The sequence below is a fragment of the Ctenopharyngodon idella genome, chromosome 5, assembly GCF_019924925.1.
Source record: "Ctenopharyngodon idella isolate HZGC_01 chromosome 5, HZGC01, whole genome shotgun sequence".
In the NCBI taxonomy this organism is placed as follows: Eukaryota; Metazoa; Chordata; class Actinopteri; order Cypriniformes; family Xenocyprididae; genus Ctenopharyngodon; species Ctenopharyngodon idella.
The window spans coordinates 34115966-34404323 of NC_067224.1; the positions used below are offsets into that span (position 1 = coordinate 34115966).

The 288358-nt window shown below is 36.9% G+C and overlaps 1 protein-coding gene across 3 annotated transcripts; it reads left to right on the forward strand.

Annotated features, from left to right (window-relative positions):
- The first annotated feature begins 4857 nt into the window (after positions 1–4857).
- On the forward strand, positions 4858–220620 carry si:dkey-215k6.1 (transmembrane protein 132C). 3 transcript variants are annotated; one of them, XM_051894969.1, is made up of 12 exons: positions 4858–4924; positions 5775–5864; positions 8101–8354; positions 8452–8485; positions 73386–74271; positions 121481–121621; positions 171622–171805; positions 195245–195388; positions 211934–212139; positions 213312–213585; positions 214738–214929; positions 217927–220620. In XM_051894969.1, exons 3-12 carry the CDS (start codon positions 8154–8156, stop codon positions 219121–219123), a joined length of 3459 nt encoding a protein of 1152 aa, XP_051750929.1. In that variant the 5' UTR covers positions 4858–4924; positions 5775–5864; positions 8101–8153; the 3' UTR covers positions 219124–220620. The 3 variants fall into 3 exon arrangements, with proteins under 3 accessions (XP_051750929.1, XP_051750931.1, XP_051750930.1); XM_051894971.1 differs by having other exon boundaries at positions 8101–8301; XM_051894970.1 differs by lacking the exons at positions 4858–4924; positions 5775–5864; positions 8101–8354; positions 8452–8485 and adding an exon at positions 15565–16248.
- The last annotated feature ends 67738 nt before the right edge of the window (positions 220621–288358 follow it).

A 288358-nucleotide genomic window follows, 5' to 3' on the forward strand; every position in this document is an offset into this window, starting at 1 on the left:
AGACATTTAGAATATTCATAAAATACTTTTTATACAAAGATAACCAATTTAAGTCATTCATAGGTTGAATTCCTGAAAGTATAAACTCTGTGGTGATGTCACAATGATGTAACAATGATGTCACAACATTGTTCTGTTTTGATAATTTTAACTAATGCTGTCGTTTTGTTGCAGGTCTGGCTGAACAATTGAAGGTGAGCAGTAAGGGGCTTTTATTGCTTCAACATCAACAGAAATGCTTTCATAACTGAGAATACAGCTCAATTTTCTACATTGTATTCTCCACAACATAACCTGGGCAGAAAAGTGTAAAGAGTGTTTGGGAAACACTTGAAATTCCATTTAGTCCCACTAATGGTGTCGAAATACACACTTCATGCTCAAAGCAGAGTCAAAAATAAATGTATCAAAAGCTAGCTAGTTTTGCTTTTTAGTCTGGCTTTTTAGCTGGCAAATGTTAGACAAGTTAATTGATATAATAGTCACAGAGAAAAAGGAAAACAAAAGAAGAAGGACTGACAAAAAAAATAAAGAATGCTGTTAGCAAAGTATGCTAACCTTATATTAGGGGGTCTTTGAATATTATGTCGCACTATGGGAGGCCTTTGTGTCAAAAAGGTGAAGCATTGTGGCTTTCAGCATGTTTTTGTAGCTTAGTTTTAATAAATAGTTTTTTTTTCACTAGTTTGTGTTCTAAAGTTACAGGGTTTTCATAGTGCAATGAACTGTTTTATTTCAAAAGATCAAGCACGTTTGTTTCCTCATGACCCAGTTAATATAAAAAAGGCTTTTGTACACAATGTAATAAATGTTATGAAAGTTAAATGTTTTTGTGCTCACCAGTCAGGGTGTCATTTTATGGCTAAAGCTTACTGTGCCCTGTGTGGGCTGTTTAATCTTGTTTAAAGTACCCATTAAGTGCATATTGATTCATTTGATGCTCTGGAGGGTGGCTTTGACAGTCTGATTTGTCTAAGATTGTTTACAACAGCATTTTATATGGTTTAGACCAATCAGGTGGCTTTACAAATACGCAACGAGGATTTTTATGCCTAGTGTAAACAAGGATAGTCTATTCTCCAAAATGGCCACCTGTGTGGACCCTTCAGATGATCCTCATTATCCCATTAGGAATCCAAGCCATATTCGGTTTTGCTCTCATAGACATGCAGGAAACACTGTTTACTGAATATTCATGACAACCTGCCACTTACTGGATGTGTGTCCAACAACTGACAGTCGGAGCGAAAACGTTTCCCCAGCCTGGGAGGACCGGGGTGTGTCTGGTGGGTTCAGATATTCCTCTGGGTGTTGTTGCATCCAAAAATGTCTCTGGCACATTTGGCTTGTGGAGCGAAGCTTATTTTTGTTCAGACAAGGCTGCTTAATGGCTATTACCTGGATTAGACGGCAATCTGTGATGGGAGAGCTGCACGGAGGAGGGACACTTTAGCAAACACAAGCCTTATTTTGAGCAGTTCAAAAATAAATAGAGCATCTGAGAACTCATTATCTCGATGAAGAGAAAATGTAATCTGAACTCTTCAAGACTCAATCTTGTCGTAAGCGGTTTAGATATTCAATAGATGACATCATGACAGTGGCTTGATCTCCATTTCTGTAATCTGATGGAGTTTGGGTTCCTTGCCACTTTTGCCTTTGCCTTGATTAGTTGGGGTTTAAAAGACACTTGATATTCAGCAATATTATCGATTTGACTGCACTGACACTATTGGATGAGAACAAAACTTGAACTGAATGGTGCTATTGTTTCTGTAGAGCTGCTTTATAGCTGAATCGAATTAGTTTCATAACTGATGAACTCTGCAACATCGACACTGTTATTGAACTGAATCAACATTGCACTGACTCGAGCTGAATAATGACACTATTATTTTCTTGAACTTGAATTGATAAACTGTACACAGTTATTGAATTCAACTGAACCAACACTGAACACGGAGGTAAACAATGACATTATTGTCTTTTTAGAGCTGCTTTACAGGAGAATTTGAATTTGCCTCATATTTGATAAAGTTTGCAGCATTGATTCTGTTATTTTCCTGTTTATTACTGTGAAACTGCTTTAAAACAATCTGTATTGTATAAAGGGCTATATAAATAAAGGTGACTTGACTTAAATTTGCAAATGAGAAGCTTTTAAAGCTTGCACTTTTTTTCCGATCTGTCCCATGTGTGCGCGTGCAGGGGTGAGGTGAGGGGTTAACCAGGTATAGGCAAAGTCTCTTTCAAGGTAAGTCTGTTCACTCAGTGGCCATATTTACAAAGGCTCCGTGCAACTATTTCGGGCATCCAAGACCAAGTCCTATCTATTTGAATTATAGACTGTTAAAAAAGATGTACGACGCACTATGGGTTCAAATGTACTATAAGTGGTATCTAAATACATTTTTTTTTAAATACAGAGTTAGTATATTAAAAGCACATTTTAGTTCATACTTCATGGTGTCTCAAAATAGCACAGTTGAGTACACTTAGATGTTCTTAAGATTATCTTAAGAAGAACTAAAGAAGAATTTTTAGTATATTAAGTACAAAATTAGTGCACGAAAATAGAGCACTTTAAGTACATTATAGAGATGTACTTTTTTTTCACTTGGGCCGCCATATTTTGCGTTGCAGTTTCTCCCATTCATAACTAATATAAGTAAACCATCTTTCTATATCTATAGTCTTTGGTGTAGATTAGTGTTATATGTGCCCATGCAGTCCTCATGCCAGGCAGGGGTGTGCAGACCGTACCCGTCTGCCATACGTACATGCTGATGGTGTAATAATGATCAGTAAAACGGGTACCATCTGCCTGCGGGCGTGTGGCACCCAGGCCATTACACCAGATGGCATCAACTGCGCCAGATGATGTGGTAGTGTTAATAAACAGAAGTTTATTAACAGTCCTCTTCCTCTCTCTGTCGCTCTCCTCCTCTCTTCTCATTGTTGTTCTCGCCATCTTGTTCCTTCTCACACACTGTCATCCATGGCCCACCCTCTATACGCTCTTTCTCTCTCTCTCTCTCTCTCTCTCTCTTCCTCTTTCCGCCCTTCTTCCTCTATGATAAGCAAAGCATCTGGGAGATGACACCTCGTTAGCTCTTCTCTCCAGTTCGTTGTGACTCCAGTAAACGGCACAGTGACAGAAACTTGTGGCGTGTTGAGTGCAAACCCCTCATCAGCTTTAATTAAAGAGCTTCTGCTCCTCAGCCAGTCCAACCTGAAGCCTCTCGTTTCTCTGGTGCAGGGTGAAGGTGTGTGCCCCGACCCTTTGTGAGGCCCCCTCAAGGCGTTATGAGCAAATATATTACTAAGCTACATTCAAGCTGCAAATATTTACAATTATGCATTTTGCAGATGCTTTTGTTGTGACTTACAATAGAAAGACATAAGTAATTTGTCAGATTCAACAATATTCATAGTTTACAATTCCAAGTGTAGAAAGCTAGACTAGGAAACAAGCTAGAGCAGAGGTGAAATGCAAAAGGAAGATTATTTTTTATAATATAAAATAATATAATAATGACTGTCTTTATGAGTGAATCTTTGATTAATTCACTCAACTCTTCATAAACACTGATTCATTCAGGAATTAAACTAGCAAACTAACCACTTACTAGTCTGACTTATTTTACAGTATATTTCTAAGTCAGAAGTAGAGAGGTAAGAGTAGTATGCTAGAACGCAGTTCCAAATTCAGCACTTTTTGAGAGTGAGTCATTGAATCATCCAGGAACTGAACACTGCTCATCAGACATGCGCAACAGTCGGTTCTGCTTAGCATTTGTTTTGAACTATCTTCGTTAGCAGGGAGTAAATAGAGAATCTAACCAGCAATTTTGTGTTTAAAATGTAAGTTGCTTAATATTAACATCTTGTTTATTAAATTGTTACATAAAATTAACATCACACACGCGATTACTTTTGGTCTGAATATAAACGCGGCAGTGATTCGGCCATATGATTGAGGCTTCATGCATATACTACTACTCAGGGCCTAAAACTAATTTTTTGCCAATGGCCAGTGACTTAAGAAAATTTACCAGCCAAAAATATTTTTATGATACAAAAACAGGCAGATATGACACCAAAATTTTAGATTGTCCTTTGTTGTTTGGTTAATATTAAAAAAGAAGAAAGTAGCAGTAGCCCCTCACTGCAGAACACTCGAGATCCAGGGGGCGGAGTCGGGTAGGTTAAGGGATATGTAAAGTGGGAGGAGTTGGAACCAGATCCAGGGGGTGAAGATGGGTAGGTTTAGATCCAGGGGGCGGAGACGGGTAGGTTTAGGGATACGTAAAGTGGGAGGAGTTGGATCTAGATCCAAACCCACCCCCTGGATCTTGTGTTCTGCAGTGAGGACCATCTCGAAAGTAGCAGGATTATTAGGATGCTGTCACTTTAAGACCCAATGCACACATGGATGATTCATCATGTTTGCGTTCACTTAAGAGCATAATAACCGACTATGTTTACTAGGATACTCGCTGAGACAGGCGTTTTTTGACATAATTTTGAATAAATTTGACCATTGAAGCGCAGGAAGGTATGAAAGAAAGCTCAGCTTCGCGCGCTGTCGAGACACGGCTTTCAAGTCGCACGATTCGGATGTTAAAGGTGCCCTAGAATTGAAAATTAAGTTTACCTTGGCATAGTTGAATAATAAGAGTTCTGTACATGGAAATGACATACCATGAGCCTCAAACACCATTGTTTCCTCCTTCATATGTAAATCTCGTGCGTGAAAAACACCATGGAAAAACAGGCGAATCTCAACATAACACCGACTGTGACGCAACAGTCGGGATCATTAATATGTCCTCCCCCAACATTTGCATATACCAGCCCATGTTCGAGGCAAAGCAGTATTAACGTCTGGAGCTGCACAGCCGAATCATCAGACGTTCTGCAGGTATTGTGAAGCATGTAAGCAATGACAATAGTGAAAATGGCAGATGGATGCGTAATAACTGTTCATGATCCATGATATATGTAGTGATATTTGTAAATTGTCTTTCTAAATTTTTTGTTAGCATGTTGCTAATGTACTGTTAAATGTGGTTAAAGTTACCACATTTATGTTTCATCATGTTTCTTACTGTATTCACGGAGACCAGAGCCATGTCGTTATTTTCATTTTTAACCCGAAAATGCTTGTAGTCTGTATAATTTATAAACGCATCTGCATTCTTATCGAGTCTCTCCAACTGTGTGTAGCTTTAGCCACGTTAGCCGTTGTGCAGCACTATCAAACTCATTCAGAATCAAATGTTAGCAAACATCCACAAAATACATGCCATACTTACGTGATCTGATATGCTGCATCACGAACAGTTTGTAAAGATCCATTTTGAGAGTTATATTGTGAACTTCAGTGTTGTTTATGCAATGTTTATTGGAGTCGCAAGCTTGGGGGCGGGGAGCACGAGCATTTAAAGGTGTACACACACAAATCAGAGCATTTTTAATGCCACCCCAAAAAAGGCAGGTAAAGGGTTAGTTCACCCAAAAATGAAAATAATGTCATTTATTACTCACCCTCATGCCGTTCCACACCCGTAAGACCTTCGTTCATCTTCGGAACACAAATTACACTATATATCACTATATAAGTCGTTATTTTGTTTTTTTGGCGCACCAAAAATATTCTCGTTGCTTAATAATATTAATATTGAACCACTGTACTCACATGAACTGATTTAAATATGTTTTTAGTACCTTTATGGATCTTGAGAGAGGAAATGTCATTGCTCCCTATGCAGGCCTCACGGAGCCATCGGATTTCAACAAAAATATCTCAATTTGAGTTCCAAAGATTAACGAAGGTCTTACGGGTGTGGAACGGCATGAGGGTGAGTAATAAATGACAGAATTTTCATTTTTGGGTGAACTAACCCTTTAAAACATGGTATAATAAAAAAATCTATGGGGTATTTTGAGCTGAAACTTCACAGACACATTCTGGGGACACTTTAGACTTATATTACATCTTGTAAAATGTCAATTCTAGGGCACCTTTAAACTTCCTACACAGCACGTGAGTAACAAATTCCCTTTCATGCTTGAATATTTACATTGGAAAGGCTGAAACTTTGATGAAGCACTGACCAGTCAACTGTACAGAGCGTTGTTCACATTTGTTCACGATCATGTTCATGTTGTCACAACATTGCATTGTTAGAATTAAAAAAAAATGTCACTGGCCAATGGCAACAGACACCGTTTCATTCACTCGCCAACGGCGATTTTTACTCGCATTTGGCGCTTGGCGAGTGTTAATGTTAGGCCCTGCTACTACTACATTTATAAAAAATAAAAAAATAAAAAAAATAAATCAAAAGGTATTTGCGGATTTGCGCTACGCCACTGATTGTTACAACAAATTTACATTTCAATTAAATACTGTTCTTTTGAACCCTATATTTATCAAAGAATCCTGGATGTATAAATAATATAGGATCATGTGACACTAAAGACTGGAGTAATGGCTGCTGAATATTTAGCTTTGCCATCACAGGAATAAATTACATTTTAAAAATAGAAAACAGTTATTTTAAAATGCAATAGTATTTCACAATATTACCGTTTTTATTGTATTTTTGGTTAAATAAATGCAACATTGCCTTAACATTTTCATAAGAGACTCCTTTCAGACTCCTCTCAATGTCTTATGGTAGTGTAATACTTCCACATCTATTTTTATTGGTCATTCAATGTGTCAATCACATGTGTGAATGCATAGGCCTAATTGTGAATGCAAAAACGTTTTGCTGTTTGCCTATCACCTGTTTAGTATGTGGTTTTGTTGATTTGTGTATTGATTTGTCGCCCACCAGCCATGCTCTGCAAGCAACAGATTTCCCTGTCCTTGTAACATCCAATCAAATAATATTTTGTCTACACTAGAGGCAGGATAACCCTCACAATAAATTCTTTTTGACATCATGCATTGGTCAAAAATTGAACACTGTGCCTCTGAGCTGCAAAAGACATACACGTTAGTGGCTGTAGAGTGCTATTTCATCTTAATCCAAATTCAAAGCATCCATGCATGCTGTAAAGCCTGGGACCCCATATCTCAGATGTTATAAAGTAGGCCTACTTTCTTACAGTGCCAGTGATGTTTGTTTCTCTCTGATGAGAGTTCGGTGATTTGTTTGCATGCATCAAATGAGAGAGCAGTAAATGCACAAGCTGCCACATAAATTAGCTGTAGCTTTTGCATCCTGAGACCTAGTTTGAGTATGATTACGTGTGTGTATCCGCTTCTATACAATCATCTGTATGTAAATTCTGTCTGAACCTGTTCAGATAGAGCGATATTTAGCTTTCATGTGCACACAGAGTCAGACCCTCATTTTCTAATTGCGGCTCGTCGTAGCCATCTGCCACACACTCGTCTGCGTCTCATCCCTCCTTTCTGTTCATTAGCACAATTATTCTCCCTCCGTTTGTGAGCACAACTCCTTCTGGTCATCCAACAGTCATATAACATTCCTGGCACCCACTAATGGATCTTTGTGTGCTGCGAATAAATGTGTGAAGACTGTTTCTGGATTAGGCCTCAATGTGTTTTGTTCTTCACTCTTGAGTTTCATTATTACTGAGTGTTAAATTCGGCTCATTAGCTAAACAGCTCAATTGGCCAAAGTCCTCATGTCAATGAAGTGTTTTCAAGGGATTTGGGTGGCAGATGCATTTTTGAGACATTTTGTAAACCGCGCATCATTGATTTTACTGTGTAAGTAATTGAAGCGTTGTTTAACATTCTCTGTTCTTCACTCTGAATGCATGAATGCACCATGTGCCATTGAGGAATAGTCTTGTGCGCTTTGTGCTAGTATGTACAATGAGTGAGGAAAGTAAATGTTTATATTCAGGAGTAAATAAACATGTATAGAACAAACAGATATAGATCTGCATGATGAGCCTGAATTGATTTATACACACAGATAAACAAGCCTGCGGGTGAATAAGAGGCACGTAAATAACTAAAACAGCGAATTGCCGATTTGATTGCAAGATGGCCCAGTCAGATTGGATGTATTCTAAATCACTGTATTTACATAATTCAATCTCACTTTACAGAGCTCTGCTAATCAGCATGTGTCACGCTGGAACTGCCACGGGACAGAAGGTGAATGGGCCGGTCTTCATTGAAATTCATTGGTGTGTGTACTGAGCATGCTCAGTCGGACTCCTCCCTGCACGCCTCATCACACCGCAAGGTTTTAGCCAGACTGATGAGCAACGTTCGTCACCACAACGACCAAAACAATGTCTCGCTCTGTGAGTCATGCCTTGCGGGCCATCCCACGGGATGCAATTATATGCAAATGAGGGTAATTAAGTCCTTGTGCACCGTGAGACGAGATCAAAATTAATATTTACACTCTTCCTAATAAATCTGTCTATCTCCCTATCCCTTTCTTTCTGCAGGTGGGACGCTTTCTCTGGGGTAATCTACTGGCAAGTGAGATGTTTGCTTGAATCACGCTTCACTAACACTCCCCACTAACAGCAGAATCATGGGAAGTGTGTCATTATTGTTATTATTTCTTGTTTATAATTCACATTATCATTACTTCAGTGATTGGCACACGGCTCAGGGGTCTTGTTTGTTGATCGGCTTACTTTTTGGCAGAATTAGACCTAAAAGCCTAACAGAATGTTTTATTCAGATTATGTTAGATAACTTAACACAAAGAGGGAAACTGTGGGGGTTAGTGTCTGCAAACTTACGGATAAAACTATCATAAAAGTATATAATAATTATTACTAATAATAGATGGAGACATGGGTTTAAATGTTGAAAAGGAAGCAATATTTTTGTACAAGACATGGCTATAATAAGTGACTGGATGTTTTGTCTGTTGCTTAGTTTTACTTATACAGTTTAAAGCTGGATAGTCCCACCTACAGTAAAAGCTCATTGATCTAATGATAAGTGTGCGTTCGACTCGTTATAGAAATTATTTTTCACTTTTTTGCTCTAATGAAATATAATGAAGAGCAAAAATTGCACTGCTTTGTCTATGTCTTTTATGATTCTTGCATTGGCCCAGAGCAGAGGTTCCCAATTTTTTTTTTGACATCCTTTTTTTTTTACTTGAAGTACCCTTTGAGATTTGAAGTTAATATTTCAATTATTAAACAACACATTTGTAGCTGGACTTTAAATTGGACTCAAACCTTTTTTTAAGTTGTGATAGTGTCTCACTCCACATTACATTCACGCTAGTGTTTTTAGGAACCCAATCAAATGTAATAATAATTATTAATTATTATTATTAGTTTTAACTCTATCAAAAAATGGAAGACATTGTTAAATAATATATTACTGTTTTGATAAATTACAATTGTGCCCTGAAAAAAAAAAAAAATGAATATTTGATTATATAATACATTTTATTTTATACTACATACTAATACAGGAAATACTACATACTACTAAATACTAGGGCTGGGACAATACATCGTTGCATCGCGAGTCGAGAAATGATTCTGGATCGATTCTGATATTTTCCGTATGTATCGCGATTCTCTCTCGAATCGATTCTGAGCTTAGTTTTTAACAGCAGATGACACTGCGTGCTTTAGAAACAGCCGTACTCTGCTTCCTTCCAATTCCTTACACACACCACTTGAACCTTCTATAAAATAATCATTCATAAAGATTGAAAAGGTTGAAGCGAATTACAAGGGTGTTTGCAGTGGGTTATTTACATTAATCTCGCGTCATAAAAGCCTTCTGAGGTGCAAGTACATTCTCAGACTCAGCCGAATGCACGAGCGCTCTTCTTCGTGAGCATTTGAGCATGCGGTTAAAAAATAGCCTAGAGTGCCATCTGCTGTTAAAAATTAAAGGATTAGTCCGCTTTTAAATAAACTTTTCCTGATAATTTACTCACCCCCATGTCATCCAAGATGTCCATGTCTTTCTTTCTTCAGTCGAAAAGAAATTAAGGTTTTTGATGAAAACATTCCAGGATTTTTCTCCATGTTATGGATTTCAAAGGACACCAAACGGTTCAAGGTCCAAATGACAGTTTCAGTGCAGCTTCAAAGGGCTTTAAACGATACCAGACGAAAAATAAGGGTCTTATCTAGCGAAACGATCGGTCATTTTTCGAAAAAAAAAAAAAAAAGTAAATGTATATGCTTTATATAAACAAATGTTCGCCTTCTAAGTGCTTCCGCCAAAACCGCATTTCCGTATTCTCCAAAAAGTTTACGCTGTATGTCCTACGCCTACCCTATTCAACTTACGGAAAAATGTAACTGGCGCTGCGTTCGTTCCGTAAGTTGAATAGGGTAGGCGTAGGACATAAAGCGTAAACTTTTTGGAGAATACGGAAATGCGGTTTTGGCGGAAGCTCTTAGAAGGCGAACATTTGTTCATATAAAGCATATACATTTACATTTTTTTCGAAAATGACCGATCGTTTCGCTAGATAAGACCCTTATTCTTCGTCTGGTATCGTTTAAAGCCCTTTGAAGCTGCACTGAAACTGTCATTTGGACCTTGAACCGTTTGGTGTCTGTCGAAGTCCATTATATGGAGAAAAATCCTGGAACGTTTTCATCAAAAACCTTCATTTCTTTTCGACTGAAGAAAGAAAGACATGGACATCTTGGATGACATGGGGGTGAGTAAATTATCAGCAAAAGTTTATTTAAAAGTGAACTAATCCTTTAAGCGCAGAATCGTTTAACAATGCATTTGGAAAATATCAGAAATGATCCATGAATTGCGATGCATAGATAGTATTGTCCCAGCCCTACTAAATACTACATACTAATAGATACATTAACAGTATGTAGATATTAATATAATACTAATATTTATGTCTTCACTACTATAATACTAATATTTATAAATTCTTCACTTTCAAATGTTCAAACCCTCAAGCTTTGTGACATTTCAAATCATTAAGTTTTATTTATTTTGGCGGAGCATTGGTGGAATACTGTAAACTTATGCCCACAAAAATGTTGGATATTATGTGTAAATAAAGTGAACCTAGCAGACATTGCTTTTCCACATGCATGTAAAACTCATAGCACATGCAGAGTTAGAGTACGCTGCATTTACTGTGAACTGAGCCACTCAGAGACACCAAAAACACAGGATCATGAGCTTCTCGCATGTGAATAATCACAGTTCATGAACCTTCGTTTGGAAAACACTGTCCCAGAGAATATTGCATTTTGGTTAGTCTGTCTCCACATAAACCAGCAAAATCAATAGTGCTGTCTTGCAAGCTTTATAACTTGTCTTCATCAACAGAACACAAAATGATGTCAAGATTCACAATTACATATAATTATGATCAGTAACAATTTGCTTCTTTAATTGACACAGCTCCAACTCATTACATAAGAAGGTAACAAGTTTCTTAATATAAATTAAGACTTCGAGGTGGCATTCTTGTTCGCTGAATGTGTTAAGGCCAGTTCACACCAAGAACGATAACTATAAAAATAACTATAACGTCCACACCATCAGATGATATCGTTCTGTTTATTCTAATCACGCGCTGCAGTTTTGTCGTCTGCTGCTTTAAATGCTTGGGCTCTTTAAAGCAGGATGGATTCTGATTGGCTGTCACTGTTTTTATAATTCATCACGTGGAAATGATTCCAATGATATCGTTTCTCTGTGCCATTATCATTATAACTGTGGTGTGGATTTTTCTTTACTGTTATAATTATCGTCCTTGGTGTGAATGGCCCTTTACAGTTGCGCTTTGTGTGTGCCTCATAATGATGTTCTGTATTTGGAATCACTAGGCCATACAGTTTTGTTCTTTGTTTCAGTGGCCTCTCTGTTGGCTACAAAAAATGGTAAACTGCCATACTAGGTGTTCTCATTCGGTCTCCCATAAATAGCCCATGTTACAGCGTGATGGAAGCTGGTGCCATTTTTAGAGGCAATATTTCCTCACTTTACATTTCCCATTGTTGGGGCATCCTCTTAATCTTACATCCTTCACTTTAACCTTTGATCTTTGGCCTCTGCACTCGACATTAATCCTCTGGCCTGTGATTTATCAATCAAATAAGATTCAATACATCAGGGCCAGACAAGGACTCTCAAAATTTCTGAAGGCTTACAAAAGACTTGCGATCTACTCCAAATTCTAGTTAGCCTGAAAAATCCTCTCTTTGAATTACAGATAATACACACATGCCAGTTTACTGGTCATGTCCTGCTTCTTATCTCCACTCTCTGTTTTATCATTATGGATCTCAGAGGAGGCGGTAACAGATTGGTGCAGAATATGGGCAGCGAAAGGATTTGGCCGCATTTTCCAGATACTTTCAGACGCATGTTCCCTCATGAGACACTGGAGTACTCTGTTTCTTTGAATGCGAGATCCAGTTCAAAGAAATGTTCGCACCTCCGGTTGTGTGCAGATTGATGACTCGTGACACCCGTATTTCATCCAAAGAGGCTAGTAAACAAACGATGCCGGACAGGCGCAATATGGAAATGTGCTCTCGATGTCTAAAAGACCAGGAAGTTATGACTGCACACGCTTTGCAGCTCCGTTACGGGTAATATACTCCCAACACATTCAGTCATTATAAACGGACCACGGTCAGGGCCAAATTGACATCAAATGAGGGCTTTGAATTAGCCCTTCTCGTCGGCATTGATTTATGCTCAGTGGTAAATTGCATCTCCTGAGGAGACGCGCGTTTAAACAACAGCTTTTCAAGAGCGTAATTGATCTGGTTGTAAGAGATCCTGAAAGGGCTGGAGGCCCTCAGTCAGGAAAACATTCATTTCTTTGCAAATTGAAGAGAAAGAAAAGTATTCGTTTCAAAGACCGATTGCATTTCGTCTATTTCAAAGGCTGAAAATGTTTTTAGAATGATTACTTGCTTGATGAACCACTGCTAATTTACATATCACAATCTTGTGGGTGTATTTTGTAATATTCATTTTTATTCCTCCGTATGTGACACAGGAGAGCCAAAAGTGACTCGCGCCTCACTGCAAACACAATCGGTTTGATGGCCTACATGATGGTGCTTATTTGCATCAGTTAATTATTTAATTGTGTGTGCCTTTCTTTCTTAATTGGAATATAGGCTGTGTAATTTGGGATGCTGGTGTCGTTTGAGTTTACAATGGCTTGTTTCACTAACTAATGAACGGTATTTCATGAGAGCCTTGTGGTGTGTAACACAGTGTTGCTGGTCTGTCCGCCCCAGCAATGTGCCTGCTAGCATGCCCTCTGAGCCCTGCAATTCACCCACTGTTAATGTGATTCTAATGTATGCGCTACGGTTCAACAAGCACGAGGCTGCCTTTCTGCACCAGGGCTCATGTTTGGTGTGTCAAGGGTGTGTGTGTGTGTGTATCTGTGACAGTAGTGTTTGCGCATGTTTATTCTAATGAGGATCATTGCAGTTTCTGCTGATTGCTGTCCTCTCTAAGGCCAGGTGAACTTCCTCAAGCGACTGACACATCGTGCCTTCATTATTTTAGGAAATTGTTGTAGTCATCACAAACAGCTCTTTATAACTCTTTATTTTGGTTAAGTTGATCATTACACAGTCTCTCAATATGATAAATGGTGTCCCAAAAGTGGTTAAAACATTTCTTTGTGGTATGGAGTATGAAGAAATTGGGATTTTTAGCATCACTGAAAGGAAGAGCTAATTTGTGTATGTTCACTAGATCTCTGACACTGAACATTTTCAGTGTCAGAGATCTAGTGAACATACACAAATTAAAAATTGCATATGAACTGCCACAGCTTGCTAGTGATGGGAAAGTTCTTACATGTCCTGAAATTTTGAATGTACATAAATTTAAGAGAATTTTTCTTCAACTTTTCATGACTATACCTTTACTGGTTCAAATATTTTATTTTTCAAATACATTTGTGTGCTTAATTGTTGTGAATTCAGAGCTTTTACTTACTGTATCAAAAAATTCTGGTCAAATTTTGCATCTGCAAATGCCCAGCTTTGCAATTTTGCAACATTTTTCCACATTGTTGCATTATACCCATGCTTTTTTTTTAATAACTAATGGCCACCTAAAGACATGTTTAAGTGTGGAAAAAATACATTGTGAATATCAATACTTGGGTCTCTGTGGGTTAAGCATCTCTATGTGTGTGTGTTCATACTGTATGATAGAGGAACAGAGGGTAAGAAGGCAAGAAAGTGAGACAGAGAGATACAAGAGAGCCAGTCGTATTTGTTCTAAATGCACAATGCAGTCCATCCAAAAATCTGGGCCAAAAAACATCGATCCCAAAAGCTGGGCCTGGCGATTAGATTCGGGAAGAAACAGAATGCATCGGATTCACTTGCTGCATTCATCATTCACGCACTCAATAGCTGGAAATATTCTGCCTCCTGGAGAAAAAATAAAACGCATGTTTGCAAATACAGCTCCTGTAATCATCAAAAAGGTAGTTAAGGACTTAAAAGCCTTTGATTTAAATGAATTAGTTTTGTATTTTAATCAAAAAAGAAGTACAAAAGACAATTTATACAAATGCAATTATCTTGGTTGATATCAAAAGAGCTCAGCTTTGATTTCTACCAAGACATTATTTCAACTAATGTTTTGTTTTTTGACAGGAGATTCACAAATCAAGACATTAAATGCATATATTAAAAGAGGAAAAATAGGAAGGTGTGAGACCTTTCAAATCTTGAATTGCTTGTGCCACTTAGACCACACACAGAGAAAACTTATTCAGTTAGTCCTCACTAGGGGTCCCCATTGCTCCTCTATTTGATCACAGAGACACACTTATATATTCCCACTAAATATATACATTTTCTCATACTTCCATTATATTCCGAAGTACTTTACTTTTGCATGCCTGTAGCCAAGGTTATAGGTTTAATTTCCAAGGAATGCATACTAAGAGAATTTATAGAATAGTAAAAGTAAACTGCTCAAACCAACATCTGTTTTACTTTGTATTTTTGGGATTTTTTGGGATTTTTTGGGGATTTTCTGCATTTTAAACTGGCGAGGCCAGATAAACCAGCTGAACACCAGCTTGGCCAGGCTGAGAGACCATATTAAACTAAACCTCTAAGTTCAGCAAACCATTTTTTTTTTTGTTTTTTTTTTTTTGTTTCAGCAGGTAAATTTATTTGAAGCCTGTCAGAATGTTAATATGAACTAAAGTCATATTTGTACAGCCCTTAATCAATTTTAACATCTAAATCCAAACTATCATGTCTTGGAAGGCTGTATGTAAAAGCTTTATATATATATATATATATATATATATATATATATATATATATATATATATCTATCCCTTTCCCTTTCTTTTTAATAAACATTAGAAGCTTTATACATATATTTCTCTTTCTTTTTAATAAACATGAGAAGAGAATGCGTAAAATTTGCGTTTTTGTAAAAGAAAATGTGTTTTTGCTCATCTAGCTGCCTCGTTGGTGGCAAGGATGAGGGGGTTTCCTTGTTTGCGATTGGCTGTCTTTTTAGTGCACCTGTTCTGTCGGAAAACCCCATTGGCTAGCTAAGATGTCACTCATTTTCGCCTCTTCTTCACGCGCTTCCCGCTCTCAGCGCTGGAGTACCAGCTTGACTGTTGGCCTTTCTGTCTCAGGAGAACTACGCGAGTAAGTTCATTTAGGCAAAGCGAAGATAAAAATCAAACATGTCAACGCAAAAGCAGCGTCATAGGAGCGATGGGAACATTTCAGAGAGAGTCAGCGGCGACCGCCGTTGGTTTTGCGTTCCCGTGCGCCAAGAGACGGATTCATAGGACGCGCGTCTACCCACCGTTCTCGCGCGGAGAACACCACCAACTTCTGCGGCGCGTGACTTCATAACGCCACCGGTCCGGACCTTTATACTTGTGTTTTAAACTTTATGTATTGAAGGAATAATAACACCAGAGGAACAATGACAGTGACTTTCCCGGGCTTATAATAACGCTTTACCACTTTAGTAAAGGGTTTGATTCTCTTTTCCAACGGAATTTTGGTGATAGTTAAAAGGACACGGATTTTTTTGAGGACCGCAACAACGCGAATCTGCTGCCGAACCAGTTATATTATCACATGACTTTCCACAGGATTATGTTATTTATTCAACAACTTCTCAAACTAGACTATTCATAATGTCGTTTTTGAACAATATACTACAACTCAGAAAGCCAAAGATGATCGCTGTACGGATGGCGTTACTGCACGCGCTCCTCGTCTCGTCTCTCCACGGAGGTAAAGAAACATTAACGCACATCCAAAACTTGTTGCGAGATGGCATATCGTGCAGAATAAATAAAACAAGCATGATAAAAATTAAAAGAATTCTTCGTGTATTCAAACAACTGTTATTAAGAGGAATCTCAGTGCGCTTTCATGTCATTAGCGCGAATGCAGAAAAAGTTGATGCAGACTGCTCCCTATTCCACTTGACCCATTTTAACATCTTAATTTACACTTGAAATATTTATAGATGAATACACACACTTCTGTGGTTAGTGGGTTCGTGCGTTTGGTCGCTGGGAGAGACTCGCGCGCAGCGACAGCAGCGGTGTGGTTTTGTTGTGCCAAGCGTATAAATAATAGAAATGTTGGTTTCTCACCTTGTTGTTTTGCAGTCTTATCATGAATTATGCATGCATGTAGTTAGCTAGCTAGACAGAGATGTAGAAATAGTATGATTGAAGCGTCCTGGACCGTGTTTTCTAACGAAATATCGCGTGGAAACAACAATTTTATGACAGTGACACGAGCACATTTATTCTCGGACATTTAGGAAGAGTGCGTGACGTGTAATCTTTCAACTGTTTTATTTTATTTTTACATAAGAGGATTATGCGTAAGTTAAAGGTCTTTAACATCAAAAACATCTTACTGTGCAAATGAAAGTAAGTTAAAGGAGTATTTTCTCTATGTCATTCATTTATAGTAGCTTGTTAAATGAGCTGGTTTGATAACAGTAAACAAGATGCATTTCATTTCAAGATGCCTTTTTAAATAGTTTATAGGTGCGTTACTGTTATATTTGAATGGTTATTGAATAAATACAAAGATATTCGCTATGCTAAAGGTGAGCCACCCTATTTTCACTCTCCACAGAAGCAAGAGACAGTGATGAAATGAGCAGACTTGTGTCCCGGCAGCATGCTGTTTTTATTCATCCCCTCCAGCTGAGGACCCACAGTGGCCTTCACATCTATTTTTACTTATACTATCCCAGCAAGTCTGAAACTGGACATGTCATACAAACAAACAATTAGGCTGTGGGGGTGAGATAGAGACAGACAGAAAGTGTGGGGGATTGCAAAATTAGAAAGTATGTGTTGAAGATCTTCCAACGTGAGGGATGACAAGTTTGTCCAAGTGTGTGAGGGCTTGGATGGTATCAGAGATGTTGACTCTGGAGACAGCACTTGCTGATCAAGCATTGAAGCTGTCATCATCATCATTACTGTGTTTTTTTTTTTTTTTTTTTTTCTTTTCCCCAGCCTCCGCAGCAAACGTGGCCTCACACTGCTGTGTGTAATGGACTGCATTGCAAAGAGTACATCACTTGCAAGTTGAGACAGCATGTGGTTTAAATGCATGGAATTGTATCCGGTGAACTGTGCAATATCCACAGGAATATTTGCAGATTTGTGTTTGTAGAAAACTGCGCAGTGTTTGCAAGTTAGTGTCTGGTTGTTTGATTTATTTGTTTTTTCTTTTAGACTACAGAATTGCTGACATATAGTAGGATGGACAGTTTGAATTGCACAGCATATGAGAAATGGAAGCAAGAGGTGGAAAACAACTTATAATGTGCATGTGTCTGTGTGATGGTGGGGTCTGAGCCAGTGTTTGATGACTGAGGAGACAGATCTGTGAGTGAGTTACACCAAATTTGCAATTTGTCTTCAATTGAAGGCCTGAAAACGCACCTGTTCTCAACGACGCCATCGATAAATCTGGGGTATGAAAGGTTTTTGTTGCTTCAGGGAGTTTTAGGAGCTTAATTGACAAAAGCAGATGGATGTTTACAGAAGGACCGTCTTCCAAGTAAGGCTTAGAGCTAATTTTCCTAGCTGTGCGAAAACTGACTGTGAAACATCTCTCATCTTCAGCATCCCCTCCCTTCGGCGTTTGAGGGCAGATATCTGTGTGTTTCAGGGCTCAACCGCGGGTCTGAACAGTTGTAACAAAACCAGAGGTGTGATTAAAACTGTCAGACTATCAGGCTGTCAAAAACAGTGTCTACACACACACACACACACACACACACACACACACACACACACACACACACACACACACACACTACATGCGTAGACACACACTGGCTGTGCCTGTGAGCCAGGCCGAGCAAGGGGCCCATATGTTTGAGGGTTGGCTGACACCAGGGAGATGATTTGCTCTAGGGAGACTGTGAAGCCTAAATCTCTTTCGCTTGCTCTCTCTCTACTCGCTCACACAAACACACACAGCCATGCAGGCATTCAGGCATGCTTATGCGCACAGACACAAACCCTCTTGGTGGGTTTTCTTGCTGACAAACTTTCTAGCAAAGCAATAAATGGTGCATTTTTGCTTTGTTTCTTAAATTCGTCATATTAAATTCAAGACAGTGAGATTCACAGCTAGAAGTGTGAGAGCAGTGAGTATGTGCTTTTAATAATCTATATCCAAAGAGGGGTAATCAAGAAGATATTTCCCCACAGATTGGCATCCAGAGAGAAAAGAGGGATAGTGGACAGGAGGGGGGCAGATGAGTGAAAGTAATGACTGTGATCATTATCTTCCATGTTTTTAATTGAGATAATGACCCAGAGGAAGACAATAAAACTCCCAAATGAAAGATTCCCCCCCCCTGTCATTCTGTCATTTCTTCCCTTTATTTTTCTCCTTTCAATTTCCTAGAGGTGACTGCATGAAATTTCATCAGTTTTGATAGCCCCCCTTCCAAGATGGCTCTATAACCCCGAACAAAGGAGCGTTGTTATTCAGGAGTCTGAAGGCAAATGTTTCCTTAGAAATCCTCTGTTGTGTTCTCATATGAAATACTTAAATGTGATTCTGTCACTTCTAACCCTCAGAGGTGGAGAGAAAGAAGTTTGCTAAGACCGAAATGATTTTCCATTACAACTGCAGAAAGACCAGTTAGCGAGTTCCCATTTTGCAAACGTAATAAAATTGAAAACTTTCATCTCAGCAAATTGATTTCAGTCGGATTCAGAAAGGAAGAATGAAGAGGAGGGGGAAAAAAAAATCATTAGATCATTGAAGCATGGCTGTACCGTGGGACTTTTGGAATTTGCGTATAGAGGTGTGAACACACACACAAAACTGCTTTACTTTTGTTAATTCATTCATTCATTCATTCTGTGACTTTGTGAAGGAGATTTTTGCATTCGAGAAGGGCATTTGGGTAAATACAAAGGCAGACTGAAGAAAAAAAGCACAAATTGGCAGCAAAAGCAATGACTTGATAGATTGATAAAAAGAAGGAATGAATACCTTAGAAATCCCTGAATTATCTCTGAATTTAAATCATTACTCAAAACTCACCTGTTTTCTGGATGTTATACCTCTGATTTGATGAATTGATTGCTCTGCATTATTACTAATATTTCTCTGAATGTTATGTTATGTCTCTTAAGTCCTGTTTTGTATTTCTGTATTTGACTCTATTCTTCTGTATGCTTCACTGTCCATTATTGTTTTCATCATTGTCTACTTGTATTATCTCTTCCTTGATAATTGTAAAGCGTCCTTGAGCCCTGGAAAGGCGCTATATAAATAAAACTTATTATTATTAATACATAGATATTTGTGACTCAAGAATATATGCATATCTCTTTTTTTTTTTTTGTTGCTTTGTAGAGAAATAGTTTTTTTCCCCCCATCTTGCTATCTATTTGCAGGCTGCTGGAAGGTATTTCTCTGTCATTAACGACTCTCGGCCGGCAGTTCATTTAACACGTACATGCCCTCAGAACGCCTGAGAAATTATTGGCATTATCATCAGCTAGACTCCACATATTCTCGCGCTCTCTTTAGGATGTATTGTAGCCATATGGTATTGGCTCTGGAAATTAGAGTTGCACTTTTGTGTTACTAGTTGGCTATCATTCTCTTTTTCTTTCTCACTATGGCAATTTTCTCTATCGATTGGACTGGGTTTTCTTTCCTGTGATGATGTGAGAAAGGAAGAGCGAAGGAGGAGAAAAAAGAGGATACTAGAGGTGTTAGAGGTGGCTCTTGTTTGTGTAGATGGAATAATTAACACTCATTAAGAGGGTGATGAGAGGCTTAGGGGTGATGCTACTTGTTAGGATAATTAGAGTCAAATAGGTCTCATTATGCAAATTTGGAGGAAGTGTGATTCTGTCAGTGTTTACCTGAACTCTGTCGTACCAATGACCTCAGATGGAGATGACAGTGTTGAGTGAAGCAGAGTATCTAAATAAAAGGAGGGATAATGAGCTGTTATACGGAGAGAATAAATGGAAATAAAATAAAGGATGATCTATTTAAGAGATGTGAAAGAGAAAAACGAGTAATGAGATGACAGAAACGAGGGAGGATGGATGAAATCTGTAATCTGTAATCAAATATAAGCTCCGAGGGCAATAAAGAAGCTGCTCCATTTTCAAGGAAATGAAATGTTTCTCAAATTATTTTACCGTAGAGAGATCTGTGGATAAGCCTTTTAGGGCAACTCCGCTGCAGAGAGAAAAACAACTCTCTTTAATAGGATAGGTGAAAATATTCAAACAAAATACAATGTCCTCCAAGCAGCAGTGCCAAAGCTAACACCATGACGTTATTGTGATGTGGAGAAGACCACTCAATGTGTCAGTATTCTCACTGTTCCTCTAGAGAGCACTTGTGTGGTCTGCAAAGCATTTTAAAGCTCTAGAAGCTGGACTCTGAAATATGTTGCAGGTATGGGATTTTATGTATTTATGATGAGGCTTGTGTGTCTCTATAGTTGTCCGTAAGGCACCGACCTCTACTGTGGTTGAGGTGTGAGTGTGTGTGTGATGGATCGAGGCTCTCGTTAACCGCAGGGCTCAGTGGGTGATTACTTCTCAACATGTTGCCTGTCCTGCAGAGTTTTGGCACCATGATACACACGCGCGCACACACACATAGATGAGACCTAAATGACTTTGCTCAGAGTTGGGTGGAGCGCTCACAGCTCTGTGAGTGTATATGTGAACAGCTCATCTTGGCACCAGATCACTCCATCACTTTGCCTGGCATAAGTTCTGTCAGATGGTCTGTCTGCTTGGCGTGACCTTACTGCGCTCTGTACGCCTGCGATGCAGTAATAGATAAATAATGCTTCTGTTCAAAACATAAAAGCTTCCTTGGTGAACAACTTAAAATAGAAAAAAACAAATTAACATTCCGCATGGTGCAAGACTACGTTTTGAATGTTTTGCGCTGTCTTGTAAGCAATTTCCGTTTCTCTCTGTTGGTGGCCAGATGAACGACCGGCTGTATGTTTTGTTCTGTTAAATAGTTTTGATTGAAAAAAAAAAAAGAATTTTATTCTGTCAATTAGTATAACAAGAAACGGATGAAGTCATATCAGCTTTTATCTATGAAAATACACAACCATATAGATAGTAGCTGTCAGTAGTTGACAGGGTCAACATTTCAGATTTTGTTTGCCTTGTTGACATTTTCACTACCCTATCCACAAAGAAATGAGTTATTTATAAAATATTTGTTTTATTGGCATGTTTTTATATTTGCTATAGGCATATATATTTTTCGTGAAATCAAGTTTATTTTTGTAAACTAAAATTATTTTTATCTTGATTTTTATACCTAATCGGCATGAAATGAAAATATCTATTATCTATTTTGTAATAGATAATATCTATTATCTTTTAGTGAATGATTTTTCCATGTATGTTTAATTCTTTTTTTTGACCTCGTAATGTTTAATCAAAATCTCACAACTCGGTCTCATTACTCATTACTCTCATTACTCTCTGGTGACATATGTTGGGTTTCTCCAATCGTGTAGTCCACTTAAACCCTGTCCCTTCATAATCGACTCAAGCTCGCATTCATTTGAGCTCAATGCACACATCTCAAAATCCAATCAACAACCAATGCATAGAACCAATTCCCTGCGCTTGAGTTTTTTGAAAATCGTGTTACTCAGGGTTGTATGTCACAATGAAAAAAAAAAAGTCTTTGTAACTTTAATGTATAATTTTCAGTGGGCAAATGACTGAACTCTATCAGCTGAAGCAAAACTGTCACAGAGCGTGGACCATGGTTTTTGTTGAGCCAAAGTGTTGCAGAAAAACCCCCAAATTGAACTAGTGCATTATAAATATGCCACAAAGTTTTGTAGCAAGACACGCTCTTCCCCCGAAATGACCTTTTGATGTTGTGAACACTGACATAAAGCTTGGGCAGTGTTTCATGGAGCGGTTGATAATCATAAATATCATGGAGATTGTAAAGCGTGATTTGTGCCATCCATGGAAATTTTGTGATAAACTTTTGGCATTTCTGACTGTACCAATCCCTGAGACAGTCACATCTGTGTACGTGTGTGTGTACATAATAATGCACCTTTGCTAACACCTACGTCCATGCATCACATGGACACACAAGCTCACAATGATATTGATGCACATCTGACATTTTGAGGCTCCATTCGTCTTGAGAGGTGGGGCTGGGGGGGTGTGGGGTGGGACCGGTGACATTTCATGCAGCCATAATGTTATTCATTATGGCAGAGGGGCACTGGAGAGGGTACAGCGGGCGCTGCTTGTGTGTGCCACAACCCATCTGTCTCTTTGCCCCCCTCTTTTTCTTTCTCACTCCCCCTCTCTCTCACTTTCTGTGGGTGAAATGGCAGCAGCGTTTTTCCTTTCACCCCGAGGCCTCAGAGATATCCCCGCCTGCTTTCCCCTGATAAGACAAACCTACAGCACTTACCTTTCCCTCTCTCCTCTGCTCTCTCTTCTCTAGCTTCTGCTTTTGGAGGAAGAGAGGGGTGTAATCTTTGGGGAACTTTACGTAAGTGCAGTAAAAGAGACCTGTGATATTTGCTTTCACACAAAATTCTGCTGTTGGTACCTCTTTAAAGTACCAGTGCTTTGAGTGGCTCTGCTAACATGTTAGGAGTGATTGTACGAAGCCAGTTATTGTTGTGTAGCCAAGTAAATAGACTAATTGTTTAAAAGTGCAAAGCAGCATTTAATATACACCTTGTGAAATGATTGATGGTTGTTTCATTAGTGCTGTATAATTTCATATTTTAAGAGTTTTGTTTTGCTTGGCCGTGGTTTGCATCTGTTGCATCTGTAAGAGGACTGATTGAATGTTCAAGCGGTTATTCTGCTATAGCTAGCGCCCACTTGCCTGCCTTTCTGCAAATCAATTACATCACTTAATTAACATTCATGAGGCAAGCTGATAGGGTTTATAATGTGTCCCACAAATTTTCAGAACAAACTTACTGTAAGCTCTTAAAGGTTTAGTTCACCCAAAATGAAATTTCTGTGATTAAGTACTCACCCTCATGTCGTTCCACACCCGTAAGACCTTCATTCATCTTCGGATTTGTTTTTTTTATCCTCAATAGAAAGCAACATAATTACAGTCATTCAAGGTCCAGGAAAGTAGTAAAGACATTGTTAAAATAGTCAGCGTGACTACAGTGGTTCAACCTTAATGTTATGAAGCGACAAGAATACTTTTTGTGTGCAAAAACAAAACAAATACTGAGTCGGCATTCTGACGTAGAACCTGGAAGCACTAAACGTAAACATGAAACTGAAAGCGTAGGAGAATGACAGGGGAGAGAGAAATTCTTTGAATAAAGTCGTTATTTTTCAACAATGTAAATGTTTATGATCTGCCTGCATTGACACCATTGTATGCGAACTAAACTGAGCTGGGTGATGACATCACTGTTTTCTCTAGGGCTGCTGTATAGATAAATGAACTAAATTAATAACTAATGATTTTTACAATGGAATAAATCAATACTGAACTTACTTAAGCTAGACAATGACACCATTTTCTTTAAGAGCTGCTGTACAGCCAAAATTATATTCCCTCTATCACTGTAAAGCTCCTTTGACACAATCGCATTGTAAAAAGTGCTATATAAATAAAACTGACTTGACTATTTTTGTTTTGTTTTTGCGCACAAAAAAGTATTCTCGTCGCTTCATAACATTAAGGTTGAACCACTGTAGTCACGTTGACTATATTAACAATGTCTTTACTACTTTTCTGGACCTTGAATGATGGTAATTACATTGCTTTCTGTGGGGAATAAAAAAAACACTTGGATTTTATCAAAAATATGGGGGGATGCTGGAGCTTAATCAGCATATTAGAATGATTTCTGAATAATCGTATGACACTGAGGACTTGAGTAATGGCTGCTGTAAATTTTTCCTTCGCCATCACAGAAATAAATTAGATTTTAAAATATATTCAAATATAAAGCTTATTTTAAATTGTAATAATTAAATGATATTTCACAATATTGCTGTTTTTGTTGTATTTCTAATCTAATAAATGCAGCATTGGTCAACATAAGAGACTTCTGTCAAAAACGTCTTTAAAAAAAATCTGACATTGACCAGGCTAAGTAATTGCCTCATACTTGGCCATTTTATTTAAAGGGCTAGTTCACCCAAAAATGAAAATAATGTCATTTATTACTCACCGTCATGCCGTTCAACATCCGTAAGACCTTCGTTCATCTTTGGAACGCAAATTAAGATATTTTTGTTGAAATCAGATGGCTCAGTGAGGCCTGCATAGCCAGCAATGACATTTCCTCTCTCAAGATCCATTAATGTACTAAAAACATATTTAAATCAGTTCATGTGAGTACAGTGGTTCAATATTAATATTATAAAGCGACAAGAATATTTTTGGTGTGCCAAAAAAACAAAATAATGACTTACATAGTGATGGCCGATTTCAAAACACTGCTTCATTAAGCTTCGGAGCGTTATGAATCTTTTGTGTCGAATCAGCACTATATAAGTCGTTTTTTAGTTTTTCTGGTGCACCAAAAATATTCTCGTCGCTTTATAATATCAATATTGAACCACTGTACTCACATGAACTGATTTAAATATGTTTTTAGTACATTAATGGATCTTGAGAGAGGAAATGTCATTGCTGGCTATGCAGGCCTCACTGAGCCATCGGATTTCAACAAAAATATCTTAATTTGCGTTCCGAAGATTAACGAAGGTCTTACGGGTGTGGAACGGCATGAGGGTGAGTAATAAATGACATTATTTTCATTTTTGGGTGAACTAACCCTTTAAATACATTTTATATTATGTAATTTTGGAAAGAGTATCTAATTTTCTATTATTAAATTGCATTATGCAATAATTACATATTGTTATTTATGTTATTAACATTGTCATCCATCTGCCACCATTCTCTTTAGAAATAAACAAGGGTTTTGACAATAGCAAAATCTGTTTGGCCCCTATAATAAATGAGGTTTTATTGTTGTGCTGATGTTTTGTTTTTGGCCACTTGCGTCTCTTGTAATGTCACCATACGCTTGCGGACTCCTCTCCTCAATCCACGCGCTGTTAAACTGCTCAGAGTTCGTTCTGCTCTTCATATCTTTCTCTATCTCTCCCAGCTGGCTGTTTAAGTGCTGTTTACTCGTTTGCCATTCCTGAGAGAGGTAATTAAATATGGTACAAAGAGAGAGAGTGAGAGAAAGCAGGGAAGGAGAGTTGGTTTTATTACCACAGAGTTCCACTTGCAGTCAAATGCTCTGTGTCTTTCCTCTTCTGCCTACTTCTTTTTTTTTTTTTCACCTGCCTCCCTTTTTTCATCCCTCCTTCTCCCTCTCTACCTGTCTTTTTGCTGTCATACAGCTCTTCCGCATACACTCCCTCTCAATTTTGCTCACTGTCTTCTCTCTGTCTCTGATCTTTCCTTTTGTTAAACCTGTTCTCTCTTGTTAGGGCAGAAAGGATGTCCAGAACTGTGCGGTAGAGTGTAGTTTAGCCCAGGGCTTAACCTGTAAGTATCCCTACAAGCAGATGGTAAGATAGATCAGTCTGTATAGGTTTCTCTCAAGAGGGAGGGAAAAGAGAGTGAGGGAAATTGAGAAAGAGAGAAAATCATTGTTCGGGACTCATTCACGTCTCTATAGATCAGAGTCAAAATCTTTTAGTTTTGAGCTGCCGCTCTCCTCCCTGAAGCCTTTACACGAAGAGGAGAATCTCACCCTCTCTGGTTTTTCTTTTTCACATTCTCTCATCATGGATAAAATAATTCTTGCTTCCTGTGCTTTGCAGGTTTAAACTAATCCAAGTTTCTTTCCAAACTGTTCTGAAAGAACTACATACATGCATGCACACAGGTTCTTCTATTAGTTTGTATCCTACAGGATGGGTGTTTTTTTTAAGTGTGTGGGAAGGCTAGAGGCTGTGTGGAGAAGGATTTTCTGGAGTGTATATATTTTGTCAACTGCATGATTTCTTCAATTTACACACAAATGTAAACATATGGTAGGACATAGAGCATTGGAAGATCTTGAAATTATGTGGACATTCGTTCCCTTTTGAAAGTGGAAGTGTGTGTGTATGACAGTGAGGTTTTGTGTGTGCGTTTCTGAGGGAAAAGAACAGCGCTTGTACTACTTTTAACATTCAGTGAGTGTGTAATTGGCTAAAACAGCTTTGCGTCCCCAAACTCCCAACCATATAATCACAGTAGAACAATGCACTGAACATTAAGAGAGTGAGAGAGGTAACTTAAGACAAGTTGAAGGACTCTCATCACCTCTCCATGCGCTATTCATCTGCCCAATTTCCTGTGTAGGTTCTCTGTGTACCTGACCTCTGAATTCTGCTGAAAAGTGTGTTTGTGAGTAATTTGCCTTTATGCTAATCTGAAACTGAAGAGAGTGCTAATGTGGCCTGGCAAGCTTTTCTGTTTACAGAGTGAAAGGGAAAGAATGGATGGCATTAGTTTCTTCCTTAGCCTCCTCACCTTTCTTTCAACCCAACCTCATCCAATTTAATCATTCATTGTCTTTTGTCATCGTCTGTTGATGTCATTAAAAAAGTACAGAAGGTCAAAGCTGTGGTTAACGCATGTCTTCCAACATATTAAGCTGTGGTGCTTAGTAGTTTACCAATCATTAACCATTAACCGACAAGACTGTTAAATTAGAATTACATTAAATTAGAATAGATAAGTGTCTGTGACCCATTAAAAATTCCAAAATTAGTTTTCTAGGGGTTTAGTTTTGCATGCGCAAATAGCGGCATAAACAACAGAACATGAGGATTCACACATCGTCACATCACGCACCTGCAGCGCTTCTGTGAAAGGAGAAAAACAGAATAAAAGTGTGTTTACAGTTTCGAATGATGTCTTACTCTAAATAGCATGACCATAAATGACAGTATTTTAAGTTGTTTCCGCTGTTATAAGTAAAAAAATGCAAGAGATTGCGCACACACGCACGCACACACACACACACACACACACACACACAAACATATCAGTTCTAGTATTGCTAACTTGACATCATAGCCTGTTCATTATCAAAATAAAATAGTCAATCAAACGTATACAAAGTTCCACTGCTTTATTTAAATAGTCCGTGAGTACAGTCTGTGCTGTTCAGCATGAACACATTTTTGTGAAGGATGATGTTTTACATCGGTATTGGAACGAGAGTGAAGTACAAAGAAAGTTAGGCCTGCCCACTGGTGTGTTAGTGAGATGAGGAATAGAGAAGAGCGACAGAGGACTAAAAATGACATTACCTTTCAAAGGATCCTAATGCAAGGAATATGGTTATTTATTTTCAACAATGTGAATGTCCCAGTTGAGCTTTATTTATTTCTATTCGGTATTCACTGTGGATACTTTGGTAAACCAATCGCATTTTGACGCATACTTTGCAAACAGACTTCAAGATATGGACTCGACAGTAATGCAGCAACATGTAAGTAACTGAGTTACTCCTACTGTTCTAATGCCTGATCTGATATATAATGATTCATGTACAGTCAGATGTTCTTTGTCTATGTGTCAGTAAATCAAACAAGTGACTAATGGTCAACTTCATGTTGTTTCTCTTAGTAGGATGAAAATAATCTGTTATTTAAACGTTTTTTTAAATTATATTAAAGAAAGTGATCAAAGAAAGCTCCCTTTGCGATCGTTGGAGCTGTCAATCAAACCGTGCGCTGGAGCTGTTAATCAAATGGCACGAGTTTATCAGTGACTGAGTTCTGGACTACGGAGCCCCGCACATGACATGCAAAAAAAAAAATTAAATCGTGCACACGATTTACTAATTCGTTCCCTCGATTTACTAAATCGTGCGCACAATTTACTAAAACGTGTGCACGATTTACTATTTCGTTCCCTTGATTTATAAATCATGCACATGATTTATAAATCGAGGGAACGAAATAGTAAATTGTGCGCACGTTTTAGTAAATCAAGGGAACGAAATATAACTCGTGCACACGTTTTAGTAAATCGAGGGTACGAATTAATAAATCGTGCGCACGATTTAGCCTACTATTTTTTTTCCTGCATGTCATGTCCGGGGCACCGTACTGGACACGCGCCAAAACTCCTGTTTTATTCAATGAATCTCACGTTTGCACTGTTAGTGACGATGAAAGCATTTGTTAGTGTACAGAAATTGAGTTGCAATGATGAGATCACTGCTTTCTTGCGCTCAACAACATGTCTGTGATCGGCTGTTCATCGCTGCAGCCTCTCATGCCTTGATCTAAATACAATGCCATAGATCTTTTTTTTTAGATCTTGCAGCACTTTTCACGATTAGTTAACCTTGAGAGCTGTAATAGTAAAAACGCGCTAAAAGAGAGAGTAATACTTGGCTATTTCAAATGGAAAGATGTTAGCCAATCACAGCAGTGGGCATTTACACTGAAGTCTCACAGCAGACACGCCCCTTAAAACAGAGTGTTCAAATCAGAGGGCTAAAATTAGGGTAGGAAAATGCCTTTTATTTCTAAATTATGACAATTTTTGATGTAAAAAGCATACTAACATTATAAGTGCACCCCAGGAAACATTATAAAACAACAAAACAACACAGTTCATGACCCCTTTAAAATATCTTGAAAAATTACTGTAACACTTTACAATAAGGTTCATTAGATAAACATTAGTTAATGTATTAACTAACATGTACTAACCATGAGCAATACATCTGTTACTGTATTTACTAATCTTCATTAATGTTAGTTAATGAAAATACAGTTGTTCATTGTTTGTTCATGTTAGTTCACAGTGCATTAACTAATGTTAACAAGATTTTAATAATGTATTAGTAAATGTTGAAATTAACATTAACAAAGAATAATAAATGCTGTATAAGTGCAGTTCATTATTAGTTCATGTTAACTAATGTAGTTAACTAATGTTAACTAATGAACCTTATTGTAAAGTGTTACCAAAATTGCTTTAATTACTTTTTAAACTGTTTATCATTAATCTGATTAATCTGTCAAATTTATACTGTCAGTTAACACTTAACCAGTTAATTATGAGCATCCCTAGTGCTTATGTAAGCGACACAAGTTCAAGTCCAGTGTGCGTCATGCCTTTTCTGCATTGTTTTTTTGTCCAATCTCTCAGTGACAAAGACTTAAAATAGAACTTTTTTTTTTTTTTTTTTTTTGTACAGAATGTTAGTGCTGTCTTCCAGTTCAGAAATTGGCGGCATGATGCTAGGGTGTTCTGGGTGGTTGGCAGAGCATTGCTGTACGGTTGCTAGGTGGTTGCTTACTGGCACAAGTCAAAAGAGCCCACTTGCAAGACTCTGATATTCTGGTCCCTAGATATAGCTCGGGTCCCTCCTTCAATGCAAGTCTGAGGGATTTATTTTTCCACCCGTTTTATCATCTTCCAGGTGAAAATCATAGGTTTGATACCTTAGAATAGCACACTTCTCAGAAAGCTGCAATATTTTACGTATCATTCATATCGGCTGCACAAACAGTGCAGTTTAATACTTAGCATTAGGGGTTTTGAACAAAAAAAAAAAATTAATATATGCAGTAGTAATAGTGATTCCTGCCTTGGCAAGCGCCCCTAATAAACACATGGTTCATGTTTTTTGCATTGTGTGCAAGTTTTGAAAGAGTTTCCTTCTAGCTCATTGAGCCAAACCCAGTTGCTTAAATTTCAAGATATGCAATGTGTTCAGGTTTGTACCAAAAACTGCATTGTCTGGAAGCCGGCAGGGCTCAGGGACTTAGAGTATCTCCTTATTTCCTCCCTCATCTGCCTACACACACATCTCACATTACAGAACCAGTAGACTGTGAGAGAAAGCCCTCTCAAAGCACACTGCAAGTGTTTTGTTTTCAGATATTTGATATTGAATTTACAGTAAAAAATGTGTAAATCAAGTGAACAATTTAAATTTACCAGCGCCATATTTGAGTACCATTTATTTGCTATAATTTATATTATTTGTTTCGGACATCGTCCATTCTGCTCTACTAATTATAGGTATTGGCATCGGCCATTTAAAAAAACCTATATCTGTTAATCAGTAGTGCTGATTGGTCAGTGCAAATAAAGTCCTTGGCATCCTATGTGTGTGTGTATGTGTGTGTTAATGTAAAAAGTGACAGACACATAATGTACAACTACCAAGCTCAGGTACTCAGGCACAGCTTAGGGAAGGTCCCTGGGATAAAAATGAAATTACATTCATTATCAGAGGTTAGAAATCCTCACCACTCCATTTGGATTAGATCAGATTGGTGTGAGCTTGTGTGTGTGTGTGTGTGTGTGTGTGTATGTGTGTTCTTGTTCATACATTTGCCAAAGGGTATAACCGGGCCAGACAGGCTAAGTGTTGTCTGTGTGTGTGTATGAAAGAGAGAGAGAGAGAGAGAGAGAGAGTACTGTGAGTCAGAGAGAGAATCAGTGGACTAAGATTACATGTCAGTAGTACGCTTTAAATGTGAGTTTTTATTAAAACGGTCAATAAACAGACAAAAGCACTTCATTTTTACGAAGACCAACATGGCTCCTCTGAGAGCTGTTACCAGGCAGGGGAATAAATAGCATGAATATCAGCATAATGGCTTTGGAGGCGACAGAGAGAGAGCCAAGTGCTTCTTCCCCATAAAAAGAAAACATAGTCAATCCCAAATTCAATCTCTCTTTCTCTCCCAAAGCTAGCCATGCTGTGATGAGGAAGCACAGAGCTAATGTGCCTGTCTGTCTGTCTATAGAGTTCTTTTCATGTTCTCTCCTCTTTTATATTTTTGTTCTTGCGTAATGTGGTGCCTCAGATATTTAGAGCAGCAGTCAAATTAAAAACACATCAGAGAATTGTGGGTAGTGCAGTTTAGGCTGTGTGAGTAAGCACATTTTTTTTTTTGAGATTTTGGAGCTTAACTAGTGAGGGCTCTGATGACATATTCTTTTGCATTTTCATATTCACATTCATATGCAAATACTACCACAGGAATCAACACTGAGTCATCTTAAAGGAATAGTTCACCTGAAAAATTAAAAGATTCTGTTATCATTTAGTCAAGTTCTTTCCATTGAACACAAAAGGAGAAGTTTAGCATAATGTCCTGGGTGATTATTATTATTATTTTTTTTCCCCATACAGGGACACCAAACTTCATTGCTTCTTGCATCTCGTTTATTTTATTTTTTATTTCTTTTTAATTTTCATTTGTCTTATTAATTTAGTTTAGTTTTCAATTTAGTTTAATTTTTGTTTTATTATTTCCACTTTATAATTGTTAGTGAATTTTGTTTGTCAGAGTTTTCTAGTTTGTTTAGTTAGTTTTTATTTTAGTTTTAATGTTTTAGGGCTGCCAAAATTAATGCACTAAGTGTTACCATTTAAAAAAAGTTTAACTGCTTTAAAGGGAAAGTTTACCCAAAAATGAAAATTATGTTATTTACTCACTCTCATGTTGCTCCAAACCACAGAAGAAAGAAAGTCAAACAGGTTTGGAGCCTATTCCTTTAAATATCTCAGCACAGTCTAGTGTTATTTCAAACTAGTGGCATTTTCATGTGTAGTGCAGGTGGGTTGAATACAGCATATCTGAAATGCGTAGGAGAGTGGTTTTAACTTTTGTATTAAGCCATGTGATAAAGTCTTTTTAATTTATAAGATTCCATTAAACCTACACTTTTGATTCTGCTAAACTTAAAAAGTCTGTTTTTCTGAATTTACATTTTTGTCATCTTCAGAAAACTGTAAGTCTTATGGGTTTGGAAGTACATGAGGGTGAGTAAATGATTATGATTTTTCATTTTTGAGTGAACTTTTCCTTCACAGCTAAAATAAGGGCATGCTCAAAGGCCCCGATATACTTCACACAAAATCGAAGAACAAACTGATGTGATGTCATTTTGAACAAATTAAGGCCAAAACGAAGTTTGTTTTGGGAGTCCGAAATGGCTTGCCAAAGTGAACTCTCAGGAAAAGTTCGCTCCAGCTGCAAAACACCTTCGTACTACAATTGGTACGTGATGATAACGTAATAGGAGGTGTGCGTTGAGGCTCCGCCTTCTTTCACATTTTGTCTGTATGAGCCCGTCGAGGTAAGATCTCCACAGGTGAAAACATGAACACTCTGGATAGCCGCTTCATAGTAGAAAATAAAGTTGTGTTTCTGATATAACGAGGCACTGACACTGTTTTTCATGTTTGATACTGTAAAGCTGTTTGCTTTTAAGCAGTCTATTGAATAAAATGCCATATAAATAAACGTGACGTGACTTGACTAGAGTGCAAATTTGCAGTTTTCGTGATAACATACCCATGTTGTTATGATCAGATGCTTTTCTTATGCTTTCTGTTTTTGTTGTGTTTATTTTGTTACTGAAAGAAAAGGGTGCAGGACATATATACATATTCATCTAAACGGCTCTCTCAACAGTGTGGGCGGCGTCAGATGTTTGATAACACTGCTCACTTATTTCGAACTTTGTTTTACCCCTAAACGAAGAAAAAAGAACTTCGCCATGAGTATATTGGGGCCTTTACTCAATGGTTTCCTCAGATCAGAATTTGTTGTCACCATGAAGACTTGCTCTAAAAGCAGCCATTTGAAGTAAAGTATTTGTTTGGATCTGTGTGGCATTAAAGGCTACAGTCTCTTTGATACAGGAAGAATAGTGAAGACTGTCCTCAGTTGACATCTGTGTATTTCCAAGTTCAGATGCAGGAAAGCATTAGTAGCACACTGGACCTGATCAGACATCAAACCCACAGTGTTCAGTGATCCATCCAAACATTATAATCTGCTCATTTACCTGGATGTAGTATACTTTTATCCATCTTCAGGGAGACCAGAGTCTGTCGGCTTATGTGTTCTGGCACCTTTTGACCTTTCTCTGTCTGTAGAAACCATCACAGCTGAGAGGGCACAACATCACTCTCTCAGGTCTTGTGTTTACGAAGAGTTGAATCCTGAGCCTCCTGTGTAACGACTCACCGCCTGAGGTATTTTTATAAAGCTGCGTATCAGGGGTTAAAAGCATTCTCGCAAAAAGTCTAAAGAATCTTTTACTGTGAAAAATCTGCTCAGTCTGTGGAACCCGCTTTGGTCTGTTACACACAGCCGCAAATTCAGTGAGCTTCAAATCCCTACCTGCGAGTCCTGACGTATTCTCTCACATCCCAGGTGAGAGACGCCATCCTCGTTTGAGTCTTGGCTTTTCTGTAAGGAGATCCAAGAGTTGAATGCAGACTAACGTTAACCTTGATTGAATTTGACTCCGTGAAATCCCGGTGGAGACGCAGAGAAGGAGAGAATGCAAAGAAAGAGAGTTTAACATGAGGGGACACCCACACATGAGAATGACAGGAAGAGAAAGACAAAGAGAGAGGGAGGGGTAGTCTGTGAACCATGTTCATTTTAATTAATCTCTTCTGTTAGTCAGAGCTGTATTTTTAGTAGTATAGTGAGTGAACTACATCTGGTCTCTGGGCCCCAAGGGGAAGCAGGCCAGTCTACGTACTGAGCGTGTGTGTGTGTGTGTGTGTGTGTGTGTGATTACATTCTGTAATATGCTTGTGTACATGAGTCTGTGTTTTATTTATACATTTTACATGCCCATAACCTCTCTCTAACAATTAAAATGAATAGAATGTTTTTACTACTGTACATATAAAACTTCATAAGCTTCATGACTTCATTCATGAGCTCTGTTATGATTGGCTAACTTATTCACATGGTTATTACTATATACGGGAAGTATTGATAAAAAATTGTAAAGATAATGCAAAGTAATAAAAAAATAAAATTGAACTATACTCAAAAACATGGAATATGTAACTGATAAATAAACTTTAAACAGCAAAACATACATTATTTTTGAGCTGAATGGAGTCATCTGACCTGATTGACATCCTACTCTACATGCAAAAGGCAATAAAGCGTATGATGGGGGTTAACTAATCAAAGCAATTGGTGAATCTGTAAAGCTTAATGTGTAAACAGTGGCAGCCAAATGTTCATGTGTTCATAAGTATAATACCAGTACCATGACATTCATTTTTAAATGTCTTGTCAATTTAGTTTAGATTTGAATTTAGTTTATTTTTGTTTTATTATTTCATTTTTTTAATTGTTTTTTTTTTATTTTAGTTTTACTATTTTAGGGCTGCCAGAATTAATGTGCTATTATATAATTTAAAAATGTTTAACAGTGGTCCACCCAAAAATGAGAAACGTCATCAGCTACTGATGTCAGTAAGTACAATGACATTCATTTTTAAATGAGACTACTACAGCTTAGTGACCATAAATTCTCTGGTAGAGCTTTTTGTTGTAAACATTAATGTATGCCTATATAAAAGTACTTAAGACTCTTTATTTCAGAAGATGCAGGAATTTTCTCCATGGAAATTCCATTAAATTGCCCCTTTTAATATCACGTGTCTGCTGTTGTTTGATGTCATTGTGTGTGCGCGTAATTTTTTTTTTTTCCTTTGGATATATAGGTTGGAATGACGGTAGCCTAGTAGCAGATTAATTGTGTTTTGTAATTTTTTTAGGTGAATTGTGTGTGTTCAGCATGCATTATTAATATCTGTTTTTGACTGCTGAAGTGTGAAATAATCATTTGTTTGTGTGAGAGCATTTTAAGTATATATGTGTGAAAGTGGTAATAATGTAATATTCTTGTCAGCAGTAGTAGGACACCCTGATCTCACCTCGGCTAGCACTCGGCATGAAATCAGAGCAGAGTGAAAACACATACACATGCTTAAGCCAGAAAAAAATGGTTTTGTAAAATTTGCTTTTTCTGACATTTTTTTTGTTGTGAAATCAGGGCTGTGCAGAATAAAAGGTAATGCCAATATATGTAATGTGTAAATAAATGCATGTGATCTCGAAAGAAGTCTTGGAAAAATGTCTGTTGTGATCGCAACTAGAGCATGACTAAATCCAGGTGCTGTCGATCAAGATTCATAACATACTATATAACCAGCAATCAATGTCTGGAAATGTTCCAGTGCGATAGATTCATAATAGCTGGTTGATTCCTTGAAAGCTTTATTTCTTAGCAAGGGTCTCTTTGCTCAAAATGAACAAGGAACAAGCCTTTCTTGGTGCGGGGGTGTTAATAAGTGGAGAGAAGCTCTATTGCTGCACTCCTTGGCAGTAAATAACATCCTGATCGGTTTATCCTACGCAAAAGTCTGACCCAACGTACATTTAAATTGCTCCAGAAGCACTGTTCGCAGAGAGATTTCCTCTAGCAGGCAATTGTTGTATCATGCCCTTGAGTAACGCTCTCTTTCTCTTGCCATCTCTCTCATCGTCTTGGTACATGTTGTGCAGAATGGAACGTTTGGCAGTCATACACGGTTGGCCGGACCAGAGTGGCTCTCAGATGGTGTTTTTTGGACAAGTCCCTGGAGAGCAAAAGGGAGGACGGAAAAAATGGCCATTGTCCAGTGGTGTTTTGGACCCATGAGCCTCTCCTGGGTCTCAGTCAGCATGTGCAATCACTTGCTGCCTGCTTCATGCCTCTAAAGTGCTGGCCAATGAGCCGTCTTCTGAGGATTGAGTTGGACCCCCGCTGAGTTAACATACAGATAATGTTCAAATAGTCTGTGGAAGCCAAATTAGACGTGTTCTCATCCTCATCTTTAGCCTCTTTTCATGCTCATCCATTTCAGAATTTTCCACTTGTTTTCTCTACCTATTGTTTCCTTTACCTATCCTTTACCTATCTTTTCTCTTTTCTTCACCTGAGTCTCCCATATTCTTCATTTTTTGTTCTTTCCTTATTTCCCTCTCTGCTATTCGCCTCTTTGCATGTGTGGGCGTATTCTCAACACAGCCTACCAAGTGTGTGAGCGTGCTACAAATCTCTCTTCTCGCTGCTCCATCCAGTGGAGAATAAAAGAGTCTTTTCATTTTTCAAAAATAAACTCCTTTGGACAGGAGAGGAAAGACGCACACCAAACAGGCTGTTAGATCGATCTGCCACCCCAGGGATGCTTTGATTTGAGAGGCTTAATCAATGCGTTTGTAAATGCATACATCACAAACCTTGACTTTTGCAAAGTTGCGTGTTGTGCAGAACTTGGAACACACGTACGCATATGCTATGCCTGTCTGTCTCTTGATCTTGTGTTTATGTCAGTTAAACAAAGCTTACAGTGCTAAGGTTTGCTGAGACACTGCCTTGAGTTTTGGTCATGAAAAATAGATTTAAAAATAATGCAGGGAATGGAAACTGAGAATTGCACTGTCCTCCAGAATCCTTAGTCTAAGGAAGTTTTTAAAGGTATAGGTCAAACTTTTTGCGTCCGATTGTTCCACTTACTTGACATCGGTTTAATCTGTTTAATGTTCAGGCAGGGAACTTTAGCTAGTGTTTATATTTTTTTTCTTTTTAAATCTTCTTACTGTAAATGTTGCATTTGGCTAATCTTTGTAAGTTAAATTCCTTTATGTTTTTTATTTTAATAATTATGTTTCTTAGTTTTTTTTTGTTATCAGCTATTGGGTTTTGTTACATCTTATGTTGTTAAAGTAATGTTTATTGCATTATTTTAGTGTTGTGTGTTACCATGATGGTGTTTTGTATTTGTGTGCATGGCACTGTATTTGTCTCAGCTTGTGTAAAATCTACTTCTGATGAACTTTGATTCGTCATGTGGCTTTTTTCTTTACCCCCCTGTGTTATAATGGTGGTTGTCAGTAGACGTTAACCCTTTAGAACCTAAAGCTAAAATAGCCCGTTTTCACATATTATTTTTTTTTTATTATAAAATTCTCTAACAATGTGCTATCTTCAAGTGCAAGGTGTCATTTTTTTCAGAAAACAACTGGCTTTCAATAAATTACAGTTATTGACCATTAATGTATATGGTGAGTTTGTAAATAGAATTTAAATAGACGAAAATAAAAAAAATAATAATACATTTTCTGCTTTTTATTTAGAAAAAAAAGAGAAAAATGATGATCGAAAGAATCTAACACTTCAAACTTGAAAATTCAACTATATTACATATATACAAGTCATTTTGTGACACTTGGTTGCACAGTTTTCATTCAGGAGAATTTTTTTTCATACACGCATACATATACTACATATGCACGCATCAGCGCGCATACATTTACCGTACGGACACATTATACAGATGCACACACCAAATGCGAAATGCGAGTCTCAAAATTATCCCAATTGACTGTGTACTCCTTCGCCATGTTTTTGTTTGTTTCTTCTATTATTTATGCGATCCAAAACTCCCTAAACTGCCGCGCTCCATATCTCTACGTTCAAATCCTCCTTCCACCCGCTCTCCCCGAAAGCGGCTGCCATTTGCTGATGGAAGGAACGAAATTACCTTAATAACCCTTATATTGGGGTTGGATGTGTCGCCGACGACACATCCGATTTTAAAGGGTTAATGTACAAAACAGATTTTAAAAGCGGCCTGGCCTTGCTAATTCAGCAGAAAAGGGCTGTTGGATTTACTGGTTTAAAATAGGGCTGCATGATATACAGTATATCACAATTAACATGAAATCGTGCTTAAACCGATTTGGCATAGTGTGATTATGAAATCGCAAAGGCTGCGATTGTTGTTTTTATGCGGAGTTTGTTAATGAAGCATGGCTCTATGATCAGTAGTAAATGCTGCTCCATCTGAAAGCACTGTGAGTTTAAGTCACTTATAATGTGCATTTGAAAAAGCAACATGCGTCAAACCTCTTTCCTAAATTGAGAAGCATGTATGAACCTCTTGTCCAACAAAAGACAACATTTAATAACATGTTTTTACTCCAAACTCACTTCATAACAGCAGAGTGTTTGAAAACATCCTTCTGTGAGATGATGTGGCTTCTTACACAGAATAAGGCACACAACATATAATTTCATAGTATTCTATAGTGATAAAGGCTATGTCGATTAGCATTGAGGTATAAATATGCTTTATTATCATGAAAATACCAGAGAAGCTTTAAAGTGTTTAATAGTCATGTCTAATCAAAGCGTTTCAATCTTCTGTTTTTTTTTTCAGTTACAGCGTTAGTATGATGCCCATAGGGTTTTCCTGGAATGACGTGCATTATATCGTACTTTTGCCTTTAAATAAACCTTGGTTGATATAAATCTTCTACCAGGACTATGCTACAAACATTTTATTTGCATTTGCACTAAACAAAAATGTTCTGTGTGCCACAGTGCTTTGACTTGAGTAGGTTTTCAGAGTAGTGATAATATGCTAATGAGTTGTTTTACATATCTGCTATGTGCATTACTTTTTGCTTTGACTTTCTCAGTTAGCCCTAGTTTTTGTTAAAGGCTTCTCATTATGACCAACTGAAAGAGAATTCAGTGTCCTATTTAATTCTGCCAGGAAGAGCTGTAAAGTATAATATTAAGTGTAACCCTTTATTGGGTAAGTTAGCTGTGCACTAAGAGGGGGATACAGGAAACCATCCTTTGTCTAATCAGAAGAGTTGACTGGCACCTGTTTCAAACCCATTGCGTACACCATGGTGCATGAAAGCTGAGCATCTGCGCATTATTGTGTACTGCTCATCAGCACAATCGTAACAGTAACAGTTTGTTGGTGACTCGTATGCATGCTTCTTGTTATTCTTTTTGAACTGTTTTTACACAAGTAACCACAAAAGTACAAATTTTCCTCTTCTTTTTTAATGCTTGGTTTTGGGAAAAGATGATGATAATAGAATAGTGCAAAGGAATTAAGGTAACACTTCAGTATGGGGAACAATTATCACTTATTAGCCTGCATATTGGCTGTTTATTTCTACTTATAAAGCACATATTAATGCCTTTTTCTGCATGACCATATTCTACATCCCTCAATCCTACGCAATACCTGAACTTAACCACTACAACAACTACCTTACTAACTATTAATAAGCAGTAAATTAGGAGTTTATTGATGGAAAAGTCATAGTTAATAATAGTGGATATGTGTTCCCCATACTAAAGTGTTACCGGAATTAATTGTTTTCTTTTATTAAAGATACAAAACCTAAATAAAAACCAGTGGAGAAGTATTTATTACTCACAATGCGCCTTGTTAAAATATTCTTCCATTTTGTGTGGTGTAACGAAGCATGTGTGACACAAATGCTGAGCTCAGCAAGTCTGTCTTAGAAAAGAGAGAGCTTTAAGAGGTTGGGGGACAGAGGGAGGGTGCAAGAGAGCGAGGGGACAGGGGCGCGAATAAAACCGTCAGCAAGGACAAGATGATGTGTGAAAACTTTAGCATAGGGACATAGGAGGCAGAAATGGATTACTAGTCGTCTGTTTGTTTGTGTTTTTAGTCTTATATTTTTTGTGACTTCATTCTCCTCAATGGAAAGAATATTTGCATTAATTGTTACCTATCCCCTATATGGTGCGCTATATGCCATTCACCATGTAGAAAATAGAAAATGTGTAAACAAGTGACCAATTTCAGCCGCAGCTTCAGCGTCTGTTTATAGTATAGGAAGTGGGACGCTTTAGATTCTAGAGAGCATTTGATTGGACAGAAAATTTGCTGAGAAGCTGAAGTGCAGAGTGATGTCATCAGAATCATTGATCCATATTGGCGGAAGTGAGAGACTGTAAGTTTTGATTTCTTCTATCTTCTAATTTTGTCATTGTTTTGGAGCGCGCTAGCTTATAGATAATCTTAAGGCTAACATTCATACTAAAAGCTAAAAAACTTCAATTTAGATTTCATGGCTACTTTAACAAAGCATCTGTTCTTAAACGTCACATCCTTTTGATTTTCCCAGCAAAAACATCCTTCCTTCACATAAAAAAAAATCAGTCTACAGGCTTTTATAGACAACCTTGGAAGTCGGGGAAGGTCTCGTTTTTTTAAAGTTTCGTTACTAGCTGTTCACACATTGGCAATTATAAAAAGCAATTTTTTTAAACATTTAAAAGTGTGTCTTAAGACCCATGTTAATGCCCTCTGGTTTTCAACCTGTCTGGTTATCAGTTTTATAATTTTTGTCAGTTCAGGTTGACCTCAAATGGACTACTTCAGGAAAATTTGGAAGTTACAGTGTTGTTTCAGCCCCTCAGGGGAAGATCTAGCATGAGTAGAGATCATAGCAGGGTACGTCAGTGTACGTTGAGAACTGAAACGACCACTTCCGCACGCACTACTTTAACATGCCAGTGATCAAATTGTCACTGAGGGAGATTTATGAGTGCAATCCTCTCTACTTACAGACTCCAGATCTCACGCATTAGTGCATGAATCTGATGATTAGTGAGTTAGTTCCCTCAGTTGATCCATCTAATGAAACAGTCATTCAGTCTTAATGGCAGATCACTGTCCAAAGAGACTGCTCTATTCCCTCAATGGGACCTATTTTTAGCTTGACTGCCCTTTTATGCCAGCACAAGCTGCTAATGGAACTTCACCTCCATTTAGGGTGAGAAAACCCTTTGGTTGTTCACCGTGACCTTCTTCAGTTGCCCTTTCAACTTTTCCGGTGCACTTTTAAGAGCTCTTTCACAGCTCTTTACACAGGAGGTGTGAAATATATAAAAGCAGTGAATGAGGAATATAGCTAACTGTGTGCAAAGTCCGTTATAGCACAGATTTCTGCTAAGTTAGTCCCTGAGGAACCAGTGATCATTCTGACAACGTAAAGGTCTTTTCCCTAACCAATCACTTTAAATCTATTCATGTGTCTTTCTGCAGCAAATTCACTCCAAAGGTAGGTTCTAGGAGAGGAGTTAATGAATTTTCTTGTGCAATGTGAACTTATGAATAACACATGCAGATCTCATTCTGATTTATTGGCTTCTGAGGCTCAGGCTGGTGAAAGGAGAGGTGCACAAGAAGAGATTACATATATTTGGGGGGGTCATAAATTGTTGGATTTGCATCTCTGTGAAGCTTTGGTAGCTCTTTATTTTGTAGAATTTCTGCTCTGAGATGTTAAGACGCCCAAACTGTGCAGAGTGTCATCAATCAAAACTTCATCAGTCATAAGGAATATATTGGACAGTGCTCCAAGGAATCCAGCTGTCTTGAATTGCGTCAGCGGTTGTTTTTGTACACCGTCTAGAGCCATACTCCCAAAAAGGCACAGCATGGTTTTTAGCAATGAGTCAGACAAGCAAATGAATAGCCCAATGGAGAGCAGACAGAAAGTCCTGGGAAGAGAGTGACATACACAAAGGAGGAGGTACTTGGATGAAAGTATATAATCTCAAAAGGTATGTGCTGTCTTCATCAGAAAAAAAGCATTGAATGACCACTGTATGTCAAATAAGGGCTTTTCACACTTGAAATGGTTAACCCTGTGTCATCGTAAACCCCAGGTAAATGGAATCCTGGGTTATGTTGCTTTCATGTTTCACACCGCTCATAATTTACCCAGGGTTAAAAAATAATCCTGGGTCTCCATAAACTGACGTTTCACACTGTACATTCCTAAACCCTGGGTTAATGTTCTCATTTGCATACCTGCGGTGTCAGTGTCATTAATTGTACGAATGCAGCACTCAACCGGTTTACATAAAGGCTCTAGTGTTGTGCATCCTCATATACATTGCTGACTGTAATATTTTTTGTCACCATTTGACGTTATTCCCCTCAAACGCTGAAATGACTGTTTATACAGTGTGGAGGCATGTAATTGGCTGTCTGTTGCTAAACATCTAACTGTAACATTCCAACACTGCATCATTTCAGACTGCACAAAAATAAACTGGGGTTAAGCATAGTATGAAAAACCACAGAGTAAGATTCCAGTTACAGGGGTTTTGAGGTCTGGTGTCATAGAAGAAATGACCTATTATGTCCATTTTCACAAGATATAATATGTCTCTGGTGTCCCCAGAATTTGTTTGTGAAGTTTCAGCTCAAAATACCCCATAGATCATTTATTATAGCTTGTCAAATTTGCACCTATTTGGGTGTGAGCAGAAACACGCTGTTTTTGTGTGTCCCTTTAAATGCAAATGAGCTGATGCTCCCAGCTCCCTTTCCAGAAGAGGGCGGAGTTTTAACAGCGTGCTTCAGTTGCTCAACAACAACAAAGCTGGAGAATCTCACGCAGCCAAAATGACGATTGTCAGTAACAGTGTTGCATTGTTCAAACCGGAGTCAGACACTGATGGAGAGACTCAGGAAGAAGTTGCATCATTTAGAATGTATCTGGACATTTCTGAATGGTTAGTGGATAAATTTATGTAGTTGCTGTGGAGTTGATTCAACTCATCGACTAGAATGAGCCGTCATGTTAATCTTTTGTGCAAATCCAGTGTTGAATTGCCTATCGTTTGTGGAGCATTCCAGCATAAAATGATGGCAACAACACTCTACTACAACAACTCTTCCTCCTCTCTAAAGCAACCCAACATGCCCCGCCCCCTTTGTTGCATGTTCCTGGAGGCAGGGTTTATGTTAATTTTGGGGTTTGTGATGTCACCAACCCGGGAAGAAGCTTATTGTAGTCCCTACCAGCCGTTTGTTGTAGTCCTTAAAAATCGATTTCTGTAAAAGAAAGCATCTCCCTTTCCACTGAACTTTGAGCGTCGTAACTTTGCAAATGTTGTTTATGCTCAAACAGCAACATTACACACTAACTAAAGTTAAAAAAGTGAAAAAGCACCTAAAATTGTGGTATGTAAAGAACACATAAGTTTCATTGTGGTGTAGTCACAATATGCATTCTTTTTTTTTCTGGTCATCTCTGATGATTAGATCAGGGTCTCAATGTAAAGTCTTTGCTAGACATAAAAGCTGTGAATGGTACCACGGGAGCACACGCACAAAGTAATTTGCTCGGAGCGGCGATAGACCGCTTCCCATCAGATTAGGCAGAGATTAGCATCATAGTGCGATTGGATTTGCAGATTAGTGGCATGGCAATGGCAGATTCTCTGTTTTAATCCGGGCAGAATAGTCTGATAACATTAATACCCTGACGGAAAGCAGCTTATGTTGTAATAGCTGATATAAACATTACATTTCAATGACCTGATCCATTAACAAAAGAATGTGCCACAGATGTTATTCATACTAGAATGCAGAGAACAGTACAGATTTTTCCACCCTTGTGTTTTATAATGCTAGTGTATTGCATTGTCTCTTGGGCAACACTAAAGTAAATCTATTTATCTGTCTGTCTGTTGATCTATCAGTGATTTACTTGGTGCTTTGGGGGATTTAATAATTCCGTTTTATTGTGTTGGCACATTTTCTTTAGACATCTGCTATCTGATTGTCTAATTACCTCCTATGTGGAGTTACCACAGAGCCAGACTTGTGCACTATATTCCAAGTCTTCTGAAGCCATATGATAGCTTTGTGTGATGAACACACCAAAATTTAAGTTGTTTTTCTTTGAAAAGCCCTTGTTTTCATTGGTGCATTTGTGAGAGAAGTAGCCATATGCAAATTGTGAATGAAGTCAGATCTTTTCAAAGAATCAATTGATCTGATTTACAGAAATGGTCTGAATGAGTCATTCATGAATCAGGCCGGTGTGGTACATTGATTCAACTTACTGAATCAATGAGCTTTTCGCAGAGTGAATAACAGCTTGAATTTTGTTCTGTTCCAAGTCCCATGGACCACTTTTATAAAACTTTATGGTGCCTTTGACAATATTTTTGTTATATTCCTGCTGCTGAATAGTTGCAGTGGTGTACAGTGGTTCAACCTTTTGGTTACTAACCATTACACTTTTGAGTGCAACACTTTAAACACTTTGTGTCTTTAATTATAAAAACCTGTGAATGAACCTCAGTCCATTTTTTGCCACATCATCGTGCGTCAGTGACATCACAGTGATGACCCTGCACTTGTATGACATCTGGTTGTGACTGTTTAAGTATGAGATCTGTGTGTTTGCATGAGTAAAGAGGATGAGATGAGAGATGAGCGCTCTCTCCCTGAGCTCAAGAGTTCTAACCTTTCTCAGTCTGCCTCAGGGAACATCAGTCTGTTTCAGCATACTACAGAGGCAAGTTTTCAGTGTTTGTGTATATGTGAGAGATTGAGTATGCTTATGTTTTTTTTCCCCCTCTACATCTGAGGAGCTCTTTAGGAAAGCTGCATTAGGCAGAAAACAGACTAGCTGAAGATCTTCAATTGGCTGAACACTATGATATGTGTCTCACAGGCCACATCAAAACAAGTCAACGCACACACAAAACCACAAAACCACTACTGTCTACAAGCACATTTCTTTCTCCACACACAAACGAACAGGTTCTCCACACACAAACTAACAGGTAACAAATACAATAATATTAAGCAGCACAATGGGTTTTAACATTCATAATAAGAAATATTTCTTGAGCATCAAATCAGCAATTTAGAATGATTTCTGAAGGATCATGTGACACTGAAAGTATATAGTCCACTGTAGTGTATAGTCCACTGTGTTTGACAACTAAACATTTTGCTTTAATTTTAAAAAATAGATATCTGTTTTATAATTTAAAACTTCTCTTTGTGAAATTTTGTTGTGATGTACCTGTATTTTTTTCAAAATGACACTTTGCTATTTTGCTAACACTATGACTTTCATAAATTTTTAAGTAAGATGTCCTTTCTCGGGCCATATTTGTGTTTCTTGAAATCAACCTGTCACTTTCAGGTGTCATCAAAGGGTCACATCATGCTTGGTGAACCATAGTATCTAACTTGCAGTGACCTAGTTCTCTTAGAATGCAGCACATTTTTTTGATTGATTGGTGATTCCTCCTTACATTTTATGGTCACATTTCATATTGTTTTATTTAGCTCCGAATGGTGCATTTGCAATATTGACATCAGTAATATTTCATGACCACTAGCAGTAGTTTTTTTTTTTTTTTTTTACAACTGTGGCTAGGTGACAACTCGGGAGGAGAAGGCATCAAAAATGGAAAGATTTGTTGGGTGCAATTTTTCACATTTCTTTGAATTTTTGTACCCTTATATTTACTACTAAAATAATGGCATTTGTGTTTGACTGCCATAGGGTCACTTTCACAAATTAAGACAGATTGCGCTCATACCTATTGCTAACCATGCTGGGAGTCCATGTGAGCCCTGTTTTCAAGTGTGTCAGTTGTGTTTCGTTGGTGTGCACCTGTCTTCTTTATACCAGACTCTGTTTTTTACACTGGAAGTCTTTTTAAATTCTGACTAGGTGATTGAAAGTTATCCAAGATTTCCCAGACATGTGCTACATCCAGCTGTATCTCTAAGGACAGTCCAACATGGGTGTTGTTGATATTCAGATAAAGGGATGACATTGTGATTGAACGAGTCTTTTTCGGCCCATATATTTGATGATCCAATAAGGACAGGATCTACGGTCATTGTTATGTATAGACTATAAAAGCAACATTTAGAAATGGTATTAATGAACCACAGGTTATCTTTGGCCTCCTTCCATGTATTAAGTGCTTTATAGGTCAGATTAAATAAGGCAGCAGACCGCATGTGATGGCTGACATGAACACCCTAATTTGTTGGTACATAGTCTCAGAATGATGGGGAGAGAGGACAGTCTAAAGGCTTTAAAGGAAATGCCATGCACCCAATAACACTGAAGCATGGGTGCTTTTTTTGCATTTTATATCTAGCTTGAGTATGGACACATTTTTGATTCTCTTTTTGGTGATAATGGTGAGAGAATGGGGTTGTAATACAAAATGCAAGGCTGATTTGAACCTATGTCTCCCACATGAGCACCATAGCGTGTGTTATGTACATAAATACTGCTAAACCATGGCTCCAACAGGGTCACTTTTATCATCAACAACTTCTTCTTATGGCCATTTAGTCAGATGGATCCCAGCTGAAATGTACACCTGCCCTTTATAGGTCTCTATGGATGCACAATGGCATGATTATGTAGAAAATGGAGAGCATGTTCATCTTTTACCAGCCGTCAAATTATCCAAAGATCAGTATCACAGGAGGTCAAGGACAGGTATGTGTGTAAGAGGATAAAATAGCGACGCAGTTTGATAATGTTGCTTGCTAAGTAGTCTGGGGTCAGGTAATGTTGATCCACAGCCGCTTTTTCTTGATGTCGCCTGCTGAGTTGGTTCATTTGTGTTGTCTTATGGGGCGTACACACATAATTTCTTGCTTTCAGAAACTGCTGTAGAGCGCAACAGAAAGTAACAGTGCAGAGTCTCTAGGAGCCTTTTTAAAGTTTTAATTGCTACTGTAAATACTTGATACAGTTGTGATGCTCTCTGTCAGTCCGTCCATTTTAAACTTTAAACAAGGCTTTGTCAAGCTAACATTAAAAATTTGTCTGACAAAATGTCTAGTAAAAAAATGGTGTAAATTCAAATGTCTTTGAATTTCAATTCATTTTTACATTTGATTCATTTGAATTGCAGTTCTGCATCCTGTTCCTCAAATTAAAGTCAAATTCAGGGTTTTTCCTGGGTCAGAAATGGTCTTCGGTGGTGGCAGACGAACATGGTCATCCACATTACATAATTTGTAATATTAACTTGTCCTATTTATTCGATGCATCGCGAATTGAGAAATGATTCTGGATCGATTCTAAGATTTTCCGAATGCATCGCGATTCTCTCTCGAATCAATTCTGAGATTATGTTTTTAACAGCAGATGGCACTGCGTGCTTTAGAAACAGACGGAGTTTGCTTGCTTCCAATTCCTTACACACACACACACACACACACACACACACACACACACACACACACACACACACACACCACTTGAACTTCCTATCAAAAAGCATTCATAAATTTCGAAAACGTTGAGGTGAATTACAAGGGTGTTTGCAGTGGGCTATTTACATTAATCTCGTGTCATAAAAGCATTCTGAGGTGCAAGTACATTCTCAGACTCAGTCGAATGCACAAGCTTTTTTTTGGGGCATTTGAGCGTGTGGTTAAAAACAAGCCTATTGACGTCGTGTTTATACTTTGTTGGTTACAATGAAAGGATTCGCGAGCATGCAAGAATTTGCGCTGAACAAAAACTCTGCTGGTTTGAGCAGTGATGAGCGGATTCTGACTAACTTAAGCACATCTGATTGGCCGTTGCGTTCATGCACTCAACAGATATGTCTGTGATTGGTTACAAAGCTCAATACTGCAAAAACATGTTAAAAATAGAAACCTTTGGCACTCTTCACAGAGCGCTTACACAAACACTCGTCGCGGGAGTGTTTTAAAGCAGCCAGCTATCAGCGGGTACCGGTACTGCAGAACGGCAGGTATCGTCACAATAAATGAACAAATATTTCTTTGGCGGGACAAAGATTCATTTTGGCGGCCGCCAAAATATTTTTAGTGCAGGAAAAACCCTGAAATGAAGTAAAATACAAGACATTCTCAGTTCGATAGTGCACAATTGTGGTGATGGCATTTATTGCATCTCTTTATGACATTGATTCTCCTTGAAGTCAGACGTCAGTAAGCTGCAAGAACGTCAGTCTTGGCTTCAATGGCAGTCAGGAATCTCTTTCCTGCTCTGTCTCCCCCTCTGTCATTCTATTTGCCATGCTGTGGACCTTTGATGTTGAGTGTGACCTCCAGTATGCCGCTCCCCAGCGTGTGGGAAGTGCCACTGTTGGAATTGGCATTAAAGTAGCCCAGTGAAGGGCCTCCATAGTGCGTTTCAGACTCCAAACGCATACACATATAACGTGACCGTGGTGGTCTGACTGAGGCATCCATCCCTGCTGTTTGGATTAGCGTAGAGGACGGCCAAGAGGAAAACAGGGGGTAGGGGGCAGGGGTTGATCATCAGTTTGTGTGTGCGTATGTGTGGAGTCTGGTTCATTAACACTTCTAGACAAGGTTTTGGCCTGGCCATGGCCGGATGTAGCACTCATTCTGTTCATTCTGTTAATGTGTTCATAGACTGTGATGTCTTAAGTGGCCTGGGGCGCTCCTTTGTCTTTCTTGTTTTCTTTTCATTGACTTCCTTGTAACTTTGGGTCCGTCTCGCCACCGCAGCGAGGATTCTGGAACCCATACAGGGATGCCGGGATTCTTTCACCATGGAAACCCAGCCAAGCAGTTTTTGAAATGACTGGCTATGGTCCTAGTGAGCTCTCTCTCTTTCCTTCTCCCTCACTGTTGCTTTCTTATTCATTTTTTTTTTTTGTGTGTGTGTGTGTGTCTGTGTGTTAATTAAAGCAGAAATGCTCTTGCGTTTGGATTGTGCTTCATTGGTTTAGGAGGAGATGTGCTAGAAAAGTCTGGCGCAGGCCCAGCGCACATCCATGTCCTACCACCACTTTACTGCTCCCCTTTTACCCCCTCACAATCACTCTACTGTGTGTGAGGGGCCGCAGAGGGGGCGGGGCGGGATGGAGGAAATGAAAGGAGTATGGGTAAGACAAGCAGGGATGGAGAGTGCATGACAGAGAAGGAGACAGGCCCAGGATTTTGCATGTTGTCTTTATAAAGTGGTCCTCAGTGGAGTCTCTATCTCCCTTTTCATGATTCACCTCAGGAGAAAAATCACTGAGAACACAGCACAATTTTTCTGTTTTCTACAACTTTTAATTGTTGTAGTAATTATAATAACTGCATTTTTACATTTTGTGAATAAAATGATACTAGGATGTAATTGGTTGTTGCTATGGTGTTGCTTCACAATTCCGATCAAAAGTCTGGGGTCAATAAGATTTTTATTTTTTTTTTGGAAGAAATTAATTTATTTATTCAACAGCATTAAATTAATCAAAAGTGACTTTTACATTATTACAAAAAATGTCTTTTTCAAATTAATCAAGAATTTCAAACTGTTTTCAACATAGATAATCATAAAAAATGTTTCTTGAGAACCAAATCAGCATATTAGAATGGTTTCTGAAGGATTATGTGACACTGAAGACTGGAGTAATGCTGGAAATTCAGCTTTGCCATTACAGGAGTAAATTACATTTTATATAAATTACATTTTAAATATATTAATATATAAAACAGTTATTTTAAATTTGTAATATTTCACAACATTACTTTTTTTTTTTTAACTGTTTTTGATTAAATATATAATTTTCTTTTTCTTAGTCTTATTTTCTGTACAGCACTTTGGTCAGCCTTGGTTGTTTTTAAATGTGATTTATAAATAAATATTGTATTGTATTGTGTGAAATGAATGCAGCCTTGGTCAGCATAAAAGACGTTTGAACAGTACTGTATTTTTTTTTTGGTGTTCTAAATCATTTTTAGTGTGTTGCTAGGTGGTTTCTTGGGTTTTCTACATTGTTATTCTGTGATTTCTTAGTTGTCCAAGGCAAGAGCCAATCCCTAAGTCTCAAATATGGCTCAGGTTTCTCTTTCAGTGTAAGTCTATTAGATTGTTAACCTGTTTTATTGTCTGCCTGACTTGCTGGATGAGTTATGCATTGAAGTTTAACACTTTGAGTAAGTATGAGCAATTATAATTGTGTTTGCAATAATAAGCATCACTAATGATCAAATCAGATGGAATAAGTTCACTTGTGTTCATCTAACATTTCATGGTTTTGTGAGCAGTCATAAATATTGTGTTTGTAATGTTGTATCATAGATAACAGTTCACCTGCAATAAATGCGGTCTGTTTTGCAATAGATTCATGAATGATAGTTGGAAATCGTATTTTGTGTACTTCTCCACAGGCCAGCATTTTAGGGTGACAGATGCAAGTCATAAACATTTAGAGTTACGCCGTTTGTGATTTAGGAACTGTTTCAGAAAAAATTCAGGGTTTTCGTTTATAATCAGAAAACCGGTAGCATAAAATCTCTCTTGGACAACATAAGTGGGTGTTTTCAATTTCCCAAAGGCCAGTCTTGCCAAAGCACAGCCGGCAGCAGAGATCAATGTGGCTGAATGCATTTTTTTTCCATTGTATTATTATGGTGTAAATGTAAATAATGGTTGTGTAAATCGTTGTGAGGTTAATGTCACTCGGCCTCAGGGAGTGAACACAGGTGTTTGATGCAGGGAAATGTTGTCAGACTGTTAGATTTGGATTTAGGATGTGAAAGGGGGTGGACCAAAGTATGCAAATTTGGGCTTGCTTTGATCTGCAGTATTTCTTTCTCTCTTATTGAACTGTGTATGCTCTTATACTCCCTGAAGCATTCTGGGATGTGTGTTGGTACGTGGAGTGCAAGCCCTCTTCTTGTTCTGATAAAAGTTCATTTCCTACCTGTGAAGATAAACCAGCTAGATTAGCAAAAGTAGATGAGATAAGCTCAGATTTGTTAGCCAATACAGATAAGATGCACTCTTCCTGAACTGAATTTGCACGACTCACCGTGACCTGATCTGGCTTTCTGTGCTCAGCTGTGGCTTCGGCATAAATCCTTCCTGTCCTCTTCTGTTTCGGTCTTTTCTATTGTGGAGCCTGTCACTATTGGAAAGCCATTCAGGATTGGCTGCAGTTATCATAGTCTTGAAATCTACACATGATCCCTGGGTCTACATGATCCACTGCGTTTAAACTGCCAGGAGTCTTGTCCGATGAAACAGTAGCTGTTCACCGGCTGGGTTAATTAACCAGCCGAGAGCTTGTAGATAGCTGGAGCTGAGAGGGTGATTGGATGATGATGTGTCTATATAAAAAAAAAAAAAAACTTGGTGAGCTTAATTAAATTGAGGAAAACTTTTTAATTAAATTAACTCTTTGCAGCAAAAATAATTTGTTTTAGTTTTGCTGTATGAACTTAATGTTGCTAATTTTGCCAATTAATTTTGCCTTCTAGATCCAGTGGCAAAATTAAAAGGACTGAGTGGGATTCACATGCTCTACTTCAACACAGCATTAAAATTACTATTATATATACTGTTATTTACCTTTAAATGTTGGCTATTTAGTAGTTTGTTTTCTGACATGCAGTAAGAAATAAAGTATTTTAAATTTGAACTTTAATTTAAATTTTCATTTTCTAATTTAAAGATTAAATTGTCTTTTAACATCTATAAAAAATGGGTAATGATAGTCACATACTGGTAAAATGTCTGTAATTCAACATTGTCTGTGCCATGCAACTATCCTAAGTAAAAGGCATAACATGGCACAACTACTTTAGCTTTTTTTTTTGTGTAAATTTTAGCATATTTTTTGTGTATTTTCATGCATTTTTTTTTTTTAGCCATTGAGAGGTAAAAAGGTGACTTTTTATCAACTTTTTATCAATTTTAGCACGAAATTGATTTGCATTGAAGTGATGGAAAAGTTGAACAAAAACCATGTGTTAAGTTAAAGTCCCAATGAAATTTAAATTGACAGTTCTTATTTTTTATGGAACATTGCAGTATTTATTTTAAATAATTTATCCATGCACATCATCATCATGTGCCCTCATAATCTTTAATCAAAATAACTTACCCTCCCACCTGTAGCGACATTGCTTTCCTTCTCTGATGAAGTGTTTACTGGTGCGAGTGCGGATAACCTCTTACTCCTGCCCTACATTCTTTCTTGTTTGAGAAGTCGTTACACTCAGATATATGTCACAACGGGGAAGAGAAGGCTATTGCAACTTCCATTTCATGTCGACTTTAATATAATTTTTGCTTTTTGCCTTTTATTAGACAGGAGGGTGGATGGAGTCGAACCTGCATCCTTCAGAGATCACTACAGCTTAAGAGCATGTGCATTACTGCTGCACTATATGGAGTGATGGCAAGCTACAGCATTACCTCCAGTACCACATGCAGGTTTAGCATTGTATTGCGGCACTCAAAGTTCAAACAATATCAACTTTGACCCCATTTGCCATTGACATTTTGAAGCACACACAATTATTACTGAAAAATTGGCATAACACATCATTGCGTGGGCAAAGCTATTCTGTATGTAAGCATGAAAGATTAACAATGTATAGTTCAGTTTTAGCACTGCTACGACAGTGTGAGTTGGATTTAGTAACAGTTGTGTGACTTACTAAACCTCTTATTCACCTTCAATCCAGTAAATTAGGCTTGTTGTCGATTGCGCCTTAACAAAATTCTATTTGCCTAGTGCAATTAATGTTGTGCTGTGACTGCCCACCGAAAGCAGTTGGTCGACAGAGTTTTATTGACAAGAGATGGCTGTGTACATTTTCTAGTGATCATGGCAGCAGTAATTTATTAATAGATTATCAAATGATGAAATATATCCAGATACACAGTGTAGTTGAGCACACTTTCTGCATTTTAGGTACCTTGAGTTAGTGTTGTCAAAAGTACCAACTTCAGCATTTTCCCCTAGCATTTTGAGCGCTGTTGAGCGGATTCTTAAACACCTCTGATTGGCCATTGTATTCACGCAGCCAACAGATATGTCTGTGATTGGCTACAGTGATCAATGCTTTAAAAACTGGTATCGTCACATTTGTAAAATTTCAGTTCCGACTTGGTACCGAAGTCGGTACTTTTGACAACACCACCTTGAGTGGTGGAGCAATGCTGTATAGTCCTAGTCAAGTATGCCAGAACATGGTATTCACCTGCATCCTTCAAAACCTGTAGCACTCAGAACCGGCCTGCAAGATGGGAAATTGCACTGTGAAAATTACATTTGGTACGAGAGGGACAGAGAAACAAAGTGGTAGTGGATGTTTGTCAGACATGTACCTGTGATTTGTATATTTCTAGGGTTAAAAGACAGATGGAGGAGAAAGAGGCCAAGTATGTGTGCAGTTCTCATATTTCATATTTCACAGTGTTGAAGAATGGACATTAATCACATCCAATGTCATCTATCAGAGAGAGCGAGACAGACATTAAATCAATACACACACACTCGCTCGCACACATGCCAGATGTCTGTCAGATGGTGCTAGGGCACAGATGCTGAACAGAGGTAGAGTTGTGTCGTTTATTCCCCGGTCGCATCTCTTCTTCTATCCATTTCTGGTCTCCTCCCATCTGTAGCTCAGCCCAGTGACGAGCTTACATGACGAGATGAGTGACCTCAAAATACCCTCCAGCAGCTCAACAAATAGATCCACAGAAACACAATGTATATTAAATAGTGATAGACCATTTTAAAATAATTGGCCTGTAACTGTGCCCTCCTGGTCGATTAACAGATGTCGTTCTGCCTAGTCTCAAAATCGGGTCAAGGGATTATTAAGCTCTTTTTTTCTCAGTTTTTTGTGTGAAATTTAAGTAAATATTGTGAAAATTTACCCCCGGTTTCACAAACAAGGCTTAAGCTAGTCCTAGACTAAAATGCATGTTTGAACTGTTTCAACTGCAAGAAACTTGCTCTGAGATATCTCATAATTTTTTCGCAAAAAAGCACACATAGACACACAAGACAATCAAATTTGTTAAATACCAATGAATTGACTTAAGTGGCATTTTTAAAAAATAAGGCATTTCTATAACTGACTAACAACCTTTTAATTGCCATTAAAGTGAAATTACTGAAGGAGCCTGATCAAAAAAAAAATGCTAATTTAAAAGAAAAGATGTCAGATGTACTGATGTAGTTGCAATGGAACTCTTCTCATATATATATATATATATATATATATATACGGATTCAGCACTTCTGCACTGCATTTTCTTGTGACAGTTTAACTGACTGAAATTGCTGAAAGTATCAAATTAGCCAGCATGATAAACAAATGTGCCAAAGGCAGAGAATATATAGAACATTGTGAATGATGGATGTTGGAATTCTACTGAAATCTGTGAATTATCTGGCCGTTGATTCCAAGCATATACCCGAAACCACACAAAACATGCTGTTTATGTAAGTACGTCTGGTTAAACCTCAGTGGGCATCACTTTTGTTTCTCTCAGTGGAAAATGAAGTCTGTCTCCCAAATTTGCAAGGGGCTGCTTAGGGTATGTGTTTGTGTGTTTTTCTTAAGGCTGTCCCAAACAGACAAACTGGAAGTGACAGCATGGGCTGCAGCAGGTGACAACACCAGCAGGTCGAGGTGCAAGGTGACAGGAGTTAGGAGTGATTCAGTGACTCTATGAGTTTGTGTTTGTGTGTGTTTTGAGGTTTGTGGATGTGTGCTTATTTGTGACAGAGATGGAAAGAATAAGAAGTAGAGAATTGCAAGCTGAGTCAGTTCTGATTGGCTGTGGTTGCCCATTAAAACAAGTTGGAGTAACAGTGCTTAATTATATCTTATGATTAGCTCCGCCCTGTAATATTGAGCACTCAGGTATGCTTTTCTTGCTTTCTGAAATATTACAGGTAGAGCATTTCATTTTACTTGGCAATGTAGCCTATCATTACATCAAATGAAATTCTGAAAACCTACATTTTAGCCATCCTTTTTGGAGTGTGGTTGAAATCTAGTTGTCGAAATGATATAGTTGTATAAATTTACCATCAGGACACAGACTTTCATTTGAAAACATAATCTGTTCTTCATTACAGGACTTGGCTTCTGTCATTTTAATGATGTACATCGGCAATAGCCAGGATAATAGAAATAAATCAAGAAATATTATATTTACAAAAAAAAAAAAAAAAATGTACAAAAAAAAAAACGGGGGCCAAGCCCAAAAAGCAAAATATTTAGTGGTCTTAACCATTTTAATTACAAATCACTGGTCAGGAAATAAGTAAGAATTGCACAAATACTGTAAATAAAGTAACTTAGCATGGAATAGCCTTCAACTTCCAGACAGCCTTTTACAGGAAGAAGAGTCAGTGTTGTTCCACTCAATGTTAATGGCTTCAAACAGTACATAAGTAGTTGAAAAATGTCTCCCAGTTTGTTTGAGTTTAATGTGAGACCAAATATTCACTATAGGGTTCAAATCTGGACTCCGACCAGGCCAAAACATGAGCCTGATGGACTTTTCATTTGTGGGAAGCAAGCTGTTCGGCAATATTCTCCTGTACTCCAAAGCATTAAGTGACTTTTCACAGTAAAGTAGTTCATCAATACCAGCAGCTAAAAAGGCTCCCCACACAATGACACCTCTTCCTCCATGCTTTACTGTGGTAGAGATGCATTTATTATTATATTTCTCAGCAGATTTTTGAAGACACTACTCTGGAGCATCACCATGCAACTTGTGTTTCATTGCGATTCATCGCTCCACACATTGCTTCCTATATTCTGCCAAAAACTCCATTCAGTCTTTGATGTTTTCTGAGACAGTAATGGCTTTTTAAGTAGTGCATTTGCTAAAATTTTGCAAATTTCCTGACCAATAATTTGTGGTAAAGACTATTAAAAGCTTAGTGTTTAGCCATTTTTTTTGTATACTGTGTATATATATTTGTTTTTTCCCTTTTTCTATAAATATTTTGGTAACACTTCACAATAAGGTTCATTAGTTAACATTAGTTAACTACATTAGTTAACATGAACTAATAATGAACTGCACTTATACAGCATTTATTAATCTTTGTTATTGTTAATTTCAACATTTACTTATACATTATTAAAATCTTGTTAACATTAGTTAATGCACTGTGAACTAACATGAACAAACAATGAACAACTGTATTTTCATTAACTAACATTAATGACGATTAATATACAGTAACAGATGTATTGCTCATGGTTAGTTCATGTTAGTTAATACATTAACTAATGTTTAACTATTGAACCTTATTGTAAAGTGTTACCAATATTTTTAACAAAGTCAGGCTTTGACTGGTTTTTAAGGATTTTTTTCAACTGGTCATACTGGGAAACCAGCTGGTCGTCCAGCTAAAACAGCTAAACTCTAACTTGGCCAACCTGGGAGACCAGGGAGACCTGTTAATCAAGAACATGACCAGGCTGGGAGACCATTGTAAACCATTCAGACAGGCAACCCATCTTATGCTGGTTTAACACTTTGTTTTAATTGTTTTCCAATTGTGTTAACCACTGCTGCGTATCTGGAGAACAATCTGAACCCCAGGGTACTTTGAAGGTATTCTCAACATCAAGTGAAACACTCATAGTAGCTTAAAGGGATAGTTTATCCAAAAATAATAAATAAATTCTGGCATCATGTAGGACAGCCTTTCTTCTGTGGAACACGGAAGAATGTGGGTAACCAAACAGTTTTGGTTGCTATTGATTCCATTGTGTGGGCAAAAAGAGAGATTTCTCGAAGTATCTTCTTTTATGTTCCACAGAAGAAAAAAAGTCTTACAGGTTTGGAACAACACAAAATTTTCACACTTTTTTGATAAGGTTGTGAATGTAAGTCAGGAGGTGTGGAGAGAAGCCTAAATTTGACCAACTAGTTTATTAAAATACTGGGATACTTATGAGGGCCATAGAATATTTTCCAAGTATTGGATGTCTTTTTGAGGCATATTGTTTATTGAAGACATTCAAATCGAATATAGTTTGAGTCAGACCATTCTGTAAAATTCTATCATATATCAATCAGATTCTGGTGCTGTTCCAGGGGCCATTAATTTAATGGACCCTGAAATCTCTTCTGCACTGAATTGGACCATTTATCATCACCTGATCATGTCTTGGCAGGGAGATTCAATCTAGATACGGAGATTTGTGAATTGATGTCATTCTGTCACACAGAGTGAGCAAATTCTTTAAAGTATCATTAATTATCTTGGGACATTGTGGGTTTTGTATGTAAACATACAGGCTAGATGTATAGATAGTGGTAATGGATGTATAGGGTTAATAGTAATGGCAGAATAACTCCCTTATTAATAACAGGGCAAGAGGATTTCATTTCAATTTTAAAAGTCACAGAAAACTAAAAAAATTTGTTTAGTGAATATACATCTTTATAGTTTATAAACTTTGTGTAAAAAATGTTCACTAAATTTTTGAGCAGATTCTGACTAACTTAAACACCTCTGGTTGGCCATTGCATTTACATGCAATCAACAGACTGTCTGTGATTGGCTGTGATTGGCTACAGTGCTGCAAAAACACATTATAAATAGAATTCTTTGACACAGCACTCATACAAATACAGATGGGGACGTTTGAAAGCAGCCGTTTATCAGTGGGTACTGGATTGACCCGGTTCTACCGGTAGTCTACTGCGGTTAGGCAGGTGTAATTAAATTTTTAAAATTTCACTATCGACTTTTGACAGCCATATTTAATTTGATGCAAACGAATTTGCAAATCCCACTGGAAATTTGTAAAAATAATTATTTTCAATGTTTCATTGTCTTGAGCGATCAAGAGCCAGGTGTTCAAAAGTACAACATGTTGAACAGACTGTACATCATAGCAATTATTAAATATGGCCAGATTATTAAACCAATGAATTTGTGGCTTTATTTTAACTGAAGTCTCTGTGATGGTCGGCGACATCTACTGTCATCCTTGTAGGATGTAAAACTAGATAAGCAAGTTGCCATACAACTCTCACAACACTTAAACAGCTGCTTACTTTTCTCTTCTGCCTCTCAACACACATGCACGAACAGTGTGACAGTAGACAGAAAGTCCAAAGAGAGTGACTGTTTCAGCTCTGGTTCTGCTCAGAGGGTTCTCACTCATGAATTAGAACTCCTCTAAGAGTTCTATTACAGAATGTCTGGAGAATTCCACAGTCCATCTGATGTCTGGTTAGTTTTGGATCCTTTTTTTTAAATTTATTTATTTTTACTTTAAGTTTTTTTTTTTGACACAGAAAAGCCCCTATAAATGAAAGATAAAACTGCAACAAAATTCCCTATAATCATACCTTATTGTATACAATCTTTCAGCGACATCTTTGAGATCACATTAGCTCTGTTACAGCTGCCAGCTGCCTGCTGCCTATATCCTAATTCAAGTGAGTCTCATAAGTGTCCAATTTAAAGTGCTCTACATAGACAGCATCTCAGCACAGCACACAGACAGTGCTAAAGACTCAACTCGAAGTAACGTTACAGAGTTAAATGTGAAACTCTAATAAGCATAAAGTTTACACAAATATTGGGGAAAATAATGTCTTAATGGCAATGTACTGTTTTTGTCAACAAAAATTTGTCCAAAATGAGGTGTTATATGAGGTGTTTATAGCTCAGTTTCTTACCTTTGGAGCCACACTTATGTACCTTAAAGTACAGCATCTGTAAACAGTCACTGTAGGAACAGAACACTTTGTGGTCAAGAAACATTTTTTATTATTATAATTTTTGAAAACAGTTGTGCTGCTTAATGTTTTTACATGATTTTTAATAAATTAGAAAAGTTTAAAAGAACTTTTTTTTTTTTTTTTTTTTTTTTTTAGCAAAATTAATCTTTTGTAATGTTATAAATGTCTTTACTTTCACGTCTGATCGATTTAATGCATCCTTGCTGAATAAAAGTATTAATTTTCATTTGGAAATCAAACACAATAAAATCTTACTGATACCAGAATGGTTTATTGCATTTAAACAGTTTATAGTAACCTTTGTTTTTGCTCTTTCAGCAATTCTTCTGTTTAGTCACATTCAAATCTCAGTGTTTTTTTTTTTTTACTTATTAGAGACATTTGTACTCTAAAACTGGTTCAGAGTATGATGACACACAAATGGAAATCCGCTCCAACAATCTCTATAAAATTATTTGTCAAGTAGTGGTAATAAATGGAAAGGTCACTGGAAATTCATTGGTCACAAATGTTGGGTAAAATAATACATCTGAATGATACTGAACTATTTTTTTTATCACAAATTTGGCCAAAATGAGGTGTTTTAGGAGGCAGAATAGTTAGGTTGCTTACCTTTGGTGCCACGCTTGTGATACCTTAAAATATAGCCTCCTTATTTAGCTTACTACATTTTTGGAACAGAACAATTGCTCCCCCTGGATATGTGAAAAAAAAAAAAGAGGGAACCACTAATTTGAGATGCATTTGAGATGATTCATTCATCTGGAGTGTCTGACCTCTCTTTCACCTGCTTTTTGGCAGTGTGTGACTGTGTTAGTGTTTAGATTTTGAAGCAACAGAGTACAGTTATAAGGAGAACCCCCTTGTGTCTGTGTCAGCTGCTTTCATCATCTGTAATGAGTCAGGAAAACTGTTGTGTGAAAAACAATAACAGGCGTCCCTCTAAATCAAATGTTACACAGGAACGATTGGACATGCTTGTGCATTTTTTTTTTTTTTGCAGTCTGGAGGTCTTTAATGGCCTTCATTGGCTCAACAGTGACAGCCCAATGTTGGCAGTCTGTGTTGAGCTTATAGAGCGCTGTACATTCTAATTATATTCATTATGGCAAGATTACACCGTCTCGTGTAATTACTGTAAAGATTATAACAACACTAAATATACTGGCAGCATATCATTCTCTCTTATTGTCTCTCTCACTTCGCTGATCCGCTAAAGGACAATGAAAGCCCAAAGCTGCTTGATTTAGATGTCTGTTATGATCACTTATGAATCAGCTGCCTCTGGCTCTATGACTGGGACGCCAACTATCACGCTGACACACACCCTCTGTACTGTTGTTTTAATGCAAAGAGAGTGAATTTGATACTTTGATGCATCATTGTATAAAATTAGAATAATTTGCCACTTTTTGTTTACATGTACTTCAAAAGGGCATTGCTAATTTTTTAAAGCAGTGGTTCTCCATTAGTAGGGGCTGTTCTGATAGGGTCACAGACAGAATTCAATAATTAAATGCAATTAACTAAACTACCATTCCAAAGTTTGGGTAAGATTTTTTGTTGTGAAAAAAAAACAACAACATATTTTTATTCAGGAAGGATGCATTAAATTCATCAAAAGTGATTGTAAAGACTTTATCTATTTCTATTAGAATATTCTATTAGAATAATTTCTGAAGGATCATGACACTGAAGACTAGAGTGATGCTGAAAATTCAGCTTTTCATCACAGGAATAAATTACATTTTAAATATTAAAATCAAAGTTATTTTAAATTGTTATATTTGTTATATTGTTATATTTCACATTACTGTTTTACTGTATTTTTGACCAAATAAATGCAGCCTTTGTGAGCATAAGAAACTTCATTCAAAAATATAAAAAAATCTTACCGACCCTAAACTTTTGTGCCGTGCATTTAGAAGAAAACACTTTCCAGTTGCTGTTGATGTCATTAGAAGTGTTTAAATTGAATGACAACATGAAACAGTTGCATGATATGCTCTCAACCTTGAAAAAAAACATTATTTTCATTAATGTTGCATTAAATTTTGTTAATATTAATAATATTAATGTTTGATTTGAAATGAATTTTATTTCCATTTGCACCACATACACTATTGATACTTGTACAATGTACAGTAAAATCTGGTGAAACATGGCAATTACCAAAGGCATAAAGTGTTTTATGTGACGGAGGAAGTGTATGTGTGTTTAGGGCAGTTGAGGGAAGCGGAGGAAAGGTTTTTCAGATGTTATGTATTTTTCAGTAGAATTAGGGAATTTCATTGGCACAGAAGGCAGCTGGTGGCGTAATGCTCAGTGCTGTCTAGTGTATTTCGCTCGTCTGTATCACCCCCGGCTGTGTGTTTTGGTTAAGCGCCACCCTGGTGGTACCATCCCATATCAGTGGGCGGCGGCCATTTTAAATTGCTTTTTCACACCTTTGGTGGGAATGGGGTTTCAGACTTACATGTGCACAGTCTGAGATACCCAAGAGAGAGCAGTGTTATAGATCCTCAAGCAAATTGCTCACACTTTTTCTTACACTTTCTCTCTCTTTCACTGTATGAGGCCTTTTCAATTCCTGTATCCTGAGAGTTAGTAAAGTTAGATGAAATTTTCAACTATTAGCCTCAGAATGTATACGTACATGAAACACTCAAAAAGTGTTTTTTACTTTGATAACACAGGTACAAGATGTCTTTTTGATGTCTGATTTTATCTGGAAGTACTAATGTTTAGAGCATGTGGCATAATGGTAGTGTTGCGGGCGTGCGTTTTGTATTTGTATTTTTTTGGGACATCATAACACTGTGAATACTAAACTTATGAATATTATTATTGTTATAAGTAGTAGTAGTATTAATAGTAATAATACTACTTCTAATACTACTACTAGTAATAATATTTAGGTTCAATCAATGACAATTATTGTTATATTTATAACTATTATTATTATATTTGTAAGCACACTTTATCCCAAATCATTAAAATATATTAATTTGGAAATTGAGCCTAGCAATTTCTTTTCTTTTAAAATGCAGAACTTTTATAGTCAACTTTTATATATGCTTTTTAGATTAGTGGATATATATTATGCACATCAGTAATTTGAGTTCAGGGACCAAAACGTGCTTATTTTAAGTATCAGTACTTAATCTGTTGTTATTAAAATCTATGCAAAGAATGTGCTTTTAATAAAAGCCAACAGAAGTACATATTTTAATATCATTCCACTGATTTCGGGTGAGTGGGCTAAAAGTGTGGCCCTCCGGTTCCGGCACCTATGATGAGGCCTACATAAATTTACTCCTTCATCAGGTTGTTTTATTTATGATACTGACTCAAATTTGCTCACTCTCGTTCTCTATCGTTCACTAAAAGCCCGGATGGCAGGAGTGTGCCAATGTTGGCTCTAGCTCCAGTCACTGAGTGTAAATTTCTGCTTTAGCCAGCTCAGAATCTGATGGATCTCTCTAAGTGTGTTTGCACAGCACATTTTAATCGATTCTTAAAATGTTCAATTAGGGCCAAATCAATTTGCGCAAGGTGGTGACGATCAAAGTCAGTATACACTTCACACACACCTCTGCCTCTCTTGGCTACACACATCGAATTCAACATGGTATTCAGTGCTATAATGATATTTTTTCCCCCTTTGTTTCCTACCCTTTCCTCCCTCTTGTCTTTAATTGGATCTGCTTTCTTTGTTCTCATAGGTGTCATTTACATATGGTCGGTTTGGACACCAGAAGGGAGTGTGGCAGTTCGGCTTTGTCATGTCTGACTACAGTGTTCAAATCCCCAGGTTTCTAGTTTTGTTGCCATGGTTCCCTATGCCAAACTGACCAGCCGGTCCATGCCAGTGTCTTTCACCTCTCAAAGGTGACATCATCTTGGTGTTATTTTTTTATTTTTTGGAGCTTGTTGGCAAAGGTCGCCTTATGTGCCAGTTTTTTTTAATTTTTTAATTTTTTGTTCATACAAATAGATATATATCATTCAAAAGATTGGGGTTGGTAATACTGCTTTTTATGCTTGCTATAGATTGCGGGTATTGCTCATAATTTTACTCATTCCTACAGGTTCCCCACTATAATGCGGGAAATTCCCTCAAACATTTATTCTGTAGCATGTAGGTTGAATGACTAAATTAAGCCACTCAGATTATCAAACCAGTAATGTAATTTCACAAACAGCGTGAGTGATTCAGTGCTACCATGTCCTCTCAAAATGCGCAAATAGCTTCACATCGCATCTGCACTACAAGCGAGCTGCACGCAGCGATACAAGAGAGTTTCACTTGCCCAATCGGTCCAGTGTTGCATCGTCACTAAAGTTTATCATTTTCACCTCTTTTTAAGTCTTGCCAGGTTTAACATGCAAGACATTTTAAGCCATTCTGTACTCGCGCGTTCTCTGATAGACAGTAAGTTCTTTTTCGCAGCTTATTGCACTTAAACAGTCAAATACACACAAAAATGATGTTAAAATGCTCTTCTTTTTAAATATCTTCATAAACACAGTCGGATATGTCTTAAAGGTGGGGTATCCATTTTTTTCAACAATGCTGTTGGACATTGTTCATATTTGAAATCAACCCAAACAAACCCACCCCTCTCTTCATTGCTCCACCTCCAAAACTCATACTACAAACCTAACCACCCTGCTCCTAGTCGGTCTCGAACCCCGACCCGTCCACTTCTGGCATGCGAGGCGAGTGCACTATCAATGACGCTAAGCACCGCATTTGCAATGCGAGAGATGTCTGTTTATCACAACTGATGCGCAACAAAATGCTTCACGAAAAATAAAGCGCAGTTGATGAACGAACGACAAGGAAGCACAAAAAATGAATGTACAGTACACACGAGTAAATACAAACAAGAGTTTGTTGTTATTCGCCAATAGCACAGCAGCCCCAGACAATCATGACACTCAAACCCAGTGTTACTCACATGAAAAGCGGGTTCAAAGCAGCCTTCGCGTTAAAATAACGTTATTTGAAATGTTTTCAGGCCTTCCCGCTTAGCTCTCTCCAGCGCTGGAAAGCTTTTCTAATATTAATGCAGCTTCTAAAGCACTTGCCCAGTCATAAACCATCATTTCAGTGATATTCTTTTGAGCTCTTTTGTGTTGTCTCATCATTTCTCTTTCTGCATTTTTTTTTTTTTTTTTTTTTCTCAAATCTCCCTCTTGCTCATTCTGTCTCCACGACCGTCATACACCCCCAAATGCTGATTGGTTAGACGTTTGCTGTTGGTATCGGCCCGACTAACTTCCAAACAGTGTAGTTGAAAAAATGGATACCCCACCTTTAAGTGAACGTAAACAGTTGAGAATGTATCAGTATATTGGATCCGTTCATTAGCTCTTAAAGTGACAGCAGTGTCATTATGTTAACCAAACAACAAAAGACAGAGAAAATCACTCACTAATTTTTGTAACTTTAATTGTAAGGATTTATCTGTATTTATTGCAAACTATCCAGTGTTATTTTACATTTGATTGCTTTATTTAATTTCTGTAGTATTTCTTACCTGAATACAACTGTTAGACCTACCTGAGAAACTTAAAGCACTGTTTATTTAATTTGTATCTTTTTATTCTATTGTATTTATTTGGGCTACTGCTTGTAATTTATTTGTTCTTGTGTTATTACCAACTGTTTACTTTGAAATCAAGCTTCCTTATGCTGTGTGTAAGCTAGTGTGCAACCCCCTTGTACCCCATTGTAAAAACACAAATACATTGATTGAACAAACATTTAAGTGAGAAAAATGTAATTTTTACCAGAAAAATAAAAAATCTAAAAAGGGGGAATTCCCACCAGTTTTCTGAAACGAAATCCAGGCCCTGTATCGCTTTCTCGCTAACTTTCTCTATTACTTTCTCTCTCTAAAATATATATAGAGTAATATAAAAGCACATATGCACCAGGTAGTGAAAATATGAAAAAGGTTGGAACGAGGAAAGGCAAGATGGATAGATAGAAAGATAGATAGAGACAAAACTGGAGAGAAGCTTGGTGATGGATCATTTGTCGTTTATGGCAAAGGTCAGAGTTTATTGGGGCAACCATGTGGCGAATAGTTTTAGTGCTTAGTGGGAGGCAGGAAGCCGATTAACCTGAAGAGCTTCCTGCAGGGTTGTGCATTTCAGAGAGTGTGTGTGTGTTTGAAGGAGTGTATTCCAAATTATGTCTTGGACTGGGTTATAAATCATTCATTTTTTTTTTTTTTTTTGCTCTCCTGAGTAACTCTGTGATGTCAGAGTGAATGTTGGTGTGTCTGAATTTGATACAGAGTGAGATCGACTTTGAGCGAGCGTGTGTGTGTGTGTGTGAGTGAGATAGCAAAAGTCAGAAAGTTTGAGAGTATTTGTAAATGTGCACTTGCTACAAGGTCACGGTTTTTGGAAGCAGAACGAAGCAGCTGCTCTTGCCATGAGGGGCCAGAGGACAAACGCCAGAGGAGAATTCTTTTATCCAGGCGTAAAATACCATATGATCCGTCAACTCCATTACTGCCCAAATAATATCCACACACATACTTAGGTTCTTCAGCCTCTTTATTTGAATGCCCTGAGGTCCCTGAATATGGCTGTATGCTTACCAATGTTCTTGTGCCATCTCTGGTCTCATCCAGGATCTGGAATGTTGTTTAGTTTTTAGGAGTCATTTGCTACAGCCTACAGCATATAAATAAATGTAGGGCCAATGAAGGGGCTAAGGAGACTTAAAAAGTGGACAGGATCTACTGCCTAGCAGCTTTCATCTCACAGCAGGCTTTGTTTGTAGTTTGCAAACTCTGCACTACCATTCAAAAGTTTGATTTTTAAAAAAAAAAATTTTTTTAATGTTCTTTTGCTAACCAAGGCTGCATTTGTTTGTTCAAAAGTACAGTAAAATATTGTGAAATATTTTTACAATTTAAAAAAAAAAAAACGTGCATTTTAATATTTAAAATGTCTTTTTTTCCCTGTGATAGCAAAGCTGAATTTTCAGCAACCGTTACTCCAGGCTTCAGTGTCACATGATCCTTTAGAAATCATTCTAATATGCTGCTTTAGTGTTCAAGTAACATTTCTTCTTATTTTTATTATTATCAGTGTTGAAAACAGTTGTGCTGCTTAATATTTTTGTAGAAACCGTGATGCATTTTTTTCAGGATTCTGTGATAAATAGAAAGTTCAAAAGAGTCTTTACAAAAAGTCTTTACTGTCACTTTTGATCAATTTAATGCATCTTTGCTGAATAAATGTATTAATTACTTTCAAATAAAAATAAAATCTTACTGACCCCAAATATAATATAGTGTAAATATACATACAACACAAGTTTGGGTCAGTCAGTTTATCTATACAATTTAGGAATTATTATATGTATTTTATTATAAATCTAATCAAAGTTTCTCTCATTTTGCATGCCATCTTAGATTTATTTTTTTCACCAATGTTGTTTTACAGTGGTTGGGATCTGGCAAAATTCTGTGATCTTTACACATTTTTTTCTGTAAAACTGTTTGTATTTCTTTCTTTCACACTTGTATATATTGAGGTATAAAACCCACTCCTAAACTACTTGTAACACAAAACAAACTGTGGTTGGTTACTTTAAATATTAGTCGGGTCTCTTCTTGTCTAAAGCTACCGTCCACTATCAAGCCAAGCAATTCTCTTTGCTTAACCCTTCCATTCCGTGCCGATCCAGCCCAGCCAGTACAAATATGGTTTCATTTTCTACTGTGGGGCTGATAATGGTCATCTTTCGAATTTAATACAAACTACAAATGCGCCAGTTGTTGCCTTGGGTAACGCAAGAGTTTACAGACCGTTATGGAGGATTATCATATGTTTCTTATATTTTTATTATTAATTTGTGTTTACGTTGCTCAAACAGCACGCTTAGCCAGCTACAGAGAAACTGGTAGCCAGGCAACAGACAAGTGACCAATCCAGAGTTGCGACATCACTACATGCATTGTTCCAGCACAGAATTCTGGTCTGAGAACTGTTTGTAATCGTGCCGTGCCATACCAGGCTCAAGTTGAAATACAACTGGAACCGTTCCTTACTCTTCTTAGAGCCATTCGGCCCGATGGTGGAAAGTGACTTAAGTAACCTATTTTTGACCAGAACAAACTGCAATATGAACAACTCCATAGTCTGGCTAGGCGAGACTGTCAAATATGTCACGTGTCATGGTTGGGATAAAACCTCGGATAAAAATGGAAGAGTTACCATAGGATTTATCGCGTGTCACTTTATCTGCCATAATGAAATTGATGGGAGGTTAAATTGGCAGGAATAAATGGGAAGAAATACAATTCCAAGAACCCAAGGGAAAGATATTGAACTCTTCACGCTGTATATATAAGTTGAAGCTTTAGGTGATGCTGTCTCGCCTGCCGCAATGAAATCCTCAGCTTTGTGAGAAATGTTTGACATTTGAAAAGTGGCTTGAGAAAGAGGGAGTGAAAGTGAAAGGTTAGAAATGTGTGGGGTGTCGTCAGCCTTGGGACCAGCGGCTGAAACAAATCAGAGCGGAGGTGTTTGGGCTCAGAATTATGGTCCTCTTTGTAGCCCTGAGAGCGCCATAAAGAACGAACTTGTGACACAGAGAGATGCTGTTTTTGGGACGATGCTGCCTCCATCTGCTGAAGCTACGTGCTTTATAGCGTACAACCTCCGTATCACAGCTCCCCAGGGCCGCCACAAAACATTGCACTTTTTAATTCTTTCTTTTTGTGTGTGTGTCAGTACTCTGGGGCTCTGTGATTATGTCATGATCGCTGGTGGTGAGGTAGAAGTGACAGAATGGACTTTATTCATCTATAATTTCCTGATGAGAGACTCATATTGTATTATAGCATTAAATGAATGTTCTGGTTTTATACAATTTAAGCTTTATTTGCAACGTAATGTTAATTACCACAGAAAATAACTTTGACTAGTCCCTCAGTTTCTTTTAAAAAGCAAGAATCATAGTTAGTTATGGATGACCGAATCTTATTTTCTTCATTAACTCATATTGAACCCATTCCTTTGTTTGTCGTATTGTTCATTCATTCATTCTCTTTCCCGTCACCAACCTTTCTTCCTTGTGGACACTGGGTCCACAAGGCCTCACGTGTGTTTTGTCTCAGTGTTGATTTGAAATGAATCACTGAAGGTGTATCTCTCTCTGAAGGGATTATTATGTGTTTAAACTCTTGTTGTGAGACGCAGCACCATACCAAATCTTCATTATATTTTCACACCTTTACTATGCTTCACTCCCGCTACCTGAGGAGAAAGAGAGAGAGAGTGTGTGAGAGATAAAGTGACACAATAAACCTCTGGTTCTATTCCAGACAGCTGCTTGAGTTTCTGTTGGTCTCTATTCTGTCACTGTTTCAAAACATGCAAATGAGACTCTCTGAATCAGCACGAAATCTGTTGTATCACTATAAAAAAAGAAGAGAGAAAACAAACAAAAATACAAGAATAAGAAAAAAACTGATTGAAAAACTGGGATTGTGTATTACATCATTTTATATTGGTTTATAATGAGCTGAGGTCGAAACTTTTGCTGTGTAAAATGTGTGATATTGTTTAGCTCTCCTGTTTTCTGATCTATCAAGTTTTTCTGAACTTATATGAAGATAAAGAGACAAATGTGGGAAGAAATTTATTGTAAGCCAGCACTACATTGAAAGTCCTCTTTCTGCTTTTTCTTCATTTTGTCCACAATTGTCTGTGATTATTTCAGTTCAAATCACTTAAAATACAGACTGATACATATTTACAGTTCTCTGTTAAAAAAATCAACCGTACCATTCTCCACCCACGGTTCGGCGCGGAGTTGCAACGCAGTTAAGCTCAAATCTGTCGACACATACAGTATATAACATGGTTTCGCTAATGTATGTTTCTGTCGATGGATACACATTCTGGCTTCCCAATACGTTACAACAGCGATGATCAAAAAGACGTGGACAAAACAGTAGGCCTGGGACAATACATCGATTCTTGATTCATGATACAATAAATCTGGATCGATCCTGATATTTTCTCTTTTGAATTGATTCTGTGCTTAGTTTTAAAAGCAGATGGCACACTCAAATGCTCACGAAGAAGACTGCTGGACAGCGCTCGTGCGTTCGGCTGAGTCATGTAAGTGGTTAAATATACTTGCACCTCTGTTCAGAATGCTTTTATGATGCAAGATTAATGTAAACACAGTCCACTGCAAACACCCTTGTAATTCGCTTCAACCTTTCGAACTTTATGAATGATTATTTTAGGTTTAAGTGGTGTGTGTAAAGGAACCGGAAGCAAACAGAGTATGTGTGTTTCTAAAGCACTTAGTGTCATTGCTGATAAAAACTGAGCTCAGAATCAATTCGAATTGCGATACATTCGGAAAATATCAGAATCGATCCAGATTCATTGTATCGTGAATCGATAATCAATGTATTGTCCCAGCCCTACAAAACAGTCACTCTTTATAAGCTCTGTTCAATGTGAGTGCCGTATACTCTAATATGACCAGTCATTTACGCCGTCATCACCCGGGTTCTGATAGCGCACAAGCACTGGTGAGACCTGAACAGCACACGTTGCAATCTGTGTAAATGAAACACATTTGCTCGTTTTTAAGCCTTGCCACTGCAAACATTCAAGAGCAAGAAGAAGCGAATGAGAAGTTGCATGCGATGTGAAAAGATTTGTGTGCACTCATCTGAAGTGCGCACACGGAAAGCTGCATCTTAGACAGTATATTGAGTTCTCTTTCGAGTCTTGCGATTGAATGGACAAATTCACAGAAAAATTATGTCAACATGCCCGTCTTGGTGAGTATCCTAGTAAACATAGTCAGTTATGTCTTAAGTGAACGTAAATAGTAGAGAAAGACAAAGCATGTGTACAGTATCAGCGTATTGGATCAGTGCCTTATGTTTTAAAGTGACAGCAGCCTAATATTCCTGCTGTCTGTTTTTAATGTTAATCAAACAACAAAGACAAGGAAATCACTCACTGCTCTTGACTGAATAGCTTTTGTAACTTTAATAAGAATTAATCTTTAATTTATGCAGTAAAAAAAAAAAAAAAAATATATATATATATATATACACACACATGAAATATTTTTTTATAGATTGTAAGGAGGTTAAGATTAAAATTGAAAATCTATTGTGTTGCAATATTGTAATTCAACATCTAACTCTCAGTGATGTCATTGTAATTTTTGCATTACAGTTGGTCTTTTTTTGCATTTATTTGCATATTGAATTCTGCTTGGTCTTGCATTTAATCATCTTTAGCTGCCTTTATGCTGCAAATGCGGCGCATGTGCGTGTGCTTGTCTGTTAGATGATCATTTTTGCTTTATACTGGCTCTATCAGTACAGATCTAAAATTATAACACGAAAGAACTGTAAATTTAGGGTCTGATTCATTGAAGCATTTGGCACACTCAGTCTGTTTGGCAGACTGTCTTACATTTGATTGGCAGAGTGATCTGATAAGCTCCATCACAGACTTAACGGAAAATACGAACATGTGCTGAGGGATTTTACAATGATAGAGGTACCCTTAGAGAAAGGTGAAGGATTGACTCTATGCTTTAATTAAGCATGAGTGAGCACAGATGTGGTAGAGCTTTCGACTGTAGCCTAAATACCTTTTCTAAAATAAATAAATAAAAAAAAATGTTATTTGCACCAATCAGATTGCATGACTTGAATGCAACTTGTGGGAGTTATGGTACACAGATTTCAATTAGCCAGGAAACAAGTTTAAAAGATATTGGTTTGATATTATGTGCACAATATAGGGCTACCATATACTGTAAAACATGATTTTAAAGATAAAAGGCAGTAAAAATGGTAACGTAACAGTCTGTTAATTGGTTAACTGTAAGTTCCCATACTGTGTAGTGTGAAGAAACTGTAATAAATCTTAACAGGACATTTTAAAATACTGTTAAATTTACAAATTTAAATTTTTGGAAGCGAAAAAGGACAAGTCATCTAATAATTTATAGTGAAAACTTGAATAAATTGACATTCCCAGAACTCTCTGTCTGACACTTCACATTTGATGGTTTTTAATTGAAATAACTTAGTTTTTTCTTAGTTTTTTAACAAGTTCCCAAACTTACGTTGGGAAATTAATGTTTATTGCATTGTTTTAATGTCATGTTACTTTGATGGTGTTTTGTATTTGTGTGCATGACACTTTGCACCTTGTATTTATTAGTATTTACCTCAGCTTGTGGGAAAGATACTTGTTTTTTGGTGGTTGTCAGTATATTATGAAGGTACAAAACATATTTTAGTCCTTCAGTAGGTTGGTATATTAACATTATATCAGTAAGTGAAATATACATTAAAAAAAAAGAAAGAAAAAAATTTACTGTAACTTTAAATCCATAAATCCTAAAATGTTTCTACTATATTTTTACAGTAAAGTTCTGGCAAGCACAGGCAACCATAAATTTTACAGATTTTTTTTTTTTGTGTGTGTGTTTCAAAGTGTATCAAATGTCTAGCGTTACTAATTAATTGTATGCTAGTACAAACTTTCTGACCTTTCAGACTTTATGCTGCAACTCAAAGTTCTGGCTACTAAGGGGGCTTTCACACTGGGCTCGTTTGCCGCGGTCCGAGCCCGGGCGTGATTGTTCCCGGTGCCCCCCGCAGCGTTGGTCTGGTTTCACACTCAAATTTATTTCCATCGAACCATGGTGCATTTGCGTTCATCTTACGTCATCACAGACGTGCACGGCGCATAATAGAAAACAGAACGCGGGTCAGTAAATTGTTTTTTTTTTTATTAATTTGGTGCTATTGTGTGCAACAGAGTAAACGACACTTGAGTATACTATATGTGCGTCGCATGTAGACGGTTTTCCGCTGCTTGCAAACAGACTATTTTGAGGAGACAGCTGATTACCATTCATTTGCTCTGATTGCATTTGCAAAGCGCAAATACACTGCAGGCTCACTCCTGCTCGAATCCAAGGTAAATCATCAGTACTATCATCTCTTACATGTGTTTTATTTTAGTAAATATAATCGGCTAAAACACATGCGCAGGTTACTTTACTTCCGAACAAGTGCGCATTCCGAGTCTGTGTTGCTTTCATTTTTCACGCGAACTACGGCACATAGTGCAACCGAACTCAGACCACCTCCTTCAGGTAGTCTCAGGTTCGGTACTCCGGTGCGCACCCGGGTTCGCATGACAGCTTTCACATTAGTGATTTTTCATGCAAACCGTGCCCCGTTTTGAACTAAACTGCCAGTGTGAAAGCCCCCTAAGACTGCATCTCCTCGGTCTGGAACACCTGGATAGCGGTTGTCGAGAAAAGTTGTGGTCTTGCAGCTGAACAGTTTGGTGTCTGATCCTGCAGTTGTTCAGGGATGGGATTTTACTGAGGTCACAGTCCTGCTGTAGTACCATTCTGCCCTTGAGCAAGGCATTTAGCCCTGAGTTGCTCCTGTGGGACCTTTTGCGTTGGATAAAAATGTCCGCTAAATGACAGATTTCAATTTAAGTGATGACTTGTTGACTTTTTGGGTCATGTTTTGAAAAGAGTTCAAATAAGTCATCCCTGAGCACAAAAAATGCTTTTTCACCATCGTTTTTACACCCTGACGCTCACAAACAGACACACACTCAAAGAGGCCCTGCAGTGGCGTATCCTGTCCAGTGGAGGTGGAAGCAGTTGTGTGAATCTGAGCCAGAGGGGCTACAAATGATTCCTGTCTTTCAGCTGGTAAAGCATGTTAGTAATGCCAAGGTCATGGGTTCAGCATAATGATAAAATAAATGCATTGTCACTTTGGAGTAGGGTTGTAATGATACAAGCACACAGTATATGGATATATAACAGTTATTTTTTTCTCACAATAACACACTGTGTTGATACTTTAGGCTAGATCTTTTATTTATTTATATGAACATTTGTATTTATATGATAATGAAAAGGCAGGCTGTTTAAAAAAGCAAAAATTGGCATTTCTCAACCAAAGAAGTACACAACCTGCTTGATGCCTGTTGTGCTGCTGCACTTTTTAAGGCTCGTGCACGTTTTTGTGGTGCCGTCAGCACATTTTGTGATGTCATTTTCACAGCTCCTGTCCTGAGTAGTTATTTGCGGCTCAGCTCAAGTAGTAAAGTTTAAGGTCTTGTGTTTCTGGGTGGTCTTGTGCCAACTGATCTGCCTTTAAGATCGCTATTGCTAGTTTTTAAAATGTGTTTGTATATAAAAGTGACAGTAAATTCTTTTTTATTGCTACAAAAAAATTCTAATTCAAATAAACGTTCTATTCATCAAAGAACCCTGAAAAAATATCACGGTTTTAACAAAAATATTAGACAGCACGACCATTTTCAACGTTTATATTAATAAAAAATGTTGCTTGAGCACCAAATCAACATATTGGAATGATTTCTGAAGGATCATGTGACTGATGACTGGAGTAATGGCTGCTGAAAATTCAGCTGTCATCACAAAAATAAATTACATAAAAAATGTAGTGTACATAGTAGTGTGACTGTGCATATATAACAGTTTTCTCTCTGAATCTTTCTTTGTTTTGTTTTTTTTGTTTTTGCTGTACTGTACCGTCAGTCAATGTTGCACTCAGAACATTGACTTACTCTCTCCACACACTTGTACAGTTATCTTTCCAAAGACCCTTGGTCTTAATTTAATTTGTTTCTCTGTAAATAAATGCTCTTGTTAAATGAGATAAAACAAAAACCAGGGGACACTTTAAATTATAACAGAAAGCAATTTTGACTTGTAATAACATCTGAAGTGTCTCTGAAATTAAATAAACATACAGATAAATCTCTTTCTCTTTGTCTCCGCAGTGTGTGAGAGCAGGGGTGGAGGTAGTGATCTCGTGCCCAGGTTCTCCTCATCCTTGCCCACGTACCTCCCAGTGTCCTGCCAACTGCAAGGTGCAGAGTCATCCTTCTTTCTTCGGGAAGCCACACAGGAAGTGATGCGTAACGGGAGCTTGCAGACACGCAGTGAGCCTCTCTTTCTTTACTTGCCCGATGCTGGCCCTGCTCCCCTGTTGTCGGTCAACTGTAGCTATGGCAACCTCACTGCAGAGGCGCCAGTACCACCAGAGCTCCTCCAGGGGGCGCTTCCACGTTCCTTCCACACCTCTACACACCTGACGCTGGGCTGGAAGGTGAGAGCGCACCTGGTGAGCAGGAGGATAGGAGTTGATCGACCTCAAATACAGGTGTTGTTTTACCTGGCAGGCCGCAGATGGGAGGATGTGGATCCTCCTGCGGAACTACTCCCGTGTATCCGTGTCGTCGGGATCCGTGATCCAGGGGAAGGTTCCGTGTCAACTGCCTGTCGACTGGAGGGAAACATGGGGATCTGTGTAGCCCAGCTTGACATCCCTACAACCTGGTTCAATGCTCCTCCACCACGTAGACGCACACAGGAACACGTTCCCATCACGGTGGAGTTGCACTATTCCATCCTTTCCCCAGAGACCCTGGGAAAAGAGTGCATAGCCGGTAGGGCGCAAGGAAAGTCTGTAGGGCAAGAAGGAGATATGCAGAGGATTGGGACGGTGACTCTCGCCACTGGGGACAACAAAGCGCCCAGAAACCGACTTAGACTGGATGGAGACGTTGAGATTCTGGCACCCCCCAGCCCAATTAAACAGGGACAGACTGTGGGATTTCAAGTACTAATGAATACTGCTGCCGCCACTGAGCAGTTTACACTGAGGTAGGACAAAATACATGCACACACCTGTGTAAAGGTTGTATGTCTTGTGTTTATGTACTGTTCTCAGAAATGGGGTGTAAAATGCAGTTCTTAAGTTCAGATGACTGTAAAGGTAATCTAATTTCAAATTAGTGGAAATAAGCATGCATTTCCACTATCGGCCAATATATATCCAGTATCGACAGAATATTGGCCAGTAACCAATATGGTATCACTATATTGTGCATCCCTATTAATGTTAAGTGCAGTTTTAGTAGTTTTTGCTTTTTCTGGCAAGTCTAGTGCTGTGTTGATAGAGAGTGTGAGTAGAGACGATGTGGGTGAAAAATGAAAGTGTGTGCGGCTCCATTGCAGATCATGTTGATCATATTGTTACAAATGGATTTTGTTAGTTTCAGGATGGCTTGTATGTGAACACTGTATCAACTTGAGTGCAGACTCGTTGATAGACTAGGAGCGGATCCACGGCAGTAGAGGCGGCGCAACTATACGATCAGTCTATAATCTATAATCTTTGAAGCGGTATTAACCGCAATGGAAAAACAAACCGAAAGTAAAGCGAGCCATGCCGTGCCGAGCCGAGATGGGGAGTTTAGCTCCAAGATGGCGACCCTTCAGGAGAATTGGGCACCCTTTGCTCTAAATGAACTCTGACCATTTTAGGCTACATCCACATTAATCCAGATATATTTGAAAATGCAGTTTTCATTTTAAAGGGGTCATGACATGGATTTTCGTTATTATTTTAATATGTTCCTTGAGGTTCACTTATAATAAAGTTTTTTTGCTAAAAAACAAAACAAAAAATAAATAAATATGCATAAAAACGATTATTTTCAACCCTCATTCTGACCCTCTGTCTTAAATGATCCATTTTTAAGGGACGGCTGCTTTAAAGCTTGTCAGTGAACGACCACTGTTATGATTGGCTAATGTCACTGCATAGGAAACAGTATCAACACCCATTCGCTATTGAGCACGAGTTAGTGTTTCAAAAACATAATCTGTATAAAACCATAATTTACAGACAAGCATTATGAAACTATTTACATAATTTGGTGATGCAGTCAGATCAGTTGGCTGCTTCATCTTTCAACAAAAGTTTCTTTGCAAACTTTCCATTACAATATGCCTTGTTTACAAAACAAAATGCTCCGAACAAACATAGAATTCTCGGGCGCGATCCGGGATGCCATTTAAAATAAACCATCCACTTTTTTCCAATGCTTAGATTCTTCTGAAGTCTGTACAGAGACGCAAATGAGCTGTTTAAACTGGACGTGTCAAAGCTTTCTTTCACTCTTCCATTTGTCCTTTTGTCGACAGACTCAAGTGCGTGGTGTGTTAAGTAGAAACTTAATGCATATCTGTTTATTGAAACCAGACAGTGATTATAATGTGTTCTATTTGCTTTTGACGTGATGCTCACATCCAATGTAGGCCAATGTCAGCTGTTAAGCGACTGAATGCCAATGGGTGGCGCATGTGGTGCAATAATGTAAAACTATTTGTCGATGTCTTGCACTGGAGGCAATCATATGCATATGTATTTGCCCGTGTGACGTCACAAATCGCATAACATCCAAACGAGCCATTTTTGGAGCTTGATTAGTAAACGCTTTGTAATGAGGAGGTTGTTTTAAACTATCAAACTTGCAGGATGTTTTAATGGTACAAAGACCTCTTATATGTCAAAAGATCAAGACAAATTTGATTTCTCGTATCATGACCCCTGTAAAACACTCCGTCCACACTAGCGTTTTTAAGCGTTTCCAAAATTGCTCTTTTAAAACTTCTGGAAAGAGTTAAATCACCTTTCTGCCCTTGCGTAAAACTTTATAAAAGCTCACTGAGATGATACCAAGAGACAAAACATAATAATATTCTCACACTGTTTTTCTGGCATGATTATTTTATTACTAAAATATCCCATCACTCCCTGGTGCATTCAGGTTGCATTCAATATCGTCATTCCATGTATGATCTAAAATGCAACTGTCAACATGTTTTGACGCAGGACAGCAATTGCAAGTAAACGTTCTGTCATCTTTGCAGGAGATTTTAAAAAGTAATGTTTATCTTTAGCAACACTATGAAAGCAAATGGCAGGCAGAATAATGGCAGTACAACCACAGACATACAGTGTATACAGTGCATCACATGACTAAACATGCATTATTTCGAATACCTCCGTTTTCACAGTCTACACTACAACGTAAAAACGCCATTTTCACATTCATCCACTTGGTTTAGTGTCTTCAAAGAACTCTGTTTTCACTGGGCAAAAGTGTCTCAGTGTGGACGAAAAGCCAAAATAAAGAGAAAAAGATGCATTTTTTAATGTGTCCGGATTAATGTGGACATAGCCTTAGCTCATTAAAACACACTTTTTCATTTTAACTTTTATGTATGTATTTGTCCATTTCATGTGACTATAAAGTTTGATGCAGTTTGTGGATTTTCATTGTCATTATATTGTTATATCATTGTTAATTTCAAAGTTTGCTATATAAGCGCAATCAAGCAGCCAGAGCAAATATTTACACCCATAGAACTCCTACAATTCAAAGCTAACAATACACACGCATGCAGTTTGGTGAACCTTAAATTCACAGTTCACACATGAACACACTGCTGCTCGCTCGCTCACTGGCAGCTTTTCATTCTGGAGGCCTTAGGGCTTTCCCAGACATATGATAGATTAGACTTATTCATCAGCACGCAGATAAAGCAGAGTTCCAGACTACCGCCGTACACGTCCCACCAGCTCCGCTCCGCTCCTCTCTATCACTGCTGTTGAGTTTTATAATAGGCAATAATTAGTCTCCGCCATCGGGACGTAAGGGTCATTAAAATGGATGAAGGAGCACTACGGTGAGGTTGTTTCAGGGAGTATAACAACCGAGTCTCTCATATAATCACTGATAAGACTTTAGGTGCGTATTTACATTCGTACACAGTCATTATTACTGATTTAGGAGGGCAATGTGCTTGTTAAATAGAATGGTTTACTACTTAAATTTTTTTTTAAAGTCTGTGTGATGCCATGTCGTTGTATTTATGTCTGGGATCGCGGTTATCTGCAGGAAAGTCGCTATGGAAAACGTCTCTCCTATCTCAATTAACTTCCGTCAGCAGAGAGACAGATGCATGCTGGCAGAGGAAGATGCTATTGTTTCTGCTAGTTGAACAATGCTGCGACATCAAAGCCACTCCTGCTGGTGTCGTTTGGGTCTATAAAAGATGTGTGATGTCTTTCATTTCGCCACCTGCTATCTGTTTAGATGGAGAAAATCAAAATGTTTTCCTCCTACCGATGATGGGAAAAGTCTGCCAGTCGTTGTTTGTTTGTCTAGAAAATCACAAATTTCTGCCCTCATTGTTGCAGAGGAGGAGATTGAAATAGCTAAAAATAGCTTCATTTGTTCCCTCCAAAATCAAAACCGAGTTTGTATAGTTGGTATTTTTCCTTGTTTGTCTGTCATACACATGGAAAAACAGAGGCGCACCTTTACAGATGTTTGAATCGACCTTACCAAGATGAAACTTTTATATATTCTCTGTCTTCTGTCACACAGTCTAGACATAGTTTATAGAGTCTAGATCAGTGGTTCTCAACCTGGGGGGCCTCAACAGACTTTCAATTAAAATCATTAAAAATTAAAAATCAAGATATTTCTTAGTATTTGTTTTTTTTTTTTTTTTTTTTTTTTTTTTATAACAAAATTACATCTTTTTAGTTAATAGTAGCTTGAAAATATTGAAGTAAAAAAGTTGAGAATGTCTGTTCTATACTGAGACTCTGGATATACAGAATTGGTTTTTGAATAAAGGCAAATGTGATCTGACTAACTTACAATATTTAGATTTCTTTTGGTTAATATAAGCACTCTACTGGCTTGTTTACAGTACATCAGTCTCCTTATATTGCGACAAGCTGTTAGACGAAAAAACATTCACACAGGCACACAGAAACTCAGTCAAATGGGCAGATGGGTAATTTTGTTTTGTGCGTCTAGGAGGAAGTTATGAGTTTAGATGAATTAGAACATCTCATTTGATCACAGTTTTGGAAATAATTCTTCTGTCTGTCCTGTTTCATCATGTGTGCCACGCAGCTGTCAAACAATGTTTCAAGAGGAAACATTTACACGTCGTAATGTGATGCTTGGTGAACAAAACAGTACATTCTTCCTCAGATGATTTGCCACATTTTTCCAATTTTAGTACTTGCTCTCAAATCAGTAAGCACAACTGTCTAAACTGTTTTGCATAGCTTACTATTTAAGAGATTTGCACAGGTTTTCACCCAATTTGCAAGGCTAGGTTCATTTTTTTTTTTTTTTTTTTTTTTAAGAACTTCAGCTAAAGAGAAGACAGACAGACAGAAAGCAAACAAGACATTCACCACAAAAACATACTGTTTTTGACAGAACAATGTGATTAGAGGATAAAACAATGTAATAATAGTTGTACAATCAAACTTTAGATGCTATTTGCACCCTATTTAAGTAATGGTTGATACTATTAGCATTTTGCACTGCTTTCAATATTAATGATAATAAGAAATGTTGAGCTTTAAATCAGTTGATTAGAATGATTTCTAAAGGATCATGTGACACTGACGACTGGAGTGATGATGCTGAAAATTCAGCTTTTCCATCACAGGAATAAATTACATTTTAATATATATTAAAATAAAAAACAGTTATTTTAAATTTTAATATTTCACAATATTACTATTTTTACTGTATTTTTGATCAAAGACATGTAGCCAGACTTTCAAAACATCGTAACGACCCAAAACTTGAACAGTAGAGCATATACAATATAGTATAGTATTAAATATAGCATATAGCATAGTATATTGGTAACACTTTACAATATGTTTTTATTTGTTAACATGAACTAACAATGAGCGATATATTCTTACAGCGTGTTCATGTTCATTCAGAGTCCACTCTAATGTTACCGGATGCAACTGTTGATTTTATCAGTAAATGTCAAAATTAACGTTTAGTAAGATTAATAAATGCTGTAGAATTGTTCACTTTTAGTTCTTGTTAACTAATGTATGTAACGAATGAGTCCATATTGTAAAGTGTTAATGGTATATTATATATAGCTGAACTCCATATCATGTTAAGCACGTGTCTGTATGCCTCATTCCTCTTTTATCTGCTGTGCTTTAACTGTTCCTCTCTCTCCACCCCACTCCTGTTTTCTCTCTTCTTTCACATCTTAAAAAAACAATCTGCATTTTCATTCTCCCTGACTGCATAACGCAATCAAAGGACTTTGGATTGGATGTTTTAGATTTCATCTGCTTGTACACTTTGTCCATGGTTAACAAATCAGAATGTAATAAGAAAACTAAATTTAAGAAAGATATTCAGGGATTTGTCAAGAGTTTTGTAATCAGTACTATCTGGAATACACAATTACGTTCAACTGAAAAACATGTTGTTTCTGTGCTTTTTCTCAGGTGATTGGTGTGGGGCAGGAGTAAACATACGTGTAAACAAATTTATGAAGTACAATTTGCATCACATTGTTTTTGCATAGATCTGTGCAAACAGTGTCACCAACTGATGTGCCCAGTGTGCAAAGTTTGTGACGTGTCAGGGATAGTTCGCTCAAAAATATAATTTTAATGTAAATCATTTACTCACTCTGATGTCATTCCAAACAGTATGACTTTCTTCTTGAGTGGAACACAAAATAAGGTATTAGAAAAGTCTTTGGAGTCCAAATAACATTGTATGGAGATTTTTTTTTTTTTTTTTTTTCTTCAAAATATGTTCTTTTGTGTTTCACATAATAAAGTCACCTTTTTTGTATCCTGATTGCACAGTGTTATTGGGAGTAGCAGAAAACAGACTTCATCTTGATCTGCTGGGATTCTGTAGATCAGTACATCAGCAATGCAAAATTTAATGACAGAGGTTGATCAATGAGAGAGACTTTTACATCAGCATTAGGTGCCAAAGACATTTCTAGTGCTAGTATTGCAATGCTAAGTCCACAAAGCTACAAATCTTATGCATCCTCACAGAGCTCTGCTTTAGCCAAAACAAAAGCCACTATAGCATGCACATGCACACACCGACAATAGAAGATGTACTAATCAGGACATTTACTTTATACTGCCTCTGAACCTCACACAAATCTGTTGACATCATTAGATTTGATGCTAAACATGATTTGTTTTACATCTCCAAATTGTGCTCACAAGTCAGTTTTTGACATGTTTTACTGTATTTGTTAGGATATTTTCACAAATTTGTCCCTCACAAGTATATTTAAACCAGGATTATTATCGTTAACTAAAACTAAAATTAAAACCATAAAAAACATTTTCATTACTTGAAATACAATAAACATTAACTGAAATAAAATAAAATACAAGCATATAGACATAATACATTATATAGACATATTTAAAAAAAATAAAATAAAAATGACAAACACAACAAAATTACTAAAACTTTAAAATAAAAATAAAATCTAATTTAGTACAAAAACTATAATAGTATGATAGTAAAGTAAAGATAGTGCCTATATATATATATATATTTGAGATATAAAGTCGCAATTGCGAGTTATAAAGTCAGAATTCTGAGATATAAAGTCGCAATTGCGTGATATAAAGTCAGAATTCTGAGATATAAAGTCGCAATTGCGTGATATAAAGTCAGAATTCTGAGATATAAAGTCGCAATTGCGTGATATAAAGTCAGAATTCTGACTTTTTTTCTCGCAATTCTGACTTTTTTTCTCGCAATTGCGAGTTATAAAGTCAGAATTCTGAGATATAAAGTCGCAATTGCGTGATATAAAGTCAGAATTCTGACTTTTTTTCTCGCAATTCTGACTTTTTTTCTCACAATTGCGAGTTATAAAGTCAGAATTCTGACTTCTTACTTTGCTTGCGTTGCCTTTCACTGCGACTGACCATTAGGATTGGTGCTTCGTTATTATTCTACATAACATGGAAGACCTCATAAAGGATTATTTTCAGCGCGGATTTACCAATAAAGAAATTTTGATTTTACTGGAGGAGACACATAAGGATTAGTCTCCGGACATATGCATTATGCAGGAATATGCATATAGCATGTTTCCACGGTAACCTTGTACATGAGTATCATTGTTTCGTTTCAAGGAGAAAAAACAGCTTTTACTGCCATCTAGTGGGCTTAATACTAAAACACCAATACCTATCATGTTTCATCAACTTTGTAACTTTGCAACTCAAGTCTGGTGGCTCCATAAAAGGGGGCATTCAAGGGTAAAATCATGCAATTCTGCAAATACAGTGGAAGTATTTGGTGAATAAAAGTTGTTTTTAACAGAATGGATACACTAATGAATTTGACACAATAATAACAATATAATAGTAATAATAATAATAATCAGCTGTGGCGGAGGCGCAATAAAACAGACGAAGCTGAAGTGGCACATTTTCTACACCAACAGCTTCAGACATCAGAACGGCAGCACGGCTATCGTTGGATGCACCAGAAATGTTGGATGTCCGGAACTGTTACAGACAGAAACTGTCTGTCAGTTAATTGCGAGAAAAAAAAGTCAGAATTCTGAGATATAAACTCGCAATTGCGAGAAAAAAAAGTCAGAATTGCGAGTTTATATCTCAGAATTCTGACTTTATATCACGCAATTGCGAGTTTATATCTCAGAATTCTGACTTTATAACTCGCAATTGCGAGAAAAAAAGTCAGAATTCTGACTTTATATCACGCAATTGCGGCTTTATATCTCAGAATTCTGACTTTATATCACGCAATTGCGAGTTTATATCTCAGAATTCTGACTTTATATCACGCAATTGCGACTTTATATCTCAGAATTCTGACTTTATAACTCGCAATTGCGAGAAAAAAAGTCAGAATTGCGAGAAAAAAAGTCAGAATTCTGACTTTATATCACGCAATTGCGACTTTATATCTCAGAATTCTGACTTTATATCACGCAATTGCGAGTTTATATCTCAGAATTCTGACTTTATAACTCGCAATTGTGAGATATAAACTCGCAATTGCGAGATAAAAAGTCATATATATATATATATATATATATTGGTTGAGCGGATATATCGCATTCTGCAGAGAAAGGAGACTGCCGTTTGTCGAGGTTTGGAAAGAAAGGGAGAAAACATGACAGAATAACACGGCGGATATCGCATTTTGAGTAAAATTAAAAATTGACTTTTCAATACTGACCAGATACAATACTGATTTTGGCCACGCATTGTAAACAGTAATGGCTGCGCTCTGAATACACCCGGCATCCTAGTTTTCCTTATCTACTTTGTGCTTTGTGATCAACAAAAACAGAAAAATGAATAATTTTGACGGCATTGATGAACATGTGGTGGTTTCTGTGGTGGGTAAGAAACGTAAGCCATCGAAATGTAATCATTTACGTGAGGAGAAAAGAAGATGAGGCACTCGAGTCGGGAGGAGGAAAAATGCCGGCTTTTGCTTGTTCCACGACAGCATCAAACTTCTGTCACGGTCCCCAAAACTGAATCATGAACAGTTTTTAAAAGCCGTTTTTAATACCAATGTACTCTGTAAATTTGTTTATTTTAACCATGCAGTGGCGCCCGATACTCTTTAATTGGTAATGACAAACGGAGACATAATTAATTTATAACATTAACAAGATGATCCATTGAATTCATTTTGGGAGCGACGACTGAATGTATTTTTAGTAAAATGCCTGTATATAAGATTAGTATTGGCAAAGTTCAGAGGCTGTCATATATGTCAATCAACTTACTTTGTTGTGTATTTTCAATATGAAACAACTTTTATATTGATGTAATAATTGCATTTTGAAAAAAAAAAACGTGTCATGGATTTATTGCATTTTGGGGAAAAAATAATCCGCTTTTATAATAAACCTTTTAAAATCAAAATGTAAATTTGAATTTTTAATATGGTTTTTATAACCAAAAGATGCTATGTGAAAGTTTGAAACAGAAAATAGTGGTTTTCATCTTGCCACTTTCTTGGTAAAGAAAACACCTTTTTACTCAACTTAATCAAAATGGAGTTATAGCGTCTTGGAACCAAACTCTTCACACACACACACACACATATATATATATATATATATATATATATATATAATTAATAATTTTTTTTATGAATCATTTTTCCAACTGAGGATGTCCTCGAGACGTTTTGTCAGATTTACGTCCCCAAACAGTTGCTAAATACACGCGCACACGCACACGCACACGCACGCACACACACACACACACACACACACACACACACACACACGTACACGTTGGGTTTCCATGTTTTATAGGAGCTTTCTATAAACAATGATTTTTATACTGTACAAACTGTATATTCTGTCCCCTAAACACAACCCTCACAGAAAACTTGTAGCATTTTATACACTGTTTTCTTCATGGGAACCAAAAAATGGTTTACCAGGACCACACACACACACACACACACACACATTTAATAAGCGATGATTTCGCTCTCCAAGTCTGCACCCAGCATGTCTACTAGTGTGGCCTAATGTTCAAGCGCCCACCACTTTACCTCCATAAATCTCGCTTTCTCTCTCACTTTTTTTCTCTCCAATAGTGCTTCTCTCTCATCCTCATTAGCCAACTCTAAAATATTCATTTGAACAGACACTGAGCATCATTAGTCCCTGTTAGAAGACATGATGTATAAGAGGAGGAAAAAGACTCAGACCTACAGGATCTCAAGGGAATTGGTCTTAATGAAAATGAAATCCTACTCAGGATTTTTTTTTTTCTGCTCAGCCATACACAGGCAATTTCATTGTATGTATGTATGTATGTATGTATGTATGTATGTATGTGTATATATATATATATATATATATATATGTGTATGTGTGTGTGTGTGTGTGTGGTTGGGATGACCTGTTCATCCATTTAGATCTACAGAAAGCACTTCGTTCCCTCTCTATCTCTCTAAATGTGTGTCTGTGTAGTTAAGCTGGCCTGTAGACGTGATAAGTACAGGACTGCTGGGTAATTACGTTCAACAGGAGAGGTGATAGGAAGCTAAACGTGTGTATGCGCATGATTGCATTAAACTGCGATGTAGATGGAGGGTCATGAGCACTTGTGGCTTCCCACCTGTGCTGGAGCTTGTCTTATTACCCGTCTGGTCTCATTTCGTATAGTTCTAATCTCAAAAGCACTTAGCGTGGTGCTTTCAAACACAGAGGGCAAGGCCTGTATTGAGAGAGAATGTCTGCAACAATCTCTCCTGTAACTCTATTCTTTTTTTTCCCTCTTACCTATCTCTCTCTAACAAACACAAACACATATCGAGCTCCCAGAAGAGGCTGGGAGCTTATTTCTTGATCTAGCTGACTTCTGATAGCAGCATTGAGTGGGTTCAGTATAAACGTATGGAAAGGTAAGCGGTCCCTGAGGGCCCATGTACCATTCAACCAGAGGTAAAACCCCTTTGATCTCATTCCCTGAAGACCTGCAGTATCTAAATCTTGTCACAATTACGTGGATGTTTTTTTAAAAAGCTTTCTAACTGCAATTCTATTGGCAATAATTTAATGCTTAAGGAATTGTTCACCCAAAGAATATTGACTAGCCTCTTAGAAACAACACACCTTTTCACTGACTGGAGAGCTGATTGTTGAGGTAACAAACTACACTAAACAAACCACCAAAATATATTAGTTAGTAAATTAGTAATGTTATATTTTAAACGGAAGTTTTGTAACTGACTAGTCTAAAGTAAGAAACCCCCTAAAGACTTGTGTGTATATATGATCCATTTGAAACAATGAATCAAACAGTCAAATCCCATAATTAATGCCACTAAAAAGAGGTCATAAATTATACCAGTTTGACATGTCACAGCTTACATAAAACTTTTCTGTTTTTTTTCTAATTCAAAATACTCCTGTGCCACGCTTGTCTTTCAAGCAGTTGTTTCTAGAGCTGGGACAATACGTCGAATCTCAATTCGGGATACAAAGAATCTGGAGTGATTCTGATATTTTCCAATGTATCGTGGTTCTCTCTCGAATCGATTCTGAGCTTAGTTTTTAACAGCAGATTGCACTACTCTATGTGCTTTAGAAACACTAGTACACTGCCTGCTTCCAGTTCCCTTACACACACCACTTAAACCTAAAATATTCATTCATAAAGTTCAAAAAGGTTGAAGCGAATTACAAATCTCACTTCCTAAAAGCATTCTGAGCCGAGGTGCAAGTATAATTAACCACTTACATGACTCAGCCAAACGCACAAGCGCTGTCCAGCAGTCTTCTTCGTGAGCATTTGAGAGTGTCTAGCCTAGAGCGCCATCTGCTGTTAAAACTAAGCTCAGAATCGATTCAACAGAGAAAGTATCAGGATCGGTCCAGATTCATTGTATCGATCGAGAATCGATGTATTGTCCCAGCCCTAGTTGTTTCTGAGCTCGCCTCGACTGACGCGAAGAAAACGCATGGGAGATCTGAGGGAAAATTAAATGAGAACCTCTTAAGGAATTATTTTCCACTGTATTTTATTTTAATGTGTTATTTAAAATACTTTAAATATAAATGTAACAAAGTTCAGGGCTCAAGAAAGAAGGGGGAACCGGCGAAGTTTTTATTGACAAAATAAATAAAACAAAGTAAACGGCAGGTGCATCTTGGCCGACTGCCGCACATACATAAACAAAACGCAGCTTAAATGTCCCAAGCCTGGTCCTTTCTCATCCTCCACTGTTGTTACTCCTTCTTTTATCTTACCGGAGCTCCTGGGACTCGCTCTGTTTACACAGCTCTAACAGTAACATTAGAACGACAGTAATTTGAATGATAAAATCTTGTGTATTTTTTCCCCCCATGTAATCGAATATTTTTTTCCAGTGTCGATTAGTAGCAGCTGTACCGTTTAGTGGACTAGTCTTGCACATCCCTATAATATATATTGTTCACTGTTAATTTGTTTGTTCACAATGTATTAACTCAGTGGTTCCCAAAACCAAAACTTAAAACACTGTCTCTACACCAGAAGTGAGGCGGGGTCTACACTTGAATGATTGTTGCAAATCCATTTGCCCTTTGTGTCAGGAGTTGAGCAAGCACTTGGAGTACATCAGAAATAGAACAGGGCATCAGTTTACTGTCCCTTCGCGCTGCACCGTATCTAATGTAGACAGCAACACTGATTATAATGGGTTCTATGCGCTTTTTTCCATGCCACTTGTGTCTACTGTAGACATGTTGTTTTGATAGTTGTGAGTTTGAAGTAGATTCATTGCCTGCTTTACACTTACCTGGCACTGACAGTCCTTTCACAAACCTGTCCATGTTGAGTGCAGAACCATGCATCATTCATTTATATTGGTTCTCTGCAATACTCAATTCTGATTCTTCAATCACACCATCTAGCGATCTGTTATTGCATGACAACAACCCCTACAACTGATAACAAACCGCTCAAGCTGGTACTGCAAGTCATCTTGAGGTAATACAATTTCTTCAAATTTGTGTTCAATTATTTACTTATGAGGCAAATAGCCACATAATAAGTGAGATAATTTGGGATAATACAATGTAAAATGTTAAAATGTATACTTCCATTCAAAAGTTTGTGGTCAGGTATTATTGTTATTGAAAGAAATTAATACTTTTATTCAGCAAGGATTGCATTAAAATTATCAAAAGTGACAGTAAAGACAGTACATGTTTCCAAATCAGCATATTAGAATGATTTCTGAAGGATCATGTGTCTCTGAAGGCTGGAGTCATGGCTGCTGAAAAGTTAACTTGGACTTTGGCACCAGCACCCTGTGGATTGCAAAAAGGGGTAATAGGCACAGATTGTGCAGATTGACAACCTTACTTCCGCTCCAATTACAAAAAAAGATAGGACTTGATTTTTGTTGCATTTGTTTTGAACAAACAGAACAGCAGGCTCAATTTGCCGTGAGGGTCTCCTACTCAAATTGATTGAGTGGTGTGAGAGGAAAAACATACATCATCAAATCAATAGGCTAAGAACAAGCATGCATGTAAAACTGGCAGAAAACACAGATTTCGTTCCTGCAGTTAAAAGTAAGTCAGGAGACACAGTTAATGAAGGCGCATAGGCACTCTGGAACAATCTCAAGTCAAAAGCATCCTGTCCGCACATGGTTTCTCCCTTCAGAGGGCCTAAAGGAACATCTTGACCCATTGAACAGTTTCTGTCAGACATGCGCCCTGGCAGTTAACCTCAAAAAAAGACAAAAATAATGATGTTGTATAAAGCCTGCAACACAGACAGGCTTGCCTGCCAAAAGAAAACAGACTGCTCGTATCGCACACAAAAAGCGGTAGAAACACAACTTGTTGCCAAATCCGAACAGCACATAAATTAGAGAGGCATTTTCTTTCCACACTGGACAAACCATCAAGAGTTTAAGCTGAAATCAAATAATCTCCAGACTGCATGAAACTTCAGAAAGTACTAAGTCTAGTTGCACTATTAAAAAAAAACAACAACAACAACTGAAGTTTATAGGGCTGGGTTGAAAATATTGATTTCTTGATTTTAATCATTTCTCACATTGATGAACTGATATTGATTCTTAAATGATTTATTAGTCTTGGCTGTTTTCAGTTGATGCCAGAACTAAACTTCACTAAAACTTCACGATTATTTGTAGTGTGCCTCTCATCCAATAAATCGCAATAAGCTTTGTGCTTTGTTACTTTTGATATGAAACATTCTGTCAAATTTTATTATGAAATTCAAACATTAAATGTAGTTTTGGCACTCTTTAATGTGGTGTGACATCGCTGTTGCTGCCTCAGTTCAAGAAAAGCAGCAGCGCAAAGCGCATGTGAACTGATCATTTCTTCATCTTTACTACTAGTTATAGGATAGAAATAAACATGAATGAACATTAGAAGATATGCCGAAATGTACAGTAGAACTTTTCCTAGGGAAATAGAGAAAAATTTACATGTACTGTGACTGATATATATCCAAATGAATTGATACCGAATCAAATTAAATCGAGATTGGAATTTAATTGAATCGCAAACTTGTGAATTGAAATTGAATCGAATCAAATATCCAGTCCCGTAAATTTTAAGGTTTGCTGGTTTTATCTGGTTAAATCTGCTATAGATGTTCTCCCAGCTGAGGTAGTTTAGATGGTTGGCCTGCTGATAATAAGTATGCATGCATGTGTAGGGGTGCTTGCTTACTAGTTCTAGTCAAAGTTAGCATGGACAACCTGTAAAGGTCTGTTCACACTATGAGTGGCAAAAAATGGCCAACGATTTCCCAACAAAAACAGTGTGCAAAGCAAACTTTTGTTGAGCTGAGCAAAAATTTTGCATAGCTGAAAGAAAAGAAATTGTGCTCTTGCTATTCACATGCTTTAACGCAATGTTAAGCCCATCTGACAATACATATGTAATTCGGTTTAATGCACAGTATAACCCATCTAAAACTACAGATTTTACTTGCGTTTTGCAATTATCACTCCTTCTGATAATACCTGTTTTACTTTTTGTAATGCAAAGTACATGCTAAAATGCAAACTGGTAGGTTGTCACTCTCATGCAATGGTACAATGGATGTAAAATTGAGTGATAGGGTTTTAGAGTAAATTATGGACTAATGATTATATTGGTATAGGATGAATTCAGAGTGATTGGGACACTTTTTGCCATTGAGATGACTTGGAAAAAGTGTCCCAATCAACCTGAATTCACCCTGCTGTTCGTGTGAATAGGCCTTAAACATGTGGCTTTGAGAGGCTCGAGTGTGTGTACCTGTAAGTGTGAGCTGGTGTGTGTTTTAGAGCTGAGGAATGAAGGATCTTAGCGGGACTCTTTGCAGCACACACACAGCGCAGAAGGGTCTGAGCGTGTATGTGTAGGTCTCTGTACTTGGAGAAGGTCAAGATAACGCAGATGTTTTAAGAGCTCTGCAGCCACTATCTGATCCTGACTAAAGCCCTGTGATCCCCAGTATCTCTCTCTCTCTAGTAGCTCTTGCTGTTTCTTCTCTCTGACCCTCTGTGCTCCTCTCTCCGTTTCCCCCTCTCACACACCAATATACAGAGTCACAGAGTACTTTTAAGGATGTACATGGCAAAACATCAAAACATTATATATATATATATATATATATATATATATATATATATATATATATATATATATATATATATATATATATATATTTTTTTTTTTTTTTTTTTTTCAGAATATAACTTGAATTTTGGTATTTTTTCTTACCATTGGCATAATTTAAGTATTTATTTATTTATAAGGTTTATTGAGGTTTATTTTATTTATAAACTAACATATTTTGGTAATATGTCCTTGCAATATGTCCTTTTTTTTTCTTTTTCTTGTTTCAGAGTATATCAAATATCTAAACATTCTTACAATATTATATTAATTCAATTATTTCAATAAGAAAATATATTTATATTATATAAATTTTACTTTTTCAGATTGTAACTTGAATTCTGATCATTTTTCTTACCATTGGTATTATTTATTTATTAGGATTATTGAGGTTCATTTTATTTATAAACCTCAACCTTTTTAGTGCATTTCTGCTTAAAACAAGAAAAATCTACATATTTCAAGATATATTCTGAGAAAGTCTAACTTTTTTATAACTTTTCTTTCTCTGTCCCTTTTTCCCCTCCCATACTCAGAAAATAGTATTTTTAAGGTTGTGTATTGCAAGAAATATTTATTTTGCCTTGTTTTATAGTAAAACTCCCCTAAACATTCTTATAGTAAAATAAATATACTATATAAGAAAAATTATATTTGAATAAAATATAATAAAATATATTTATTTCTACTTTTAAACTCACTATATTTCCTTACATTTATGCTTCAAACAAGACAAATATAATAATATTTACATTTTGTATGGGAAACAAAACACTGATTTAAAATATTATCCACTGTACAGTGCAAAGGTGTCAAACTTATTCGATTACATATACGAAATTGGGATTGTCAGTCAAATGACAGTATTAGATGTTTATCTGGAATAAACCATGTGAAACCAAACATTAACATGAAGTTAGAATTAAAAAAAGGCACCTTACATCTAATTTCAATTGCAGGCCTGCTTCTCAGTCTACTAAACTGAATCTGTCTGCCTAGATTTCTGTCCATCTCTGTCTATCAATCTGACTGTTTTGCATGTCATACTGGTTAGCAGATTTGAGTCTATTTATTGCACGTGGCAGGACCATTCATCGAGAGAGAGACAGCCATCACATCCATCAGTGTGACGATCAGAGCCTGGAAGAGTAGTAGTCGGCGCACGCAAGCTCCTGTCGGCCCCCTTGTTTATCCGAGAGTGCGATGACAGCAGAGATTCTGTGTTTGACTAATCCTGTAACTGACAGGAGATCCTTAACTAGTCGTAACTGAAAAGAAACCCCACTAGGAGGCTGCCAGTACTTTTCTGCTCCTGATTTTTCTCAGAGCTGTGTGGGACAGGCTTGATTCAGCTCTGTTTTAACCTAGGTTTGCTTTAACCTTAGTTTAGTCCAGCTCTGCTTTAACCTTAAGTGTAAAAACATACTTGTTCTTCCTGCTCTAAACCCTTGACACTTGGAACCAGGGCTGTGTAACCAGTCATACCACCTGAGTGCACTCCTGTGATCTCCTGAGCTTTATGAAGGTGTGTGTGTGGAAAGTGAATGAATCTGTTCCGGTCATCCCTTTCTTCTCCAGCCACGCTCCGTCACTCTGTACAATGAAATTTCACCCCTTTTTTAAGTGCGAGTGCACAGGTAACAGATCTAAGTGTCTGTGAGCATCAGCTTGCTGTAAGTCCCAGGTAGGCTGCTCTGGGCCTTTTGAGTGTTTGAGCGAAATTACATGATTTGGCCTGGAGTGAGGAGCACTTTTTGTTTTTCTGTTTTTTTTTTTTTTGTTTTTTTTTTCCCTCTCCATCTAGGATCATTCTGATGCTTCTCCATCACAACCATAAGACATGTGAACACATGGGTTTTCAAACTTGGGTCCCCCAGTAAGAAAAAAGAAAAATACAGTTTATTTACAAAAAATATTTTTAGGTTAAATTTATTTATTGTTTACTAAGTTTGTTTAGCACAATATTTGTAACACTTTTTTTTGGAAAGATATTTATTGTGAAAAGTCATTGACACATAAATCTGGACTGAAATATTAATTTTGAAAAAAGTAAAATGATTATAATATTTTCCAGTTAATATTTTAATATATTTCTTTGGCTTTGATACAGTGACAAATAAAAGCAATTATTTAATTTAAGACATTTTATTTTCAAATAATCTTAATATTTTTCTCAGCCGTAAAAGTTCCTTAGACATGAAATTTAATAATCTACTGTTTTTTTTTTTTTTTTTTTTTTTTTTTATGTTTTTGAAAAGTCTCTAATGGTCACCTCATTTATTTAATCAAAATACAGTAAAATAGTAATATTATTAAATAATATTACAAATTAAAATAACTGTTTTCTATTTAAATATATTTTAAGATGTAATTTATTCCTGCGATGGCAAAGATAAATTAGTCTTCAGTGTCACATGATCCTTCAAAAATCATTATAATATGCTGATTTGGTGCTCAAGAAATATTTCTTATTATTTAAAGATTATTATTTCCTATTATTGAAAACAGTTGTGCTTCTCAATATTTTGTGGAAACATCATACTTTTTTTTTTTAAGATTCTTTGATGAATAGAAAGTTAAAAAAACAGAATTTATTTGAAATGGAAATCTTTTGGGACTTTAAAAATGTCTTGATTAATTAAATGTGTCCTTGCTGATTAAAAGTATTTTAAAATAAAATATATATATATATATTTTATTTATTTAAGTTTAAGTTAATATTTTCCAGATTATATTTTATTACATTTATTTAGCTTGAAGTGACAAATAAAATAAAATGCCAATGAAGGCATACAATGGCATAAACACAGTGAGATTATAAACTTTTAGCCAGAATGAAATGGAGGGAATTTGTGAAATATTATACAAAAGGTTTAGTGAAAACCAATGACAGAAGGAAAGTAAGGAAATAAGAAAATGGAGTTGATGCAGAATGTTATCAGCAGGAAAAAGAAATTGCTGTTGCTCCAGTCACATACTCTGCTCTGGGTGCTGGTACAGAGGTATGTGTACCTGTCTGCAAGTATGAATGCCCTTCCTCTTTGTAACAGCTTTATGAATGGCAAGGTTTCTGTCTGACGACTTGCTTGTGACGTCCTACGCTAAGGACAGTCATCAAACCTGCTCTGCCCTTGAGAGAAGCACACTGTAGCAGCTGAAACTCAGGATTCGATAGTGTCAGAGTGTGATATATATTTCTCTGAAGTCTGCATTTGCATTTGTTTTGACAGGGGACAATGTGAGAGGAGGAGGGGGTGATATTTAAATGGTGCTGTTTTGCTGTCAGAGTCAAGGTAAATCTTCCGGCTCAAGATCTCAAATTAACTTCCCCTCAGGTGGTTTAAGACAGCGGTGAGAATGAACCAGTTATTTTTGTTGGCAACCTACAGCGTCACATTTAAGGAGTTGAATGGATTCACAAATGGCAACGTGTCAGTAGCTATTGTGGAATTTCATTTTATTATAAATTAACTGAACAGACATTTAGAAAAACCCAACAAAGTGTAGGCCTACATGGATTGGATATCATACAGATTAAAAAGAAAAGTTAAAAACTGTGCTTTGATGGATTAGGGTGCTATGCTTGAAAAGGAAAACAATAGAAGAGCTATGAGGGGAATTCAGCATTGTGCCATTGACCGGGACACTTACTGTAACCCCAAGTTACTCCAGCAGAACCCTTTGTGTGGTTGCTGTACTTGCTTGCTTTGGATAAATCATCTCTCTAAATAAGATATAGCAACAGATAACGTCCAATAAAAACCCATATTGATGTAGGAGGCTTCAGAAGAAGACAGAGTTGCTTGGGGGAGTTTTTGGCCGATATGAATGAAGAAGATCACAATAAGAACCTCTAGAGGGAAACTTCAATAAGGAGAAACAAACAAAATCAAAGTGCCTGTGTAATTACAGTCAGGGAAGTCAGAAAGCTTTTAGAAGATCAGTGAACATCAATATACATGTCAACTTTTATCACTGCCTCACGCAAGAAGAGAGACCGAGTGATTATGCTCTGCTTTTATGCACCGTTTTTCACTGTTTAATACCACAATTCACATAACCACTGAGGGTTTTGCATACAATGTAGGATGAAATGTTCTTACAGTAATGCTAAAACTCACCAACAATGGCCCCCATGAGGAAAATGGCCTAATAAACATACAAATAATGTTTCACTTAATATGTAAAAATGCAGAAACATTTCTGTTAGTTTAGGGGTAGGGGCAGTGTTAGAGGATATAAAATATCATTAGTTTAGTTTTAAAACTATACAAGTCAATGCAAAATCCCCAACATTACAGTAAAACAGCCTGTGCGAGATTTAGAATAACGCTTCCTTTCTTTTTTTCTCAGCAATGAATCCCAATGATAATATTTACAAACAGTAGTTACTCTGAAGGATTTCTCTTGGCTGTGATTAGTCAGTCAGGCATGACTGTACTGCTGTACTGTGTGTGTGTGCGTGTGTGTGTGTGTGTGTGTGTGTGTGTGTGTGTGTGTTTAACATGAATTCTTTTCAAAAACAGTAAATGTTTTTTGAGTCAAACTTCTCTGATCAAAAGTGTAATGCTGATGGTGGCCTTACGCTTATGTATTATTAAACAGCTGTATTGTGTAGAATTTTCCCCAAAAGGAAAGGCACAGCGTAATCGCACCACTATGCCCTTTATTTCAAACGTGGCTTAATTGCAATAATTGCAGGATTGCTTGATAATGGCACCTCACCACTTCCTCCAAATACTGTCTATATATAGACTATATATGGTCACATAGACAATGCAAAGTTTTGAGAGCAAAAACTGCATTATTTCTGTATTCTTCATTTTTGTCTTTTTAGTGTATTTAAATCAAATTGTTAGCAGACTGAATGACAAAAAATACATGAAATATATATATTATATATAAGCCTTTAATACTGTATTGTTTGAAATCCACACAAAATTGTTTTTTGCATATTTTCAGTCTGAACAAAAATATCAGATTTCCCCATTTGGGACTTTGTGTAGCTATGTAACAGCAAACCTAAAGTGCAGTGGTGTCACTCTAAGAAAAGTCCATATAAATACAGCCCAATGTACTGTATTAAATTACACTTTCATTGTGTTGTGTTTTAGGGTTAAAGAAAGTGTCGAAAAACTTAATGGATAATGTCCTGGCAGAAAATTAAGTCATCACTGCAGCAACCAGTGTAGATTGGATATTGGATGTTATGCTGTTTGATTTGATGATTATTCGGTTGTCACTTACTTTTTGGGGAGTGTATTTGGTTGTTGAATGTTGTTGTCACTCTCATAAATAATTGAATGTGCACAGAATAGGATTAAGAAGAAGCAACAACTGCAGTGTATTTAGCAGCAGTGTTTATATGGCCTGTTCCAAACTCTCCAGTGCTGAATCTTCTGACCTCCCTGAACAAGAAAATGTCCTTCATCTCAGTGAAGAAAAGCCATAGTCGGTGACTCCTGTTCCTGTTGTACAGTTCTGCTCAGGTGTGACTTTCCCATTTTTGGCTGTATGGACTAGCCTGTGAAGAGGGATTTTGGCCTTTGTATTATACTTTATGAATATGCTAATATTTTTTCAGAGAAAATAAGAATTCTTTGAATAGATTTAAACACACATACTGTACATGCACACTAAGGAATGTTTTTTTCCCCCAAATCGACCAGTCCACTGATCACTCGCACTGTAATTTTCTCCCTCATTAAAAAGTTTTACACAAAGACATGAATAGAACTTTTGAAGGTATATCTCTCATAACATACATACACAAACACACACACACACACACACACACACACACACACACACACACGTTTCTATTTACAACGTGTTTTTGCAGCGTTGAGCTTAGAAGCCAATCACAGACAATATCTGTTGTTGAGCACCGCTTTGTTCAGCTCGAGTTCTGCACGCTTGCGAATCCTTTCATTATAATCAACAAAGTATAAACATAATGTCAATAAGAGGTTCATTGCACAGTGTAGACAGCCTCATTGATTATAATGGGAGTTTTCACAAGAGTGCTGTTTTGTGTAAAGTACCTTGCATTGTAATTGACAGCTTCAGTGATTATAATGAGAGCGGTCTTTGCTCACTTTCTGTATATAATATATATTTTTAATGCTGCTAACTACACATTGCAAAGTTTCTGGATTAGCAACCGTATTTAAATGCGCAATTGAATCTGATTGGTAGTGATAACCATAACAATGGACAGATCAAAAATCAGTCTGATACTGTGTGTCAAATGATCTGTGCATATACAAAGTAATAGACATGCCACTTTTCTATGTAATGTGTTTCTTTGTTGTTCATTTTATCTAACTTTTCAAATCATTCACTGCATGACTTTTTTACATATAAATTTATAGATCTTTAAATATTAAATAGTTCTAAGCACTTTTTTAATGATCTGTCCTGACAGTGATTATTTTTTATTTCATGAATAAATAATATGTTAATATTATAAACGTTTTTTTTTTTGTTTTTTTTTGCATCTATTTTGGATTTATTGTCAGTACTGGGCTCACAGGTAGTCTACCACCGAAGACCATTTTTAACCCAGGAAAAATCCCTGTGTGTATGTTAGGGTTGGGTAAAAAATATAGATTTTTTTTTTTCAATTTTAATCGATTCTCATTATTATGAACCAATATCGATTCTTAAATCCCATGAATCAATCTTTTAGTCTATTCCATTTTCAGTTGATGAATGAACAGAACATTGTAGTGTACCTTCCATCCAATAAATCGCAATAAGCTTTGTGCTTTGTTACTTTTGGTGCGAAACAAAGTCTGTCCATTTTATTAGGAAATTCAAGCACTAAATACCAGTTTTTCCTTGAAAAAATTTGCCATGTACTCTACCTGATAAATATCTAAAATAGTCAATATCGAATCACTCTTTCCATCTGAATAGATTGAAACAGATTTTTTTTTTTTTTTTTTTATATATCTTTACATACTTTGAATATTGATAGGTGCTCGATATGTACACTGTATAAAGATTTTTGTTATTCAGGGTGTCTGTTTCTCTTGCACTCTGTAATTTTTTTTCCTGTATTTCCTGAAATCTTTCTCCTTTTCCCACAGTTAACAGTAATACAAATAATGTATGTCGATTTTGTGCCCCTTTTTCATTCCCCTGATCATACCTCTCTCTGCGGCACCATCAGATACAGATACTCTTTCATTTCCTGCTTGTTTATTTTTCATGAGAATTGGTACTTTGGCACTTTGGCTGTTTGACTGATGAGTTCACTCTGAACCGAATGAGACCTTAACTGTCCACTGTACGCTGCACTCTGTGCTTTCTCTTCAAAGACATTCATTGAAAAGATCTCCTAAAGATCTCACTATGTTGTTTCCCCCCTGATAGCTGAACCTAGAGTCAAGCAATCCAGATCCATTTCTCCTCAGATCCACGGTATCAGCAGTTCCAATACTTTGCATACAGGATGTACAGATCCCCTTGCCATTTCTCTGGATAGGCAGTTTAAGAGCAAACACGATGCTGGATTTGTTCCAGTAAAAAACAACAGCATATACTGTGTGAAATGTTCAGCCAAGACCAAAGCCAATGTTCCCTTGACGACTCTGCAATGCAAAAAAGTTTTTTTAATCTGTCTTTTTTTTTGTTGTTGCTTTACAGTAAATGTATCTAAATGTCCTTAAAACAAGATTTACTTGAGATACAAAATACTACTACTACTGATGATGATAATAGTATTTTTGGACTCACATTGGATAATCATTTATATATATATATATATATATATATATATATATATATATATATATATAAATAATATGTGTGTGTGTGTGTACTGGTTTGACCTATATTATGGGGACCCAACATCTTCAGGTTTCAGGCCACGCATGCTGATGTCCTCATAATTCAAATTGCTAAATAAACATACTAAACATGTTATTTAAAATGTAAAAATGCAGAAAATGTTCTGTGCAGGGTAGGTTTAGGGTAAGGGGCTAGAATGCCATTAGTTCACTATAAAAAACTATTACGCCTAGGGAATGTCCTAATAATGATAGGTGTACTGGTGTGTGTGTGTGTGTGTGTGTGTGTGTGTGTTATTATTAATTTCCTTTACTGTGACCTTTTGTGCACCATAAGGAGTGAAAATACAGTCCAGCAGTAGATTTTGTGTCTGAGTCTTTTACAGCCCTTATCCACTCCAGTGCCAAAGATCTTCACATCCACTGTTCCACTTCTGGCATTTGGTGTTCTGTTTGAATCCTGTGGGTGTGTGTATGTGTGTTATTAAAAGACATTTACTAGTATTTCCAGGACGAATGAATGAGTGTCACCCAGGCCTGTCTCTCTTTCTCTCTGTCTTTTGCTTTGACAGCTCCTTCTGTTCTCTAGTTTTCTTCTTTTCTTTTGTCCAGCATCCCAGCATGCCTCTCTGCGCTCATGAATATGCATGTAAAAGCATTATTTGCATTATTTGCAACCGGAAAGGAAGAACACACAAAAGGAAAAGACAGCAGCGTGTGTGTGTGTGTGTGTGTGTGTGTGTGTGTGTGTGTGTGTGTGCGCATATATGTGTGGAGTCATGGGGACATCTAGGATCCTTATATAATATAATATAATATAATATAATATAATATAATATAATATATGGAAACTCTCTCTATCTCTCTCTCTCTCTCTATCTCAAATTAGCATATAGCAAATTGATTCTAAAATTATGGCTGGTACAGACAGTGAGATGAGTTAGAAAGATAGGAATGAAGATTTGTTTGTCTGTACCACTGGTAGTGAGTTATTTTGCTAATGTTTTTTGTGATGCTATTCAGTTCAGCTGATGAAGAGGTTCAACAAGTTTGTTTGTGTGAAAAAGTGAAGAGAAAAGAGTTTGTTCCCCACAGACAGAAGATTTAACAGTTTTTTCTCGAATGTTAAATGGTGCCATCACTCAAACAGGCAACAATTAGGATGTACAGGAATTGTATTTGTGCGTTGGTGAAGGAGTTTTATTGCAGTGCATAAAATTCTTTATTTTGCTGAACTCTTGTCATTTAGTCAGGAACACACACACTTTCTTTCACACACCTAGTGAAGTGTTGATCAGCATTGTTGCGAGTTAACTGGGTAAATCAACCTCTCTCTCTCTCTCTCACTTTCTCTGTCTGTCACACATATGACAGTGTGCTTTTATATCAAATCAGTGGTATAGCCTGTGTGTGTGTTATGTGGGTGGATGTTCAGTGTGTTTTGCTCAGAATGGACAGCTGTCAAGTAGAGTACTTAAATTAAACGTGACTCTGCCTGACAGCATCATAGTTCTGAGTTTTAATTTGTTCTCTTGATCAAGACAGAATAGACAGATCAACAGAAAGCAACTAAGATTGATAGATATTATACAAATTTTTACATGACACACACTACCACTCAAAAGTCTGGGATCAGAAAGATTTTTTTAAAGAAATTAATATTTTTATTCAGCAAGGATGCATTAAATTGGTCAAAAGTGACAGTAAAAACATTTACATGTATTGAAAAGTTTTTTCACATAAAGTTCAAATAAATGCTGTTCTTTTGAACTTTATATTTATTAAAGAATTCTGAGAAAAATAGCATGGTGTCCACGAAAATATTAAATAGCATAATTGTTTTCAAATCAGCATATTAAAATGATTTCTGAAGGATCATGTGACAGTGAAGAATGGAGTAATGATGCTGAAAATTCAGCTTTGATATCACAGGAATACATTAAATTTGAAAATGTTAAAATAGAAAATGGTTACTAATTACATTTAAAAATAAATGGATTAAATTATATGTTAATTTTATTTTTTATAATTTAAGTGAGGTACTGTACCTCATATAATCATACCGGATTCATTCATACTGTTTGTGTTTATTTACTTGGTATCATCTTTATACCAGTTAAAATACAGAGGTTAAATCTCCCTACAGAGAAGCTGAATATAGATCTATCAGTCTCGTTTCTTTTCTGTCAAGATCAGGATTCTGTTTCAAATCAGTTTTGAAAAGAAGCACCACACATATACTAAAGATCTGTTTTTATCTACGCCGTTTAAAAGAGGTCCAAGCTCCCTAGCAGGATGTAAGCCTTATCTTTTATGTTCTTCCCCCGTTATCCCTCCCTTTCCTTCCTCGCACTCTACCTCCCTTCGTGCCTCTTTCTCTCTCTTCATGTTCTTACCTGCATGTCATGATGTGCCAGCTTTGTTTTAAACACAAAAAGAAAATAAGACTTGAAAAGAGTCACACAGGAAGAGAAAATTGCCTCCAAAAAGAAAAATAAAGCGAAGTATGTGTCACGTTTTCCAATAAAGGCTGTCAGCCAGACAACTATCAAACTCTTTTCAGCCCAGACAACAAAGAGGAGGGTTCGAGAGATTACAATGGAAGGTTCGCCTGAAAACACACCTACACACTGCAGTGCAACAGGAAAATGATAGGAAAAGGCACATGGATGAATGACAAGATCAGTGACCCAGAACAACTTCCTGAATCACCCTAGTAGTGCGTTCAGCCAGCAGGAGAGCTGAGCCAAGCTATTATGCAGAGGACACTATAAATTAATCAGAGGTTGAATTAAGCTGATGTGAACTAAAAGGCAAACATTTTAAAAGCCTAGTGGTGTCTCTTTCACTTTCGTAAAGTCTTGTTTTAGTGTCTAGATTGAGCTCTATTGTTTTCAGGCTACTATTTATATATAATTTTGTGGCTCAATTACTTAAATATGACTGTGGTGACATGAGATCCAAAGGGTCTTCTGTAGACCTGCAATCCCATATGGTAAGATCTGTTTCCCAGAGCTTGTCTGCAGTTGGTGCTGTCGCCACTGATCCGTTTCGGATGTGCCAGTGGGAGCGGACGCAGTAGGATACTGTTGCTTGGGCATTAATTGTCTTTGATACTTCCGCGTATCAATGTCGTTCATAGAGGGGATGTTTGAGCATTGTTGAAAACATTGTTGCAAGGTGTAGACAGACAGAGTGGAAGCAAGTAATCAATTGGCTGGCTGTTTTATCCAAAATAAGTGCCTTGCTCAAGGGCAGAATGGTGATAGTTCACGTCTTGTTCTCAATAGTGGACTGTAACAGTATTTTTACTCTGTTGCTGTATTTAAGAACATTTTTAGTACTTTGTTAGAAAAGTTATTAAACTTTTAGTTCTGAATTGTAAGGCATTATATAATTTACTATTTCCTCAAAACCTTTAAAGTCCCCCTGTAGTCAATAATTTTATCCCTTAAAACTCATCTTCGATCACCAAAATGACATATTTAAACTTTTTTTCCTGTGAAAAAAATTTCTTCATGCTTTAAAATTGCTTTACTCTACACCCTTGTCTCATTTAATATACGCGGATCAATGAATATGCAAATTAGCCCCACCTCCACTCGCTCACGCCAGCTCAGAGATCCACTTGGTCAACTTACTGAGGTAAACGCAGAACAATGATATCACTTTTTTACAACGTCGGACACATAACGGTAATTAATATGATTAGCCTTTTGCTTGACTATGTTATCAAACAGCTAATAATGTGTTGATAATGTTACACAAACCATGTTCCCGTTCGTCATCTCAGAGTCAGACAGCTGCCTTCTAACAATCAGTATCCTTCCAAAAGCTTTGAACAACTCGGAACATAAGTGGAGAAAGGAATATAGTTCATGACATCATAATATACATCATACACCCACCATATTGCTAAATCTACACGGTTTTTCATATCAACAGAAAAATACCGCGCCCACCGGCACGTTGATGTGATTGGTTACAAGGTAGTTTGTGATGTCACAGACACCAGCGATTTCAAACCACAGGTTTAAGACTGTCTTTTTTCCCACTGCTGTTTTAAATAGAAAATACTCAGCAATGGTGTTGACATATGAATTTGCAAATGTTTTTTTTTTTAAAGCATATTAAAAACACCGCATAGACATATAAACAACATTAAAAACTTGATTTTCACCATTGGGGGTCTTTAAAAAATGATTATTTCAAAGTAAAGATATGATCTTTGCTCTGAGACATGATGTCGTCTGATTTGTGATGAATCATATTATTAAGTTGATTCTTAATCACACTGAATTATTCATTCATGAATTGGACTGACCAGTTACCCAGTTCTTAGGCTCAATAATTTAATGATTTGGTCAGAACAAGGCGTGAATTAACGCGCTTAAGACACATTTCACTTTCATATTTTGCCATAAATATGGTTTTATTTTATTTTATTTTAATAATATTTCGCAATTTTAATGTTTTTTGTCTTTATTTTTGATCTAATAAATGCAGCTTTTTGAGTTTAAGAGACTTCTAAAAACATTTCGTCTGTTGTCTGTATGCATGTTTATATATATATATATATATATATATATATATATAAAATATATTAATTAATTCAAGAACAGGATTTCTGTACTTCATTCAACGCTGCTTGCTCTTAACTTTTTTTATCACAAACCCTTTTTGTACCATTGTGGAAGGTGAAGAAGTGTTTAGTAGAAAAGGAGAATTTCCAACTTCCAAAAACACAAGACCAGACAATTATCAGCTTGGCAGGGGTCCGTACAGCAATGGCTAGATGGTAACCCTCGTTCTGTAATGCTACTGCCACCTTTCTAGACTTCAAGAGGCGCTATTAGCGGTTAGGAAATACAATAAGCATCACTTTTTTATGTCCATGCTCCTAGGCATGTGTGAGAGAGTGAAGTCTGCATGTCTGCAGTGTTGTGCCCACTCATCTTGCCTTCGTTCTCAACCACTGTAGAAGATCGAGGCAAATCCTCCATCACAGTAAGACTGTATTGAGAAAAGAGATAAAAACAGACAAGGTTAGAACACTAAAACCTGTTAAAACAGACATGAGATGATGGTTTATCCAGCATATGCTCTGTCACATCAGATCAGCTCATGTGGGCACACAGTCAAAATTGTGAGTCAGGATTCTGAGAAGTGGCGTAACTGCTGTTCCTGTCATTGTCTTCCTCTGCAGTGACTCCATGATGATTTTCAATACAGTTTTGGGGGAAAGGCAATACTACATACAGTATGTATTTTTAAAAATCTTACACCAAACAGAAAAATGTAGTCTGAACTAGGGCTGGACGATTATGGCCTAAAATCAAAACCTCGATTAACTGAACATTTTACCTCGATTACGATTAATGAACGATTATTTTGTATCAGGGGTTTTTTTTTTTTTTTTTTGCCCTCATAGTTCACTGACAAGGTTTGTACTGTAAATATGATTGACTATTAAAGGTGATATATTTTTTCCTATTGAAAGAGTGATCTGACATAACAGCAGTTATTTTGTCTATGGTTCATAACATTTCTTACAGATTTCTGCTCGTTGTAAATCAGATAAAGATAAATTAGCACAGTACCTGTACGTAAATGAGAGTGATTGCGTGTGTGAATTAGTCATACCGCCTCTCTATTAATTGTGAAGCTGTGGGTTGTAAATAGTTCCTTCAAAAGTAGAAAAATATATGCTATAATAAGTTTTGAGTTTCTAAGCTACTTTAGTGATAAATCACAGGACAGCGCTGACGCTGACAACTAGTTTCTGCGTTTCTTTCTGTGCGCGCGATCTTCATGTTTTGCGCAGCTACTGTTTGTATGAGTGTTCGTGCCACAATGCAGCTGCACGAGCACGGTAGCTCGAAATAGTATACATACAATCGTCTAAAATCGCTTGAATGTCCAAACTGGCAAACCTTAAAACAAATACAACTGACAAAGTTTAGTGAAGACACAAGGCTCAACGCTCGCGTGCCATCACTATGTGTTGAACCGGCGTTCACCTCCGTGTTGCTTTTATGCCACTGACTGGATGGGGCAGAGTCATGTGTCTACACACGCGGTAGTATGTTTTTAAGGGGGAAGTATTAACAGGATTAAAAAAACGAAATAACCGACATGGGAAAATTACGTCGGTTAGAGGTTCTGAATTTCGGTTTCGATTACTTTCGATTAATCGTACAGCCCTAGTCTGAACAGTGTCACAGGTGGGCTTATAGCGTTATTTATAATAAAAGTGATTTGGTTTTGACAAATTTCTTTTATCGTTAATAGGGTCCAAAGTTGTTTTGGTCCCTATTGATGTTCAATGTATGGACAAAAACTTTAAAACATTTTTTTTTATATATATACACCGATGTCTCTCATTAAAAAATAACTGCGTTATAACATCTAAGTTGGTCTGGTCAGGACCAGGGTTATTATAGTTAACTAAAACTAAAACCATAAAAAAAAAAACATTTTTGTTACTTGAAATAAATGTTTACTGAAATAAAATAAAATATAAAAAACTTATTTTAATTCAGCTAGTTGCCAAATCAACATTTCTCATTTTCATTCAGTTGAGGTACTAAAACAACTAAAACTAAAATTAAAAAATAAAATAAAAATAATAATAAAAATACAGACATTTAATACTAATAAAGTTAAAGACTAATAAAAATGACAGAACACACAATAGAATTAATTACTTTAACTAAAAAATTTATAATATACTAAATACCACTGGCCTTTCCAAATGCTAAATTTGTTCCTCAACCAATGTGTATTTAGGATGCGGCATGGCCCATATTCAGTTCAGAGGGGACAGGTAAAAGTAAAGCAAAAAGATGGTAAATACTACAGCTTCCTAGGGAGCTATTCTAAACTTAGGTGCGCCCTCACACACACTTAGCTGTTTCTCCAGAAGCTGACAATGGGCTCATGAGGCCTGGCACTATAAATTCTGTCAAAGCCAGAAAAATACAGGTATAAGTTTGGAGGGGGGGGGGGAGTCTTGTTGAAAAAGATTCTCTAAACTCAAAACTCCCAAGCGTGGCGGTAGAATGAGAGCGTGAGTGTGTTTCAAAACTCTACAAGATTCAGCTCAGATCCAGCAGGGCTGTCGCAGTCCATAAACACACACGTGTACACACTTAAAAGGACACACACACACACATATAGACTCGTCTAGCATCTACACTCACACTGCTTGGCAGGGAGGTGTGTCCTGGAGGGTGTGTGGGCGGGAGCACATCTGTGACTGGCAGTTGATGGACAGCTGTGGTGTGTGTGCATGTCAGTGGCATGGATTGATGGTACATCGATGCCAGGACGCAGACTGCGAGAGAGGAATTAGCACGAAAGGAGACGGGATCCCGCTGTCACCCTCTCGTCAAACACATGCTGGGCGGTGCTGCTAACTCCAAGAGCGAGGGTGAAAGATGTTTTTTGTTTAGGATGTTTTTGGTAAAATCAGAGTAACTATTTTCTTATAACCAGTCTCGTATTACAATTTTGAAATATAATTTTTTCTCCATTTTTCAATTTCGTTTGGGGAATAAACCACTTGTTGAGGCTGAAAAAGCATAATCAATTTGTGAGTTAACTGACAACCATTGTATAAGCATCTGCACAGTAGGTTTCCATTTAATCAGCAATTTTTCCCTTTTTTTCCCCACATTTTTTATTTTTTTTAAAATATCCAATAGCTGGTATTTGTTCCACGATGCTTGGCTACACTGTTATTCACATTCTGTGTATTAAAAGAATGTCCTTTGTCTAGTAAGATTTTCTAGTAAGACCGCAAGGGGGTGCCAGAGAGTCCGTGGAAATTTTGAGTGACAAAAAAAAATGTAAAATGCTTTTGTGCATTTGAACAGTAACCAATATATATATATATATATATATATATATATATATATATATATATATATATATATATATATATATATATATATATATATATATATATATATATTAGAGAGAGAGAGAGAGAGAGAGAGAGATGGGGGGAGGAAGTGAAGGACTGTAAGATGTTCTGATTATGTCATGTTTTCAGACATAAACACATGCTGTAGTAGGAGTGTGGTTTTATGTTGAATTTTAGATGAAAGTACAGAATGCATTTTTTACATTGTCTTTTTCCTCGGGGTTATGTAGTTTGGAGTCAGATAAGAGCAAAGAACATTCCAAGCATTCTATGTACTGCAGCATCTAAAAATCCTATTTATTTGATCCTACTCAACAAAATTGTATTATAATTTCTCTGAAAATAAATATCTTGAATAAAATTGGCTTTTTATTACCTCATTGGTAGTTTTTTTTCTTGTTGTATGCATAAATGCAGCCAAATTTATTTTATTTGTGGTAAAAATGTTTTTTTTTTTTTTTTTTTTTTGCAGTGTTCATTCTTTTCGATATATGTACACTACCATCTAAAGTTGGTGTCGGAAAGATTAGTTAATGCTTTTGAAATGCTTGTGAAATGTTATTACTATTATAATTTAATCTTTTCTATTTTGTGTTCTATTCTGTTTTTTACAGCTTTTCTATTTTAATATATTTTAAAATGTAACAATTTTCAACAGCCATGATGAAAAAAATCATGATTCACAAAAAACTTTCGTACTAAAAATTTATTCTGAATTTACGAAAAAATTTAGGAACAACTGAAACCTCACGTACGCAAAAAGTGCTTTTCTGTGCGGTCTTATAAGATTTCGTCTTAACACTATTATATTATATTATATTATATTATATTGTGATTTCATCTTAAATATATTTCATCGTATACAGTAAAAGAGTAAGAAAAGCTTCGTTATAGCTTCAGCTCCGAGGTTTCTTTGTATAACGCAGATTTATGCGTATGTACAGCTGGCCAATGAGAGGTCTGGAATCTGGGTCTGTATAAAAGGTGTTAATTGTATTTGAATTGGTTTTGAGAATGACACACTTGGCATTGCTTGAGGATCTTGTGAGAGCGTGTCTGCAGAGAGAGGCATATGTTTGACAAGAGTGACGAAAGGCTGTAAAGGAAAGGTTGTGCGGAAAGCCCTTAAATGGAGATGGTTTGGGCGTGTTTTATGCAAATGACTAACCTTGTGCACACGGCCGCTCATTTAGAAGATTCCAAATTCACCAACATTAAACGAGATTAAGAACAAATTCACATGCGTACGCACGTGTTGTGAATTAGGTGAGAATTTTCCGTGTGAAGTTTTCCTGTGCATAGAAATATGAAATAATCCACGCAATGATTAGTGAAGGAGACCCATTAATATTGTGAAATATTATTGCAATTTAAAATAACTGATTTTTAATTCAATATATTTTAAACTGTGATGGCAAAGCTGAATTATCATCTGACATTACTCCAGCCTTCAGTGTCAAATCACATCTTACTGACCCCAAATTTTTAAACGGTAATGTATCTGAGAGCAGGTTCATTTGCTTTAATGCATCATTTACATTACAGACCAAAAACTCAAAGGGCAGAATGCAGGTTCCTCAGTACTGCTGCGATGACGCTAGTGTTATAGTTCAGTGTAAACGTGAGTGCTGAAGAGCTGTTGTGAGGTATTTACACAGGAGGTGAGCATGCTGTTATCTGTCAACAGCATATTGGACAGATGTGTGTGTCCGTGTGTGTGTGTCAGAGTGAGCAAACCACCTGTCTTCTTAACGAACCCTGCGTTGCAGCTCAGAAAAGTCCTCCACCGCTCTCATGCAAATGAGTTAGTTTGTTTGTGTGTTATGATATTCAAAAAGGTCAAAGCCTTGGATGACATTCATTCTCCCCCCTGTGTGGCCCCATCCCTTCACATCAGCCCTCCTCCTGATTTCCCTCTTGTCTTTTTGTCCGGCATTTTTTTTTTTTTTTAAGATTCCATTAATACTTCTAGACTAAAAAAAAAAAAAAACCCCTGAAATATTCACAATATGAGATCAAATAGTATGCGAATCACTAATTTTTCTTAGGTGACACTGTCTAACAGCGGCATCAGCAGATAAAGTTCCCTTGGGCTCATTCCCACACCTCATTTGCAGTTCTCCTTGACCGCAGGACTGTGTGTTTGGTGCAGTACTGAACTGGAGGCAAATAATAACTCTCCACTAACTTTCTCCTTCTCACCTCCAGTTTCATCCATCCTCCCTCTGAATATTTCTTCCCTTAACACTCCAGTTTATCCTCAGATGGGAGTCATCCACTCAGCAACAATGATTCCCTAATTGGTGTTAAAGTCCCCTGTAACTACTTTTTGCATAATAGAATGCATAATTATGCCTGTGCACTTCCTCTGAGGGCTAATCGTCCTGCTCTGAGCAGAGCTCTCCACCTCTCCTTGTTAGTGCCATCATTATTGCTGCTCTCTTCAAAATGCTGTCGCAGTTTCTCATTGACTAATCCTTGTCACAAAGTTGCAGAACAAACAGTTTGTTGGGTGAAGAAAGATGATGTTCAACTAATCAGCAGTTTAGTACATTTTGTACTAATTGAGGATATACTACATTAACATTTTTGGGTTTGGGTTTAACACCTAAGGTTCAGTTTGTTAACATTAGGCTTTAGGTGTCATGAGCAATATTCTTACAAAATGTTTTATCTAAATGATTATAAATTTCTATTTATGCTAATGTATTCAACATTTCAAGTTGTGTAATTTAATATTATGAACAAATAAAAAGAAACAATGACAAATAAAAATAACTAATAGATATATTTTTGTACATTTATACTTTATATTTACAATTTTTAGTTAGTATGATTTATTATTATTATTCACAGCCTTATAAGTCGGCATAAAGGGGAAGGGGAATTTGTGATAGTCTTTTCTTCCCTATCCTAGTGAAACAGCTTCTCGAACAAGAAAAAATGTAGGACGGGACTTGATTTGTCCATCAGGAATTGATTGGATCATTGGATCATTGTGGTTTGCTATTGCTGTGATCTCATGTTCGTGACAGGTTGTACACAAATCATTTAAAATAAATACTACAGTATTCCATTAAAAAGCCCAAAACAAAACAGGAATTGTCCATTTTGATTTCATGGTGACTTTAAGATAAGTAATGATTAGTGTTCTCAAAAGTACAGACCGCAAACCAAGTTGGTACTGAAATTTTAAAAATGTGACACTTTGAGGGCTGTTGAGTGGATTCGTAAACACCTCTGATTGGCCTTTGTGTTCACACATTTAACAGATATGTCTGTGATTGGCTACAATGAAAGCACATGGAAGTGTTTGAATTTGAAAGCGTTTTGAAAGCGGGAGCATTTGAAACCAGGCGTTTATCAGCAGACCGGTCCGCTGATAGACTCCTGCTTTCAAACGCTCCCATGTGTATCTGTGTAAGCGCTCGGTGAAGAGCTTCATTGATGTCTATTTACAACATGTTTTTGAAGCGTTGATCATTGTAGCCAATCACAGACAGCGCGTGAACACAGTTGCCAATCAGAGGTGTTTACGAATACGCTCAACAGCACTCAAAGTGTCACATTATTAAAATTGAACTACCGACTTCGTATTGCAGTCGGTACTTTTGACTTCACTAATAATGATTGAGGCACCTTTCTCTAAACAGAAAAGAAGGGCTGAGTTTTTGTCCTTTCTCAGTGAGCTGCCATTAGTTAGGCCACAGAGAGTGTTTAAGATCATCAGCAGCGTGGAGTTTGTACCATGCCTGAAATTAAAAATTTATATATACACAACTAAGCTTGCATATTGTTGTATTGCTGCTAATGGGAGTTCCCTACAGAGATCTTTGATTGGGGTGCGCACACACACACACACACACGCATCCATACACACAATTAAAAGTAGAAGAATCACACGCACAGCCAGACACACACAGTGAAAAGGGCCTTTGGGTCTATCTGAATAGGGATCACCTGGTGGTTTGGAGATGAGAAATGGGTGTGTGGGTGTGAAGTTAATTTGATGGAAATTTATTTTCATTTACTAAAGGAAATGTGTTTCATGTGTACTTTTCTTATTTCATGCTCACAGCGTTTTATACTTAGGTTTTTTTTTCACATGACTGCCAAAAAGGTTAATATGGTTCATTTTCCTTTTTCAGCAAACATTAATTTAGCATTGCGGTAGTTCATAAATGAAACAGACGTACAAGAAAAATGCGCTGTTGGGGGGAAACATTAGATTTCTGAAGCAGAATTAAAACCAGTCCATGGGTGTTTGGCCACTGGGACCTGACCCTGAATGAATTCCCATTGCCGAGTTTTCACATTTTCACAGTATGCACTTTTTTTCAGTAAGGATCCATTAAATTGAACAAAAAAAAAAAAGTTACTGTAAAGACAGACTTTTACATTTTTAAGCAGTACAACTATTTTCAACACTGATAAGAAATGTGTCTTAAGTACCAGATAAGCAAATTAGAATTATTTCTGAAGAATCATGTGAAACTGAAGACTGGAGTAATGATGCTGAAAATTCAGCTTTGCATCACAGAAATAAATGACATCTTAACATGTTTTTAAATAGAAAACATTTTGAATCATAATAATATTTCACAGTATAACACCGGACGCGACCACTGTCCAGTGAAGACAGAAACACTGTTTATAATAAGTTTTATTGTTTTTAGTAGTGTTGTGAAGCTCGTGTCTGGTATAGACAAGGTGTAACTATTTTAGATCAAATAAATGCAGCTATGGTGAGCATAAGACACTTCTTCAAAAAACATAATTCTTACAGACCCCAAACATTGAATGACAGTGTATGTTAGTACAAAAGTTGCGAACTGGCTTTAGAATACATTAGTGTTGTCAAAAATACCGGTACGTCGGTACCAAGTCGGTACTGAAATTTTGAAAATGTGACAATACCAGCGTTTCTGTAGTACCGGTAGTACAGAGAATCCGGGTATATTCGGTACCCACTGTTAGGGCTGTGCCAGTATTTACTTGAATATGACACGAGTGAAGCATAAAGCCTTGTTTACAAAAGAAATAATAGGTTAGCAATAAATTGTGACATCGCAGCCATGGAAATGTTTTGGTTCATGCCGAATGAGAGAGGTACGTGAGTCCATACATTTAAGCTTTGTCGGCTTTGTATTCTGTTTTGCGACTCGCAATCTGGTCACCCGATTAGCAGAGAATTTAACAATATTCCATTAGTTATTCCACTGAACATGGAGTCTCTGTTTCTTTTCCCAAATCTTCACTCACGCAGGGGATTATAAACGTTTCTTCCTTTCGTTCGCTTTTAGGCCTATTTTATTCGCATTCTTTACTGTGGTAAAGTAGAAAAAAACACCGTAGGACAGAAACCGTTTTTGCTTGCACGTCAGTTTCTATTTAACACAGTTTGCGCTTGTTGTTAGACTTAATAAAGTGCGTCAAGTTTATTTGTATAGCGTGATTTTTACTTTCGCTTTCTCTGGCAGCGCAAAATCAAGCATAGCCTGAATGTCTGAAGATAAAACTCGCTCTTCAGACCTTTTACAGCAAGTGTCAGTTGCTTGTAACATCAGGAGATAACATGAAGATATTATTAAAGAGAAATGGTCTCTTTCCTGCTCATGTCCCACATCCCTCTCAAAGCACAGAGCGGCTATATGACGCATCTTTGTGTGGAAATAAAAAACAAATGTTTTTTTTTTTTTTTTTTTTAAATAATATTAAACTTTCTTATTATTTAGGTTACCATTATTTACCGATATTTATTTCATGGTTTTACAGGCTGTAGTGTGTCGTTTCACTGACAGAATAGCTAAAATAAACACGCACATCTGTTAGAAAATGGATGTCTGAGCATTTATTTATTTTTTTTATATTTCAAAATTTATTTAATTGAGGTATATATACACACACAAACTTACACATACGCTCCAAATATTTATATGTATGATTACCATCATATTTAATATGTTTTTAAAATAGGCTATATAAAATAGTAAAAGTTCCAACAGATTTTGCTGTGGTACCGAAATTGGTACAGAGAACCGTAAACTTTTTATGGTATTAGTACCGACTACTGGAATTTTGGTACCGTGACAACACTAGAATACATTATCTCAGTTCAAAATAACAGTGTTTTTTACTGCCCCCATAGTTCAATTGCAGAATTGACTGTTTGTGAAGAAAAAATATATGACCTTAAGGGATGTTACATTCCTTTTTGTAAACATTTAAGTAAAAAAAAAAAAAAAAATTCCTCTTGGTGATAATTTAGTACGTACTCTGACGTACATTGAGTACTACATACGTAAACTGAGTACTACGTACTTCAAAAATTCAGTTTGTGCTTTTGATTTTATGCCAGTCAGTGAGAAAACTTTATTGTTTGAAAGTATTTTTTTAGGTTGCTTTGGCGCTAGAATAAATTCCCCTTATAAACTGCTGTAACCGTTTACTTTAGTTGAGCTTTTGTCTGATATGCAGGTTTGAATATGGCTAGTATAGGGATGCACTGATAGGATTTTTTGGGGCTGATACCGATTTTAATGATTCCTCTCTTATTTAAAAATTGGGTCATTAAAATAGATAGTATTTTGATCATGTTTTAAATCAGCAAAGTTCAAAAACACATGAATTAAGTTAGCTAGCTAGTTTATTGCTGAATCATCAAATAATTTTTAATGAACATGGACATTATTACATTATAGACATTATACAGCTCAGTGCCTTCACGCAGTTAATTATTAAACCATTGGTTGTTATATTGGCCTTTTTCCTGCTATAGCCGATATTCCGATGTTTGTAAATTGAGCAAAAATCAGCCGATAAATATCAGCGGCCGATACATTTGAGCATCTCTAGGCTAGTATCATGCCCTGATCCCATTCCACATAACTTCAATAATTTCTGGTTTCCTCTCTACTTGGTCTTTTAATAAAATGTAAATAATATTTAATAAAAAAGACTTCTTATTTGTATAGCTTTTAAGCACTATCTGAAGTAGGGTTTGCTCAATACCACAATTTTGGCTTCTGTACGATACCACAATTTAATACCGTAGTATCAATACTAAATCGATACCATAAAGGGTCTGATTTTCAGCACAGGATTGTGCATAATTTTACTAATTTTATAATGTGGGAAATTACCACAGACATTATCGCATAAAATCAGTAATTTAAAATCTTCTTGTGAGATGTAATTTCAAAGTCTAAATTAGATCGTTTGAATGATGCACTCACCTGTCAATCTCTTAACTCCTTGTACAAGTCAAGATGGGCAAAAGACAGATGAGTGGCAAGGTTTTATTTATAGCAACATTTGCAGACTGGTGTGGTAAGGTCTGCTGGTTCACATTTTTTATCAGTTTTATAAGCGGGGTAATTCCAAATTTCACTTCTACTGCCCTCTTTATTAATTAGTTTTAGGTCTTGTTGAGTGAGATTCACCTGCTTTGTCTGCTTTGTCCATCTTGTTCCTCTATATGTTGTCACATTTGCTGGTTTTGTGTCAGTTTGGGTAGTACACTGCCATCAAGTGGTGAACTTCAGAACAACAGCGCATCAAGTAACGAAATTAGCAAAATCATGATATTGTACCGTTTATAATAAAATTTATACCAATATTTTCTTAGTACTGGTGTACCGCACAACCCTAATCTAAAGGGCAACATCAGTGTAATGGATGTAACCTGTTTTGAAAGCTTAGCTCTGATTGGTTGGATTATCCTTTTATTCAAGAGAGAGTTGTGAAAGAGCGTGACACTGTGAGTTTGTCAGAGAATAGAAGATGGCCATGCATAATATAGTAGTGTAATGAATTCAGGATGTCTGTGTGTGCTTGTCAAAACAATTGTGCTCTTAAGACTATGCAGAAAGACATAGAGATCTCAAAATACACCCTATTGAGAGGGACAGAGATGGGCCAGCAACGACAGTCTCTGTGAGTGTAAATAGAGAGAAAGAAAGTGAGAAGAAAAATTTGGTGAAAACTAAAGTTTAAGGAGAATAAATTTATATATACAGTGCTCAGTGTAAATGAGTACACCCCCTTTGAAAAGTAACATTTTAAACAATATCTCAATGAACACAAAAACAATTTCCAAAATGTTGACAAGACTAAGTTTTATATAACATCTGTTTAACTTATAACATGAAAGTAAGGTTAATAATATAACTTAGAGAACAAAATTTTCAGTTTTACTCAAATTAGGGTGATGCAAAAATGAGTACACCCCACTGAAAGTCTCTGGAGCAAAGCTAAATTTTAGACTACAAATGTCTAATTTAACAAGAATTCAACCACAGGTGAGTCTAATTATTCATCACACAGGTGTCCAGCAGACAGCTGACTATGAAAGGGTGTTAAAACCCCTTCCCATTTCATGCTGTCAGCAATGGCACCACATGGAAGAGAAATGTCACAAGACTTGAGAAAGAAAATCATTTCTTTACACAAGAAATGTGAAGGGTACAAGAAAATCAGCAGAGCATTACTTATCAGTCAGAATACTGTAGCAAAAGTGGTACAGAAATTTAAAAAAGACGGAACTGCAACCATCTCACAGAGACGTCCAGGTCGTCCACGGAAGTTAACACCTCGACAGGAGCGTCTTCTGATGAGAAGGGTTGAAGAAAATCGGCATGCAAGTTCACTGCAGTTATCTAAAGAAGTAGAAAGCCAAACTGGGGTGACTATTTCCCGTGACACAATACGGCGTACACTGCAGAGGAATGGCATGCATGGGTGCCGTCCACGAAAGAAGCCTTTCCTAAAGCCCAGGCACAAAAAAGCCCGCCTAGAGTTTGCCAGGGCCCATGCTGACAAAGATGAAGACTACTGGGACTCTATACTCTGGAGTGATGAGACCAAGATAAATGTTTTTGGAACTGATGGCTTCAAAACTGTATGGCGTCGCAAAGGTAAGGAATACAAAGAAAAATGCATGGTGCCTACAGTGAAACATAGTGTCCTTATGTGGGGCTGCATGAGTGCTGCTGGTGTCGGGGAGCTGCATTTCATTGATGGCATCATGAATTCACAGATGTACTGCTCTATACTGAAAGAGAAGATGCTACCATCACTCCGTGCCCTTGGTCGTCGTGCACTTTTCCAACATGACAGTGATCCTAAACACATACATCTAAGGCCACTGTTGGATTTCTGAAGAAGAACAGGGTGAAAGTGATTCATTGGCTCCTGATCTGAACTCAGTCGAACACCTATGGGGAATTCTGAAGAGATGAGTTGAGCATCACTCTCCATCCAGCATCCAGTCTCTAAAAGAGGTCATTTTTGAAAAATGGAAAAAGATAGATGTTGCAAAATGTCGCCAACTTGTTCATTCCATGCCTAGAAGACTTGGTGCTGTCATTAAAAATCATGGAGGCCATACAAAGTACTAGATGTAGTAGTTCTTGTTGTGGGGTGTACTAATTTTTGCATCACCCTAATTTGAGTAAAACTGAAAAATGTGTAATCCAAATTATATTATTAACCTTACTTTCATGTTATAAATTAAACAGATGTTATATAAAACTTAGTCTTGTCAACATTTTGGAAATTCTTTTTGTGTTCATTGAGATATTGTTTAAAATGTTACTTTTCAAAGGGGGTGTACTCATTTACACTGAGCACTGTATGTATACACAAACTCCCAGCACATAAATTTAATTAATCAGAGTTTTTGCTATCTGATAATTAGACTAAGCCATATCGTCATAATGATTTTATTTCAATATATCATGCAGCCCTACTCAAAACAGTACACAAATAGCATTCCACAATGGAGACTCCCAATTGATTTCAATAGTTTGATGATAGCATTTTGTGCTCTAATAAGCATCAAAATACTTAGCAAACAAAAACTGGGTAAAATAATCCATTTTAAAATATATATCTTTCACATCCTCTTTCTCTCTCTCCCTGAAGGATGAGTGATAAAGACCTGGCATCTCAGACTGGCCCCTGTGGCATTTGGAACTGTCACAGCCAGCCAATAAGAATCCTTTGGAATAGGAGGTTGCCACAGGGAACATGAGGGTTGCCAAGGCGCATCTCAGAGCGCCTGTCCTGCTCCTGTCACTCAAACACTGGACCAGACAGGGGTTTGAGTCTCAGGGACACTTTTACGCTGGGCTGCTCCTGTCATGCTCTCACAGAGCCCGCCTCCATCCTGGCACTGGGCGGCAGACGGCCCCTGACATGTAGCTCGGCACTTTAAATCCATACATATCAGAGTGCCAATCTCAAATTGGCACAATAACTCTGTGTCAATACCAAGTGACCAACTTGCTGCCCACAGCCTACACATCCTAACCATCAAGTGACCGATTTGCAGTGCTCTGTAAACTGAAATAGGGCCGGGTATCAATAAAAATTCAATTTCATTCCGATTCACAAGCTTTGATTTGATTCTGAATAATTTGGCTTTATTTCTGTTATAATGCCCATTTTGATTAAATATGAAAGAAATTCTCTCTCTGGCAATGCTATAAATTATACATTAACTGTTAACTCATCTTTATGAACTTTAAATTAGATAAGCTAGCTCATAAGAGTAATTTGTTTAAGGAATTTGGCTACACTGGTCATTCTGTCTATCTTTGAATCACTAAAAAACCCAAAAGTCATTTGTTTGTGAATCAAACTAAGCTGGCCTCACTCATATTGGAAAAAAACTGACATTGCGACACATTGTGATAGCAAAACATACAAAAAATGTTTTAGCAGATGACTGGAATAGCACTATTTGGAAAGAATGAATCATTCTAGAAAGATTGGGGTTATTTTGTAGGATAGTGCATCTGCACAGAATAAAAATACATTAAAAAACTTTAAAATTACTTTTTACTCTTTTTTGAGTGTCAACCATCCTTTTTTAGGGCTGAACAATTTAGGAAAGACTTTGGGTGTTTACACTTGGGTATTTTCTTTATAAGAACCATCTTAAATCTTTTTCAGTAAACAAAGTATACAGAGTTGTTAAAAAAAAAAAAAAAAAAACGTCTCACTTGAAATTTAATAAGCCAAAAACAGCCTACTGTTTTTAACCCATTCAAAAGAACTATAAAATAATTATAATTTTATTATTTAATAAAATATTAAACAAATTAAGAATTATATTGTAATAATACTCTTGTACTGTATTATAAAATAAATATTTAATTTAGTATTTAATATTTTTTTATAATTACAATACTTATGAGTCTTCATTTCTTCATTTTCAAACGTTAAACCATCAGACTTTTATTTTGGCGGATGACCACTATAAAAGCTGCACATTTGTAAATGGACAGTGCTGCGTTTCACTCACACACTCCCAGTGCATAAATTTAATTAATCATAGTTTTTGCTATCTGATAATTAGACAAAGCCATATCGTTTTTCAATATATCGTGTAGCTCTATTTAGCACAGCACACAAATAGCACTCCACATTGGATACTCCCAATTGATTTCAGTAGTTTGATGTTAGCAATTTGCTAAGCTAATGGTGTTCTAATAAGCATCAAAATACATAGCAAACAAGTATTGGGTAAAAAAAAAAAAATCCATTTTAAATTACACATTTTATCAATACCTTTCAGTGTTGAATGAAATGAAACTCAGATTTGTCTAGCTTTGTTACAGTTGTTTTCACCAAGAGTTTTGCAATTCTGGGATTGGCTTTTCTGGGAAGGCAACAATGCGCCCTTAGATTTTTGCCTTCGAAAGCATCATAATAAGTATGTTGCCTTTTTGGAACAGTCTGGCGAGCACTTGTGATCCCTAAAAATGCCACCTCTGTAAGCAGCTGACTAGGTTTTGGAACAGAGCAACTCAAAGTGTAAATGCAGTCACATTAACTGCTAAATGCTAAATTTATCAACACCAACAGATATTATGCAGCCACCAACTCATGTAAGCAAACTCAGATGCTTAGTATGTGTGATTATGATTGCGTTTCACTGTTTGCTGTGTTTGTGTGGTACATCCTCAGTCTAAATGCAGAATGACGCCAAGCTGATACACACTATTCTCTATCACACACACACACACACGCACACATGCAATGACATGGCTGTTTGTTTTGGTGCAAAGGTTGCGTCGCCCTTTACGCCACGATCTGCAAACTCATCTCCAACCGACACGTTGCCAGACAAACCCTGCTAATCCACCTGAGTAATCCACCATGTGTGTTTGTACGTGTGTGAGCGTTTAGTCTCGGGATAGGGGATTGATTTAGAAGGGTAAACTCCCTGATCTGAGTCCCCAGTTAATTAAATGCCAATTGGATTGGCCTGCAGACCTGGATGCTTCCTGTGCGGTGTCCACTCTTACACACACACACACAAATACATGACCTTTCCCATTGTTATGCTCGCTACCACAGTGCTTTTCCATTGTGGTCTTGAGAACCAAAATATCTGTTGGCAGCATCACGATATTTATGCGCATATGTGTGTTTTCTGGTAAATGATGCAGTGATGGTCGATATCTGTTCTTTAATAATGCAGCTTTACTACACCGTAATTATAATGATGATAGGACTCTGGCTGAACATGCCATGTGACTTTTATATTAGAGACCATGTGATCACTGGCCTGAGATATATTACATTAACATTTATTCATTTGGAAGACACCCCCTGGAGCATCCTGATGTCTTGTTCAAGGACACGATGGTGGATGATTCACCTGTTTTTAGGGTTTGAACCTACAATCTTTCAGGTACCAAATCTGATCTTCCCTATCACAATGATATGAACATTTAGAATCTGATTTTATTAATTACATAAATTTATACATATGCTAATGCATGTTCAAACATGCTCAAAAAGATTTTTAGTTGTTACACAATAGCTGAGAAGTTACATAAGAGATGAACAGCAGCTGTGTTGCGACTCTATGGAATCAGGCTATTTTACCCAGATGTTACTGTTCTCAAAATATCCTAAAACTGCAAATCAGGAGGTTTAAAAACAGAAACAATATGCTTCTTTTTAGTAGAGTTGTTTGTTTATGGAATGTTTGGAATTGACTCTGATTTCAGGGTTTCAGAATTTGTAAAGTTGGTTCCAAATTAATTTTCTTAAAGGTAGGGTAGAAATCTCAGCTATTTCGGAGAGGCTAGCAGTAGCAAGGTAGCTTTGAAAGCATGAGATCTCACCATCCCTTTAGTGCGCTCTCCAAAGCCACTCTTCCTCCAAAAGACATGAACGTGCACAGTAGAGTCTGAAAAGCATCATGAGAGATGGCGTTAAACTACCTCATGTCTCAAAGCACATAACATTACAATAATAATGAACGTAAACAACTTACAGAGCTCTTACTTGGACCACCTGACTGCTGCAGATTCATTTCGGCGTTGTGCTGACATAGAAACGCATAAATCCAAGTCATGAGGACGTGAACAGCTCCGTGTAGAATGTCACGGGTTGCCATCTCTTAATTATGGTATGACATGGCGTGAACGCAGCATAAGCTCGTTGATGTGGTTCAGGAGGAACCGTAGGCCAGCAGCTGCTGTTTGTTTGCGGCGCTCAGACCGAATGCCTTTTTTTGGTCCTGAGACTTCCACAAAAGATATTTGTACATTTTTTTTTAATATTTAGAACACTTCTATTATTGACTGCTATCAGGATGTGAAAAGATTTTCAACCAGTAAAACAAAAAGTGTTATAAAAAAATGCCTACCCTACCTTTATTTTTTAAGAAAAATGGGAGGCAACGTGATATGTTTTTACAGTACAAAGTTCTAATTTCCAATGTTATGGTTGATAATATGAATCAGTCACATAAATCAAAATTGATTGTCTGTTTAGTGAATGATTCATTGACTTATAATGTTCCACACTTAGGTGGCGCCACCTGCTGTTGTAATGACGTAACCTACAGAAAGAGTCACCAGATAAATCAGTAAATGAGTCTTTTGTGAGCAGAAACGAAAGATTCGAGTCAGCAGACTGAATCAAAATCCTCACTGCTAGCTATTAAAGCTCTTCTGGGTTGTGTAGTGGTTTAGTAATCGAGAAAATGTCTTATAGTGTTTTCACACTCAACATTTGGAGTTGACTCTCAGTCCCCAGTGTCTCAAGAAGAACAGAATCAATTCTTTGTGAGAGTGAAGAACTCATGTAGCTCAATGGCTAATCCACATAATATTGTTGTGAAGAAGAAGTTGTATTTATATATCACCTTTCTCAGGCTCAAGGTTACTTCACATTAAGTATCTGATATTGAACCACTGAACCATCTTAACTGACATAACTTTTTCCCCACTCATACACTGTAAAAAAAAAATCTGAGAGAATGTCAGTGGTTTCTGAATGAACTTTTCCTGGGGTCAGATTCACAAATCATTCTTAAGAATAAAGTTATTCTTAACTTCTTGTTTTCTATCTTGAGAATACAATTAAAAATAATTTGTATTCCCATTTTTTTTTTTTTTTTTTTTTTCCCCTAAGATTGTTCTAAATACAAAACTTAAAGAAGAATTGGAATTCCTGAAAAGAATGTTCTTAAAAATCATGGTTTTACAGTTAGTAACCTCCAACTTGTCTTAAATCCCCAAAAGATGTTAAAATTCATTTATTGGGTTGTTTCAGGTATTAAGCATCACAACATAACAGTAGCTACGTATAATACATATTACTGTTACTAGGGATGTGCACGATTACTCTGAAATTGATCAGTGAGTCTTCAGTAAGAACCATCATATAATCAGATAACACCAAAGCCTGACATTTTCATCTTAGCACAATGTTCTTTTTACTTATTTTTTTTCAAGAATTGCACTTATGAGCATTCTTATGAACTTCTTAAGATTTAAGAAATGTCTTAACTTAAGAAGGTTTTTGTGAATCAGGCCCTTGGACTTTTTCTACAGGTTTGTACGTGGTAATATGTTTTAGTGTGATTTTTGTGTATTGTGGGTATGCCAGTTAAAGTGACGGGCAGTTCTCTGTCTTCTGTGTCAGAGGAATACTAACAAAAGCAGCACTACTTATTTTTTTGGTCTGGATTCTGTTAGTCATGACATTTAAAGCCTCTTATAGACAGTTTTGTGCCTGTTCAAGTTTTTTTGTTTTCTTTCGAGAGGGTGTTTTTTAACGAAGAAGAAAGACACTTTATTGTTCTATTCCTTCTTTAATTCATGGATACGGTGGTGTAATTAATTATGCAGAGAACAGAGCAGAGCATGTTTATTTCTAATGAATCTCTGTCTCTGGGCATTAAAGGTCATGTTCTTTTACCACAGTAACCTATTTACATCAGCTGCTTGCATGCTCACAAATATGAGCTGGCTAGACAACACAAATCTGCTTCAGGAAATGAGAAAGTGTCGGTGTAAAAAAAGACAGGTATACTTTAATATTCTTGTTTTTCAGGTATAATATGATGTAACTGGCATTTTAAACATTTTGTTTACTTTTACTCCACCAGTTACAGTAGTGCTAAGTCTCAATACCACACAACATTTATTGATTTATTTATTTTCAACTCTATTTAGGCTGATTTAACATCATAAATCATGAACCAAGTGTTCTGATGTTTTTCTCTGTTGTTTGCATTTTGATTTGAACACACATACAGTCCTCAGCCAAAACACTGACAACAGACTCTGAAAAAATAGTAATGTCAAACCTTGAGGATAAAGTGTGAGAGCGAGAGAGGAAAGCTGGCAGTGTTGTTTAAGTTAGGGATTCTCACCTCTGCTGTTTCCAAAGCCATTGAAAGGCAGTTGTAGTGGTGTGTGTGTGTGTGTGTGTTAATAAAGTCTGCAGCATCTTGTCAAGGTGAGGAATAGATGAGTCAGCAGACAGGTACAGAGGACAGAGGTTTATCAATAAAAAATGCACATATGCTCATACACATATTATTGTATACTTCACTGTATACTAACCAAAGTACATAAGTGCACACCAAAACAGAGGTGTTTAATATGTATTAGCTAACTAATGTGTTGTTATTTCATGTTATTCCACAAAGCTGTACTTACACTGAGCAAAAAGTTCTAAAAGGGTGTCTTGAGACAAAGTTAAGAAAAAAGTATTCGCTACAACCCCATGTGGTTGCTTCTCTAAATTTGGATGTAGAATTACCACTAAATATTAATGGAAGTCATCTGCTTGGGATTTTATACCTGGTGGCAGCTGATTATTTATTAAACAGGTAATAAAAAAGCAATATGTTATCATTAAGGGGCTGCATTTTCTAAATTAAAAACAAAAATGTGTGTTTGAGCATAATTTGTATGAAATTATGTCAAGAGAATAAGTATATGGGTGTTTTGTTTAGGGTGCTCAAATCCTGTGTTCTTGATTTCCTTAGAGTCCAGTATGGGGAAGGCATTAATTTCATGGTGGTGAAGCCCAGTAATCTGGCAGCGTGGGAAATCAAGCAAGAAGTAGTGCCCGGCTCCTCCTCCCTGTCCATGTTCTGCCAGAGGAAGGCCAGCTCCACCAATGAGAAGTAAGTACTGTTATGATGTCTCTCCCTGCTTACTCTACCAGATCAAGTTCATATGGAAAAAAAATAGCTCATTTATTATTTTATTATTGTACTATTATTTTATGTTTACTATTTTGGGCATATTATACTTTTTGGATGAATCTCACAATACCTGTTAAGAATACCAGATTACATTTCAGCCAAAATGTAACCACTTCAGCTCTGGTGCTTGTTTTAGATTTTTAACAGAATTAAGCATACCTGAATTTAAAAGAGCACCCTGCCCACATACATTGGAGTCAATTGATAAAAAATGGTCTAATTTTACAGGAAACCCTCAAAATTTTAACACAGTGGTGGAATATTGCATATTTTTTATTGTATTTTTTCATAATTTTATGATAAACACAGATAGGATTTTGAAGTCGGACTTTGATATTTTTTTTATTAATTTTTTTATTTGAGATAGAAACAAGAAATGATATTTTGTTTTAAAAAAATGAAGTTTATTGTGTCTTTTGTGGCATAATTTAATAATTAAGCACAATTCACCTCAGTTCTCATTACCATATTGCAACGATTTCATTCTCATTACTGTAAGGTTGAAAAAATATTTCAGTCAAATATCTTTAAATTTAAAAATATAAATGATGTATGATCGTGATAGCATGCCTAAAATACAATTTGATAAATGGAAATAGTAATAATAATTGTATATTTATATTACCATACAAAATACTGCAATACAGTAATGAGAATCATTGTCTTGGGAAAACATGCTTAATTATCATGAAAATGTCACAATGTAAAATCAATAATGGTCCTAAAAATAGGCTTAATTTTGTTTATGAAAAAAATCTAAAAAGATTTTATAAATATTTCTATTTTGGGGGGTCAAATGTGACCTGGACATGTTTTTGTGAGAATTGCTATTTTATGCTCTGTCACAGAATATATGGTGAATCGCTTGACATTTCACACCATTTAGTGGTTTTATTGCTTTTTCGTTCTGCTAACTTTTTTTTCAGTTTGTACAATGAGGTTGGAGTGTTGGATACTGTAGTAGGAGAAATGATTAGCTCCAAGGCTTCTTAATCTGGGCTCCTATTTCAGTTTCTGCCACTCACTGGCTCTTTTTCTTCCTTTGAGGAGAGAAAACTCTTCAGTGTAACAAATTCCACCTGAGTGCTTTTTAATCACCGCACACACTCTTTGATTGATTAGGCCTCGCGAGTCCTTCTCCGTGGATTTTCCAGCGCATTCGCCGCATCTCCGACATCTCCTCTGCTTTCTCGACCATTCAGCGATTCCTCGGCAGCCTCCTCAGCCCTGCTGTCCTCCTCCTGTGCAAATTAGCTCCTCGCAGTCCCCCCTCATCTTCCCATAGCAAGTCACCCTGATGACGGCGCCGCCGTTAGCACCGCTCTAGGTTAGCTCCCCAGGCAGCGCGAGGAGATGGGTTAGGAGAGAGGAACGCCGGAATGGGAATTCTAATAGACGTTTCTGCGATTTATGGGAGTCTGTCCTGATATCCAAAGCATGTAGAAATCTCCCAACGGCATGCGGAGTGAGAAATTTACGACCCAAGCGTCACCCTAAAGCTGTCATCGTCGCCGGTAATTGCTCGGCTCTCGTACTCATGTGGTTTTTATACGGTGGGGAAAATTGGTTCCTGCACTTAAATGCTTCTCTGATTCAGTTGTTGCTGTGAGTCACACGCTGACAGGAGAGATGGAGGGAGAGAAGATGAATAATAAGAGAAAAAAAGAGTTGGTTTTATTAGTTTATTCTGATCACACGTTCTGCTGTCGCACAAACACAGCACCTAGTGAGAGAAGAAGGGAAAAGTTGTACTTTTGCCATCGAATAAACAGAGGGGCGACACGCCTTCCTTTTTTATCTCACTGTTCAATGGCACTTTCTTTTAAAATGGTACAGTACATCTAGGTGTTACTTTACTTTTTTCCCATGTGGTGTTGTTGTAAAAACTAGATAAATATTATGCTATGTTTTTTTATGTTATATAAAATGTAGCTACTGTAGTTTTAAACACGTCAAATGTTTGTATCCCCCTTAAGAAGTGGATTTGAATGTGTTGCTTCTCAGAGGTCTTGACTGTATCCTACAAATAAAATCATTTAATGCCATAATTTTCATCTGTTCAATTGATAGCAGCATAAACTGTTTTCAGCATTGATAATTATATGAACCATCTTTAATAATTAAGCACCATATAATAACATAATAGTTGCACACCAAATTGGGATATATAATTTCCGAAGGATCATGTGACAGTGAAGGCTGCTGAAAATTAAGGTTTGCCATCACAGGAATATATTCATACTCTATTTGTGCTAATAGTGGACTGTATTTAAAATCCTCATCTGTCCCTCATCTTTTCAGAATGGCATTTTAAACACAACGGTGATATGGCACCAGGGATCTACAGTAGTGAGATAGTTAAGCTATTAGATCCTCTGTGTCACCCATCACAACACACTCTTCCCAGCTTGTATTGTTGACTGCATCTCTTCAGAATGCTGTAATACCTTTGGAAGTTTGCGGCAGGTGACCTTCAGGTCAGGCATTATCACTGTCTAACTGTTAGAACCGGGAGAAATCTAAACAGAGCGAGAGTGAGAGAGGGAGGTGAGGGATGACAGTCTACAGGAGGAGGAGAGAAGACTAACGCTCACTGTATTGATTTACTGCCACACACAAGCAGGCAGAATGTATTTCCCCTGGTTGCACAGCCACAACTAATGAAAATATGGGGAAATAAAATTAGAGAAGTCTATGGGTCATTGAGAGCAGAGATAGAGAGTGAGAAGAGCACAGAAGTCACACACATGCTGGGTTTTGGCCTAAATAAGATAATGTGAGACCATGAAAGTAAACGAGATAATGAAAACACAAATACTTTCTCACTCACTTAAAGGAGTAGTTCACTCATTCTCACGCTCATGTCATTCCAAAGTGATTTTCTGTCTTCCACTGAATACAAAAGAAGTTTAGCAGAATCTCTGAGGTACTTTATTCAAAGAAAATGGCGGACACTACTGAGCTCCATATACGACAAAAAAGCACCATAGTGATAAAGTATAGCTTCAGAAGACTTGTAATTAGGGCTGTCAAAAGATTAAACACATTAAATGGACACGCCCAATTTGCAATATAGCAAACAAGCCATATGGACTCATTTTAAGGTACTTTTATGTCAATGGTTCTCAACCAGGACCCCCATTGTCCACAACAACATTCGACAACCTCATGATTAATCCAGTTGTTTGTGTTTTTCTGGATAAGGATTATCAAATTTTTTATTATTAAAAAATATTTTTTACTCTAAATTTCTTCATAAAATATTTTAGTGCTTGGCATAACTAGAAATACATACACACTTTATAAAAATGGCCATGGATTTTATGATTTTAATAAATTACATGATTTTTCCAGCTCTAAAAACCACACTTTTATAATCAGACATACAGTATATGCAGGTTTATTCAAGGGGTGAATAAAGAAATATCTTGATTAATAGTTGTTTATCTATTTGTTTTGGGATATCGCATCAAAAACGCTGGATTGAAACGCTGGATGGAAAGATGTTCATAGATTCTAAAAATGCGCATAAAAACTTCTGTGCTCAAATGAGTCAGATAAATTTGTTATGCGATACGAAAACATGCACATAAACTACGATAGAAACACTTTTACCGAATAAATTCCTTGATGCGCTTCAAAAAAGACACGTGACTTTGCAATGGGACGGCATAACTGGACCAACCAGCGGACCGATCTTGTTGCATGGTAAATGTTTTATGCGATATTCCAAAGTTTATGAACTTTGGATGGAAACATAGCTAATGAGGCCCCTTTGGAAGTTCGTTAAGGCCCTTTAATAGGCCCCTGCCCTGTTTGAGAAGCACGGTTTTACGCTACCTTTTTCTTTCTTTTTCTTTCTTTCTTTCTTTCTTTCTTTCTTTGCTTACTTAATAACAGAAGTAACTGTGGTAAACTGTAGGGCAGTGATGTGGTCAGTCTAGGCTATACCACATGACTAATGCATCACGTTTATAAAAACTCAATGTATTTATATGCTGAAGGCTACAGTCCGAGAGGGACAGAGAGAGGAATGAGGTTAATAGGACAGGGGCAACAGGACACGCTAGTGGCTACTGATTCCTGCCTCCATCTGTGTGTGTGTGTGTGTGTGTGTGTGTGTGTGTGTGTGTGTGTGTGTACTTGTCTACCTATCTAACAGGGGACCATGGTGTCGTTACACATTCACCAACAGGGGACCACCGAGCAAAGAGGGGACATTTTTCAAGTCCCCTGTTGGTCATGCTTTAAATCATGTTAAAATCAAGTAAAAAACGCTCTGGTGATTTTTTTTTTTTTTTTTTTTTTTTTTTTTTTTTTTTGGCCAAGTGGGGACCGACAGGTGTGTGTGTGTTTAAGCCCATACTCAGCAGCACCCCTGTAGGCTGGGGCAGGAACTGTAATGCCCCATTAACACACGTCGTTCACACTCCTCTATTGTTTGTATTACTGTTAGTAATATAGGCGTGTGTGTGTGTGTGTGTGTGTGTGTGTGTGTGTGTGTGAGAGAGAGAGAGGGAGAGAGAGAGAGAGATAATGGCTTGTATACCAGAGTGCTCCACTGAAGCATATTGCTGTAGAATGTGTAACTCCTGACCCCGCAAAAGTTTACAGCTACATCTCAGTGCACACTAAACAAACTGAAAAACGTGTAATTTCTGCGGGAAAAACATCAGACAAAGATTACACACTTCACCTTAACAATATAACAAAAATTTTATGTCTTAGGTATATTATATATACAGTGGGTACGGAAAGTATTCAGACCCCCTTAAATTTTTCACTCTTTGTTATATTGCAGCCATTTGCTAAAATCATTTAAGTTCATTTTTTCCCTCATTAATGTACACACAGCACCCCATATTGACAGAAAAACACAGAATTGCTGACATTTTTGCAGATTTATTAAAAAAGAAAAACTGAAATATCACATGGTCCTAAGTATTCAGACCCTTTGCTCAGTATTTAGTAGAAGCACCCTTTTGATCTAATACAGCCATGAGTCTTTTTGGGAAAGATGCAACAAGTTTTTCACACCTGGATTTGGGGATCCTCTGCCATTCCTCCTTGCAGATCCTCTCCAGTTCTGTCAGGTTGGATGGTAAACGTTGGTGGACATTTTTAGGTCTCTCCAGAGATGCTCAATTGGGTTTAAGTCAGGGCTCTGGCTGGGCCATTCAAGAACAGTCAAGGAGTTGTTGTGAAGCCACTCCTTCGTTATTTTAGCTGTGTGCTTAGGGTCATTGTCTTGTTGGAAGGTAAACCTTCGGCCCAGTCTGAGGTCCTGAGCACTCTGGAGAAGGTTTTCATCCAGGATATCCCTGTACTTGGCCGCATTCATCTTTCCCTCGATTGCAACCAGTCGTCCTGTCCCTGCAGCTGAAAAACACCCCCACAACATGATGCTGCCACCACCATGCTTCACTGTTGGGACTGTATTGGACAGATGATGAGCAGTGCCTGGTTTTCTCCACACATACTGCTTAGAATTAAGGCCAAAAAGTTCTATCTTGGTCTCATCAGACCAGAGAATCTTATTTCTCACCATCTTGGAGTCCTTCAGGTGTTTTTTCATGTGTCTTGCACTGAGGAGAGGCTTCTGTCGGGCCACTCTGCCATAAAGCCCCGACTGGTGGAGGGCTGCAGTGATGGTTGACTTTCTACAACTTTCTCCCATCTCCCGACTGCATCTCTGGAGCTCAGCCACAGTGATCTTTGGGTTCTTCTTTACCTCTCTCACCAAGGCTCTTCTCCCCCGATAGCTCAGTTTGGCCGGACGGCGAGCTCTAGGAAGGGTTCTGGTCGTCCCAAACATCTTCCATGTAAGGATTATGGAGGCCACTGTGCTCTTAGGAACCTTAAGTGCTGCAGAAATTTTTTTGTAACCTTGGCCAGATCTGTGCCTTTCCACAATTCTGTCTCTGAGCTCTTCAGGCAGTTCCTTTGACCTCATGATTCTCATTTGCTCTGACATGCACTGTGAGCTGTAAGGTCTTATATAGACAGGTGTGTGGCTTTCCTAATCAAGTCCAATCAGTATAATCAAACACAGCTGGACTCAAATGAAGGTGTAGAACCATCTCAAGGATGATCAGACGAAATGGACAGCACCTGAGTTAAATATATGAGCGTCACAGCAAAGGGTCTGAATACTTAGGACCATGTGATATTTCAGTTTTTCTTTTTTAATAAATCTGCAAAAATGTCAACAATTCTGTGTTTTTCTGTCAATATGGGGTGCTGTGTGTACATTAATGAGGAAAAAAAATGAACTTAAATGATTTTAGCAAATGGCTGCAATATAACAAAGAGTGAAAAATTTAAGGGGGTCTGAATACTTTCCGTACCCACTGTGTATGTATATATATATATATATATATATATATATATTTTAACTCTTAGGTAACACTTTAGTATAGGGAACATGTATTCACTATAAACTACGACTTTTCCCTCAATAAACTCCTAATTTACTGTTTATTAATAGTTAGTAAGGTAGTTGTTAAGTTTAGGTATTGGGTAGGATTAAGAATGTAGAATAAGGTCATGCAGAATAAGGCATTAATATGTGCTTAATAATTACTAATAAACAGCCAATATTCTAGTAATGTGCATGCTAATAAGCAACTAGTTAAAAGACCCTAAAAAGTGTTACCAGATCTTATTTTATTTTTTACTAATATATTTTATTTAGATGTATCTTCATATATTTTTACTAAAACAGTTAAAAATGTTGTACTTTAAATTTTGTAAACTAAAAAGTGTAATTGTTTTTTTTCTTCTCTCATTCAGGTAATTTGATTATCTCTGTTGACTACCACTCTGTGAAAGATTCTAAATCAAGAGTATAACTCTGCTGTGGGTTTATAAAGTCTATTCATTTTGTTGGATACTCTGGCCATAAATTGCTCTTTGAAACACTTTACAGCTCTCCAGGGTTAAATCACCAATTGTCCTGGTAGATTTGTGTTTGTGCGCGTGTGTAGGAGAGAGATGAAACATTAGTAAAGGCCCTGGGAGAACTAACACTGACTTACAACTTACAATAGCCGCCTGTGTGTGTGTATGTCTATGAGCTGTGTACCGTTTAATATTTTACTACAAAATAGCTCCACAGAGAACAGTGCACAGTGAGGCTTACAGACACAGAAAGAATAAATAATCTTACACACGGTTATATATGCATTCAAAGGCCCAGAGCTCATTCAGATACACACGTACTATATAATAGTGTGCTTAAAGAATAAGGCTGCATCCCAGTTTTCATACTCTATATTGTTTCATTTTCAATACATTATGTACTATGAAGTATGCAAAATTAAAAGTAGTGTGTTCCATTTTCTTAGCCTATTGAACATAGTAAGTTTTATCAAAGGTAACAATCCAAGGAGGTCTGTAATACATTCATATTTATCTTAATGACAGTTGCTCGGTTTACGCATGAATCACCATTCAAATGGTGATTCATTGCAAATTTGTACTGCAAATTTGCGATCAGTAAAAAATTTTTTTTTTTACTCTGCAAAGACATTAAATAGATCAAAAGTGATAGCATAGTCAAAATATTTGTTTTTAATAAATGTTGTTCTTTTGAACTTTCTTTTCATCAAAGAATCCTGAAAAAAAATGATCACGGTTTCCACAAAAAAATACTAAGCAGCACAAAACTTTTCAAAATTTATAATAATAAGAAATGCTACCAAATCAGCATTTTAGACTTCTGAAGGATCATGTGACACAGAAGACTTGAGTAATGCTGCTGAAAATTCAGCTTTGCCATCACAATTCATTTTACATTACATGTTAAAATATATTAAAGTAGAAAACAGTTAATTGTAATAATATTTCACAATATTACCATATTTACTTTTTACCATTTTTTTAATCAAGTAAATGCAGTCTTGGTGAGCATAAGAGACTTACTGCCCCCAAACTTTTGAGAAGTGTACATGATTTGAAATCTGTTGTCTTTGCAAATAAGATCACAGGTTTTTTTAACCTTATTTTCACCCGAGCTGTAAATTCCATAATTGAATCACTTTTATGTCTGTAAACCTAGACTGTAATGATGAATTTAAAGAAAGATTATTTAGCTAAATGTTAATGCTTACATGCAAATTCAGACATTGCACAATAAAGGATGATGTATGTCCCAATAGTGGTGTAGGAATTTAGTACACAGTTAAAGGGATAGTTCACCTAAAACTGAAAATTCTGTCATCATTTACTCACACTCATGTTGTTCCAAACCTGTATACATTTTTTCGTTCTGCTGAACACAAAGGAAGATATTTGGAAGAATGTCAGTAACCAAACTGATCTCGCCCCCCCCATTGACTACCATAGTATTTGTTTTTCTTTTTTGGGTGAACTATCCCTTTAAAAGCATGTAATTTCTCATCATCAGAGAAGTAAAATGCGTAGTATATGCAGCTTGTTTCATTGTTAGTGAACGGAAATTTGTGTGATATTGTGGGAATATAATTAGTATTTGTGTCCAGGGGTGTTACATGCAGTTTTATTCTTAGGCCATGGATGTGCAGGAGTGTGAAAATCCCTGTAGGTGCGTGGCCGCAGATGTGTCTTCAGAATTGAAGCTGCTGAGGGGCCTGTGTGTCTTATTTGTGTGTGTTTGCTTAGGGGCTAGATGTGAACACAGGTGTGTCTGTTTTTTAATCTAACTCTTTGTTAAGGACAGAGTAAGAAATACCTTTGGGCCTCCCTCTAGCACCACATCACTTCCTAACGCACACAGACACGTATACGCAGAACATTTTAGCTGCAAACCTCTGAAACGCATTACCTCTCTCTGCTAATTTTCCCCTAAAGTGCCCCTTCTTGGATGAACGTAAGTAAACAGCGGCTAATTTCTTTCCTACCCCTGAGACTTTGGTTTCATACGTGGCTGGTTTCAGATGTGAATACCCTGAGGAAAACTGTTAATAGATTACACAAAGTAAACTGCCCTAGATCCTTTAGCATCACACTTGGATTGGCTAATCTATAGATGGTAGAAGCATGAACTAATTGAGCTTATAGAAGTTTTATAGAGCATTTTATGATCTTTAAACATCTGAACTAAAAATTCTGTACCATAAAAGTAGCCTCGTGTGCTTGAAGTCTTCTGAAGCCGACAGAATTTAAATTTTTGAGTGAACTGTTCATAAAATTGTATTCATATCTGACAAACCAGTGCACATACAGTGTACTACAGTGTATGTACTCCCAAATGAGAAAGTTTTTTTGTTAAGTTTACTCTTCCTGGGCAGAAGGGCTTGAACAGGTCTGAGAGTAAGACCTCTTGGCTTAAAACAGGATAAGTAGGATACATGTGTAATGCAGAAACAGTAATTTTAGGAATTATGCTTGAGAGTTTGTTCATGACTCAGGCTTGGGCACACATTTTCAAACTCTCCAGCAGATTTGTTTCAGGCTTTAGAGCTGGCAAAACTGAGCGGGATTTGTCAAAACAGGAGCCGTGGAGCCCACTGGTCAAATAATTCATATATTACAAGGGGGCTTAAACTACCACCCCTATTGAGATAGATTTGTGTGGCAACTCAGAGTTTTTACCCTTAAAGTGCCCCTATTATGCCTTTTTAAAGGTTCCTAATATTATTTTGGGAGTCTTCTACAACAGGTTTACATGCATGCAAGGTCGAATAAAACACTTTAGTTTTTCGTTTTTTCGTTTTACCGCGCACATTGCTATAACTGATTGACAGCTATCAATTCGCAAGACATTGTTGTATACAATGTATGGACAGAAAAGATAGCATCGATTTACCGATCAATTACCAATTTACCGAATCAATTCGAGCCCGCCGATGAAATGTCTAAAGTAGTCGATCAACCAGAAACTGATTCACAATCCCGACTGGAGTATGACGTTTGTCTATGGTAAGTGTCACCTTAGTTTGTGTTATTTATAAGACGTGATAGCAGCATCACTGTTGTACTTTATGTAGGTGCACCAGTGGGAACTGTATCAGAATGCCAAGCGAAGCCGAAAACTTCTAACATAAGAAAAACATTTTGGCCAGATGTGTACACAGACTTTTTCGTCATAACTATTAACAAAGTAAAAAATGGCTAGATCATTGTTTGACATTACAATGCATCTTAACATCCTATTACAATACAGATAGAGCTCCACTCTACTGTAATAATAAAAATGCAGAGGAAAAAAACAGTTTGTTTTACAGTTATGTAAGGGAACCGAGCCCACAGTTATGTTGTAAACTCCCACGTTAGCCGAGCACAAACGTGAATAGCTGATAATGCATTGCACTTTGTAAACAAACGTCGTGCTCCACCCTTGATCATTACTCCAAGTACTTACAGGTTGAGATTCAGAGGAGCAAGCTGGTCCAAATAAACTGGTCATTGATGCGTATTTTAAGACTAAGCGTTCTGTGAATCCTGCGTGAAACTCCCCAAGGTTTGAGAAGCAGTCGTCAGTAAAATGACGTTGAAAAAAAAAATGCTGTTGAAAAAATGAATTTTACCTGGCGTCTGCACGCGCAATAAGTGGGTGGGCAATATGTTAATGTTTCGTTGTGACGTCACAATGAAACGGCTTGGGATTCATTTTACAAATGACTCGTTTAATTGACTCAGAGTAGACTCTTACTTTTCAGAGACTTATATACGGTGCACTTTCAGATTTAAAACTTTGCAGGATGTTTTCATTCACTTAGAACTATGTTACACACTACATGAAAGGTAATTTTCAAAAATCCATAATAGGGGCACTTTAAATATAGCCCAATTATTTGCATTGTTTCCTATTCTATAATCATATTAATAATAGAATATAAGTGAAACAATAATAATTTATTAATTGATTAAATAAATTGATAAATGATGATAAATTAAATATGATTGCATATTTAACTTAAAATAAATGACATATTTAATTAAAATAAATTAAGTTTAATCTCAGCTTAATTAAAATAATTACTAGCATATAATCACATCTGTTCAAATTAACATTTGTGTACTGTATGTATACACTTCCGTTCAAAAGTTTGGGGTCGGTAGGATTTATGTTTATGAAAGAAGTCTTTTGTGCTCAATAAGGCTGCATTTATTTGATCAAAAGTGCAGTAAAAACAGTAATATTATTACAAATTAAAACAACTGTGTTCTATTTTAATATATTTTAAAATGTAATTTATTAATTTTCAGAATTTTTAGCAGCCATTACTCCAGTCTTCAGTGTCACATGATCCCTAAAAAAATATGCTGATTTGGTGCTCAGGAAACATTTCTTATCAAACTTTTAAACAGTACGTTTGTACGTGTAGGTGTGTATATATGTTTACGTAACCTAGGTGATGACTACTGTTTGCTCATACCTTGCATCAGTTTTAAAAAAGTTCTGTTCTAGCCGTCAGTGGAGATATCTTACAATCATAATGTGATCCTATCACTCACACTATAGACGAGATGCATCGGTGCTGCGCAAACCGTTCGGCGAATGACATCAAAGTACCATGAGAGCGATTCAAAAACATAAAGAGTCGCCTGCTCTCCAATCGCAGTGCCGATGCATCTTGAACAAGCTTCATATTTAGAGGTAGTCATGTGTTTTTCTGATGTATCCCAGACAATACGATGTGTACTCAGGGAATCAGAGACCCACCCCCTTGATGAAATCCGATCATAGGTAGCCACTAGAGACTGATATCAGGTGTAAACTGCAATTTGTCTCAGCTGACCACTTGTAATTGGATCACCAGAGACAGATGTTAACACAAGAAAAAAGCTGTGTTTGATTAGGTGTGTGTTTAAATACGGCCTTCCTCTTTCAGTTTCGTATTAAGTTCAGTGTTGTTGAATGGGTTTAATGGAGGAGAAATCAGAGCAGGTAAAGGATGTAATTCCCGCTTTCATAATATTAGAACCAATTAGTATTATAAATGGCTCCTTTAGTCTCAAAGGGAAAGAGATAGAGGTAGTCCCTGCTCGCTTGAGAGTTTTTTTCTTTTCTTGTTAGACAAGGACTTGCTATGTCTGTGTATCAGTGTTGGGCAAAATTCAGAATTGAGTTCCATTCACATAACATATTGGAATTGAGACTAAATTGGCCACTCAAGAAATTCAGCAGTCCACAGATGATATATACACATGCATGTGACGGAACGGCTGCATCCCCCTTATTATCAGTGCCTCCTCGTCCCTTAAATTGCCGCCCTTTGCCAGGTTCCTGACAGGAGTGGGTGTGGCTTGGTAACAACCAGGACTGGCGCCGCATGATGAGGCACACCTGAATCGAATGGAGCCTCGTCACCGTCACTGTTAAATGCAGAGCACGCCTCTCCTCGAGAGACCTGTCTCTTTCCTTGTGCGTGCAATCTGGTGTCCTCATGGGTCCTGGAGGGATTCCCGCACCGCCATATGGACTGAGTCGCCAAACCTGCGGTCCGGATGGGACATACCCGTTTGCGGCGACGACGGGCTAGGGTGCCGGGCCACTATTTTGTCTCATGCGCCACAGCCTCAGTGAAGATGAGCTGCTGAGAAGCTGCTACCTCTCACACCCCAGACCAGAGAAGGGAGCTTTCCTGGTCCCTTACCTGGGCCCATCCTGACTGAACACTGCCCCTTTTTCAAGATTCCCTGGCAATGACGAGGACACCAGATCCCCTGTTTTTTTTGGACACTTTTTTCCCACCTCTTTTTCTCACTTGGAAACTTTATTCCCTTTTTGGACATTTTTGTTTTATTTATGTTAATAAATGCCTCTCCGAGGCCTGATGCCACACTCACTGTCTGTCGTTTGCTCCTCCCGCCACAATACATATGGTGATTTGGGGCTCAAGTAATTTCTTATTATTAACAATGTTGAAATTTTGCTTAATATTTTTGTAGAACCCATGATACTTCTTTTTCAGGATTCTTTAATGACTAGAAAGTTCAAAGGAACATAATTTATTAGTAAAATTATTTTTTTGTAACAATACAGAAGTCTTTACTGTCACTTTTGATCAATTTATTGCATCCTTGTTAACAGTAAAAGTAACAGTTGTGTAAATAAAAGTAACAGTTGTGTGTGTGTGTGTGTGTGTATATATACATATATATATATATTTACATATATACAGTCAAACCAAAAATTATTCTGACATTTTTTATATTTTTGATATATTTTTACTAGTGGGTGCAGGACACTATAGTTCATTTATGTAAGTGAGGATAGCAAAATAAAGTATAAGTATGTCTGAATAAATCTTGGTTTGACTGTATGTGTGTGTGTGTGTGTGTGTGTGTGTGTGTGTGTATATATATATATATATATATATATATATATATATATATATATATATATATATATATACACACACAAACAAACACACACACACATTTACTCACCCTCATGTTGTTCCAAAGACTTTCGTTCATCTTCGGAACAAGAATATAGAAATAAGATATTTTTATGTCCCTCCATTGACAGTCTACGCAACTACCACATTGACGCTACGAAAAGTTCATAAGAGATTATAAAACTAATCCAAATGAATCGAGAGGTTTAGTGCAAATTTTCTGAAGAGACTGGTTTGCTTTGTATGATGAACAGACTGAACTAACCCTTTAAAAATTCATTGTACTAAAGGTGGTCTACCTTCTTTTTGATTTTCTTTCCTTTTGGATGGCATGGTGTTCCTAATATCACTCTTACTATCTACTCTTTACACTAAGTTGAGAAGTAAGTTAAAAACTGTAAGTAAAAACTCTCATGTTTTTATTGTATATTGTCTTTTCATAGTGAGAGACAAATATGACTTTGTACCTGATTGTGCTGTCACACATCTCTCAGGACTGAGCTTACACAGACAAAATGTGTCTATTTTGTGCATGTCTTGATTCATCTCTTGACTGAGTGAAGAGATATTAGTTGACGTTGAATATAAAAAGTGAACGTAACAGCGGGAAAAAGTGTTTCATATATAACGCAAAGAAGTATTTGGTGATGTGATGGGTGAGGTGTGTAATTTGTGATAATACTTTCTTTCATGTCAGTTTAATGCCCATAAACAAATTATAATAAGTCATTCATAGGTTGATGCTGCCTTTTTGATCGGTCTGACTATCTGTTAGCATTCATCTCAATGACAAGAAACCTTGGGTTTTTAAGTTTTATTATCATGATTTATAATGAATTCATGTAAAGCTGCTTTTTACAGCAAAGCTAGTAATTAACATTGTCGTTTAGAAGCATTTAGCAGCTTATTTTCACACACAAATAGAAGCTAAGTAGGAAAGACATGCATGTCTTTTAGATTTTTATCAGGAAAGAATACAGCTTTCTGACTTATCCATCAAGACTAAATTTCTGTTTGCCTGTTATCATGCTTTTATCAGAGTGTCTGAAAGTGGCAGGCTTTTAATTAGTCTTTTTGAAGCCTCATTGTCATGCTAGTCCCTTTTTGCTTTTCTGACAGAAATGTGGGGGAAAATCAGACTGATTGAACAGGTGCGCTCTCATTTCCATTGGTCTGTTCTTTCCAAATTATTGTTTTGGACTTTTCATGCCTAATATTCTCTGTCTCAATGATTAAACGGCTGCTAACATTGTAGCCTCATCAGCAATGATAGCACACATACATAGGATTGGTCCTTGTTCTGGCTTAATCTGGGTTTTATTTAGGCCTTCCATAACACTTGCAATGCTCTTCTCTGGTTCTTCTTAAACCAATACACTCTTTCTAAGACGCCTACCTATGGATTTAATGATTCAGATTTCTTTTTTGCCTTTCTTTTTCTGCCCTCTTTCTGTCCATCAGCACCAGTCCTTTGCTTGCTCGTATGATTCACTAGTCTGATTAGCAGAGCTTGTGTCCTATTATCACTTACATGCAAAGGCCAGTTTCTTCATGCCTGTCTCTCGATCACACACTGTTACACAGGCACCATAACTGAGTCAGACACTCATCATATGCACAACATGCCACTTATTCGCTTTACATCATGTGTCCTGAATCACACGGTTATACACTCTTGGGATGAATTATCAGTTTGGAGTGCTGATGATATTTACCTGGGCAGGAAAGTCATTAACAAGCAGAAAAGTTGTATGGATACTTAAAGACTGATGGAAAGCGATAGAGACAAAAGACAGGAGAGACAAAGTATTTTTGTGTTGATTTATTATTATTATTCTTAACTTGTCTGTGTGTGCAAGTGTTAAACCCAGTTTCAGGAGTTTTTTTTAACATCTGTTATCACATTTGTTCTCATTCCTGTAGAGCAAATGCAGGTGCTTTTGGTGTAAATATTTTAAATATAGTTCACAGCTAAATGGTAGACTCAGTTGTTATTCACTTTATTTCTACAAATTAGTGTAGAAATAGTTTTCACTTGTAAATTTCATAATTATGAAGAAATGGCAAGTAACAGATTGAATTAAACTGAAATTTTGAAATAGAAAGTATATATATATATATATATATATATATATATATATATATATATATATATATATATATATATATATATATATATATATTAAGCAGCACAAATGTTTTCAACATAGCTGTTTCCACCCACCTATTTTTATGCAAATTCTGGGACATCGCATAAAAAACGCTGACTGGAAATGCCAAGATGTGCATAAATTCTGAAAATGCACATAAAAAACTTTTTTTATCTGACAAGACCTGCGCATAAACTACAATGGAAACACATTTACTGAATAAATCCTTCAATTGCACAACAAGAAACTCACGTGACTTTGCCTCAACAGAGGATGCAATTGGATAACTGGACTAACCAGCAGACCAATTTCATTGCACAGCATCTCAAATGTTGTAATTGGTTGTTCTGAAATGTCTGAGCCAAAATCTGTCATCAGAATGGTTGGGAATTACCTTCCAGAACTGTCTCAAACGGCTGTGTTCCCAAACACCAGGCATCCAAACGCCGGATAACGTGACAGCGTTTATTGCATTTCATCTGCACGCTCTGAGGCGCAAGTCATTTATTATTTAGGAAAAAAGAGCTATTGTTAAAGATGCTGTGTTAAACTGAAAAAATAAATAATAATAAAATTATCGCCAAAATTAACGTGTTAATTTTGACAGCCCTAATATATATTAGGGCTATATATACTGTATATATACTGTTGCTTTCATGTATCATGTATATTGCTGATGACACATTACTGTATGTCATTAGTAAAGCTGTTAGGCCTGTTGATCAAACATATGCGCCTCACTAAGAAAAGACAATTCCATTTAATTCTTTGGCTCAGAGATCTATTCTTAAAGACACAAACGGGGTCTTGCTCAAGGGGATGCTTATGGGCTCACAAATACAAATCCTCCTTTGGTTTGCAGTCAGATCTTTTCTTTTTCTTCTTTTTTTTTTTTTGTCTTATTGGAGACTAAAAATGTATGATGGTTTAAATGTAATATGTCCAATTCTGTCTGTGCAATTTCTACAAAAATATTATTTATAAAAAATGTATCCAGTAATCACAAACGACTTTAATTTGTTCATCTGGCCAGCCCTGAGAAGAGGTACCATGTGACACTGCTCTCAGTGCATTACTTTAAAAGTGGATTAGGGCAATACTATACATGTATAAAGATTGTAGGCTTGGCTTATATATGAGAACCAAGTTTAGCATCGCACAGTCATGGTCGTAGCATCATGTGTGCATATACACACAAAGATACTTCCTTGTCAGTCCATGCAGTGTGATTTTGATGGTTTCGTTGGTTAAAATATAGAAAGGTAACTGTGGATGATGGCAGGAATCAAGCAGTTTTGGGCTGTAATTAGCATCAGTGTGCCAGCAGAGCGGATGAGATGCGGATGGGTCTTCATGCATGAAATTAGCCAGTGTTAGCAGCCCCTGTCATCAGGAGGCATTAAACATTAGCCTCAGTGGTGGCAGCCCTCCTCATCAGGAAACATAAGACATTAGCCTTACCGCAAACTGCCAAACTCATTAGAAAATATGAGATGAGTAGCCACTGCGCTAGCAGCTCATGGTTAAACAATAGTCCCTAGCCTCCATGTCACAGCTATTTTTAAGTTCGCTGTCTCTACTGATAAGTATGAAATATAATTTAGTAACAGAGGAGCTGGCTAGTCCAGTCCAAATTATTTGGACTTAGAAATTGATGAAACAAAACTGAATTTTATTGAAATCCTATTGATAAATTTCCTTAATGATTTTTTATTTAATCACATCTCTTCAAATTAATTATTTTTTAATTATTTTGTGTGTGTTTACATTACTGTTCAAAAGTTTAGGGTTTGTACGATTTTTTTTTAAAAAATGAAAGAAGTTTCTTATGCTCACCAGGACTGCGTTTATTTAATCAAAAATACAGTTAAACAGTAATACTGCAAAATATTATTTCTAGTGGTTAAACGGATCGTTGTTGATCCATGATCCGTACGGACCAAGCCCCACGGTTCGGCACGCATGTGATTCGCGGATCAATTGCAAGTTTAACCGCATTAGAGTGAAAGGTTATCATTTGCACGTGTTTTGTCTTGCTAGTTTACACATTAAATAGATATAAAACCATTCCAGCGCTAGAAGAGGCAAAAGAGGATTTAATTCGGTATCGCACGCCACGCTGTTATCGGTGCGCACAGACGCACATACATACGAGGCTCACGCGCACACACAGAGAGAGAGAGGCGTGTTACAGGTAGCTCGCAAACTCCACATTGATTTCTCTTTCGCATCCTAAATGCACTTGGATGGACACATACACGCATTATGTCAGTCAAAATACCCCTCTCGGCAAGTATTCTCGTAAACACATTCGGTTATGTCTTAACTGAACAAGGTGAGAATTCGGAAGTGTATCTATCGGATGTGTGTGTGCATGGAGTCTTACTCTTAAAGTGACAGCAACCTATAAATAGCTGCTGTTGTCTGTCATGTAAATCAAACAGCAAAACACAGCTTTAACAAAGATTAATCTATATTAAATTTATACAGTGAACAGTGTCATTTTACATTTAATTACTACATTTCTGTACACGAAAATTAATACTACAGTTAGACCTTATACTTTATTTGTAAATTTATGATGTATTTATCTATGCTTGTAATTGGTGTACAGTATTTGTTCTTTTTACAGTCTGTTCACTTGCCTTTAATAATGTATTAGTTAGGCTAGTAGTTTCTGCTGTGGTATCGGAGTAGTTAAAGTGGGCTAAGTAGGCTAATAAATGGAAAGTTACCCCCCACCCCCCAATTTTTTTTTTTTTTTTTTTGTGCTGATCCGAAAAATGATCCGATAATATATATATATATTTTTTTAATTTTACTTTTGTTTAACTTGATAACAACCGTTCAGTTAACAAAATGTTGAAAAAACCATCACTTTTTTATTTGTCTCAAATTAAATGTTGTCTGCCCTCACTAAAGTCCATGGGAAATTTAATATGCACAAACATGATGACTTAGGGCTACACCAGAGGCACTTTTATTAATTTATCTGTTGTATAGTTTCTTTCTGACAACAGCTATAACCATTTAACAGGTTGAAACTGTAAAACCTTATCAGGAGACCTTAAATGACAGTATAGTTGTTTGGTGACTGTTTGGTAATCTGGCTGCACCCTGCTGTCATTAGTAGTTAATGCAGATAACATTAGACCCACTTAACTGTATGGGCCTTGCGGCTGTTTGCTAATCACTAATGGCTAAATGCAGATGACCATGCCAATAAGTCTCATTTAATGCACAGGGGAACCAATGGCAACATAGCTAAAACCACACTATTGATTATTGATTAGCCTGTGCACGTCCTCCACCACTCACACACTCGCACTGCCTGTGGCACGCATTAGTTATGCTCTAAATTTATTCATCTCAGGGTCAGTGCATTTCTGTCCATAATGGTTTGGAAAGCAGCAGGTGGAAGCTGCGCAGAACATGGGGAGCACTGATAGCTGGAGAGCTGTGCTGGAAATAACACTAATGTGTTTTTAGGCAGTTAACAAGGTCAATTGACCCCTTCGGTAGTGAGTCTAAGCCATAGACCCAGTGTGTGTGTGACACGGAGAGAGAGAAACTGACAATTTGCATATGAGTGGACGAATCCAGGCCAAAATGGAGAGTGGGGTGAAGTGGAAGCACATTCTCAAAATCCATTGACATTTAAAAGAGTTGTAAATGTCTGAATTTTGGTGTAAACATCCTATTGTACCTATTTTATTTCAGGTCCCTTTAGTTTAGGTGTGTTTATCTGAGCAGTTTTTTCAGACTGGCCTCGGGTTTGGCATTTATGCGGCCGTCAGTTGTATAATGCTGCATTCTACGAAACAATTGTTGTGTAATACTTCTGTGTAAAATGCTTTGGTCTGCTGCATCATCATCTGGCCGTGAACTTAGTGTAAACACAAGGTTATACACCCACACGCACACGCATGCATGGATGCAACCTTGTGGTGTGTAGTGCTCTCACATCTAATACTGCAGCCCTTCAGTGATGTGTGTGTTTATGTAGTTAATGGTCTATTTGCAGTGGTCTTATAATAGTACAGATAAGCGTTACTCATTATTTATTGTGCAGTGCATATCCCATTACAGTAAAGCATGAACACACTACAGTATGTAGAGAAAGGTGAGGAAAAAGAGACCTGTAATGTCTGTTTATAGCTGTAGTTGAGATGCGGCCTATCTGTTAGCACATCCAAACATTTTGAGCTATGGTGGTAGTATGGGAAATGCAGGCTTAAAAGCATATCCTTTTTTTTTTTTTTTTTGGTTCCCATAATTTTCTTACATCTCAGTACTGGAGCGTTTAAAAAACAGGGATCTGTGGACCACCCAGGCGTCTGTCTCAAATAGTAAGGCCCTATGAATTTTTTTTTTTTTTTTCAGAAATACTCAAAAAAAAAAAAAGTATTCTAGATTTATAATTTAGTTAATTTTTTTAAATCAAAAACAGTGGTAATTAAATGAAGGCATAACTTATTAACAATTGAATTAATCTTTTAAAATGTAATCAAATTTAACAGTTCCTTTTATTTTTTTGGCATTCAGTAAGCTGCACAACAGAGGTATACTGTTCAAATTAAAACATAGAAGGAAAACTGTGGTATTCCTTAAAAATAGTTTTAATCGTTTTGTTATTGTTGTTGTTGTTGTTGTTATTTTTACTACTTTGTGAAGTACATTCTACTGTACAATAGTAATATATCTGTGTCACAATTTCTTCAAGTTAAACCAAAAATTTTTTTTTTTTTTGACTGGTTGTCATGAAGACCTTCTGTGTGTATATGAAACAAGCAGAACATGCACATTTCATATTTAAAAAGCAGTCTTTTTGTACTTTAATATTCACAGACACTAGTCCATATAAAGATATGATATACTTTTGATTTATTCATCTAAAACTTGCAAAATTCCACATTAAACTTTAAATATAATTTTTATGATTGGATTTCTCAATTCAGTCCACAATTTTTAACAAAGCGGAAATCTTAGGGCCCTACAACAGCCAGGGCAAAATAGTAAAAATCTCACTGCAAAACCATAGTCCCAGAAAAACAGTTCAGGAGTGACGTGTGTCGCGTTCCTTAACAGTCCGTCTGGAAACAATGCTGTTGTGAGGCCAGTCTGAAGGTCTGGCTGTGCGAGACTAGCAAAACCATGGAAGGCAATAAGACCACTTTGTTAGATCTAACAGCTTTTATAATGCCCTGGGCTCTTTACGTACATTTCCCTTTTATTTTCTCGCTAGAAAAATTATTCAGTAACATGTTTTATGTCTTTGAATAAACCAACCATTTTCAAGATAATATTACATTATTTTATTTAAAGTAAAGGTATCTGTTGTTCATCTCAAAGAGAAACTGACTGTAAAAGAAGACATTTATGAAACTGAGCTTGAAACAGCAGTTTTGGGCCTTACTGTATAGCTTCTACAGGAGTATCATGGTAGGTTTGTCTTGAAAAATTTATACATTATTGCTGAATTCAGTTTTTAGAACAGTTTAGGGTAAGAAAGGGGTCTTGTGTGCCAAAAAGTTTGAGAAACCCTGCTTGGCCATGTTTATGAATTGGAAACTGCCTTGCACCTGAACAAACCAGACATTGGAACATGTATACGGTGTAGATGCACAGAAGAAGAGCAGAGCTGCTGCTGGAGTTCTGATGGACTGTATTGAAATATCTCTCTACGTTGATCTGCGGCTTGATGAATCGTAATTTGTTTGGCCCCAGGGGTGAGTGTTCAGCCTGACGTGTTTGTGTAGTTAAAAATGTCTCAGCTGTGCTAGAAGAGGCCGCATATCTAATGTGATTGAGTCTGACACCCTCCTCTTTCTCCCTTCCCTTTTTCCCCTTTTAAGGTGATGATACACGGGGCAACTTTTTGAGCTATGTTGCCAGGCAATGTTGCCAAGCGATGTTGCTTGGGCACTTTCCCATTGAGAATGGTCAACAAATTTCTATCTAAAGTATCCAGATAGAAATTTGTTGCCCATTATCAATGGGAAAAGTGCCCAAGCAACATTGCTCAAAAAGATGCCCCGTGTATCATCACCTTCAGTCTTTCTGCTCTATTCAGACTTTAAAATTGTACACATTATCAATAACATTAGTTTTATAGTACATTAAGTGTCATGAACAATGATGTAGTGTTGTCACGGTACCAAAATTCCAGTAGTCGGTACCAATGCCGTAAAAATGTTACGGTTCTCGGTACCAATTTCGGTACCACAGCAAAATCTGTTGGAACTATTTTACTATTTTATTATAGCCTATTTTAAAAACATATTAAATATGGTAATCATGCATATAAATATTTGGAGCGTGTGTGTATGTTTGTGTGTGTATATATACCTCAATGAAATAAATTTTGAAATATAAAAAAAATAAATAAATGCTCAAACATCCATTTTGTAACAGATGTGCGTGTTTATTTGAGCTATTCCGTCAGTGAAACGACACACTACAGCCTGTAAAAAAATTAAATAAATATCGGTAAATAATAGTAACCAAAATAATAAGAAAGTTAAATATTATTTTAAAAAAACATTCGTTTTTTATTCTAATCGGGTGACCAGATCGTGATTTGGAAAACAGAATACAAAGCTTAAATGTATGGACTCACGTACCTCTCTCATTCGGCATGAACCAAAATGTTTCCATGGCTGCGATGTCACAATTAATTGCTAACCTATTATTTCTTTTGTAAACAAAGCGTTGTGCTTCACTCGTGTCATATTCAAGTAAATACTGCCACAGCCCTATCAGTGGGTACCGAATATACCCGGATTCTCTGTACTACCGGTACTACAGAAATGCTGGTATCGTCACATTTTCAAAATGTCAGTACCGACTTGGTACCGACGTACCGGTACTTTTGACAACGCTACAATGATGAATGTATCTTACAATTAATGTTAATTATGATGTTAATGTATTATTGATATTACTGAAATCCATCCATCCATCCACCCATACATCCTCGTTTACCACAGAGAGTTCAATTACTTCGAAATGCACTTTTAAACAGATTAAGAAAAAACACTATTTGTACACACAATGTGCATGCTTTATAGATAATTTAGCAAGACATTCAGTCTACCTGTGTCTGAACATCTGTTTCATGTGCTTGTAGGCATGTTGCCTCATTTTCAAACAATTTATTACTTTTCCTTTATCTTCATAAGGTTGCTCTAAACTAGGTTGTTTCTAATTTAATCTCCTCTTGTGTAACCCTGCTCATAATATGTTTAGCTTTGTATGAGGTACAGATAGGTGCAGGGCTATTGATATTGTTGCAAAATGCTCAATTGTGGTGAATTCATTCAGCTAAAAATTCAAACTGTTCAGCAAATGGTTATTAGTGCTGTGTGGTCTGTTTGGGAGCAGATGAACAGTGTTGTGGTTTGGAGTAATGTGCTGCTCACTACTCTTGCGGTTTGGCTTGTGCTGCTGATGACAGACCAGGGATCAAGATCTGTTTTTCCATTCTTTTTTCATTAAATGTGCTGGCCTCAAAGTAACTCCAAGTTTAATCGATACCCATTTACCCATTGTGAGGGCTTTGTGTTCCCAAAGAGGAATGTGGGCAAATGTTGTCCCTTTAGGGGCATTATGGGAAAATGAACATTCTGTGTTCCTCTCTTGCTCCATATACATCAATGTAAATCTCCCCCCCCCCCCCCCCCCCCCCCCCCCCCAAACACACACACAAACACACCCACCCCACACTACACATGTTGGGTTTTCATGTTTTATGGGGACATTCCATAGACATAATGATTTTATTTTGTACAAACTGTATGTTCTAGCCCAAACCCTAAACCTACCCCTCACAGATAACTTTCTGCATTTTTAGGCCCTATTTACACCTGGTCACTTAATGCATTTTAACTGACTGCTTTAGTCCAAATTTTTTGAAGAGAATCGATCGCTTGTTATGATTAACAGATTTAATTTAGGCTTTTACTTGCATGTAAACATTGTTCAGCTAACATAAGCGGACCCTTACGAAAAAGAAGTATACTTCAAGTTCATTTCATAAAGTATACTTAAGTAATGTTCAAGTATATTTTTTAAGTATACTTTATGTAGTAAGTATACTAGTATCAATGTACTAGTAGTAAACTTGTAAGTGTACTATTTTAATACCGCTTGGGACTAAATTGGCCCAAATGAAGTATACGTTTAAGTGTACTATAAGTGTAACAGTAGTAAACTTTAAGTACACAACTAGTTCACAGCTTTGTTTGTCATTTGTACTGCATCTGTACTACAAGTGAACTTATAAGTATACTAGTAGTTTACTATTTTAATACGACTAGTACATTTTTAGTATATGAAAGTACACTTTGAAATATACTCTCAGTAAACTACTAGTTTAGTGCAAGTATACTTGTAAGTTTTCTTTAAGTGAACATAACATCACGCTTATAGTTTACTTTTTATATATTATTTTTGCACTTTAAGTATACTACTACAGTATCTCACAGAAGTGAGTACACCCCTCACATTTTTGTAATTATTTTATTATATGTTTTCATGTGACAACACTGAAGAAATGACACTTTGCTACAATGTAAAGTAGTGAGTGTACAGCTTGTATAACAGTGTAAATTTGCTGTCCCCTCAAAATAACTCAACACACAGCCATTAATGTCTAAACCACTGGCCACAAAAGTGAGTACACCCCTAAGTAAAAATGTCCAAATTGGGCCTAATTAGCCATTTTCTCTCCCTGGTGTCATGTGACTTGTTAGTGTTACAAGTTCTCAGGTGTGAATGGGGAGCAGGTGTGTTAAATTTGGTGTTATCGCTCTCACTCTCTCATACTGGTCACTGGAAGTTCAACATGGCACCTCATGGCAAAGAACTCTCTGAGGATCAGAAAAAAAAAATTGTTGCTCTACATAAAGATGACATAGGCTATAAGAAGATTGCCAAGACCCTGAAACTGAGCTGCAGCATGGTGGCCAAGATTATACAGCGGTTTAACAGGACAGGTTCCACTCAGAACAGGCCTCGCCATGGTCGACCAAAGAAGTTGAGTGCACGTGCTCAGCGTCATATCCAGAGGTTGTGTTTGGGAAATAGACGTATGAGTGCTGCCAGCATTGCTGCAGAGGTTGAAGGGGTGGGGGGTCAGCCTGTCAGTGCTCAGACCATACGCCGCACACTGCATCAAATTGGTCTGCATGGCTGTCGTCCCAGAAGGAAGCCTCTTCTAAAGATGATGCACAAGAAAGCCTGCAAACAGTTTGCTGAAGACAAGCAGACTAAGGACATGGATTTCTGGAACCATGTCCTGTGGTCTGATGAGACCAAGATAAACTTATTTGGTTCAGATGGTGTCAAGCGTGTGTGGCGGCAACCAGGTGAGGAGTACAAAGACAAGTGTGTCTTGCCTACAGTCAAGCATGGTGGTGGGAGTGTCATGGTCTGGGGCTACATGAGTGCTGCCGGCACTGGGGAGCTACAGTTCATTGAGGGAACCATGAATGCCAACATGTACTGTGACATACTGAAGCAGAGCATGGGCAGCAGGGCAGTATTCCAACATGATAACGACCCCAAACACACCTCCAAGACGACCAGTGCCTTGCTAAAGAAGCTGAGGGTAAAGGTGATGAACTGGCCAAGCATGTCTCCAGACCTAAACCCTATTGAGCATCTGTGAGGCATCCTCAAACGGAAGGTGGAGGAGCGCAAGGTCTCTAACATCCATCAGCTCCTTGATGTCGTCATGGAGGAGTGGAAGAGGACTCCAGTGGCAACCTGTGAAGGTCTTTTGAACTCCATGCCCAAGAGGGTTAAGGCAGTGCTGGAAAATAATGGTGGCCACACAAAATATTGACACTTTGGGCCCAATTTGGACATTTTCACCTCGGGGTGTACTCACTTTTGTGGCCAGCGGTTTAGACATTAATGGCTGTGTGTTGAGTTATTTTGAGGGGACAGCAAATTTACACTGTTATACAAGCTGTACACTCACTACTTTACATTGTAGCAAAGTGTGATTTCTTCAGTGTTATCACATGAAAAGATATAATAAAATATTTACAAAAATGTGAGGGGTGTACTCACTTCTGTGAGATACTGTATGTTCCTATTTAGGTATTATATTTTATACTTGAAGTAACATTTTATTCGAGCTTCATGCATCCTTTCTTATCTACACTTAAATGTGGGTATGTTTAATTTAAAAAAAAAAAAAAAAAAAAAAAAGGAAACATTTTAAACAAAAAGCTGAGAAAATTTTTGTCAAAGACTATGTCCGGATGGGATTCAGAACGATGATCAAACACAGGTGGAGTAGATCGAGTCCATAAACACCCCCAAAGCTTCATAGTCCTCGTAGTCCACATAACGTTTGGCAGTTTTTATTTATATGCTGTTTAATGTTTGATGCTCGCTTTATTTTACATTTGCGTGAGTAATCTTCTATCGCTTGTTTCAGCTTCTCCTTCATTTTGATCCGGAGATTCTGTACTTTTTCAGAAGATGTGTAACAGCGCCCCCTACCGTATAGCCTAAAAATTCAGTCAATTGCGAGGAAAGAGGGAAATAGATTTGAAGTATATCAGTGGACTAGCCTACACAAAAATTCAGATACTCAGAATTAGAAATATGTTTTCTTTATAAATCAATATTTTCAAACAATGTACTTTTATACTATACGTTTATAAATATACTTTTAAGTATATCTTGATCAAAAGACTGAGTCCAAGTATAGGCCAAATATACTTAGACTTTTCTGTCAGTATAAGTCAAGTATACTTAAGTGCAATTTTAAGTGTATTTCTCAGAAGTACATAAAGTATATTTCTGAGAAGTATATAAAAAGTAGACTGAAAGTATACTTTCTTATTTTTAGTTTAAAAGAACACACTTCTTTTTCGTAAGGGGAAGCTCAACGGAACCTGAATACGCACAATAACGGAAGCTCAAACATGCTGCGTAACACATGAAAATGAACCTCATCGGTTACGTAGCACGTTTGAGCTTCCAGAAGAGGTTTGATCTTGTGTGTTATATAGGTTCAGATAAGCTTCTCCTTAAGTTCGCTGATCAGTGTTTACATGCAAGTAAAAGTCTAAATTAAATTTGTTTCTCATAACAAGGAACGATTCTCTTCAGAAAATTTGGAGCACTTGATTCATCGCTCGATGGTTTAGTTTTTCGATCTCTTTATGAGGTTTTTGAAGCGTCAAAGTGGTAGTTGCAAAGGCAGTCTATGGAAGGAAAACTGACATCATTCTGTCATCAAAAAATTTTTTATTAGTGTTCTGAAGATGAACAAAAGTCTTAACAGTTTGGAATGACATGAGGGTGAGTAATTAATGACAGAATTTTCATTTTGGGGTGAACTAACCCTTTAAGGAAATTAAATACCTTATTTTTTTTCTTTTAAAAACATTCATTAAGGGTTCTTCTTCCTAAACGCATTAAGTGACAGTTGATTTGGTTGGCTCACATGAGATACATTTAGCAGTCCTTTACTCATTTTCCCTGTACATCCACTCCTCCATTGCCACAATCCCATACCTCCCTTACACACACACACACACACACACACACACACACACACACACACACACACACACACACACACACACACACACACACACATCAATAACATCAAACCTTGAGCATCCAGTCCCCGAACACTTAAAAGATCAGACCCTCCATTGATTCCCAGAAGCCTCTGCGGGAATGTGTGCTTTTAACCTACGCCAAACTTTTCCATCCTCACTGACCCCAATTTAACTGCATCTCAGTTTGTGCTTAAATGAGTCGATTCATTTGACTTTAAGAGCCGAATCGGAGACGTACATCTGTCGGCCTTCCTCAACCTCACTCCGCCTGGCTATTCTCTTTTCCGGACAGTTGGGTGTGGTTTGCGTACAGGTGAATTCAGTAAGTGCCTTCTATGTGGCTGGATAGGAATTTTAAATCCTCAAAAGAGATTAAAAATGGGTTTTTATTTGCTACATGCCCGCCCAAACACAGCACTTACACTAAAAGCATGGAAGCAACTATAATCCAATTCTGCTGGACCGTACGTCCTGAAACAGACCAGGGTACGATGCTCTCACACTTCTTTGGGACTGCCAATTCTTGCTTTCTTGTTTTCTATGTCTCTCTATTTTCATCTTCTTTCTGCCCCCCACACACATGGACATTAAACCCAGCACTGTCCAGAGAAACAGACTAGAATATGTGAATTGTCGGATTTGGCAGGTGTGTGTGCCGTGGATACAGAATGGTCAGGAAGTCTGTGTGTGATGGAGCAGGACAGGAAAGAGATGGGCAGTCATTAGGGGGTTGTTGAGTGTGTATATCTGGTGGGGGTGTGTGTGGGTAGTCCAGTGACAGGCGGCCAGATACCTGGCCTAATTCAGTCACTTTGATAGGAGCACTCGCATGCATTACTCCCTAAATATCCAGCCTGATTTTTCCAGAGGCGCATGCTTTCTGACCCTCCGCTCGACTTATTTTCAACCCCTGCTGGGCGTCTGCTGGGAAGATCAACCGTCTGAACCCCTGTGTCCCTCTGGGACTCAAGGGAGAGATGCCATGATGTTTAAAAGTAATGCAACATAATAATGCAGTCGGATTCATCCACAGGACCACAAAAAGAGCATAGTGGATCCTTAGTCATGCAGCCATAATGTTGTTTGCTTATAGCCTAACTTTAGCTTTTTACTTCTGCCAATTGTATTTAGGCTTTTTTTTTTTTTTCTAGGGAACCAGGGTGATGCTAATTTCTGGGTTGGCCTACAAAATACGTAATCTCTGCAGCATTCTGTAGAGATTGATTGTAGCATGTTGCTAAGCTAATGGCTTGATACTCTTAATAAAAATAGAATAAGCTACAGACTAATTTTGGGTGAAATAGTATATTTCAAATTGTATTTTATAATTTGGTAGTTTTTGGTAATGAATGAAGTATATTTATAAGCAACACTTTTTAATTAATTAATGTTCTACATTTCTCCTCTTTGATTAGGGTACTTTAGAAGGTATTTTAGGAAGCATCATGTACCTGGATTCCTTTTTGGAATGACCTTTGCGTCGGGAAGTGCTGAGTTATTGTCCTTGTGCAGGTGTCTGAATGTTGATGGTTCAAAACTGAAACATTTTTAGTTATTAATGCCAATGAGATGGCTATAAAGTAAAGTTTTAAAGTATATATGAACTTTTAATTATATTTAATTCATAATTACAAAACACAGCAAGTGTAATATGTTGTTTTCTCTAAATAAAAGATTTATGTATTTGCTTCAGCATCCCATTCCTGAATGTATGGTTGATTTGCCATAGACGGCTTAATTTCTCTTAATCTTTAGAATTCACATGTGTCATATTGGAATTCGTTATCATATTTACAGAAATCAAAACAAGAATTACAGTCCATCACAATATCAAAGAACCATATTAATATTGGAATCCTTGTGTTTTATATTTTATTCAGTCAGATGGTGATTACATCCAGATGGCTGAATGCAGTGATAGCTTAATATTCTCTACGTGGGAGGGAAAATCCCTCTTATATTATAAGGAATTCCTGCATTCATGTTTTTTTTTTTTTTTTTTTAGGTTTCTTATTCTTATTGTCTTTACATGTAATCAAAACCAAATCTATGTTAAATGATAAAATGCAAATAATAGTATTTTATCTGTTGCTTCAAGAAGTAGATGCTTAAAAGATTTCTTGCCTGTTATATAGATAGCTCTGTCCCCAGAGAGTCAAAGATAGCTGGTATTTTTACCATCCACACGGAGGAAAACAGATTGAAGTCCCAGTGGTTCTGGAAGGTCCAAATCAGGCTTGGACTGGCTTTCTGTCTCTCATAGCAACCCATGACATCCTTTTTGACACAAGCCTCCGACATCTGAGAGGAGAGGGGAGATAATCATATATATGCTTTTTGAATTGAGTTTTGGAGACCTCAGAATATTCAAAACAGGATGAACCTTTTACGGAAACCTCTGGTGATATTCAATACATAAAAAGGAATTATTCCTTAAGTTTCATTACTTGTTTTCATTGTATGTTTTCTAAAAGCTACAATTATATGTGTGTTCTTGTGTGTTAGTGGATGTGTATTGGTGTTGGTGTGAGTTACTGCACTATGGCTGTGTGTGTTTTCATTTATATAATGCATTTGAGATTTTAAATGCAGTTGGATTTATTATGTCATGTGTGTGAATTTGATACAATTAAGGGTCATTTTAGTGTCACATGATCCTTCAGAAATCATTCTAATATACTGATTTGCTGCTCAAGGAATATTTCTTATTATTATCAACGTTGTGCTGCTTAATATTTTAGTGTAAACCAGAATAAAATGTTTTCAGGATTCATGAAAAAACTCAAAAGAACAGAATTTTGACATTTTTAAGTATTTGAAATATGTGTTTTTGTAACATTATAAATGTTTTTACTGTCAATTTTGATCAATTTAATGCATCATTGCTGAACAAAAATAATTAAAAACAATAAAAATCTATTTTTTTAAAACTTTTATTTAAAAAAATATTATGGTACCTATCCAAACAAATCCTATATATCCAAAAACAGAAAATTAGTATAAATAGAAAAGAGTTAATTGCACTTACAAAAATGTAATACTTTAATATTTGGGTATTTTACTATACTATACTTTACTATAGCATTACCATCTGACATCATCACTGTATCATGATACTGCCACAATATGTTTTTGTAAGGGTGTGTTCGCATAGAAAAAAATAATGACTAATGTTCTTGGTATTACCATGGTATTTAGACATGTACAAGGGTATTCTTGAAAGTAATATGGCACGCATATAAAAAATTATTACCACCATGGTAAATTACCACCTGATACTATCACTGTACCAGACAAGAGTAGGACCTTTTTATAGGGCTTAACAATGAAGGAGGCAATTCCATTAGAAAAAACTTGGACACACACTCACACACACACACACACACACACACACACATAATCATCATCATGTTGTTGGTTATCAGCATGGAGAAACTAATTAGGGAGATAAATCCGTTCTTTGTGTTAATAGTTCGACAGAACTCTACGCACCCCATCTACGTACGTCATAATCGATGTACAGAAGGGAATTGCAAAAAGAAACAGAATGAAAGTAAACTTTCAATCACCGCTAGTCAAGTTCACCTTGCACCAAGAGCCATTCTTCTGTAACCGCTCTCATAAACTATGTGAAGGGAGGGCTATAGCTCCACCTCCCAAAAAATCAATATATTATTATAAAAAAAGATAGAAAGAGGGAGAGAAAGTGTGTAGGGCCAAAGATGAATTTTCTGGTGTTCTGTTAAAGCGAGGGCCGCTGAAGTGTGGAGAGGATTGCAGATTGGACAGTACATTCACACAGGAGATGAGTTTGCCATTCCTCTTTTATGTCTACCTTCACAACTCACAGCTTGACTCCGTCTTGTGCCAAAAAGGCATTTTCCTTTCTGCTGAAAGCCTATATCTATTACTCTTTCTTTCAGCAGAAATATGGATTCGGCGAGGGTTAGCAGAGGACATCAACTAAAATATCACACTCGCAGCCCATTAGCCGATCAATTGCAGTTTGCATGTTTTTTAAATTAAAAGCCTAGGCTAAAGATAATGCATTTCACTGAATCTGCCATTCTCTAACAAGCCACAGGTGACTTATAATAGTATCAGATGCTTGGAGAGACTGAAATTGAATAAGTAATATTTTGTAATTAAGCTGTTTTGTACAGAAGAGATTGAGTCCCAGTTTCTGTCGACAAATTATATTTTATTGGGTTTGTTTTTGGAGGACAGAAATGTCTTCTGTTATCAGTTTGCAGCTTTTACAATTACCAGCTGCAGAGTGCAGAGGAAGAGGAAACTAACAAGGATCTAATTTTTAAATTAAATTGTCAATTTTGTTTGCTTAGTTTTGCCAAATCAGAGCAAACAGTATATATAACAGAAATAGTGCAGTGTAGTAAACAAGCGGTGTTAAAAAAGTTTAAATATTAATAATAAAATAAAAATACTGATAAGGCAGCGTAAACCGGGGCTTGATTATTTTAATTATTTTATTATTGGTTAATTTTTTACATAAGGTCAAGTGCTGACACATAATGGTGCTTGAAAGATTTTTTTTTTGCTCATAATACAGATCTTTTATTTATGCAAAGATTGGTGAGTTTTCACCATTGTCAAAAAACTGACCCGAACTAATACTGAACTGACTTGAGCTCAATATTGTCTTTTTAGAGCTGCTGTTTTACAGATCTCTCTCTTTCTGCACAGTTCTCGTTTTCTATTGATCACTTCTGCCCTTGTAGACTTGTGCAGGCAGACTCATTCTAAATGGCTTATATCCTGCAAACTATGCCAAGAAAAATATTCACACATTCCTTGTGTGTGTGTGTGTGTGTGTGTGTGTGTGTGTGTGTGTGTGTGTGTGTGTGTGTGTGTTTGAATGTGCTTCCTAACCACTGGACAGCATACTTCACCCTTTAGATCTATTTTGCCATTAACTTTGACTCAGGCACTGATGAGGACAGTCCCAGCGGGGCCCTAACCTTGACCTTTTGGGTCATTTCAGAGTGAGAGTTTGAGTGGTATGTATGTGTGTGTGCAGATTCTGTTGATTCTGCTTTTTTTGCTGCCTGAAAGAGGACAGGTTGTTAGACTAGAGGCTGCACGAAAAGAGCTGTCGTTGTTGCCGAAACACAGACCTTAATAAGTCAGAGGAAGTTAGTGATTGTTTTGAAGGATTTAAAGGAATATGCTAGGTTAAATACAACTTGAGCTCTATCAGCATCATTGTTGATTTCTTAATTCCTTATAACTTGTCCTTCAGTTTGTAAAAACAAAAGAAAACACATGTACAGTACAGTAATACACTCTTGAGTGAAGTCATAAGGGCAAATACCGGATGGTTTTAAAGCAACAATATGAAGCTTTTATTTTTGTTGAAGCACTTTTCAGTAAAAAATGATTATTTTATCAAAATTGTATGAATCATTCTTTGAGATAAAGTTCTGGTTATGTGTTACTGATGTAATTCCTGTGAGTTTTGCTCCATTAAAAAGTGTATTGTTACATCACATCCGTTCGATGGATTGGAGTATTACTGATTTTACATGATTACGAAATGAAAAATTTAATATAACTTTATAAGCTTTGTTAGTGAGTAAACCATGCTGTCTCATTTAACATGTAATGTTAAGTATAATGGCTATAATTTTGAAATGGTGTGATAATTTGCACTACTATTCAAAATTTGTGGTCAGTAAGATTTTATTTTTAAAGAAATTAATACTTTTATTCAGCAAGGGTGCATTAAATTGGTCAAATGACATTTATAATGTTTGAACTTACTATTCATCAAAGAATCCTTAAAAAATATCAAAGTTTCCACAGAAATATTAAGCAGCACAACTGTTTTTAACATAATAATAAGATAATAATAAGAAATATTTTTATTGAGCACCTATGCAGCATATTAGAATGCTTTCTGAAGGATCAGGTGACACTGAAGACTGGAGTAATGATGCTAAAATTTCTGCTTTTCCATCATAGGAATAAATTACATTTTAATACATATTAAAATACAATACAGTTATTTAAATTGTAAAAATATTTCACAATATTACTGTTTTACTGTATTTTTTTACTGTACTGTATTTTTGATCAAATAAAGGCAGCTGTGGTAAGCATAAGAGACTTATTTCAAAAACATTTAAAATCTGTTGAATGATGTGTATGGTGTATGATTGCCTTATTGTAGGCTTTCATTGCAAATGCATAACTGTAATCATGTAATCAAGTGCTGGCGATAGAGCTTAAAGGGTTAGTTCACCCAAAAATGAAAATTCTGTCATTTATTACTCATGCCGTTCCAGACCCGTAAGACCTTTGTTAATCTTCGGAACGCAAATTGAGATATTTTTGTTGAAATCCGATGGCTCCGTGAGGCCTACATAGGGAGCAATGACATTTCCTCTCTCAAGATCCATAAAGGTACTAAAAACATATTTAAATCAGTTCATGTGAGTACAGTGGTTCAATATTAATATTATAAAGCGACGAGAATATTTTTGGTGCGCCAAAAAAAACAAAATAACGAATTATTTAGTGATGGCCGATTTCAAAACACTGCTTCAGGAAGCTTTGGAGCATTATGAATTAGTGTATCGAATCCGCAGTTCAGAGCGCCAAAGTCACGTGATTTCAGCAGTTTGACACGCGATCCGAATCATGATTCGACACACTGATTCATTACGTTCCGAATCTTCCTGAAGATATGTTTTTAGTACCTTTATGGATCTTGAGAGAGAAAATGTCATTGCTCCCTATGTAGGCCTCACGGAGCCATTGGATTTAAACAAAAATATCTTCATTTGCGTTCCGAAGATCAACGAAGGTCTTACGGATGTAAAACTAACCCTGTAAGTTATATTTGTCCCGGAATATTCCTTTAAAGCTAAAAAATTTAGAAATGTATTTGTGGAGTTAAGTAGTGTGCAGAAATATAACAGTAATGAAGCAACAACAATAGAAACCTTAATAATTTTAATAAACTGTGTTTCAAACCTGCATGACTGACTGACTGGCTTATGTAGAACACAAAAGGAGATGATTGGTGGAATGTTCATGCTGCTCTTTTTCATACAGTGCAATGAAATTAGGCAGTGACCAGTGACTGTAAAGCACCAAGCATGACAAAAGACAACAGAAAAATACCATGAGGGTGAGTAAATGATGACAGAATTTTCAGCCGAGCCTCAAAATACAGAGCGCTTTGTGACAGACGGTGAGTGGGCTTTAATGCCTGTTGACCCTGCCTGTGCTTTTTTAGTTTGCATGTTTGTTTCTCAGACAGTCCTCGTATGTGTGCACGTTTATTTTTTTGCCTTTGTTTTGATCCTCTTATTATATGCGGTGGCGTGTAAACAAGTGTGACAGCCACTTGAAATCACAGAGTGACAGAATGCATATATTTAAATGTGTGTGTGTGTGATGAGATACGGGCGTGTTTCTTGGATAGGAAGTCTTCTCCACTCTAAAGGTCAGCGGTCACCAATCAGAGCACAATAAAGAATGCAGATGAGGAGAGGAGGATGAAAAGAGAGGAGGAAAAGCACTAGCCCAGCCAAAAACACTGAAAACAAGCGCCAGTGCCGGAGGCCACAGCGGTCAAGAGCAGCACAGAGGGGGCAGAGTGACTCCCACTGCGCAGGAGTGCATTAAATAAGCCAGAACACACACAGAAACAAACAAACCTGCTGGTAAAACACACACTGATTTATCTCTTTTTTTTCCCCTTTGAAAACCTTTACACTGTATCTGTGCTAGTTTCCACTCTGTTCAACACAGAACAATGATGTGGATTATTTGCATTTATTCATTTAGCAGATGCTTTTTTCCAAAGCGACTTGCAAATGAGAAAGATCACAAGAAAATGATCATAAGAGAATATGGATTATGGATCCATTTAGTATATTCATTCTTATAGTTGTATGCCATAAATTAAATATATGCAGGGCTAGTTACACTATACGTATATGTTTTGCACATATTATGCTCTACTATTCAAAAGATTGGGGTTGGTGAGATTTTTATGTTTTTGAAAGATGTCTTTAATGCTCACTAAGGTTGCATTTATTTTATTAAAAAATACAGTAAAACAGTGAAATATTTGTATATGTGATTCATTATTTAAAATACAGTGGCCCCCAAAAAGTATTTGGAGACTTTAGGCATGCTTAAAATGTATGAATGTCATTCATTAGATAAAATATTAAACAGTGGAGTTTATTATAACAAAAACAAACAAACAAACAAACAAAATTAAAAAAAACTTTTTTTTGAGCATACAATGTTAAGTTTTAAATGATAAATATAAAAAAAAATAGTTAAAGCTGCTGTCTGTAACTTTTTTTTTTGTGTTCAAAATTTACAAAAATTATATAATGAGAATGTACAACATGAATCCGCTACAGCGCCAAAAGTTACAGACTGCAGTTTTAATTAAAAGTCATTGGGGGGGAAAAAATGGCCTAAAAAGGTGGAGTTAGTTCTGAGAAAATTTCTAAGATCCACAAGATGCCACTTAGTTTGATATTTTAATATCTAATGCAATTAAATGTATACATTTTTGTGACTTAAAGGGGACCTATTATGCAAAATTCACTTTTATAAGGTGTTTGAACACAGATGTGTGTCCACAGTGTGTGTAAACAATCAGCCTATAATGGTGAAAATCCACCCACTCCTTTTTTATAATTCCCATAAATCATAAACAGTCTGTCCAAATGAACGGATTCCAGATTATGTAAGAGTAGGGGGAAGCCTCGACCATGACTGGTGATGATCTGCTCTATTAGCATAGAAACTGCCCTGAGTGAGCCACAGCAGTCAATGCTGGATTTGCACAAAAGATTAACATGACGGCACATGCTAGTCGATGAGTTGAATCAGTGTCCGACTCTGGTTTGAGCAAGTAAAGTTGAACGTCGCATTCATGAGCATTTTGGCTGCGTGAGATTCTCCAGTTTTGTTGTTATTGAGTAACTGAAGCGAGAGCTGTTAAAGCTTTGCCCACTTCTGAAAAGGGGGCTGGGAGCAGCAGCTCATTTACATTTAAAGGGACACACACAAAAATGTTTTGTGTGTGTCCCTTTAAATTGAGTGTTTTTGCTCACACCCAAATACGGGCTGATTTGACAAGCTGTAATAAATGATCTGTGAGGTGTTTTGAGCTGAAACTTCAGACACATTCTGGGGACACCAGAGACTTTTACATCTTGTGAAAAGGGGCATAATAGGTCCCCTTTAAGTGTCCAAAAACTTTTTGTTCACACGTATAGTTAAAAAGCAACTCCGAAACTGTAGTGTAAAGTCCGCCATTTGTAGTGTGAAAGGTCATTTTGTAATCTCTCTGAAGGGGACTGCTGTGGACCGACTGCGGTTTCCCGCAGTGCTGGACTGGATAGAACAGAGCTGTTGATCAGTTAGTCACACTCACTGATTAGAGGCGACGTGGACTACCTGGTTTCTATGGTGATGATTGACAGGTCATATTGAAGGCAAGCGGGAAGGTATTATGGAGTGAGGAGGAGGATGGGGTGCATCATGGGAAGTTTAGCTGACAAGGCAGGTCAGCATGACAGTGCGCGTGTTAGAGAAGAGAGAAAATTCTGTGGGAATGACAGTGGAATTGTGACAGCTCCGTTTCCTCCTTCATGCTCGGCCGCCTGTGATCCGGCCCTGGCCTGTCGCACCGCGCCGCTGATTGTTTGATGGCTGTCGAACGCTTTACCCACCTGAGTGTGTGCATATCTGAAAACTGTTCACCTCTCACAGAGAAACAGAGAGAGAGAGAGAGAACTGTTGTTTCCTGCAATACCTTGAATCCATGTAATACTCCTCGCTGATTCTGTTTGTCTGCTTGTCTATCTATCACTCTGTCTATCTGTCTGTCTGAAACTATCCATCCGCTACATGCCATAAACGATCTATCTCTTTACTGCTGTGATACCTAATCCATCAATCCAATACTCCTCACTGATATCTATCTATCTGTCCGTCTGTCCTTCCGTCCATCCATCTGTCCGTCCATCCATCCATCCATCCATCCATCCATCCATCCATCCATCCATCCATCCATCTTCAGGGCTCGACAATAAGCCTTGTCATATGCTTGTCCTTCAGACAAATAAATCGGTCATTCACCTGAGAAAAAAGTTACTTGTCTGGAAAAAATTGAATTTTTGTGTTGTAAATATAATCTATTCTGAAGCAATATTCTCATCAGTGTATATATGTATGTATATGTATTTATGTATGTATACATATGTATCTATGTATCTATCTATCTATCTGAAACTATATGGTATGTGAGGTTGACAAATTTGTCTAGATGAAACTTTTGAAAAGTTTATTTGACTTCTTTTTCCCCCATAGTCATATTTTCTCACCTGTTTCATGTGTACTCATGCATATACTTTGCTGCCTGTATATGTGCATCAGAATTTCTGTTTATGTGCGTGATTTAACAAAGACCCGGGCAAAACCTTGGCTGAGTTTCAAAGCCATTAGCAGTGAGTGGGCGTTACAAAGGGAGAGAGAGGACATCTGATTTAGGGCTATTCAAGCTGTCACACACAGACACACTCGCTCTTACAGTAGATCTGTCCTTTCGATACAGAAGAGAGCACACTGCTGACTTACTGGCCTTGGTGAATTTCCAAACCCTTGAGCACAGGGGCTGTAATAAACTTCTTCAGCTGCGTGTGCTGGACACTAGCTCACAAATAGCTCTCAAACACTTTATCAGGGTGATGAGTACTTCTCTTTACATGAATCACTAATGCTGTTCAAGCACTCTTCATGTATATGTTGGAGCTGCGGCACAGTGTTTAGGGCAGGTGCTTCTTATAAGGTGAGCTACTGTGAATTAGGGCTAGAAAAAATGATTAAAAAAAAAGCGATATTTTGTTTTTCTGCAATATATATTGCGATATGATGATATATATACAATTGAACAAAGATGTTTTTCAGGTAAGTCTAACAGTGTTTAGGTACAGAAATTGAAAAATCAAATGTTGAATAACACTGCATAGTCTTCGCTGTATAAATTAAATATAATTAAACTTTGTTAAAATCTACAAAAGTGATTTTGTCTTTGTATTTGGTTGTTTGATTAACATTAATGACACAGACAGCAGCAGTTATTTATAGGCTGCTATCACTATGCATGCACAGATCCAGTATAACGATACGCATCCGTTTTCTTTCTCAATTGCTTACGTTCACGTAAAGCCATAAGTGACTGTGTTTACAAAGATGCTGGATGAGACGTGCATTTTGACAAAATTTTGCATGTGTGTGTCCATTTAAGCACAAATAGATGCGAAAGGGAATGCAATTCTGTGTTCACGTTCTGGCTCTGTGTGTGCGCACAGAAAACAGCGTGCGAGTTCCAAATTAAGTTCTCTTTCGTGTCCTCTTGTGCTTAAATGGTTTAAAATCATTTGAATGTTTAAACTGACAGGGGCTAAAACACTTGCAAATTATACAATTACGATCTATGTTGGTTAAACTTTGCAATTAACCGTGGGGCCTGGAACAACTACAATCCCTATACTTGCCATCGCGCATCCTGCGATGTGACTATCAAGCAATATCGATATTGATGCAAAAATTATATATCGTGCAGCCCTGCTGTGAATGTCATTTTGTAAAGACTTTTGCAATCACAGACTTGTCCGTTGTGTGTATGAATGCAGTGGTGAATCAAAGGCCTATTGTGGTAGCACACAAAGTGCTTGATTGCTTAAGAAATGTCTTTTTTTTTTCATAATTGGCATAATTCTGAATTATTTTGAATTTGGTTGTTGTTGCACTGCTCGCTTGCAATGCAGACCGCAAACACTGGAAACGAGACACAACAAAACTAGAACACTCTCATTATAATAAACAAAGCGTAGACACAGTGTAAATAAGAGATTTATTGTGCAGTGTAGACATTGTTTGTTATAATGGGAGTCTGTTTGTGGACAGTCAGTGAGCTCGCCCTGAACTTATAGTCATGTGAAACAGTGTAAACTTGCGGTGACAGCTTTAGCGATTATAATGGGATGGGAGCATTCTAGTATTGTCACATTGCTCGCTTACTCTGTATAATTTATTCAAAATCAGCTTGTTATGGGTGTGTAGCATACATAAAAAAATATGACATGCAGTTGCCTCACACAAAAATAAGTAGTGTTATAAGATAAGTGCAGCCAGCGGTCACCATTGAGCCATGGTACTTGTATGGTTGACAAAGGATTGAATCTGGTTTATGTTCTATTCTCTCTTTCCTGAATAATAACTAGTCACCATCATCTCTATTATAAAAATCTTTGAATAAGCTGTTCACACATCTGTGCCATTCTAGCAAGTACCTGAATTTGTTCAAAATTTGTTACAATGGATAATTTGTGAGACCATTATGTTACTTCTAGACCCAAATTGAGTGTTTGTCTTGACGGATGCCAGCATGGACAAACAGCAGAGAGATGGAATCCAGCCACTACAGAAGTAAAGCTGATACAGACAGACAGTACTTGAATGTGAGCCAATGACTTTTGACACGATGTGAAAAAATAAAGGAATGAGAAATGTTATTCAGCACTAACAGTGCTTACTGAACTGCTTACTGTAGCTTTCACTGTAAATTTATGCTTAAAACAAGAAAAAAAAAAGGGTCAAGTTTAAAATCTACTTTCTAAAAATTATGATCTCAGAGACTTTTGCTTGCCTTCAAGTACATTTATTTTGTGTGAATGATGTATCCATGTTCAGTGTTATACGGTAGGGGCGCTATTACGCAGCTTCTGAAAGAGTACGGAATCTCCGGATCAAAACACAGACAAAAAAGAAACAGAAACAAGCGATTAAAGCATTGCTTATGCACGTTGTAGTCTTTGATAAAAATGTGATTTTCTTAGCTTTGTGTTCAAAATGTTGCTTTTTTTTTAATGAAACTTACATTCACACAAGTGTTGATAAAAAAAAAACTTTTGCTGTTTAAAAACAGAGGCTCTGTTTTCTTTTGATATATCGCAAGTTCAGACATTCATAAAAACAAAATGTTCTGGTGGCTATAAAATTTTTGTGAAAAGGATAAAAAATGCTGGCGGTGGCTGGCAACTTTTTAAAAAAACACTATCTATATATATATATATATATATATATATATATATATATATATATATATATATATATATATATATATATATATATATATATATATATATATATATATATATATATATACAGTACTGCTTGAAAGTTTGTGAACCCCTTGCAAAATCTGTGAAAATGTGAATAATTTTAACAAAATAAGAGGGATCATACAATATGCATGCTATTTTTCATTTAGTACTGTCCTGAGTAAGATATTTTACATAAAAAAATGTTTACATATGGTCCACAAGACAAGAAAAATAGCTGAATTTATAAAAACGACCCGTTCAAAAGTTTGTGAACCCTTGATTCTTAATACAGTGTGTGGTTACCTGGATGATCCACGACTGTTTTTTTTGTTTTGTTTTTAGATGGTTGTTCATGAGTCCCTTGTTTGTCCTGAACAGTTAAACTGCCCAATATTCTTCAGAAAAATCCTCCAGGTCCCAAAAATTCTTCAGATTTCTAGCATCTTTTTCATATTTGAACCCTTTCCAGCAGTGACTGTGTGATTCTTAGATCCATCTTTTCACACTGAGGACAACTGAGGGACTCAAACACAACTATTAAAAAAGGTTCAAACATTCACTGATGCTCCAGAAGGAAACACGATGCATTAAGAGTCAGGGCTGAAAACTTTTGAACAGGATAAAGATGTCCAAATTTTTCTTATTTTGTTTAAATATCATTTTTTTTTTTTTCATTTAGTACTGCCCTTTGGAAGCAACAGAAGACACTTAAATGTTTGCCAGAAGACAAATTAAGTACAATATTCTTTTGATCTTCAAATTCAAAAGGTTTTCACCCCCTCAGCTCTTAATGCATCGTGTTTCCTTCTGGAGCATCAGTGAATGTTTGAACCTTTTTTAATAGTTGTGTTTGAGTCCCTCAGTTGTCCTCAGTGTGAAAAGATGGATCTGAGAATCATACAGTCACTGCTGGAAATGGTTCAAATATGCAAAAGATGCTGGAAAACTGAAGAATTTTTGGGCCCTGGAGGATTTTTTTGAAGAATATTGGGCAGTTTAACTGCTCAGGACAAACAAGCGACTCATGAACAACCATCACAAAACATAAAAACAGTCGTGGATCATCCAGGTAAAAACACACAGTATTAAGAATCAAGGGTTCATAAACTTTTGAATGGGGTCATATTTATAAATTCAACTATTTTTTTGTCTTTATGTTTATGTAAAATATCTTATTCAATACAGTACTAAATAAAAAATGACATGCATTTTGTATGATCCCTCTTATTTTGTTACAATTATTCACATTTTCACAGATTCTGCAAGTGGTTCACAAACTTTCAAGCAGCACAGTATATATATATATATATATATATATATATATATATATACACAACGGTATATATACAATATATGGTACAATTTTTTTTTAAATATTTTTAAAAGAAGTCCCTTAGGCTCACCAAGGCTGCATTTATTTGATCAAAAATTCAGTAAAACCAAAATGTTTGTGAAATATTATTACCATTTCTATTTTAATATATTTTAAAATTGAATTTGTTTCTTTGATGACAAAGCTGAATTAATCCAGTCTTCAGTGTCGTATGATCCACATGATCTGTTGATCATGATATGATCACATGATAATATTGAAAAATAATACTAATATTGAATAGTTGAGCTGCTTAATATTTTAATATATTTTAGTATTATACATTTTTTTTCATTCTGTAATAAATAGAAAGCTCAAAAGAACAGCATTTATTTACACTAAAAATCTTTTGTAACATTATACATGTCTTTACTGTCACTTTTGGTTAATTTAATGCATTCTTGCTGAATGAAAGTAATAATTTCTTTCAAAAACAAAAAATGTTGAATCGCTATTTTTTCAATTTTTCTCATTATTTACTGTAAACATTATGTACATCTTACAGTTGTGATTAAGGGGGTCTCAAAGGATGCCTTGCTGAACCACAATCCACCTTTTTAGTTCTAACCATATTGCAGGTCTGTGATTGGAGATGGAGCTGTCCACTGCTAAAACACAAACTTCGGCAAATCATTCAGTGATCCGCCTTGCCTCAGCAAATACACAGCTGTTGCCTGTTAAAATATATTTCCTTTGTCATCACATCTGTCTGAATTTACTTACACTCTCACAGTTAATAGGCTTGATTGTTTTTTAATGAAACTTCTTGTGTTTTCCAGTACAGACCGAGCACTGCATATGAACCCTCTTGAGCAGTCAGTGGGGGTTTTTGTGGAGTGAATATGCTTTACGAGGCTGCATTCAAATTCACTATGACCTAAATACCACAGAGAATCTCTATGGGGAAATGACAGCGTCGAAAGAGGCATTGTGTTCTTGACAGAGCAGAGAGGTGGAGAAAGAGAGAATGAAGGTGAAAGAGGAAAAAGAAAGATCGCTAGCATGACATTTCTGTCTCTTTTGGACTCTATAGCGTGTGAAGACTCTCTTGGCTCTGTTGGCAAGGCCATACACACGCGTGCATGCACGCGTACACACACACACTTGCATGCTATTGTGTGGTGTGTATGATAAGGCAATGTAGCCGAACGGACCTCTGCACGGTTTAGCGTCAGACCGCTGTGCTCCACCCGTCTGTCACTGCGGTTACCGAGTGCTACATACTGGAACGCAACTGCAACCGCGAATCTCCTGACACATTCTGCTGCCTCCCTCTCTCTCTCTCTTTCTTTCTCCCACTCTCTTTCATGCTCGCTGTTTTTTACCCTCTCGTTCTTTGTCCCATGACAGCTTTAGTTCTGGCCGGTAGCCAGCGGTCAGTAACGAGGATATGACATTGTTCTTCTTCCAATCTCTCTCTCTCTCTCTCTCTCTCTCTCTCTCTCTCTCTCTCTCTCTCTCTCTCACACTCACACACACACACACACACACACACACACACACACACACACACACACACACACACACACACACTCTCTCTTTTTGAATGCTGACTCTCTAACCTGCCTTGCTTGTGCATGGTAAAATAGCAATTAGGTCAATGTCTGGCACTAAATTTAGCTCACCAAACTTCCATGAAGTGATTGTTCCTCTGCGCTGGGCTGAACTTGAGTCTGAGCCGAACTTGAGTCTGAGCCAAGACAAAGATGGGTCTGAACGATCTGTCTCATTGCTGCATGGGAACAAGACCACATAGGCATACATTCACGCACTTATATATGAGATCAGTATTGAAATGCTTCCATTTTGCATTTTTTTTTATCCTTATTTACTACAAACATTTTTATTGAAATGATGACCTGAAATTCGGTTTGTGCCCCTTTTGCTTGAATGGCAGCAGCATTCAAGAAGCATAAATATTTCTTATTCTTTTTTTCATTATTATTTCTATGTTTCTTTAAGATTATTCATAATCCTATTTTTTCAGATTTAAATTTAATTTTGAATCCAAGAATCCAATTTTGATTTCCATTGTCTATGTGCATTAGATAACCACTTAGCAATGTACTTAAAACCACTCATATCACCAAAGCAACTGCATAGCAACACCTGTACAACCAACCAAATTGCTGTAGTATCATTGGAGCTACTTTTGCACTGAGACATCACTCATTTTTAGCACGTATTTTCTAAATAAAATCATAAAAATCTATAACAATTTAAAGTCAGCATGAAGTGAAAATTGATCATACCCGTTTTATAAATGCATTTTATCTTATTGTGAAAGATTCATCCATGTGTTGCTTTTTTTACTTTTTTTTTTTTTTTTTTTTTATCTAGTCATTTTTAATTAAAATATCATAACTTGATCTTCCAGTCAAATGAGGCTTCTCTCTGGTGGCGCATGTCAGACTGTTCCAATCATTTAGGGTGTGTTCACACTTGTAGTTCAGGTCTCCTGGTTCTTTTGGTCTGAACCAAAAAAAGAAAATTATACATTTAGTCCTGGTTAGCATTCACACCAGCGTGTGCTGGGATAAATGTGCTCGCTGTATGTGCGTACATATGATGGAGCTTATAAAATGTGTAAAGGAGTCAAAACAGTGGCAGGAATCCCTCTGTCACAGACACAAACAAAGATCTGCTGCGAGGAGATGCGGTTCTGATACCTGCACTGAACTGTGATGGGCAACATCACGACTACTATGAGAAAAAAAAAACGGTATTAAAACAGGTATTAAAAAACAGAATGCTTGAGCATTCTGTCCTTTTTAGGGTCGCATCTTGTGACTGTATTTGGTTCGATTACATGTCTTTGGTCCATGTTGCGTTCATATTTCAGTCGAACCGGACCAGACCAGAGTCCCATCTTTTCAGGGGTCTCGGTCCACTTGTTTGGTGCGCACCAGGGTTTGGATGGCAGCGTTCACACTTATTCAAATGAACCGCACTAACAGAACGGTCACACCAGAGTTTGTTTTAAATGAATTAAGTGTGAACACACCCTTAGTCTGCTTAAACACCGACACTTTTTACAATTGACTGCTAGCTCACATTAAAATCTGAAAAAAAACAATGGACAGAACCAAGTCCCCACCCTATCTTTTTTCTTAATATCTTTTCACAATACGGAAGAAAAGATCTGTTGCTACTTCCATTACATCGCAACTTTAATCTCTTCAAGCAGAATGTCATGTAAATCTAAACTGCTTTACAAATGTGTCCAGACTCCAGAATACTTTAATCCAGTGACAGATTAATTAGAGACATCTTGACAACTGAAAGCCCTTGGCGTGCTCTTTGTGGACACCAGCGGAGGAACTCTCTTAAGTGATGTCCTGAAGTACACGTTTACCTGAGTGAACCCGTCACGGGTGACAAACGGTTCTTTAAATCTGTCTGACTGCACTTCTCCATCCCCTCTGCCTCTGTCCAGCACTCTAAAACACGACTTTCTCAACAAAGGTTAAACAACAGACAAGTGATGTATGGTTGTGTGTCTTCCTCTCAGCTGCTCTCGGTTTTTGACCCATGATAAGATAAACACTCCTGCCTTTTCGGCATCTGTGGCGGCCACAGACCCTGAACCGATCGATGATGGCTAATTAATACAGCCGGGGACAATGAGACTCCTCTCTTCTCTCTTCTTCCCTTTGCTTAAATTAATTATGGCTGAGAGAGAGACTGAAAAATCCTGAATGAAGGTTTGTGTTTTGACTCCAATTCACTGGTGCCTGTACTTTCTCCTCGTATGCCTCCAAATTTACTTTAAGTAAAGATAATTGCTCAATTGCATTAGGGTTTCTGAGGGGGTGAGAATAGACATGTGATCACGTGCACTTAAAAACACTAAAATGCAATGCTAATTACATTTACAAGGGGTTATGTAATAGGTCATTGGTTTTAGAGGGGCTGTTTTCACTGTTTACTCTTCAGGCAGTTGTTTATAGTAATATATTTAACTATAGTCTTCTCTTAAAGGAGCAGTTTACGCAAAATTTAACCTAAATTTGTAAAATTTAATACAAATTTACCTTCATGTCACTCCAAACCAGTTTTCTGTGCACACAGAAGCGCGCAGCCGCGTACACAGAAAGCCTCCTCTCAGACAGCGTACGGGTACTGAATTGAGCTCTCTTTCGCATCTGAATGGACAAATACACATAACATTATGTCAAAATGTCAGTTTTGGTGAGTATTCACGTAAACACAGTCGGTTATGTCTTAAGAGAACATATAAACAGATGAGAGAATATTGGATGTGTATCGGTGTACTGGATCCCAGTATTCTGTCTTAAAGTGACAGTAGCCTAATAAACCTAATTCCGTCTGTGCCCTTAATATTATTTAAACAACAAAAAACAAAGAAAATGGCATTCACTACTTTTTAATAGCTTTAATAAGGATTAATTATATTTAATTTATACAAATAAATTTGTCTGCGTGAAAGAATGAAGAATGATGTATGTAAGTTGTTATAAAGAATGCATATATCATTAATTGAAAAGAAGACCATGTTTTTCTTTAGGAGAAGTGGTTTTATTTCATTTTAAGATAAATAAAGACATGTTATATGTCACAGCTGTTAAATGTGTCTGTATTGCATGTTCAAACTTTAATATTCATATTAACAGGTTAATAGATGTTTTCTCCAGTGGTATATAATGTGTTGGGAAATTTGAGAGAAAATCTTAAATGATGCATTAAAATTTAACTAAACCCATTTGATTTTATTCGACTAAATCTACTGTGGATTTAGTTGACTAAAACTAGACTAAAACAATTCAGATGACTAAAATATGACTAAATCTAAATGGCATTTTAGTCGAAAGACTGTGACTAAAACTAAATCAAATTTTGGTGTCAAAATTAACACTGCTCCAAACCTGTATGACTTTCTTTCATCTGCAGAAAGAAAAAGGTGAAATGTTTGAAGGTATCGTTTTCCATTTTCTACCCATGGCATTACAATAAAATTTTTCAAGCCCCAAAAAGGAGGGAAAAGTACCATTCAGGTATCATTAAAGTGGTTCATATGACTCACTAATGCACTAAATTGCCATCTGAAGTTGTCTGAAGCTGTACAATAGCTTTGTGTGAGAAACAGACCAAACTTAAGTTGCTATTCTCTGAAAAATTTGACATCCGCTCTCTTTGAGGCATTTGTGACTATTAGTTCAAGAAGTAGTGAATCAAATTAATGAATCGTTAGAACTTTTCAGTGAATCGATTGGTAAAAAATTCTCATTTGCACTTTTATTTGCACATTTAAAATTGGCATCTGAAGGTTTATTGTCAACGATTGGTTCTTGATTGACACAAATGAGATTTGAGAGCTACAAAACATTCAATACTCAAATCTCCTTTTGCGCTTTTGTGTTCCGTAGAAGAACGAAAATCATACAGTTTAGAACATGAGGTTGAGTCAGACTTTACATTTTTGAGTCAACACAGAATTCCCATAATGCATCTCTCCTTTGCCATACGCTCTTCTGCCCTGCTTATTATCCAGCCGTTTACAGTACTTAACAACTTTCCTTGCATACAGAGTAACTTTGCTGTCCTCTCTACTTCTCATCTGCTTCTACATAACTAATCCTCTTAACGCCTGTGAAAGTCCTGTTCAGCGCATTTGTGTTTGCGTATAATTGTGCGAGACCACATGTGCATGCGGTTTGCTTGTCTGTGGCTCATTGTTCGGCATAGCCGAGTGTTTGGGCAAGATCGCTGTCTGACTCAAACTCTGAGTGAATAATGACAAAATGCTCGTGCTATTCAGAGAAATGACATTGCGCTTCCAGAAGAGACAGAGAGGGACTGTGACTGATTCTTTTTTCCTTGCTCTCGTTCTCCATAACATTATTTATCTCTCGTTTTCTGACTGGCCGCCCCCTCCCTCTCTCCCCGCTCCCCGTAGACGTATGCCATCTCTGCAATAAAGCATTGTCTGTTGGTTTATTGATTCATTTACTGCTTCTAGAACATTCTTTTTGAAGGAGGAAGGGGTCAGACAGCAGCACATCCATCAAGCGGCCGATTGGGCGAGTGTAATTGAACTCATTTTGGGGGTGTCATAACAAGGATGGAGGGGGGAGGTGGTTATTTGGCCCCTGTTGATCTGAGGTCAAAGGTCAACTTGGAGCATTTAGAGAGGTTGTGATCTAACCAAGTGCGTTCATTCACAAGAAAGAGAAGAGAAAGCAATCAGGAAGAGTTTCCTGTTATTCAAGGAAATGGATTTTGCAGGCTTGAAGCTTAGTTGTGTGTATGTGTGCATCACAGAGCAAGACTTTTCACTCTAGACACAAAGTTTGCTCCACTTTGTAGTGTATTCGGCCAAAAACTGCCCACTTAGATGGGAAAAGACTGATTGTCATTTAAAGTGACCAATCACCGGTCATTTTGTTTTTGTGCTGTTTAGGGGTGTGTAAACATGAAATTAATGAGAGCATAATAATAGCACATTAAAATAATAGTCTTTGATCAGAATTTCAGATTATTTAGCATAAAACACAGCCATATACAGTTGTTGGAAATATCCTGTTTATTTGCTACTAAGTGCCATGAATAAAACTATCTTGTGTATTCATCTTGTAAACATGACTTTGCTTCCTGGCATACTGAAAAAAACCTGTGCATGCTGACTCTTAGAATGACAGTCTAATGTATATTGGAAAAAAAAAAAATGATAAGAGCTGGCTGAAATCTCCTATTCCATGTGTTATGGTGCACAGGTTGCATGAATGCATGCCCTTAACAATCTGTGTGTGCCATCTGAGACTGCTTTTTATCCCTTGTTCTCAGTTTCTAACATTCGCACTAATGCACAGACACCAAGTTATTCATTAATTGTATTAAGATGCATTGTCTACCGGCTGTTACTATTGCTTCCCACAATAAACCTTATTTAATGGGCTTCTATTGCTCTAATTTCCTGTGCAAATCAAGCACTCTAGTTCATTCTGTGGATGTGATTACAGAGAGGAAACCCTTCAGATTGTTAATATCTTTTGAGATATTTTATGTGCATTAAACAGAAGGCGCTCCAGTGAAACTTACACAGTAATTTAGAATCTATACATAATGAGGATACAAATTATTTGTCACCTAAATTTGTAATTTCATCAGTTATTCATCACCTAAGTTTTAAAATTATTCAGTAATCAGTAATCTTCTTTTTTTTTGTGAAATGTTTGGCTAATGTTAAAATTCCATGTTACTCAGTTATATATATATATATATATATATTTATTTATTTATTATTATTTTTTTTGCCATAAAGAGCATGAATTTTTAGCATTTTATTTTTTTTGACATTATTTTCATTACAATTAAGCAAACCCCCAAATTATTAATTATTAAAATGTGTATATGCATACATGCTCACACACATTTTAATAAATTATGGATGCAAAATGCTTTGTTTATTTATTTATTTTACTTTAAGTCACATGATTGCACACCTGTGAAAAAGAGCATGGTTGACTCTTTATGTACTTAACTAAGATTCAGTAGGCATTGCTCTCATTGATGGTCCGAAAATTCTGCATCAAGGAAGTGTGAAGTGCACATAGTTATATAGTGCATTTATATTAATCAAAATGCTCCTCTCTCTAGGGTTATTTTTCTAGGTAACTATCAATTTTATGGTCATTGAATTTTTCTGAGGTAAATGTGACGTTACGTGACATTGTTCACAAGCTGTTTTATTGACGTCTTTCCTCAAATGCTTTAATACAAAAATAAATCCCCCTCTGTGCCTACCGTCAAATGAAATCCTGCATGCTTATTTTGAAGAAATAATTACTTCAAAAATGTTAAAGAAGTATGTTCTATATAGTATGAATGTGTGTTTTATGAATGAAATCTGGACATTGACCATGTTGTCATTGTCATATGATCTACCAGTTTCAGTTGCGCTGCTTTACTGCCATTCGCAACCCCTCTCATATGGCCTCATGGGATAGTAAAGTGTCCATCAGATGTGCACTTCAGTATCTCCCTAGAATTAGTAAGTCATTCAGGTACTTTTTGCCTATGCTTTAATGAGTACTGTGAATTTGGACATATTACTCTTTTCACATACTGTTTTTCACCCATTATATAGAAGTCAGATACAGCTACAGCTTTATACTAGGTTTGGTAGGAGACCAATTGCAATACTGCCCCCTGTTGTCCTGGAGGATGTGTGAATAGGCATCAAAGCACAGGATAAAATCTGTCTTTGGGCAGTAGTGGTAGTACTAAAGCCTTTGATCTTCCTTGATCTTAGAGTGTCTCTCTCTTCCTCATCCAACATGTTTTTTTCTCAACAGACTTGACGGTTCCTTCTATGAGATCATGTGGGTGGACTTTGAGATTGACAATTTCATCAACCTGCGGTCATCGCAGTCCATTCGCTGGCAGATAGAGTATCCCTCCACCGGAGCGTCTGCCGAAGTCATCTCCACTATCTACATCAGCCAGAGAGACCTACAGGGTATCGTACCCATCGCTGAGGTGAGAAAGCACCATTCACACAACCTTATCTCAATGTTTTCTAGCGCTGTCCTTAGGTAAAATGTGTTTATTCCCAAATACTTAGCCAATATACTGTCCCCTGTTTTTTTTTTTTTTCATTCGTAGATAATAATTTTGGAAATCGCAGTGATATACTGGAGAAAAAAAATCATTTCATTTCATAAATTTTAAACATGCATAGTGGAAATTATTTTAATATCAAAATAAATACCCACCATAACAGGACCTGACATAAGGTCCTGAAAATACTTTGTTCATTGGAGAACAATGCTGTGTCATTTGGATTTCAGCTTTGAGTAACATTCTAGTCCTGGATATGCACCACTTTTCCTTTCTGTAGCCGGAATTCCCATTTAATAAAACTGAGAAACTCTTACTCTTGTATGATTAATTTACATAATTTTCATGACAATTAATGATAATTAATTAAGGTAACTCTTTAGTTTAGGGTCCATTTCTCACTATTAACTAGCTGCTTATTATCATGCATATTATAGGATATTGGCTGTTTATTAGTACTTATAAAGCACATATTAATGATTTATTCTGCATGACATTATTCCACATCCCTTAATCCTACCCAATTCCTAAACTTTAACTACTTTACTAACTATTAATAAGCTCTTATTAGGAGTTTATTGAGGTAAAAGTCATAGTTAATAGTTAGAATTGGAACCTAATCTAAAGTGTGACCCCAATTAATTAGTGGGAGAGAGAGGGGGGGACGGGAACGTGAAAGTTCCGTGAGCCGGGCCCTTAAACTCTGGTCATCTGAAGCACAAAGGCACTATATTGTCAGTGTGTTGCCCACGAAGCTATCGGTGCTTATTTATTTATTTATTTATTTATTTATTTATTTATTTATTTATTTATTTCCTTCCTTCCTTCTTCCCTTCCTTCCTTCCTTTAAAAAAAAAAAAGAAAAAAGTCACATTAAGTCAGTTCCCTAGTACCTGTTAGTGTTGCAGCACCAGACTTTTGACTTCAAGCTAACAGTCAGATCTACTGTCCACTTATATGAGAAGATACTGTCTGACTGACATATAAAGCAACCAGCAACAGTTTGTTGTGTTTTGATATGATGAATTTGAATTTGAATTTGATGATGAAATTGTATCATCCAACAAGATCATCCACCTGAACTGTGTTTTAGGCAGGTAGGGATTAAGCTCTATAGGGATTTAAGACTTTAAGTCTTTCAGTCTTCCCGACAAGCAGCCTCCTGTGGTTCTGTGTGATATGAACAACAATACTTTGTCATGTCAGAACCATAGGACGCAAAGAACGCTTATAGCAAATAGACGGCAGCAGCTATCTCTGTGCTCTCTAAAACACAGCGTGAGCAGTCAATAGTGAAGATGAAAGAGCAAGGGAGATGTATGGGTGTGTTTGGCCCAAAGTTAAAGCTGGTGTGAGGAATTTCTCCTGTATAATGTCTATTTTTTTCACCGCATTACATTCATATTTAGAAAATCTTAATTTATCTTCATCTGATTGTTTTTGTTCTGTTTATGTATTTACATTTTGGCAATTTTTTGATGAGATATTATTGAGTTGACAGGAAATTATAATATGAAAATCCTGCATCAACACATGTGATAACCACTAGGCCACGACCCAGACACCTTTGTTGTTTTTTAATCACCCTTGTGTTTTGACCTTCAGATAGGTCAGGTCATGTGTTTCTCCCCTGCTGTTTGGAGCTCCATGAGACATGTCTCTACAGCAGGGGGGAGAGGTGACTCTCACAGCCCCAAACTGGGCTCTCCTGCTGGGGTACATGATTCCAACACACACCCATCAGCGCGCTCTCAACATGGAGCCTCTCGCAGTGTTGAATGGCTGTTTCCACTGTGGGGGGAAAGTCATAGAGACTGAGGCTGGAGGATAGAGCATATTTTATAGTTATAATATTTTTATATCACATATAATTTTTCATATATATATATAAATAAATGAATACTTTTATTTAGCAAGAATACATTAAATTAGTCAAAAGTGACAATGATTTATATATTATAATTTATATATTGTTACAAATAAGCAATACATTTGTTACTGTACACACTTTGTTAACGTTAGTTAATGAAAATTCAAATTTTTGTTCATGTTAGCTCAGGTCCATTGAATAATATTAATAGATACACCTTTTGATTATTAAAATCTATTAGTAAATGTTAAAATTAACATTTAACTAAAATAATAATAATAATATTAAAATAGTAATAATAAAATTGTTAACTAATGTTAACAAAGTGAACCTTATTGTAAATATTGTAAAACAATAAATGTAATTATTATTAATCTATAAATTCTCTCTTTCCTTCAACTTGTCTTTTCATCATCTTTGACATCCAGTCAAAACCTCTTAAAGTTAGAGCTTGTTAGAGTCCCTGAGTACCTGTCAGTAAAGAAAGACCGAGACACATGACATCACAGACTTCCAGGAAGAAAAGGTCAGAAGATGAAAGGCGGCTCATGCTGGAGCCCTGGACTTCCTGTGGAAGTGGCCAAACACTGATGATTAACGAAGAACACACACACACGCATGCACGCACACACACACACACACACACACAAAAGAGTGAAAAAAACGATAGGCAAAAGGAGGAGAAAAGATGAGGTACAAGGTGCAATAAAGGTAATGTTTTTTGTAGAAGATTGAGTTTATACATCAGTGATGGTAAGTAATAAACTGTACCACAGATGTCATTTAATTTCTACATCAAAAACTCGCTTTCAGACCCATCGTGTGTGGATTTACCCCATAAATAAACCCTTAACAGGACATATTTGTGCTCAGAGTAGCTTTTAGTACTTGGTGAGTTCCAGCAGAGATACGACCTATTAACAGTAATTTGCCTTGCTGTGTAGACGCTATTTTACCCACAATGAGTATGTACTGAAAGAGGCCATTTCGCCCCTCTCCTCTCTTTGGTGTTGAAAGCCAGTTATAAATTGGATCAGTGTGGCTGTTTCCTTACATCTGAGGTGCTGTGTAATTCTGCTTTGGGCTTGTTAGAGTGTTTTAAGCCCCAGACGGTGATACCTCCAGGCCATTTTCTTAGCTTTTTTCCATCTCTCTCTCTCTTTCTCATACCTTCTGCCTTCATACTCACCTTTTCTTCTATATATGTTCTCTATGTGACCCCTGTATCTTTTCTTTTTTGCTATGTGTGTGTGTGTTTCCTGCAGTTTGAGCTGTTCCCAGCGGAGTGAGCAGAAGCAGTTGAGTGTCTGAGCGGTAATTAATTCTTAATTGGAACACTTGTTTATCTTTGTTGTTTGAAGATTCCAATGAGTTGCTGAAATACCCAGCGGGCCGTGTAGCTACGAGAGGGGCGGGGCTTTCAGCTGCGCTGCTTAATGCCAGTCTGCCTGCGTTTGTTTACATTAGGGAAAGATAGCAAGAGCGGGGCAAGTGAGCGAGAGAGAGGGAGTGCGATGCTTAATAGTGGCCGTATTTGAAATTACAAATTTGCACGGCGATGAGCCGTTGCTATGGAGAGATGGGAAAAGAGGAGACTTTAAATGAATTGCTTATGCAATATTGTGGTTTATTTCCATTACTGTTTCATGTTGTGTGAATGATTAATGGGTTATAGCAATGGAGATGTATGGAAAGATATGAAGACAATCACAGCACGAGCGATTGAGGGGGATGGATGTGTTTCATGACGAATTAGGGAAGTAGAGAAGACTTCAGAAATGAGGAGGCAACATCTTATATGCAGGATTGGGCTTTTCAGAATGTAAATTTGTGGTTAATTTTTTATTTTATGTTTATACAGTTTTCATATGGCACATGGGACATCATTTTAACTTACAGTTACATACTATAATATTTATATCCCTGTATGGTGTGGTGTAGCAATATTGCAGCATATTTTCTTTTACCTTTAAGAAAAAAACAACATAATTGATAGACATAATAGGGTAGTTTGTAATGTAATGAATGCTGTTTTAAAGTCTTATGATCTTTGATTTTCCCTTCAATACTTTTGGTAAGTTTCTTCTACGTTTTGCTGCATTTTTGATCAGTTTTGTTGAGGAAAATGACAAAATATGAAGATTATGGCAACTCTGTATTACAGTGGAATTACACTGACGTGTTTTCACATTTTTATAAGTGGCATCAATTATATTATTACAATTATTCATTTGCGTGGAAGTGATATATGATTAAATTGCATTTAGAAGTATGTACAAGTAACACTATTATGATTTATATTTTATATATGATTTATATTTCAGACAAAAATGAGCATGACAATGTTTTATGAAAGGTCAAGAAGTGCAAAGTTAGCTGTTTCATGTGACAATAGTGAGAAAAATGATTCTGAACTGCTTTTAGGAACAGTATTAGAACCCGTGATAATGATTTATTCGATTTTAGTTTGTATAAGAGTTCCAAGTGTATAAATACATAAATTAATTCAAGAAATTATGTTTAAGAAAAACTGCTTTTCAGACCATTTTCCATTATTGTACAACTTTGTCATATTCATGTAATTTTTTTTTATTAGGTGTATTTTATGTCAAAACACTGTTAGAACATAATATATACCATACATTGATAATATATTCTCATATATTACATATTATTTATTAGTATCAAGTTCCGTCAAGTTCTCATGTTTATGCGCTTTTAATCATTTTTTTTTTATAAGTGAAATAACTACAATTCTATGTATCTGTTATATGTAATTCAGCTATTATTTGTAATCATCTTTTTGGGCCATTAGTGAACAAGTCCTTGGTAAACTCTGTTGGTGCCATGAAGTTTGGAGAGATGGAGGTGGATTTAAAAAATTTTAACAGAGTGACCACTTAAACGGACTCACTCACAGATAATTTCATGTCATTTCAGGTTCAATGGTGAACTTGCTGTGAATGGTGAGTTGTTTACTTTGTACTTAGTCCATCTATTTCCATCAATTTGACCCATTCTGGCAGATTTGCAGAAAGGTTGCAAACTTGATAAGAGGCCATTATCTCACTGACAGGGTAATCAGCCAATCACAAGTGATATGTAGGCATCCTCTCACATATTCCGCTATTATCCCCCTCACAATCAGGTCACACTTTAGAGCTTCAACGAATGTTTTAGCCTCCTTCTGAAAGATTAGCCACTGGTGTCATTGTTGGTCACTTTAGAAAAACGGATGGTTTTTTCACACTATTTCATCTTTTATTTTTCGTAATATTTTTTGGTTTTATTTTTGTACTGTTGCTTATTTTCTCATCCACAATACCTTCCTTGCCTCCTTGGACGAAACATCCCTGAGAAACAGGGGCCTGAAGCAGCGGCCGGACCTGCTGGGATTGGTGCTTCAATGTAATTAAAGACAGGAAATTTAAACATTGTCCAGCCTGAAGCAATTCATTTGGGCCATTACCTTTCATTTCTCAACCGAACCTTCATATGCCACCTTTTTCAAGTTTTTCACACACTCACTGAATTGGTGTCTCTATATCTCTGTTCGTCTTCCTCATTAGCTTACTTTGAGCAAGCAGAGGAAGGTTGAGGAGAGAGAAAGAAAGCAAAAGAGAGAGTTAGTGTGTGTGTGAGAGAGAGAGAGAAAGAGAGAGAGAGAACAGTCTTGTCTATATTTATCACAGGCTGTACATGGAGCTGCCATGCCTAGTTTTAATAATACGGTATGATGAATGGATGTTTCCCACAGGTCAAAGAAAGAGTGGAGGGAACGGTGGCATAGGAAAAAGAAAGTCCTAAAACGAGAGCGTAAATGGTGATGTTTTGCATTTTTTCTGGAGTGTTTAATAGTCCGACTCTCCCTTTGTGTTTCTGAATAAGACAGAGCGTCGTATTCCAAGGGCCTGGAAGACGGCGGCTCCAGGGACCAAAGCCACTAACAGGCCTAACGGAGGCACACAGTCCACCAAGGGCTTTGATCACTGTTCTATTCATTGTTGCCTTGCCAACTTAGATTTATCACTCCCTCTTCAGGGGCCGTTTTACCCTGTAAATACAATCAACAACACAAAAACGAAATAAAATATAGCCCATCAGGAAGTAAATGCAATCGATAGCTAAGGTACGAGCAAAACAAAGTAATCAAATGAAGAAATAGGTAGGGTTTTCTTTTTGGAAGAGGAAGATTCTTCAGCATGTCAAAAATACTGCAGAGAAAATCTATATGAAGGCATTTATAGGGAAAGCGATTCTGATTGTTCTTGACTGCTAGACAGTTTATTAAAGAACAATAATGATAATTACAGCTGTCAGAGCCATGACTCAGTGGTGGATCACATGTTTATGACATGTTTGTTATCTGCTGCTTTCACTTATTTTGTGCTTGTTCTTTTTTTGTATTACTGTTTCTCACTTACCTCAGGCAATACAGGGCACTTTCCATGAAAAAGATGAAATATGGTAATTTTTTTCCCTTTACAGTCAAGTGTCAGTGAAAAGAAGTGCTTAACCTTGAGAAATCTTGGTCCACCTCAGTAGGTCAATATATATTTTAGATTATATTAGCCTAATTTAATATGTGGGTTGGTTTGTGGTTACTGCTAAACTTTTAACTTTTAAAAATATTTTAACCCTCTGGTGCTCCTAATTTAAAGGGTTAATTCACCCAAAAATGAAACTTCTGTTATTAATTACTCACCCTCATGTCGTTCCACACCCGTAAGACCTTCATTCATCTTCAAAACACAAATTAAGATATTTTCGATGAAATCCGAGAGGTATATGACTTTTCCATAGACAGCAATTTAACCACAACTTCCAAGGTCCAAAAAGGTACTAAAGACAATGTTAAAAAAGTCGACGTGACTGCAGTGGTTTAAACTTAATTTTATGATGCGACGAGAATACTTTTTGTGCGCAAAATCAAATCAAAAATAACAACTTTATTCAACAATATCTTCTCTTCTGTCATTCTCATATGCTGTTTACGTTCAGCGGTTAAATTGCTGTCTATGGATGAGTCATATACCTCTCGGATTTCATCAAAAAATATCTTAATTTGTGTTCTGAAGATGAACAAAGGTCTTACGGGTGTGGAACGTCATGAGAGTGAGTAATGACAGGTTTTTCATTTTTGTGTGAGCTAACCCTTTATTGGTCACACTCATACTCCTCTCGTACTTAAGGTACACTCATACTCCAAATAAACCATTATTTGTCAAGTGAGATACTCATGTCTTTATTAAGGACTCATCTGAAGGTCCAACGAGTGTGTCAGAACGAGGATGAGATGAATAAATGTAGGGCACAGATTTGTACATACTCGCAAATTTTATAAGCTTTCAGAGGCTAATTCTTCAAAAGGAAAAGTAATGGTGCCAAAAGTCACGCCATAAAGAAAAGAGCACATGCTTATTCTGTGTATCAGAGAAAGGGGTTGCAGCGGAGAGCAAACACACACACACACACACATAGCCTAACGTACGCTGACTCACCTGGATATTACAGCGTGGTTAGTGGAATCATTACACACCAGAGGGTCATATCGCACACACACATAGACGGCACAAAAACAGGGTTTGGAGGAAGGTTTCTCGTGTTTCTGGCCCTATTAGGAGGCCTGTAATTCAGAGTGCCATGAAGCTAATTGTCAATTACATCTGATCTATCAGTCTCAGTGCCAGAGCTGCCAAGACCTGCCAAGACGCTCTTGTCGTATCAAGCTTCACTTCTCCTTCTTTCTTACTCTTTTTCTTTCCTCTCCCACCTCTGAGCTCTTCACCTCTAGAGCTTTCCGAGCGTTCTCCTTCAAAGCAGGGCCATTGCACAGCAATTTGGCTCGGTGAAATGGAATTGTGTGCGTGTCCGTGAGAGAGAAACTCAGACAGAGAGAATGATTTGCTAGATATCGCTGCCTGTTCGTATTTATATTCCACACATAATCCAAAATGCGAGGGCAGAGCTCTTAAGTGTTTTGCTTGATAAGGCTTGTCGGGAGAACAAAAGTAGGTTGTATTACCGATTAATCTGGAAAAAAAAAAAAAAAAAAAACAATGGTAGACTATCACTATGCATCCCGCTAATGCAAATGGTATGTGTACGCTCTGTTTTTGTGTCCCGTGTGCTCTCCTGTTTACCTCACTTCTTTACGTCTGCCTTTCTCAGGTCTGCTGGAACAAATGAGAGGTACTTTAAAGCATTTAAAGCTGAATTGGCGTGAGGCAATGTGCTCAGTGGGGACCTGTGCATCCGTTCTCCCTTCGTGTGTTTAATGGGTTTGCATTAAATCGCCACTAAGTGCCTCCACCAATTTACCTCTCACAGCTCATCAATGGGAAACTAGAAAGAGAAGCAAATAAAAAGAAAAAAGGCCAGAGAATGTCTTTTAGATGAGGTTTAAAGGTTAATTATATTTAAAATGTTTGTATATACGTATTTCAATTTGATCAACGATAATACAGATTTAGGAGAGTGAGATGGTGCCAGAAGTGTCTTTTGATTGCGGTGTGTGTGTGTGTGTGTGTGTGTGTGTGTGTGTGTGTGTGTGTCTAGGGTCCACACTTGTTAGATGAAAAGTGAATGTTAGACAGTGTGAAATATTGATGCTCAGTGTCTCCCTGCTGTGCCCCCTGTTAAAGTTTCAAATGATTTTTAGTTTGGCAGCATCCTGAATTACCTCCAGTCTTACATAATCACATTACTTTTTTGCGTGTTTGTTGTTTATTTTATGTACTTTTATATTGTTTGTACATCATATTACTATGTTTGTATTTGTTATAAAATATAATAATAAATATATTATTCTTTTTATGAAGTATTTATAAAAGGGTTAGTTCCTGTCCTTGATTCTGATTGGTCAATAGCTGTGTTTTATTCACGATAAAACACGGCTATGACCGCTTCACCCAACAGTTCTGTGTATCACTACACAACACCCTTAGCAACCACTCTTAGCAACGTAAACTGTTTGTTCTCAGTTGATATTGTTCATTGAAGCTTACTGTGTTATGTAGAAGAGTATTGCAAGAAAAAGATCGAGTTTATTACCTGCATTCAGATTTAGCATTTTCCTTCAGGTCAGTCTATTTTCATAATAAAAAATCTGTTTAAATGTCCAATGTATTATCTCGTCCTTTTAACAGTTAAGGGGTTTTCCCGTGACTGACAGCGATAGTCAAAGCAATTGTCAGTTGCGTCTTGTTCCGTGTTCACAAAAATTCAGTCTTTTCAATATAAAAGTCTTCGCTACTGACTGACACACTCATAAAGACAGTCTTTGCTGCCATCTAATGGTGTAATAATGTAACTTCTGTTGCGGTTAACAGGTCAGGGACTATTTTTTCCGGCGGAAGGCTTTTAGTGAAAGTTTACTTCATGAAAGTTGCATTGATACATATTTTTGGCTTTAATATTTGTATTGTGTGGTAACTGTTTTATAAAAGCAATAAGGTACTCGAGGCTGTATCATGAATAGGTCACGGCTGAAGGGGTTGCACAACGCCCTTCAGCCGTGACTTATTCACGATACAGCACAGCTTTTCGTACCTTATTGCTTACATATACACTACTGTTCCAACGTTTTGGGTCATTCAGATTATTTGTTTTTGAAAGTGTCTTATGCTAATCAAGGATGCATTTATTTGATAAAAATACAGTAAAATAAAAACTGTAATATTGTGAAATATTACTACAATTTAAAATAATGCTTTTCTATTTTAAAATGTAAATTTTTCCTGTGATGGTAAAGATTTCAGCAGTCATTACTTTAGTCTTCAGTCACATGATCCTTCAGAAATCATTCTAATGCTGATTTGGGAAACATTTATTATTATTATCAATGTTGAAAACAGTTGTGTTTTCTTTCTGATCTTTTTTCAAGATTCTTTGATGAATAGAAAGTTCAAAACAACAGCATTTATTTGAAATAGAAATCCTTTGAAACATTTTAAATGCCTTTGATCAATTTAATGTGTCCTTGCTGAATAAAGTATTAATTTCTTTCTAAGAAAAAAAAAAATCTAACTGACCTCAAACTTTTGAATGGTAGTGTAGTGCTATTCCTTATTTGGTAGTGTATAACAAGTAAGGTGTAGCAGACAAAGAATCACAAAAGGGTTGATGTAGTTATCAAAAGAATTAATATAAATATAATGAAGCTGTCTACAAAAAATGTGCCTGGTTGTTGAAATGTTGCTTTGTTTCTATAAGAGATATAGCTATTATAAGCCAACAAAGTCAGGGAGACAAACATTATTTGTATTAGACTGCTGTTCAAAAAAAGAGAGAGCTTCAGGCAGCTAACAGTAACGCAGAAATCACATTTCTTTCCATATACCATAATTAGTTTCTTTTTTATGTAACAGTAGCTAATGTTTGCCTAACACTGATTAGCACATACAGGAAATCAACCGAACCACAGAAATGTGGGACACAGGACTTAGCGGCTCCGCTTGTCAACAATAAGGCTTTGAAATTGTGAGACGGGAATGCAGACGCATACAATGGTTATGAAAGACATCTCCTAATTGGATGTTGACATGCTCAAGTGAGCTGTGTGATACAGGAGGAGAAATGTAATGAATCTGCTAATTAGAGGTTAACTTGAAGTGTGCGTACAGCTGTCAGAAGTGTGTTTAGTTTTATGCTGATGACCACGTGCAGCTCCTCCCACTTGTTTGTCTAGACATTATGTATCATGTTTATTGTTTATTGTTAGTTTTGCATGATGCCTTGTGCCAAAGCATTGATGGCTGACCGTATTAGTCTGAATTTTGGCTCTTGTTCTGCTGACTTGCTAGTGTGTGTAGATAGTTGTTGTAATTATTCAGTTTCTTTAAGGGTGAGAGCAGTATGTGAGTTAATTGTTTTCTGCTGTGACCTGCACATTTCACCAGCGTGATCGCTTTTACAAGCTTGTATTTCAAAGCTTAATTACGGTCAGTTACGAGCTGCCATCGAGGCCTTGGAGGTGAACTGTGCGGCTAGATGTTTGTGGCCTCCCTGATTTTATGGCTGTTTAGCTTTGTATTAAATACAAGATGAAAGCCATTGCATTTATAGCAGGTGCATGGCGCTGATAATGACAGCCAGCGGTGATGTACTTAGACACAGTGCATTGTGGGGGATCAGGTGACACTGCCGCCTCCCTTTGGGAGTCTGTTTATTTTTATTTCAGTTTCAGCTTCCAAGTTTGAAGTTACAAATAATTGGATTGTTTCTCTTACAAAGCAACAAAATGACCTGTCATTGTAATTATGCTGACATTTACTGTGACCTCTTTCTGTACCAACCTGCCTTACCAGAGTGGCATTCACACCTTCCTGTTCCAGTTCTCTGAAGGTCAATAACCCCCCCAAAAACAAATTGCACCGGATCGAATGGTCTGGCATTGGAATCACTCGGACATGACACCATAAAATAATTAGAGGCATGTATTGATAATTCCTAAAGTGTTAATGTGCCTTAATTGAGTTCTATTTTTAGTGCACATGCTCTCCATCCGCTAAAGTAATGCTGTGTAAATGAGACTAGAGCACTTTATGCAGTTTCCTGTTAAATACATATCGACAGAGCTATACGTAGACCATTACCCTCAGATCTTTAATTAGTAGTGCTTTCTATGGTAAGCATCACTATTTTTCAAAACCCCCTAGTATTAAACTACATGTGCTCCAGGCATTAATGATGCTTCAAATTATGCAGCTTGTTGAGAACTTGAGTATGCTTTTTATTTTCTAAGAAATTGCAATTAAAATCTCTTAGATTATAGATTAAAATCTCATTGTGTTCACTCACACAACTTTTGTATTCCCCCGAGAAACTTTGCTTTTGCTCCCAAAACTTGTAATTTTGCAAGCGAACGCAAAGTTTCTTGGTGGAACGCAAAACATTTGTGAGAGAACGCAAAAGTATTGACATTTAAATTTCCTCCCATCTCATATTTCTTTCTCTCACCATGTCCCTTTAGGGCTGGGGTTCTCAACTCAGTTCTAATTATCAGTAATAGCCATTATAAAAGTATAAAGTAGCTATACAATAAGAAATAAAGACAAACAAACAATTCAGTCAAACATACAAAGTCAGCGCTCTAGTACAATGGAAAATTAAATAAATATATAAAGTTATGAAACTTAACTTTGCCCTCAGTCAAAACGATATGCCCTGGACCGAATTATAGATTCATGAGACCGAAGATCACCCGTTAGATATAAACAAGGCGAATTATATTTCATGTTTAACCACTACAGAGACATCAGAGCCAGCAGCAAACGTCAGAAGAACTAGCTGAGGTACGGTTGTTCTCTGCGGGGTACATGAGCGCTGAGCGCCCAGTGATCGCCTGGATCTCACAACTCCGAAAACATCAGATAAAATTTTCAAATGGGCGCTTTATAAATAAACCACAGATTTGAGCTTTAAACAACTACATTCTCACCTAAAAGACTCTGAAAACTACATTTTGTGACACAGTAACAGTAGTATTTTTTTAAATTACGCAGGTTTTCTCCTCCGCTATTGACGCTTGCTGGTTGGTGCGAGATGCATTCTGGGATACCTGGCTGTCTCAAGTCTGCACAAGTCAACTCTCGATGCATCCTCAATAAAAGAAGCGGAGCAAGAATGGGGATTTGAACTGTACTTGGCTTCATGTGAACTTTGAATTGGAACAATACTTGGGCAGCGAGTGATGACATTTCACAACTCCACAAGAACACAAGTACAGACAAAAGCGCATGTTGAGAAACGGCTCTAGAAAGTTATAGGTAGGTGAGTTTGATCAGGGTTGGAGCTAAACTCTGCAGTTAAGTGGATCTCGAGGGCCAGAGTTGAGAACCCCTGCTTTAGTGGCTCCATACAAACCTTTGAATGGTAATGTAAAAATCTAGTTAATATCATTCTACACAAGAATTACAATGATGCACATTCTAATTCTCAGTCAGTTCAGAGCTTGATAGATTCTCTGGTCAAATCCTGCACTGCTTTCATGGTCTGTCCCACCTTGTGCAACTTGTTCTGTCTTTATGTGCTACAGATACAGCTTTGCGATGGGGAATCTACTTGGATTACTTGAATGATGCAGGCTTATGGTCCTTCTGATGCTTTATTGATTGGGCTTTGGTCAGCCTCTGGAGAAGGCTGCTCTCTGGACTGCAGTGACGGATCTTGTTGTTTGAGGGTTTTGGTTCAATGCGTCCTAAACCGCAGCCTGTGTGGTGAGGTAATTTGTGGTTGTCAGAGTAATTGGGCAGAGCACAGGGGTTTGAAGACACACCACATCCCCAATCAAACCTGCGGATCATTTTCACAATGATATTTTTAATCATCAGGCCAGTTTTATATGTCTCTTCTTGGCAATTAAAATCACGATTTGGCCCATAATCATTCGTATTTCTCAGCTCAGAGGTTCATTAATAAAACACAGATCACAATCCTTTCATTCACTGCAACCAATTATAAGAAAATTCCTATCCTCCGTCCAATATCACATGTCTCTGTGCTAAAGGCATCTGATTGATGGTTTGTTATTTACTGTGGTGAAACTTTAGCCTCTGTACACAGACATTCTCAGTTTTATAGCTTTTGCGTTCGTCGCCCATTGCCCATCTGATCCAATCCTCCATCCAGCCTCTATTTAGGGGAGGAAACACGACCCATAAATCACCACTGTGCCCACGGACACCTCTCTTCTCTTAACTCTTTGTGATATATATGGGCCCGTGCGCTATAGCTGCCGTTATGGCAGGAGGAGCTCACGGAAAATTGGATATCAAGGCAAAGGGGGAAAACAGGAAATGGGCTTAAGGATAGCAATGTGATTGGGCCTGGGGGCAAGAGAGCAGAAATTAGCATAATACGCACAGTAGGATACTGAGATTGGCCCAGAACATGACAGCTGCATAGTAATTATTGCCCCTACTCTTTTCTCATAAATTCACAACGGGCAGTTGCATGAACACTCGCCCTTTTAATGGCACAATTCCCACAGCAGGAGGTGGAAGACTAGACGCTGAAACACATGAAGTTCAGCTTCGCGTTTATTTTTTCTGTATTGCTGATGGACAGAAAAGCACATGTAATGAAACTTGAAATGTCAGTTTATTTTCACTTTGTTTATAAATGTTGCTAATTAAATATATTGGTGCTGAATGGATGAAGTCAGCAGGTTATATCTTTATCTCACGGCCATCTGTTTGTTTATAAGTGAGGATTCAGTTAATAACCTGAAAAACGAAAGCAATGAATTGAATTTCACCTTTGCAAGTTAGCAATGAGAGGAGTTAAGCCAAAAATGAAAACGACCGTTCTTTCGATTGCTTTATGTGCGAAACAGACCTAAATTTAAGTCAGTAAATCTCTCTGCTCGATAAAAAAGGAAAGTTTAATGGGTTCAATGACTTAACAGATGCCTCAGAGCTTAATAAAATAACAGTTGCAATATTTTCCTGAACTGAATTAGACATTGGATCCCATCATGTTTGATGTAAATAATGATAAATACAGTTCATTAATGTGCATAATGTGCATAGTATTTCTAATATGGGGTCCAAAAATAGGAAGGAATTGACTGTTAGTTTGTTTATTTATTTGAATCTATTGTCTAATCTATAGTAGATTTATTTTCCTTTGTCAAAAAAAAAAAAAAATGTAAATGTAATTTTTTTAAAATGTAATTTAAAAAAATGTATTTGTTTACAGTTTAAGTAGCTTTGGCTAGAAGCATCTGACTGATGATGTACATTTACATTCTCATCTTGGCCAGAAAAATACCAAGAAATGTCTAACCTAATTAGATTAATTATGTTTTGATGGGGATTTTCATTAATATGTAAGTAAAAAGTAAATAGTGTTTCAGTTTACAGATCTTTTTTGATCTCAGTGTTTTTGGTACAGTCTGCCAAATCACTAGAGGAATCTGCAAATTGAGTTTAGATTAATTAGATGTTATCTCCATGGCCGGGTTTGGTGTGTCTTGTTATGAAGTATGCTACAGCCAGTTATTTCTGCTTTGCTTCTTACAACAAGGTTTGTATGGAGTAAAAAAAATGGGTAAATTGTGTAAAGAGGTGTAAACATGGAACAGAATATGCCGCAGTTATTTCACCAGAAAAATATCAATTCAGATTTGCCAAGCCCACAGGGTTTGGCGAATTTGGAAATAAAATCCCCCAGTTTCAGTTGCTAGTCCCTCCGTTACAGCCCACTCACACACACCAAGCCAAACTGACAAAACAAGTATCATCGCATATGCCAGGTTATGCAATATAGAGAGAAAAATACATGCTCTCACAGATGTCTGCGCGTTTACACATCATCCTGCATTACTGCTGGCTTGCATTTATTCAAATATATTTTTCATTCTACAAAGAGACAGTTTTCAGATGTATTGATATTTGAGGATTTGTAATGCCACTTTTTGTGTTTCTCCATGTGTGTGAATGCAATCTAATGAACTCTGAAATGGAACCTCTTTCAATGTTTGGGGTATAAAAGAAAAGAACATTTGTGTATTGATTGTGGGAACAAGAATCTGTAATATTTTATTAGATCTAATAACCCAGTCAGTGGTGAATGGAACTAAATGGATGGATTTTTTCCCTACTGGTTGAGTCGATAGAAAGGTGTCACCATTACTCGTTCACAGTACTGAAGTGACTGACTCCTAGAGGATGATAGCAGAACTACATGCTACTTGTATTTTTTATTGCATTCAAATTTTAAAGGGTTAGTTCACCCAAAAATGAAAATAATGTCATTTATTACTCCTCTTCATGTCGTTCTACACCCGTAAGACCTTCATTCATCTTCGGAACACAAATTAAGATATTTTGATTAAATCCGATGGCTCAGTGATTGCTCTGCATAGCCAGCAATTACACTTCCTCTCTCAAGATCCATAAAGGTACTAAAAACATATTTAAAAGTGAGTTCAGTGGTTCTACCTTATTATTATAAAGCGACGACTTTTTGCGCGCCAAAAAAACAAAATAACGACTTTTCAACAATATAGTGATGGGCCGATTTCAAAACACTGCTTCGGAGCTTTACGAATCGAATCAGTGATTCGGATCTCCTATCAAATGGCTAAACTGCTGAAATCACGTGACTATGGCGCTCTGAGTCACTGATTCGATTCATAAAGCTCCGAAGCAGTGTTTTGAAATCGCCCATCACTATATTGTTGAAAAGTCATTATTTTGTTTTTTTGGCACACAAAAAGTATTCTCGTCGCTTTATAAAATTAACATATAACCACTGTACTCACATGAACTGTTTTAAATATGTTTTTGGTACCTTTATGGATCTTGAGAGAGGACGTGTCATTGCTGGCTATGCAGGCCATCGGATTTAATCAAAATATCTAATTTGTGTTCCGAAGATGAATGAAGGCCTTACGGGTGTAGAACGACATGAGAGTGAGTAATAAATGACATTATTTTCATTTTTGGGTGAACTAATCCTTTAACAGACCATGCAAAATACAACTGTATACTAATGCTTAAACCTTATTTGTATATTTTTTTATATTTAAATTTGAATGTATAGTTTCTCCAATCGCAGTTTAATGTGCAGAGTAAACTATAAGTAACTCATTCCTTTGCTGATTTGCCAGACTCTGTAAATACAGGGACCCTGTGGCAAAATCAAGCATTTCTATTTGTCGGGCTGTACCATTTGTCAACATCTGGCTCAACCAATGGTGTGAGTGCAGGGGCAGGACCACCTATTTGTCTGATCAGTAGAACACAACTGTGCCCCTCCCACTTTTTCAGCAGCTTTGGTTACGGAAATATATATATTTAAAAGTGTTTGCTTAAGAGTTATAAGCCATGAACCAAACCAACCAGCTATGGGGTGAATCACAAGATTACTTTGAAACTTTGATTTGAACCGAAAGTATATCGAATAAAAAGACAAAGGTGCAAAAATGTGTACTTATTGGCTTTAAGTAGGGAAATAACTACAATTCCATGAAGCATTGCAAATTTAAAGGTGCAGTGTGTAAATTTTAGCGGCATCTAGTGGTGAGGTTGCGAACTGCAACCAACGGCAGCTCACCCCTCCCTTTCAAAGCAAAATAGAGAAGCTACGGTGGCCGTCTGGCCGACACAAGTCAAAGATGTCATTGTCTGAGACAGCAGAGAATACGTTAGCCAGTAAAGTAACAAGGTTTTTTCTTACTAACAAAGAACGGTCTCTACTTCTAATAAACCATATGACTTCTACTAGTACTTCTTCATGTGTATTCAACATAGTGACGATGCAAGCTGCCTCTAAAAACACAAACGATTTAGAAGAAGAACAACATCGTGACTAAACGTGCTCTGTAGTGTGTTTGTCCGTTTAGGGCTGCTGTAGAAACATGTCGGCGCAAAAAGACGACTTGGAATGGATGGGGGGACCCGCAGTGTATGTAGATATAAATGGCCCATTTTAAGGTAATAAATTCATAACGGTTCATTATGCAAGGTCTTTATACACCACTGAAAACATAGTTATGTATATTATATTGCATTTCTGTCAGTAGATCCTCCTAAATTGTATACATTGCACCTTTAAAAACAATATAGAACTATTGACTTAATGATGTTTATTATATAACAAAATTTTTATTGAATTATATTTGTGTTATGCATACAAATATTTAAGTAGTTTGAGAGCATATAGGGAAAATATAGTTTGTTGCAATTCTCTGGTAGGTGGAGATTTCTCTGCAGAATCATGGTTAATGTAGTTTTTCACCAGGAATCCCACTGCTGAGTATAGTTAAGTTGAAATAATATGAACTGATGGCTTCAACAAAAGCATATACCATTGATTATCAACCTTGTAGCTCACAGTAGGTCTGTTGAGAAAATTAATGGGATTTTTATTTCTGGAACCTGACTGTTGTACTCTATAGCAGAGAGGAAGGCACAAAGGGAGTAAGAGGAGGGTTTTTGAAACCTGTGGGGGAAACAAACAATCCTGGTGCAGGAACAGTATATATACTGCTAATACAATCACATATTGAAAAATTGACGTTGTTTTCTCATGCCGTTATCACCTGCTAGTCTGTATTAGTTTCACTCTTGCGTAAAACCTAGGGAATCAATTGTATCACTGTGTATCCTGTCATCGCCTATACTCAGTCTTAGGGCCTGTTTACACCTGGTCACTTCATGCGTTTTTACTGATCAGATAGCTACAGTGCTCAGTGTAAATGACTACACCCCCTTTGAAAAGTAACATTTTAAACAATATCTCAATGAATACAAAAACAATTTCCAAAATGTTGACAAGACTAAGTTAAATATTACATCTGTTTAACTTATAACATGAAAGTAAGGCTAATAATATAACTTAGATTACACATTTTTCAGTTTTACTCAAATTAGGGTGATGCAAAAATGAGTACACCCCACAACAAAAACTACTACATCTAGTACTTTGTATGGCCTCCATGATTTTTAATGACAGCACCAAGTAGCATGGTAGCATCTTCTCTTTCAGTATAGAGCAGTACATCTGTGAATTCATGATGCCATCAATGAAATGCAGCTCCCCGACACCAGCAGCACTCATGCAGCCCCACATACGGACAGTGCCACCACCATGTTTCACTGTAGGCACCATGCATTTTTCTTTGTATTCCTCACCTTTGCGACGCCATACAGTTTTGAAGCCATCAGTTCCAAAAACATTTATCTTCGTCTCACCTTTCTGGTGTAAAGAATTATTTTCTTTCTCAGGTCTTGTGACATTTCTCTTCCATGTGGTGCCATTGCTGACAGCATGAAATGGGAAGGGGTTTTAACACCCTTTTATAGTCAGCTGTCTGCTGGACACCTGTGTAATGAATAATTAGACTCACCTGTGGTTGAATTCTTGTTAAATTAGACATTTGTAGTCTAAAATTTAGCTTTGCTCCAGAGACTTTCAGTGAGGTGTACTCATTTTTGCATCACCCTAATTTGAGTAAAACTGAAAAATGTGTAATCTAAGTTATATTATTAGCCTTACTTTCATGTTATAAGTTAAACAGATGTAATATTCAATTTAGTCTTGTCAACATTTTGGAAATTGTTTTTGTATTCATTGAGATATTGTTTAAAATGTTACTTTACACTGAGCACTGTAGCTATCTGATCAGTAAAAACGCATGAAGTGACCAGGTGTAAACAGGCCCTAAGACTGAGTATAGGTGATGACAGGATACACAGTGATACAATTGATTCCCTAGGTTTTACGCAAGAGTGAAACTAATACAGACTAGCAGGTGATAACGGCATGAGAAAACAACGTTATATAAAACTTAGTCTTGTCAACATTTTGGAAATTGTTTTTGTGTTCATTGAGATATTGTTTAAAATGTTACTTTTCAAAGGGGGTGTACTCATTTACACTGAGCACTGTATCTGATTTATCAAAACCATTCCATTTACACTTGGCCACATAAATGTGTCTCCACAAAACGGATGTAAATCCAATCTTCAATTCCCGTGCTATATGCAGATTTAGGGGAGTTACCGAAAGCAACAAATATGAGCTGCATTTTATGATCATCAGCTAATTTCAAAATCATAGACTGCAATAAGAGAGAGCGTGGCAACAGCACTGGTAAGATCATTTAGTCTCAATACTTTTAATGAAGATGACTGTGTTTTGAGCATCTGCGACTTACTTTCAGTTTCATATGCAGCAGTTTGCACGTTGGCTTGCTGAAGAAATACTCAGCTGCTCATCTGCGGCGATACGTGTTGCAGTAGCACTATCATATCTGGCTATAACATGTAATTTAGCCTATAACGCTCTCACACGTGTATTTTCTAGCATTTTTGGGAGTAAAATTTACATATGTGGTTTCAACAACCAGATGCATTTAGACTTATTCAGTTTTGACTGGAACACGTCCCAGACCAGTGGTTTGAGAGATCAGATTTAAAATCCATCTCGAATGCTTTTCAGAGGGCATTTAGACCTGGTCTTTTCACAATCGGATAGCTATCCGATCAGAGAAAATGCATGAAGTGACCAGGTGTAAACAGGCCCATATATCGTGAACTGATTGACTCCCACCCCCCAAAAAACACAAAAATACATTGCATCTAAGTTGATTCAGTTAATTTGTTTGAGAAATCTTCATTCTTCATAGCAGGATATCTTTTTGTCACATGTTGTTTATGCACTAATCTTTATGTCATTCCTATGTGAGAAGGATTCTTGTGCCTCGCAGATCCAATCAGTCATCTCTATCCACAGCACTTATAAAATGCATTCGGCCCAGACAGGTGACCAGTCAAAGAGCGTTATCCATGCCTTTGTCTGACCGAGCTTGCATTCTGCTGCCACGCTTCCCATTTGACAGAGACGATTTATAATGTCACGCCGACAGCGTGAAGTACAAGCTACCTCGTGCTATAACAGCATCATTCTCTTCTCCTCCACTTGAGAAGTGTGAAATTCATTAGTTGAATGGTTATAAAGAGATTAGGAATGTGACGTAATGGATATCAATTATGATTTATTCAGTCTGGTTGCATGAGAGAGCTGCAGCTGGATCTCTTGAATATGAAGAGGCGTGCAAGAGTGTGTGTTTGTATGCAGTGTTTGTGTTTGTGTGTCTTTTTATGAGGAAGCAGCTCATTCATGCAAAGATACTCAGAGAGTAGCGCTACTTCCAGTTTTTTAGAGGCTTATTACTGATGTCATCATACAAAATTGATTTCTTTTTTTTTTGTTGAGCTGTGTGGTTGTTTGGCTAGTAGGTATAGGTCTGCTTTGTTTTTTATTTTTACTGGTGTGTCAAAGCACATATTTTTAGTAATTTTTTTTTTTTTTTGGCTTTATGTGTTGCTAAGTGGAATAAAGTAGATATGAACCTATAGCCTTCATTCATTCATCATGTTTATCTGTCAGGACGCCAGATGAAAAACTGCTCATGTTGCAGCCAGGTAGATTTTTCCTCCTCTATTGTACTGTGTCTCCTCCTTACTTTTCCTCTCATTCCCATCCCTCTTTTAAACACACACACACACACACACACACACACAGGTTTGTTTTGCTATCAAAGTGAGGACATTTCATAGGCGTAATGGTTTTTATACTGTACAAACTGTACATTTTATCCCCCTACACTACCCCTACCCCTAAACCTACCCATCACAGAAAACATTCTGCATTTTTACTTTTTTAAAAAACATTGTTTAGTATGTTTTTAAAGCTATTTTAAATATGAGGACTCATGAAATGTCCTCATATTTCATGTTTACGACATAATACCAGTGTAATACCCATGTCATTATACAAATTTGTGTCCTCATAAATCACAAAAACGACAACAACAACAACAACACACACACACACACACACACACACACACACACACACACACACACACTGCTGTTTTCTCATTATCTCATAGTTGTATTTGTGATACACTTCTGGCCCCACATGTGTGTGTAGAAGATCTGTGAGTTTTCTGCCTGCCTGATTTTAATGCACATTTAATGCCTAAGCCATATAGGGCTCAACATCTGACAGAGTTTCATAAAAGTAGTATTCTGTATTCATTTAAGAGTCATTAGGGCGAATGCACTAAACAGTTGTGATATTCCTAAGTGGTATTTCAGTGTAAAAACCTGTTTCTTATTCACTAGCCACCTGCAGTCCAGTTTAACCAGGTATTATGATAGCAGCATGGGACTTTCATTTAAATCACTTCTTTTCAGCGTAAACATTCCCACATTTTATGTAAATTAGGCTTATGGATTTGCAGCTTATTCATAAAAGTAAGCACTGTTTACTTGCTGCAATTAACATTGCAATTAACATCACCTCCCACGGAAAGTAGCCGGTTAACTAAATTGTTTTTAAAGAGATGTTTGTGTACCTCACATGTAATCAAGTTCTTACTACTTTTCTAAGCAAAATGTTCAAAGTGTACATGAAGCTACAAATGAGCATTTCTGAGTAAACTCTGAAATCTCCAACAGATTTTTCATACATAAAATATAGTATACAGTATATTAAACATGAAAAGATTTCACTGGTTACATCTGGTTGGAGATTTCAGAGTTTACTGAAAAAATTTATTTGCAGCCTCATACTACTGCTAATGTTCAAAAGTAGAGAAGCAGAAATCATTCTATTATGTAACATTTCTCATTATCTATGTTGAAAATGGTTGTGCTGCTTATTTTTTTTTTTAATTCTTTGATGCATAGAAATTTCAATAGAACAGCATTTTCTTTTAAATATAGTTTTTGTAAGAGTGTAAAAGTTTTTACTGTCACTTTTGATAAGTTCATTACTGAATGAAAGAATTAATTAAAAAAAAAAATCATATAAATGTATGTTTATTGTACTATTCAATTCATGTTTTATGTTTAATACATTGTATAATATAATGCAAATGTGGCAAAGTGACTAGATTGGCATGAAAGGCATTCATTCAGATACTTGCAGAGCTGGTAAATGTGGTCTTGTACATTGCACATTTGTTTAGTACCGTATATGAGAAACAAAACATATGTTATTTTGATTTAAACACTGTAATTTAACAAAATAGCATATGTAACACTAAACAGAACCATAACAGAACTATCAACCATATTAATTACCAACAACCATTCTTTATAGTCTTTATAAGACCTTCAAACTTTGCATTATTATGTAGCAAAAACTAGTTCTGAAAAATTAATCAATTAAGCAAAATTTACTGAGGGCAACTCTTATTTTTTATTTCTAATCTCTCCTGGTCTCTCTCTGTGTCTGTCTGGTGGAGGTTTTGAGCTTCTCTTTGGATGGCGTTGTAATGACTCATTATCGCTATGGATACTGCGATAACTGACCTCTCCTCTCGGCGTAATTACCAGCCTTTTCATAAAGTTAAAATGTCAATTATGGCCACTACCAGGCCTCCTCCAAGCCCTCGCTCTCATTTTCTGTCTCTCGCGCTTTCTTTTTTCTCCAATAAAGGAGTGTTTTCTCCTGAGAGGAATGTGTTCTCATGCTAAATATTTATGCAGTAAATACTTGAGGAGATGAATTCAGAGAGACCCAAACCCACATGAAGACCCATTAACCCTCTCTGAATGTGATGAAATGATTGCATAATTGAGAATATGATAATTAATCTCTGTCAAAGCCGAGCAATCGTGAGATGCGAAACATCACAGTGCCAGCCGGCATCAGCTTTACATTAAAGAGACTTGCCTTCCCTGCACCTCAATTTAATGCAGATTGTTACTTTCAAATCAATTTACTTGTGTTTGTGGTGGATTTCAGCTGTATTTCATCCAACATTTTATTAGGATAGTGAAATGACAGGGCTGAAAAGTTCCCGAAAATTGATTTGGGAAAGTTTCAAATGTATTTCAAATTTGATATACATATATTATAATATTTAAATATACATCATTTAAATATTATGATATATTTAATGGGATTCATTTAAATGTACAGTATATATAAATTAAACAGCAAATGTCTCTTTCATATAGGACACAGAGATCCTGAACACAGCAATTCTGACTGGACGGCGTGTTGCCATGCCGGTAAAGGTTGTTACTGTGGAACAGGACGGAACGGTGAGAGAGGTGGATGACCCTGTGAGCTGCATCTCCACAGATGAGGACGTCCTCAAGGTGAGAGCTCTCCTGCTTTATTTTGTGTTACCTTCTTCATCCTCTGCCCCCCACTCTCCATCAAAAGTTTAGACAGGAGTGGGGCCTTGCATTGTCAATAGATTTTTATCTTGCAAAAAAGTAAAAGCGACAGGTTCCAGGGTGACTCAGGGAAGCCCAGGGTGGTTGCAGAAGATGAACAGACAAGAAAAACAGCGTGTACCTGTGAAAGTCGTTTTTTCCTCCGAAAAGCTTTTCTTTTTAGTGGGTTTGAGTTGCACACTCAGAAGTGCACACATACACAAAAAAGTCTGGAAATTTGTCTGGAAGACAAACGCAAGATGTGTCACATCACATGAAATGACTGAGCCAATGCAAACTAAGACATGAAAGGTGGCAGAACCGAAAAAAGAATGATGGAACTATAAGGATGAAAAATTCTGATGTAACAGGAAGAAACACCTTAAAAGATAAACAAACCATCCACGTCATACTTGTCTTATTATCTATTCAATTACTTATTCAATTTATGCAGTAATTATTGCTGAAGATGTTTACATGCACACTGCTCATTTTACTGGACTTGTGGCGTATTAAATCTTCCTGGTTTGGGGTTCACCTGATCCCAACTGACGTGTTTTTCAGATTTACATTTTCTTAAGTTTCAGTGTTCAAAAACAGTTAAATGTCAAGAGTTTAATGAAAGGGATTTTGAGTTTTTTTATTATTATTATTTGTTTAACCCTTAAAGACCTAGAGCATTTTTGGGGCACCTGACTCGCCTGCACTTTTCTCTGGTTTTCTAACCCATTCTAGCAGTCAGCATCAAGTGCCATATATCATTTTAAACAGGACAACTTGAAGTTTCATTTAAAGTGCCAATTTTACATTTATTTTGTCTGAGAATGGAAAAAATTCCCAGAATTTAAAAAAAAACGCCAGCAAAAATCTAGTGTTTTTCACTGTAAACTCACACAAAAATTCCTGAAGTTTGGATTTTTTCTTTTAAAAAGTTATATTTGGATGTTTTAAACTTTCAGATGAAATTTTGTCTAAATTGAACAATCTCTAAGCAAGTTATAGCCATTTGTTACAATATTACTCCAGATAAAACTACAATATTACTCTTTAGGGATAAACAGGTGTACTTTATTTATTGATAGTGTGTGTCCAAAAAAGACCAGGGAGTAAAATTAATACAGTTAGTGTTCTGTTATACAGCAGCACACTAAAGCAAAAGTGACTTATTAGAGAATTATATTTTCAATCTGAACATGAATAAAAACAAATAGTGTTGCAAGTAATGAAAACAAAATTGTCTTGTGCAACGAAAATAAAAAGAGTGCAAAGGTTTTTTCACAAAATACACACAAAATGAGAGACAAAAATATGTAGTTCAACTGAACTACTAATGTTAATGATCTTCACAAACTATAAAATAAGTATTTAGATAATATAACAACCAAACAGATCAGTCCTGTGGCTGTACTCCTCATGTTCGCGTCGCATGTGATTGCACCGGTTCACTGCGTAGAGACACGTTTGAAAACATAAATTGCAATAAGTTATCCGATGTAAAACTGTTTTATCCTCATTTTTGGTTCATGTTATGTCAAAGTCATGCTTTGTAACATGAGTGTTCTCATTCAAATCTGTTATTTTTGTGTTTGTTTTCATACACGCAGATACACGTGCACGCAAATACTTTCACTTTGCACTTATTCATACTTCCAAAGAAACATGATAGTATCGTGGTTCAAATGACCAGAACCTATGTTTATTGGTTGAGATGATGATGGTTTGAACCAATCTGGGCATAGGAGGCGGGACTAGGCATCAACAATCGTTCCTGTTTGGCTTAGAGGAACAAACCACATGCATTGCCTTTACGAATCAATGCTGCAGATTTTGATGACGTAACCAGTCTCACCACGGAGCCTCTGAATGTCAGAATGTGATAAATGCGATATTACTGGAAAGCAGAGAATCTCTTCTTTACCTTACATTCATACGGTACATAAAGTATACAGATTGGATTAGCGGTTCAAAAGCTATTAAACATTTAAGAACGATAGTTCTTTTTGGCCACCGGCGGCCGTGTCGGTTTTTGAGGGTTAAAGCAGGGGTGTCCAAAGTCAGTCCTGGAGGGCCACTGTAACACACCTGCAAACAAAACTGCATTTATTTTGCGGAAGAACATTGTTTTGGTTGTGCTTCGGCTCTGCGTGACTGTGCGGAAAAATATTGTAATCCTATTGATTGCTCATAAAACATTCAGTAATAGACTTCAGAGATAACCAGTTTAGATGGAAAGAATCTCAAGCTGACTAGCTGAAGACTTTACTGTAGCTTCACAATAATGCTTTACAATGAACTCTGTTAGAGACCTACATATAGCAGATTATCTGTTCAATAAAAAACCTTACTCACCCGTTGAGTAAAAAAATCTGCATCTCCTTTACAACATTTTAAATCCCTCAGTTCTCTCCATCTCCAAAAAGCCAAGCCAATCTTGATTCTCATTTTATTACAAGCTGTTGCATTCTCTTTTTGTCAGCAGACTCTCCTGTATTCTGCATTTTTTTAAAAGATGAGTGATTCCCCAGAGCTTTGAGATTTATCGTGCTCTATGTCAACCTTTCTTTCTTGTTGTGACAACTAACCTATGCCACTCCCACACCATACATGCATCAAAGTAGCCAGAACAACCTTTCTCTATGTACAGAAATGACAAGACTTGCACAGGCAAGTGACATGCGTAATTTCCAGCGAAAACATTCTAGTCAGGTAAAAAATATAAATACTTATAATAGGCTTACCATAGTGAAGCAGGGTAAGATAAAAACCTGTTTTAGAAGGATTGATGATGTATTGACGCATTATTTAAATTGTGTTAATTCTGAGCACAAAAAAGTTACATAATGTACCTTTTAAAAGAGAAAAAAAAAACTTTTCTGTGAGAGTTTTACTTATTACACAGCTTAAAGGTGCTGTATGTAAGTTTTTGACTGTACTAAAGCATAAAAATACCATAATATGTTTGCAGATATATAGGAAACATGCTGAGATCACATACTCATTTCTCAAAAAAACCAATGCAGCCTGTTATTTTACTTTGAAATGTGTGTTCTGTGTCGGAAAGTCTGTTTTTGTTTTGGTTTGTGCAAGACCACATGTTGCCAAATTACCCAATAGTATTTTGCCACCCCGGGTTACCAGTTGGCGGAAAACACATGCAGTGAATTGCAGCCGTAAAGCCAGCGAACAAACTGGGTCAGAGATTGCAGATTTTACCCGACCTAAAAAGCCTCAACATCCATCTAAAAATCTCTATGACCGGGAGCATATTAATATGCGGTATCAACTGATCATAAATCAATAAATCAACAGTGTGTAAGTCTCCTCGCCTTCCAATGTCAATTGAGCTCGCTCCTGTTGTGTGTACTCAAACTGGCAACCCGCTTGAGCATGGAGTCTGAGGAGGGGGCGGGGCAAACAATATTTTGAATTTGAACTGCAGTACCCATTTCAACCACTAGCTGTCATTCTTACATACCGCACCTTTAAGCTATTTACTTATGTTGCTTTCATAATAATGGATGTGCAAATTAAGCAAAGAATGTAATTCATTCATAATGTTACAAGAATCCTGAAAAAATGTTTCTTGTGCATCAAATCAGCATTACATTTGAAAATATATTTAAATTGAAAACAATATTATATTTCACAATATTACTGTTACATTAAATAAATGCAGCCTTAATAAGCACAAGAGACATTTTTCAAAAAAATTTTAAATCTTTTAATTAAAAATCAAAAACTTTTGAACCATAACACTGAATAAATTACTCTTACTCTTTTGTTATATATATATATATATATATATATATATATATACAGTGGGTACGGAAAGTATTCAGACCCCCTTAAATTTTTCACTCTTTGTTATATTACAGCCATTTGCTAAAATCATTTAAGTTCATTTTTTTCCCTCATTAATGTAGCTCTTCAGGCTGTTCCTTTGACCTCATGATTCTCATTTGCTCTGACATGCACTGTGAGCTGTAAGGTCTTATATAGACAGGTGTGTGGCTTTCCTAATCAAGTCCAATCAGTATAATCAAACACAGCTGGACTCAAATGAAGGTGTAGAACCATCTCAAGGATGATCAGAAGAAATGGACAGCACCTGAGTTAAATATATGAGTGTCACAGCAAAGGGTCTGAATACTTAGGACCATTTGATATTTCAGTTTTTCTTTTTTAATAAATCTGCAAAAATGTCAACAATTCTGTGTTTTTCTGTCAATATGGGGTGCTGTGTGTACATTAATGAGGAAAAAAAATGAACTTAAATGATTTTAGCAAATGGCTGCAATATAACAAAGAGTGAAAAATTTAAGGGGGTCTGAATACTTTCCGTACCCACTGTGTATATATATATATATATATATATATATATATATATATATATATATATATAACACATGCTTTTTGGGGCCGACAGTCAATTTTACCCTTGGGGGTTGCATGAAAGTAGCATCAGAGTCTGCGTTGTCATGCTCTCCTGAGCTCTGAGCTAATAACTGAACCTTCCCCGATGGGGCAATTTCCATTTACAAGCAGCAATATGTAGTTTAAATACAATCAATACCCGGTAACAATGAAAAACTCATTCCAGAGCTTTAATGCAAAGTTGAACAACAGAGCGTGTTATTAAGGGAATTACAGGATGCTCATTTTCTGTTGGTGTTGTTATAGGGGGAAAAGAGCATCAGGATAGGAAGAGAATCTGCTTCATGACAGAAACATGTGGTGGGGAAATTGCGGCAGGTGTACCTGTCTACTTGCGGGTGTCATAAAGATGTGTGCTTGAACTCCGGGTGACATGTGTGACAGGTGTAAACAGGAAACATGACAGTGTTGCAACTGAGGACGAGATCCAGAAGTGCACCGTCAGGATAAACTCAACTAAAGGAAATGTTCAAAAGGCTAACATATCCCAGCTTTATTTGTACAATATAAAAGTAGAAATAAACAAAGGAAAGTGGGTTATAGCAGAAAATAATGCTCACAAACATAATTTTACCACATTCAATTTCAATGGCGATAAATGAATTCATTCAGGGTGGAGCTAAAGGATAATGTCATCTTTTATAAAAGATGTCACCTTGTCACATTGCCACCCTGCAGGTTCAGGTGTGAATGCGATCTTATCTTTATCGCCGCACGCTGTGGTTAATCAGTTCCGCGTTTGTGTGGGTTGAAGGGCTCTCGTAATGATGGCTGATCAAATAAATAAAGGAGACGGCTAAAGAGATCCCATAGGCTTTAGCGCTCAAATCCCACTGTTTAACCAGCGTCTGTGAGAGCGAGGCCACGGCCTTAATTGGTTCCTGTGAAGACTCCCTCAGTAATGTCTGAGGTAATTGAATTTGACAAAGAACAAGAAGGACAGAGGCATGGAGGAAGGGGTGAGAGAGAGTGTGTGTGTGTATACACACTCAGACACATGGGGACACACAAAACAAAGAGGATTATAAGTCAATCTTTCACATCCTCAACCCTTTTTCTCAGTCTTTCACATTTTTTTTCTTACTCTGTTGTAACGTGTTCATTTATTGTGGAAAATCATTGGGTTTTTACTGTATCTTGGCTAGTGTAGACACTGCAGGTGTCCTCTATGTAAGAAAGAGCACGGTGTGGAGAGGTGTACGGTGCTAATCCGTTTAATAACTCATTCACTTTGCAGTGACAGGCGGGAAGATATCCGGCGAGCCCATAATCGTGTAAAACTCTGATCAGGTTAGGAGCATCAGACTGCTCCTATTCTCAGGTTCAGCTGAGCAAGACAGAAACAAAATATATTTGTCGAGAGAGGGTGTGTGTGTGTGTGTGTGTGTGTGTGTGTGTGTGTGTGTGTGTGTGTGTGTGTGTGCACGTTTTTGTGATTTATGAGGACACAAATTTGTATAATGACATGGGTATTACACTAGTATTATGACGTAAACATGAAATATGAGGACATTTTGTGAGTCCTCATATTTAAAATAGCTTTAAAAACATACTAAACAATTTTATTAAAAATGTAAAAATGCAGAATGTTTTCTGTGATGGGTAGGTTTAGGGGTAGGGGTAGTGTAGGGGGATAAAATGTACAGTTTGTACAGTATAAAAACCATTACGCCTATGGAATGTCCTCATTTTGATAGCAAAACAAAACTGTGTGTGTGTGTATTTTTAATTATTTCTCATCAGAAATCATTATTTGTTCAATCTTTCATTAAGATTACCAAGTCTTTTTTCTAAAGATGTTGTGGATCCTGAAGTGATTATTAATTTGTATTACTGACAACCCTGCAGATCTTTATGAAGGCTGAATTTCATTCTTTTGGGAAGAAAATGATGCTTATTATATCGCACAATAGGGGCTAGCTGTCACTTTTAACACCGGTGAATATTTTGTAGGGTGAGTTTATTTGTTAAAAGTCAATTTTTGTATAAGGCACGCCACATACCTCAAAGTCTTGGCTACAAAACAGCTATTGAACATTTCCACCATTTTTGTTCAAGGTTATGTGGTACAGTTCATTGAATACTTGTCACAAAAGTTGTCACAGTACAATCTGTCATTAAATAGACATTTATCCACCTTATTAGAATGCAAAAGTAAGCTATTTCCTGTGAATGTGCGAGACGTATGGGTAAATATATTATAGGTAAACAACTAGAAGAATAACAAATTCTCAATAAACTTTAAAGGGTTAGTTTAACCAAAAATGAAAATTCTGTCATTAATTACTCACCGTCATGTCGTTCCAAACCTGTAAAACCTTCTTTAATCTTTGGAACACAAATGAAGATATTTTTGATGAAATCCAAGAGCTTTCAATCCCTCCATTGGGAGCAACGCAGTTTACACATTCAAGGTCCAGAACGATAGGAAAGACATCATTAAAGTAATCCATGTGACTCCAGTTTAACTTTAATTTTATGAAGAGACGCAAGTGCTTTATTTGCACAAAAATAAATAAATAAATAATAAATAAATAAATAAATAATAATAATTGACCACTTTACAAAAATATTGACCTGCAGTGCAATCCAGTAGGGGGAGCACTACGAGGCATGTGTGTTGTGTTAACTCAAGACCGGAAGTTGTTCTGTGAACGCACTTTGGATAATATATATTTTTTTTTTCCGCGAACAAAGCACTTGCATGGATTACGATGTCTTTCTTATCGTTCTGGACCTTGAATGTGTAAATTGCGTTGCTCTCAATGGAGGGACTGAAAGCTCGCGACTTTCATCAAAAATATCTTAATTTGTGTTCCGAAGATAAACGAAGGTCTTACGGGTGTGTAACGGCATGAGGGTGAGTAATTAATGACAGAATTTTCATTTTTGGGTGAACTAACCCTTTAATAATAAATTACAATAACATGATAACAAATACTAATTTGAAACATCAAGCAGCCTAACAGACTGTTTTTGTACAGCGGCTGACATCACAGTCCTTGCATATTCAAGTTAACTGTATCCTCTCTTACATTAAAAATAAGATGGATAGGCTTTTTCAGATAAATTTAAACAGCAAAATGAAAAATTCAAATAAAATAATTTATATAAAATTGTAACATTTAAAACACATATGACAACTAAGCCCATTTCTTCTATAATGGTTACTGTTCTATTTTTTTACATGCCTGATTTTGACATGGTTAGGAAAGAGTAGGATGTTATAGCGCATAATCAGAAAAATTTCAATATAATGTGAACATAAACTGCTTATGACCCCCATAAACATCCCAGCCGCTAATCAATCACCGCAACGCCCTTTTAAAACTATATAGATCTAGCTTCTTTCTGAGCTTAGGATGTACAGTGGATATGGCTAAGCTCCCATAATACTGCCGTCTCTACCCAGTGGACCCGTAACTCACAACTAATGGACCCTGCGAGACCCTCCCAGGGGCTCTTTCCAGCTCTGGTAATAGCCTTTGACCTAACCTTCCTCTTTCTCTGAGCCCATGTGAGAAAGTGGGGAGGAAGCGGTTAACCTTCCTCCTCAAACCCTCATCTTCCCAACGGGAGCTATTAAACACATTTTTTAAAGCATTATCAGGGCTACCTGCTGCATGTGATGGCCAATAGAATTTTAACACATGACAGGGTATCCATTGGACACTTTTCCCCACAATCCTTAAAGGATTAATTCACTTTAGATTTGAAATTTCCTAATAATATATTTACCCCCATGTTATGCAAGATGTTTATGTCTTTCTTTCTTCAGTCGAAAAGAAATTAAGGTTTTTGAGGTAACATTCCAGGATTTTTCTCCATATAGTGGACTTCACCGGGGTACAACAGGTTGAAGGTCCAAATTGCAGCTTCAATGCAGCTTCAAAGGGCTCTACATGATCCCAGCTGAGGAATAAGGGTCTTGTCTAAACGATTGGTCATTTTCTAAAAAAACTAAAAATGAATATACTTTTTAACCACAAATGCTCATGTTGCACTGCTCTGCGATGCGCCACGTATTACGTAATCATGTTGGAAAGGGCACGTGTGACGTAGGTGGAAGTACCACGGTAGGGCGAAAAACTCAATCCCATTTCTGTTTTTTGTAAAGGGCATTTGAATTAGTCTTTGCATGTTCGCTTTGTAGACACTGGATCGGTACTTTTGCCTACGTCACGCGTGACCTTTCCAACGTGATTACGTAATGCGTGGTGCATCGCAGAGCAGTGCAAGATGAGCATTTGTGGATAAAAAGTATATACATTTTTATTTAATTTTAGAAAATGACCGATTGTTTTGCTAGACAAGACCCTTATTCCCATAACTCCACTATATTGAGAAAAATCCTGAAATGTTTTCCTCATAAATCTTAATTTCTTTTCGACTGAAGAAAAACATCTTGGATGAAATGGGGGTGAGTAAATTATCAGGAAATTTTAATTGTGAAGTGAACTAATCCTTTAAAATGGCTAACCATGCCATAGTATGCGCTGCTTAAGTTCTTGTATATTTATGTACTGTATATTATTTCCCAAACATAATACTGGCAGATACTGTGAGTTATCTGACATGCAGCACGCTGACAGACATATGGAAACTTTCTGTTATGTTAAAAGGCCTTTTCTCCTGAATTATTCAACAATATGCTGTTTTTTTTTCACCATAAACACCTTAGAACAAAGCTTCCATCTGTGTGTGATTGTGTGTGTGCGCAGATAAACAGCACTCAAACAGACGCCATGGAAAATGGGACTGGCATAGCTGCTGGTGCTGTGCTGTGATGGCAGTATTTTCTAATCAGACATGTTACAAGAGATTCACCTCACATGATATGATAGCATACTGTGTAAGTAACCAAATACGCACGCTCACACAGATGGAACAGCGCTTTAAGGTGTTTATGGGAAACAATGGCAGATTGTAGCTGAGATGCAGGGGTATCGGAGAAGAAAAGTGTCTGGAAGTTAACTTTCAATGTTTATTGATAAGTAAATACTTTTTTTTAGCCTATTCATTGCAGCGAACTTGTCCGGGTTTGAGGTCTTTTTGGCTTTATCGTTACTGCTGAACTGCTCCATTTTCTAAGGACACTATTTGTGGGAATATGTGTATCTTTTGACTTGTCTCAAAGAAGGGCTTTGTTTTTAGTTCATATCCCAAAGAGAATATGTAGATAAAGGTTTAGACCACTAATAATAATATCAGACATATTGGGGACACCCATGACTTATATACCTATGCAAATATTATGTAAATATGCCGCATATCAATTTCAGAAGTTTGAAAAAGACCTGACTTCCCATTCTAGGACAAACTGACTTGCAGAAATCAACCCGTCTGCCCCAAGTGTTTCAGAGAGGCGTACAAATTTGGACATTTTGTCATTATTTACTCTTAACCTCATGCTGTTTCATGTTTTGATGTGTTTTGAGGCACCAGGTTTGAATGTGCACAAGCATGAAAGAAATTTGAGAGCTATGCGATTTTTTTTTTTTTTTTTTTTTTTTTTTTTTTCCTCCATCCAGAATCGTGCAGCTCTATTACATGGGAACATTTTATTTCGAGTTCAACAGAATGAAAAAAAAAAAAAACATGCAGGTTTGATATGACATGTTTTTTATATATATATATAATTTTTTTTTTTTTTTTTTGAGTGCAGATTTGATGTCCCCATGGACTAGAGAGTTCATAACTCACTGATGACTGTGATTGCATGCTCTAGTAAAAGCAATTTTCATTGCTGAATGAATAAGCATTTAAGCATGTTTGGAATTAGCTGAAGCCACATCAACAAGAAACTTGCGCACAAATGGAAACTCTCTGATTAAAGATATGACTTAAGGTTATCACCACACTTTTGAACTCTCCTTTGCCTCTTTCTCTCCTACTCTGTTTATTAATCTTTCTTCGCCTCTGTGTTTCTCAGTGACGCTCTGATCATTTGCAGAGCTTTTAAGTCCCACGTCATGAATGCAAGGGAACAGGCAACGATGAGCACTATGATCAATCACAAAAAATCTAATTATGCTAAGCTAAGTACTTTGAGAGTGAACATAAGGAGAGAGAGAAAGGTTTATACTATGTGGGCCTAATATCAGAAATCTTACTCCGTAGATGTGCATTTTGAGAAATCACCTAAAGGGGAAGATTGACAGATGAAGTTTTAAACTCATAATGTACGTTTAACAGTGCCAAATCCCCCCACAAGGCACTATGGGAGTCTCTAACCACAGGCAGTGTCACATTTAGAACCTTGAATCTGAATTTATCGCCTTCTGCAGTGGAAATGCTCTAAATTCAAATTCAATTACTGTGTAAACTCTTTGGAAGAAAGGCAAGCTTGGAGGAGCGGGTAACTGTAACTTTATATCAGTGTTCATGTGAGTGCAAACTACAAACTAGTTCAGAGACCAAGCTGTTCTCAGCATTAATCTAGTTCATGGCCGGGGGTTTGGTTTATTGGTAGGGACATTTTAAATCAGTTAGACTATACAGATGTACACATGAATTCTAAATTCTGCAGTGTTTATGTATTGAATGTTTTCCTTTCATATAAACAGTATAGACACTTGAAACTGAAAATTCTATTTTAAAAAAGCATGTCATCTCAATAAGCTGTAGCGATGTATTTACACTACTGTTTGAATATTTTTAAACATTTCTTATGATTATCAAAGTTGAAAACAGTTATGCTGCTTAATATTTTTGTACTTTTATATTTTAATGCTTTTTGATACACAGAATTCTAGGATGAATAGAAAATTCTAAAGAATAGCATGTATTTTGAAAGAAATCTTTTGTAAAATTGTAAATGTTTTTACTGTCACGGATCAGTTTTATTTGATTTAATGCATCCTTGCTAAATAAAAGTATTTGGTTATAAAAAAAAAAAAAAAAAATCTTACTGACCCCAAACTTTTGAATAGTAGTGTAAGTAGTATTTACAGTATATAAAATAATTTGTTCGATTTCATACATAAACGATATATTTCAAATTATACAGTAGATGATGATTTGATCAGAGATGCATGTTCTTATGTAGTTTTATTTATTTTTTGTAAGATATTTCATAGTTTAATGAATAATTTAATTTATGAAAGGGAATAAAATATCTTCATTTTACAAATGAAAACATGATGCAGTACCAGGTTCATTAGAGCATAAGGAAGTTTAGATGCACACGTAACAATCTGCAGCATCATGCTGTAAAAGCAGTAAAAGTGAAGACGATCCCTAAGTGGGGTCATCTATCTGTTTTAAAAACCTTTCTTTACATCTGACCATTCCTCTGCAAGCAGTGAACCTGAGCTGTCCAGGAAATTGATTCCACCCCTTCCAGCTGATGCCCACCATCTTTGTCTTCCTTTTTCTTTTTGTCCTTTCTCTTTCTTTCTTATTCTTTCTCTCTCCCTCTCTTGCCTCCTCTTTGCCCCCTACCAATCTCTGTCTCTCTCTTCTCCTCCTCACCACGGCAGAGAGGCAAGTGCCAATTCTTCAGAGTAATTTGCGAGCTGGGCGGTTGATGGGATTGGTGGATTGCGGCACCTGGCGCTGTTTTGCATTGTCAGCCAAATAATCTGTGATTTATCACTCCAGAGATGAGCTGAGAGTGGAGGAAGACACAGAACAGGAAGAGTGGAATTGAAGTGGAGAAAAGAACAGAAAACTGACAGAAAAAGCAGCATTCTGCTGGAAGAAGAAATGAAGCAGAAAAGAGCTGCCGAGATCAACACAACGCATGATATTTTAATTGAGTAAAGTCATAAATACATATATCTGAATAACAGTTATAAAAAAGATGCTTTAGTTATTGTTTTGAAGTTTATGAAGTTTACTTCTTCATAAACTGTTTAATTGCTTTGTTTCCTTTAATAGTAGCATTTTTGCTAAAGGTATATTAATTCTTCCGTTTTTCATGTAACCTAATGTAGTCAGGTTGATTATAAAATGATACTTTTGATACAATGATACAGTTAATTCAAGAAGCACTTTTTTAGATTTAGGTATAAGTATAAATATAAATATAAATAAATATATACTTATATATTAGGTTTCTTCTTAAGTATTTATTTGTTTTGTCGTCCATGTGAGTTCTGTATGTTAAACTCATTCAGAAGGGGTTTTTCTCTATATTCTCTCCAAATTTCAGGTCCTAAATGTCCAAATGGGCCAAACACGATTCATTTTATAGAAGTATTAGAAAACTTCCAATTGTTTTTTGGGTTGTTCGCCTTTCTTGTTGAGACATAATTTTCTCTTTATAGTGCTCGTCTCCACAAAGAAACACTGGCCTTCATCTCTCTCTCATTGCCCAGTCTCCTCTCCCCCTCTCTTTAAAATAGAGACAGAGATTAAATCGATTTTTCAGTGTCATCAAATCCATGGCTCAGCTCTTTGGCTTTGACGAAGGGAAGTGTTTATACAGGTTCGTTCCGAAGTCATGAAATAATACGCCATCAGCCACAAGATGAGAGGAAAGGAGAGAGAAAACTGGATAAGCTAGGTATACAAGACTGAACAAGAGACCAGTGTCAAGGAATACTTGTGTTAATAATATATTATATTATTTGTGTTAATATGTTCTTTGTGGAAATGTGATCTGGTGTTTTCAAAGTTTTCATTGTCCCAGGGGCCGTTTGCACCTCATCCTTTTCAACTAAAAATAGAAAAAAATTAAGATTTGGCCATTCATTTACACGACAACGGTGTTTTGGGGGCCTTAAAATGCAAACTTTTGAAAATGAGTTTGAAAGTGCAAGTTTTTGAAAGTTTTTGAAAATGATACCATTATCGTCTCTGTGTAAACTACAAAAACGCAAATTTGTGAAAACGGTGACCTCATGTGTATTACGTGTTCAGTCTATAGGCACTGTAGAAGAATGCGTACTGTAGAAGCGTAGGGTTTCTTTACAAAGTGATATGGCCAACTACTGGCCTGGTATGCATAATACAGCATTTTTAGTCGTTTTCATAGATTCCTGTGAACGGGGATCTTTTGACAACGTTTTCATTTGTGCGCAGAACCTTTCAAAAACGCAAAGGAAAAGCTTTTCCATTTTTAGTACATTGATGTCATGTAAATGCACCCTCAGTGCGGCTCAGGTTACAGTGAATGTGCTGTGAGTTTAACGTACATTTGGAGCACAACGGGCATTGATTATGCACTGTTTTCCCATTTGAATAATTTGCTGATGGTTACAGCATTTAACTAGATTTGTCATGAGGTGCGTTTGTAAACCTGTTTTCACAAAAACTGCAATTTTCCGCAAAAATAAAAGCTGAAGGTTTCATCTCTTGCAAGTGGAGAAATTAGGACAAAAGGATCCCAAGTGTAATGTAAATTAAAACAATATACTCTTTATGAAATATTAATTTTTCATTTACATTTGTTTTGCAGTAAACATTAGTCTTAGGCATAATAACAATAATAATAATAATATAAAAATATTATTATTGCTATTATTATTATATTCTAATTGGTTGGCTTCCTAAAACACCAGTGTGAATATAATATAGACTGAGACACTATAGCACAGCTAAAAAGAAGTTTTATTCCACTTTAAAGTCCAGATACAAGTCAATGCAAAGACTTTTTGCTCAATTTGGACACCGAGCATGGGTTGGACCTCTTAATTTTGAACTCTAAAAGTGCACTATATTGATGCATTTAACTTTGAAATGTATTACATTTTCTTATATACGCACTGTCTTTGTACTGTTGCATGTGCATTTCATTTTGTAGATTTTCAAGTGTGCTATTTATACTAATCTAAATATTAAAGTCTTATTTCTTATAAGTCTTAAGTCTTATATTAAAATATGAAATTCTCCAACTGACTTAATGTAAAAATGTTGAGGATACAAAATCTAACCAGCGATGATAATGCCACTGCAATATTTGCATATACAACTATAGTTGCCATTTTATTTTAAAAATGGTGTCGCAATATACAGTATGTTGGTTCTCTCTTATTCAAACTGACGGAAAACACAATTCAAACAGTGTCATAATGGTAACAGTGGCCATTTCATTTTATTACCACTTTTATTTTTCTGCCTTGCGAGTACAGATTTTTCTAGTGCTATTTCTCTGGTGTTTCAATAAATGTAAATCTAGTCAAATAAGCTGCTTATTTGGAACTTTGGTGGTTTATACAATTATCAACCTCAGAGGAGAAGTGTGATGCTGTGTCCCAGCTTCCAAAATGTTTTTCTCATGTCGTGTTTTTGATGTTCTGATATGGCCACATGCCACTTTAGCTGCCATTTTCCTGTGTCATTAGCCTTGCGGTCCTCAGACCTGACACAGTCATTTCTGCTGCAGAGAATCTTAGAACAACACTGGAGATGATCAGAAAAATGGGTGGATTGAAAAAGGTGCAAATTGCAAGAACAGAGAAAGAAGCAGAGGTAGAGAAATTGAGCGTAGCGTCCTTGCAGGGAATTCTGGGTAATTGCTCTTTCAAGAGTTACACACATATACACAAAAACTTGAGGGCTTCTAGAGGGTGCCTTTTATCAACTGTCGTTGTCTGTGTTTGTGTGTCAGAACATTACATCCTATGTAAAAACATCCACAGCATGGGATCTGTTATACATCCTCTCAGGGTGTGTGTGTGTGTGTGTGTGTGTGTGTAGGTGGGTGTGTAAGAGAGACAGTGCATTTACTTTGATGAAATGACATTTATATCTCATATTTTCATTCTAATTGCTTGCGTTGAATAAATCATAGTGCATTTTAGTTGGTCTTGCTTTTAAAAGGGTCTTTGTTTAACTGTCTGTTTAGAATGGCAATTCAATCTATCTTTTTCTGTCTCTCTTGCTCTCCACCTCCCAGATCAAGTATTCCCAGATCTCTTGACATTATAATTTTTTTTCTAAATTTTTTGCCTCTGTTAATTTGGTTTAGTGAAAAGTGCACATTCAAGTACCAAACATATGGTGTACATCAGAATAAGGAATAAGAATGAAGGAATAATATAAGGAATAATATAAATATAAAATTAAGTTTATACTGTAACAATGACGTCTAGCCTTTCAGTATTTCTCAATTAAGTAATCATTGCTTCATGTTCTTAACAGTAAAGAGTCAGCAGTAATATATGCATAGAGCAAAGTTTTTCAGGTATCTTACCACAGTTAATGGCAAGTAAACATTCAGAAATTAGTAATCAAATGTAAAATAAAACTGCTTAAAAAATTGCATTGTATTGCAAAAAGTAGAAAAGCATGGTTTGACAGTACAAAAAATTGACTTGTTACTTGGTACAGTACTGCAAAAGACTGGTATTGTTACTTTTTATTATTATTATTATTATTCATCTAGTCAAGTGAATCAAGTGTGGTCTGCTCTGAATATCTGTGTTCACTGTTCTTATTTCTTCTCCAGCTCTCTTTCTCTCTCACTTTCATTGTTAGGTCATCATTATTAACAGGAGTATGCTAAGGAACATGTTTATGAAATAAAAGCACTTGGCAAACCACAAAAGCTTGAGCATTTTGAGCCGTACATGACACACATGCATGTTCATTTCAAATCTCAGTGTGCCCCTGTGGTGACCCTGAGCTGTAATAGTGAGATGTGACTGCTTCACGCTGCTTGAGCTTGTGTGTGTGTATATGTATGTGTGATTTACCGGTAGGAAAATGATGGTGCTCTGTTCGCCATGACAACGTCACACAGACACAGCCCATCAAAGTGTCATAAACGTCCAGCGGATACAGACCACCATTAATCACGACAGAGAGTAAAGAGGGCAAAATATAGAGAAAAGATGGGGATAAATGAAGTCCATATAAAAAAGAAGAGGAAAAAGACAGAGAGACTAACAAGGAGGCACTCACTAGGCTGTTTTCCCAGTTTTCACATAATTATGTGAAAAAGGTGCTCTCCATTTTCTTCAGATAAGTGTAATTGTGTATAGTGCTGGGGGAAAAAAAATATAGCAAATGCCACAGCCATTACAAAATCAACAAAACAATCACAACTGTTCGATCCACCTCTACTTCACTTTTCCATGTCTTTCTGTTTCTCTCGCACTGCAGGTATCTGTTGGTTGTGATGAGGTGTTGGTGAGTGGGAAAGAGATGAGGGGGCGTGTCTCTCTTCAAGTGAACTTTACCTACCTCTATATGACCAGCCAATTAGAGCTCACTGTTTGGGTGCCACGGTTACCGCTCCAGATTGAGGTCTCTAATGATAAGCTCAGCCAAGTCAAAGGATGGAGGGTGCCCATCATCACCAACAAGAGGTGTGTGTGTGTGTGTGAGCAAGCGAAAGGTTATATATATTTACATATATGACTGTGAGCATACATCTGAGGAGAAGGGCACACTGTTTTTAGCCACAGAGATCCAGCAACATCCCTTTCATTTTCATGGTATTTGCTCTGTGTTTGTGTGTGTGGATATATGTCTGTTTTTTTTTTTCACAGTCCAATTCTGCTTGTTGGCCTTCAGTCTGTCTGCTGGGCCCATTTTTCAATTTGGCCAATTTCTGTCTCTCTGCCTGTAACAACAAAACCACTGTTAACACCAGGAACCACATGCACACGCACACACACACCCCACGCAATGCTTCCCCCTAGGTGAACTGGAAATTTGAAGTAATCACAGTTTCAGAGAGAAAAATAAAAAGGAGGAAAAGAACAGACAAGGCAAGGAAAACAAAACAAATCCCAACAGAAAAAAAGCAGAGAAAACAATAATAATAATAATAAATTCAAAATAAAAAAGGAAAGGAAAGGAAAAGAAAATTGGATAATTGCTGGAGATCAGACTGTTTTCCTCAGTTCTAATCAGTCAGATAACCAGCTGCATCTTTTCCACACTTTCTTTCTTTTAATTGAATGTTTTAATTGGCAAGAGTGAAAATGAGATGTGAGAACAAGTAAATAATGATTTAAATGACCTCACTCAGAGCTGGAATATAGTGTACAGGCTGTTTGGACTCGTATTTTGGTATTTTTGTGTTGCTTTTTTCCTAATGTTTTGAGCTTGACAACCCCTGTCTCAGTTTTGTAAGGAAAAGTCCTTCATGGCCAATCTGCCTTGCATCTTTTGCTGAGTTTCATGTAAGAAAGAAAGTCATACAAGTTTGGAACAACATGAAAGTGTGTAAAAGATGTGTGAACTCTCCTTTTAAGGAAACCGTGAAGAACAAGGAGATTTTTTTTTTTTTTTTTTTTTTTTTTTGTAATACATTGTATTTTATTATTCTAATAATCTTATTACTAGTAAATCATTATTTCAACTTCAACAGCCCAACCCAAAATCAACCCATTTGTGTTTTGTTTATTGAATATTATGATTATACATAATAGCATTTCAATAATAATGTTTCTGCCCTTGTACATCAGGGCTTCTGTTTTCTAAACATGTAGATTTGAAATATCTTAACTTCTTTGCTTTCTATATTTCCCAGGCCGACCCGGGACAGTGAGGACGATGAGGAGGATGAGAGGAAGGGCAGAGGCTGTGCCCTGCAGTATCAGTATGCTCTGGTGCGTGTTCTCACACACTTCGTAGCCGAGCCAGCTGACCCTGGTGGGGAGCTTGTGCACATGCTGGGCTCTGATTGGTCAGCCGACATCACAGAGATGGTCCTGGATTTCCTAAAAGTGGAAGATACACGCATTGCTCGACTAATTGATGGAAGGGTGCTGGTGGGAAGAGACGTGGGCATGACCACTATACAGGTATCTATCTATCTATCTATTTATCTATCTATCTATCTATCCATCCATCCATCCTCTATCCATCCATCCATCCTCTATCTATCTATCTATCCATCCATCCATCCATCCATCCATCTATCTATCTATCTATCTATCTATCTATCTATCTATCTATCTATCCATCCATCCATCCATCCTCTATCCATCCATCCATCCTCTATCTATCTATCTAACTATCTAGTACAATATATGTGTTCCCTGGGAATCAAATCCATGCCTAGTTTATTCATAGTCAGTTTGTTTGACTGCATCTGTTTAGTGAGCAGCTCAGTTTTAAATAAAGTCGCCATACTTTATTTAGAGTATTCACCGTTGACAAATAAAGAAAGAACCTGAGAGATAGTAACACCTCCCTTGTCAAACGCACCGGAAATATTCACCCCTCATTGCAAAGATGTTATTGCGTGTGAGTGATAACAAGCACGTTTGCTTACAGGTGTTAAAATCTCAGCTGTGTTGAATGCTCATTCCAGAGTCAAGTGTTCTGTTGGGAACCCGTTGACTAAGAGGCCCCTGTGTGTTTATGTTCATTTTCTCTCCATGTGTGTTTTCATGTCTGTCAGTCTCAATTTGCACTTTATCATGTTTCACATGCTGGTCTAAATGTGTGATGGTTATATAAGACCTCGCATGTGGTTATGAGTTGGTTTTGTTTTTAGTTTTGTGTGGAATTCTCTCTATTCTTTTTCATGTTGTCTCTCTCCCTATCATTTAGGCTTTCGCCACCCCTTTGATTTGCTGCCATTTTTGTTATTTTTTCCTTTCCTCCCCTCAGCTTGGGAATCCTCATGGTGTCAGTTATGTCCACGCTAACAGAATATGATGCTCGACGATGACACGTTGATTCTGAGAGCTCTTTGTACACCTGTCACACTGCCTGTCTGTCATAGTAAAGCAATTGCAAAGAGTCAGTTTGTATCTCCTCGCCTTTGCTTTACTTTTGTAAGGATGGGAGATATTATATAATGGAAACAGGGACAGGAAAGATAGATAGATAGATAGATAGATAGATAGATAGATAGATAGATAGATAGGCACAGAGTGACACATGCATTTTATCTGCACTGTGTGAGGATTGGATCATTGGTGCCTCCATTTCTTTGTATTTCCCAGGTGATATCCCCTTTGTCTGACTCCATTCTGGCTGAGAAGGCCATCAGAGTGCTGGATGATAAAGTGACCATCAGTGATCTGGGAGTTCAGCTGGTGGGCTCTTTGAGTCTCTCGCTGCGGCCCAGTTCCACCAACAACAGAGCCTTCTACATCACAACCACTGCTCAGGACCTGTTGCACACACCCAAACAGGTGAGAGCCATGAGAAGTGACCACCAGAATAATTAATTTTACTATCATAAAGTACTCTGAATTGGAAGAATATGGAAGAAAATCATATAGACAGCCGTGAATTAGTTATGAAATTCTAAAAAGGGAAGTTCAGGCTGTTGTAGACATTGGGGGCTATTGTAAATTGGCTGGAGTGTTCTGGAACTAGATGTTGCAGTGTTGTAGAGGCTATAATCAATTGAATTGACTTGAAAATTTTAGAAATAAAAGTGGAAGAAATGTAGGTAATGCAAATGTCCTGTAATTTTCTGGAATTAGAAGTTGAGTCTATTGTAAATTAGATGGAATGTTTTAGGAAAATGTTTGCTATGTCACTTTGTTTGCAGCATCAAGCAGTATAATGGATTGTTTTTGTACAGCTAAAATAACCAAGAGCTGACAATGGAAGCCTTGTACATTCAAGTAACAAGAGCCAGAGCCCGCTCTTAAATAAAAAATAAAATGGATAGAACCAAAAACTGAAGCTACCCTGAATTTATCTAAACATTCTAGAACTTTGAGGTTACTGTGAATTAGCTGGAATGTTCAAGAACTAGAACATGAGGCTGGGAGAACAAACTAAAATTGACAATTGCCTAAAGTTTTTAGGAATTAAGTTGAGGCCGGTGTGTTTATTTGAAAGAGCAGTGCAGTTTGAAAGCATTTGTTGGAAAACTTTTAAAGCTTAAACAGCTGCAAGGAAACCTGCTGATTAACAGAAGTGTCCACATGCAAGAGCTCTACATTAGAAATAGGCTCTAATATTGTGACACTTCAGAATAAATTTTCATTCATGCTACCTGGTTGAGTTTTTTTAAGGAGTCTGTGGCTAAGGAGAGAGTGAGAGATATTAGAGGCAAAATGTAGAGACTAAAATGTTCAATAAAAAGTCAAGTAAAGGAACAACTTGGAAAAAAGCAGACTGCTTTTCACATACTTTCCTGACCATGCAACATTTTAAACCAGTCATTGTAAAGCACACCTATCAACCTTCCACAGTCTCCCCTGCCAACAGTACAGATACCATTGCAGAAGTAATCCAGTATGCAAACACATTCTGCAAAATGGCCTCTGTTTGCTCTATTAACCCATGGCCCTTCAATTGAGGCACCGGTGTTCGTTTTGGCAGGCCTTATTGTAACTGAGAAGTGAATAGCTCTAATATTCTACTTCCTCCTACAGTGCTGTTTGAAATCATCTGATTAAAGTATTTAAAATAGCGGCTTTGCTAAAAATCGAAACGCTTTCCCTGGCTTCTGCCAGCGTTTTCCCACGCACAAGGCCCAAGGTTAACTATGAGTGAATGAGAGTGGGTGGGAAAACACTGCAAGAGTCTCATTTGGAGTTGTTGGCAATTACGGATATTAAGAAAAACGATTTTTGTCTCATTTGAAGAAGCTGCCAAAATCAAGGTGGCCACATATCTGGAGGTTGTTCTTGTACACTATTTTTGACACTAGCGTAGTTGATCTGCAGTTTGCGTTTTCACTCTCTCAAGCGTTTGTGATTAACTCCACACACTCCACATCCTATATAATTATAATCCAAATCCTATAATTACCTCTCTCTTTCCTAGCGTAGTATTTAGTATTTATTAAATTATATATGACTACATGTTTAGATAAGCTAAAATTAATTTGCACAGTTCGCAAGTTCTGCTACATATATTTTTGTGCGCTTCTGGAAAACTTGACTTGAAAACTTCACTCAAAAATAAAAATGGTGTCATTGTTTGCACACTTTAATGTCATTCTGAACTGTATGATTTTATTTCTTCTGTGGAAATTTTGAATAATAAACATGATTTTTTTTTCCCGTATATTGAAAGCATACAAGGTTTGAATATTCTACAAGGACAAATAAAGTCATATAGGTTTAGAACATGAGTAAACCATGACAGAATTTTGACTTTTGAGTGAACTATCCCTTTAAGGGAACTCTTTTCAGCCTCATAATACTGTTGAGTTGTGTTTCCCTGTAGTTGATGGTGATGAAAGATGCGAAACATCATTTGTTTCAGCAGGGAGTTATTCCAGAAGATGATACTGCCACCTTGAATTTGATGCTGTAACCAAAAAAATGGCATGCAGCTCCATTCTGTACTGTTAATGTAGTCTTTTTACTGCAGGACTTCCTGCTGGGCACGCACAGTCAAGTGAAGAGGAAGTTTATTGTTTTCAGCATGCCAACTTAATTGCCTCTTCCTTTTTATTTGATGTATAAATGACTGAGCCTTTTAAAGGTAAATCTTAACTTGTAGTGCTCCTGCATTTATCGTGGGAAATTTTTTAAAACATTTATTAAGAGAAATAATCTTGACAGCATGGCTATTAGATGTCAGTTCTAATCACAGGCAGTTTGTGCTTTGATTCACATGTTTAGGGATTTGAAATGTTTTCAGAGCAGAAACCCTCATTTTCACAATAAAATGGCATATACACTATATAAAACTTAACTCTCCTAAGACGACGACGCAGTACCTATATAAATAAGAATGCTTCTGTTTAACTAATTTAGTTTTGTTGTTAAAGGGATAGTTTACCAAAATGAAAATTCAGTCATCATTTCCATGCAATTACAATGAATGGATACTGAGTCTTGAAGAGGCTTCAAAAAGGATGTAAAACTCTGTAAAAGTATCATAAAAGTGGTCCATATGACTCATGCACTATACATAGTGACTAATCTTCTCCTTACCTTCTGTTAACCTGAGACTGAGTCATTGATTTGAGAAGCAGATTTGTAAGCAAATCATTCAGACTGGTTTTGTGAACTGGATCAGCCAATTCAATGAAAATATGAATCAAAAGGAAGTGCAAGCAGTACAGTTCAATGATTTCTCATCTTGTGTTTGACAAAAAAAGCTGTTTGAGTTTGAAACAACATTGGACTAAGTAAATGATGCCGAATTTACATTTTAGGCAAACTTATCCTTTAAACCATGTTTCTATTTCTCACCGACTCTCTGTTTTATTATAGGAGGCCATCATCAGTGCATGGATTCAGTACAGCGATGGCTCTGTGACCCCTCTCGACATCTATGACCCCAAAGACTTTACTCTAACCATCACCTCGCTGGATGAGAGCGTGGTCTCCACCTATCAGGAGCAATCCCAGCGCTGGCCTGTGATAGTGGCGGAAGGTGAGGGCCAGGGGGCGCTGCTGCGCGTGGAGATGATGATCTCAGAAATCTGCCAGAAATCCAAGAGGAAGAGCATTTTGGCAATGGGCATAGGAAGCGTACAGGTGAAGTTTGGACAGAACGACCTGGAGCAGAGGAGTGGAACTCAAGAGGAGAACAGTCTGGACAACAGCACAAATGAACAGAGACATAAGGTACTAGAACCGGATAAAACAAGTGGAGGAGATAGCTGGAAATACACAAACACAGCGGTAGAACGGGAAGAGTCGGTCCTGAAGAAAGTCAGCACGACAGCAAAGACTACGCTAACTAGTCGTTCCGGGGGCAACAAGCCTGGTGGGGGACAAAACAACAACCCTGTGGACTATACCAGTTACCCAGCACAGGTGGACCTACCTGGCGGGGCAGAGAGCGACTTGACCCAGGCTCCAAGAGGTCTGTCAGACCTAGAAATCGGCATGTACGCCCTGCTCGGAGTCTTTTGCCTTGCTATCCTTGTCTTCCTCATCAACTGTGTCAGTTTCGCATTCCGTTACCGCCACAAACAGCTTCCTGTTCTGGAGCAGGGCAACATGAACCACGCCCATGATTGGGTGTGGCTCGGCAACGAAGCGGACCTGATGGATCATCACGGCGATCATGGGCCGCTGGCACACAACGATGAGTGCACAACTGCGATAGATCGCAATGAGGGGTGCGAGGAGAGCAAGTACCTCCTCAACGGGAGCGGCGTTCAGAAAAGTGGCTCTTTGCACGGGCGCGGCATCCCCCATGTGCACTCTGATCCACGGTCTTGTTCGGGAAATGACCCCAGTGGAAAAGCTGAACCCCTTAACAACTCTCCCAGCGCTGCCAAGCGCAAAAGGGTCAAGTTTACTTCCTTTGCCACCGTACTACCAGACGAAGGTGGGCCATACACCAACTCCATCCTTATTGGGAATGAAGACGATATCAAGTGGGTCTGTCAAGACATAGACCTGGGACAGTCGGCCGAGCTTAGAAGCTACATGGAGAGACTGCAAGACAATCTGTAGAAGCTGGGAAGAGAAAGAAAGAAAGGGAAAGCGGGAGGGCGGACACACAAAAACTCACCAGAAATGCCTTTGCACTGTTGGGGGGGGACAAGAGGGAGGAATCATTAAAGAATAGATAGTGGATGCAGGGAGTAGAATAAAATCTATCGGGAGTCTCGAGTTAAGTAGGAAATTCACAGAAAGGGGAAACGGGTGAAGAGAGACTGGCACGTTCGCACTGGCTCCTACGATCGGTCCAGGTGGTGCAGAGAGAGCAGCTGCCAATTGGCTTGCGCAGGGACAGAATGCCAGTTACCGACACCCTGAATAAACAAGCCCAAACAAGACCAGCGAGAAAAAGAAAGGAAACAAACTTGACAGCTGTACAGAAAATCACACTCCATGAAAGTCAATGAACGTGGGTTGTTATTGCTAATGTAATTTAGTTTTTTGATTTATTTAGATTCAAATCATAGGATTGTGGACGGATACAACAGATCTTATTTTTTTTAGATAATCCCGGGCTTTTTCCAGATTAGTATGTAACTAGACCAAAACAGGCCCTCAAAGCACCCAGCTGGCCCCAGATCCAGGTGTGTGTTTGTTTTTTAACGCTTATTTTGTACTGTCTGTCCCTCCTGCGTGAATTCCAAGACGGGGTCGTGGACGTGTGGGATTCCCCCTGGCTGGAATCTGTACCAGCTATATCTGCACACTCACTGTTTAAGGAGTCGGTGAAAAACACCAAAACACCACAGTTCTCCCTCTCCATCTCTCCTCTGGGAGAAAATCACAAGACTTAGATGATGAAAAGCAACATGAGAATAAAGACTCCTTATGCACTGTCCATTTGATCAAGTGAATGTGGTAAAAAAAAAGGACTGAGGACTTCTTTTGAGCCCCATCGGGAGGTTGTTCGTTTGCACAATAAGAATAATACAGAAAGTGCATATAGTGGCCCTCAGCTGATCTGAGACTGGCCCATCTGACTGTATGTACAGCAACTGGTCCAGAAGTACAACCTGACAGTTTGAAGATGCGATGATGAACATGGGACGGACTGTGTAGAAATACAAGCCCACAAAATTGAGTTGTGTGTTATAAAACCATATGATTGCTGTGATAGAAAAATATACAGAGTAGATTTGGTCTATTACTCTCCAGTATGGTAAATGTATGAATGTTTCTCTTTTTATTGAGGCGAAATGTACATCATTTGCCCCCTTTTTACATGGCCGGAGCACCTCCCCATGGTTTTTACATGTCCTATAGGTTTTAAAGCAACTTTCTATTTCTGCCTCACTAACCCCAGCATTTACCCGGCTCCTTGAATCCTTGTTGTTTATATTACTGAAGAGTTGTAGGGAAGGACAGATGTGGAAACCTTCTCTTTGAAAGCTCAGGTGAAAATACGCTCACAGATGAACAGTGGTAGAATTGAAATGTAGACTGTAAGAATGCAATATTTATTTGTAAGTGTAATATGAGATAGGATGTAAATAAAATGATTCAAAATTTCTTGTGGACACTGAAAGAAGGCTGTTGCCTACATTTTCACAATCGACACACAGAAGAGTCATGGGGCCATTTGAGTGTTTCATATGTCCATTTGAATAAAAATGATAGGCGTTAATATGCTTAGACATGTTACAACGTCTGATTCCCCATTTGCACAGGGTCCAGTCTTTTCCTTTGATATATTATTTCTGTTTGTTTCAAAGGGGTTTCATTTAATTAAAACTACAGAAGAAGTAGGGGAGAGCAGTTACGTCTTCTCTTCAGAACGCGTACAGCAGTGGAGCGCGCACCGTTCACAAAAGCAGCTTGTGATTTCGTCCGCTGAAGTGCTGCTTTTCTATGGCGAGCAACTTTGGGCTTGTTCAGACAGCGACAAGTCAAGAATCTGAAGAAGAACGATTCAGTGTAATTGGCGTTCGGTGCCGCTTTATAAAGACGCAATCTGCTATTCACGCACTTGAACGCCATTTCAAAACATTTTTTTCTGCTGATCTCCCGTGCCCCCCCTGCAATACCCGTGCGCCCCACACTTTGAGAACCACTGACTTAAAGGGTTAGTTCACCCAAAAATTAAAATTCTGTCATTAATTACTCACCCTCATGTCGTTCCAAACCCGTAAGACTTTTTGTTCATCTTCGAAACACAAATTAAGATATTTTTGATAAAATCTGTTGTCTCAGTGAGGCCTCCATTGACAGCAAGTTAATTTACTCTTTCAAAAGCCCAGAAAGCTACTAAAGACGGTAACACTTTAGTATAGGGAACACATATAAACTATTAACTACGACTTTTCCCTCAATAAACTCATGATTTACTGCTTATTAATAGTTAGTAAGGTAGTTGTGAATTTTATGTATTGGGTAGGATTAAGAATGTAGAATAAGGTCATGCAGAATATGGCATTAATATGTGCTTAATAAGTACTAATAAATAGCCAATATTCTAGTAATATGTATGCTAATAAGCAACTAGTTAAAAAATCCTAAAATAAAGTGTTACTGCAAAGACATATTTAAAACAGTTCATGTGACTACAGTGGTTCAACCTTAATGTTATGAAGCGACAAGAATACTTTTTGTCTGCCAAAAAAAACAAAATAACTTTATTCAACAATATCTAGTGATGGGCGATTTCAAAACACTGATTCATGAAGCTTTACGAATCTTTTGTTTTGAATCAGTGGTTCGGAGCACCAAAGTCACGTGATTTCAGTAAACAAGGCTTCGTTACGGCATAAGTTTTTCAAAATTTTGTTGGTTCACGTGACTTTGGCAGTTTGATACGCACTTCGAACCACTGATTCGAAACAAAAGATTCATAAAGCTTCGAAGCTTCATGAAGCAGTGTTTTAAAATCGCCCATCACTAGATATTGTTGAATAAAGTTGTTATTTTGGTTTTTTTTGGCGCACAAAAGTATTCTTGTCGCTTCATAAGGTTGAACCACTGTAATCACATGAACTGTTTTAAATATGTCTTTAGTAGCTTTCTGGGCGTTTGAAAGTGTAAATTAATTTGCTGTCAGTGCAGGCCTCACTGAGCCATCAGATTTTATCAAAAATATCTTAATTTGAGCTCCGAAGAAGAACGAAGGTCTTACAGGTGTGGAACGACATGAGTAATTAATGACAGAATTTTCATTTTTGGGTGAACTAACCCTTTAAATATGTGATAAATTAATAAAACTGTATAGTTTTTTATTGCACAGACCTTCCATTGCAAAGGCGAGTGCATTGTGCATTTATTGAGTGTTACATTTATACCTGCTCTCCCCTATCAGAACTGCTCTTTGTCATAAGCGATGTGTAATTCCATCTATTCGACATGCTTAAAGATTACACTGAAACTGAAATACTTAAATATTGTGACGGTCGTTTAAAGCAGTGTTTTTCAACTCCAGTCCTCGGGGCCAACCTCCCAAAATGTTTTAGATGTCTCCCTATTCAACACACTAAGAAGCCGATGAGTGGAATCAGGTGTTTTAATTTGTGTAAAACATTCTGGTATGTGGGTCCCCTGGACTGGAGCTGAGAAACATTGGTTTAAGGGACAGCAGTTTAAGTTCAAGACAAAAAAATAATAACTTCATTCCAATAGCTACAAATTAATGGAGTGATTTTAACCCCCCCTTTTCCCCCTAAAACATACATACCTCATTTTATCGAGGTGAAGTGACGGGATATCTTGTTTTCCAGATTTCCTCATGGGATTGGTTTGACTTTTACTGTATGAAGTTTCATTTAGCTCTGGCCTTGACTCCCGGTACAGCAGAGCGACTGTTTTCTTATTACGTTGCTTGGTTTAAGCACTATCCAGTTAATTGTCAGTTGTGACTGTAAATTATGAAGAAACCATATAATAGAATGTGAGAGAGAGATGTTGAGCTCATGTGTTTGCCAAGGCCATCTCTGACACCTCTTCAAACAGAATAATATACTGGATTGTAACAATACCGCTCTTCATTCACCATCCACACGAGGCCTTAGATGCAGTGTCACAATGTCTAATGACTCAAGATGGAGAATATGAACTCATCTTTATTCCATACTCAGCCGCTTAGTAATATTCTGATGTGTTTTCAGATAGTCTATTCCTAAATACTCATTCAATATTCACATTTTCTCATAAACCATGTCATATTCTGATATGAGTACCTGTTTTTGTATAAACGTGTCCATCTGATAAAGCAACTTCATGTTCATGTATACAAATCTATATTTTCATATAAATACGTTTTAGCACCTGAAGACGCCATGATTTTGTACAAACATACAGATGTAAAAGCTGAAAGAATGACGTAACACCCCTGCAACGCTCTACGTTCTCATTTTACGGAAGTACCAATATCCGTTAACGTTAACGTCCCTTTGCTGGTATTTGTTCAGTATTACCCTCATTGTGTTCATGCTTTGTCATTAAAGTTGTTACCTACTGACATGGAATTTTTGTTTCTTTAGTTTTCCTTTAGTTTAAGCTTGTCCATTAACTTTTCAAATGTAAGCCAGCTACTAGCTAGCTATTCATGTCATATTATCTAGGCAGACCTGCACCGGATTATAGAATGTGTCCACCTCCAAAATACCAATTTAACTCCTGTTTAGGATTAAAAGTACATTAATATATCCTTTGCTCATTAAATATTTCAAATAATTTCTGAGATGTATCCGAGCTACAGTTGTGCATGATGTTTTTGATGCAGGTTTTGGCTCATGAGGGATGGAAATTTCGTTCTTCATACATATATATATATATATATATATATATAGTCTGTGATTCTGATGTCTTTTATTTTTCAGTGCAAGGAGAGCAGCTTTGATGTACACCAATGACTAAAGTTTTGGACGGTACACACCAGACATTCTATTAGCCCCAGTATTAGCATCAGCACAAGGTAAAGTTTGTGTGCAGTAAATTTTGGTGAGATGTACACCACTGTACACGTTTCATTTGGACTGTTTCAACAAAAGATGGCACAAAAATACTCTGTAATGAACCCTACTATCTTCCACTTGGACTTCAAAGTCATTTTTTGAAATTTGGACCCATTTTTCCCCTCTCAGAAAAGATGGAACTGTCATTATGCTGCTGGCGCAGAGAAAAGGTAAGGGGCTGCATTATCATTGTTTTACCAAATAGGTGTCATTAATTTAGTCAAGGGGGCTTTCACAGAATATTACATTATTTTGGGTACAAAAAAAATGCTGTTCACTAACATTCCCAGATATAGAACATACATACACACACACACACACACACACACACATATATATATATATATATATAAATTAGAAATTATGAAATTCTAAATTAATAACCTTAATAATATAGGCTTTTAAGAAGAATATTGAAACTGGTTATATGTTGTAAAGTTACTTTGAGGGATAGTTCACCCAAAAATGAAAATTATCACATGATTTACTGACCCTCAAGCCATCCTAGGTGTATATGACTATCTTCTTTCAGATGAACACAGTCAGAGATATATTTAAAAATATCCTTAGTCCTCAAGGTTTATAATGACAGTGAATGGGGGCGCCGAGTTTGGAACCAAAAATCCATCCATCCATAAAGAAAAAGTAATCTATACGACTCCAGGGGGTTAATAAAGGTCTTCTGAAGCGAAGCGATGCATTTTTGTTAGAAAAATATCCTTATTTAAAACTTTATAAATTCAAATAACTAGCTTCCGGCGGACGACCGTACGCAGAATGCGCAATTCGATTTGCGGTGGAAGAACATCCTTTGACCTGACGCACAACGTAATGACGAACGCGGAGGCGCAGAGGATAGAGCCAAAAAAAAAAAAAAAAAAAAAAAAAATCACCGGTCAGTCTAAAATTATATTTTTTAAAGAGAAATGTTGGAGGATTTTGATACAAGAGAAGAGCAGCTTAAATTTGTTGCACAGCTCTATTTGCTTGAACCGCGAGAGGCGTCTAAGCTTACGATACTCCTACATCCTGCATCATACATCGCGTCAGAGGATTACTCATTTGGCGCAAGCTGGGCGCAAGTGGACTTGCGCATCCTGTGTACGGTCGTCTGCCGGAAGCTAGTTATATGAATTTATAAAGTTGTAAATATGGATATGTTTCTTACAAAATCGCATTGCTTCGCTTCAGAAGGCCTTTATTAACCCACTGGAGTCGTATGGATTACTTGTTTTTATGGATGGATGCATTATTTTTGTCTTCAAAAATAATTCACAACCATTATAAACCTTGGAGGACTAAGGATATTTTTAAACATCTCCAATTGTGTTTGCCTGAAAGAAGATAGTCAACACTTAGGATGGCTTGAGGGTGAGTAAATCATGGGATAATATTCATTTTTTGGTGATTGGGTGATCTCTCTCTCTCTCTCTCTCTCTCTCTCTCTCTCTCTCTCTCTCAACCTCTCTCTCTCTCTGGCTTGGAATTACTGGCTCTGTAAAGATTGAAAACCCCAGTTTTAATCAATTGGACCATCCTGTTCTTTTAAAGAGCTTTCTAAGTGATTCAAAATGGAAAATTAGCTTCCCCTCACACATCTCTTTTTCCTTTTAAATCGTCTAATTTTCCAGTGACATAAAACAGATGGCTTAGTTTTTCTTGCTCTCTCAGCCACTCGGTTTTTTTTTTTTTCCTCCCTTCCTAAACAAATTCTATTCCAATTTAGTGGCTTCCATTAACATGTGTTTCTGCACAGGGCAGTGATTTACTGCTGGTATCAAATACATATTGCCAACCAAGTGAGACATGCAACCTTTCATTTTCACGCCGTCGCGTTACAAATTCGACATGCTACATTAACAAGAAAAATGGCTGTGTTTGGCAAAGCCAATGGGAAGTGGCCTGTGTCTTTAGATGACATTTCGTTTTCATTCCGCATTCATTACAGCGTGCTGTCACTGCCGTGCTTTAAGTTGTAAGAGTGTGAGTGTTTTGCTTTATCGCTGTGAGTCATCACGAATGTGTGTACGTGTTTGTGTTTGTCAGAAACACACAAATGTGGCACTGCTGAAGTGAAACAGACCAAACTGCCCCAAGTTGAACAAGGACCTTACCTGTGAATGACCACACTTGAGCCTTTGCCTATAAATGATGCTTCACAGAATATTAAAGTAATATGTTTCCATGAGGGGAAAGGAATTGCCCAGAGCAAGAACTTCACTTTTACTCTCTGAAATGAATGCACTTTATTTAAGGTTTTCAAATGATTGTGGTTCAGGACCCAGGTTTTATATTGGACACCAAGTGCTGACCCAGCAGAGTACCAGAATTCATTACCATACTACAGTAAACAAAAATGTTCTAAAAAAAACACACATTTGAAATATATATATATATATATATATATATATATATATATATATATATAGATAGATGGATAGACTTGTACTATCCAAACTATGCATTAAAGTATAGATTATATGCTTATATTTTATTATTTTCATTTTGCAGTTTTTTGCTCGCTTTATGCGACCCTATTAGAACAGACCTGTGACCCATTTCTTGGGTTGCAACTTGAGCAGTTGAGAACCACTCATTTACAGTATGTTTTTATGTGCGCTTTGAATAATGTTGTTTCTCAGAACATCAGCTTGATCATTTGCATTCATTCTGCAGTTTCAAGCACTCTTGACATGGTGATGTAAAAATTGAGAATTTTTTTTAAGCTGCTTCCCCAAAAAGTGTTTATTGAACCATAAAATGTGTTTAGAGAAATACAGACCTTTTTTCACTTATTATTATGAATATTGTCAAAAGAGTAGGATCAACAGTAACTTGCTGTTTTATGTAGTGTTGGAGGTAAAGCATTACAAGTAATATGAGTTACGTAATCAGATTACTTTTTCCAAGTAACAAGTAATGCATTACTTTTAAATTTACAACAGAATATCTGAGTTACTTTTTCAAGTAAGTAATGCAAATTACTTTGTTTTTCCATTTATTGACTGACACCTCTTCTGTCCCCATGTTGAGAGAAATCGGAAATAAGTGCAGAGGCATTGTGTGCACTGTGTGAACGTGATGCTTATTGTAGTTCTAGACTAAATGTGAGTATGCATTTACTCATCTAATTTGCACAAAACAGATTCAGTATAAAAACAGTGAAATGCAAACTCTGAATATTACACAAACCTGCAATAATGTTAAATAGCACAAATACACTCTATGTATTTAATCTCACTTTATTTACCATTGTCTTTGCTGCAGACCTTTGTTCATCCAAACTAATACGCAAAATTAGTTTAAATAAACATGACATTTGTGTTTCTTTTTCTTTTTATAGCTGAAGTAAGAGTTGAACTTTCTTTTCCTGCATCCTATTCTTCTGCAATCCAGAATGGCAGCACAGCTGAAAGGTTTGTTTGAGCTGTTTTGAGGCTTATTAATTTCACTTTTGGTGTGAAAGTATGGGATTAAATTCCCACCTAAAGTATTGCGGTCACGGATCAAAAAATAATAAGCGTGAATCAAAAATTTAAAAACAAATGCAAAAATATATTGCACAAACTAAAAAAAAAAAAAAAAAGCAAAATGATCAGGGGTGTGTTTCCCAAAAGCATCGTTAGCCAACTAACATCGCAAGTTCCATCGTTACTTACATAGATTAACGATTTGGTGTTTCCCGAAACCATAGTTCAAACGAACATTCGCAAACTGCATCGTAAACTTGTGTGGTTGGAGCGACAGCTCTCGAGCTGTGGGTAGAAGCATAGTTTCTTGTTTTTATGACATGTGGATTTAATAAATCCTTATCTTGAGCAAAAAAGGCAAGCTGACATTAAGTACAATGTGTATCTTTTATTTCGAATATATACAAATGTAATTTACATATTTTAATTTGTCAAGAGATTTAAAGCACCGTTTTTGAAGAGTGCGCATGTGCTTACGTCCTCTAGTACGTAAGAACAAGCATATGATTAAATCTGGAAATAAAGCAAAATAACTGAGGAAAATGAGAATTAGTCCTCTGATGCCATGTCCGTAATTTATAGCAAAAAATCTAGCATTAATTCAATCTCAAAAGGACTCATTTAAAGAAGCTATTATTCACCACCTGTGTGACGTCATTCACCAACGTGGCTGAACGACAAGGTTTGCGACAATACGGTTTCGGGAAACAGTCGTGACTAGCTAGTTGATTTGTTCAGCGATGCATCGTACTATGGTAGTGAAGCAGAGAGTTACATCGTTGTTCAGGAAACGCACCCCAGAATAGCAAACAACGTGGTCACGGATCAAAATATAATAAGCGTGAATAGAAAAATTAAAAGTGCATTTAAAAAAATAACAAGCATAAATCAAAACTAAACACATTAAAAATTATATTGCACAAATCTTAAACTTGTGTTTATGTGTTCTTAAAAGTTGTTTTCCTTTTATTACTCTGTACTTTGTGCTCTCTTACATTTTCTGCTCATATTTTACTCGCTTGTGCTGTTTTTTTTTGCTCTTCTTTCCACATTCTTCTCTTGCTTTTCCAGATGTTGCAGTTTGGGTTTCATGTAAATTAGGGCAGGCTTAAGCGTCACCATTGGTCCACTAGTTCTAGATGATACATGTTTCCTATACTAAAATGTTACCTATATTATATTATATTATCTTAAGTGGTAACACTTAATTGTTACTATTAACTTGTTGCTTATTGGCATGCATATTAATATGATATTAGCTGTTTATTAGTACTTATAAAGCACATATTAATGATTTATGCTGCATGACCTTCTACATCCCTACCCAATACCTAAACTTAACAACGACCTTACTAACTTTTAATAAGCAGTAATTAGGAGTTTATTGAGACAAAAGTCATAGTTAATAGTAAATAGTGAGAACTGGATCCAAAACTAAACCGTGACCATTACATTGCATTGCATTATATTAAAAATGCCAAACAGAAACATTTTTTACTAGTGGTCTCAAATATTTTGATCCCACTGTTTGCAGTAAGAAATCTTAGAGTTTGAATTCTGCCCTGGCTAATGACCCTTTTCAAATCCATAACTCACCCGAGACGTGGGTCACATTTCGCTCATGGTGTTTAACTGAATGAAGAGCATATTATAAAAACTGAGACTCAGGTCCACTTACTCTCATAGCAGAGAGCCGTTAGCAGACATCATAAAGTGCAGTGTTTCATGCTCCCTCGTTCTCTGTCCGTCCCCCGTACCTCATGCTCCATTACCTCCCCTGTGAGCAGAACGCAGAGAGCCCCGGTTATTCACTCTGTAATCTAGACAGCGACTTGTGTGTGTGTGTGTGTGTGTGTGTGTGGAGATTTAATGTGACGTTAAATGGAAAGCAGCCTTGCTAATTCAATCCTTACTTCAATGGAGTAAGGCCTGAGAGAGTTTGCCTCCGATGGTGTTTTAAGGCTCACAATGGCTCAGAAAAGAGCTCTATTAAAATCTCATTTTGTTCTTCTAAAGGTGCAGAACAAACTGAGACCTAGAGTTATGAGGGTTACCAATCCTAGGAAGTGCTTATTTGTCTGTTTAACAAACTAAATCTAAAGACATAATTTAGCTCAAAATTAAATGTATAAAGAAAATATGAGTGGTGCTTTTCTGTGCAAAACTGATGCTAGGGTGTTGCTATACAGTTGCTAAAGTTCTGTAATATCAGGAGAAATTACATAATTTGAAATCTGCCATATTTGATGTCGTGACATCACTTAATGTTAAATATTCACAACCTCAAACCCTTTATAGCAAATATGTTGATGTCAAAGGAAGCAGATGGAAAATGTTAAAGTGATAGTTCACCCAAAAATTAAAATTCTGTCATCATTTACTCACCCTCAGGTTGTTCCAAACCTGTATAAATTTCTTTGTTCTGCTGAGCACAAAGGAAGATATTTTGATGAAAGTTTGTAACCAGGCTGCTTTGGGGCACCATTGACTTCCATAGTAGGAAAATAAATACTATGGCAGTCAGTGGTGCCCCAGAACTGTTCTGTTACCCACATTCTTCAAAATATCTTCCTTTGTGTTCAACAGAACAAAGAAATTTATACAGGTTTGGAACAACCTGAGGGTGAGTAAATGATGACAGAATTTTCATTTTTGGGTGAACTATCCCTTTAAGAGCCCACTTGCAAAACGTCTAATATAACATAATGAAATATTTACTTATTTTGCATTAAATATGTATATGCTGCTTGCAAAAAAAAAAAAAAAAAAAAAAAAAATCAGAAAACAGCTACTTTAAATTACCAGCAGCAGAGAAAAATGTTTTGTGTCCACATAGCGTAGTTACATTATCAACCAGCAGGGGGCTAACTGGGCTATGCTAACCAGCCAAACTTTGACCCAACCCTTGGTTCTGACTGTTTTTTAGCACTTTATGTGGTTTATAGCTTATTCTCAAGGTGCAGCCTCAATTCTCTATGATATTCTTGTCCCCTTGGTTTTCATACTATTAAGGGGAGACTTTCAAATTCACTGTTCAAATTAATATTTCAAATTCACTATTTGGAAGTTAGTCTGGCCGAGTCCAACAACAAACGTCTAACCAATCAGCATTAGGGGGCGTATGACAGTCGAGCAGAGAGAACGAGCAAGAGGGAGATTTGAAAATAAGAAAGAAAAAAAACTGCAGAATGAGAAATGGGACACAATACAAAAGAGCTCAAAAGAATATCATTGCAATGAAGGTTTATGACTGGGCAAGCGCTTTAGGACCCGGTTTATGTTAGAAAAGCTTTCCAGCGCTGGAAAGAGCTAAGAGGGAAGGCCTGAAAACTGCTTTGATCCCGCTTCTCGTGTGAGTACACTGGGTTTTGATTGGAGCTGCTGTGCTGTTTGCGTCTAACAACGAACACTTTATTTACTCGTGTGTACTGTATGTTTATTTTTTGTGCTTCCTTGTCGTTCGTTCATCAACTGCGCTTTATTTTTCGTGAAGCATTTTCTTGTTGCGCGTCACCTGTGATAAACAGACACTCTCGCATTGCGTGTAACAGTGGCCAGATAGAGAGAGCTGTGCAGGTAAACCATTGAGCACCAACGGCCACTAGAGAATGAGGTGTTTATCGTCATTGGTAGTGCATTCGCCTCACATGCTAGCAGCGATCGGGCCGGGGTTCGAGACCAACTCGGAGCAGGGTGGTTAGGATTGGAGTGTGAGTTTTGGAGGCGGAGCAATGAAGAGAGGGGTGGGTTTGTTTGGGTTGATTTCAAATATCAACAATGTCAAATACCACTTACTGCACCTTTAAAGGTAAATAATACTGATTTATATATTGAAAATATGTTTAAAATCATGTACAGTCATGTGACATGATGATTTTACTCATCAGTAACATAATACAAGCTGCTTTATTATACATTAGAAGGGGTCGCTTTATGTGGTCGCCATTTTAAGATCTAAAATACAGCTAAATACAGCTCACTTGTAATCTCAATGTTTTAGACACTTCCCTTCAGGTTATAAATAAATCATGGCTGAATGAAAATAGACTATTTCTATGCAGTGGCAATAGTAACTAAAAAATGTTGGTTTTGAATGATGCTATTCATACTTTTCTGATTTTACTGCCAAAAATTTATAGGTGCATGTTTACCATATCGAAATGTTGCCCTTTAAAAACTATTGGGAGATTTGAGATAAGTTTATGCAGCCTGGTTTCATTGTTAATACGTAGGTATAAATACGTAACTTTCAAAGACACAAAACGTACATTTTTGTAAGTTTAGAAAGGGTCTGAAATGTACAATAATGACGTATTTATAGCACTAAAACGTAAAAATACGTTTTTTTTCAGTGAAAAATTTTAAAATATTTACGAATCTTTCATGTCATAAAGATAAATGTATAATTTCCCTTTTATCGTTTTGTAGATAACTGTAAGATCCCTAAACCCCATCCCGAACCCAAACATACCCATTTTATACAGAATATTAAAAGAATAAAACATAATGGACAGAAATGTTTAGGAAAATGACAATTTTAGTAAAAATATAACATTAAAACGATATTTTGAGCCACTAATCCTACCCATAACCATTTCTTAAAACTATACTGTTATAAATAAAAGAATAACAGACAAACAAGCGTGATCACAATAATTTATTTATTGTGAAAATGTCCAAAATGGCACCAAAAGTAGTTCAAATAATGATGAGTCGCAGTCCTCTCTGGCGGTAATAGTTTTTTATAGGGTACAGAGCAGAATTTAAGTTATTAATCCATGACAATATGAATCCGGCTTCTCTCTGTGAAGGCACGCACTCATTTCAAATGTCAATCCATTGAAACATGGCATGTGGCAATCTGTAACGAAGCAGGTGGAAACCAATGAGCGTTCGTGCCGTAAACCACGTCATAACGCTTCTCGAAGGACGCAACTTGAATCATAACTTGATTGACTTGGGCTTTGACTGTGACGGTCCCTGCTGAGAATGAAGATAAAGATTGATGGATAAAGGGCAGAATTTGTATCTGTTCCTTACAAGCATATGGATTCTAAGGATTTGGAGTACAGCAAACAAATAAAATTGATGTGATTTGTGAATTTATGTTGTGTTTTGGTGTATCTTATGGTTGTATTGTCAGTCGCTGGATAGGAAAAAACGCCTTCTGTGTCTCACAGCAAACAAACTAAATATTATATAGGCCGAATGGTTAAACAATTACAGAAATTTTATTCATTTTAAGGTTTCAAAGTTTAGTCTTGTTTAACACTATGTAATCCTCCGAAACGAGTTGCAGCACAAGTCACGAACAGAAATGTTATTTCATATTAAGTAGATGAGTAAACTGCATTCAATAAATTCGACTAAAAACATATATTGATATGACAATTGAATACAACAGATTTAAAACATTAATGCCACGATTTTAATATTAATACATGGGAATTCATACACATTCACACTTGGATACGTAAATGATTTACGTTTTATGTTAATACGCAAGTATTTTTACGTTTTAGTGCTATAAATACGCCAATATTGTGCGTTTTTGTGTGTATGAAAACGTAAGTAAATGTACGTGTGGTAGAACCACACTTTGTGTAAAAATATACACGTATTCTCATGAGATCATGTTGGTTTATGTGAGTATGTGTTTTTCATGGTCTCTCTGCATTTAAAAAATGGTGTTAACACTTTACAATAAGGTCCTATTAGTTAGCATTAATGCATTTACTAGCAATGAGCAATACATTTGTTACAATATTTATAATCTTTGTATACGTTAGTTAATAAAAATACAACTGTTCATTGCTTGTCCATTAAAACAAATTCAATTTTTGATTTCAATAATGTATTAGTAAATGGTAAAAATAATGTGATTAAGATTAATAAACGCTTTAGAAGATTAATAAATGCTTTCCATTGTTTGTTAATGCTAAAATTAACAAGTGGAACCTTATTGTAAAGTGTTACCAAAATTTTTAATACTTGTTTTGTGCGATGTTTATCTCTTTACCTCTTCACTTCACTCCTGATCTTCACCCACCACAAACCGTCTCTGGTTTGATCTTAAAATTCAGGTTCAATGTAAGTGTAAATTTTAGTCTGTTTCATCTTTAACACTTCTCACCCTTTTATCACTACTCTCTCCTTCCGCTAATGAACATTGTGTATTTATAGAGCCACAGCCTGAGAAGCAAGGGACAGTTTGTAGTGAAGTGAGAGATGAGTGAAAGATTGAGTTATTTGTGATTTATGAGGTATGTTCTGTAGCAATAAGTTCCCCTGTGAATTTCGCAGGTCCAGTTTCCTCTCTCTATTCAGAGGACATTGTGATTGAGCCATTAGAATGCTAAAACATCCACACGCCTCTTGATTAGTGTGCTAATAATGCAGCTTTGATATAGTCATTACACTGTGTTCCAAATTATTATGCAAGTGACATATAAGTAGGATTTCAGTACAATAAACATTCAGATTTTAGTTTTTCTAAGAAAGTGTTTGTTTGTTTATTTATCCATGTCTTTTTAGATAACTGGTATCAATCTCAGACAAAATAGTTTACCAGGTACTTAGGTAAATGGAAACCCTACTTGAAAATGTTCCACATTATTAAGCAAGTCACAGTTCTCATGCAATATGGGGAGGAAGAAAGATCTTTCTGAAGATGAAAAGCATGAAATGGTGCAATGTTGTGCAAAAGGCATGAAAACAACTAATATTGTGTGAAAATTGAATGGAGATTATCGAATTATCATAAGATTTGTGAGTGATTTAGAGCACAGCAGAACTCAGTCAGATAAAGGCTTATTAAGGAAAGTTCCTGTCAAAAAAATTAATTGTATTAAAAGGGCAGCTATAAAAAAAAAAAAGCCAGTGTTGAGCAGCAAACAGGTATTTGAAGCTGCTGGTGTCTGTGGAGTCTTGAGAACCTCTCCATGCAGGCTGGCAGTTGTGCGTAAAGATGCATTTCAGCCACCACTAACCAAACCTCACAAAGAGAAACATTTGCAGTGGGTTTAGAAAAAAAAAAAAAAAAAAAAAAAAAAATCAAACAAATGCTGTATCTTTGTACATTCTGTTCATAAAAGAATCCTGACAAAATTTCATGTTTTCCACAAAAATTATTAAGCAGCACAACTGTTTTCAGCATTAATAAGAAAGAATTCTTTGAGTAGCGAATTAGAATGATTTCTGAATGATCATGTCACACCGAAGATTAATGGCTGCTGTTTTTACTGTGTTTTTGATCAAATAAATGCAGCCTTGGTGAGCATAAGAGACCTCTTTCAAAACATTAAAACTATACTTGACCCCAAATCTTTGAACGGTAGTGTACATGCTAGTGTACTCCAAAACATCAACTTTCTGTGTAAGACTGTAAAAAATATAGACGTAGTGTCCGTGACGTCACCCGTAGATTTCTGTAAAGCATTTTTGAAGTCCATAAGCGGCCGTTGCCATCTTGGCAGCGCGTCATCGCCCGTCACTCCCGGATAACTGAAAATGGGCAAAGAGGCAGAACGTAGTTGGAACTGAGGCTCAAAGTGATCATGTTAGCAGGCTAAGGAGCTATCTATCTATCTTAGACACTATCTAAAATATTAATAAAGATAACAAGCTATATCATTTGAAAGTTCTAAAGGTTTACCGTCAATCTACGGTGTCTTTTTTATGATATAAATGCTCCAGCAACAGTAATATTGTAATTTGTGTCGGGTGTGCAAATGACAACACGCAAAATCAAAACGGGACTTCATACCTTTGTAATGAAATAGCGATCGTGAGATGAATCCAATCCGTCGCACTTGGGTAAAATGTCCATGAGTGTCCATTGAAAAACAAACAACACTTTTTGTCCAGAAAAGCGATAAATCCAAGAAATATTGATATATTGTCCATTGTTTGCATCACATTTCTTCGGAATGATCTGCTCTCCATCATCGTTCTTCAAGAAATTATGCAATCTGAGCAGCGTTTATGTTGTAAAACTGTATATGATCATATACATTGGACTCTCACAAACAAATGAGCCTGCGTCCAAAGTATAATTTTTCAAAATAGTGCAGCAGTTTTAGTTATAATATCCAAGCAGTGCTGTTGGATTTTGTGGTGTCTTGAGAGGCATATTCTCCAGCCTTTGTCATTGTAGTAAATCTGACGAACAAAACTTTTAGCCAATGCCAAGACGATCCAACAACGTGTGTTCTGTTTATCTTTCGCATGTGTGCACATGTGCACAGACGACCATAAACCGCACCGCAAGCCACATTATTTGATAATTGTATGAAATAATCCCGAAAAAAGTACAAACACGGCAGAGATGCCAAATTCAGCGGCTGGAATTAGCTGAGGTAACGTGACGGCTCACAGACAGCAGCGGCAATCCACCTGTCACTCAAGTGGCCACGCCCTTAATTATACAGAACTTTAAGGCTTAATATAATTTAAACGGATGAGTTTAAAAAAAATTCACCCCCCTCAGAGTTGTCATGAAGGGCAAAATTAGCTGTATAGACCAAAACCACAATTTGTACCAGGCTGTAAACATGTTTTTTCTGCTGTAAAGTTGGGCATTTTAACATGGTCTCTTTTAGAGCCTGTCCCTAGCGGCCAGTCGATGAATTGCAGTTTAAGTCACATCCGTATTGGTTTCAAGAGAAACTGGGGGAGGTTGCCGCTTGGTAAATACGCATCCTACTACAGCTGTATATTAAACATCAAATATGAACTGATTGGCTGGTTTTATGTCCCTTCACACAGCATTATTGCTTTAAAGGGATAGTTCATCAAAAACAACACAAAAGAAGATATTTTGAAGAATGTTGGTAACCAGACAGTTGATGGTAGCCATTGGCTTCCATAGTATTTGTTTTTTCCTATAATGCAAGTCAATGGCTACTGTCAACTGTTACTAACATTCTTCAGAATATCTTCTTTTTAGTTAAACAGAAGAAAGAAACTCTTACAAGTTTGGAACAACATCAGGGTGAGTAAATGATGACTGAATTTTTTAATAGCTACAAATTCACATTTCACTAAAATAGACCACCTTTCCTTAGTTCCCCAGCATCTTCTCTTATATGTTCTCCATATTCATAGGAGAGCTTTAGAGCCATTTAAATTTGAGCACTTCAGTGACATTTTAGCACTAGTAATTTAGGAAGTGTTGCCGCACACGTAAGGCATTTGAAATTCAGGACACTGAATTCTATCCCCACGTTCAGGCAATAAAATCCATAGTGAACTTCGTTCCACTGTGAACAGCTTATTAAAAAATCGGTCACCACTACATTCTCGACAGCAACGTGGGGTTACGACACAGAATGTCACTTTGCCATGATTAATCACACAAATATTGTAATCACACATACGTAGAGATTCGGAGCAGCTGAGCTGGGTGCTTTGTGCAAAGATAGATGGTGTCCTACACAGGGGGCAGGACACCACATAACCACCCACACGCTTCCCTCTCATTATAACGGGCCAATAAAAAAAGACAAATGATGTCTTAATAAGCACAGGACTTTGTTTGTCATCGGGCCCTGGGTAGTTTTTTTCGACAGAAATAGAACAAAGACTTTGGTATCCCATGGCACAGAGATGAGAGGAAGCTAACGGTTAGTTCTGCCCACCACCCGTGCCACAGTTTTTTCTCTCTCTCCTCTCCCCTGCTTTCCCATCTGCGTGATGTATAGCTTGTTTCAAACGCGGATTACTCAGATGTAGTGTTTTCCCTCGCTCGCTCCTGCTCTCTAAGATGCGGTTCTGTAAAGGATCTGAAACAGATTAACAGGCCCTATCCTCCCCGGCTGCGCAGCCAGTGTGGAAATGACTTTTCCATGGCTTGCTGAATGCTCATGCGAGTGAGGCATTTTTATTTTTTTGTTTTCGAGTGTTTGGGAAACAGCCATACTATTAGACTATTTCTCATGCATGGCCACGCAGCAGGTCAGATCCACTCCAACCCTGTTACACTGACTTGCCCTCACATATTGAATGAGTTATGAATGTCTGTCATATCCTGAAGGACAAGTGGGCATTTAGTAGCTTTGAACCCATTTTGAAGAAGTAACTATGTGAATGAAGCGCGTCGAACAGCTCACCTCAGCAGAAACCGCCTGTCAGACTCGTACGTTCGCTTCCCTTTTGTTTCACGTTTCTGCTTTTCCTCTCCTCTTCAATGGGGAAATCTAAACGTTTCTTATTGATAAACTCATAAATTGCTTCTTTATTGCTCCATAATAGCTCGCAGCAGGAAGCTTTTTTACTTAAACTAATTAAGGCAGGATAGATAAAGCCATATAAAAGCGAAGAATAAAACTTACGTGGTGAGTTTTAGCCTGGTGAAAGCTCTCTGCGAAAACACAGTCAGAGATTCAATTTTAAAATGCGGCGATGCCTGTAAATGTAGCGCTGTGCTCTTGGCACGCTATAGAGATAAGATGAAACAAAATGAAGGACATGACTGAATCCTGTTCCTGAAAGTTGGGCTTGCTTTTGTCGTTCTGCCTCATTAGGGTTTTCGTGTGGGTGTTTTTCGAACTGAATGTTTCCTTTTTCCAATTTCTGAAAAGTTTCAAACTATTGGCCTGAATCTTAGTTTCATACGCCCCTCCAAGTGTTTCAATTTTCACTGTTTACAATTTGTTTTATTCAAAATGTTGTCATGTACTTCTCTGATATAGGATTGTTAAACAGTTGCTATATACAGTGCTCAGCGTAAATGAGTACACCCCCTATGAAAAGTAACATTTTAAACAATATCTCAATGAACACAAAAACAATTTCCAAAATGTTGACAAGACTAAGTTTTATATAACATCTGTTTAACTTATAACATGAAAGTAAGGTTAATAATATAACTTAGAGAACAAAATTTTCAGTTTTACTCAAATTAGGGTGATGCAAAAATGAGTACACCCCACTGAAAGTCTCTGGAGCAAAGCTAAATTTTAGACTACAAATGTCTAATTTAACAAGAATTCAACCACAGGTGAATCTAATTATTCATTACACAGGTGTCCAGCAGACAGCTGACTATAAAAGGGTGTTAAAACCCCTTCGCATTTCATGCTGTCAGCAATGGCACCACATGGAAGAGAAATTTCACAAGACCTGAGAAAGAAAATAATTTCTTTACACCAGAAAGGTGAAGGTTACAAGAAGATCAGCAAAGCTTTACTTATCAGTCAGAATACTGTAGCAAAAGTGGTACAACAATTTTAAAAAGATGAAACTGCAACCATCTCACAGAGACGTCCAGGTCGTCCACGGAAGTTAACACCTCGACAGGAGCGTCTTCTGATGAGAAGGGTTGAAGAAAATCGGCATGCAAGTTCACTGCAGTTATCTAAAGAAGTAGAAAGCCAAACTGGGGTGACTATTTCCCGTGACACAATACAGCGTACACTGCAGAGGAATGGCATGCATGGGTGCCGTCCACGAAAGAAGCCTTTCCTAAAGCCCAGGCACAAAAAAGCCCGCCTAGAGTTTGCCAGGGCCCATGCTGACAAAGATGAAGACTACTGGGACTCTATATTCTGGAGTGATGAGACCAAGATAAATGTTTTTGGAACTGATGGCTTCAAAACTGTATGGCGTCGCAAAGGTAAGGAATACAAAGAAAAATGCATGGTGCCTACAGTGAAACATGGTGTCCTTATGTGGGGCTGCATGAGTGCTGCTGGTGTCGGGGAGCTGCATTTCATTGATGGCATCATGTCTACACAGATGTACTGCTCTATACTGAAAGAGAAGATGCTACCATCACTCCGTGCCCTTGGTCATCGTGCACTTTTCCAACATGACAATGGTCCTAAACACATACATCTAAGGCCACTGTTGGATTTTTGAAGAAAGACAGGGTGAAAGTGATTCATTGGCTCCTGATCTGAACCCAATCGAACACCTATGGGGAATTCTGAAGAGACGAGTTGAGCATCACTCTCCATCCAGCATCCGGTCTCTAAAAGAGGTTATTCTTGAAGAATGGAAAAAGACAAATGTCGCAAAATGTTGCCAACTTGTTCATTCCATGCCTTGAAGACCAATCGATCCAACAGACGAACTACTATAGCTCAAATTGCTCAAGTTAATGCTGGTTCTGATAGAAAGGTGTCAGAATACACAGTGCATCACAGTTTGTTGCGTATGGGGATGCATAGCCGCAGACCAGTTAGGGTGCCCATGCTGACCCCTGTCTACCGCCGAAAGCGCCAACAGTGGGCAAGGGAGCATAAAAACTGGACCACGGAGCAATGGAAGAAGGTGTCCTGGTCTGATGAATCATGTTTTCTTTTACATCACGTGGGTGGCCGGTTGCGTGTGCATGGCTTACCTGGGGAACACATGGCACCAGGATGCACTATGGGAAGACGGCAAGCCGGCGGAGGCAGTGTGATGTTTTGGGCTATGTTCTGCTGGGAAACCTTGGGTCCTGCCATCCATGTGGATGTTACTTTGACAAGTACCACCTACCTAAGCATTGTTGGAGACCATGTACACCCTTTCATGGAAACGGTATTCCCTGGTGGCTGTGGCCTCGTTCAGCAGGATAATGCACCCTGCCACAAAGCAAAAATGGTTTGGGAATGGTTTGAGGAGCACAACGAGTTTGAGGTGTTGACTTGGCCTCCAAATTCCTCAGATCTCAATCCAATCGAGTATCTGTGGGATGTGCTAAACAAACAAGTCCGATCCATGGAGGCCCCACCTCACAAGTTACAGGACTTAAAGGATTTGCTGCTAACATCTTGGTGCCAGATACCACAGCACACCTTCAGGGGTCTAGTGGAGTCCATGCCTCGACGAGTCAGGGCTGTTTTGGCAGCAAAAGGGGGACCAACACAATAGGTGGTCATAATGTTATATCTGATCGGTGTGTGATTATATATATATATATATCCAACACAATAGGTGGTCATAATGTTATATCTGATCGGTGTGTGATTATATATATATATAATCACACACCGATCAGATATAACATTATGACCACCTATTGTGTTGGTCCCCCTTATTTATATATATATATATATATATATATATATATATATATATATATATATATATATATATATATATACTTGTTGCGACGCGCCCTCAGTTGAAGAAGTAAAATATCATATATGACAACTGATTTATTATTAACTTATTAACTTCTGACTGTTCCAAGGCCTGCTTGATGTTTCTGATCTCTCTGCCTGATCTGCATGGAGAAAATTGTCAAGAAATACAATCTCAGGTCTCATTTGTATGAGAAATAAGCTGCTTTGAAATTCACTTCATAAATCAATATCTACACCCATAACTGTATATATTTCACAATTCATGGCTGTTAAACCACTTGTATTTGTTGTAACTGTTCGATCATCTGGCCAGTGATTCTGAGTTTACGATCTCTGCATTAAAGCATAACTTGAGGGTTAGATTGGTCAGCCATGCATTCATTTTCTCCATTAGTTTCACGCTGTGGAGGATAAAAAGTCAATTTTATGGAGACCAAATTCACCTTATATTGTTTTGTTACTATTTTCTAGAGCTTGAAAGTGTGTAGCTCCAAAACACAAATGATAAAATGCTTCTTTAGCAGATTCATTTCTACACCAATGTATTTTTCCACAGAAAATTGACCATTGCAAATATTGTTAGTCCAGAATAAGCCCTTGGGGTGGTTTCACTGCGGCAGTAAAAATTCGGTTCACCACTAAAACTTTTCATCCGTCAAAGTCAACACAGTGTCCCCATATCTCCCTCTATCTATGTATCTATCTATCCGTCCATCCATCTTCCTATTTTTCGTTAGCTGTGAGAATGTGTTATTGTGACCTTTGTGGATTTATTTTCTGTTGCACCACCAAGTACAAGGCCTGAACAATGGCACAAGTCTTATTGAGCTTCAGATCGTTCTCTTAGTCCCCTGCGTGTTTTCTTTCAGCTTTTCCCACCCTGAATACTGAATATAAAAGTAAGAAGAGAGAACATAAAATACCTTCCTAGAACATGGCGAATGAGAGATCTAGCAGGAAAATGTGAATAATGAGACCAGGATTTAACACTTTAATCAATGTTTGATTAATATTTAGCAATTTTCCTGCTGCAGGAAGGCCATTCTAATGGGATCTCTGCTGTTTCCTCCTTTGCTGCTTAAGCCCCAGGCTGGACAAATTACACCACTGTGCACGAAGCTCAGAAGACAGGAAGTGCACCCCGACATCCTACCAACCTGGTCTGGAATAGAACTAAATCCTTCATGAAAATCCACCCACAATACCACCATGTACAATCCGTCCCTAAAATGCGCTCTGTCGTTAATGCTCATTAGAACTAATTCGGCACTCTCTACACCCACTCTCACCCACAACAAAACCCTGCTGACAGGCCTTTCCAGGTTTACAACAGGTCAGCTTGTGAGGTACTTTCACAGAGGATTCATTTGCTCCGAGGTTGCTCTTACATAGCTCAAGAGGGTTCTTATATGTTTAATTTGAGTACCGCGATGCGACCGCAAAGGGCACTTTCACTTTCGCGATCAAAGGGCAGGGGCTCAAGCCTCCCTGTTGTGATTGGTCTACCGCTTACAGCGTGTCCGAAATGAAAGGCCTATTACCATATCTGAATTTCAGATCCGGAGGCTTCCTCAGCACTTGATACACAGTGATACGAACAGTAAGGATGGTGTCAGTTTTACTGTATCAGTTCGAGCCCAAGTCCTTAACCTTTGGAAGTGTATGGATTTGCAGCACAGAAAACAGACAAACCAGTCTCTTCCAGGCCTCAGCTAGAACTAGTGTCAAAGTAGACGTTGTTCACAAGCAGCCAGTGAAGACCATAGGCTAGAATTATGCAAATTTGTTACATTGTTAGGTATGTGAGACTGGAATTGCTGATGACTTGTTTCAGCAGTTCAGAATTGATTCTTACACTCTACACGAAAGGTAATATTCGAAAAAGCATAATCGGGGCACTCTATATTTTTCATCATTCTTAGTCACCTTTTTGCCTTGATTGGTTAATTTTAAATGGTCCTGAGGTGTGAAAAATAAAAATTTTAAAATAAAAATGTATTAAATTAAAATGAGCCAGGGTTATTATAATTAACTAAAACAAACGTTAACTGAAAAAAAATAACTTTTTCTTTTTTTCCTCCACCTAGTTGTTAAAATAGGAAAATAAAACAGAAAATATAAAACTAAAAACTAAAAAACTTTAGTAGTATCACAGTGATATTAAAATAACACTGATATGAGCTCGTAAAAACTGCATGCATAAATGTAAAAGAACTATAAACCTGGTGAGATTTGATTATTGGAGAAGTTTTACATTAAAGAGATCTCATATGTATGTTTTCTGTCTCTTTCAGTCTCCTTTGTTAATTCAAGGTTGAATAAGGTTGCCTGAAAATCTTGATTAAAGCTTAACGGTGAACGTTACACGTGTGTGAGTGCATGTTTGGGTGAAGTTTCATGCTTTTCCCACACTCTGATTTCTCCCCTCCATCTGTTTGCTCATTAATAAACTGACCTTGGAGAGTCAGTGTTAGACAGGCTGCTGGAGGATTTAAAGATTAGCTTGCCTCTCGCTTCAGTCTATCTTTTGTGCTCCACCTTTATGGAAGTATGATATGTTTATTGGCCTGCCAGACACACAAGAGAGAGTCATATAAAACTCCCACCAACAGCCTTCGCCTCCCTCTCCATATCTCATTTTTTGTCTTTCATCCATTATCTACTTCATCTCTCCCAACCCTTCATGCACTCTCTTTTATCCTGTGTCTTTTTCTTATTAATTTTCTCTGGCTTGTGCTTTTCTTTCTTTTCACTCTTATATGAAGTGCAGATTTACAGCTGATAATCAAAATCACCATCTTGCCTGTTCATCTTTCTGTCTTCATCTATTTCTGTTTCACTGTCTCTGCCTGTATATCTTAACACAGAGACACATACACACTCAGACTAACTTGTTATGTTTCAAATTAGATGTGACAAATAAAAACAAGGGGAAAAACAAAGCACTGGGATTTCAGGAAAAAAGTGAATCTAGTGATGCTTTTTTTTTTTTTTTTTTTTTTAATTATTAAAAGAATATTCACTTATTCACTATATTTTGCTTACATGAATGCTCATAGTGACCAAGGATTGTCAAAAAAAACCCAAAACAAAACAAAAAACACTATAAAAGCACTATAAAAATGATCCATATGACTTGTGTGTTATATTGCAAGTCATTCAAAGCTATACAATAGTTGTTTTTGAGAAATAGACTGAAATTTGAAAAACTGGTTACTTTTAACTCTTGTATGGAAAATGTGTGTGTGCGTGCGTTTTTGTGACATATCAGGACACAAATTTGTATAATGACATGGGAATGACATAGGTATTACAAGGAGATGGTGACTTATGAGGACATTACCCCATGTCCCCATTTTTCAAAAGGCTTATAAATCATACAGAATGAGTTTTTTTTTTTTTTTTTTTTTTGAGAAAGTAAAAATGTGCGGTTTCCTATGATGGGTAGGTTTAGGTGTAGGGTTGGTTTAGGGTGATAGAAAATACGGTTTGTACAGTATAAAAAACATTACGCCTATGGAATGTCCCCACAATTCACAAAAACAAATGTGTGTGTGTGTGTGTGTGTGTGTGTGTGTTTCACTGAAAAATAAGATCACATGGCTTGTGACAACATGAATAATGACAGATTTTTGGGGGCACTATTCTGTCCATTGTATTTTTGGGTATGTCATGTGTTGATGTAATTTGTTCAAAATATGATCAAATATGGAAGCTTGTTTCCACCATGGAATAAAAAAATACAAAAGGTAATTGCAACTTTTAATCTCACAATCCTGAGTTTATTTCTTGGAATTCTGACATGTAATTGCGACTTTATATCTTGCAATTCTGAGAAAAATGTCAGAATTGAGAGTTTATTTCTTGGAATTCTGACTTTATTTTTCAGAATTGCGACTTTATTTCTCAGAATTGAGAGTGTATAGGCTATCTCACAGTTCTGAGGAAAAAAAAGTCCAAATTATGAAATAAAAAGTCGCAATTACATTTTTTTATTTTTTATTCAGTGGTGGAAACAAGCTTCCATAATAACATGCATTTAGAAAATAGATTTTTAATTTTATGCCGACTTTATTAACAGGATAAGTGTATGTACATTTAAAATGTATGTACATCATTTCATACGACCACAGCTGTTTAAGTTTCTTAATTATGTTATATCAAAGTCCCTTTTCGTTCAGACTGTCAGTCAAAATGCAATTATTTGTGTATCCGATTGGAATCTGATCTAAAAATTTTAATATCCACACTGTGTATCGCAAGTGTTCAGATCTGATTTGTGTGTCCATGGCGCTTTTCCGTTTTCCAGAATATCTGCATTGGTTTCTATGGCAATGACGTTGCGTTCGTAGGTATACGCCAAAAACAACAACAACAGCAGCAGCAACATGGAGGGGTTTGCAATACAGATGTTGTCTTATTTACATCATGACAATGTGTAGCCGCCGGTGCTGGACTATTGCATTATGATGAGGCAACGGTAGAAACATAGGAGGCAGGTATGAGCAGCTTTATTCCGTGCTGTCGTCTCCCCCGGTCTCAAAACATGTCTCAGTTATAGCATATTGCTAATTTCTGCTCGTCCGGCACTTTGCAACAACACAGCCTTGTTTCTGCAGCGACTTTCAGCATGTTTCCTATAACAACGTCTGATGTTTACATTTTACGTGCTTAAGAAAGTCACATAAACCATGTGAAATCCGATCAGAGCGGTCAGGCTGAAATGGATTTCCAGAAAATCACATTTCATGTGGTTTTTGGCCGTTCAGATTTGCTAAATCTGATCGGATTTCAATCAGATATGCACAAAAATCGGATTTGGACTGACAGTCTGAACGAGGTGTTTAAGACAAGTCATTTCACTCTGCGGCCATCTTTGAAACGCCTCTGGGGCATGTAGCTGCAGCTCCTATCTCTTTGAATGGGGAAACATCAAATTCTCCAAAGCTGTTTGCCAAGCTTTCAATTAAATTTCAGATTTTAAATCACCAATGAAATCTGACAACAGCTGTCTTATACATTTTGTTTCTAAACACTCAAATCATGACAAAAAACTGTATTTTTCAGGCTAGATCAAGCTAATGCGCATGCGCAGTCCTAAATGCGCGTTTCTTGTGTCTCATTTCGGAGGCGCGAGTCTGACTGTTTCTATAGGAAACAGAGCTTCTAACGGCCGCTGCAGTGACGCGATGACTTTACCAATCGGCGATTGGCTCTTATTTAGAAGGCGGGACTTATTCCGCCATATTGCGCGTTACACTTTCTCCCAATCAAAACAATACGAGTGACGCGTCTTGTGTTATTCTATCCACCCGTTTCCGGGGGGACGCTACTGTAAAAAAGAACGTGGGTACAACTTCCGGTGAGGCGGCGGAAGTAGCATACCAATGGTATTTTGTGTGTTAATTAGCGAAGAGGCTAAGTGTTTTTCGGATCATTGTTTACTTTGTAAAGTTGCAAACCTTTATGAGAAATGTCGTTACGGCGGTCAGGGACATTTCAGTATAGTACATTTATTAGTTAATCAATAATATCACAATACAATAAACAATTTTTGTGCCCTTAATTGTTCTTTACTCACTTTCCACAAAAGTGCTGCTGCATGACTACAAGAGCGCCCTGGCCCTGCAATACATGAACAACCCGCTGTCTGTACTTCACCCGTCACTGATGCTAGCACCCAAGCCTTATGATGTGATACGTGTTGTGCGTGCCAGAGCCAGTCGCGTTCCCACTGTCATATATGCAATGCTAAAGGCTACTTATGCTAACCATTGCAATAATAATACACGTTTATGGAAAATACCAGAGACTGCTTGAGGAACGTACACAACTCATATATGATTATAATCATGTATTTATTTGGTTTAATGTTTTATCTGTCTCTTCCCTGTGCCTTTGTTGATACCGGACTAATGCATACACATATCTTTTCCCACACTCCAGTTAACTCGTATATCTCATAACTCCTGTTTTCTTCTCATGAGCTCCCTCTGTTGCTCTGACTGAAAGGATAACAGTATAGAGAGATGGAGAGATCGCTCAAACATCCTCGGATTGCAATCATCGCATAATTTAGAGGAAAATTAATAGAACTGCTCAGAAAAGTGACGATTTAGAAAATATTTCTAAATGTGTAAGCCTTTGGATTTAAAAGCCTTAATGGAGTTGTTTTGTGCATTCTTGTGATCGTAAATAAATGGAAGCAGAGGCAACTGAATATGTATGTGTTCTCTTTTTATGTCAATATAAATATCAGTTAGATTCAGCATGATTGATGTGCACTCCTGACATAAATGAATAAATTACTGTTACTGTAACATTTTTTTATTGTAAAATATTGTTCAAATATTGATGTTGGAATCATAAGTCTTTAAGTAAAGTTAAGTAAACATTCACAAGTTTGGATGGCTAAATCTTGAACCGGAAGACGCTCCAACTTTTGACGCAAGGCCTCATGGGGCATAGGAAACTTGTGGATAGTCTTTGGTTATATCCACTAAAACAGATCTTCCGAGTTTCTACCTGGGATCAGATTCTCAACATTTTGCACATCTATTTTACCAATCAAGCAGGTTTCTTAAAGAAATATACTGATAAATCTTGTACCGAAAGAAAGAAAAAAGTTCTGCACATTTATTAAAGAGGGTAAAATAGGTGAATGAGGTGAACAGCATGTGATGCATTTTCTCTGATGAATAGCAGTGTAGCTCAAAGGCTCTTTAGCATAATATTCAACAATAAATCAGCCCACAAGAGATGAAAAAGCCTTGCTCCAATATTGTAGCTCTGGGTGGCATACAGCATGATGTCTTCAGTGTTTTTTAGTACAGATTCCTGACTCTGGCCAGGTAAGTCATGCTTTGATAAACAACCCAACCCCATTCTCAACCTCCATCTATCTTAATGTTTTAGAAATCATCCAGCAGAGAGGCAGAACCACTTAATCTTAACAGGCCTTTAGGTGAAAGAGGGCCGAGCCAATGGTGTGTGAGCAATATGAGCTGGAAGGTCACAACATAGACGTGTAGATAGGCTCACTAAGACTATTACATCAACATTACTGAACGATGTCATAAAATGGCCATCAATTATCTGAAATTTACAGGCTGACAGGCTAAGTTGGCACAGGTATGTGGCGTCAGGAGGGGTTTGTGTGATGGGGGCTGGGAGAGGAGAGGGAAATGAACAGTGAAAACAGCTAAAAGGTGAGAACAGCTCCACTAATTTTTTAAGACATTCATTATCACCTGTGGCAATGCTTAAAGTGCTTGCTTTGATATCTAAGTCTCTCTCTTGCCATCACATACGCTTTAAGCTGTCTAAAAATAGAGGGAGTGACAAACTGGAAGGAACACCTAATTAAAGCAGATTTGGTTGTGGATAAAGCAAAACTGGCCAAAGCAGTGTGGTCGGAACCATACACACGAAACCAAAGGCAGCTGCCTTGATGACTTTCTGGCCACTAAAGAATATATTATTTTTTTTATATATTTATCGTAAATGACTAGGGGTTCTCAGCAAGTTTAAGATCCTCTATCAAAGTACATAATTTTAAGGCATTCTTTTCCTTCATTAGATTTAACTATGAGAAGTAATGACAGTTCCTTGTGAAAAACATATAAGTTTGGAAGTGTTTTCAGGAATCTGTTCTTGTGTAAAAAGAATTTCCCAAAAATAATAAATGTGTTAATTGCCAAGTCATGTGTTTCATCTTTCATAAACATACAAAATGCTACATTTTCAGGTTAATTCAGGTAAATCTTCAAATTTAGGAAATAACCAGTAATGCAATTCCTCCTAGAATGCATCGGCAAATTTACAATCATAAAACAGATGCTCTGTTGTTTCAATCTGATCAACACAAAAAGAGCAGCTGTTAACATCAAGACCAAATCGACATTTAAAAAATTCTCTGGAAGGATATTATCCATTAAGAATTTCAAAGTACACTTCCTTTGCTTTTAGTGGAGCTGGAAATTTAAGATATTTTGTTCTTAAAATCTTAAGTTCAATACTAAAAAATTTTGAAAGATTGAATTTTTATTTAAAGAAAAAGGATATGCTTTCAGGATTGTGGTATTAAAGGGGAGAACAATTGCTGCTGTGACTGGTATTCTTTACTAGTTTTTTTCCACAACAGCTACATCGACTATGTCATTAGTGCATATATGAATAACCATTTGAAGCATACTGCAGGTTTTATACGCAGCGAAAATAACATATTTGACCGAAATTCGAGCGAACTTTTATATGGTTGTCAACCAAAGGGACACTACATGGGACACTACATTTTATTCAAAAATAACTAAAATACATTTAGGCTTTAATGAGATTTCCCCAATAAATAGGCAAGAATAAACCTGTGTCCTCCATGATCTCTATTCTTTCTGCCAACAAAGCACTTAAATGTGACAAGCTTGTAATAACGACTTCAGAAGTGGGAAGTAGGAAATTTCTGATAGCATGTGAAGGCAGCATTAGTTATTTCTATCCCTCACAGCCTTCACTTTTTTTTTTTTTTTTGCAATACCTAACCTGATCTCATGAGAAACCCGAATTCATAGGAATTCACCAAAACGTAAAATAGTTTTCGAGTTGCCATGAGAGTTTGTTCTTCAATTCTAAGCCTAATTTTAAGTATTTTCATATAGAACTTGATTTTATGGGTAATAAATAGTCAATTCATATCTAAAATTTATGATAATGAATTGATCACTTGGCGTTTGACATTAAAATATGACACAGTTTTAGTTTCATATGGTTAGAAATAAAACTAAATGTAATAAATAAATAAATGCCACTGAAAATTAAGTCCATAGGACAAAAAGTGCCCCTTAATGGAAAATGTTATTTTCTGACACTGATTTGCGCTAACACTAGCCGCGTTTCCATTACCCTTTAAATTGCGCAAATTGAAATTGCTAATTGTAAATACGCTCAATGGAAACGTCAATTTCGCAAAAACTCCCATATATCGCAAAAAAGTTTTTTACGCTCTCATGAAGTGGTTTTTCAGGAAATTCAGAAAAGGAATATTTTGCAAAATGCAATGGAAACTGTTTTTTCGCATTTACAGGTCACCTGCCGTAAATGTCGATCATTCGTTAAAGGGTTAGTTCACCCAAAAATGAAAATAATGTAATTTATTACTCACCCTCATGCCGTTCTACACCCGTAAGACCTTCGTTCATCTTCGGAACACAAATTAAGATATTGTTGATGAAATCCGATGGCTCTGTGAGGCCTCTATTGAGAGCAAAGCCATTGAAACTCTCAAGGTCCATAAAGGTACTAAAAACATATTTGAAACAGTTCATGTGAGTTCGGTGGTTCTACCTTAATATTATAAAGTGACAAGAATACTTTATGTGCACCAAAAAAAACAAAATAACAACATTTCAACAATACCTAGTGATGGGCCGATTTCAAAACACTGCTTCAGAGCTTTACGAATCGAATCAGTGGATCGGAGCGCCAAAGTCACGTGATTTCAGCAGTTTAGCCGTTTGATAGGAGATCCGAATCACTAATTCGAAACAAAAGATTCATAAAGCTCAAAAGCTTCATGAAGCAGTGTTTTGAAATCGACCCATCACTAGATATTGTTGAAAAGTCGTTATTTTGGTTTTTTTGGCGCACAAAAAGCATTCTTGTCACTTTATAATATTAAGATAGAACCACTGAACTCAAATGAACTGTTTCAAAAATGTTTTAAGTACCTTTATGGACCTTGAGAGTTTCAATGGCTTTGCTCTCAATCAGATTTCATCAACAATATCTTAATTTTTGTTCTGAAGATGAACAAAGGTCTTACAGGTGTGGAACGGCATGAGGGTGAGTAATAAATTACATTATTTTCATTTTTGGGTGAACTAACCCTTTAAAGAGGGCGCGGTATGTTTGGACAGAAGACGAGAGTTCTTCATTAAACTCATAAAAGGCAAAAACAGGACTACTGGATTCTAAACAACAAAGAAATGCCACAATTTGATTTTATCAAGACCTTGAAGCAGATAGGAGGGAGAAACACCTCATATGTGTCCACTCCCAAGTATAAGGGGCTTTCCTTGCCATAAATGCTTGGATACGTCTCCTTTGATTAAAAATAATGGCTAGAGCAGTGGCTGGGATATATACGTAAACCTACCAACATCTGTTGCCATAATTTTTGTAATGACTTATCGAGAGAGGAAAAAAACATAACATCAGTTAATGGAAACGCCGTCATTTCACAATCTTTTTTTTATCGATATTTCTAAAATATCTCAAAAGTTTTGTGCAAATCTGTAATGGAAACACGGCTACTGATGCACGACAGTTATGCACATATGACTACCATTTGCATGGGTGTGATTCATTGCCATTGTCTCTTCCACATGAGTGCCCCCTTTAAAAAGCCTGCATGCTCTGCTGTTTACAGCAGGGCCTTAAAGTATCCCTCACGGAGCGATTAGCAGAATCTGCAAGCTGAGCATAATGAGAGACTTTGTGGCATTTCTTATTATTATTTTATGATTGTTAATCTCAGTGCATCTCTGTTACTCTGCAGCAGGCATCTGTAATGTCCTCTCTTAGGACCGAGGTATTTCTGCTGGGCTGGTAGTAAATAATCTCCCTGTGATTGTGCTGCGTGTTTATGGGCTATCAGAGACAGCTGGGCCAACTAAACTTAATCAGTTTATTAGTGGAGTGCTGAGGAAATGTGATATATGATGTCTAGGGTAATCAGAAGTCATCATGCTTCACTGCCCGGCCTCAAATTTCATAACAGTGCCAATTATTCCTCAGTTATTAATTATAAAACATATTTTCCTTTATTAGCGTTTCTATCGCCCGCGTTGTAGATTTTACTCTGGGAGAATGTGTACGGGAACAAAGCCAGTTGCCAGTACCTGTGGTAGTACATGAGAAGAGATAATTAGCTTCTCCCATCCTGCAAAGGGTTTTACACCTCTGTGGGAGTGCTTTGAGCTAGCTGGAAACTTGGATTGTGAAATCAACAGTCCTGGATTTGAACCAAGATATGCCATTTCGGGTAAAAAAAGAAAACTTAGCTGTATTATGCGAGTTTTCTTTTTGCAAGTCACGACCTAGCATGATGGCATCATTTCAGATGTCATAATAACTCTTTTCATCACGCTTATTTTTGCTTTGTGATGAGACGTGAGTGAGTTTGACTATATGTGCTCGGGGTCTTCGGCTGAGCCCATTTTCTTTTTGATCGTGTTTTCATTTCGGGTGAATTGCTGCAATTTCCCGGCTGATCTGACGGTGTGTTGGTGGCCTATGATCAGAAAGAGCAAGGAGTTTCAGAGTTTGGGGTTGCCAGAGGAAAAGGAGAAGTCCTCTTTGAAATTCCACTACACAATTACTTTCATTTGTAAACTTTCATTGTCTAACAGCTAGAGTGAGTGCAGCTCTATGTTTAGAAGATTAACTTCACATAAACATCTACATTGGGATTGTCTTGAAATCACTTGCTTTGCATACATTATGCCTGTAAGATTTGGTTCGGTCCATGTGACTGCCCTTTGAAAGGTCTTTTGTGTGTGTGTGTTTTCAGCATTTAAGATGCAATATTAGTTTTCTCACAGACAAAAAAGGTGAGTCATTTCTCGACTGGTGTATTTAAATGGAAAGTTTGTATGGATTTTAAGAACATGGACTTTTTATTTTGTTATTTTTAAGGAGATTTGCGAAATTTCCACCACAGCATCTTGTTCATGTTTAAAATGCAATTGTTTTTTTTTTTACTACTTCTTTTGAATCATGTGTAGCATGGCTACAAATAGCAACCCAGGCTCACTGGAAAATATACCTGTGGTGACATGCATTTTATATGATGGTGACAGAGTTTTATATGTGTATCTGATGACGTTGGTTGTTGTACGTAGGGGTGCTCGATATGACCAAATTCACGATGTGAGATTTTATTTCACGATAACGATATAAATAAAGTAGATTAAAAATAAATAAATATAAATAAATAAAATATATATATATATATGATACCTATATATACACATACATGCAAATACATATAGATTTAAAGATTTAAAAGAAAGTAAGTATAATGAACTATGCAAAAAGCATTTTAAATGTCTCCAACACATTTTATAATTACTCAGAAATCAAATATAGTTCACCCCCTTACACACGTTATCACGTCCATCAAAAACGTAGGCTGGCTGCTGGTTGGAATATTCAAACTAAAAATAACACACTCATATGGGCATGTCACTTCACTGAATACTTGCCATCTAAGAAATAAATATTTATTACTTTACGATCCATCTGTTTTCAAAGTCAACATCTTTTGAGTATCACGACATCGATGTCTGTCAAAAAATAACGTGCAAAATACACAGTAGTATTTATGAGAAGCAGGGGTCTGGCGAGTACACACATTTCTTGGAAAACCCACACTACCGGATGCTTTGAATGCATCGTTGCTTTCTGAGAAGAGGGAGGAAATGGTGGCCTGAAGCCGGGCATACACTGTGCGACTGTGAATTGGAATGATCATGGAACTGAGTGAAATACTTCACACTGTATGCTAAAGAGAATAAATGCCAATACAATTAAAAAACTCTGCCGGGTTAGTTCTTTATGCATGAACAACGCATTCTGATTCTGACATTCCTGATTTAAATTTAGAAAAAAATTTCAAACTTTTCAATGGAGACTCCTGGATTTGAGAATGTCTTTGTGTGGTCACCAATAACTCTGAGTTTCATACTCCAGGTTGACTGAAATTACTCTAGACTGCAGTTTTGGAACCTGCATACTTCGAGTAAGCAAGGTTTGAGTTAATCAACAGAGTTCAGGGTATATGTGGCAGTCAGTTAACCTTTCTCTCTGGAATACTCACCCCTGGTAACATAGAGAATGAGTAAACATTGTTCATTTACTACCGACATTGTAACAATACAAAGCAGGTTGAAAACTGGCAAAGTTACTCTTTAACTGATAATGTTAAAAGCAAACTTGAGATGGAAAAACCCATTTGCTGAAGCAACCGTGCCATGTTTGCTGCTACAAGTCTTTGAGCTCTTTTATGTTACTGTCAGTAATGTTCATTTCAGTTGGTAACTGCAGTGAATTGCATGTATATTTTTTGGAGATTTGGAAAAATGTAGGTAGTGGCAAGTTTTTCCAATGAGCCTGTGTTGCCAAAAAGCGAAGCTATTATTTTGACTATTTTTCAGTAGAGAGGTGATTGTCAGAATGAATCACTTTTTTGAAAGTTTGAATTATTCAAACAAGTTAGCAAAATAGTTTGAATCAATTTGTGATTCAGTTTGAGTAATTTATGCACTGAATTGTTTGAAATTGTTCCTCACTCCGTAAAACAGTACAGAGTTGAAAACACAGAGAATGCAATGTGCTGAATGAAGGTAATTTTACAATAACATGTATTAATAACAGTTGACTGTTTTTTATATTTCACAATTATTTAAGCTACTTCGTATTTTTAATGTGGCAAGCTACTTTTTCCATGTAGCTTGTACTAGCAACTTTTTCTCAGCCTTTTTAACTCGAAGACCCCCTGTTATCCAACACAATATTCAAAGGCCCCCTTTCTCCCACACAGGCTATATGTTAGGCTACAAAGCTGCTCATTTTCAAACTATATATATTTTTTTTAATTAATAGAAACTGGGAGCATTGATATGTTAAATTAATTACAATGATTCATATTATGATTCGAGAAATCAAGAACTGTATGTTCTTCTATAAGATAATTGAGGGACGAAAAAGGACATCTTGATTTTGTGATTTTTAGCTTTGTAATTTAGATTAGAGTTTTTGTTTATTTTAATATATTTATAATAATTTATTAATTTATTTTTTTGAGGCCCTCTGGTTGAGAACCACTGCTCTAATTGATAGCTTTCAACTTAGCTTAGCTAATCTTTCTGTAGATTAGTTTGTAGTTTAGCTAGCTACATATTTTGTGTTCCCAGCACTGCTCATTAATTCATCCTCCTAGTAATCAATTTATCTTATTTGAAAATTACAAGGTACTAAGTGTACAGGAGTGATCAGAGTGAAGGGCTTTATTTGATAATGACGGTCTGACTGTGAATTATCCTGCTTATTAATTATTCTATAATGTGAGAACTGCAGCGTGTCCACAATCACAGAGTTGTCTATTTATTCTGCAGTAGAGACTGTGGCTACTTATTAAATATATATGGATATGAAATGTTGATTTGAGTTGACATTATTTTCTTAGCTTACTTATAGAGACTGTGGAGGGACAGAACATGAGCACAACTATGTAGGATCATTATTCAGAAATATTTTACTGAATGCCACAATTGACCGATCAGAATCTAGTATTTTGTGCAATGAAACTATTTGCCTTTTTTTTTCTTTTTTTTTTTTCTGTAAATTCAATCTAACTCTCTGGTTGAATTAGCATCTCTGATTTGAGTTTGTTGAGGACAGTATTGTGTGGCTTTGAAACACAAAGCCGTATGAGGTGTATTTTAACCAGGTGCACTCATAAAAATAAAGGTTCTTTATCAGCATCTATGAAGAGACCTTAACATCCATGGAATCTTTTAATTCAACAAAAGGTTCTTTGTACTGAAAAAGGTTCTTTAGATTTTTAAGATGTTCTGCACACTAAGAAGAACTGTACAATGAAATGTTCTTTTGGGAACCAAAAATGTTTTTTCTGTGGCATCACCACCTTTTGGATCCTTTATTTTTATAGTATAGGCCTAAGGTTCATTAGAGCCTGTGTGTTGCTGCGCTTTGACAGCGTGTCAGCCGAGACGACAGCAGCTGGTGCACAACATCACCTGTGATGATGTGCCTCTAATCAAAGGCTTCCTCTTTGGAGGTGAGCCGTCTTAGATCTCACACCCTTAAAATAAGGACAGAGATCTTTATGAATATATAGCACACACAAGGCGCTCGTGCACACACAAAACCTGAAACAATGCTCAAAGATATTCTGCCCATGCAAAACCCTCTGGTATTCTCCTTCTTTTTTTTTTCCTGAAAAGTCCAGTTTAATTTCCATGGTGGTCCAGGATGGTTTAAGCTGCTTTGGTTCTCGTCTATCTGGAGGTTTAACAAAAAATGGTAAACCTGGCTGCATTGTCTTTCTGTTACTGATGCTTGACCAAGATTTGTTGGTTAAGATGCTGGTGGTGACATTACACAGTATTATATTATGTTATGTTATGTTATGTTATATTATATTATATTATATTATATTATATTACATTACATTATATTTTAGTCAAGTCATCTTTATTTCTATAGCACTTTATACAAAACAGAATGTTTCAAAGCAGCTTCACAGTAATAAACAGCAAATTAGAACTTCGTCATATATGAGACAGAAGAGCTGCTTTACAGCAGAATTGGAATTTATTGTTAATGATAATAATATTACATTAATGTTTTTTTTCCCTCTGTTTTCTGTCATTCTGTATCTGTATCCCTCTAATCTGAGAGTTATGTTACGTAAATAAGTGAACAGCTGTGTCAACCTGACTACATTGCTCTCATTGTCTTTGTCTCTTTCTCTGTCCTTCTGTTTCACAGAGGTACTTATAGCAGTTCACTTTTCTGCTGAGTGACACACACCTGAGACTTGAGCTGTGATTGTGTGAACGTTTGTGTTACCGATATACCATCCAGATGCCAAATTCAAATTCTGATTCTGACACATCCATGGCGGTTGCTGATCCAAGTTATCGAAGTTTGTTTGAAAGTCATTAAACCGTGTGCATGTGCACTCACACATGAGGGTTTGTCACCTAAGGTGTAGCCAATTAAACTTAAAAATACAGTCTATTACCTTCAAAATATCTTTAACAACTATCAGGTGACCTTTAAACAGCTGTTTACTTAGTTTTACCAGTTTCATTAGATGATCTTGGATTTGTTATACATGATTGATTATTCAATTTATTGATAATTATGATGATAAGAAAGAAAATTACAGTGGGAGATCTACTGAAATATCAAACCTTAAAATTTTACGTAGACTCAAAAAAATTCCTGGCAAATGTAAAATTTAAATAAATGGTTTAATACAGGGCTGTTTAAATATGCTTTGCTAAGTATAAAATTAGTTAACAAATGTAGCTGTTTGGCATTTACCAAACCTTACTGTTTAGAATTTAGAAGTTCATACTTTTAATTACTCAATTCACATTAGTTCTGAATTTATAATTTTAGGGATGCACTGATATGAAAATTTTGGCTGATACCGATAACTGATAATTCTTTATATTTGAAAGCAGATAACTGATATATTGGCCGATAATTCTAAGTCCAAATTTTATATAATTTTTGAGAGCCTGATTACAAAAACAAAAATCTCACAATTAAAAGCCATGTCCCAAGCACACAATTATAATGATGTTAAATTATATCATTATAATTTTATGTATCCTATATGGCAGTTTTGTGTTGCACATGTTGCGTTTAACTGTATTTTCCTTTATGGAGTGACTCCAATCTTATTTCAAGCAATTCAAAACCGTCATGATGAACAGTGCGCATCTGAAGTGTCTCAGCTGAAGGAAATAATCCATTATTTACCGGCTTTAATATATCGGCCATATTTTCTTATTGGGCTGATAATGATGACATTAAAAATTAACATATATCGTCCGATACCGATATGGTGGCCGATATATCGTGCATCCCTACATAATATGTACAGCATTTATACATTACTCAGTTCAGTTGGATGGAAATTTGTAGTACAGCTAAAATTTGTAAATCATAAAAAAAAATATATATATATATATATATATATATATATATATATATATATATATTTAATACATGTTTGACAATGCATTTTTGACAGTGGTCAAAACTGAAGCTTTATGTAGGCTATCTGCTGTGTAAGAACTCCATTTCTTTATAAGTAAAACTTTATTTGCTTTTTTTATATACATAATGTCTCCTATAGTAAGTCACTTGTATTTCTATGTAAACACTGACTCTGCATGTAGTACTATTTGAACTCTGTGGGACTTTAAGCTTTACATTTTTTGAGCATCTCAACACTGCAACATTGGCTCAACTAGTGATGTGAATTTCAAGCGGGACTACTTTTTTGTTTCTCAGTGAAAGACCGGAGTGAAGCAGTCATTATTATTGCAATTTTGTTTAATGACAGTACTGGTACAGAAATTACATACTGAGAATATTAATGGCTGGTTCGAGAGGTTTAAGTATTATAGTTGAAAAAAAAAAATGGATTTTTGGGGGCATGCTATTTAATATTTTATTTCTCAAAATAACCTCTCATGGATATGCAACTCTGTTCTTGTAATATAACAATGCATTTCACAAAATAATGCCCTGCATTAGCCTACAGATTTAGCCCTGTCCTTCTCAGAAATTTGCAAAAGTACGGAAAAAATGGAAGCCTTTTTTTTGGATGTCTTAGCTGGGTAAATTGACATTAAAGGACCATGGACCACAACATTTCCTGCATCCAACAGAAATAGTGTTCCAGATGTATTTTACGCAGTAGAGATTTTGAAAAATGGTTCATAGGTTGTGTCTGATTTTGGCTCAGCACTTATATTGGCTCATGACTGTTGCTCGAGATTTGCTCTCTCGGTGTAAATATTTGCAGGAACAAGTGCACTCAACTCTCTGTCTCTCGCTCTCTCTCTCACACACATTTTGAGCTGGGAAACCGTGAGAGGTGAGTTCAGAATGACACACACCTGACAACACTCCAGCGTCTGTCATCTCACCTCAACAGCATCTCTGCTTCATGCTGACATGCGTATTGGTCCATTTTTATGTATTGTAAGCATAACAAACACAACTGAACATATAAATGCTTAAAAAAAACACACATTAGAAAAAAAAAATCTGTAAAACTGGCATATGACATAAGAAAATGTCAGATTATTGCATATCATTTAGTGTGGTTGAAGCCACTGCAATTAATAGTAATGTTTTATGCACACTCGCTGTAGTAAAAGCATTATGCTGAATCAACACCATACTAACAGATCATCTATAAACATCTATAGGTATATAATATATTCCAGCAGCTCATGTTAAAATTTATATTTGATGACAGTAGGCATCCACATAGCTTTCACAGTACAGTAAAGGCCTGTCAGCATGACATATGCTGCAATTGGACCATTCTGTACAGCAAGACACATCTTAAAATGGATGTACGTGTGTGTAAATCCAGTATTTCAGCGTTTGACTGTGCGCACATGTATTCAGGGAGTGTTAAGCTATAAGGTGGCTTGCTGTTTTTCATGAAAATAAATGAAGCATGAGGAGGTACGCTGAGGTTTGCTGGGGTGTATGATCATGCAAGGTCTATCAGCCAGTCAGATTCAAGTATTTTTCCAAAGCTAGTTATAATGCTTGATAATTCACCGGCCATATATTTAAACACAGACACTTAATCTGCTCTCTTAAAGTAAATGAAACAGTGCTGTGATCAACAGAGCTGCTCTTTAACAGGCAGAAAATGGGACTCCCACTTTGTCCCCCACCCCAGCTCTCTTGGCTATTGTGCAGCTGTCAGCGCTAAGCTCCGCTGCCATGGAAGACACGCCATCGTAACGGCACACAACCATACAAGCACCTCTTCTGTGGCTAAACCTACAGAAATAGAGAAAGAAGAGAGAAGCCAAAGGGGAGACGAGAAGGCTTGTGCATGCAGCGGTGTGTGTACGTGTTATTAAATTTAAAGCCAGAGAAAGGGAAGGAGCAATGTGCAGAAACTACTTTGAAACTAGCTTTGCAAGCTACAAGCTAATTATAATTTAAAGGATTAGTTCACTTCAGAATTAAAATTTCCTGATAATTTACTCACCCCCATGTCATCCAGGATGTTTATGTCTTTCTTTCTTCAGTTGAAAAGAATTACGATTTTTGAGGAAAACATTCTAGGATTTTTCTTCATATAGTGGACTTCACCGGGGTACAACAGGTTGGAGGTCCAAATTGCAGTTTCAGTACAGCTTCAAAGGGCACTACACGATCCCAGCCAAGAAATAAGGGTCTTATCTAGCGAAACAATCAGTCATTTTCAAAAAAAAAAATTCTATACTTTTTAACCACAAATGCTTGTCTTGCACTGCTCTGTGATGCGGCACACATTACGTACTCACGTTGGAAAGGTCACGCGTGACGTATGCGAAAGTACCGATCCAGTGTCTACAAAGCGATCGTGCAAAGACTAAGTCAAACGTCCTTTACCAAAAAAGGTAAAACAACGATGTCGGATGATTTTGAAGTTGTAGAAGAAAATGAGATGGAGTTTTTCGCCCTACCGCAGTACTTCCGCCTGCGTCAAGCGTGACCTTTCCAACGTGATTACGTAATGCGTGGCGCATCGCAGAGCAGTGCAAGACGAGCATTTGTTGTTAAAAAGTATATACATTTTTATTATTTTTTTACTGAGGATAGCAACTTGCTGAAACGTCTGCTCATTTGTTTTTAATTCACATGCACTTTGCACTTTTTTGCACCATGCAATTTATAAAATAAATTATGTTTTTCTAGACCTCTTCAGTCTTCATTGGACTCAGTGTGCGGCCAGCTACCTTTTTTGTTTATGATCTATTATTTTTTTTAGAAAATGACCTGTCTTTCAATTTGGACCTCCAACCCGTTGGTAACTGTTGAAGTCCACTATATGGAGAAAAATCCTGGAATGTTTTCCTCAAAAACTTCAATTTCTTTTCGACTGAAGAAAGAAAGACATAAACATCTTGGATGACATGGGGGTGAGTAAATTATTAGGAAATTTTAATTAGCAAGTGAACTAATCCTTTAAAATAACTAGAGTCTACAGTCAAAAAGAAAAAAAGAAAAAAGCAGCTAGCTACACTACAGGCTGTTAACAAATAGTAGTTAACAACATTGATTTACTTAAATATTCTGCTAAAAAATGAAGGGAATCTAATTGGTGAATCAGAAGTTTGAATCTGTTCATTTACCAGCTAATTTATAATCATTTGCATTGTGTGATTCTAGCACAAATACAAATTCATGTTTTTAAATAGACAGTGAAATGTACATTTATTACCGTAGTGACAACTAAAATGTAAGCCCATTAAACTTTAGAGACGAATTCTTTTAGGTTCATATTGAATTCATGCAATAAGTTGGTTGATTTTGTTGTATTCAATCAATAACATGAAATATGTTCAGTTTCACCATATTTATTTAACATTTATATCAAAACTACCGGTCAAAATTTCGGAATAATTAAGATATTTCCCCATGTTTTTGAAAAACGTCTCTTATGCTCTCCAAGGCTGAATTTGTTTGATCAAAAATACAGTATAACAGTAATATTGTAAAATATTTTTACAATTTACAAGAGCTGTTTTCTATTTTAATATATTTTAAAATGTAATTTATTCCTTTGATGTCTAAATTTTCAGCAGCCATTAGTCCAGTCTTCATTTCTCAATATTACTGTTTTTACAGTATTTTTAAAGAAATGCAGCATTGAGAGAGGCTTATTTATATTATAAGAATTATTCATAAATACGTTAATACATTTTATATGCTATTACGTTCATATTGAATGTTTCAGCATATATTCAAACAGACAAACAAAATGTAAATGTTATGTACACATACCTTTGAATATTAATAAGATTAGGCATCATTTACATATGAACAGAGAGAGTCAGAAAAAATTGGGTGTTCCAGAGTTAAATATGAAAGAGAGGACCATTCAGTAAAGTGTGTTTGATTATTCCTCCAGCTCCCTCGGCCTCGCTGTGACATTAAAAACATCCAGCGATATAGTGTTTGGTCACACAACACTGCAACTCTCCAGAAAAAAAGAGCTTTCTACTGGAAAAGCATTGCTATTTTGAAGACAGCCGAGCTGCTGTCGCGCTTAGTGAGAAATGTGTTTAAGTTAGTTGCGTCACTACTTTTAGTTAGTTGCCAGCACTCTGTGGGAGACATTTTTTTCCTTCATCCATTAGGTTTAGTTTGTTAATATGGGGATTTGAAACTGAGGAACTGTGAGTCAAGAGTCGGCACACTCAGCTCCGCCTGTCCTGCTAACAGTGGCATAATTCACAAACCCACTGTAAAATCCTCACATGAAAGGAGATTATGAGACTCTCATTTAGTTCCACATCAGCGCAGAATATCTTCATTAGAGTTTCTAGTCTTTATGGTGAAAAACTATCAACAAAAAGTCACATTTGTTATATGTACTTAGACAAAGACATAAATCCTCTACGCTGTTCCTTGAAGTTGCCTTCCATAGTCTTAATTATACTGTGCTTGCTGTCATCCCCGTGGGTGATCCTCGACGTGGGAGAGCTCGAAGTTAGCAGTAACATTCATCATTTTAGCTTTTCATGACATTCGAACGGTTGACTAAGCTTAAACATATATTTGGCTTCCTCTCTCATGTACGTATACTCAGGCCTTCAGTGCTGCTGTGTGTCAGTCTCTCCTGGTTTACCTACCTCACAGGAACGTCTTCATTACCGAAGCTCTCTGTGGTTCTGCTGTGTGGACTTGTCTTGCAGTTCTTTGCGTGGGCTCCTCCGAAAACAAACACTCGCGCACATATAGAGAGTGTCAGGTTTGTCAGTAAAAGCGAGAGCTATTTATCTTCAATTAGTGGATCATTTGTTTTTACTTTTACATTCTCTGCAAATTAAAATGTTGCCTTCTTGCATTACTTTGTTAGTGAAGCTAATAAGAATTTGATAGAGCTAGGCTATATTTGTCATCAGGATTTTGTGGAGGCGATTTTCCGCCACATTTGAAAAAAAAAAAAAAAACATGATTGGTTAATCATAATTATGCAGGGGTTGAAATTTTGAGAAACTATGGCAAAGGTAAAAAGTCGAAATTATGACAAAAGTCAAGTTTTGGTCATAATTTTGGCTTATTATGTCATGAGATAAAATGTTAAAGTTAAAGTTGATTTTCTTGGTCATAATTATGTCTTTTTGCATAATTTTGGCTTAGTATGTTATAATTTTGACTTTTTATCTCATAATTATGATTAGACTTTTAGCTATTTATGCAATGTGGTATAATAGAAATAAATCAAATTAAATTAAATTAAAAGAGTTTTATCTAAAGAGAATGGCAGATAAATTTCACAAACCAGTTTAATAAATTCTCTACCCAGCTGTGGTGCTGACCAGATAGATTTGTATGATTAACTAGTTTGGGTCTAAGTAAGGGTGTAGGTTTTGGTGTTTTTTCCACATTGGTAGAGGCATTTCAAAATTCTTAAATGTCTGTGCCATTAACATTAACATGGCCAAAGTTTCAAAAAATGAGTTGGACGTATGACGAAGTATTTCTGTGCCAAATGAACTCCTTCAGGGTTCGTATAAGTTTCAGAACGTTTTTTTCGAGTATGGCCCTGTATGATGTCATAAAGGACGGAATTCCTTGTATGGGCACTTCTGCTGGAAGAGCGCACACACATCAACCAGAGGGAGAGCAAAAGCACGCCCATCAACGTGCTTCGTCGTGGTTACGTAAGTCGTCGGCAGCACTGCACTGGACTTGCTCGAGAAAGAATTGTCATTTTGTTTTTAGACCACGAAATCAACATTGTCACCAAAGAAGGGAGTTTTTGGTTGTGAGGGAAAGATAACCTTGTTCAGCTTCCCAAAGAACCCAGTGTTAAGGGAACAGTGGATGCAGTTTGTTCTCTGCATTTCGGTGACGAATGTTTTATAAACAAGGCCCGGTTTGACGCTGGATTTGCAGTCTGCAGATTGTTTGAAACTGAAAGATGGAGCGGTCCCAGCGATAAAAGATCCCAGTCATGAGTTGGAACCGCAGGCAGTAAGTACAACTGTATCACATGTCTGTGTTTTGTTGGCAATCAAAAGTTATCCAGAGATAATGCGAGTGACTCTTTAGCTCCGTCCACGGCACACCTTCAGGAGCTTGACTGTTTTCGGAAAGAAGCGGTACAGCTGTATCTGTATTTTATAAATCTAATAAAACTAAAGACTCCTCGGAGATATGAAGGATGCAATATATTACTCTATAGGTACTCAAGATTAACATGAGATTAGCAGAAACTGGATGTTTATGTCCCCTTTAAGTTAGATGTTGTATTGTGTAGCTGCTTTGAAACAATATGTATTGTGAAAAGCGCTATATAAATGAAGATGACTTGACTTGACTTTTCAGGTAGCAGCTATAAAAAAAATATGTTAATAATTAAAACATGATCATTATTTAACTAAAATGCTCAGCACCCATTATGGCAACACTGAGAATGCAATGTGTACTTGCTGCATTGTGTTTCAGAACGCAACAACGAAGTGAATTGTGTCGCTAGAAGCATCTGCATTCATACTTGCTGTAACGATCAGTCCAACTGAAGGCGAGTTGATGAACCCATGTGCAGTTTATTGAAATAAAATGACAAACAAACAAACAAAGCAACCACTTGACTTGAACATGAGCAGACTTGAACAGCAGGGTTACATTATCAATACACAACAAAGTAATATGGAAATCAAGACGCTTAAATACATGAACTTAGGGAACACATGACAAAGATAACCAATGGGCAAGTGACACAAGGAACAAGGGAACCAATGAGCAAACAGAACTCAGAAACACATGACCATAAACAGCCAATCAGCACATGACACATTGACTAAGGGAGCAAATGAGGAGCAAGGGAAGCATGACACAAACAAGCAACATGAATCAAACTACAAAATAAAAGACATGAAACAAGAACATGAAACAAAATTATACATTACACTTGCATAGAGTAGCTTTAGGGCCTTATTGTTGAAAATAGTGCAGGAGATATTTCTGATGTTAAAACCACAGTTGTGATACTCCCTCAGTAAGACTATCTATCTTTTGTAACTGATTTTCTTATAAATAATCACTTATTCATGAAATATATAACACCATGCTGAAATAAGAGCTAAACTAATGTGGCTGAACTTTTTAAAAATGTATTTATCAAATAAATCAAACATTTGTACAAACAAAGAGACATAAAAGCCAGTGGAGTAGAGTTACACAATGGAGGCATTTAGATTAATTTCAAGCTGTGCATATTCCATAAACATCAAGCTTGAGGAGAAATTACAGGCTTTTGAGTGACAGGTAAATATTAGCAATCAAAATGTGTCAGGTATTGGCATTGATTGTGTGTTAACTCCTCCCTGTTCGACCCACTTCCATCTCCGAGGTGTTTCCCCTCCGAGTGACCCCCCTGGAGCTCCATCTGTTGTAGCTCTTTGTGTTGTTCCCTGTAGAACTGAGTTGGAGGACAAGTTTATCACTTCAAATTCTGCCAACAGGAGGCTTTGTTTGGAAATGGCTTTGATTCTTCATCTTGCTCTCTGAATAAAAGCTCCAGCACACACAAATGACTCGGGGAAGAAACTTTGGGCTGGCACGCGTCTTTCCGTTTTGTCTAGAAAATGTATCTCTTTGGGAGTGCGAAAGGTTTGTATGGGTCACCTCTACAAACAGATTACGAATGCGTGATCATGATTGTCTTGCAATCCCTCTGGTTCGTTGCCAGTCTTTGAGATTGGTTTACTGAGAAAACAGAAATTATGTCAGTCAGTCATGTGTGGTGGATGTTTCCACAGTTTTCTCGGTTATCTAGTTCTGTGACCCCTGCCAAACCGGTGGTAAACTACTACATAATTAAACCAAAGCTTTAAAGAGGCTGTGTTATGCTCTTTTTGGAGGGATCTACTAGAATAGTTTTTCATGCTTGAATGTTAAAAAAACATATTATTTTTCACACATATGAAGCCCCTCCTTCTGAAAAGCACAATGTGCGCTGATTGTTTGGCTGGACCAGTGTGTTGTGATTGGTCAACTGCTTTGAGCTTGTTTGGAAAATGTCACGCCCCTTACCATGAACGCAAGTTTCAACACACTACTAATGCAACTCAACCTCGCCTGTTTTTTTGTGTGTGCTGTAGGCGGGAATTATTTAAATGAGGATATTGTGCCGTCTACGTTCCTGGAAGAAAACTCAAGACTACAATTGAGGCATTTCAGGGAGTTCAGAAACAGTGCTTACTAGGGATGTTAACGATTAATCGACGATTGATTAATTGTCGATAATACATTTAATCTATAAAACCTATCGATCGTCGATTAAGCAGGTTCACGCACGTGCATGCTGCTCAGCCATGAAACACGTAAAGCAGACACGAGGAAAAATGAAGCAAGCACACCGGAGTTATGTTTGAGACCATTTTACAGCTAGAGTTACATGTACATTTGCGTTATTTTGTGCAGATATAATTTGTAATATTATGTTTATTTTGTATATCTGATTAATCTCATTTAGGATGTGGTTTTTTTAGTTAAATAACGCGCTAGCAAAGTGCTCCAGTTTACCGGTGTTCATTCAGCATTTCAGCTGCGCAGCTCAAACAGCAATGCACGACTAATAAATATGATTGGGACTGTCATATTACATAAGATTAATGAGAACAATATTTTAAATAATCGTTGTGAATTCATTGGGTTTAGTTGCCGTTTTCAGCGCGTTGTTCCAGGAAGAGTGCATCCACAACAGTACATTCAAGCAAGCATCATGTTTTTTTTTTTTTTTAATCCATATCCAGTTTTTTGTTTAATGTCAATGGTAACCAAAATAGTTTCAAAATATCTTATTTTGTGTTCCGCAGAGGAAAGAAAGCTACAGGTTTTGAATGACATGAGGGTGAGCAAATAATGGAAGAATTTTCATTTTTGGGTGAAATATCCCTTTAAAGTTACAATAATTAATATACTTGAAATAGCATTTAAGGAACCAAATGAGCATTTGCATATATAGAAGAAAAAATAAAAATTGTCTGCATAAGTCCCCCCCCCCCAAAAAAACATTCTGTTTATTTTAAGGTTTAAATAAGATTTTGAACGCCAGATTTTCAGTGTGATCTGAAGCTTTTGGACCCCTCTGTAGGATTTGTAGATGCAGACTGTTCTTAGAAGTGGATTGTTTTGTTTTGCTCACAGATCTCACGGTATACAGTACGTGAGCCAACTAATGCAAAATAAGAATTAATACAAAAGCTTCACACTTAGTGACACCAAAGTATATTTCTGGATAAAAAGTGACAGCCAATGAAAAGCGCTTCATTAAATTCCCACATTTTTTTAGATGCTGAAAGTCTCGGAGGTACTTTAATGCATTTTAAGTTAGAAATGTACGTGTATCAAGCAACCATGACTTCAAAAGAATCTAGCTAGTTTTAGCTCTCTAACTCTCTCAATGTTGTGTTCAGTGACTAAAGTAAAAAAAATGATAAATGTAGATGTGAATATATGTATACTGCACTTAATTATGCCATTTTTAAAGGGGAACCCACTTTTACTCCTAAATAGAGCTGCAAGATTATCGTTAGAAGATTGTGATCTCGATTCAAAAACACTCATGATCTTATTCCTAAATGACAACGCCTGTGTCTAAAAAAACTGTGTTGGCGCTGCTGCTGACCCAGAGAAAGCAGTTGTCATGTATGAAACAACTTAACAAACAGTCTTTTCAACAACACAGTGACAGTATCGTTAAATGTGTTTTTACATTTATCATGTTATGTTTATATGATCATTTTTAGTTGTTAAAAATCTGATACTGATTGATAGAGGTCTTAAGACTTTCCCTTTCTAAAAAAGTGTTGCTTTTAACACATTTGTATATGGAAATGGCTGCTTCACCTTTTAGCTACAGGAGTTGTAATTTCCTTTGTAATATTTCTTTTTCCGAGGCTTTCTGATGCTTTACAACTGCCTATTTTGTTTGTTCTGTAATTGTCTCCCATTTTTCTCCTCTTCTGATGTTCAGGTAACCACAGACAAGCACTTTTTATCCAGCCTGAAAATGCATTTCCCTCCTTTGTAAATCAGTAAATGTTTTGCTGCATTATGGGTATTTTTATAGGCGGACGTGTGGCATGCTTTGATCCATTGACTCTCTCTACTCTCTCTCTCTCTCTCTCTCTGGGGTTGGTAATATTTATTGTTTTTTTATTAATGTTTTTGAAAGATGTACATGCTCACCATGGCTGCATTTATTTGATGAAATATACAGTAATTACAATTTAAAATAATTGTTTTGTATTTTAATTTTTTTTTTTTTCATGTGATGGCAAAGCTGAATTTTCAGCATCATTACCCCAGTCTTCAGTGTCGCATGATCCTTCAGAAATCATTCTAATATGCTGATTTGCTGCTCAAGTTGGAAAAAAAAAAACAGTTGTGCTGCTTAATATTTTCGTGTAAAATACAGTTTACACAAAAACATTAAAACCCCAAACTTTTGAATGGTAATTGTTACATATATTCATTATTACTTTTGTAGACCTTTAGGATTGCGATTGGCCATCTAGTATTACCGCAACTGTCCTCTAGCGTTGTGGCGATAACGAGAGCCAGATGCATGTTGGGAAGGAGATGGAATCATCTGGAGATGTCAGGCTTGGCTTCCTGCATGGAGGCAGCGTGTATGTCTTTGCCAGACTGGAGAATGAAGTCTTTGATCACTGCGTTGGGCAAAGCTTTAGTGCCCCCCTCTGCCAATTAGCAGGGCAGTGTCCCAACTGTCTCCTGCCAGTCATCTCTGCCAGTTTGGATGATTACGGCTCGCTGTGCCACCACCCAGGTCAGAGAGGGCGCAACGATGTCACAGACTATGCTTCCTTGAAAAAGACAGAATGTGTCTCCTTCTTAAACTCAGAGAGCTGTGGCTTTATTGGCTTGTTTTACCGCTGTCCATTCCCTTTTTAGGGTCTATCTCAGCACTGCAGTGGCTTTTCTGTCAGCTCTCGTTCTTTGTTGCATTTGAACAAGGCCAAGTGGTTTAGCGCTTGTGGCGTTCAGGTCTAGAGGGGTTGTGCGACTCTTTCGCGATAGATGCTTCCGCTGCCTATTATGTTTCAGTGAGGCATGTTGACATTTCTGGAGCATTTTAGAGATGTTATGTTTAAACGTTACCCATGGGTGTATTCCTGGTAAGAGACAGGCATTAGGAACGGTTTGGGAATGTAAATCTGTCATAATAGCTTGGCATGCATTTTTAAAAGCCTGTTGTGTTTTGAGGGGTATAAAACAGCTGTGGAGAGACACTCTGTATGTGTGTGTGCGAGTGCTGGCAGGTTTTCAGGCTTTTATGATGAAAAAAATAAAAATGGTGGCCTGTCACTGGGAATGAAAGATTTTAGCGTTGATGGAAACTTGTGTATGTGTTGACACGCACATTTACGTGCTTATATTTAGATAGAATTAGACAGAGGCTACCCTGTTTTCTATGGCTCAACCTAAACATCTGGCATTTAAAAAAACAGCTCACAGGCAAATGTTTAGTTTTTTTTTTTTTTTTTTTTCTTTTTTTTTTTTTAATGCATTTCATTTATGGGTTGGAGTAAGACTCTTAAGACCCTTAAAGACGGAAAAGTTTGTGACACCAGTCTCTTAAAGAGTGATTTAAAACAGTGATTCACAGTTGGCAGTGACTACCTAACATCCCACCTACCTTCCTCCCCTACTGTATATGGTACACATCAAGTCTGTTGCACATGATAAATGTCAATTGCAATGACTAATTCTGTGGCCAATCGTGATGCAGCAAGTTTGCACTGGTGTTTCCCAGCCTTCCTTATTTCCTAACTAAATGGGGCCTTTAGACACAATATGGCAAGTTGGGTGCCATTGTGATGGGACAAATTGCAAATAACCATCTAAGTAACCTTTAGATAACCAGAGGCTCATTTTTCTTTTCTTTTTTTTTTTTTTTTTTTTACCAAGGCCAGTTTTGAGAATGATTCGAGAATTCACGGAAGCAGCTCTGGTGGAAACCTTCAGATGACATGCAGATTATATCTACATCTTTCTAAGTTACCGAACCCGTGTTCAGTGATAGCGTTCAGTGGCTCTCTAGCACTGTATGACAATAAAGAAAACAGTCCGGTTCCATTCAGACTGTGGCTTTGCTAAAAATGCAGTTGTGATTCCTGAAAATGTATGGGTGTGAGTTCGGTTATAGAACAATAAAAAATATTATTTTTGTGTAGCTAGTAGGCCCCTCCCCAGTGTAGGCCTCTGGACCATTCGTGACACTGCAAGCTTCAGTGCTGATATGAGATATACCAAAGAGATGAAGATTATTGGTAAATAGATCAAATTACGATCTGTTTATCACATTTTCATCAAAGCTATATTATATAGCTTCAGAATAATATATTTTGATTTTATTAAATGTTTATTGTGCTTTTTCTGTCTTTTTGGAGCGGTCAGTCAGGTTCTCTTTCAGTAATATATTGGATATTTTCCATATTTATGCTTGCGTTCAAAAGTTTGGGCTCAGTAAGTTTTTTTTTTTTTTTTTTTTTTTTTTTAATTAATAATTTTATTAAAAAAGGATGCATTAAATTGAGTGTGTAAAGTGACAGTAAGGACATTTATAATGTTACAGAAGATTTCTATTTCAAATAACTGCCGTTCTTTTGAACTTTCTGTTCATCAAAGAATCCTGGAAAAAATGTATAAAAAATGTATATGTTTTCCACAAAAATATTAAGAAGCACAACCCTTTTTAACATTGTTAAATAAATGTTTATTGAGCACAAAATCATCATATTAGAATGATTTAAGGATCATGTGACACTGAAGACTGGACTAATGATGCTAAAAAATCAGATTTGCCATCACAGGAATAAATTACATTTTAAAATATATTAAAACAAAAAACGGTTCTTTTAAATTGTAATAATATTTCACAGTATTACTGTTTTTACTGCATTTTTGATCAAATTAATGCCTTGGCAAGCAGAGATTTATCGACCCTTAACTTTTGAACAGTAGTGCATATTCAGTATTATTTATTGTTTATTACAAAAGAGCAGCCAGTATATTTTCCATGGAAGAAAAAAAGTCATATGGGTTTGGAATGACCACAGGGTGATAAATGATGACAGAATTTTCATTTTTGGGTGAACTATCGCTTTAAGATCCAATTTTCATTGTCCTTCCCCTTGATCTTTACTCTGGTATTTCACTATGATTGTATCCCATCTCAGCTGACTCTCTTGCAAGCTTTCATTTCATCCTCCTCTCTGGTCTCAACACAGGTATTTGCCACCCCTCCACATTCTCTGTGCAGTTTATAGCAAGCAAATGAAAACACTGATGGGAAAACCTCTAAGTGAGTTTGAAACAACCATAAACAAGCTTGCCTCAGACCTAAAAAAAATGAAAGCTTTGCCCAATCTGTTTTTAAACTCTTCTGACAGGAACATAGCATGCTTTAATTAGTTAGATATTTAGATCTTTGTTTTCTTTAACTGCAGCGAGCTGCTGCTCCGTTGCGTTTGTCAATATCGCTCCTTTCTTCCAGGTCCTGAAAATTCTCTTTTCACACTGAAAAAACAAGCCCTTTTATGTAAATACTCTAACGGCTGGGTAGATTGATCAAAACCACTTTGACGCTCTTAAATCTGTGATTAGGCTTGTCGGAAAGTTCCTTGCAATATTAATTTTTCACGGTAGCCTTGAATTGTTTCCTCTAAATTGTTTTTTCTCAGTCAAATACTCTTTTAACCACAGAGTCCACTGGGGAAATGAATGGGAACAAACAGTCTAAAACTCAAACATGCTGCAGAGACTATTAACTAGTCTGTTACTATAGATCAAACCCACACAGAGATGTGTACAGTACCAGAAGCTGTAAGAAATATTGAATGTGACTAAAGTAAACAGTGCAGAATTTCAGATATTTCATATTTAACACACCCCTCAATATATTGCAAACCTTGATTCTCATTGTTTTAATAAAGAATAGATATAATAAATATATAATGTTGATGTTGATACAGTATATAAAGGCAAAATATATGATGTTTTACAGACCCCCCCCCCCATCAAATTGATCATAAATGACTGTAACATTTATGTAACATAATGTACAACATTTATAATGTTACAATAGATTTCTGTTTAAAATTAATGTTGTTTTATACTTTCTATTCATTTTATACTTTCTATTCATATCAATCCGGAAAATCCTTTTAACCTTGTCAGAAACATTGAAAAATCTTACCAATCCCAAACTCTCGAATGAGCAATGTCACACTCGTAGCCGTGCAATATGGCTGTATATCAGCATGGCTGTGATTCGGCCCTAGGTAATCACAGCGTGCTGATATAGAGCCATATCACATGGCTACGAGTGTGGTATTGCATTTATACAACAGTTCGACAGCACAAGTGTTTAAATAAATAAGAACAACAACGGAGTGTCTTTAAAAACCCTCTTTTGTGCAGAACTACTTCCTTCCACCACGGATTCAAATCTCAAGTTGACAGTTTAACAGTTGAGTCCAAGCCTCTGTTACTAATTCTAAAATGTCACTTCAGAACTAGCTTCATTGAAGCTTATTGTATTATGTAGAGTCGAGTATTATGAGAGAGAGAGATCGACTAAACTTTCACTGATACTATTGACAGACCCTTTCTCAATACCAAATACGGCACATTATTTAGTAAGGAATAATTGACGACGGGCCATTGAATTCTTAGAAAATAATGCACACCCGAGGTGGTAATGCGGCCATGATAGCAGAATAATACCATTGATACAGTTATTAACACGCTTGAGAGAGAGAGAGAGAGAGAGAGCACGTGAATTAGCCTACCTGAGTGTCTGTGCCTCTCTCACGGCAGCACTGTCTCTACTAATAGTGAAATGAAATTATAAGTTTATCTACCTCAAGAATCGCAGTTATTACCTTGTTGGTGAGTCAAATTTACTGATTAATTCATCAGAGCAGCTCTGACAAAATGTTTCTGTGCGAGTGTGTGTGCGTACTATACAGTACGTGTGTACGTTTGAAAGAGAGAGCGAGAGAGAGAGTGCGAGAGCTTTCAGGACACAATAAAACGTATTTTGTGGCAAAAACCATGACAATAATTTGTCGTTTTCATCCTATTGTTTCCTATATTTATTTGCTTGGTCGGTGTCGTTGTGGGTTTTGGTTCTTTTGTGGTTGTACGCTGTAAGGACCTATTGAGATAACTGAAAACATTTGGCAAAGTAATATGGAACTGCAATGCGGTCAAGACCTGCCTAGAACTACTTTAGCCGTGCGTTTCCCTGAAAATAATTGCACACCTTAGAACGTTGATCAACCAATCAGATTCGAGCATTCAACACCACCATAGTATAATATAAAATAATATTTATTGAACAATATTTAAATTAACAACAATAGCCATTATGAAAGACATAAACACAAGCAAACAATTCAGTCAAATGTACAAAAGTAGCACTCCCCTACAGGATTTAAGTTAAATATAGCCTAAATATAAAGTTAATAAATGTAATTTTCCCCTTAACCCAAATCGTTTTGCTCTGGAACAAGTAATAGATTAATAAGACCAAAGATTGCCCATTTGATATACCCCAAATGAATATATTTTTAAACCACTATTTACATAAAAGCCAGCAGCAAATACCCTAATGTCTGGCCGAGATGAAGCTGTTCTCTGCGGGTACATGAGCTCTGAATGACCGCTGACGGCCTGGAACTCGCATCTGCAAAAGCGTCTAAACAAATTATAAAATAGGTGCTATGTTTATATATGAGTCACATATTTGATGTCTAAATAACTACATTCTCGCCTAAAAAGCTCTTTAAACTACATTTTGTGACATAACAACAGTAGTATTTATAAAAAATATGGTAGATTTGTTTGACCGCCATGACAGCCGCTGCAATCGGAGTGATACAAATGGTGAAGCGGTACCAGTGCTGATACTGGGAGAATATTGCTCGGCTCCCAGCCAATCAGATTCGAGATCCAGAAAGAACTGTTGTATAAATTTTAATAAATCATGATATTGAATTATCTATTGTGATATTTATCAAAAAACATACTACTATGGTACCATGTCTGAAAAGCCATGATAATACCATGATATTATTATTATCATTATACATTTTATTTATAGGTACCTAACATGACACTGAAGGACACCTTACAAACATTATAAAACAATTAACATTAAATAACGATTATCCTCAGTACAGCCTGAACAGACTGGATACAAATACACATAAAAGCCTGCCTAAAAATGAGCCTTAAGACGAGATTTAAAAACAAGAAGACTTTCACTATTTTGCACATCCTTTGGAAGCAAGCTCCATAAATAGGGAGCTACATAACTAAAGGCTCGGGACTCCATAGAAGTTGTGTGAGTTGGAGGGAGAACAAGAATGAGTGCAGAAGACAATCTTAAGGTACAAGGGTGTAGATGTGATGAAGGGGCAAGATTATTGAGTGCCTTGTAAGGAGTAGGATCTTAGAATCAATACGGTATTTAACCGGAAACCAATGCAAGTGTCGGGAGTAATATGTTCAGTTATAGGAGTTCTGCAGATAATTTGTGCATGATATCGTTGTTGTTTATCATCACAATCAGTACACGAAAGTAGTTAAGAACACTTAAGTAATTAAAGCTTTTACTACAATATTAAATAGTTAAAAGCATAAGAGCAAGATAATTCGTTAAATTGTATTTAGGGCATGTGAAATGGTACTCACAGCACCTAATCTCTTTAGCTGTATGTGTCTGCTGTTACCTAGTAGTCTCCTCACATTTGTCCTTATCATCTGAAATGCCCTCACATGTACCCACAAACATACACACATCCAGGTCTGTTTTTCGAGAACGGCCTGAGGGAGGCAGCGTCTTTAATTTGAGCTGTGCAGGCAGGTGGAGGAGATAATGTCTGTGGGAGGAGAGAAATTCCAGCCACCGCTTCTTCTCCAAATAGCTGCCAGGGGAAGGAACGGAAACTTGACGTAATGGATAAACTAATCAACCTGCCAGAGGACACTGTGTTATATCCTCATAAAGACTGGGTTATTCACATCTCTGTGCTAGTTGCTGATTAGCATTGATGCTACATGCCACTTAGCATTAGCTGTAACGTTTCTCTTCTGGTGAGAGAAAAAAAGCCCAGCAGGACAGAAATATAGTGTCGTAACACGAAGTATATGTACACATGTAATAAAAGGTAATACTTCTCACGTCAAACTTTTAAGAGCCCTCTAAAATATAATAAACATCTATCATACAAAAAAAAAAAAAAACTTTTTTGTCCAAAGGCCTTAACAATAATAAAAAAACAAAGATATGAAATCCAAAGTATGTAAGGTAGTACAACTAGATCTCTTTTATTGAATCCAAAAGGTTTTAATTATATTTTGCTACATGTAAAGGTATTTTAAAGATTTTAAAGTGTTAAAAAGGTCATTCGGTTTAACTGTCCAAAGGCCAATACAGCCATTTCATTTGTGATTAAAATATCTTAAAATGTAATAAATGTATGTTTTTTATTCTGGCATGATTTTATAACATCATATATCAACATAGTGCAAAATGGTATTAAAATTATGTGTAGAAGTTATTGCTTTGTTATAAGAAAGAATGTCAGAAAAAATGAATTTCATTGATGTCATTCGGAGTAACCAATATAAAGAGACCATTTTGGATCAAGTCATGCGGTCAATATCATGTGACAGGATGGGACATCCTTCAGACACCTGCAAAGGACCACATGGTTATGAAGTAAAGTAACTAACTCTCTTTTAACTATTTGAAAAAATCATGTTTTCACTTGATCATACGCATGTTGCGAAACTTCAGGTCAGGTTCAGTACAACCGCTATAAAACACTATAAAATCTTGTAATATTTTATAAACTTGTACTAAATATAAAATGTTTGATTGTCCTTTTGCTAGCTAGCTAGTTAGATATCAGCCTGTTTGCATTGTTTGAAAATATCGTCATTCGGTGTAACCAAAAGTGTCATTCAGTAAAAGCGAAAGTTTGGTAAAACTGAATGACTTTTTTTTTGGTGACAAATTTTGTCCATCTTGTAAAAAATGACAAAAGCAGTGTTAATTGATTATAAAAACCACATAATCTCATTGTTAACACTTAATAAAACTTCAAAATTAATTATATCTCTATTATGTTTTTTTTTTTTACACTTTTAAAAACATTATTCATCAAATATATATATATATATATATATATGTCTGTAATTTATGCTAACCCACAGCTTCTGTTCAAGAGAAGCCATGTGACCTTAAAGATATGGAGAATATGCAGTATATTATATAACTTAGAACTTAAAGAACTTGTACATGTAGTACTCTTGATTACTTTTTTTTTTAAAAAAAGGTGTTTTTTTGGATTCAGTAGTATTCAAGTACTTGTGACTGTACATATTTACTACTTTAGTCGTTTAGAAGAAGGCTATTTGTGCTTTCTACAACTTCCTTTTGACTTGTCGGCAGTTTTATAAATGAAATGCACCTATTAAAGTTCACAAGTGTACTAGACGGTTCATGACCTAATTACACAAAAGACAGTATTTAAAATCAAGTTTAAAATGGCTTCATCAGATTTACAAAGATTGAACTCCACTTCCTCTGATTAATGAAAATAATAATGACTTTATTTCTTGTGCTTAGTCAAGTCCACTTGTCATTTCCTTTCATGCAGTTAACTGTTAACTTCCCATCAGCTAAGCTTTTAAATGGTATCAAAGTATAAGCGCAAAATCTTTTTTCCCTCATATAGTTTCCGTATGATTTACTACAGACTTGCATATAATATATTTTAAATGATAAAACAATGGATACATAACTAATCCCATTTAAATGAATTTAGTTATTACTTCATGGTGCGATAGAGCACAGGACAGTGTTGTAAAACCATATAAATCCCCCTACATTATACTGTCTTTGTCAAGTCTCTCAGCTTTGTGCAAGGAAGGTGACTTGCCAATACCTCTGTGTTCTTTCTGAACTACCTGGACCTGAGGCAAAAACTAAAAATAGGCACTGTAATCCAATATAGCGTGTGAAAAAAAAGAAGAAATCTGATATTTTTCCCATTGAAGAGGCATATGAGACTGGCCCACTCAGCGATATGAGACATGAGGGGGATGCTCATGGTAGCACAACACAACACAATAAGAGATATTGTTTGTGTGTGTGTGTGTGTGCTATTATTCATGTGAAGGATTTTCATGTGGTGGTTTAAAAAGCAACTCTTTTATGAAAAGTGCCATGGGATTTTTTTTTTATGACCACATAGAGTCAAGACCTCAGTTTAACATTTAATTCGAAAGACAGGATGAGACAAGGCTATCAGTAATGTTTACTTGTTTTCCTTTGCTTTTTATGGATGACCTTTATTTTGAAGTGTTTTCACGTGTTTTGTAATTGCTTGTGTTTCCCCTTTCCTTATAAATTGTTTCCAGGTGTCTTGTGTACAATTATCATTTGTGTTGGTCTTGTCTCCTGTCAAGTGTTTGTGAGGAATTGAATGGTTCATGGTTTGTGCATGTCTTGTGATGTTCTTGGTTCAGAATTAAAGGGTTAGTTCACCCAAAAATGAAGATTCTGTCATTAAGTACTCACCCTCATGTCGTTCCACACCTGTAAGTCCTTCGTTCATCTTCAGAAAACACAAATTACGATATTTTTCAATAAATCCAATGGCTCAGTGAGGCCTGCATTGCCAGCAAGACAATTAACACTTGCAATGTCCATAAAGCTACTAAAGATGTATTTAAAACATTTCATGTGACTACAGTGGTTCAACCTTAATGTTATGAAGCGATGAGAATACTTTTTGTGGGCCAAAAAATAACAAACAAAATAACTTTATTCAACAATATCTAGTGATGGCTGATTTCAAAACACTGCTTCATGAAGTTTCGATGCTTTACGAATCTTTTCGAATCAGTGGTACGGAGCGCGTATCAAACTGCCAAAGTTACGTAAGTTACGTAAGTTTCAGTAAACGAGGCTTCGTTACTTAATAAGTGTTTCGAAATTTCAATGGTTCACCATTGAAGTAATCATGACTTTGGCAGTCTGATACACGCTCCGAATCGCTGATTCGAAACAAAAGATTCGTAAAGCTTCTAAGCTTCTCGTCGCTTCATAACATTAAGTTTGAACCACTGTAGTCACATGAACTGTTTTAAATACGTCTTTAGTAGCTTTCTGGGCATTGAAAGTGTTAAAGGATTAGTTCACTTTCAAATGAAAATTAGCCCAAGCTTTACTCACCCTCAAGCCATCCTAGGTGTGTATGACTTTCTTCTTTCTGATGAACATAATCGAAGAAATATTAATACTTTTTTTTCACATCTAAATTTCCATCCACATATATAAAATTCCATCCACATCTATCCATCATAAACATGCACTCCACGCATCTCCGGGGGGTTAATAAAGGCCTTCTAAAGCGAAGTGATGCGTTTGTATAAAAAAAAATCCATATTTAAACAAGTTATGAAGTCAAATATCTAGCTTCTGCCAGAACACCTTCCATATTCAAATTACGGAAAAACGGAACTGGCGCTGTATTAGTTCTGTAAGTTCAATAGAGAAGGTGTAGGACCAACAGCGTAAGCTTTTTGAAGAATACAGAAGGCGGTCTGGCGGAAGCACTTGCAAGGTGAGCATTTGCGTTTATAAAGCATATACATTTTTATTTTTTTTTAGAAAATGACCGATTGTTTCGCTAGATAAGACCCTTATTCCTCGTCTGGTATCGTTTAAAGCCCTTTGAAGCTGCACTGAAACTGTAATTTTGACCTTCAACCGTTTGGGGTCCGTTGAAGTCCACTATAAGGAGAATAATCCTGGAATGTTTTCATCAAAAACCTTAATTTCTTTTCGACTGAAGAAAGAAAGACATAAACATCTTGGATGACATGGGGGTGAGTAAATTATCAGGAAATTTTCATTTGAAAGTGAACTAATCCTTTAATTGTCTTGCTGGCAATGCAGGCCTCACTGAGCCATCGGATATTATGAAAAATATCTTGATTTGTGTTTTCCAAAGATGAACGAAGATCTTACGGGTGCGGAATGACATGTGGGTGAGTAATTAATGACAGAATTTTCATTTTTGGGTGAACTAACCCTTTAAGTTAGGTTTTTTTTAAAAAAAAATATTGTTTATTTGTGTAGATTTTTAGAATGCAGAGTAGTTTATTAAAAAAATCAGCCCAATTTTCACTTTGGTCTGAACAAAAACGGTGGACAGGCTAAAAAAAAAAAAAAAAAAAAAAAAAAAAAATCCACTCTCTGACAGTAGGTGGCGCTTATGGAGGCTTGCGCCAGTAAACACGTCATCAGAGAAGAAAAGAGATGTCATAGCAAGAGGGAGGTGAAGTTATTTTGACTAAAGATTATGAGGGCACATGAATTTTAAAAAAGTAACAATGTGCACGGATAAATAATTTATAATAAATACTGCAATATTCCATAAAAATTATAAATTGTCAATTTTGATTTCATGGTGACTTTAAGTACTTTGTAAACTAAGTGACTGTGAAAGCTGCCAAAGAAACCATTAATCTTTGCTTGCAATCGCCTCATCGTCCACACTTTCTCTTTAAGTTGTGTCCAGTCAGTGAAGTCATAAATTGATTTAATGACTGGACCCCCTGGCATTGCTGTAAGTGCTCTTCAACAAAGAGGCGAATGTTTTCTGTCCAGTTAGTCCCTCTGCTATCCGGGGCCGGTGTATCACCGGGTTTGTTCATGCGGTGCATGTTCAACCGCCGCGCTGCAGTGCACTCCCATAATAGCCTGGAACAAATAGATACACATTGTATGTGTTTGTTTTTCCGGAGTCAGGGAAGCGCTTTGTCATAAACCCCCACCTACTGACATCATTAGAATAACACAAAGTGACAAACTGAATACTTCCTCTCCATTCTTTTTCATTTCTGTCTCAGACCGCCTCTCTCTCTATAGCAGGTCTCTCAAATTTAAATCCCTTGTTTTCCAAACAGCCGTGTTATTGCTTATCCCCAACTTCTTGTCACTGATTGCCCTCAAGATTCACAAAAATCCAATTTAAGGCTTGTCTTTACCCCTGCTCCCATCCTCCCTGTTGTGAGACGCAAGACAGTGGTGTCACTGCTGTAATTAAACGCTGAATCGCTGATCCGTTGATGTTAGCATGAGACAGCGGGTGGAGTGGTCGCTGCAGTAATGGCCCCATTAGAATTTCAGAAATCCCCTTATCGCCACTGAGATGCCGGGAGCTCTGTCACTTCCCCTCTGCCGCTACGCTCCAGCTGTAAGCATTTTAACGGCACATTCGTCAAGAACCGTAATGAATTCTCGTAGTTATGCGCACTGTCAGAGGAATCAGTGGAGCTGAAAAGGGGGAAAAGTGTGTTTGTGTGCAAGTGTACTCAAGATAGATGCCAGCAGTGCATATATTTTGACATTATATAGGCCAGAAAATGTTACACAGTCCTTACAAACCAGAAAAGACCTAACAGGTTTTTTGGTTGCAATATTGATTAGAATATAGTGCAATAATGCCTTAGAATTCATAAAAAAAAGATTTTTGGCACTTGTTCAATTTACTTAAAATGAGCTAAGGCAACACAATTCTTTAACATTTTCTCACAGCTTAGTTTCATTACTTAAATTGTTGACGTAAGTCCCAGCACGCTTTGCATGAGACTGGATCGGAGAGTAGATGTTGAATTTAAAGTCACCATGAAATCAAAATTGACTATTTTTATTATTTTTTTTATGAAATACTGCAGTATTTATTTTAAATGATTAATTCCTGTACATCATAATAGGGCTTTCAAATTAAAATTTGAATTTCAAATATTTGTCAAATTCAAAATAAAAGTCCACATTCAAATGCAAAAATGCCTTATTAGTGGTGCACAAGATGCAATGTTAATATGATGAGAATGTAAGAGTCATTGTTGCGTTTAATGTTTTCGGTAACACTTTACAATAAGGTTTCATTAGTAACATTAAGGCAGGAACACACCAAGCCGACGGCGACGAACTAGTGGCGACGAAAGCAGACTGCAGGGTTGGCTCATGTCGGCAGCATCTGGGTCCAAAGTTGCCCTGACACACTAAACCGGCGCTCGACGGCCAAGTACCATGTCCGTTCTGCGCCTGCGTAAGAAGAAATGCCTTTCTTCTCCGACGCCGATTCGACATGTCAGCTGTGTCTCATTTCATTTAATTTCGAAGGCTGCATCCTCCAGAGGACGCATCCTGTGAAGGATGCAGTATATGGAGTGTCCTTAACCAGAATTAAACGAGACGTCCTTTGTAGGACACACGGGCAGGAAAGGAAACAGGAAGTATTACGTTGCTATGCCAACACGTTCACGATAGTGTCGTTGTGCTCTCACAACAGTCGAATGAATGAAAATTATTTATAAATTTGGAAAGTAATTTGAAAAGAAAATGTATTTACTTGTTTTATTTTGGTTAATGCTTGAGAAGCTGCGGTGTATGTACAACAGATATCTGTTACAGACACAAAGGAGGATATTAAGAAGAACGAAGTTTAAAACAAAAACAAGCTTGAAGCTACTTACATTTAAACACCACATTTTCGCTTGTACATGTACATCTGCCGACGCTGCCATTTTTTTTTTTTTTTTTTTCAAATAAATGACGGTTAACAGCGACGCAAAGAATTGTGGGCTATCTGCAGCAGCGAAGAATACACCTCATGCATCCTCCGAATTCCTGTGAAAGAAGGCCGCATTCGAAGGTCGTATTCGGAGAGTCCTACTTACTTTTCTGAAATGATACAGCCTCAATTACGTATGCAACCTTCAAATGCGTCCTCCGGAGGATGCAGCCTTTGAAATGAGACACAGCTGTCGATTCGGCCGAAAAAAAGCCGACGAGGACCAACTTTAGCCGACGGTGCGGAACACACTGAGAAAACTTAATTGGCCGACAAACAAAAACTGCCCGACGGCTGACCGTCGGCTTGGTGTGTTCCTGCCTTTAGTTAACATGACTTAAGAATGAACAATATTCTACAGCATTTATTAATCTTAGTTAATGTTATTTTCAACATTTACTAATACATTATTAAAATGAAATGTTGTATTTTTTAACATTAGTTTATGCACTGTGAACTAACATGAACAAACAATGAACAGCTGGATTCACTAACATTAATAAAGATTAATAAATACTGTAACAAATTTATTGCTTATTGTTAGTTCATGTTATTTAATACATTAACTAATGTTAACAACTGAACCTTATTGTAAAGTGTTACCATGTTTATGTTATCCAGTTGAACTTATTAAATGCGTTGAACTCACTAAATTGCAGAAATAGAGAAGCTCAATGTGGAGAAGATCTTGGTTATGGTTACCGTAATTGTCCTCAAATACTTTTTGTTATCTGTTTAGCATTTTAGGGTGCTTAAGTCTGCTGTGTAAAAGCATATTGAGAGTCTTTATTTTAAAAGAAGGTCAGTGTCCTGCTGAGTCTGATTGCCACTGCAATTAAAATCATATAGGAGAGAGAAAGAAATGGAAAGAGAGAGAGAGAGAAAGAGAGAGGTATAGTGACAATAGCCAAGTTTCCATCTAGTTTGTTATAGACAAAGTGAATATGCTTTTAAAAAAGTTTGTAAAACTTGCTGTCTCCAGCCTGTTTCCATCCAAATAGCCTTTTACAGATAAAATGGTGTGTGTGATGTAATCCCTAAAAGAACCACATTGTTGCATTAGTTTTGTTGTATTTTTCCCTTAAGCTGTTTCCATACATAATTTTGTGTATATCGCAAATTATATATCTTTCGCATCCCAATTATTTGTAAAATGTAAAGAGTAATGAGATTGAAATTCGCCATTTTACTGCTTACTATTTTCACAAATAATATTATTAAATTAGGAAATATTAGGAAATATCAGAAGAAGACGGCGAAATGGAGCAGCTTGTCTGACAGGACTGCATGAAACTGCTTTTATGTGATGAAACCCATGGGTATGGACACAGGGCAGCTCATTTTGTATTGTCCTATATGCCAATTTTTTGGGGTCTGTAAAAAAGATTGGTACAGTAAAATGTTCTTTGCATATAGCAACAATCTTTAACAATCTACCCTTGGAACAAGTGTCACTTTGTTACATTTTTCTGATTAGACTGTATATTGAAAAGAATGCTTGGTAATAGGTCTATCATTTTTAAAATGTAAGAAACAACTGCCTATTCTGAAAAATATTGTTGCAATTAGCCATCACAACTTAAAAATTTGTGTTAGAATAACTTTCCTGGACTTAACGGAAATATCCAAGTTGTCACTTAACTTCACATTTTAATTTGACTAAATGTTTTTAACGCAGCATGTTGAAACAACATTTTTTTTTACAGTGTACCAGAATGCAATTTGACCTTTTCATCTTCAGAACAAAATGAATACATTTTAACTTGAAACATTACTAAATAAAAGGAACATCAAATAATCAGGGAAAAAAAATATGTACTTAGGCAAAAATTACAAAAATAAGCATGAATGATGTTTGATAACTGTTCCACTGAAGCTGAGTCAGTTTTCTGTACCCAAGTGCAGTTTATTCCATGATTCAAAATGTGCACAAAACAAAACGATGACTTGAAAGTAAACATAACTTGAACAAACAAACTATACATAGTAAAGCATGATGTGACATGGCATGACATGAAACTCACAAAAGTACACAACAGCATCCAAGGATGACAAAGTTAGAGAAAAAAACATAAGGGCAACATAAGGGCTATAAATACACAGACTACTGATGAGCAAATGAGCAACACCTAAATGCAATTAAACAATAGACCAATGAGAACGTAACACAAATGAAAACAGTAGCACATGATGGCATGAACAAGGAAAAATGTGGGAATCACCTGACATGGAAAAAAAAAAGAACCCAACCAAACACCAGACTAAGGTAGTCTTATTCTTACCAAATACCAATAGTAATAAAATAATTAATTAAATACAATGTAATAAGAAGAATATAATAATTTAATTCCTTAACAGGCTTTAATTGTGTCGACTCTTGAGAAATTTAAATAACCTATCATAGAAAAAAGAAAAAAACTAACTACTCTTTCCAAAAACACAGAAAAAACGAGTTTCAAACAAAAGGGCAGGTCTCTCCTACAGTTCTACCACATTCTAAATGAATCAAACGACAGCTGTAAATTGAAAGAAACACTCAAAGCACTAAGAGAACATTTTGGTCTAGCGGCTAGCAGGAAATCTGGAACAGTGCGAATGGCCCAGAGTCGCAGCAGCTCACTTCCGTCAAGCAGAAGAGACATTTTAAAATGACCACCAGCTGAACACCCAATTACCACTGGCAGGTGGCACCACAATTGACAAATCAGCGGCTATCTGAAACTCAAAAGAGCAACAATGAAAGAACACACAAAAGTTATCAGAACATAATAAAAAATTTAAAAAAAACTCGTAACACACTTGTAACACTCTATTTTGAGTATGTAGATTAAATAAACTTTTAAATTTTGTGTCCAGCAGCTCTTTTAGTTCTGATATTTTATTCTAAAACATGAAAAGTGTAATTTCACTTCTTGTTTTATTTTTAAAAAAGCTTTAACAGGCATTTAACATGTTAATCGCAGAACTGAAAGAAAGGCTAAGAAGGAGCATGTTGTATTTAACTTACAAAAAGTAGAATTATAAGATAAAATAGCACCTTACTTTAATCAATGAATTCAACACAAATCTGATTGAAATTATAAATGGAACTGTTAAGAATGAACTGAGCTGTGAGAGATACTATTGGAGTTCACTCTAATTGCAATCGATAGCTGATTTTAGAAGCTTTTATGTGCACTAATGCAGAAAATAATATAAAAAGTTTTAGTTTAAGTGAGTTCAGTTTGCAGCTTGCATCATCTTTAACTAAAAAACTTGTTTAATCTTAAATATTAAAGGTTGGCAGTGTTTTTCAGAAACACTTTTTGTTATACTGGTTGAAACTGTCTTCACGACCTAAAAGCAATCAATAATAGAAGTGGTCTACATATTAAAAAATATACATATATCTTCTGTGGAAGTCTCGGGACCAAAAAATGTTCGTCCAATCATTGCATCTGGTCCAAATCACGCTGGAATTATGTGTTTCAGTGGCAACACTATCAACGCCCAAAATGAATCTGCAGCAGTCAGGTGGTAAAAGTCAGCGCTCTGGTTGTTTTTGTTCATAATTATTGTAATGTTACGTGCTTTGAGACATGAGGTTATTTAATGGCATCTCTCGTGTCCCTTTGCAGACTCTGCTCTGGCTGTGCGGGTTCATGTGTTTTGGAGGAGGCGTGGTTTTGAAGAGTGCTCTGAAGGGAGAGTGGGATCTTATGCTTTCAAAGCTAGCTTGCTATTGCTAGCCTCTCCGAAATTGCCTACTCTACCTTTAAAGCAAAGAGGTTCATATTAACATTAAAAAAGATCATATTCCTCACAATTCAGGTTTTAAAAATGTGGGAACTCCTCAATTTTCTTTTTATTGCAATGACATAATATAACACCCAGAGCTTTAGTAGAATATCCACTGCTTGGAACTGTGTGGAACGCAGTGGGCTGAAGCTTTTGGCCTATAATATAGCTGCCACAGCTGTAGCAGGCTAATTATCTGTTGGTGGCAGCTGTTACCTCTCCAGTCTAGCCTTTGAAAGGTCAACGTTCCTCTCTCATGAGTAGAAGAACAATGGCACTGGGCAACTAATAATGACTTTGGTGGTTGTGTATGCGGTTCCATTCAAATACTAGCTTTGCTATTAGCTATAGCCCATTGATTTTGGATGGATGGATGGATGGATGGATGGATAGATAGATAGATAGATATGCATATAAACACAGACACACACATTTATATCTATATATAAGAGATATATATATATATATATATATATATCTTTTCTAGCTATTTGTTTGCTGCTTCTAAACACAAGCTGTTCTTTTCAAACTTAAAAAAAAACACATGTAAAACAGCTGCTTTATTTGACTAAATAGGCTAGTATGTGTATTTAAGTGTTTATTTACAATGACTCCCATTTACCAGCTACATACAATGTATATAGATCGTTGTGCTCCTAATAACATTAGGTTTGATTACACAAGTATCCTTAAAGGGCAATGGCTTTTGAGAGATAACTCTCCTTCTCTTCAAAAGCACCACCCCCGCATCTCAGTTTCCTCTCTTCACATTTCCTTTCCTCTGGTTTCTTCCTTTCATCATAGGACTTCATATTGATCTGACTTTGTGGATGGCTTTTGCTCCCTCTACATAATCATGAAAGTTGAATAAAAAGTAAATAGGTTATAGCAGGTACAGAAAACCCCACTGTACAACTTTGAAATATACAGTAGGGGGCTAAAAGTTTGAGATCACATTGAAATCTAGGATGCAAAATCTACTTTAAACCTAGAAATAAGTTTAAATTAAAGTGAGGAAATGTTATGAGAATAATGCACTGTTAATCAAATTTGTGACATTGATCATGCGAACTCTTTTGCAGGAAAGATCAGATTTTCTTGCTTCTATTAATGCAGATACTGTTTTGATCATTCTCAATTCAAACAAGTGGATTTCATTCTTGAGTGCTTATTTAAAGCAAAATTGTGGCAACCTAAATACTGAGAAGTTCTCGAATTTGTGATAATTTGTCTTATTTGACTTTTCACAGAAATTGATGATATAATGATGTGTTTATATTTGTGTGTGTGTGTGTGTGTTTATAGTTTGGCAATTTGTAGTTTAGGCCTATCAAATATTGCAAAATATACATTTTATAAATATCAAGTGTTCATTTTATCCTCAAAAAAGTCAGCAGTATTTGGCCTTAAAGGGATAGTTCATCCTAAAATTAAAATTCTGTCATCATTTACTCAACCTCAAGTTGTTCTAAACCTTTATAAATTTCTTTCTTCTGTTGAACGCAAAAGAAGATACTTTGAAGAATGTCAGTAACCAAACAGTTGATGGACCCCATTGACCTCCATAGTATTTTTTTCCATACTATAGAAGTCAATGGGGTCCATCACCAGGCTGGTTACCTATATTCTTCAAAGTATTTTCTTTTGCGTTCAGCAGAAGAAATAAATTCATACAGGTTTGGAACAATTTGAGGGTGAGTAAAAAATATTTTTTGGGTGAGCTATCCCTTTAAGTGATTTGTAAAATGATGTCATTAAACAAATATTATTTCAAATACTTAATTTAAAATTATTTAAATTAGCCTACTTCCTTAATTTTGATTTTACATAAATTTGGGGATTCAATATGTTCTCTTGAGATCAGGGGAGTGAGGTTTACGTGCACAGCGACTATAAATATATATGACTTGTAAATTGATTAAAAATTATAAATTGATCTCAGTTCCCTGTGATTAATTGTGACATAACGTAAGACATCAACATAAAAGAACTATTTAAAATAATTTAAGGAAATAATATTAATATTTTAAATAATGTTTAACGACATCTTACTACCAAGTATTATCATGAACAAATACATCAAACCAAAACCAGTTGTGTGCATTTGTCTGTTAGTTGCATTTCATAATGAGGATGTGTTTCACATTCATTAAGTGTTGGTAGACTGTGCGTGCATTGACTCATTTTGCCTGTTTTTGCTGTTTCTCGGACCACACGCTGCTGGTTCGGTCAATGTCCTGACTGAGCTGTATACCTGAAGTGCAGCATCTATATTGGTTGTGATGCACCTCCCGAGCAGGAGGCCAAGCCAGAACACCTGCACAACCTCAATACAATCACAGCACATAAATTCAAACACACTTTCATTCCCCGTGTCGAGCGGAGGCCGGGCAGGCTGTAGAAGTGGAGAGAGGGCATCTGAATCCCTCTCGTCATCTTTATACAAGAGTCACTCACTCTTTTTTATGGGTTCAGCGAGTCGTGCAAGGAAAGAAACAGTTTATTGATTTTAGATTTGGCAGAAGGGGAGGGGAGGTGGAGGGAGCTCAGTCTTGCCTTTCCTCCCTGTTTCCTGCTGTCTGAAAAGGGATTTTCGTCCGATCTGGCAGCCAAGAAGGTGGAGGGGGGTGGTGAGATCGTTCATCAGAACATCTATCTTTCAGCATATACTAGCAGGGACAAGATAGGCCTCCTGCCAGAGAAAGAGAGGGAGGAAGTGATGTAATATGTATTAGGCTCACTATGCATTAATTGGCATCCGTTTACAATACAGAAATGCTAACAGTATTGATGACTAAACAGATGTCTTTTGCAATGACCTGACCCCTTTTTTTCTTTCCTGAAGTCCTTTTAAGACACAGCACCTTACACAAAGTAAATCTTTGCAAAGTATTGATATTGTGTGAGGTGAATTTGATGGAGACTACATATGAATTTTGGGATTATATGGCCTAAAAAAATGGTTCTCAAAGTGTGGGCTCATGAGAGACTTCCTTAGTTCTCAAATCTTCTTCACTTTCACACATTCAAATATACCACATTGACCACAGATGTGGGAATCAAATTTTGCATGGAGTTTCGTATTCTCCGCCACCTTCTTATATGGTGTTAAAGGATTAGTTCAGAATTAAAATTTCCTGATAATTTACTCACCCCCATGTAATCCAAGATGTTCATGTCTTTCTTTCTTCAGTCGAAAAGAAATAAAGGTTTTTGAGGAAAACATTTCAGGATTTTTCTCCATATAGTGGACTTTGCCAAAGGTTTGAAGGTCCAAACTGCAGTTTTAATCCAGCTTCAACGGGCTCCAGCCGAGAAATAAGGATCTTATCTAGTGAAACGATGTTCTAAAAAAAAATAATAATAAAAAAAAAATACTTTTTAACCACAAATGCTCATCCATGACTTCACATTATGTAATCACGTTGGAAAGGTCA

Excerpts from the sequence above, each read along its gene's own strand:
- si:dkey-215k6.1 (XM_051894969.1), top strand. The coding sequence starts at position 8,154 with ATGGGCCGGTCTTCATTGAAATTCATTGGTGTGTGTACTGAGCATGCT. Across the intron at positions 8,355-8,451 it reads GCAATTATATGCAAATGAGG|GTGGGACGCTTTCTCTGGGG; the intron begins GTAATTAAGTCC and ends TTCTTTCTGCAG. Across the intron at positions 195,389-211,933 it reads CAGATGAGGACGTCCTCAAG|GTATCTGTTGGTTGTGATGA; the intron begins GTGAGAGCTCTC and ends CTCGCACTGCAG.